This window comes from Columba livia, chromosome Z (assembly GCF_036013475.1).
Source record: "Columba livia isolate bColLiv1 breed racing homer chromosome Z, bColLiv1.pat.W.v2, whole genome shotgun sequence".
Classification (NCBI taxonomy): Eukaryota; Metazoa; Chordata; class Aves; order Columbiformes; family Columbidae; genus Columba; species Columba livia.
In genome coordinates, this window is record NC_088642.1 from 56,159,182 (window position 1) to 56,406,212 (window position 247,031).

The 247,031-nt window shown below is 39.0% G+C and overlaps 3 protein-coding genes across 8 annotated transcripts; 2 read left to right on the forward strand and 1 right to left on the reverse strand.

The window, feature by feature from the left end:
* Positions 1 to 4,650: 4,650 nt before the first annotated feature.
* Positions 4,651 to 152,660, forward strand: LOC102093509 (guanine nucleotide-binding protein G(q) subunit alpha). Of its 2 annotated transcripts, none has more exons than XM_065045935.1 (7): positions 4,651 to 5,819; positions 49,026 to 49,210; positions 106,771 to 106,925; positions 124,087 to 124,215; positions 125,178 to 125,307; positions 141,303 to 141,456; positions 145,081 to 152,660. In XM_065045935.1, exons 1-7 carry the CDS (start codon positions 5,684 to 5,686, stop codon positions 145,269 to 145,271), a joined length of 1,080 nt encoding a protein of 359 aa, XP_064902007.1. In that variant the 5' UTR covers positions 4,651 to 5,683; the 3' UTR covers positions 145,272 to 152,660. The 2 variants fall into 2 exon arrangements, with proteins under 2 accessions (XP_064902007.1, XP_064902008.1); XM_065045936.1 differs by lacking the exon at positions 4,651 to 5,819 and adding an exon at positions 24,858 to 25,243.
* LOC135577289 (uncharacterized) lies at positions 90,073 to 103,966 on the reverse strand. 5 transcript variants are annotated; one of them, XR_010468969.1, is made up of 3 exons: positions 103,830 to 103,966; positions 97,595 to 98,332; positions 90,073 to 91,015 (listed from the first exon to the last, which is right to left on the reverse strand). XR_010468969.1 is itself a non-coding variant. In XM_065045934.1 (2 exons), exon 2 carries the CDS (start codon positions 99,803 to 99,805, stop codon positions 98,384 to 98,386), a length of 1,422 nt encoding a protein of 473 aa, XP_064902006.1. In that variant the 5' UTR covers positions 99,806 to 100,795; positions 103,830 to 103,966; the 3' UTR covers positions 98,355 to 98,383. The 5 variants fall into 5 exon arrangements, 1 of the variants encoding a protein (XP_064902006.1); XR_010468972.1 differs by having other exon boundaries at positions 97,595 to 97,987; positions 103,830 to 103,965; XR_010468971.1 differs by having other exon boundaries at positions 97,595 to 98,342; positions 103,830 to 103,965.
* A 15,040-nt stretch (positions 152,661 to 167,700) lies between the features above and the next one.
* Positions 167,701 to 241,550, forward strand: LOC102093322 (guanine nucleotide-binding protein subunit alpha-14). The gene is made up of 7 exons (XM_065045940.1): positions 167,701 to 167,936; positions 203,798 to 203,982; positions 235,245 to 235,399; positions 237,358 to 237,486; positions 239,040 to 239,169; positions 240,533 to 240,686; positions 241,155 to 241,550. The coding sequence occupies exons 1-7, from the start codon at positions 167,816 to 167,818 to the stop codon at positions 241,343 to 241,345; spliced, it is 1,065 nt and encodes a 354-aa protein (XP_064902012.1). The 5' UTR covers positions 167,701 to 167,815; the 3' UTR covers positions 241,346 to 241,550.
* The last annotated feature ends 5,481 nt before the right edge of the window (positions 241,551 to 247,031 follow it).

Genomic DNA, 247,031 nt, shown 5'->3' on the forward strand with positions numbered 1-247,031 from the left:
GGGAAGCCAACGCTTATTTAAAATAAAAGCAAAAAAAAAAGCAAAAGCAGTTCCATGCAGAGTTAAGGAGTTAAGTCAGCCAGTGAGGGCCAGGGTAGGCAGGAGACTGAGGGTGCGATGGTGCGGTGCAGGGGTGGAAACGCGGGGGGATGGACGGCGGGAGACTCCCTCTGCCTCTCCTGTGCCCCCCGCCCGCACTGAGCACCAGGGCCTGCTGCCCGCCGCAGTGACCTCACCGACAGCCCGCGCTGCACACGGAGCCACCCCACCCACAGCGCGTCTCCTGTCCTGCGGTTGCCGTGGCACCGTCCCTTCCCCTCCGCCTCTGCCCGCGCCCTCCAGCCACAGGAGACACAAGCTGCGGACAGGGCTTCATCCAGCGCCAAGCTCAGCCCGCCACTCGCCAGCGCAGACACCTCGAGAGCACAGCCGGCCACGAGGTGTTATTTCACGGGGAACATTCTCCCATCTCGAAGGGGGGTTCTGGCGGCCGCGCGGCACGGGCAGGCCGCGCCCCTTCGCGGCGGGGCGGACCGAGCGCTGCGGCGGGGCCGGGCAGCTCGGAGGCGCCGGGCAGCTCGGAGGCGCCGGGCAGCTCGGGAGGCGCCGGGCAGCTCGGAGGCGCCAAACCCCGCACAACGGCGGGGAGCGGCGGCCCCCACTGCGCCGGGGCGTGGGCCGAAACGCGGCGGCGTTGACACCACCAAGGTCTCCGAATGACGGACGGACGGACGGAAAAGATACCGTTTCCGCTGCGTAGTACGGAGCAGCAGGAAACGGGCAGCGCCGCTCGCCCCCGGCCCTCCGCGGCCCCCCGGCCGCCCCTTCCGGCCGGCAGGGGGCGCCGCCGCCGCGCTGCGCCGCGGGGTGGCTGGGAGCCCGGGGGTCGGAGCGGGCGGTGTGTCTGGGGCTGGGTCGTTCCTCCAGAAGGGAGCTCCTCCGCTGGTCGTGCACAGACGAGTGCGCACCCGTATGCACACACCAACCCGTCTTCTTCTGAGTGCTCCGTGGAGCCACAGAGGCGCGGGGCGGCAGCCGTGCGGCGCGGAGCCAGCCGAGCCCCGCACACACACGCGAGGCCGCGCACACAGCGCCTTCCGCGGGCCTCGGCTTGCTCCCACCTCGCACTGCCAGGGCGGGGATAGCGTGCTGCACCACCAGCCCCTGAGCCTGCGGCAGCGGCTGTGGTTCAAGGGTTTCCACTGGAATTTTGTAGGCTTTGGCAAACACCTGCAGCTAACTCTTTAGTAATAAAAATCACACATAAAACGGAGTTTCTGGTACTTAGGACTGCAAAGTAAAACATTAAACAATCCTGAGGCTTTTGATAGCGTGCTGTATTATGCTATAACACACGTGGTGTGTACAGCAATAATGATACACTTACCATACTTTTCTGCAGAACATCCCTCCACTGATGCTGATAGAAAAAACTAGCAGGATCAAGAGAGCATTCTTGTACTTTTTCAAAAGTAAGTGATCAATAAGAACCTTGACATGCAAATAGCTTAAAACTAAATAAATTTTTTAAATTTCACATAAATCAATGAACAAATAGGGGTTTTTTTAACCCTTCCCAAATCATTAGTCTGTACCTTAGGGCCTTGGCAGACAACTGAAATAAATATTGAAAAAAATAACACTGGGAAGCTTTCAGAAGGTGATTTGACAAAACACCACATAGTGGGACATCCTGATTCTATCAGTCAAACGAAACTGCAAATACTGGATGTTATTCATTTAACAGCAGAGAACCAGCAGATACAACTTGTTAAAAAAGAACAACAAAACAAAATCCCTAAAACAACAGCAAAAAACCACAAACAAAACACCAAACACAAACAAAAACAAAAACCTGATTAGAGTGGCATGCCAGAAGGATAATTTGCTCTACTCAGACATATTGATGGCCTCTACATTAACTGTGAGTACTTACAAACAAGACTGAGATGTACTTGTGCATGGCACTGTGAAAACATCTTCCTGATGTGCAATGGCAAACAGCACTTACAAGATATTCCATTGCTTAAGGTGAGATGCTGAGTAACTAATTATGAAAATCCTGCAATACTGCGGTACATGACCTGCTGGTTTACTGTCGTGTGAGTACCAAGTTCAGATGCTGTTCGAAATCTGTCAAAATATCACAGAAAACGTGTTGCGAGCAGAAGAGACAGAGGATAGTGACAATAAATATCTTCAGGCGTATGGAAGGAAGAAATTAAAAAGTGGTATAGATTAGTTCAAAGAATGAAAGAGATGATTAACAGACTGGTGGTTTCCCAGTCTTTGCTGGTTTCTAAGGAAGAATATTGAAGATGGAGGGTGTTTAAAGTCATACCTTGCTCCTTCCGTCAGCCTCACTTCTAAGTTTTAATTTCCTGTGGCAGTAAGCGATAGTAAAATGTCTCACAGGCAACGGGGTTGCTATAAGCCATGCACTGGAGACTACTTGGATAGAGGAATATGAGATTATTAACGTGATGGGAGGCTTATCAGGAAGTATCTGTCCAGGATTAGGCAACAGTATGCATAGTATCTATGAATAATAATTATTTGTATGGGCAATAACGGCATCTGTCATTTACTGATAGATCTCATTAGGATGAAATATTTATAAAGGATATTTCGTGTTTCAAAACAAAATCTATCCATTATGGAGATGAGGGCTGGAAAGAAATTTCCTCATAGGTTTATTATCATGTAATTGTCCATAATGGGGGTTCTTCTGACTTAGCCACTAAGACACAACGCCAAGGGGTAAAACAGCGTGTAACAGCCACCTGCTGATGCCAGATTCAAGAGTAGATGGCTCATCCATTAAAAATCTGGAGGTATTTATTCAATGGAGATTTAAAATCCAAGGATGTCAGTGGGAGCACTACATACAGATGAAATTTATGGTCTCTGGGGTGTCTTGTTGAAAATGCAAAATTAAATGACAGTTCTGCATTTGAGGTACACACTGTGTTCATGCCTTCTATATTACACTAAGCATATAAAAGACTTGGTTAAGAAAGTTGAGTCAGACTTAATCTACTGGGGAATGTTACAATATTGTCTGAGGTATGTAGTTTTCAATAGAACCGCTGTGCCCACAATTAGGGGGAGCATTTTGATACACTTCACCCAAAGCTCGCAAATTCATCAAGCCATTCATACCCCTTCTTTAAACATGATGCCAGGAGATGGTCGCTGCAGACTTGAACTCCGTGTACCAGTGTTCTAGGCACAAAACAGTTGCATATCCATTGAGTACTGACCTGCATTGTGCACCCATCTTCACCCTTTTGGGCCTCAGCTTTTAGAAGAAAACTCTGGTATGTTCAGAATTAATTTCATGAAGACATTTTTCCCCTTCATGACTTATTCGCATTTTTACGTAAACTGCCCCTGTAATTCCATCCTTAGATCTTTATTGGATTTAATACTAATGCATTAATCTGGGACAAAAGATAGACAGATAAATACATAGCTATACCTATATACTTAGAGGTTTTAAAATAGAGAATATGGTTTGAATGAAATTTAATTTTATTACTAAAACTAGGATTACACAATTTTGACTAAAACTCATGTATTAATTTACGGGAATAAAAAAAATATTAAAAGGATTTGAAGTTCTATTAACTCTTCTTATACATAATACATAAAAATACTACATAGATCTATGTGGAAATCATGCATTTTTTAAAGTAATGGAAAAATTTTTCGTGCTTTCAAAATGGATTGGCTCTACTATTTTCCTGATTATTCTCATTTTTATTTCCCTCCTAGTCTTATGCCTTACGGTAGACCCTACTTAATTCATATAGTCAGTACATACGAAGAGCTTTAAGAAAGAGCACATGAACCTCAAACAGATGTCAAGAGGTGCTGGAAAGGACATCACACCCAAACTAGAAGACGGAGAGCGACGTGCGCCTCTACCTGCTTCATAGGTTAGTACAAGTTTCCCGGCAGATTTTGCAGCACTCCCAGATATAAATAGTTTAATATGGAGGTCGGCACACGAAGGGCAGGTGTGGGAATTTCACAAGGAGTTTATGAATCCACAAGAAACCGAAAAAATTGCGTCAATGTATGTCCCGTTCAGCTATGTGCCCATCGGGCCGGGGCTACCTGAGAAGGGCTCGGCTGGGACAGGGACCGGGGGGAGCGAGGCCACGGTGGGGCGGGGGGTGGCAGGTACCGGCGATGGCTGAATAAAGGTGACAACGGCGGAATAGAAAACACAGCGGATGCATCAGTTCCCTCCGGTGAGGTCGGGAAATGCCCCACCGCTCCGGTGGCAAACGCCTTTGCTGTCCCCCGCTACCACAGAGCCGCCCGGGCGGGGGGTCAGGGCTGCGGGTGAAAAACCTCCCGAGCCCGGCGGCGTGCGCTCCGCGTCCCGCCGCGCATCGCCACTCCGGCTGAAGGTGGAGAAGGTGCTTCTCCCCTCCCTTTCCTTTCCCTCCTGTCAGCTCTCACATTTTCTACCCCGTCCCTGCCAAGCCAAGCCAGCTCTTCTAGGACAGGCGCGGCATAAAAATGTGAGTCCCCGACTAAAAACAAAAGAAGCGAAAGCAAAGGCAGCGCCTGGCGCTGGGGAAAGCGCTGCCCTGCAGGACAAACCCGGGCCGGCTGCGTTCCTCGCGGCCATTTGGTGTGAGAAACCGCCCCGGCCTCTCCCCTCAGCTCCGCTGCCCTTCGCCACGGCCGCACTGCGGGCGGGGGCGGCCTCGGGGCGCCGGGCCCGGCCGGGAGGCGGCATCCCGGGAGGGTCCGGCTTCCCCGACCGCTCGCCCCCGGCGTGCGACGGCGCAACGGGAGAGGGAGAGAGGCGGCGGGAGAAACGGTCCGCCATATTTCTGCCTCACCACGCCCGCGGAGCTGAGCCATTGAAAAGCCGGGCGAGCCCGGCCCCTGCCTGCCTCCTCTTCCTCCCTGGCGGGTGTCCGCCGCCCGCCCCTTCTCTCGTCGTTACGGGCAGGGCCGGGCCGGGCGAACTGAGCCGAGCCGCGGCAGCTCTCCGGCAGCGGCTCTCCCGCCAGAGGGGCGAGCGGCCGCCCCGCCGGGAAGGGGGGGTCGGCCGTGAGGGCGCTCTTCGCGCCGGTCAGCGGCGGGCTCGCCCACCGCGCAGCAGCCGGGCTTCCGCTCCAGAGAACGGGCAGCGGCCGGGAAATGTGTGTGCGGAGGGGGGGAGGGATTAGCGGACATTAGCATTTCCACAGGGGGTGGGGTGGTCGCGTCGGAGGGCGGTGGGGGTGTTGTCCGCCAGGGACACTCGGGGATCGCGTTGGCTGCGGGCGGCGCCGAGGGAAGGGAGGCAAGGAGGGCGAGGGGCGGCGGCGAGCGGTTCGGCTGGGTAGCGCTGCTGCCGCCGCGGTGGATGTTTCCATGTTGTTTGGTGCATGATTTAGAGGAGAGGAGGAGTTGGCAGCGGCGGGTGTTAGCGGCAGGGAGCGGGGATCCGCGCCGCCAGCGGCCCTGCCTCTTTCTCCTCGCCCCTCTGTGGCATTGAGGCAGCTGCCTGCGCTTGCCCTGCGGCGCCCGGCGGGGCTCTCGGGCAGAGCGCCTGTGCCCCCGGGGGCCGGTGCGGCGGCGGCGGGGTGCGTGTGTGTGAGTGCGGAGTGTGTGTGTGTGTGTGTGCGTGCGATTTTAGGGGGGGTGGGGGTTGTGTCTGAACCAGTTAGGAAGAATGACTCTGGAGTCCATCATGGCGTGCTGCCTGAGCGAAGAAGCCAAGGAAGCTCGGCGGATCAACGACGAGATCGAGCGGCAGCTGCGCCGGGACAAGCGGGACGCCCGCCGGGAGCTGAAGCTGCTGCTGCTGGGTGAGTGCGGGGCTGCCGCCGCCCGGCTCGGCCGGGCCGCCGCCGGCACTCACGCCCCAGGTGCCGCCGAGGCAGCAGCCCGGGCATCGCCGCCCCGGGCTCCCTCCGGCCGGCGCGTTACATGGCGGGGGCGAGGCGAGCGGCCGCGGGGTCGGCTGGGCTGCCCGCGGGGAGCCGACGGCCGTGCCCCCGCCGCGGGGTGTCGTGTGTGCCCGCCCGCGGGCATCGCCGCCGGCGGGGCGAGGGCTGCGGCTTCTGCGGGTGGGCTCGGTGTGAAGGGCGAGCGGCCTTCCAAAATGGAGAGGGGAAGGATGGCGGGTAAGTGAGGGGGTGCGGGGCGGGAAGGGGGGCAGATGTCGGGGGCGGTGTGTGTAGGAGAGCGATGGCAAGAAAGCGGGTTAGCGAAGGGGCTCGCCAGAGGAGTTGCTGTGCAGATCGATGGTGGCGGGTTTAATATCTGCATTGTTCTGTGAGCGTCGGGAAGGTTGTTGGCTCGCTGGTTGCATTTTTCGTTGTGATTTTTATTTAATGAGGTAAACTGGGGTAAGGGGCTTATGGTCATAATATAGGCTGTTTTTTATAAAGAAAAGAGAACTGTAAAGCCCCAGATTCACACAGGAAGCTGAGGACTAACCTGAAGTATGCAGGAGGATGACAGGATCTTTAATACCGTTGGAATCCACCCACTGGTCAGGAAATAAAATCTATTGTATCGTTTATCTTTGGTTAAAACAGGTTGTTACTTTGGAGCTGCAAGCGTGTAGAGGAAGTGTTTATCTAATAGAAATTTGGCGTGTGTTAAAATAAGCCTTTTGAATTAAAATACATCTGTCCGTGTGCAGTGTGCTGTACTATGTCCTGTAGCTCCTGTGGTTACACTGAGTCTGCCTGGGACTTGCAGGCCTCGGAACGTGTCTGCACCACTGTCTGGTGCGTGCATGGGTGGGGGTGTTCCAAGTGGACGTGGGATGTTTATGCTGAAGATTTTTGTCTTGGATTATGTACATGAAAGTAGTGATTTATACTGGGGGAGAAAACTGCCTTTTCAATGAGGTAAGGAGAGTTGAAAATAAAAGTCAGAATACATTTTAGGGCTTCCATATTAATGTACCGTTTCCTGCAGCTTGTCTTCTGCATATGGAGAAAGGTGTTGGGATCCTTAGCTGGCATGGGAAAGGAGTGGTGGAGACAGATGCAGCATTCCCAGTTATAACGGTCTGTCTCGTTTTGGCCCGGTTTTGTTTGATTGAAGTGCATGTTGTGATTGCTTCAGTTTTCAAACAGAATATAGGGGCTAGATAGCTTGCCTTTGCTTAATTTTATGGATGTTTAAGTGTAATTACTTAATGATATACATGCGCTTCAGCAGAGGCAATTGACATATTTGAGTTGTTACTCAGGTACAAATGTATTTTCTGATTCTTCTTCACAGTAGTGCTAGAGGCTTCTTGGGGTTTTAAAAATGTGTGAAATGTACTGAATGAGCCCAGGGAAGGCATTCAGAGATCCGCTTCTGCAGGCATGGATGCAGACCTCATACTGCTTGGCAGTGCCCTCCCAGCGGTAATGTGAAGCACAGGGGTGGTCGCGTTAGATTGGGGTCCGGTTGTGACATCACTTGGGACCAGACAGGATGCTGTGAGTTGAGGGAGAACGGGGGAGAAGCCAACGCGTAGAAGGTGTTGGGGAAAACCCTCTTAAGTATGTGTGTGAAAGGTTTTTACATTCATCAGCATTAGTGCAAAACCAAGAGTTCTGACACATTTGTGAAGGCATAAGCATGATGAACTAGAGACCAAGAGAGGAGAACGTTCAGCTGCTCATACTAGGAGTTATTTGTATACTTGTGTAATGAAACCAGCACAGAAATTGTTACTGTGAACACAGTTTTGGTCATTTGCCTTGTCAGCCTCTGTCCTGTGTTTGGCTGAAAGTTCGTGTGCATCAGTAGCTGTTTGGATTAAATTTAACACTTAAAGATTAACAATCTTGTAAAATGCAGCATAGTGGTGAACTGCTGTCAGAGTCATGGGATTGTGTAGAGATTCAGGTTTAAATTTATGAACAGATTTTGAGGAAAACTTTTTTATTGGTGGGTTTACTTTAGGTATCTGATAGCACCTATCAGATGCTTCCTCAGCATGGGCAGTTGCTCGTTTGTTACGTTTGTGTTGTTTGTGTGGGTCATTCACAAGGTTTTGTGACAGACAAAACCATTTTAGAATAGAAAAGCAGTCATTAAAAACAGTGAGGCTGGTAATACAAAAGTAATCTGAAAAAAAAAAAAAGTGGGTTTGTTATGTTTTTCTGTTGTTTTTGGGTTTGTTTGTTTGTTGTTTGTTTGGTTTTTGTTGTTTTGTTTTTAATTGAATAGACTTTTACTGTTCCATTACATGTCTTTCCTCCTCAAAAACTTTAACAACTAGTGTTGTTTAATTTTATTTTATGTAAACATAGGCAAGCGTGGTTTTATTTTATTCTTTTTTTCAGAAGTGCCAACTTCTCAGTCCCACTTTGTAAAGTTTTATGGGACATAAAGCCTAAGTGGGTTAAAGGATTTTGAACATGGGACTGAGCCATATCCTTTGGCTCGTAAGGAGAGTACTAGCACAGTTTAAGACGAATCATATTAATTGGCCATGTGTGTTCTTCAGACTTTTTGGAACTGCAAAGTGAAAGGTGTTATTAACTCAAAGGGTTTTAAAGCACAAATAAGCGTATCTGTTCCAGATAGTTGTCTTTTTATATACTTGTTTAAAAATTAGATGTATGTATGTGCAAATGCACTTAAGTAGCAAATATAAAGAAAAAAAAAATTGGATGAGTAGTTTTTTTTTTCTCCCTTAACTTGTGGAAGATGCAGTGCTTCCTTGCAAAGTGAGTTAATTTCCTCCTGTTACTGAGTGACACGCACACAAAGTGCTTGGCTCACCCTTTCTGTGCATTAATGATGATATCTTTTTATTTTTCACAGTATCAAAGAGTTTCAAATGTTACTTTAACTGCATGCTAAGATTATTTTTAAGTATTAGTTTAAAAAGAAACTACCTCTGTGATTAAACATGAAAATACCACTTCTAGGTACTTCCTTGTACATCATTGCTTAATTTTGGAACAGATTAGAAAAGGCCAAAGTATTTTTTTGCTATTGTAATTCTGAAAAGCCAGAATTCAGAAATGAGCACTGAAGCATATTACAAAGGCATAGTAGTAGTATGGCTAGCACAACTAGGCTGTAATGTTTAAGGCACTTTGGAACAAACTCAGTGGAAGTCTGGATTTGGTTTTAATCTTATGTATTTTTCAAATTCTTCTGGATTTCGTTATTGCTGAAGACTTTGTAAAACCATATGATTGTTCTCCAGAGTTTGCAGTTGTTAATATACATCCCTCATTTGATCGTAGTATAAAAACACACTGGTTTTATAATTGGAAAAAAAAAAAGAGGTGTTTTAATGTTTTATGTTGGTATATGCCAAACAAACATGTATGTTATTCTGTATGATTGTATTTTAAGCCTGTATGTACGTATTTATTAAGTAGTAGGAGCCATGTGCTCTAGTTCTTATATACATCGTTTTGCCTGTTGTGCGTGGAAACGTTGCATGGTCTCAGAAAGCAGCATTTGGGTCCGCATGAAAGATTGTAGCCATAAAACTTAAATCCTAGGCATCCCTTGCCTCCACACTCTATATTCATGTTATATACTATTTTCTCAGTGGGAAGTGCCGTGAGTATCTAAGAAAGTAGTCTGGCAGTGCCATGCTAGATGGCTAGCTACATCTACGTATCTATAAGCCTTGTCCAAATGAAGTACTGGAGGTGTGTGACACTGTTTGCTGTTTTGCAGTATGTTTATTGGTATTGTGTCATGTACAAAACATGGGGATTTTTTTGTTTTTTTAAGTGGTAGGTGCTTCTTGTGTTTGAGTTGCATGATAGGAGTGTCCTTTCATTCTCTGTCTTACCAAAGAAAAAAGGTGGAAGGTAAGCCATTTGAATTAGACTGAATGGCAACCAGTCTTACATGGAAAGATGCTTTTGAACATAAGGTGAATATTCAGCAAGCACGCAGAAAATATGCATTTATTTTCTTATACCTGTGTTAGGTGAATCAAAGATTTACATGCAGAACTTGATGAATTAGCAGACTTAGACTTTCTGTAGATATATTGAAGAGGAAGTGGGTCCATTGAGCCATCAATGGAGGATTCTGGCTTTGTATAACTTCTTATTCAGCTAGAGAAACAAGCAAGCTTTCTTATTTTTCCTGTAACTTGTATTTGTATAATTCTGTCCTACTCACACTGAACACTTTGCAGTAGTTTTAGGTAGTTACCACAGTACATATTTAGAACTGTAAAATGAACAAATAGTTAACATACATTTTGATATGTGTTGTAACAAGAGTGGTAGATATCTCTCATTTCGCAGAAGCTCTTTCTAAGGAAATATAATTTCATTCCGGATGTAAACTGCTTTTATATATACTTAGCTAGACATGAATATCTTTTTTTTTTCTCTTGAGGAAAACAAAAATCAACATCTGACTACCAATGTGATAACATATGGAGAATGTATATCTAGAATGTATTTAAGAACATACTTATTTATTTTTAGTGCACACAAAGGGGTATTTTATTTGCAGCTGTTAAAAAGTGTTTGTTGCTGTTTTGGTTTTACTTCTTTAGAAGTGATCTACATCCACTGAAGTCAACAGGAACTGTCTGAAGGCCTGAATAGTAAGAGTCCTGATTAATTTAACTTTACTCATACATCAAAGAGCCGAGTGACCCCAAGTTTTATCTTACATTGCTGAACAGTATTGAATTAGTGCAGGAGGCAAAAGTTTATCCTGAGCAGAAGAATCTCTTGAGAATGGACATTTGAGTGTATGCTGCAAAGTTAAGAAAGAATAATTCTGCTTTTTTAGCTGCTTCAGATTATTCTTGTTGGTGTATAATGGCAATCGCAGTTTCACAGAGGAAAGCATTTCTTTTGAAGTAATATTACAATCTCTGCAAAATTAATCCCAGGAAGGTGTGAAATAACATTATAAGATAGATATGTGATTAATGGTAGTTAGCTTTATTGCCGTAATAGAATACTTGAAACACTAAGTGTTTTTTCTTTCCCGGCTGAATGGGATAAGACTCGGGAAAAATCTGTTCTTGCACTTGAGTGCTACCATGTATGAACAGCTATTATTAATAAAATTATGGAAATTTTTCAAAATTCACCTTTTATTTGCTCTAATTGTAAAACCTCTGACTGGCAGGAACGAAGAGCAGGAAAGCGCCACAAAAGCAAGGAAGAGTTAGAGCATAGGAAATACCAGGAGGTCATGTAAGTGGTGTTCCTAGTGTCGAAGAAGGAAGCATACAGCAGGCCTTAGTATTGTTAATTCTGTGCAAAAAAGTTAGGTGCAGTAACGTGGGAGGGCATGAGTCTGAGATATCACAGTATTAGAAGTTACTGGGGGAGTTCCAGGAACAGAACAAATATTTTTTTCAAGCTAAATTAAAGATTAAATCTTAGATGTTCTGAAAGCATGTTGTTACCCCAATAAGTAACATTGATACAGAAACTAAACTGAACGGTGATTATCTACAGATTTGTGTCTTTTGTGGGTTTTCAAAGGACGAATGACGTGGAATAGTCAAACTACTTAATTTGCAAACTACACTTAGTATTTAACAGGACTGTAGGGTTTTATTCCAGACGCCCTATGCAGATGCAGTTGCCAACAGAAAAGTGCCGTCTTTGATTTCATTCTGCATTTGAGAAGGTGGTGTGGCTGTTCCAGAAACAAAACCCATCGAACAAGATTCCTCCTTTGTCAGTGGATCCATTCAGGCAGAATTGTCCAGCAGATGGCCGATGTGAATGGTGCAGTTTAGGTGAGCCACACCACGGTGGTTCAGTTTGTCTTTCTCTGAAGAGGAGCTGGTGGGCAGTATGTGTGTTGCTTGAATAAAGCAACAGAACATCATAGAGTTTCTGCAAGAAGCAGCATCTGTTAGGAGTGGTACCAGACAGTTTTGTCTGGTGCTTGGATCTGGGTCTGGTTTCATCTCAGAGCAGATACATGGGTAAAATGTCTACTCAAGGCCCTGTCCTCATTGGTAATTTGTGCCTTTTGTTTTGCATCTAGGACAGTGCCATAGCGGTCCTTGTCTAAATGCTTGAGGACTCAGCCTCAGCTATCAAAAGTGTTTTGAAAAAGGATTTGCTTTTCCCCAAGGGAGACTGTGGCAAGGGCAGGCAGCATTTGAAATTTTTTTTTTTTTTTTTGTCTTGCCAAAATCTCTCTTCTGAAGAGATCAGTGCAGTTAGGTTCTTACCTCTTTTGAAGTTAACTGAAAATACAATTCTAATCTTGGTAAGTATCACCAAATGTGAATCAGGAGGTTTGGTGCTTTCTTTTTCCAGATGGGGTCAGCCACCTTAGAGTTAAACCTAATACAAGAGATCAGGTTTACTAGTTTGTAGGAATTTGGTGTAGTTGCCTGTGATGGAAACCCAACCTGTTATAGATTCTTTCAGTAAACAGGAACTGAGAGTTTAGAAATTACTGGTTTAGTTATTATATAGCCATGAAATCAAGCAAAATAAATCCCCCTCTTGATCTTTGTTTTGTAAACTGAGATATTATGTAATAAACATGTCTTATATGTTTTGAAATTCTCCACTAGGTAAAAATATTTTAGATTTCACAGTATTTGCTCTTATGGCACAGACTATACATTGCTGCCTAGTCTTGTTAGTATGTCAGTGTATCTGAGCTATATGCTCACTGGCTGCTAGCATACTGTGTCTTGGTCCTTGGCCAGTTCATGCTCTACCAGCTGTAAACTCAGAAGAAACAAGATAATTTTTGACAAGAATTGTTGTACTGAATGAGAACTTATATGAAAGTTGCTTGTCTTTCCTGGTTCTATAAACCCATCACTGGAGAGTTTTTAACTTTTCGATGTTGATGTTAATTATCTTTCTTTTTATTAGAGAATATTGGAAAAGAAAGCCTAAAGCTATTCCGGCCGATGTTTCTTGGTGAATAGAGTCGGCCAGAAAGTAAAACAGAAGGTTTCTGTAGCAGCAACTGCTAACTAATAATGCCAGAAAAAAAAAAAAAACAAAATGCATAACAGTTGGGAAAGATGCCATAATTCCTTGTGCTTTTAGGAACTGGTCAGGTTTGGGAAACTGAGGATCAAGTATGGAACCTTTATTTTGCTCTAATACTAGATTTACTAAGCACTGTGTATACTACTTTGTCTCATAGCTAGATCAGTAAAGGCAATGGAAATTAATGCTGAAAACTGAAGGCATCATTCATGCATATTCAGCAGGTTTTTATGTAGCTGTCTAAGTATTTGAATTACTTGATGTTTGCCCTTTTGGAGAGTGTTGTCTAGGTGGTGTTGAAATCAACATTTATGTTGATAGTGAAAATGTTTCAAAGGTGATAGGCAAAAAAGAGCAACTTTAAAAAAGTGAACAGAACCCCCAAATTCTCCTTTGTTAGAAGCATAATTTGTTTAAATCTGTTGATCTTTTAGGAGGGAAAATAAGGATTCTTACAAAATTTCTGCTTATTTTCTGTTTTTAAAAAGGATATAATGGTAGCCTAGAAACTGAGACACTGTGTAGTTGTGCTGGGGGGTTGGAAAAACCCAAAGAATAAAAAGCAGGGTCTTACACATATGTGTAAATAGGTCAGGTCAAGTTCTTTTTTGCTCCTTTTCATTTCAATTTTTTGTGTTGATGGAACCTGATACTTAGAAGTGTTTTCAAAAAGGATGATAATCCCCATGCCAATTTAATCTCTTCTATCCTAGGGCTGCCATTTTTATGAGGGGGGTTTATGGTGTATGTACCTGGTCATCGTTAGCAATGATGAGATCAGTAGCTTATCTCAGAGTGCAGGCCACCCAGCAGCTGTCTGACTGACTTTTGAACACTGCTGAGCTGGCACATTATTGAAAGAGAGATTTAAAGATCAAAGTCCCTTTATTTCATTACCATAACCCTAACCCATCAAGTATCCTTACAATTCTCACGTGAAACGTTTTTTTCATCCCCTGAGATGAGAAAACATCTTTGGCAATGCTAAAACTCAGGCTATAACTTAGCCTTAACCATAAGACCATGGAACAAATCCTCTTGGAAGATATGTTGAAACATGGAAGACAGAGAGGTGACGAGGGACAGGCAGCATGGCTTCACCAAGGACAAATTGTGCCTGACTAATCTAGTGGCTGTCTACAACGGAGTAGCTGCATCAGTGGCCAAAGGAAGAGCTATGGATATCATCTGTCTAGGCTTCTGTAAGGCCTCACATGTGGTCCCCCACTGCATTCTTACTGCTAAATTGAGGAGATAAGGGTTTGATAGATGGACTGTTAGATGGATAAGGAATTGGCTTGATGACTCCATCCAGAGACTTACGATCAGTAGCTCAGTATCCAAGTGGAAATGATTAATGAGTGTTTTCCCTTAAGGGATTGTTCTGTTTAATATTTTCGTTATGACAGAGTGAGATTGAGCTGCACCCTCAGCAGATTTCCGGATTACACCAAGCTGAGTGGTGCAGTTAATTCACTTGAGAGAAGGGATGCCATCCAGAGGGACCTTCACAGTCTTGAGGAATGGGCATGTGCAAGCCTCGTGAAGTTCAACAAGGCCAAGTGTAAGGTCTTGAGTGCACTGCCCCTGGGCTGGGGCAATCCTCAAAATTACTACAGGCTGAGGGATGAAGGGTTTGAGAGCAGCCCTGCGGAGAAGGACTTGAGGATACTGGTGGATGAAAATTTGCACATGAGCTGGCAATATGCGCTTGCAGCCCAGAAAGCCAGTTGTATTTTGGGCTTCATTGAAAGGAACGTGGCCAGCAGGTCAAGGGCGGTGATTCTGCCACTCTGCTCTGCTTTGGTGAGACCGCACCTGGAGTCCTCTGTCCAGCTCTGGAGCCCTCAGTACAGGGAAGACATGGACCTGTTGGAGGGGGGCCAGAGGAGGCCACAAGAATGATGAAAGGGCTGGAACAGCTCTGCTGTGAGGACAGGCTGTGAGAGTTGGGGTTGTTCAACCTGGAGAAGGCTCTGGGGAGACCTTAGTGCCGACTTTACAATATACAAAGGGAGTTTATAAAAAAGAGACTTTTTACCAGGACTTGTGGTGACAGGACAAAGTGACAACTGTTTTAGACTGAAAGAGGGTAGGTATAGATTGGATATAAGGGAGAACTTTTTTTATGATGAGGGTGGTGAGACACTGGAACAGGTTGCCCAGAGAAGCTGTGGGTAACACATCACTGGAAGAGTTGAAGGTCAGGCTGGACGGGGCTCTGAGCAACCTGATGTAGTGAAAGGTGGCCCTGCCCATGCCAGGGGGGTTGGATCTTTGAAGGTCCCTTGCAATGCAAACGATTATGTCATTAGAGTGCTTTGTTAATAAGTAATTTCCTGGAATTAAGGATGTTATACTTCTTCCCAACCTGATTGCTGGATGGAGCAATGCTTTGTTTTCATTTATTTATTTATTCATTCATTTTTCTCTGAAAATGTACCTAAACATAACTTTCATTTTTCTTGATGAGAAGAGAATGCCAAGAAGAAATAGTGTGAGACTTTTTTGTGCTGTGTTCAGTTTCCTCATGGTCTCTGTTTAGCTCAGTAGCGAAATGGTAAATAAACTGAAGTAGATAATAAACATTTACCCTGATCCATGAGAAGATGGATTTCGCTTAGATGACTGTTTGTCCTGATTTAGCAGCTGATTTCATAGAAAGGCAGAACAGACTATTCAGGAGTAAATTTGCTTTTGTTAAAATTTAAAATTGAGTATTTTCTCTGAACATGACAAAGAGGTTCATTTGAGTTACTGAATTTAAGTAAATAGACTAATAGCATTTTTTCTCTAATTCTGATGTTAACGTCAGTAATATCTTACTTTTAAAGATGGCTTGACTTGTGTTCATTTAAGCTTGGGGTTTAATACCATCTGTGATCATTGGAATCTACAAACATTTTTTGTCCAGGGTAATTTTTATTCTCTTGGAGTTTATTTGATTAATTCCATTCATTCTTGCTTCTTGTCTGCAAGACATGATAATAATGAATTCTGATTCACTGTGGTTTTGTTCTGTGTTTGGCTGTACAACAGAGTAATACACTGCTATTAATTGTTAAATCTGATTAGGTTTAAGAACTAGACTTATGATAATCTCTAAAGATTTTAGCCTTTGAACCAAAACCAGATAAACAACATGAACTGAATTTGCTAATAGCTTGATTGTGGCTGTACTCCCTGTGACAAATGCAAACCTCTGACACTGAACAGTGAAGTTAATATGTTTGGCTTTAAGCTGTTTCCTTTGAAGAAATTTCTGACACAAGCATTCTGTGGATAATGGTATTCTTATGCTGTTTGTTTGTTTGTTGTTTGGGGTTTGTTTGTTTGTGGTTTTGTGGGGTTTTTGTTTGTTTTGGTGTGGTTTTGTAGTTGTTTTTGTTTATTTATTTGGGGGTTTTGTTTGTTTGTTTTTTACTTTACAACCATGTTAGTTTTGTTAGTGGAGTTTTCATTTGGTTATTCTCAGAGAATAATTTGACCAAATCTTTTGGTTTGCAGACTTTTTTGGTCTACATTTTCATGTGCTACAATAAAGAGCGTAGTATTTAAATTTTTATACTGCATTCTTTTGTCTTTGCATTTTTCCCATTAAGTAATGTAAAACCAGTAAAACAGAACAAGATACATGGCATTTGTTGTTTCAAAACACAAAAGAAGGTGTCCTTTTTATTAGCAATTTTGCAGCATTACTGTATATATGACTTGCCAAGCCTTGAGAGGACGTTCTTATGTTAGAATAGCTTCAAAAAAAGGGAAAAATACCACTCTGACAGTGCTTTGTAATGACTTATCTCTGTATTTTAGTTGGTTGTATCTCCAAGGAGTGATGATATTTTCTGGAATAATCCTTAGCTGCTGAAACAGGTCATCGCCTTACATGCCTGTGTGTTTTATCTGTGTTGTGTACATGATACCAAGCTACTTCAGCATCGTGACATGCATTTCTCTAATACCTCCCCATTTATTTGCAAGGTTTTTTATGTGCACAGATTGCCAGAACTCTGGGGAGTGGTCAGAACAGAGCCATAAGCAAGACAAATGTTTATTCATTGATTCAGTAAATCTGTTTTCTTTAACACAATATTTCAAACTAACAATCTTGACTGTAGTTTCGGTGTAGTGACATTAATTGAATATATCCCTGTGCTTGTGTAGTTTTGTTTGGTTGTGTTTTTTGTGTTGGTTTCGTGTGTGGTGGTGGTGTGTTTGGTGTGGTTTGGTGGTTTTGTTTGTTTTGTCAAGGTGCTTTTTGAGCCAAAATAACATGGGTGTTCCACAAAACACCAGCAACCTGTCTGATAACCTGTTACTTTATTGTGGAATTAATTTTCTGACATTAGATAAGTATAAGAAATAAACCTCCTCTACTCTGTATGGTTTAAATTCACCATCCTCTTGAACATCACATTTATTAATGACTTCAAGGACAAAAAAAAACCCAAACTCCGGTATCCCCTGTTGATGGCTCAGTCTGAATGGTTCATAGTTCAGTCCTAACTGTGTAACTGTAGGGTGGATTTTCTAATCCTTTAATCGTTCTTGTATCTGTCTCTTGACTCCTTTCCAACTCTTAAACATTTTTTTCTGAAGTACAGATAGTGAGAATTGAACACTGATTTTATTACGTTTTATTACAAGTACAGGAATAAAATTTCTCTTCTGCTCGTTGGGATAGAACTGTTGAGGTGTGTTGAAGGAGCGCAACAGCCTTCTGAGCCATGACATTAAACTATTCATGTCTAGACAACTATCTGCTGTAACTAAAATGCTCTTCTAAATAACTGCTTTTCAGGATTGTTTCATTCATTGTTTGACAGGCCTATATTTAACAGGATTCAGACACACAGTCTTTGCCTGTTTCTGGTTTACAGGTTATCCTAATTACTTTTCAGCATCATATCCTCTTCTTAACTTACCAGTCCACAGCTTTTGTGTCACCTGTAAGTAGTCAGTAATAATTTTATGGTTTTATTCTATCTCATGTGTGAAGATATTTAAGTTTCTTACCCCAACCTTAATATCGCTGGGATCCTGTCTGGGAGACAGCTGTCTGTTGAGGACTTCTGCCGGTGTAATTGAATACTTACAGTTTAAACAACTGTTATTTAATGCATGCTAAGTTGGTTTGTTGTATGACACTAGATCCGTTGCTTAGCAGATGCCTAGTTCCTCAAAACCACTGACTTTGTACAGCAAACCTCTTGGTATGCATTCACTTTCCTCCACTCCTTTCCCATCCTTTGGATTTTTTGGGGTGACATTTCAGGAGTTACAAGGAAAGATGATTTCCTAGCTAGTTCTTCTGAAACTCTTTGAAAAGGGATGTCTGGTCCTGCTGAGTGGCAATGATCTAACCAGTAAATCCTCCTTAGCATTTATCTTCAGTGGGTGCAACAGTGGAAACTCTGTCATTGCAAACGTGGTCTATGTTTCCCTAAAAACAAACAAAAAAATGTTTGCAGATTATGTATGGTTTTCCCATGCTGACAAATATTAAGTGTTCTACTACAGCAGTTTAGTGAGGCACCATTGTGGTTTTAAGTGTTTTGTGATTTAAAAACAAAACAAAACAGAACAGTCTCACATAGAGCCCTGGAGTTCGTCATTGGACTCCTTCTATTAATAAATTCGGAAATTTCCCCAAATTTTGACTTGCCCATTCCACTTTCTGCCTTTTACCTTCCCTCCTATCCAGGCTGCTTTTGTTATTTTCTTTTTTTCTTGTTTCCTAGAATTGAGGCTGTGCAGGCTATTTGATAAAATGTTCTGAAATTACTCCCAGTTACTCTTATGTTAAATCTAAATCTGGTTATTTACACTGGTAGTTCTGTCAGCTTTTGCTAAAGTAGCTCTCATGGAACACAGTATACCTATAACATACCTCTGCTGCTGGTGCTGGACTTGTTTACACATAGCAAACAGGATTGAGTCGTAATCACGTGCTTTTGCAGTTACTTTTGGCTGTAGTTTTGCCACATGTTCTTTTTCTTAAGAAGTATTTCTGTGTGGTGCTTTTCTGTTTTAGAAATTACTATTTGTGAACTTGCAGAAATACAAAGGTAATTTACTTGATGTCTCTAACATCACTTATATGGCACTGGGAGATATCTCCATCCCTTTTCATAGAAGTATTTAAGGAGTGCCACTGAGTTGTCTCTCGCATTAGCTGTGACATAGTCATCTGGCACAGCACCAGCTTTTGTGTCAATTTTTCTCTGTTAAAACTTGAACCAAAAATATTAAAGATCCCTGGCTGCAAGGCAATTCTGAAGTGTAAAAGAACGAGCTAGCTAATCACTGAACTTTTATTGTTTCAGTCTTTGTGTTGTACATCTCTCTTTACATCTGTATATTAGCAATTCTTTGGGTTTATCACCTAGGCATCTAGAATGTTTGTACAAAGAGGCTAATTTATTCATTTAAACTGATTACTCATTTAATTTTAATCTTCCTTTGATTTTTCTGCTGAATGAGTCCACCCCACTCCCCTTTCACTTTCAATAGTGCAAAGATACTCTGATCTCTTTGGCCAGTCTGCCTTTCTGAATGTTTTTCCTCCTTCTCTGACAATGAAAACTCTATAAACACTGCAGCTCTGTCTTCCACAGAAATCCAGTGGCTAGTACCCAGAGCAAAGCTCTCTGTTATGTGCTCTTTACCTGTCCAGTTCACCTCTAGGGTTTAGTGGCCTGCTGTAAGGAGTGCTGTGTCTAACGTAGAGGAACTGGATCTGTCCCTAGAAGCTGAGTGCTCCATGTTATCAAGGAGGATGTGGATGTTCCAGGACTTAACTGCAGTTGGAAGAATCTGGGATGCTTACAGGATGCCTTCTCCCACTTACCATCATCCAGCTTTCAGACTTTTGTGGATACACTGAAATCTTACCAAGATGAAGATTAGAGGCCCCTGGGACTGCTGCTTACTTATGGGACTTCATTGTCGTCTGTAACCGTGGAGCCCAGCACATTTTTGCTTAGTTTTGAGACATGCACTAAAAAAGCTGAGGCATGGTTGGCACTTGATGCTGCACTGACACAAAGACAGCCTGAGCTCCTGTATGCTTTGGGAAAATAATGTTTCATCATCTTTTACTGCATTTAGACCGCTTCTCATTCTGCCTGGTGGTCAGGGAGTTTGAGGTTAGGCTTCCTGGTACAAGAGAGGTAAGCATGGAGCTTCTGCAGAGAGTCCAGCAAAAGGTGCCTGAGGTGATGAAGAGACTTGAGCGTCTCTGATAGTAGGAGAGGCCAAAAGAGCTGTAACTGTTCAGCCTGGAGAAGAGAAGGTTCAGGGAGGACCTTACTAATGTATAAAAATACCTGAAGGCAGAGTGCAAAGAGGACCGTGCCAGATTCTTTCCAGTGGTGTCCAGTGGCACAGTGAGGGGCAAGGGGCACTAATTTAAACACAGGAGGATCCCTCTGAACATCAGGAAACACTTTCACTGTGAAAGTGACTGAGCGCTGGTACAGGTTGCCCAGGGGTGTTGTGGAATCTCCCTCCTTAAGAGATATTAAGTCCTGGGCATCTTGTTGCAGGGGCTTGGAGCAGATGACCTCCAGGGGTCCCTTAGAACCTCAGCCAGTCTGTGATTCTGTGAAATACAGCGATGGTGCTGCAGCAGCATCTTGCAGGTCCAGGTCTACTGTGTCTCCAGTTTACTCAGGCCTTTAATTAGCATGGGGGGAATCCTGTGGGATTCATGTTTCACTGTGCTGCCACTCACTCGTCAGTCCCTTACAGGTGTACAAAGAATCGTTTTGTAGGCACTCCTGGGCCCCTGTGGCCAGGTACCTGAGGGGAAATCAGTGAAAACCTTAGTTCTGCAGTTCAGAGGTCCTCCAGTAGCAGTATGTCAGCGTGCTTCTTGGGCAGTAGCCAGCTTCACTGCTTAGACTGTCCAGTGGGGAAAACAGCAGGGTTAACTTGTTACCCTGGGTTGTGGGCTGTGGTGGGTAGTACAGGACAGACTTCCAGCTGGTCCCTGAACATCTGCAGGACTGAGGCAGCCTGTAGCTTCAAGCAGTTGGTTGCAAGCTAAGGGGCCTCCACACCTGAGCCAGTGTCAGCACCCGCAGCCATGTCAGTATTATTATGCAACCTAGGGCGGTTGTAGTTTCAGGGTGTTGGCAGATGGAGTAGACACAGCAGAATTAAAACCCTCCAACTAGGGTACACATGCTCTGTCAGTGCGCTAACACCATGTGTGAAGTGTGTGCGTGATGCTGGCTGTGCATGTAAGCCCCAACTGGTACCAAAACATGCGGGTAAGTGACACTTGGGTGTGGTCACGAACTCAGTTGTTTTGCCCAGTGCTCAGAGACGCCCTGTCTAGTGCCAGTGAATTCCTTTTGCACAAGACAAATTATTTATAGATGAAAAGTAACAGAAGGAAAAAATGCCACCTTCTTTTCTCCTATCAGCAGTCATCACTAACAGAGGTGTGCTGCAGAGTCAGGAGATTGTTTGCAAAGATAAGGGCTGATAGTCAGTGTGTACATCCATGAAAAAAAGGACATGTAATAGACTGATACACCTGTATTCTAAAATAAATGCAACTAACTTTTTGAAACAGACAGTCTGTCTAGTTGAGGTTACTGTGAGGTCAAGTGAAAACTGGGGGGGGGGTGAGGAAGAAACATGCCAGATGCTGCCGTGTATCCCTTGGCGGAGCACGGCAGGGCTGGAGTGGCAGAGCAGCCAGCTCCTGCCTTGGCTTCTGGGAGAGAGAGACCAAAGCTGGCAGGACGCTGCTCTGGAGGAAGCAGGTGCCTGCTAGAGGAACCGGTGGCTTCTCTTAGGGCACTTGGTGGGGATGGTGAGGAAGGACCCAGGCTCAGGTGCAGACAGGCACCCACTTCCAAAGCAGCAAGCAGTCCTGCTCCCACTCTTTTATTGCTTTATTTAGGACCCGCCCCCCTGCCTCGCTAGTATGTGAAGGTAAGCCTGTACCCTGTAGCTGACTATTGTGGTACACCATGTCTCCATTGTCACCTCTGCAGTACACTAAAGCATCTGCTGCCTTGGTGTCTACAGGTGACTTTGATGTCTGGGAGAGTGAAGTGTAAGGCTTCAACACACACATTAGCTCTGTCTGCTGCGGGGAAGAATGAAGGTGTTGGTGTGGTCTGATGGTATAACATCTCCTGTAGTTTGGGAGAGGCAGGACATTTGTCAGGCTGCGCTAGATTTGTAACCTTGGCCCATGAATAGGTCTGTCTTTTAATGTAATATAGCTGCTCAGTTCTGCTGCGTTAAGTAGGCAGTGAAATGCTTGAGGAGAGCAGGACCCCTCAGCAAGTGAGAGCCATCAGGGAGTCATGCTTGGCTTGTAGCTCTTATTTTCCAAAAATGGACTTGTGTTTATCCTTTTGGCATAACCCTGTGTGAGGGTTTTGTGTCTTGTGTGCTTTTTGTTTGTATGTTTGTTTGTTCAAAAGTCGTCAGAGCCTCAACCTGTAGAATTTCTTTGCATCTTGTCCTGAATAACCAAATGATGGGAAGTTGTTCGAGCTTTCCTTAGATGATTATTCCAGTAATGGCTATTAGTTGAGTTACCTATCTGGGGTTATACTATTTTTTTTCCTTTTTTTATGTGTGTGAAAATGAGTAAATGAATGGAAGGCAAAAGCCATTTGAATGCCAGATTATCTTCTTGTCTGTCTTTTCTTAGTGGCCTGCTTTAAATATGCTAAGGCATTTGCTTCCTACAAAGGCTTCAGTCTTAGTCCTCTGCCTGCAGAATAAGGTATGTTCAAAAAACAAACAAAACCCCAATCACACAAAAAAACCACAACAAAAAACAACCAAACCCCAGAAAACAAAACAAACAAACCTTCTTCTATGTTATGGAATAGAAGTGGAGAAAGCCTTAGAGATTTTGGTGTGTACTCTGTGTGGCCAAGCGTGGTGACCTTGTTAATTTTCCAGTGTATCTTGTGCTATGGTGAAGAACCTTGGAATATCTCAGATTTCTGACTGAGGAGACTGTAATGAGGATGTCTAGAAATGCATTTTTATATTTAGCTTTTTAGTTGTAAATGAAGCTTTTACCTTCCTGCCATTCTCTGTTCTGATACAGTTGCCTTACCAACGAATCCCTTTTCATGAAGGGAGAAAATGATTCCCTCCCTAAGTCTCTTTGAAGCAAACCTCCTTCTTGACCAATTGATAATGCAAATTACGAAGTTTATTGCCTTTACAATGATCTTGTTCTGAATTTCAGGCAGCACATTTAAGTCCATCAGCAAGCAAGGTGGATTGTTTTTATGATAATGCAATTTGTTTCAGTTCTATATTGAGAAATAAATGTCACCTAGGAGTATTTCCCCTTTTTCCTAAGCTAATGGTGTCTCTGAAACAATAAGTATCGTGAGCTGCCTTCTCTTACCTCATTGCCTCCTCTTACCTCTCTTATCGCATTGTAATTACAGTTCTTTGAGCTACATTTCAGAAGAATGCTGGAAGTGGCACCAGGCTTTATTCCTGGATCAATTAATGAATCCACACTCACCATAATTTCTCAGACAATGCTGATTCAGGCTGATCTGGATTTTGGTTGGTTACTTTTTTTTTTTCTTGTTGTTGTTTTTGTTTCATTTGCTTTGTAGTGCTTTTGATGCCGTGAGTTACCAGGGAGTGACTGCATCTCGGCAACTTTGCTGGTTTTCTGTGATCTGCTTAAAATAATCATTGCAGTTTGAATCCTGCTGTATGATTTTGTTTCTAAATGATAAGGAGTTTGCTGTCGACTCTGGACTTTGTGGATCATTATCTCACCCTCACACAATAGCTTTCCATTTGGAAAAGTGTCACACTGAAACAAAATTTTCAAGTAGGGGAAGGAGTAGAGGCAGGAGATGTTGCTCTCATAGATGACACTGTTTCTCCTTTCACATGTCACCCAGTTTATAGACTCAGATAGGAAAGAGGCTGAGGTGCCAAAACTACAAAAGAGGCAGATTTCAGTTTGGACTTGAAATGCTTCCCTAGGAGTAGTAAGATTTTTCATGTCTTATCCAACACTTCACTAGATATCTGAACTAAGTTTCACATTTAAGTATCTTGGGAACATCATCTTGTTACAGTTCCGTAAAAAGTGACTATTTGTAGAATTTCCTTTTCGTTTCTATCACGTGCAGTCAGGTACTGATATTCTTGCTGGCACCGGTAGTTAACTTGTTCTGAAAAACCTTATTGTGAGATGTATTTGAATGTGCTGTTTTATTTGGTCTAAACTATGCAGTCACACTGGTATTTGGAAGTAATTTGGACTAATATTTTTGGACTAATATTAGATTTGCAATACATCTAGCTCCTTTAGTTTTTGGCTTCTCACACGGTAGGTCTCAGCAGGGCTGCACACCTCTCTGCATGCGTTCCTCATCCAGACACACTGTGTAGGTGAAGAATCTGTTCGGAGAGATTGCAGGATTCCCAGAGAGAACTGCGGCCTCTGCCAGTGAGCACTTCAGTGCATAACTTACTTGCCCGTTGACCTGATTTAGAAGCCCAGGAAGAATGGCGTGAGTGAGTAAGCATGTGTGTGAATAGGCAGAACTGACAGGATTGGATGCAGAGAGAGACTCCCTGTTGATTGAGGTTGAGAACGTAATCATTTTTGTTCCTGCTTTTCAGCTCGAGGATGGAAGATAGATGACAGCGTAGGCTGACAGTGAGTTATCTTTCTTGAGAGGCTGAAGTTGGAAGTTTGAACTGAATTGGCCAAACAAGAGGAATGAATTAAAGTTCTTACATGTCCTGCATGATTTTGCTAAACAGTAAGGTCTTTTAAATAGAAGGAGTTATTTCTGCCTGTGGTAGTATTTTGAAGCAGACAAAATGTCCTCACACTTTATGCCAGGCTTGCTTTGCTCACCTTGTCAGATGTGTCTGTCTTGGAGGCAGGGAGTTATTTAGTTTACAGACTCTCTTGGCACTTAGCATGGCAACCACTCCTTGGTTTTGCCAACAGCAGGGTGCTTTTGAGTAAGTCAGAGGCAAAATCCTAAACAGCTGGGGAACTTAGATGTCAAAAACTGAGGAAGTATAGATTTTGCTCAGTGGAAACATAGAGCAGCAGAGCACAGATGAAAAAATCTTTGCAATTATGGAGTTGGACCTAAATTCCAAGTCATTCTTTCTTCTCTTCTTGATGTGAGGGTAATGTGTCTCACAGCCATCCATGAAAGCCCCGCTGAGGACAATCAGTGAAATTCCCACAAAGAGCAGTGGAGTACATGTTGGTAGCCTGAGTCAAAGCTGTAGTTCAGAGCCCTCGTTTCCAGGTAGGAAGTATGTTCTCATCGCATACCTAACCGATGTGCTTTTGTAATAGCATGTGCATTGCCCTGTCATCTTCTGTGTCAGCTTCAGGAGTCCACAAATTCAAATTCACAATAGTCTATTGCTGTACTGCCAAGCCTGACAGGTAAGGAACTCTGGAACCATAAATGCAATGCCAAAAAGATTCATTAAAGATAACAATTAACAACATGGCTGTCTCAAAAGTAAATATCCATACATTCCTTACATTATCTTGGATTCCATTAAGCAAAAATAAGTAAGTACGAGATGCACAAAAACAGTGGCAGGTACTTGTTCCTTCTGTTGTGTATAACAATGACATTGAGGGTTCAGTCAGATTATTAGCTTTCATGAAATAAACCTGCTATGATCAGAGTGACTTAATCAAGTGGAGCAGATTTTTACTGTAGAGAAACCAAGGATGTTATGAATTGATTCTTCTTTCCATGCTGCTCTCTTTTTGATTGATAACAGCACAAGAGTATTTGTAATAAGAGGGGATAGTTTTGTATCACTGCATGTTTTCAGAGCATTGCACACCCATTAGCTAATCAGTCAGTCTGTTGCCTTTGTGAGCGAGGAAGTAGTTAATTATTACTATCCCTGTAATCTAGGTGGGGGAGTGGAGACAAAGGCTGTTAGCAAATAGTGTGAACTGGAGAGTGGGTCTCTGGGGCAAAACAGTAGGTGCTGGGAACCTGATGTCTGTGTTCTACGTTTTTGTTTGGTTTTGGTTTGTTCATTTTGCTTTGCTTTAAACCAAGTCGAGTCTGGTTCCAGGGACTAAATGGCTGGTTGTGGGTAGAATGCTTTAGGTGTGGTCCTTAACCTACATTTTTACTGGTTTTATTCTAAAGGAATCCAGCTTCTCACTTAGAAGTATTTTGATGATAAGGAGAGCACAGTGAACAAGAGAGATGAGAGGGTTTGTTTTGAAAGTGTTCTGAACCTAGCTTAAATACTAGTGTATGTCTACCCCAGTGGTTTCAGGTGGGAGATTTGCCATGCCTACAGGTTAGTTGTTTAGTTGGAGAAAAGGGGGCTGAGGGGAGAGCTTATCACTCTCCACAACTACCTGAAAGGAAGTTGTAACATGGAGGGTGTTGGTCTCTTCTCCCAAGTAACAAGTGATAGGACAAGAAGACATGGCCTCAAGTTGTTCCAGGAGATATTTAGATTGGATATCAGGAAAAAATTCTTCACTGAAGGGGTTGTGAAGCACTGGAACAGGCTGCCCAGGGAGGTGGTGGAGTCACCATCCCTGGAGGTGTTTAAAAGACGGGTACATGTGGCACTTAGGGACATGGTAGTGGTAGACTTAGCAGCGTTAGGTTAATTATTGGACTCAATGATCTTAAAAGTCTTTTCCAGCCTAGATGATTCTATGATTTTCAGAGCTGCGAAGCACAGCTAAACTGGAAAAATGCATGTGTTTGCAGGCATTTCTAAATAGCATTTTATATACGTGGAACAAAAAGTTGGCCTTGTTGCTTCACTACTACTTTCCAAAGAGTGGTGGAACTGACATTCCACCTCAGGAGTTTTCCCTCCCTATTAGTACTGAGAGATAGTGAAATATTAATCATTTGAAATAAGTTGATTTAGGTTTAGAAACATCTTTTAAGTCTGATTTTCATGAAGAACATGGGCTACTTACTCTCTTTCTCTGTATATCAGTGCCAGTAGTAGTTTGAAGTCATTAGTCCATTACATGAAAAAACTTTGAACATATCATGCTCTTTAATATACGTATTTTTTTAATTGTCTGAACCATTAATGATATTTCATTTGTGTAGTACTTTCCATGTTGGACCCAGCAGAAAGTTTATATTGTAACATAATTAATTGGTTAGAGAAGTTTTTATTCTTTGATCAGGCTTTGTCAAAACTCGTTGGTTCTTATTTGTCTTTTTTAGCATCTAAATTACCAATTAAGTAACTTCTAAATTGTTTGACCTTTTCCTTCAGTGAATGGTTATAGCTACTGTCAATTCAAAGCAATGTTCTTTGACAGAAGCATCAGAAAAATGAGATAATGATAATAAATATTTCTGATCTTATATTTAAAGGAATTGAGCTGGGAAAAGCACAAACAACCTTTCAGACTGTCCTTTTGTGAGAAAGAAATGAAAAATACCTCTCCTTCTGCTTGTCTCTGCATGTGCAAGTGTATTCATGCAGCATTTAAAATAACTTTGACCTATGCCATGTGTGTAGCTGCAAAACTGTTGTTAGATGAGAGGTTTGATGCTGGCTTTCCTATGTCAGTTTTTTGTCTGCCAAAATGACCCTGACTTGAATTTTTTCATGCTCAAAGTGAGCCAGATACCTTTAACTTGATGTACAGCTACCGTGTTTGCGTGTTTCTCAGGAGGTTTTTGGCCACCAATACGAATGGAAAAGTAAATTTTAATTCAAGAAAGAGATGGGAAGCTTTTGATCAAGTGGTTGATAGAGTACATTTACAGTGTTGAAGTATTTTTTAGAAACTATCCTACACTAACTAGAAGGAAGAAGTAATCTTAGTCCATCAGTTGAGTTTGTAAGAAAGCAAGCTATTATATTACACTGTAATGTTTACAGAGGTCAAATACTCTCCTAATTGCTTTCAGTATCACATGAAATCACAAAAAGCTCCTGACCTTATCTATGCTATAGCTCACCTCCATGGATCTTGTATTCTTCTTGGTAAGAAGAAAAATAGTTGTTTATTAAGTAATATGAAGAGAAGGAAGTAAAATATGTAAAAACTCTTGAGGTGGGATTGGATTTGGGGCTTGATAGCCTGCCAGCTGAATTCACAGGACATGGAAATACGAAACATAACTTCATTGTCCAGCTTCACAGGCAAAGAGAATTACAGACTGTCTCTCATGGCCTTGCATAAAATTAATAAATATCTCATGAATTTGATTAGAAAGATAAGTTCAAGTGAACAAATAGTGGTGTAATTATCTGATTCATTAGCTTCTAACTAAGATTGCTGGTCAATAACATAAAAAGACGTATCTATTCGTGTAGCATTATGTTAGCAATCCTTCCTTGCAAAAGCCAAGACAACGTTTTTGTTAATGACAGTTTGTTTTGTGATTGTCCAGTTTGCAGTCAGATTACGTGTACAGCGTTGCTGGTAGAATGGATGTAAACCAACTGGCCAACATGTGTAGTTGACATAAAGGAATTGTTTCTTTGCCCAATGGGGTCATGTTGGTAACTTAGTAGCTGTCAGTAATGAACTGCTGTTGCAGTATGAAAACATCCCTTGATAGAGGTGCTTCTGAGAGGGTTCCTGTGATTTGACTTAAAAATCAGCTCATTACAATGTATCAGAGTGTTAGATTCTTTGATACTGAGGTTCTAATGAGATCCCCACTGGAATGGTTAAACCATTTGCTCTGCTGCAGACAGTGGGTTAGTAGGATTTAAAATGCTTTGCACGAAGTTGTTTGTTGCATAAAATAGCACAATAAATAACAGCAGGAAATGGCAACAAAGATTAGATTTGTGAAAACCTACTTATGAAGTAAAAAAGGTGACAGAAGCAGAGCATATTACCTGGATCCCAGTACAGTTCCTTTTCCAGTGAGCCTTTGTGGTTCACAAATCAAATAAAATAATTTATGGCTAGTGGGTGAATTGCAGGCATGGTGCTTCGTCCTATCTGCACAATCCGTGGCTACCGCAAAGCTCCAGGGCATCTCCTTCCCTACATGCTATTGATCTAGATGGTATTTCACAGCCAGAGAGATACACTGTTTGAGTTGTCCACGAGCAAAAACTTAGGAAGCCACTGTCCCTTCTGCTTGCTTTGACCTGTAGAGCTTCAGTAGTGGTTGGTGTTTGTACTCGCCTGTTCTGCTTATTCAGAATACGAACACATTTCAGGAGTGGTGTGATTCAACCCAGGATTATGTCTGTAAAAGGCTCTTGAGTGAAGGCCAGCACCACAAAGAAACCTCATTTTTTCATTGGTAATTCATGCTAGTTCTGCCTTAAATAGCCCACGGCAAACACAGCTTAAGACAGTTCAGAGTGTGCTGAATATAATTTTATCCTTTTCAAAGTGTAGGTACTTAAACATGCTAGGACGTATTAGTCTGGACTCTTGCAAAGGCAGCCCAGGGATAATCAGCGTGCCATTTACTTGTTGTGCAAGTGTCTGCAGCCTGTGGATGTTCTTAGAGGGCCCACTCACATGCTCAGAGTAGAAGTAGCGTATACACGTACTGCAGTCTCTGTGCACACGCTTAGTAAAGCCAGTGCTTTCTGCGAGCACCAGGCTCACCACACAAGTACCAGCAGTGCAGTTCCGTGGTGTCTGTGGAGGAAGCTCAGTGATTCTATTAATGTGTCAGGCACGTGGGCTGTATACAGACCTGGTAAATGACGGCCTCTGGAAACTTCTGCTTTTACTGCTTATTTGACGTAGGTCCTTCCCTGCAGCAGGGAAACATCAAGGCTGGCAACCCTGCGCCAACAGATAGTAGATGGCCTTCCAATATGAAGTTTGTCTTCTGTTCATCTACAGAAATAGGGATGGTTGCATTTCAGTCTTGTTAATTCAGGAAATACCTGTGCAAGGGAAGAGAAGAATCTAAGACACTTAATCTCAAGGTAATAAAAATGTAGGAGATATAAAAATGTAGGACTTCTTGCAAATTTCACATTCTTTCCAGAGTTAATCAAATACTGGATTGCCTGCAGTCATCTGTTGTTTGAGAGGCACCATGTTTTGAGTAACTGGAAGCTGGCATACGGTACAGAGTACAAATCACTGCATCTGTGTTTTGCCAGAAACAGCTAATGCACCTTCCAGTGGAGGGTATGTGATTAAAAGGGAGTCTGTATGGTTGTGGAGCACCAGTAGGCACAGTTCTACATAAGTCCAAATGGCACTGTGTGAAGATATAGTTTGGATTAAGTAGCTTGTCCACCTGGAGACTTCTTGATACTGACTTCTGTTTTTTAAAAAAATTTGGATATGCAAAGCAACAATGTAGGTAACATCTTATTAGCTCTGATTTGAAACAGGTAGCTCATGTAGAAAAATATTGTGTGGAATTATTTTTTTTTTTTTAAGTATCTCAGTAAAATCTAGCATGCAGCTGAGATTTGTAGAAAAAAAAATGGTATTTATTGGTTAAGTACCAATAGCCTTTAAAAGTAATGCAGGAAAATGTCATCGATACCTGTTCTTCTTGATTGTTTAAAAATAAGCAAACAGTTTTCAGTAATGAAAATTTACAACAATAACATAAACACCTTTGTGAGGAACTGTTCTGAGGACTAGTAAACCACATAGAACAGGCATAACCACACTGGGCTCAAATGTGTTCTTGTTCAGGCAAGTGTGTGTTTCACCTCTGTGTTGAGAAGGAATGGGATCATGACCTGTACACCTAGTTTTGTGATGTAATAAAACACCTTGCAAAGAATTGGTTCTCAAGTAGAAGTTAAAAAGCATTAGAACAGGTTAACAATAAACTTGTAACAACAGAGTTGCGCTAGAGTAAATGTAAGTAATTAGCAGAAAATTAAGTGTTCTGCTGCTTTCATTTGATAGTTTAGTTTAAAAATATAGTGGTTAGGAGAAGATTATAGAGTGGGCTCTTTAAATTTCTCTTCAATCGTTAGTATGCTATAACATAGGTGAAATTACTTATTAGTACAGTGTTTTAACATGTTTAATCTTCTCATTAACTATCGAGTCCAGCAAGATTGACTGAAATAAAAGAGGACTAATAAATTAGTTTTATAAAGCTTGACATTTACACATAACTTAAGCTACCCAGGCAAAAAAAACCACCACCACTGTGGAGCAGCTCATGTGTGGTAACTGCTCACACCATGGTAACTCTGTTCTTGGACTCCTCTCTCCCATGTTAAAAACTACTTAGGTACTTAGGTTACTAAGTGAGTGGCAGAGAATTTTTGAAAGCATCTAATGCTTATTTTTCAAGAATGGCTCTAAAATGATTAAAATACACATTTCAGTTTTTATGTCTACTCTCAGGTTTTTGCCCTCATGCATATTAATAAGGCCATACTTTGCACTAATCTGTTGGGACTACTTAGAGTAAGGATGGCAGAATAAAATCCTTAATAAGGATCACAGAAAAAAAGAAGGTTTTATGATTAACCTTTCCTGAGGTCATTATCACTTTCTTTAATTTCTTTTTCCAAGCTGTTCTTTAACTTAATTTTTTTTTTGAAGTGTAATTGTGCCTTTTCCTTACTACTGATATCAGTGGAATCTGTATAGGAGGAGCTAACAATTAGAAACTTGTGGGGCGTTTTTTTTCTTTTCCATGCACCTCTCCTCCTGCCCCCCAGAAGAAAAAAGTCTGAACGTACCCTGGTCTGTTTAGCTGCAACAGGGTTTGTAATTTCTTGTGGTTCTGGTAGTGGAACTTCAGTATGGTGACTCTGAGCTGCATAGTATAAAAATCCATATTTTTATGTAAATACAGTGTGAGTTTTCTCTTGCAAACTCGAATTGCAGAAATAATTTTGCACTCAAGACTTAGAAATGTATCTTTTCTGAATGTTCGCATTTTGGAAGTATCTTATTGTGCTGTTTGAGTGAGATTGAGGTAATTTTCTTCATGCAGTTAGAAACTAACTGGTTTTGTTGTTGTTGTTGTTTTTGTTTGTTTTTGTTTTGTAGCCAGCATAGTCATTGTTTAGATTTAGTTTGAGAACCAGAAGGTAACATATTGAGACAGAATTAATATTTTTCGTCAAGTAATGTTACAATGGTTTTGAGGTTGAATGAAGAGAATGTAAGAACTTAATTATACCTTAGTTGTAGTCTGGGAGCCAAGGTCTTTCTCTATGTCTGGAGGTGCAAGGCAGCTCGGAAGGGGGGCATGGATGGGACAGACCTTGACTGACATCCGGGCTGACCAATGAGAATATTCCATGGCATGAAGTATTGTGCTTCTTATTTAATAGGAGTTGGGTTTTCCATTTGAGGAGACTCATTCCAGCTCTGCTCCATTCCGGCTGAGTTCCATTCAGGAATTCCTTCAGTTCAGCTTTTCACTGTTCTGCCATTTTGCAGAGGCCTCTGGGCCTCTCTGCCCTTTTGGTCTTTTCTCTCTCTGTCCCCAGGATCGGCTGTTCGGGACCAGGGTGCTCTGGCTCTTCCTGGGACTGGCCGCTCAGCTCAGATAGAGTTTGTGTGGAATTGCATTGAGTTTCTATTATAGTAATATATTTCTATTATATTGTTGTTTTATTAAACTGTTTTTATCTTTTATCTCAATCTGAGTTTCTCCTTTCGCTTTCAGTTCTTTCCCCTATTTGGGGGTGAGAGAGAGCGAGTGGCTATCATGGTTTTCAGTGTTAGCTGGGGTTAAACCGCGACACTTACTAAAGTGTAGGAAACCCGCTGTCATTTTTTTTACTTTCTAAGTTATCTTGTTGGCAGGAGGGAAGTAACTGGCAGGGTGAAGTAAAGCTATGTGATAGCTGATAAAAGTGCTAGTCTCTGAAAACTTGTGCAGAAGCCTTTAAAATGTGTTTTTTCTTCTTCTTCAGGAAATAGGTGGAACTGTGAAGTATAGAAAGCTGTGAAGATGGCACAAGACGACTTTATAATCAGATTTAAAAGCTGATATCAGATGACAGTCAAAAAGGATTGCTATTTTTTTGAATAGAAACATCAATCTTAAGTTTCATATCAGGGAATAACACAGGACATCTGGGATTCAGTCATCTGTTGCCTTCTTTTAATACATTTCTGTAGATTCATTGTTTGTCTTCCACAGTGAGAAGGTAGTCTTTAACTGCGTGTTTTGGTCAACTAAGTTGCTTTACCAAAGTTGACAAACCTCCTGTTGTTTACTACATAACATTTTTCCTGAACAGCTCCAAACTGAAGACCAAACTTCAGTTGTATTTTATGGGACTGTTCCCATGCACCAGGTATTAGAGGACCATCCTTTGTCTGTAAATGTCAGAATGCTTGCACGTTTTTGTAAACAATGTAAGAGAAGATCAGCTGCAGCTTCTTCATGGCAAACATTTTTGAGGGAACTGCTAATTAGCATGAAGTGTTGATTGTGCATGAATGATTCAGCAGCTTCTGTGTACTTACCTCAGAGGGTGCAGTGGTTAATTTTTTACTAATGCGCAAAGGCTTCCAGCACTGTTTGGGTCTGTAAGGCAGCAGTGTTGGCGCAGCTGGGCTTTTTCTTCCGTTTCTTGTGTGACAGATAAGACAGATGGGGTCAGCAAAGTGTCCCAAAACTTGGCAGCTGACCAGAGGAAGAAAGGATATTTCAGAACTACCTGACTATCACATCATGTTCTACTCCCCATCCCTCTTGAAAACAAAAATGTTGCTAAGCATGGAATAGGGTTGGCCGCCGCTGCTGATGAGAGTGGCATCCTCATGCTTTTCCAGACAGCTCTCAGTCACCAGCGTGATGGCAGCCAAACGGCTCCGTGTTGCTTGTGGTTGAAGGCTCCAGAAATAAATTCTGCACCATGATCTTCATAGGGAGCTGCCTTGCCTGCTTCTGGTCTGTCTCTGGAAGAGGGGCTCCTTCCTCGTGCCCTCCTGGCCAAGGGCCGGGCTGTGCCCGCAACATGGGTACGTGAGCGGCTGCTCGCACCAAGCTGTCGTGGGCAGAGGTGGTTTCCTCCACATGCAGCTCTCTTCTCCGGGCTTGCACGGTGTCAAGACCTGCAGGGGGAGGGTGGACGGCTGCTGGTGGGTTCATGAGCAAAGTCCTGACCAAAGGGTGGGCGCCATCACTGACGGAAACACGTCTCTCTTTGGTGGTGGTTTTGCAAATTCTGCAGAAAATCAGAAGCCACACGGAGGAGTCTGTTGGCCAGAAATGGTGAAGTTAGCAGAGTAAACAGCGTTTGTCTCAATACTTGTCCTTGTGTTGAAAGTGTTAGCATTTTCAACATTTGTACTCTCCATAAAATGAGCTGTTATTGTACAAGCTTGAAGTCCTTTAGGGCAATAGTGGCGTTATGCCAGTTTTTTATGCATCTAAAAGGTCTAGGTTGTATTTTCAGTCATTGTAACCTATTATCTGTAATTATTTTTTCTTCCTTCCTTCCTCCTAGAGCAAGCCTGAGAATGAAGAAAACGTTTTTAACCACTCCTGTTGCATTTTCCAAGGTTCCATGATACATTTCCAGACAGTCCAATCCTATATAAAAGGGAATTAGAGACTGCAGTTTATAAAGACAAAAGTATTTTATTTTTAACTTGAAAATTGGTGGAGTTTCGGATCTCATGTTTCCTCCACATGTTGGCGCACAGGGGCCTCCTTACAGCTGAAGGCCTGGTATAACTCTAAATAAGCTAGTTTTTTTTCTTTGGTACTGTGTTTTTACTGCAAAGATATAAAAAGAGGAATGCAAAAGTAGAAGTAAATATGGAGGTGCCAAATATAATCACCTTTCAGCATTGTGCCAGTGTGGTTGTTGTAAGTAAATCCTTGTTTAGCTTTGCATGGTTAGCTCTGTGGTTTCTGCTGACAGCTGGATGTGTACTTGGTTATTTGGTTGGTTTGGTTTTTGTTTTGTTTGAGTTTTTTTAGCTGAACTGAAATTATAATACAAAAAATTTATAAAGAATGTTGACTTGTGTAGACTGCATTTTAATAGCCTAAAACGTAAACTAGTAATTTGGACTAGAACACTTTTGATTTGAGTATTGTGGAAAGGAACGATGTACGTCCTGGAAGTAAAAGTTTCCTTTAGAGAAAGGAAAAAAAAGGCTAACAGAAGCTAGAAGTCCTTCCCCCCACCACCTTGCCCCCATGTGAGCTGCAATTGTGTTATGGTTCCTTGCCCTGACAGTTAATTTTCTAGGTAATTTGGTGTACAAAATCAGAACAGGAACAGAATGTCAGCATAAGCATGTTCTTGAGTGTCTTGCTCATAGCACTGAAAATGGTTAGAAATATATTCAGAGTAATCTCTGTGAAACTGGACACAAATATAACCGGTGAAAAGCAGAATTATGTGAAGGCCCTAAAACAAAACCACAGTACCATAACAAACTTAATTACTCAGGAACTTAAGTGGATTTAGAACTTTCTCTCAGATGTGGAGATAAACCAGGATTTATAAGGCCAGTGACTTACATGCCCCTCTGGCAGTGCAGAACCTTCAGATGCCACTCTTCTCAGCGTGCTGGTACACCGTGCGGTTAGAAGCGCTGATGCAAAATAGGGGGACTGGATGTTTTGACCAGAAAAATCTGCCCGCTTGGCCTTAGTGTCTTCTCATGTTGGGTTCTTAGTGACCTACTAGTAGCTTTCAGCCGTCACTTCCCCCAAGCTTAAAATTTTTCAGCTTTTCAGGTGTTTTCATGGGCAAATGCTCCATCTAAAAAGAAAGCTGCATTCTTGTAATCATTTACTTAGCATGAAAATACCTATAGGGTGTAGTGTGTAAGTCTAGCAAGGATGTCCTCTCAGAACTTAGCTATTCAATTTACTTTCTATTTTTTTCTTAATAAAAAACAGGGATTTTTTTTTTTTTTTGGTGGAGGATCTAATTATAATTTTTTTAATTATAAAGTCGTTCTTTGGTAATACTACCCTTGACCTGGTTTCTTAAACTCAGAGAGTGCCAGTGGCGTATTTGCGTCTATAGAGTCTTCATCACTCTGTGCGTGGTGTGCATGTATATTTACATTAAACTAAGCAAAGAACATGATAAAAACATGAATTTGTTCAGTCTTTCTTTTGTTAATATTATTCAACTCTTGTTAGATTTGAAATGGTTGAAATTAGACATGGGCTGTTTTTCCTGAGGTAGGATAACATAGCAGTTGTGTTGTTCCTGTCCAGCTAACGAGCTGGCCAGCTCTTGACTCCTGTCCTTGCATGGGAAAGAGGTGTGCAGAAGGAAGCTGCTTAATTAGCGTATGGCTCTTGCGATGGCTGAGAAGACAAAGTGCAAAAGGATGACAAAAAATAAATAGCTAGTGACTCTCTCCAGGGGAAGCAGCAGTTAAAGAGCACTCTCTTGAGTTAAGGACGATCTGCCATAAGCTGCAGGAAATGTGCCACAATATCTGGAACTGTGCTTCCCTCGGGGTGGATTTATGACCGATCGGCCTTGGAGCCAGCCTGGGTTTCAGCCTGTGTGCGTGCACACACCCACAGCCCTGTGTGTGTGGAGACACACAGGCAGCTGAAGTGCAGGAACAAGGGGAGCACAAATCCGACACTCAAACCTTTCAGGTTATTTGAGGGATGAGAACACAAATGCAGGAATGTGTTTTTATTGTATTGCTGCCACACCAGGGCTCCTTATCATGGGCTGTCAGCTCTGCTGGGCTCTGTCCAGTCCTGGGGGAGGAGGGTTAAAGACACACAGCTTGCTCTAAGGGGCAGGTCTTTGAGGAGCAGAGCCTTTCTCTGTGTTGCTCACTGGCCTCTGAGAACCTTCCTGTTGAAGGGCTGTGGGGAAAACAGCCCAGGGCTTGGCACAGCCTTGCATGGCTGTGGGTCGAAGGCCGGGCAGGAGGGGCGCAGCTCCTGTGGGGGATGGGGAAAGCCCTTCCCAGGCCTTCTTATGGCTGCTGGGTGTGAAATGGGAAGTGGAATCTGCCTCGGCCTTGCACTCCCACTCCCAACTCAGCCCTGTTTTGTCCTCACAGCAGCAGTTAAGTCCGATGAAGCTCTGTCCCCTCGTGTTCAGTTTGCTGGAAGGGTGTCATTTCTTTGTTCCTTGTAAAATGCCTAAAGCACCCTCACCTCCTTCCTCCCCCCACGTTTGGTGCTGTGATCCGCTGCAGTGACATGGAGACCAGCCCCAGAGGGAGTAGCTGGGGTTTTGATGGGAGTGAGATGGATACTCCTTCAAGGAGAGGGTATGAGTGGGACTGAAAGCGGGTGGATGTGGATTTGGATTGCCACCACCTGTTCAGTCTCCCCAGGGAAGGAGGAGGAGTGTGGAAGCATCCATCCCCTTCACACCGGCGTGAGGGAAAAGGCTTAAATATGAGGCAAAAATGCTTACTGTAAGTCTTCGTGTTTAGCTTACGCCATTAAGGCAGTATATCCTTTAACTTTTTCTCAAGATGAGTTTTCTTTGGAAACCAGGGAAGATACACAATGTGTACTAAACCTTTTAAGGTGTATTACCTGCCTGGCAGACTGCTCACTGTGGTCAGCGCAAGGCTCTGCTTTCAAGACCCTGTACTTTGGTTGGGCTTGTTTGTCTGAAGTTGGACTGAAGCAAAAATTACCTTATTGCTTTAGTGCTGGGGTATATTTGAGGTGTGAAAGCATCCTTCTGTCCCTGGTGTAGTGTTGACTGGGTGAATGGACCAGGGAAACTGCCTGACAGGTATCTGCATACTGACACTTGATTCTTTATGTCTCTAATGTAAGTTTGATAATGATACTAGCAAGTCGACTCTTGTCTAATTACGTGTTCAGAAACAGCTATGTTATCTTACTGGTACAGAGGACATAGAGTGCTCAGAAGCATGAACAACAAAAGAACATGAGGACGGGGGACAGCTTGAGTGTCTTCCTGAGAGTACATAACCTAACACAATGAGACCTCAAATAGCTTTGTGGGAAAAAAAACTCTTAACTCTTCATCTGTTAGAAGAACCAGCACAATCTGTTTTCTTTTTTATTCTTTTTTTATTTTTTAATTATCTAAATCCATATGAAAATAGGTGGTTTTTTTTTTTGCATGAATGAAAGACACATATATGAGAGACATATAGAAAGGTTGAAAACCAAAGGGTTTGTTTGTTCATGTTGTGTGGTGGTGTGTGTTTGCGTGTTTGTTTGTTTTTCCCCCCCATGGGGGGAACGTTCCATGATATCTAGACTAAAGCCCAGTATTTGAATGAATATCTTTTCTAGAAGCAGTGGCCAACCATTTTTGAGGAAAAAAATGAACAAAATGCTAAGAAGCACTTGCTGTTCTTAGTCTTTAATGTAAGATAGTGATGTCCAGTAATATCAGAAAGGCTGCTTGACATAATTATCGCATCATTATTGCTACTATTCCTGTGATTTTTTGTTTTCAGTAAGAGACATTTATACTAGTTTTGGTGTAGCAAAACAATTAATTTTGAAGTATTTTCATATTCTAAGAAACAAAATGCTCTGCTGTGTCCTTTCAGCTTCTGGATGGAGCCCTTTTGTATGAGTGGTAGGTCAAGAGTTTTATGTTGGTCTCTCAAAATAGAGCTCACAAACATAAAATACTCTAAATACTTTTTTTTTTTTTTAATTGGAAAGTGAGTTTTCATGCTTTTGCACGTAGTTGTTAACATTGTTAAAAATTAACAAATTGCATAACATTCTGTTTTTTATCAGCATTTCTGATGGACAGAAATGCCTATCAGGTATACTCTCTGGGTATTACAGTACTTCTTTAAAACATAAATGAGAAAATTGACTGCGGAAATCCTAACTACACCTCATGAAAGCAGAACATGCGAAGTATAAGGCTTTGTGTGCAAGTTAAATACAGCTGTTGTTTTGTACAAATGTTGTTGTACATGGTAGTTGTGTTTGATAATAAAACATGCCAAGAGATCCAGATTCCCCTTTTCTGTTATAATGGTGTCAGTCTCATTTGGGTGGAAGAGCGTTAACCTGTAGAGGGGGTTGGGGAAAACCCAGCAGTAAACTCTGTTTCTGTATCTTAGACATGAAGGTAATTTTTTCTAAAGATGTAGGTGTTTTTTTCAAAGTAGTAAAGGTATCTTATTCCTTCCCATGGTATAAATAAAGGGAAAATATTGTGATTTTGAATGTTAACAGTATTTGTCCTTGCGTTTGATTAATCACAGAAAAGTGGTTTATAGTGTCCCTGAAATGGTGTCTCTCAGAGTTGCTAGAAATAGGAATTATGTCTGTCCGTTCATAATCCTGCTGAGTAACAGAAACTGAAACAGACTTGAAAGGAGTTTAAACAATGAACTTAATGTGAAGTGCTCAGAGCCTTCTAGAAGATGAACTTGAAGAGCAGATGCTATTATTCCATTTTGCAAATGTATGTGACAATATAAAATGTAATACAATATGTAATTACAAATTTTTATAATGTATTGATAATATCTAAATTATTTAGCATCAAACCATCTTAATGCTTTTGATAACATTACTTTATAATAAGCCTTAATCAGGTAGCGATTTCTTTCTCTGCCCTCCCCTGTAAGAATGTTTTGAGATATTGAGTATTAAACAATTTGTAAACTTTTTTTTAAAACATGGCTGAATTTTTTTCCAATTTCATTTTAAAACATTTTATTATTTTATTTGGTAGACTTACCTAATGGCAAGAGTATTTCCTTTCTGCCTACATTTTCTATAATTGTCATCCTTAATAAAGCCTAGAATTAACCCAAGCCTTATCCTACAATGTGAGGAAACTGAGGTCTCATACTGAAGTTCAGCTCCTGGAGGCCTGCAGGACATGTAGAGTTTACATGGTCCGTTGCAGTTCGCAGCATTTTCAGTTTATTATAAAAGAAAGTTAAGAGGTTTAACTCCGGTCCCAGTCTTTCTCCAAACAGTAGTGAAATGGTTGTAAGAGGAAATCAGGTGATGGTCAGCACGTTACTACCATTTTCTATTAATAAGTAGCTTAAAAAACATACGTGTTGTCTTATAGGTAGTCGTATATGTTACTGATCTCCGCTAACAAGATATTTTCTCTTATTCTTTTTATATTTGTATATATATATATATAAAATAAAAGATTGGGTGAAGAGGTTATTGGTTTATTTACCTGGATATTTATATCAAGCTTGTCACTTGAGTGAAAATGAAGCACCTTTGGGAAGAGTGATCAACTTCAACATATTTGTGTCTTTGAGTTTACAAGTCAGTCTGCTTTCCAATGCTATATTCTTAGTCTACCCTCAGATGTAAGCGTAAAAACTAATTTGAAATTCATCACATACAAGTTTTGAAAGACAGATTTGGCATTTCCCCTGTGAAAGGAAGGTAGGAATTTGCATTATACAGTCTTTCACTAATGCTAGTGTTTGCTTCTGGTTTTGTTCATAGTTTTTCCATGGAAGAGCAGCATGCAGTGGTCTGATTTTCAACAGTTTGCTATCAGTTGCAGTTGTGAGTAGCACAAAGAAAATATTTTTGAGGGTGAAACTTCACTCGTGGCACTTTTTTCTGCACGGATGAGCTCTTCAGGCAGAATTTGTTGAGGTTGCTCCAAACCATGCAAAATAGAAAGCTATGCACAGACTGTGAAAGAGTTGCTTGTCTTCAGAGAGTACCTAGTTTTTCAGAGGGATCCTTTCGAGAGGAGGAGGAGGAGGTCATGCAGGGTGTGGTCCTGTCCTCCTCTGAACCCATGACAAAGCTCTCTGAAATCTGGAGGAGTTGCTTTTCTCTGTGAAGGCAGACAGTTTCTATTCTCTTGCTTTTTTTGCCTCTGAATAATACACAAACTGTAAGGAGACAGCTCTAGAATTGTGGAAGTTATCTGATTATAACTTGAAAAGATAAGGAGGTTCTTCCGCTTCGTTGCGTGCGGGTTTTTGGGAGGTGGGTTGTTTGTAGAGTGTGGTTTGGTGTGTTTTTGTGTGTGTTTGTTTGGGGTTTTTTTAATCAGTTACCATTTCAGTGTCTTAGGCTTTATTGTAGTAGTCACTTAGACTGTTCTGATTTTGTCAGTGGTACAATGAGGATAATACTAATTTTCTTTCTTTGAGTTTAGTTCCTACGCTAGAGTGACAAAGTTTATTATCCGCTCGAGCACAGCCGGGTTAAATTTGTAAGAGGATTTCTCTGCTTTAGAAAGCATTTATGCTGTCTACAGAATGGGACTATTTCTTTCCCCTTTTTAAGGAGGTGAGATAATTCAGCTGCCATAGTCTCCTGTGGGGAAGTTTATTAGTACAATGTGATATTTATGCATAAAATAATCAATGAGAGGAAAACAAAAAAAACATTCTTAGATAAAGAAGGTAGATACAGTCTTTATAGCCTTAGTTTAGGTAAGGAAAAGATGCAGCAGCTTTAATAATATTTTATGATGGATAAAGTTTGCTTAGTTTTTCATAAACGTTTCAGACATACGAGACTTGAAACAATTCACTGATGTAGATGTTTCACGTAACTTATGTGATGCAATTCTCCCATTTTCTCACCTATATTCATAGAATTCTACCTGTCCTTTCTTTGGAAGGAATCTTCACTTATCTTGCCGGGCTCTCTTTTGCTGTTACCTGAGTCATTCATGAAATGGTATTTTGTTTTCTTTCATAGAATATTGATAGTCATCTTAACTAAACGTTCATAAATTACTAAAATGATACAGGGGAGGTAATTTAGTGAATGGTAACATTATGTTATGCTTCCTTTTTTGAAAGCAAGTAGAATGTGCAGATGTGGATGGTGAACAAAATAATTAAGAAGATTATTATGTAGTAATTTTAAATTAAGGAGATTCTGTCAGTGGAGCAAACACTTGGCAATAGAACAGTATGTACATATCTCCCAGATTTTTCTGTTAATGGCTCTTATTTTAAACCCGTGCTTTGTTAAATCTCAAAAGCCAGCTCTTGAGTTCTCTCCTAAGTTAGTTTTTTGTAGTCATTCCATTCCGTTTTTAACATAAATACTAAGCCATGTGCTGTTGGTGTAGGAACACACATCAGGAGACTTTAGCTCCCTGTCTGGCTTGTTTTGTGCTTTGCTTGTCCCATAGTATTTTCCGTTAGTCTGGCGGAAACGCCATCAGAAATGTTTCCTGTCATCAGGTGAATCAAGCGTAAGGTGTAATCTGTTAATGTTAATTAAAGAGTTTGATAATCAGAGAAGGAGGATAGTACAGTACTACTGTTCATTTTATGGAAAATATAAATATGCCTACTATATTCACTATGGAGGCTCGTAATATTTCCTCACAGAAACTCTACTCATGTCTCTGGATGAGTTGTCATTTAAATGCTTCGGTGTCAGACCTTAGTTTTTATGACCAAGATGAAAATGGGCAATTCCAAAAATTAATTTATAATTGTATAAAGTGGTTGGAGGTATAGATTGGTACTTAAGTATCTTTCAAGAGGTGTGATACAGAGATGGAGATAATATTTTTAAGCAATGGAGAAAAAAGTTGCATAGAGTATGAAGAGTCCTCAGTTAGAAAGGAGTGCTAGGTGATATCTCTACCAGCTTGAAGATGATGGACAACTCTAGTTGTGGTAGCTGTCGACAGAGGTGATGGCCAAGGCTGTAGAGGTAAGGATCCATTCATAAGGCATCAGGATGTCTGCCTAGGTGTTTGGTCACCTCAGATGGACAGAGCTGTTTGTTTAGGAACATAGTTGTTTCAATATCCTCAACAACTTATTTTGATGAAGAAGATACTCTAGTTCTGCGCCAGAACTTCCCACAGAGGTATCAGAAGGTGTCTGGGGAGCTTTGCCTGGACCTCTGTGAGTTTCACTTCAGGCGCCACCAGCCTGACATCCCTCTGCACGGTGGCCTTCAGCGACGAGCCTGAAAGCTGCAGTTCCAAGTGGTGGGACAGACTGGCTCCTTTGCTTCAGCTCCCGGGATGATCTCATGCATTCTGTAATGCATTTGGATTTTTTGGCACCTACAAAGCCAGGCCAGTCCAATGTCTGAATTCTGCACAGTTTTTATGTTTTCATATAGGGCCATACTCGGTTTCAGCAGAAATGTGATCCTGCTGCATTCCACCGCTGGAATAGCAACAAAACAAACCATATTTTTTGTTTTCTCTGTAGCTGAACTAGTAGTAGCAGAGAGGACATAAAACTTGCTTCCAAGTGAAACACAACTTTATAGTTGAAATCAAATACTTTCCTTCTCTTTATTCCTGGTGTAGCTCTTACTTCTCATAGGAGTTACTCTACTACTTAATACCTGATGAGGTTGATTTTTGCACTTTTCTTCAAATCAATGCGTCAGTGCACAACAGACTGCTGTTTTCTGGGTAAAGTTTGGTGAAAGTGTAGGTATAGTAATAATGCAAGCAGAAACATGGTCAGCAGGTAGAAGTGTCAAGCTGCACCTAATCTGCGTGGGATGTTGACTCCACTCTGACTGATGAATCTTCACTTTCCTGGTACCTCTGGGCCTCTTTCTGCCACCAAGTCCCAAGCTAAAAGCCAGTCATTTGTGAACATACACACAGTTGATTTAATGGTTCTTTACCCACATATGTAGATGGTGGCTAACATATTGAGAAAGTCCTTTTCTATCTAATTTAAATATGAAATTTCAAACAATAAAATACAGCCTTTTTTTTTTTTTCCCTAACCTTTTCATAGGTCAAACTTCGGAATAAACAGAGTCGTGCATAGTTTAGCAGCACATCTTTTCTTAGCAGTGTGTATTTTGCTTAGATAATGGTATCTTTTTCTGATTGAGTTTAAAAAGAGTCTTCACCCTTGTAATTGATCACTCTGCCTTACGCTTCAGATTTATTTAAGTTACAATGGAGAGAAAACAAGTACTGGTATGTGCTGCGCACCCATGTGAAAGAAAAGATTGTCAGCATAGGCTTCTAGTCTTGAATTACTTTTAAATTAGTCTCCTACATCTTCCTTGTCAGCCACCACATGAGTTTCAGAGCCACTCTGCCAATAGGTGCATTGTCACCTATTTAAAATTAACCACGTTTAAAGTTTTTCCATAAGTTTCACAGGGCAAAGAAAGTTTTGTAGTTTCTTTTTTGCAGGATGTGCTCCAGGAATAATAGTAATAATACCAAAAATTGTGCATGCATCTATGTATATATGTGTAAGCACACACGTAAGGGATTACTTCTGAATTTCAGCAACCTGATTTCCTTCCTGGTTTCTTTTTGGAGATAATACTGCTGGGGGGACTTTCAGATCTCTAGTTGTAATATTCTTGGTGATACAGTAGTATGTTTTTGCTATTACCATTTGAAGAAAAAAAAAATTGGGAGGGCTTCAGAGATTTGCCAGGCAGTGCTAAACTCTTACAAATCTTGATAATTCTCTGTGCCATTCATCACTACTTTAGACATTTCTTTACTGCTTTTAGAAGACAGTTAATTATTTTCATTCATCAGTTGGGTTTTTTTTTTTTATCTGGAAAGAAATTTTTTCAGAAGTCGAATGACCAACCATGCTGTGTGCTTAAGTCAGGAAGATTTTTTTGTTTTGTTTTGTTTTAGTCACACCATTGGCTTCTCTTCAAAGTACCACCCAAGGGTTATATTAGGATTGTAGGCTTTTTGGAAAGCCACTCTTTTTTTAGAAGATGGGCAGGGAGAGTGGTGATATTATTATTCATTGGGAATCTGGTATGTCGTGTGGCCTTCAACTGTCTTCTTACAGACTGTATTACTCACCTGGCTTCAGAGAACTCATCCAAGTCTTGAGTAATTTAAATGTGCAATAGCAGCCAGCAGAAAACTGATCTCAGTATAGTTTTACCCCACACTGGTCCATTCTGCTGATCTGCTCCATTGCCATTTCACCTTTCTCTCCTTGTATCAGCTACAGATATTCCTAGGATGGTGGTAATAGAAGCTGCAGTTAGCAGAAGCTGTAGCATATTCAGATCTTCTCAGGACATGTAGATATTTTTTATTTACTTTCAAGTTTTCTTCTTTTCACCAGGTGAAACAGGCCCACTCAGGAGTCTTGTTTGGGTTGTTATCCGGTGTTGGTTTTGTTATTGTGACAAGTAAGACTTTAGGCACATATTGTCAAGTTGCATATATTAACTTGCTCTGTAATGGATGAGGCTGTAGAAAGCGCAGTTGGTGTTTTATCAGTCAAAGTTTTAATCTTCCTATATTGCCAGCCATGGGATTTTAAAAGCCAGAAAATATATTTAAAAAATCGAATCTAGGTTTGACTCAGTGCTTTAACAGTGGTAATTTAAAATTCCACTCCCCACCAGGAAAAATGCTGTAATGATTGCAGCCCTGCTTAACTAACAGTGGTAATTAATTGTGCCGGACTTTTCCCTGCTTATCTGATAGTAAATAACATAGCTTGTTTTCTTTCCAGTTGTTTTAGTTGTGGGAGAAGTATCTAAACAGATCTCTACTGATATGCTTTTTAAGTGGTGTTCCATCACTCTTTAGTAGTTTTCACATAAACAGGACTTCTTTTTACAGAAAGATTTGATGCCACTGTTTGGGTTTTTGTTTTGTTTGGTTTGGTTTTTTTTAAGCCATACTTGAAATTCTCTTTGTATGCTTTTCTTTTCAGCAGCAATATAAAAATATTGACATTCTGCCCTTGATCATAACAATCTAAGAGGAACTAGCAATGTGCAGTTTTTGTGAGTTCCTGTATATTGTGCTGAAAACAAACATTTTCACTTCTTAAAATTCACAGGACTCCCCCAAAATTACTGTTAATATCTGTCAATTCATATTCCTTTACCCTATTTTCATGCATTATGTACTGGAAATTTCCCATTATTTCCGTTTTCACCAGGGTGCTTTTCACACTGCCCCTGTGCATATGACACCACGTGCAGTCAGGGAGGACTAAAGTGTCCTCATCATGCCCGCTGGCTTAGTCAGAAAATTATTCTGTGAGCAGGCACAAGAAAGTGGTTTTAGGCGTGGACCTGAGGGAGGGGCAGACTTCAGGAAACTTTGAGATGGATGGCTTTCAAAAGGAGTATTGATAATATTTTACATGTATAAACAATATATATTTTCAGATACTTGTGTGTATGAAAAAAATATATATATAAATACATATATGTGTGTGTGTGTATATATATATGTAGTGTGTATGTGTGTCTATCTATATGTCTTTAGATCTCCGAGTGTAATTAGTTACTGGTCTTTGGCTGACGAAGTCTTAGTACAGTGACACCCAATTACAGAACCACAAAGCTCAATAAGGTGCAGACTTAAGTTTCAGATTCTTCTTTGGATTTTAATTTTACGTCATATTGCAGGTTTTGTAGATTCCCTTTCTGGATTAAATAATGTGAAATACTGTCTTCTCTAAGATGATGCAAATTGCTCTACCACTGTGTTTTCTTGTGTGTGATTATCATGTGTGATATCAATTGCTACCTATGCTCCCCATAAAGAATTAAAATAAGTAGAAGCTTCAGGTTTTAAAGCAGAGTAGATAACACAAGCATGTTCTTCATATTTCTGTGCTAAATTTGCATTTGGGGATTTTGAAAGCATCTAGATTCCTATGTAGGGCAGCATCGGGAACAAAACTGGAAGCCACTTTGTATTCCACTGATTCAGAGGTGTTTCCTGGAAATGATTTCCTTATGCATTAGTTAAAACAGAGTCTTTAGTAAAAGAGTTCATCATATCAAAAAGGCATCTAATTGTGTGCTTTATAGGTTCACATTGAACAATTTTTTGTGCTAAATGTGTGACATATCTTGCGGAAAAGCTGGACATGGTTAGAGAATTCTAAAAAATATGTGGTATGGAATTTTATTTCATTTTACATGTAAGGACTTGACTCTGTTTCATGTGTTTCAGAAAAAGAGAAAAGCTGTGGTGGTCTTAAGGGTAGCCCAAGGTGTTTTTTACTATCTAATAGTTCTGCAGTGTCTAGGTCTGTAATTTTGTAGTCATAAGGAAAGTGATGTTTTCTCCCCACTCATAGACGGCTGAAGCATAAAGATCTCGCCTCTGACTCTGGGCTGGAAGACAAGCAGGTGTCACTGACCCAGAGCGGCTGTCCCGCACAGACGGGGCCTGGTTGGGGGGCGTGGGGCCGGTGCTGCCTGGCAGCGGGCAGGGCCCTGCGCACACCGTGCTGCCCTCCTCGCCCCAGCACAGACCCGAGGTCCTCGTGATAGGCCGAGGGTGGGGTGGGCTTGGTCTCACTTTGCAGCATCAGAGCACATTCTGCTTCATTACAACAATAATGGTGGACAGCAGGATGACCATGAGCCAGCACTGTGCTCTTGTGGCCTGGAAGGCCAGTGGCATCCTGGGGTGTATTAGAAGGGGGGTGGTTAGTAGGTCGAGAGAGGTTCTCCTTCCCCTCTACTCTGCCCTGGTGAGACCACACCTGGAATATTGTGTCCAGTTCTGGGTCCCTCAGTTCAAGAAGGACAGGGAACTGCTGGAGAGAGTCCAGCATAGGGCAACAAAGATGATGAAGGGAGTGGAGCATCTCCCTTATGAGGAAATGCTGAGGGAGCTGGGTCTCTTTAGCTTGGAGAAGAGGAGACTGAGGGGTGACCTTATTAATGTTTAAAAATATGTAAAAGGTGAGTGTCACAAGGATGGAGATAGGCTATTCTCAGTGACAACCAATGATATGACAAGGGGCAGTGGGTATAAACTGGAACACAGGAGGTGTTGTTTAAATTTGAGAAGAAACTTCTTCTCAGTGAGGGTGACAGAGCACTGGAACAGGCTGCCCAGGGGGGTTGTGGAGTCTCCTTCTCTGGAGACATTCAGAACCTGCCTGGACACCTTCCTGTGTAACCACATCTGGGTGTTCCTGCTTTGGCAGGGGAATTGGACTAGATGATCTTCCAAGGTCCCTTCCAATCCCTAACAATTTGTGATTCTGTAAATAACTGGTTTTTCCCCAGAAGAAATGAAATTGGTCAGTATGGAGGATCCTGCTTGATTTTCTGGGAATGTATGTGTGTAAGAAAGACGTGTTAGTACTCTGTTTTGTGTGTGGGAAATGGGACTGAAGGTTACAAAATGATGGTCACAGTAAAGGCAAAAGCTTTGATAGGCTTCCAGCTTAGGTTTTTGCAGAGTGTGCCATCTCAGAAATGCTTAAGGGTTTTCCTTCAACCTTGCACTGCGCTGCTGTGAAACACACTTCTCTGACAAGACACCTAAAGCGTAATGTAAGGGGCATAAGGCTGCCTTTGTCCTGGGGCACAAGTATTATTGGTATGAGGCATGAAAGCTTTACAGAAATTATTAAAATAAAACCGAGGCTGAAAGGCTGAAGAGCACAGCGCTGGGCAGTGCACAGTGCTGCATGCATTTTGTTTCCTCCAGGGCTGAGTAGCTGGGTGCATGCAGGGTTTATGTGACTGTGCAACTGCTCGTTCTAGATTTCAACAACTCCTTTTAAGCAAACACAGCAATAATATAGATAAGCTCTTCTAGTCACAGAGGATGAGCTCATTGAATTGGAGCAAAGGAGAAATGTGTGTTGTGTGCTGTGTGAAATTTCCAACAAACAGGTCTTAACACTTTAATTGACAAATAGTCAGAAATGTTCATAATCAAACTACTTTTAATACAAAGTACAGAGATGCAAAGAAATTTGAAGGAAGGAAGGAGTGACTGCCCATTAATGAATATGAGCCAAATTTTAATTAATATTGATACCACGTTTTTGAGGTTAAAGTTTGCAGGGCTGTAATTATTACAGTACTTATTTTATTTTTATTTTTTAAAGCATTTACTGGTTGCACACAGCCTCCCACGGTGTCCTGAAAGTTGGCCAAGGAAGAGTTTTTGAGATAAAAAGTTGCATAGTAATTACCTAAAGTTAGGTGTTTCGGATGGTTATATCTTCGAGAATGGAAGATTTAAAAATATGCAGTCGAATATTATATGCACATTTTGGAGTTTTGTTTTACTCATTAGTTTAGTTGTTAAAATGCAAGTTTAAATCCAGTGGTACTTCAGTTGCTACTGATGCTGCTGTTTGACACTGAACTGGTCCTTGCAGTTACCTTGCACGCACCACTTAACACTGTTCAGCCTTGCACTAATCAAGCTGTCAGCATAATGCAAAAAAAAGTTATGTTTGTGTCCAGTGGCTAAAGCATATCCTTCTTACTTGTCTTGCAGGCACAGGAGAGAGTGGCAAAAGCACATTTATCAAGCAGATGAGAATCATTCATGGATCAGGTTACTCTGATGAAGACAAACGGGGTTTTACAAAACTGGTGTACCAGAATATATTTACAGCAATGCAGGCCATGATCAGAGCCATGGATACCCTCAAAATTCCATACAAGTATGAACATAACAAGGTGAGACTTTTGTTTATTTGTGTAGCTGAAACTTTTCCTCTTTTTATTTCGAGAAGTATACTGAAGGTCTCAAAAAATTACGTCACACAAACTATACTAAAAGTTCAGAAAAAAAGGGCATATTCCAGTCCTGCCTTTAGTTCCCCTCTCTTTCTGCTGTTTTGACAACACAAAGGTGCTACTTTTAACAAGATGCCTGGGGGGTTTGTCACAGGGCAGAGGTCTTTAATGGCAGGCTGCTCTGTGACTTCAGTTACTCCTTGTCTTTTCCTCCCAGGCAAGCCATGCTCTGGCCAGAGTACAGTTAAACCATTCTCCTGATCTGTAGCGGAACTTTATGGCTTAAGATTTGCCATTAGCATTACAAGTTGAAAAAAATTCAGATTATTATAAAAGTAGGTTGGGATTCCTGTTTGTTTGTGAACATATTGTGAAATAAAATTTTCAACACAAGACCTTAAAATAATCAGATTCTTTTGAGATTGCTGTTATTGAAATTTAAAACAACAAAATAGATTTGAAATATTTGGATGGTTCATCTCTGACCAGTCTGACTGCTTTCCTCATCTCATTAAAGATGTTGCTGCTCGTTGCAGGGGGGTTGGATTAGACGACCTTTGAAGGTCCCTTCCAACCCAAATTATTCTGTGAAGGAGAGTGAAATGCATAATGTTTATTTGTATACATGGTAGAGCACAGGATTACATGGCTATATCTTCCACTTCTTGTTCACAGGAGCGGTACAAATTTGTTAACAGCTCTTGAGAACTTCTGATTTTTACTGTTGAGCCATTATCAGCAGCTTTGTCAGGTGGAAAATTTAAGATGTCACACAAGTGGAGGGCTCACCTTTCTTTCAGTCTTTTGAAAAAGTAATTATTATTTAGCAATACTGGATGAAAATAAGAATTCCTTTGATGAATTACTCCAAAGTTCTTTTATTCTAATAATTTTTTAAATATCAGAAACTATCAAGGAACACGGACATTTCCAATAAAGAAGTAAGCTTCTGTTTACTGGGGAAGACAGGATGAAATAAACTTCTGTTAAGATGAAAATCTTTTTGTGTCTACATACATGAAGTTTAATTATTATAACTAAACTCCTATGTATGCTTTAAGGTATCTAATCTAGAAGTAGGAAAGGTAAAGCTTATTACTAGGTTAAAGAAGCTTTGTTTCTCCATTTGATTTGATTCTGCCATAGTCATTGCAGATGGTCATCCCTTTGGTGGTGGTGTGATGTTGCAATAACCAGAGTCTTGCAGGAGCCTGGCTTTGTGCAGTGGGAAGTCAAAAGGATCCTGTCTGTCAAAATCCATATTGTTAACCTTCTTGAATGTTGGGTGGGGTTTTCTCTGCGCATGAAAAAGTTTGAAAAATTTGTCCTAGTTGGTAAAGAAACTGTTGGACTTCTGATCTAACTGCACGCTGGAGCTTTCTAGTTTCTCCTCATCCCTCACAAATCAAAATCAAATCTGTGTAATTAGTATTAAAAAGGAAACAGCGTTTGTATGTGCCATCCAGCCTTTTGACTCCATGTTTGTGCTGTGCACAAAGCATACAGCATACTGGCCTGAAAAGTTAGCTGATTGTAAAGCGCAAAAATTTTTTCGTCAAAGTTGATATTGATTGTCACTTTGCCCCATAGCATCTGGAAGTCCTAATTGTAAATCAGGATTTTTTTTTCCCTTGTATTATACTACGGAGTATATTTTCTGTAGTTATTGTTTAAGCTAAGAGTGCTGAATTTACAGTGTTTTCATGTAATTGAAGTGAGCTGTATACACGTGTCCAGAGCTGTTCACTTGCTCTGTATAAAAACAACTTTCCTGAAAGTGAAAATCTTTGTGTTCAGGTCCTTCACAAGCATTCCCATCAGTTTCTAATAGGGCTACATGCAGAGTAAGATAGAAGTCACCAACTGACAGCGTCTCAAGGTAGTTCCTGTACGAATTCTTTTGGAAATACAGGGGAAACCAAACTTGCTACAGCGTCATGCCAGAACTGAGAAGATTGCAGCCTGCTGCATTTAAGGCGTGGTATACAAAGTCACTTCACTTTAAAGCAGTGAAAGCAAATCAATTGGTTAATCTGCTTCTTTTTTTATTTATTTTTTTTTAAAGGCCATTGAAAGCAAACTCATTAGCCTAGCAGTCTGGAAAACACAGGAAGGGCACTTCCTATTAATTTGAATCTCCTATCAGGAAGTCCTATCTCTGGAGAGAATATCTCAAAGTTTGAGTAACAACATATTTTTAGCACAGTAGTTGTTTTGCACAATAGTTTAGCAAACTGCAGTTCAAGCTGGTATTGATACGTTTAGACCTAAAGAAAATGGAACCTTTTTTTTGTCAATTTCTTCATGTTCTGCAGTAGACTTTGGGACTAGAGTAGAAATGCTTTTCCTGTACCAATTTTCTTACTTTTAAATGAGAATTATTAAAATTGGAGTTTTTTTAATCTTTGAATGCTGCTGAAATGTGAAATATTACTGTATCAGAAAGTTGGTTAAGTACACAGTTGCAATCTTTGTGTGGATTGGATTGGATTACTTTAATATAAGTGATGTAACAAGTGGCAAGTTTGAAGTTTAGCAAGTTAGTTCTTGTGGAATTGTGTTGGCTTCATAGTCACCAATATAGCTAAAGAGGCAGCGAGTGAAATGTCCTGTTTTATAATAGTCTAGGCTGGTTTTAAAGGTTTATCATTAGAGTAGTGAAAGTCAATTGATAAATATTGCTGTTAGTATTTAGAATGTAATATCTCAGAACTGATTGTACAACGTTAAAACATGGAAGACATTTCTTTTTTGTGTTAAACTTAAGAATATGAGCTCTATTGAGGTTTAAGATGATGGGTGAGGGCGATCTCTTAGAAATTTGTCTGTCATAGGAAATGGTGGCTTATGGACTGTTTTTTAGTTTCCTTTTGGGTGTTATTGTTCTTCTGTTACCTATTTTTTAACTGGGAGTTATGCAGTTCTCACGTGGCTCTTGAATTTTAGAGTATTTTATGAAATATGGGAAAACCTTAGTCTTTTTATAGAAATGTTTATGAACAATACTCAAAATTGGCTGGCTTTGCAAAATGTTGTGAGTGTGCAGGACTAACTTATGCAATTGCAGGTATTCAAATGCACATTTTAGAAACTAAAATACAGGTTTGTTTTTTTTACAAGTTGTCTTTTTAGAAAGCCAAACCATGTTTCAATGCTTCTGTAATTCCTTCCCAATACTGAAATAAGTCCATTCATATTAATTTTCTAAATTCTTATGTTTTCATTATTCTTCATAATGGCTTAGAAGCCTTTCCTTTGTGTATTTCTCCTTTTTAATTTTTTTTTCTTTACATGTCTAATATTGCTGAAGGTAGGCAGTATATATGGGTGGCTTTTTTTTTTTTCCTAGTCATTAAGAACTTCTACCAAGTCTATTACTATACTAAACAAATGTATTGCTGTACGGAGCACTGGCTGCCACTGTTAGCCCATACTATTCCCTTTCAATGTAAATTCCAAAAGACAAGTTGTGTCTCTGCTCCACCAGGCAGTATCAGGAAGGTGTCACTCTGTGGTGGTTAACAGGCAGGAAATCTTACTTGAATCCCATGCCCATAATCTCCTGTGAGACTTTGTAAATATTCATAACAAGATAACTAATGTGAGTAACAGTAGCAGAACAGGCTACAAGAAAGTTTGCAAATAAGCTGAAAACTTAACTTTTATTGTACGCATAGACATTTGCTGTTAAGTTTCTAATAGTGTTTTCTGATTAAGCTTTATGTATTTTTCCTTGTTCAGTTTGAGGAATGTTTTGCAGTGAAAGTAAGCAGATAGGGGAAATGCTTTCAAAGTCCAAAATTTTACTGGCATCATCTTCAGGTCCACATTTAAGACAAATCTTCTAAGACAAATCCACTGGAGCAAACAAATAAAAATACAGACAGAAGCAGGACGAGTGGCTATGGAGTCAGACTGCATGAATTTTTATCTCGGGTAAACAGTGGGGGTGTTAAGTGTTCTAGATGTCTTGGGTGAAATTTGATGTTGAACAAACCTAGGCTGGAGGAAAGGTCCTCCTGCAGACGCCTCACCTGATATGCAGAGAGTGTGAGGGACTGAATCCAGAGCGGGACTGTGCAAACACTGGGAGGGGTGTTGCCTGTCAGATGATGTGGGATTTCTGGCCTTTTGTTGGTTGGGGGGATGTTTTGTGGGGTTTGGTTGTTTATTAAAAGCAAGAATTATATTCTTGGGATGCTGAAATGAAATTGGTTTGGAACAGAGATAATCAAGTGGCTCTTCAAGCAGACGGAGAAACCTGAATGGTGCCATCTGCACAAACAGTATTCTGCAGCATCTTGAACCTGGAGCAGAAGGCTTTACACAGGTTGCATGAAAAAGAGATTTATACTAATAGTGTTAGTTAGTATTTAATGTATCATAGTGCTCAGTATTTAAGTATTCTCAGGTGTTCTTCTCCAGGCACTCAAAAACAAAGAAAAGTTATAAATATACATAGGAGCCTTGTGGAAGAGTTAAATGTTTCTAACACTGGGAAGCTTCAGATGCATTCTTGTGGCAAGAAATAGGTTGTTGCAGCACTGGCCAAAATGGAAGAGAGTATAGTTCCATGTAAAGTATCATGATCCTTTAGCATCATGCATTCAGATACAAGAACTGAAGACAGCTTTTTTTTTGTTGTTGTTGTTTTTTACCCAGGAACCACAATACAAGGTAAAACCTGTCTCCCTGATAGTGTTTCCTCCCTGGAGACATTGATTCAGGGAGCTTTAGGAGCTCCAGTGAAGCCATGAACCATTTCCTCCCGAGCTCTTTGTAGAGAGTCCTTCGTGAGGACTTTGACAGTCCTGACTAGATCCCAGCCTCTCCCCAGCTGTCTTTCTCCTGTTTTTATCAGCCTCCTTCTGTCAGTCATTTACTCCTCTCATGCCCTGCCTTTTTCTCTGGCACCTCTCCAGTCTTACATACATTTGACCTCAGCAGGTCTTTATCTACATACCTGTGGCCTTACCGTTTTATTCTGTTCTCTGCTGATTTTTCTCCTGGTTTATTTTTTAGTACATTCTTTGAAAACCCTATACATGTAGTTACTTGAACTGTATCCTCTTTCTGGCAGTTCACTCATTTGCTTGCTCTGTGTTTAGAGCAGAGGTGTCTTGCATTTGTCTGTATTGCTCCAATGCATTTATCAGCTGGTTGTTTCCTCTGTTATATTCTATGTTTCATACTTTACGCCAGCAGAAGTGTGAGTTTTAGATGTTTTTCCAAGTGCAGGAGAAAAATGATTGTGTGTCAGAAATAAGCTAGGCAAGCAGGATTGAACATTGCCACGAGATCTGAGAATATATTTCTTTAAAAAAATCCCATACAGATAAACACTTTCCTCAGTAAAATAATTTCACTGATACAAAATGAGGAACTGTCTGTGCCTGCAGTTCAACGTAAATTTGAAAACTAAATTTTAGCTGCTCTTTTTGCAGAGCAATAAGATTTCTTCCTTCCTCCTTTTATATTTCAAGTTAAGCTCTTTTTTTTTTTTTTTAAAGACAACATTTTAAGTGATTGACTGCCTTTTGCTAATGGGAAGTGATAAGTAATGTACAAAAACACTCAAGTGGGGTGCGATGTCTGTGTTTAATCTTTCCAGTTTCACCATTTTACTCTTTCTGCTGGTGTGGAGAATGAATAAGTGATAATAATGAAAATGTGAAATATGCTCAGGGCAACTTTTTGTGCAATAGGAGTTTGGTGTTTATTTTTTAAGGGAATGAGATTTCGTACTCTTGGAATGGTTCTTTCTTCATAATTAACAACAGTTATGTAAATATGAGTGTTGATATAGTACAATTTTAAACAGAAAATATATAAACATAACCATATATAAGTATTTCTTAGAGACATCTTCCTGATTATTTTGCTCATTTGTACAGAAGACATGCTAAGGTTATCCAGCTTTTATTTCTGAAGTAATTTCATATTGAAATGTTTTTGTCATATTTTCCTCTGAAACATTAAGAAATTATTTCCTTCCTGCTGTAAACTTTTCTGGAGAAGTTGGATCCAGTTATGTTCTGGTTAAGTTACGCAGAATGACTAAAAATTCTTGAAATCTCATGTGTTTGTTATTCACTTGTTTCTTGAAATAACGTGAACTTCGATGGATTAAGAAACCTTCAGCTAAAATGGACCGTACTTTTCTGCAGGTTTTGTCGGTCTCTTGTACAATTTGCACTTCCTCTATGGTAGAAGTTACAATGTCTGAGGTGCAAAGAAGGCTTTGTCTTATGATAAAACTCAGCTTTGGCTTAGAAAATAGGCTAATGTTAAGCAAAGGGGTTGTTTTAAAAAGAAAACAAAACACTATCCCTTCCCCCCTTTTTTCCTCAAATATAATTTATTTTGTATTGTGGGATGTATTGCCCAGTAGAGGTATTCACATAATTCCTTTGATTCTCTACTTTTTCTGAAAGACTATTTTATTTTATTTTTTTTTTCCTCTCCGGTTAAAGTAGGTATAAGTGTCTGCACATGAAGAACTGAACACATATTCATGCTTCATCAGCCCAACCACATGTCTGCCTCTGCCTGTTTTCAGACTATGGGCCCATGTAGCTGCACTCTTAGACTCTGTCATCACTTTGGGTGATTGTATAAAGGTGAGAGGCAAGAGGTCAGTCCTTTACTTCTGGAAGAAGAGGCTGGCAAAGGGAAATCTAAGCATGATGTTAGTTGTGCCATGTTCTAATTTTTTCTAACAGCCTTTATAACAATCAGACACAAGGCTTTGGTCACGTGCTTCAGCTTTGTTGAAAATGTGTACAGATCTTGACTATAGATTGTTTAATGTTATGTTGGACCTAAGACAGCGGATAGGTAGGAAAACCATTTGTTATGAGCAAGTCACTTCTGTGAACAGTCTCAAGCATGATGAAAGAATGCTTAATATTGCGTTGGAGGCGTAGTAGCTATGAAGAGTTGTGTTTAATCCTTCCTAACATTTCTCTGACTCTAATGTCCCCATCTTATATAAGACTTTGTGGGCATGTGGCTGGGACAAGTGGTACTGTGGAAAAGCTGTTACTTGTTAATTAAGGTTGCTTTTTGATGATGACTTTCCTTTTTCCTTACTGTGACTTATCAGCCAGAGTTAAAATTTAGCTTATTGTTTAGTTGTTAACCTTCCAAGCCAATTTGTAGATACAGTATAGTAATGGGTTGCATGTACATGTTTTGCGAGTTTGCAGTGTTACTTGAAAATTTCTAAAATGCAGATTGTGTCCTGAGTCATGTGTATTTGGAGATGCTCTCTCTTTCTAGGTATCTTTTTGTTTGGTAAGCTGTGATTGCTGGTTTGAGAACTTAAGCTCTCTATATATTGTTGGCTGTACAAGCAGGTAGATGAGCGCCCTTGACATGTGAAGACATTCTTCACATCTGGTCTCCAGTCTTTATCCAGCTATTTCCTTCAGCCGTGAACAAAATGCTGCCAGTTATGCAGGCTGGATGAAAAGGTGACTGCCTGTCACTGGATCATAAGGAAGCCTTGGGCACACTGTCCTCCAGCACAGCCACGTCCCACGTGGAGGGGCAGTGGGGATGTGCCACAGAGGAACAGCTATTGACACAGTCATTATGTAAGGCTCATAAATCTTATTGTGGTGTTTGGGGTTAATTATACCACTACATGGCTATTTTGATGTTTGTTTCTGTTTATCCGAAGAACAGAAAAACACAGGGATAGGATTTAATGTTGACTCATTATCCTGTCTGTTTATAATCTACAGGGATTTTACTCTGTATGTTATAGAAGAAAAGCATCATCTTGGCTTTGGAAAGTCTGACTGCAGACTTGTTTTCTACCTGTACCATTTGTAGGGCCACCCTATGTTATACTGCATTTGTGAAGAGCTTTAGAACAAAGTGGAATTAGATTTTTATGTATGCTCTTGTATTAGTACATGTTTAGTCAATTATGATTATTTTTGAGGTAGCCCAGTGGCGGCTTCTTTACTGCTGATTCTGTTCAACTTGTTGCTTGGAAGTAGAGAAACATGGTAGTACCTATTGCTCAAGGATCATTAAATGATAAATCTGCTGAGTGTGAAACAGGTATGCAGGTTTTTTATACCTACAGGATTTATTAAGTATTCTCTCAGACTCCACTGGCAACTTGTGGTTGTGCAGAAGCAGGATTTGTGCCCCATGTAAGAATTTTGAGAGGTCTCGTGGTGTAACAGCAATTTTCTGCAGTTTGCAAAAATACTGCTACTCAGCTGAGTGTAGATGAAAAGGTAGTAGTATCAGTTAGCAGTTTGCTTTTTCAGTAACAGAGTATTATAATGTATAGTTTGGAAGAGGGTTTTTTGTTGCATTTTAACTGTTTGTTTATTTTATGTAAGGTACCAAGCAAGATTATATTCCATGAAGAAGTGCATTTCTGTGTCTTAAACCATAACAGCATATGTACAAATATCTTTTGAGAATAATACTAATGCCTGACTATTTCATTGTACCAGCATCTGAAAGCTAAACTTCTTAAAGGCACCCACCACAATCAAATAGGAAGAATCTTGTGCAATTCTAAGGTCTTGGAAGGTAGGCCTTGCCTTTTTTTTTCTCTCTGTTCGCACCGCTGCCCCAAAACCCCATGTAATCACAAAAACCTATGATTTCTGGGACAGAATATTTTTGAAAAACTTCTAACATGTATTTTTATATGCCCTTTTTTTTAAAAAAAAAAGCTGCTTTCATTCAAACTCAACTGAAAAAGGACTTCTTGAAAGCTGATATCTTTTTCAGGAAAGCTTTAATTACTTTTTCTCATAAACGTGAGACTTCTTGGGTTTCCTTCAGTTAGTTTTCCTTCTTTTCTTTCTTTTACTTTCTTATCACTTCAACTTTTAGATACTGCCTTGACCTTTGAAGAGTTGCAAGAGTAAAAGCAAAGGATTGAAAACAAAGCCATTCAAAACAGTGCAGAAACATACCACATATTATGAATTCTCTTGTAGCCAGTAGTCTGCAAATAAAAGAAAGGGCATGGGACAGAATGAAATGTGGTGACATTTTTCAAAAATATTTTATGGATTTTTAAAATTTAGATATACAATGACAATTGGGGAAAGAAAGAAGTTCAATGTTTATTCTCTTTTTTGAAATAAAAATGGGTTTTTTTCAACCACTTGCCACTAAGCAGCTGTTGAAAACACTTCTGCAGTAAAAGAAGTTAACTGGTTCTTCGATGGAGAAGCCATCAGTGTCGGACTGAGACATCACTGAAAAGACATGAAGAGTGTTTGACTAGTGCACGGATGTACTGAGGTGTATGCAGTTTAAACCAGGTTTTTTTTATTAAAGAGAGCTGGAGTTGCCTGATTCAAACTTGCTTATAAGGGAAGATGTTTGAGGATATGTATGAGGAAACTGAGGAATGCATGAATGAACAGATCTTCTCAGAGGTTGCAGAGGAGCGTGCATACTGGGAGTAAGCGATGTATTTCTGCAAGGGAGAACATAGACTGTACAGGTGGTTTCTAAAGTCAGGTAGTTTCTAAGGACTCTTTTACAATCTAGAGGGGTTATGCCTATTTGTGTAGGCTTGTTATTTTGTAGAAGCATGTTCTTTTAGAACTCATGTGATGGATGTGTTGTATATAGTTCATTTGCTGCTTGCAAGCCAGGTCTTCCTGCTTTTAGAGGTGAATGAATCTAAACACCTGTGACATTTTTCCAAGCTGAGTCTTGGTATTTATTTTTTTTAATTTCTACCTGCAAGTGGTTTTAGTGCCCCTGGCCAGGAAAGCAGATTGTGCGACCTCATTGTTAGACTTGTTGTGAAAGACTTCATTTCAAGCAGAAAGTTCTTCTGCACAGCAAGTTTATAAATAAAACCATCCTAATCAGAGAGAGGCATGGCAGTGCAGCCTTGTAGCTCACGTCCTTCTTGTGTGATAAACAATGACTTGCACTGGCTGCCCTTGCTGTAGCGGAGTACTCATTTACTGTACTGCAGAATATTTTAAACAGCAACTCCCTTCTATGAAAAATTACATAGCTTTTCCTCATCTCTGTTTCAGAAAATAAATGTGTGTTTCAAAGAGGTAGATTTTTGAGGATCTAGTATTAATGACTGAGAGAAGGTATAACTTCCTTGCTCGCCAGCTCCGTCGTTTCCTGATTCCAGTGGTGGTTGTATGCTTTTACTGGTAGGTTTCTGCCTATCTGTCCCTTTTTAGACACTTGTCCTCTTTTGTGGTCTTCCTGTAGAGCTTCCTGTGCGCTGCTGTCTGATGATAACATATGAATCAGCAATGTGGGTGGTGTTTTGCCCATCTGACAAATAAGAAAACTGCAACAAGAATATTTTTAATTTTTCTTCGTTGAAGTCAGTACTATTCAGAGAGTTAGGTTGTTAATTCACGTTGGGATCCATTTTTGTGATTTGGCAGGTCTTTTTCGATTTTTCATCTACTGACTAGGATATGCAGTAGAAAGCAACGTTTTGTGAGTGCATCCCAAGTGGATATTATAACTGTCTGAGTGTACTGAAACAGGCACCATCTACAGAAACCTTGCCAACATAAAATGCAATCAAAATCTGGCTGGTTTAATGCAATTTTTCATTGTGCCCCACATTACTGGCTCAAACTACATGAGAATTAGATTCTATGAATTTTTTCCTCTTGGGAAAGGAATGAAAATTAGATTTCTTGTATGAAGCTACCACAATGAGAGGAAATTTAAATAAATATGCCTTCGAAGGGGCTTGGTAGAAACTTATGTGAAGGGAGTGATACAGTTGATACGAAGACTTAGTTGTCAAGAACCTATTTTAAAGTTAGGGTTAATCCCTGAAGATAGTTTCCTTTAGTAATGCTTCTGTGGTGTTCAAATGATCTAATTAAGTCATTGTTCTTTGAACATGACATAGTTATTTCTCAGCAAGGTACCAAATAGGCTTTTTCCCTAAATAGCGTTTTTTCCTCCCGTTCTGGATTTGGCAGTTAGATGTCTTCCCTTGTATTAAGGATCATGTTTCTGTCTTGTTTTTGTGGTGAGGGTTTTTTTTGGTTGGTTGGTTGGGTTTTCTTTGGTGTTTTTTCACTTTGTGTATTCTCCCTATCAGATCTTGTGTAATTGTATTCTGCTGAAGAGTGTCAGAGGATAATAAACAAGAACTGTTATACCGTTGGGTTTTTTACATGGTTCTCAGATTCCTTTTGGACTTCTAGACTTTTTGATGGGATCATTGTCTGACATAGCTTCACATGGCTGGACAAAATATGGTTAAGATGGCTGTGGAGTACAGACTTCCTGATTTAGTTGTGTTTTCCAGCACCCAATTTGCAGAGACAGGGTTATTCCAGGTGCAGAGTTCCAGGGAATTTTACTGTAGTACTTGTTAAAAATAAGTAATTGCAAGTGACTGAGGAATTGAACAGAAAACAGTGCCGTAATTTTGGGTCTGCAGTTGGTGGCTTTGCACAAAATACAAAACATCTCTTCTATAAGCTACGTGAAAAGAAGGGACATTAATTATCTCTTTCTTACAATAAGCAAAAATGTAATGCATGCTTTTACTGTTAAGTCATTTTGTCTTAGAAACCAGAGTTCATAGATACTTTGAAAGGCTGAATAAAAATGTGCTTAACCAGAGCCCTACCGCACCCAAAATCCAGACATCTCTATTCATCTCCATCTCCTAATTATGCCTTACTGAATCAGCAGATGAATGTAATGAAAGTAGCAACGATAAATCTTCACTGTTATGATAAGTTATGGGTGCCAGCACTGTTACAGTTTATTTATAAAATCAGTAACTGAGCAAAGCATTTTCCTCTGCATTTGTGGAGATTTTTTTCCGCAGCATGACCAATTATAGAAGAAGGGAAAGGCTTGCACCCTTTGAAGTATTTCTTCTGTTTTGAGCGAATCCTGCTGCTCAGAGTGTTAGTCTGTACTGTCTTTTCGTGTTCCTAGAGCATCTTGCTATGCGGACACCTGTGCTGTTAGAGACCAGCGAGTGGGTCTGAAATATTAATAACCAAAGAAGAGCGCTGCAGCGCGGTGGCGGGGGCGAGCCAGCAAGCCAGCTCGTGCCGCTGTGTGCGGATCCACGCGGTCTGTGCGCTGGGCTGTAAGGATCCCGTCTTCCATCCCGCTCGCTTCCACTGGCTTGTGCAGCCACTGGAAAGTCTGTTTTAACTAGAAGTGTTGAATATGTTTCCTAAATCTAGGTTATTTGACCTAAGCATCCTATAGTAATGCTCTAATTTGTTTTACTTGCTTAATTTAATTTAATTTTAGTAGCTAGCATAACTGCCAGTAAGTATATTGGAGCAGCACATCTAAGAACCTAAATATGGATCTTGGATAGGGTCCCACAGCATTTAAGTTAGCATTAATGGTATTTACTTCAAACACAGAAAACTTGAAGCAAATTAATTTCAGTATGGCGATCATCTCTTTTTCCTCTTTTTGACTTCTGTACGAAGCAAAACTGTTTCCACCCTTTATGACATCACTGTACCAGAGTGTTAATCATAGCCATTTGGAGTTGCTTCAAAACCTGTATGACTGCAGAAGTGAGTACTGGCATCATGTGTTTGTGGCTCCGTGCCTTGTGCCACTGTGCAGCCAAACAGAAATACGTGCTCTGCCTATGCGGGAGCTGGTTCAGATCATCGTCTGTGGAGCTCTTGGATGTATGCTATCCATGCCCAGCCTCAGGTTCTCCGCAGTTGCCTCCAGCCGCATACAGTAATGTGAGTGTACAGAGATGTGATCAGACCACCATGGGCTTTGATGGAGGAGGGAAAGCAAACCGGCATCTGCCAGATCCATTAACAGCCGAGACTTAGGTCAGACCAGAGGATGTTCTAGCTTGGAATACTGCCCGAAGGTAAAAGCTTCAACAGTCAGGAGGGTATGAAGATGATATATCAGTACCTTATGCTTAACTCTTTCTTCTCTTCTCCCACCTCGCTCCCCCCGTGGCTTGCTTTATTGGGCGTGTTGAGCATATATTGCTTGGCTAGCTTTCTTGGGCTTAACCTCAGACCTCACATGCAACAATAAAACATTCTAGAAAATGTCAGCCAGTCAATGCCAGACCCTTTTTAGGGGTAATTTCTAATGCACATTTATTCACTGGCTTTTCAGATATTGCAGGTAATTAGATATGCCTTCCACTGGTTTAAAAAAAAAGGAACAGACTATTTCCCTAAACTAAATCAGAAAGTGGTCAACATGAAGCTGAAGTAAGCAACTGAAGTTTTGCTACCAGGTCTCATTTCTTTAAGACCTGATTTGTTTGTTGAAGACTTCTTTTCTTTTTAGTTTGTAGAGGTAGATATTGCTCATTTATCACCAAAACCAGGATAGAAAGACAGAAAAAACCTTCTCCCCCCCTCCGCCCCGTTCCCGGTAAAAAATTATGTACATTTTCATCTTTGTTATCAGATTGAAGATATAAACTGGTGCCTGTCCAGAAATTTTCCCTGCTCACTATACACTGAATGGGAATTTTACACGTTACCAGGGTGGGGTCGTTTGGTGTGGGTTTTTTTGTTTTGTTTGTTTATGTTGGCAAAGTTACTTTTAAGAAGTGAGACTCCTGGATATGAAACAGCAGTGATTTAACTACAATTCAACTGGTAAGTAAGGGAATTTATAAAGACCTTTGCTTCAAAAATACTTTTATTTTAATATTGGCTATATAAAAAGCAGAAAAAGAGTTGCCAGCTTCAACAAATACAGTTTTTCTCTGGAGCATCAAAAGACAAGATGCAGTAAATTTCCTCTAATCTGGTGAAATTAATGCTTCCTCTTCTGGCATCAGTTCTTTTAAATATTTAAAAGGAAAATCTCAGCTCTTTGCTAAAGCATGTCTAATGGCATTTTAAAGGCTTTTTCTTTTTTTAATCTGTTGATAATTGTACTAGCAGTTTCTAGACACAGGGAAGGGCTTTTGGTGTCAATGTTTTTTATTCCTAAATCTGGATTCAACAAGATGACACAAAACTGATGCTAATTCTGCTTTCAGTGACTCTTTTCCTCTTTTGTTTTTGTTTTGTTTGTTTGGGTTTTTTTTTCCCTTGGCATTACAAATCTGTCTTCTCATAGAAGTTGTAACAAATGAGTGCTAATTTTGGAAATTGCAGGATTGTGCATAGTCAGTTTATAATAAATACATGATGATACTTTCCATCATCATCCTATTTTTTCCTTGCTTTACCATCTCTTCTCCTGTTTTTAATGCATTTGCTTGGTTTTTAACCTTCCACTATCATTTTTTCAATTACAAGGAAGCAGAAGGACAGGTCTTTGCAACTGAGTAGAAGTCAGACATAACAATTAGGAAGGCAAAGCTTATTTGCCTCATCTTCCAGCTCCTCTAATTGAATGCTGTTAACAGAAGTGGATTTGTGCCTGGTAGATGGACAGTGAAAGCTCAATGAAAATTCTGAGAAGATACCTCTTTTTAATTGCACTGCCAGCCTTGATGCAGAAACAGTCTGGCTCAGGTCACCGGTGTTGGTAAGCAGTGTGTGTTGATGGGGGATGTGACTTGCATACAGATAGCACACTCGCACAAACATCATCTGGAGTCCGTAGGCCAGCTAAGTTGGATGTACTGACAGAGTGCGGTGCACAAAGCAAGCAGACTAAGCTGCTTCCAGCTGGCAGAAAGCTTCGCTCAAGAAACACCCATCTTTTTTACGTCTTTAATCTGTGATTACCTACTCGTTATTCATGAGTTTTTTTAATCAACACTGCTGCCACCCCAGAACAGGAGCCTGTGGTTCACCTGCCACGTGGTTTGCATGCAGTTAACAAGAAGGGTTGTTTACCCCAGAACTCTTTCTCTCGTGAAAACCCCTTTGCCTCTGAATTTCTATAGATTATCTGCAGTAGGAGTTATTCGTGGCAGTTAGGTGGTATTTAGCTACTCATCCAGGACCCACAGTACCTGCATTTCAGATTAGACACAAATGCTGAAAGGCTTTCCTCCTGATTTTACTCAACAAAGTAATAAAGATGAAAGATGTAGTTGAAATTATAACCAAAAATGTAAGTACTCTTTCCATTTATTCACTCCACAGACATCTCCCTCTTCACATCAAGCATCTTTCCAAACATGCTTTACGAGTCTAGTGGAAGTCCTCATATTAAAACGTTTTTGTAAAAACTATATTAAGCATGTATTTGAAGAAATCTTTAAACTTTGTAGTATAAATTGAACTAGATCTGGCCCATAATTATTTTTTTATTTCTTCCCTAATGGCACTTATGAGTCAGTATTAATTATGGTGAATCCAGTGGTTGTCCTCTTAGACATGTTCATGAGCACTTGCTCAAACTAATACCAGATTATTCATACAAGAATTCATGACCATGAACAAAGGTCGCATAGTTGGGCTTAGGATATTTCAAATGTTTAAGAGGTGGTTCTCTAGCTCACTGTCTTCCTCTCCCAAAGCACAGGACTGATTAAAGCCCTCCTTAGTGGACTAATGCATCTTTCCTATGCTTGGTCTTAAGGCTGAGTCTCAATCCATGATATGCAGAGTGCTGTCCATAAAAAACAACGAACCAAACAAAAAAAACCCACAAGTCCGTTCAGGAAACCTGTGGATTTGTTTATAGTTTGTGTTTATTATATAAGCGCCAATTAAAATTAGGTCTCAGACTGTGCTTCAGCAAGGAATTTTGTGAGCTGCATGAAGACAGATTTTGTAAGACATAGTTTGCAGATTTTCTGAGGCTTTTCTTTGTTAAGCCTGTGAGGAACAAGAACTGTTAATATTACTGAGTGTCTTACTGAAATGAAAAATATGGGGGAAACCAATATCCAAAGAAAGATTACCAACAGTAAGTAACTGAAATTCAGTCAATGTTACCTTTGACAGTGGAATATTCCGTGGCCTTTGTTTTATTTAGTATATTTAATGCTTTTATTCCTTAATCATATAAATCCATGGCATGGTCCCTATGCTTGTACTACCTTACCTTCTCTTTTCCCTTGTTTCTGTTACCTGGGGGTTGGAACATGAGCATCTCAAATCATGTTGCCTGAACTGATTAATTTTAGCCTTCTTCCAAGTATGTAGATGCTGAAATATTATTTCCCTTTTAATTAAGGTGTAAAACAAATGAAGTAGTTGTTTACTAAGATAATTTTTTTAGAGGTCTGTTCCCTCTTTATGGGAATCCTTCATCAGAAACACATTGCATCAGGAACAATACTGATATCCTTGGGTTTAGGTTTGGATACTTAGTAGCAAGCAAACTAGGAATAATTAATGCTACTTAATGCATCGTTGTGTTGTCGGTGAGTCAGTGTCTAGTTAATTGTGTTCTTTTGTTATTAGTTCATTCATTGCTTTTCCATCCCTTAACTCTGAAATTAAGACTTGCTGTAGACCTTGGTTGAATTAAATCTTATAATAATTAGTAAATTGTGTAATTTTTGGTGTATTGATATATTTTTGTTGTTGTTTCTGGTGTTGCTCCTGAGGCTCAAAATACATGGTTAATCTGTGCAAGCCAGTAGCTGAAGTGAAATGGGTATTTTAGTTACCTGGCAAAGTCATGCATTTCCTGGCGGTTGATAAAACTTCCATCTCACAGTCATTAGTCTACCATTTGATTTTGACTCTCGGCCTTGGAGAGTCTTCATACCTATTCCACTTAGCAGGGAGTCTAAGCCTAATGAGCCAGAATTAAACGGAAGTAATATGGGGGGGTGTGAATCGACAGTGGGCAATACTTTTCACCTTAAAGTCCTGGCAACACCCAGTGAGTAGCTGCTGGAGAAGGAAAGGTGGTATTCTCTTAGTTATTTGTTATATATCCTCAAGGTGCTAGACTGGAATTTCTGGGGCTCCCCTTTATGTTAAGCCAATTGTTAGATGAGGTTCTTCTCTTCAGTCCTGCTCAGTGTATGAGGAGAAGAATGAGTGTTCATTTCAGAAAGCCTCTGTGTGTATGTGTTTTTTGACAGCTGTCTCAGGCTGTGTTTTAGGTTTTCCTCCTCCTTAAGAACTCAAGTCTAGAAGAACAACAGTTCTGCATTTCATGACTTCCCTTAAGCTTTAGCAGCAGAATAAAGTTACCACAGCGTTTTGATTGTATGACTGCTGCTGAAAAAAATAATGGTGATGCTGATCGTAAACTTGTTAATTCCTTCTGTTGGTGTTTGACAGAGCTGTGAACAGCAGCACAAGCAATTCAGCTTTCTGACCATTAAGTCAGGCATACAGCACTGTTTTAATATGCATGTGATTCATGCTTGTTATCTTTGTAAATACAAAAGGAGGAGGCAAGCAAAGTGATAGTACTTTACTTGGAGCTCAAGTTATTAATAGAATAGCCTTGGAAATGGAACCAAAACCAGAAGCTCAAGTGGCCGATGCTTGTTATAAACAAAGCAGGTTTTCACCATAATACATGGGCACTGACATAAATTGTAACATACAGTCATGCAGGGTTTGATGGCTTTTCATTGTTCCTCTGATTTGATTGCTTTTACAACACAACAAACCAGTGCAACTGTCTCTGCATATTATATTGCTAGTGTCAATGAAACTGCTGCTTCTTTCTGCTCACTGTAAATTCAGTAGGCAGGAGATGCTTCATCAATTACCTCCTTAGAAAGGCAGGTAGAGTTTGTGAACTATGAGCTCTGCTTGCACTCTGGTTTAGACTTAAAGAAGCATTTAGATGCCAGGCTCTCCTCATTTCAGTGAGAAGCAGCGTGGTTTGAATCTGGGCTCTGGCATTGTTGATGCTGATCAGAGGCAGCAATGCGTAGGAGAAGGCAGCGAGCTGTGTGAGCGTGAGGTGTGGTGCAGCTCTGAAGGGCTTCACTGCAGCGTTCCGTGACTTTTTACTTCTTGGCTTGTCAATAACAATGTGGTAAACCATTGCCAACAGTTAGGCAGTGGTCAGAAAACCCCACACAGGTGGCCAAGCAGTCATTAGGCTGTAATGACATGATTGTTTTCAAGACTGAGATGGATTATAGTGGTCAACTATTAGGTTAAGGTCTGTCTCAGTGGATCTAGAGGACTACACTGTTCCTTGATTATCCTGTTTTGCTAACACTGACGAATAGTGATCTTGGGAAGTTTTATAATGTTTGACTTTATTAGTATAGACATTCATATGCATTTTGAAAAGATATTGTGGTACTGCAGTGTTTGCAGTTCTTGCATAAAAAGGTAAAAGCTATTTTGAAAACCTTTTTGAAAGTATATATCAATGATTGTGTATCTTCCAGATAAACATTTTTATGGGATTTTTCTTTTTTGTTTCCACACTACTTTAAATATTTTTGGTTAAAGTAATTTTACAACAGACTGGATAAAAACCATGCCAATCATAAATTATCTGTGCTAAAATAATTTTATGTTAGCTTGTTTCTAAATGTGTCACTATTATAATAAAATCAACATCTTGGATGGTATTGGTTAAAAGCATAGATAAAGCTTTCAGCACCATTTGCTGTGTGAGAAAGACAATAATGAGAATAAAGTTAGGACCAAATTCCAGTTCATGTAAAAAACAGTATGTTGGGCTACTCAGGAAAATTTTATACCAAAATGCCCAAATATTAGAGCATGCATGGTTTGTAGTAGTGCTTGGGGAATTTTTGATTAAATGTTCAGGACGTAAGAGAAAAAAAATCATTCATTCATATAAAGTAAGGCAAAAAATTTCAAAATTTTTAAACTTTTACACAATTCAGCAGCCATACACACTGAACTCCTTTAGTTCAGATCCTCATGAAAATAAGTGTAGTATGTATTACTGTGTGTTTTGAAATGCTAACCAAAAAGAGGAAAGAAGAAGTCTCATAGCAGTTTCTGGGCTTGTACTGTACAATACTGTACCTTCGTGCAGTTGTAACACTAGAAGCTGTCCCCTGTGTCCCATCCCCATGTCATGTGTCCCTGGTCCCTGCCCCATAGTGGAGTAGAAATACACAGAGTAACCTATTCATCATGTCCTTTTGCTCATGTTGTTCAGTACGTGCATGGGTAGTAATCTTGTCCTCACACTGATTTGCAGCCAGATAGCAGAGTCTATATACTTAACAAAGCAAAAATGAATTTTATCGGTGATTCTCCATAATGCCAAAAATAAGAGGAGTAGGAGTGGGAAAGAAAAGGGGAAAAACAAACAAGCTTTTTTTTTTCTTTTTGGTACAAATGGACTTAAGTTTTTATTTAAATATCGTAGTGTAAACCTATCCAAACTATGTATGCAAGTAAAAGAAAACCTACAGCTTGACAACATTTACGATGTTTCCATTTGACTTTATTATTGGTCTTGTGTTTAATCCGATGGAAGTATGCTTCCTACTTGTCTGGGGAAGAACTGGAAAAATGCAGCAGGTGTTGTCCTTGCACTGTTTTACTAAATCATTTTATAAAACCAGTAACAACAAACACATCCAGTGCTCTGTCCCACTCAGAAATGTCGCCTCCGGAGCCTGGAGCTCTGTTGGCATCTCCTGATCTGCTGAGATTTGAAGCTTCTGTGGATGATCTGCTGCTCTAAAAGGAAAGGAAGCTTCATGTTCCTGTACCTTGGCCTTACCCTGGTACCAAACATGAATAACCACTCAGTAGATTTAAACCACAGATTTATTAAACTATATTTCATTAATCTCCAATATATTCAGAATTACCCTCAGATAACTTGGATGTAGTAACTGTGAGAAAGGAATTTAAGGTATTTAATATATTAATAAAACCTCACATTTACAGTCAGCCTGTACAGTCAGGATCTTGCTGAATGCATGAACTATCTTAATAAACCTCCTGAAACAAAAAGACATAGCTCCAACTATGTAGGCTTTTTCTGGTAAAGTATACACTCAAATTTTAGATAAAATTGGACTATAGATGGCTTAGAATATATGTGAAGATCATAATGATTTTTTTTCATGTCTTTGAAATACATGTTTTTATTAGATGTTGTTTGAAGAGACTGTGATCTTTCAGGGAAGTGCTGGGAGGCTCTCATTTCTAAGGTTCAAATGTATTAAAAGCTGGAAAACGTAATACAAACAACAGTCTTCAACACAGACGTAGATAAATTCTGTATGCTTCCTAATTTTCAGCTTTGGTGATAAATAAAGGATAAGGGTTTATGCTGTAGTAGTACAGTTATGCATGCATTTACCATGCAGATTTCCGTCTTCCCTGTTCTTAAGCTGCACACACCTTTGGAAGCTCAGGTGTTTATAGGCAGTATGGGGACTAACATAAACTGTGTTCAACAAGTTTGGGCATTAACTTGCAGGAACCTGGGAGGCTACAGAGGCAGAGGGTGAGAATGCAACACAAAATACTTGGAGCAACGGAAAATATGTGAAACAACAGAAAGGGAAAAAGTAGAGGTTGAAAAAAATACGATAATTGCAATTTGTGTTACAGCAGCATGTGATCCAGTATGTAGCACTGCTTCGTTTTTTCTCTTCACTGATTTAAAAAGACTTATGTGTTAGAAGTGGGATCTTTTGTAAATAAATTTAAAAGATGATCACTCCATCAGTATTTATGTAGAGTTCATTTACATCAATTGCAGAGTTGTTGTAGAGTTTGATAGCCATTTATTCCTAATGGTGTTCTCAAAAGGCTAATTAAAAAAATTGAAATATTATCAGATACAGGATATAGTTCTTGGTTTTATTTCAGTCTTCCTTTTTTTTTTTTTTTTTTTTTTTCTCTCTCTAAATTAACATTCAGGGTCTCCTGGTTTTTCTGCAAGACCTTATTGATCTGTTTTCCACCTGTCAAGGTGTTGCAATTGCTTGGTGTTTTTTTTGTTGACAGCAGTCTTCATGTGTCTCTAGAGACTTTAAAGCAAGAACAGTTAGCCTGCACATAGTTTGGGAATCAGAACATTTCTCTCATTTTTCTCATGCTAACAGAAGATACTTTTTCATAGTAAGGAAGGATTCTGCTCAGAAAATAATTGCCTCCAGAATTAGCTGATGACAAACTGGGTTGTTCTAACAGGTTCCTCTGTGCTGTTCCACCTGCTGAATTACCAAAAGTCAAGTAAGAGTTGCTTTACGTTTCCTTTCCCCACCCCAACTCCTTCTCCCCGTCAAAACCATGGGTTCAACCTATGCCTTCTGCCCTTCCACGGAGGATTTCATTGTAATGAGGAATTTATACATGGTTTTATTCTTCCACTGATGTTTCAGAAAATTACATCTCAGGAAGAAGACCCGCAACATTTCAGACAATTTAATTTAGGATTGTAAAACTGTTGCCGTTTTTTATTATTGTATTCAGAAGTTGCTTGGATCATACCTAATATGCTAAATAAGATTACATTTATGTTATTATGTTTAGCTGTGCAGGTTTAATATCTGCCTTCAGTAGGGTTAACAAGTAACTGGAACTGTAAAAAAAATTTCTTCATAGTTTTATTTGTCCAGTCTGGAGATTTGCCTAAATGCTTACTGTACAGAAAGACTAATATATTTGTTATTGGCATTTAGCAACTAAGATGCACAGCATTTTTTTCCAGTTTCTGAAATTGTGATATAATGCAACAAACAAGAGAGATGTGATATGCTGTTTTGCATCCTCTGTTTTTTCACTTAATTTAACTTAATTTCAGTTACTCCTTAATAATGGCTATGTGTTGCCAAGTGCAAAACCCTGCAATTTTTATTATGAATCTGAAAACAGACAGGTATTTGAATCACATCTTATGAAGAGGATTTGAAACAAAACATTGCTTCAAATGGTCATTTCTTGGAAAAGAAACAACAACTTTTCTCTCTTCTGGGTAACCTAAATTCAATAGTAAAGGAACAACAAGCACTTCCAGTTTCAACAACAAAGTATGTTCAGCCAAGAAATGTAATGCGGGAAACCAAAAGCAGCAATATTTGTACCAGTGAATCCTACCCCATTTATATGTCTTCTGTACATATGCACACACATTTCTTTTGCAGAGCTTTAAGTTTTATGTACTCTATGGAAAAGCTGTAAATAGAGAAACTGCATGAAGGTTTTGTTGTTGCTTTCTCATTAAGCAGAACTGTTGGCCAGGATATTACATGATGGACCTTTTTCCCACTTCCATTTGAACAAGTTAATATCAGTAGCATAGTTTAATTTACACCATTTTTCCTGCAAGTGAGCTAATTCTGTAGCAGCACCTGTAGCAGTATTTGTAAAATGGCAATATTATGCTGAACACGTTTTTATAATTGTACATATTCTCAAGTACTGTTAGTTCTAGTTACTTCTGGTTTTGAACATGTGCAGTTGGTGAACAATACTTCTGCAACTTCATAGGTTTGGGGAAAATGGGTCTGTTGGCTGTTTTGATAGCTGCTTGGTGAAAACATTTAGATACCCTTGTTTTTCCTAGTTGGGTGGTCTGTTCAGAGTGATTTGCTGTAAGATTAGATTACTTTGATGTAATGTTAATGTGTTACAGACCATTAACAAGCTGAATTTTGCTCAGATCATCTGTCTAATCTCCAGAATCTTGATGGGATAAAGTTATCTTTGTGTTTGCTGCCTTTGCTTGGGACAGTGGTACCACTGTATCACATTCCGTTATCATTCTATTTCTGGAGCATATTTTTAATCTTTTAAAAGGTATGTTTCTAACAAATAGAAGGACAGGGACAGATTTGAATTCACAAGTTCTCTGTTGTTCAGGAAATATAACTTATATCTTCCTTTAGAGGTAATTCACAGCTATTGGAAAAAATCAGATTTTTAAATATCTCCACGCCTCTGCATGCTGCAAAGCCTCTCTCCCCTAATTTATTAGGAAATATTCTCTAATAAGCCCTGTGGATCATGAGGCCAGTTTGAGACTGTCATCTGGTAATTCTCAGAACAGCCCCATTTACCCTCCTGCCCCAAGTGTCTTCCTGGCTGCCTACATTCCCGAAGCTCTCTACTGCTTCATGGTTATACTTTGCTTTGTTTTCCCTTTTTTTTCTGTTCACATGTGATTGCAATTTGTCCGTCAGAGCCTTCCTGCTGGGCCTGGGTGAGATTCAGAGGGTCCTCTATGAGGCTGTTCAGGCAATACAATGCCAGCTATAGGACCCCTCATACCCCGCTGAGAACATTATGAGAATTGTAATTTATATGGGAACTCTCTATTTCAGGAAAATAAATATTCTGTTCCTAATCTTGTGCGATGCGTTTTAGTTTTATGCCTGGAAGTTCTTGGGGTGTGCATTCCTGAATGGATCATCCTTAACTCTTTTAGATGGGAGGGAATGGAGGAGTTGACATAGTTTTGTTTTTCTCAGTGAGCAAAAGCAAAAAGGCAACCCATGCGAATCCTAGGAAGTTTTAGTTGTTTATTTTCCTGGTTTTCACATGAACTTTTGTATTTTGGCTGCATAAACTAGCTGAGTACCTTTTTAACAAAGGAGAACAAAAGATGACTCATTAACTCTTTAAGTAGTATCAACTGTTTACTGAATGTTTACAAGAAATGTTGATAAAATTAGATATTTTTTTTTTCTGAAGCCTTCAGTATTTCCCAAAGAACCATCTATCAGATCACAATGGAAAAAAAAAAATAGAAGGAAATTTTGTTTGACTTTCCATATGTTTTGATGGAGCTGCTGAAAAGCTTGTTTCAGTCTTAATTATAATGAAATTACTGCCTTTGTCTCGTTCTTTATTTAATTCTATTGTGCACCTTTCCTGATAGTTTTTGTTGGGTTTTGTGGCTTGAGGGTTTTTTTTTTTTTGCCTCTTGTCCAGGCTAGCAAGTTTATTTGGTGTTAATTGCAAATATGTTTGGAGGGCAGATGGGGGTAAAACCTTTGTCAGTCACAGATTAATCTAGAAGGAACTCAAATAGAGGTGGACCTAATTATATATAATGCTAGTCTGAATTGGCAGCTTTTTGTGCTTCTTATTCTCAAGCAGCTCTTCTCAAACCATCTCCCTCCTGCCTCCATTTCCCCTTCCATTTCTCTTTTCTTAAAACATAAACCTTCTGTCAAACTTGTTTTGTCCGCATGTTAAAGTGTTCCAGTGTAAAGTCAAGGCTTGACGTGTGTGCAATAACAGCCAAACTCAGAAGATTAAATACAGCTTGTTTCTAAAAATTCTGTTTCTCCACTGATAATCTTACTGATTATCTAGTTTGGAACCAGAGAGTAGTTGATGGAGAGCATTTTTCTTACTGGGTTGCAGGGAAGTAGGGAGGAGTTCAGTGCCTTGAATGGGACTTTTTAATGGAGCTTCTCCATGATGTTGTAAATAGTCTGGGATAGCAAAACTGCTTCGCTCTCTTTACATTTCTCATTTTAATTGCAACTTCTTTGTAAAGAGTTCTTCTAAGTGTGCAGATGGGTTATGGAGGAGCACAAAACTGGTGGTAGAATAAGCTGTTAAGTATGCAAGGAGTTATGTAGGGAACTCCAAATTCATATTATTTCCTTTAGCGTCCCTCTGAGAATACGTGTCCTTGCTTACTATATATGAAGAAGTTGTGGCTATTTGAAAACTTTGTTCTGTACATTTTTCATTATCCAGTTGCACTTTTGCCTTCTGAAGTAGTGAAGCACCTTCCTGTTTCTTTCTTTCTGCCTATATTTAATTTTTCTCTAAGTGCATTGATAAAGGGTATTGTAAAGGTTAACAGTACTAGTGACTGTACAATTATTCCAAGTTATTTCATTTTCAGTTTCCATTAAACCAGAAAATTATGTGTAGCTCTGGGAGTTATTAGCCCTTGGACATCTGCCTTTTTTTGAGGAGGAAAAAACATAATTGAAACAGACCAGAAAGAAGAAGACTCCTTATTCATGCTGTTTCTTATTCTTCTCTTAGTCAAACAACTTAAAATATGTGGTAAAACGAATAGATCACTTAATTCATTATTTTAATTTAAATTCAGCTGTTAATTATACTGAAAACCAAAGCTTAGATATAATTATCTCAGAGCACTGAGTATGTCCTCTACCAGTGATTTAAAACCACGTATGGCTAAATATGTGAGGCTGTAGAAATAACTCTTGTCCACAAACTTGCAGACAAATGATGTTTAAAGAAAATCTGTATGGGAGATCTTGAAATATGTGAAAAACGTTGAGTTCAGTTTCCTCTTAAGGTGATGCCATAATTTTTTTTCTTCAGTGATTTTAAATTCTTACTGCCGTATCGCAGCCCCGCAAAATCTAAATGATGTGTATTTCGAATGAATTTGCTTTGTTTTGAAATAGCCTCCAGCTCAGTGGAACTGTAAATGCTGAACACTAACTTTACATCTAGTCCTCATAGCTGTACTAAGTGCATAGCAGTCAACATATGGACATGGCATGCTCATTTCCCAGATTTTTTCCTAATATGATTTTCTCCTTATTTGCCTATAACATTTTATTTCTGCTGATTTGCTGTTTCTGGGCCCAGTGCCTGTTGTCTCTTTAATTTGTGGATCCAATGGTAGTAGTAATTTCTGTTGTCAATATTTTTATTTTATCTTGCTTTAGATATATACTGAAAAGCAAAAGCCATATGATAGTATGCTTATTCTCTTCTAGCTATAGAAGTAAATGCCATATTTTTAACAAAGCGGGTATGTTTTTATCTGTTTACTAACACTTTTGTTACTCTTGAAGAAGTTAATACAACTGTTTTAACAAGAAATTAGTTCATATATTTCAATCTTTTCTATATGTTTCATGTTTTCCATGGGAAAAAAAAATCCTTTTTACATACTTACATATTTAAATTGTTTTGCCTCTGTGATGAGTTGTTCTGCTGAAGTTATGTTGACAGAATACCCCATTTTTATATTTTCATAGTGTTTGTTTTTCTTAGTATTCTGTCCAAGATGAGGCTGAAAATTTGTTTTCCACTATATGAAATAATTAAATCAGGGTGAGATGTAAAGTTAAAATTATCCAGAGTCCATTTTGTGGATTGCAGTTGTCACGGAGTCACTCCAAAACGACTCCAAGCAAATAATGAGCCTAAAGCAACTTTAATTCAGAACTGAAACTGAAACCAGTGCAAGTGGGGATGTGGAACCAAAATCAGTCCATGCTCCAGCAGTGTTTAGTAAACTGCAGTTGGAGGTATTACTGTATGACCACGTAAGAATAATGAGGATCCATGGCATTTACACACTCACAAAAACAACGGGCCTCTTCTACTGAATGGTACCCAAAAGAAATGATGACTTCACTGTGGTGGGCAAGGACTCACTCAAGTATATATCCAGAAGAAAATTGCTCAGCAAAGAGAAGGTGAGGTGCTCTCAGTCCTGGGAAGTCTCCTTAGGCGGCGTCCCAGTCTGAGGGGAGGGATCCAGTTCACAGACCCGCTACTCCAAGAAGACCACTCCAAGGGGGTCTTCGACAGGGACCCTGTTTTATAACCCGGTCAGATCTGGCTGTGGGTGTTACACTATGGTCCAGAAGCATCTTTGAGCCTGGGCATCTCCTTGTCTGAGGACCCTGCCTGTTAACCGAGGGTGCCACCCCTCCTGCTCCCTCAGCCAGGGGGAGGTGAACATGACACTGGGGGTTTCAGTGAATCTGCACTGATTCATATTGGTTAGACTGTGCATTCAACAATTACAGGTTACCCTTCATAAGATAACTTGATACTTTAGCAAATTTTGGGAGGAATTTTTTTTATTTCCTAAAATACTGTACTTCAACACAAGTTAGAATATTTTTCTGTGATTACCCAAAGAAATTTAAATAGAATTGTGACTTCTTGATGAAAATAAACCTTTTCATTTTAATGTGTATTTTTCTATAATACTTAGCATTTCACCCTCATTGTCAAGATATATGTTGCACTAATGATGTTTCCTACATAACAGACATTGTAATGCATTTAAACAGTGTAGCACTATTTCTTCAAGGCAGACTAGGCATCAGTGATTACCGATTACATGAGGCACTTAAATGTGATGAAGAAAATCACTCTTGCCACCAAGGGCTTGCTTTCTAGGAAGGCAGTTCCAGAGTTAATTTTAAATTTCTATTTTCCAGTTTTATTATGGGGCTAGTATGCCCAGTCTTGGAAATATTAATAACATTTATTATTAACAATAATTTTAAAACCTGATAATGTATACAGAACTCACAAAATGGAGCTATTGGATAAGGAAAGAAACTGTCGGAAAAATGTGACTGGGGTGGAGAGAATCCTCAATTCATCCAGCAGTGTCTACATTTTGGAGATGTTTTGTAACTGTATTTCAGTAAGATACACAAATGTGGTTGTATCTAAATACTTCTGGATGGTTACGGAAAGCTACAAGTCATCTCCCTCTTTCTCTGTTGTAAAAGGTACTATAAAAGGTGTGCATGGCATATGTAGGGTCAGGAACTGTTTCAGTTGTCGAATTTTTTTAGAAATCCCACTAACCACTATGAAGACCTCTACATTATTTCATTCAGTAAATAATGTCTGGAGAAGAGGTGTAGAATTCTTAAGATTCATACTGATTAACAGAAAATGAAAAAGTTTGTTTTAAATAATTATATTTTACTTCTAATCAAAACCATTCTATTGAACTGTAATCTTCTAATACAACACACACAACTGATCTCCATTTAAATATTTCAGATTTTAAAAAAGGTCAGATTTTAGTAGTGGAATAAATATATAATTGTTGTTCTTTGTTTAGTGAAGCAGGAACATTATTGGCATAACAATGGATCTCACTTAAAAAATAAATTGCAAGCACAATAGCTGAGACTGATTTACACAGTAGGTCTTCAGCCTTGATCAAATCTAGAGAGTTTATACTATGCATACAAAGACAGATGTGCGGTAAATCTCTTCATTCAGATATTAGTGTACTTTAGCTATTGGAAATCAGAACACCTGCGAAATTCAGCTACAGGTTGTGCATTTTGAATACATTTCGGTCTGTACTAAAGTACTGTAAAATATTTTACAATGTAAGTAGCCCAATTACAATTCTAGAAGTAATCTGTGGATTTTTTTCTATTGCTATTTGAAGGCAGAATTTCTAGCAGATGTCTCATGAGCAAAAACAAATACAGGAGATGGACACCATAGAAGTTTCTTAGTGTTTGGCTCAGTAATGTTCCTACAGTCATTTTTTGCATCTTTCTTTTTCTGTCATTGGGTGGGCTAGGATTGCTGAAGTGGAGGTGGCCATGGGGGCTTGGAGTACACCAAATATTCCTGATAACCTGCTTCTCCCAAAATTTTTCAGAGAGTTTGCTTTGTGCTGGTTGGCCCCCTCTACTTGCAAACCATCTACCTGTGGCCTCCTGTCTGGTTTATTCTCCTTGCAGAGAATCCAGTTCAGCAGTATGTATAGTCTTGTGTCTGATAAATCTAAATGACCTAATTTAGCTACAAACTCATGACCATTTGTTGTAATGTGCTTCTCCAGAGAAATAAATCTAGCACCTTCAAAATGGCAGTAGTCTGCCTTACTCTCAAGGGGCCAAAAATCACCTCGAGGGCTTTTCTAATCCCTCATTCCTGGGCCAAGTAATTCAGAAAACGATGACTATAATAACAGTCTCCATTAACGTATGTAATCTGAATATCTCCAATGCCCCACAATCAGGGTTCAGACTACAGCGGAGCTCGCAGATGAGATCTGGGACAGGAGATCCAGATACGAGTCAAGTCTCCATTCTAATATTGACTTTTTTTTTTCTTTTTCCCATGGCCTTTTTTGGGGTGGCATTAACTTTTAAGAGCAGACCTACTTTCCAAGGGGGATTAGGCTGATCTGAATGAAGAACTGTTTAGTCAGTGAGTATGTCTCCACTTCAGTTCGTTTTTCTGAATGTTTAGATATTTACATATGGAGAAGCCATTGGCTTTGGTGGTGGGAGACACCTACAATGTGCTCTAATAATGAAGGAGAATTTTTTTTAAGTGGGGAAAAATACATAGGAACCACTTTGTTTATTCTTAAAATAGGTTTATTAAACGTTTTGGTCCAGTGTGGTACTTCTCACTGTTCACAAAAGCAGGTACAGAAATAATTTAAAAAAAAAAAAAAAATAGAAAAGTAAAGTATGTGCCATAAGCAGTAGCCTAAATTCGTATAAAAATAATCAGTAACCGTAAGTGCAACAAGCATAGCACTTAACTGAAGCTATAGCTGTGGAATAAAACAGCCTTTATAATGTATCAGAAAGAAAGTCAAAAGCAATTATCTCAAACCTAATTCCTAAAGAACTGCATGATAAATGCATGCGGCTTTGGAATCCAGCAAAGCTTGTGAGTCAGTAAAAGCTCTCATACTGCCAAAGAATGAGCTCAGTTCAAATCTCTGTTTCTTATACCCAGGAAAGAAAGCGGCTATTCCCATATAAGTCTACTTTTAAAATTATTTTCTCTTTTTAATGTGATAAACCTACGTTCAGGGCCATAAAAGCTGACTTCCAGGCTTTCTGAAAGAATCCAGAACAGCTCAGCATCTTGAAAGAGAATGAAGATTGAAATGTCTGGCTATTAAACTGTGTTCCAAAGAAAGTGTGTTAATTTTGCAGTGCAGTAATAAGTAATAAGGCTTTTTGTTTGTTTGTTGTTTTTTGTTTGGTTGGTTTAGGTTTTGTGGCTTTCTTTGGTTTTGCTTTTTCTGAAAGAGGGGTGCATTTATCAAACTATCAATAAGGCCTTCAGGAGACAAAACATTTAAAAATTACAGTGTTAATCAGAGCTATCTGTATACAATTACTTCTGTATATTTTGATAAGATTTAAGTGCTTAATGTAGAATAAAAATAAAGAAAGAAGTAATGGCTAGCATAAGAGTGTCCTGAGGAAAGAAATAATAGGAGCATGATGTGGGTGAAATACATGAACAGTACCAATAAGAATTCAGTGGAGAAAGGCACATGAATTACGAGTTCATGCTTATTACTGTTGTTTTCTCTACAACTTTGAGTTTTGGTGGTTTGTGCATTTAGTAGTTCTGATGTCAGAAGATTTCTGTCTGGTTCTAAAGTAGCCAGGAGGCTGTCTTCCTCCAGCACCATACCATTGCATTATCAGAACTACGTATGTTTTCTTGGTAGTTTTTCATGGCCAAGTCTTCTTTTTGCCAGCTGAGTAGTATTAATGATAGCTTAGACATTAACCTCCAGGGTAACTGTGATACAGGCAAGGTGATCTATTCTGAATGCATGATCACTAATTTCAGTTAAAGACATGATTTTTTTCTATATAGACTAGTGGAATCGTAGACTATAGTTACAAGATGGAGACTGCTCTTTCACCCATTTCACATGATATTGAGGAAGGAAATTTTTATTGTAAAGGTTTTTTGCTTTGCTCTTTTTTTCCTCTGTCATTATTTTTTCCTAATTAACCTCTTTAGACTATAAATGTGATTATTTCTGATCAGTGAATAAATAGAGTTTACTTTAACGTCCTTCAAGTCACTGGAGCTGCTTTGTCTCTTGCTTTTGGTCTTTTGGAGATACTCTAGTGCATGTATTGAAATGTGATGTATAATACTTTTTAAGTGTCTTAGGTCCTTTTCCACATCACTTCCTCTGTTGGATGTTTTCTAACATAGCTCTGTGTTTTCATTTGCACTAAGAGTTGTGAGGTATTTCCAGCTACACCATTTTAAAGTAGGGAAGCACGTACACTGTATCTAGCATTTTTTCTCAGGGTTACGTCTTGTTCTTCTGCTTTTCCTTATGTCCATTCTCTTCCTCTATGTTCAGCACTTCCCGAAGTCTTCTTTTCTCTTCCAGAGTCACTGGTGCAGTATTGACTTATCTGATGATCCAGAAAAATCTCGTGAAGCTCATTCAGATAAATTATGTCTAGAGCAAGTGATATTAATGATGTGTGACTTATGAAAATGAAAAATTAAGATTTGTACAAGTGCAGAACGATCACCCTGTTTTAAATTCAGAAAACAATCCACAATATTGTAGCTTGAACAGAGGGTAAAAACTGTTCTGTTACCTGTAGTATACCTAACACAGTGACTTGTTTAAATTGGTGTTGATTTGAATTACATTTCAGTAAAGTATATTGCTATAGTAATTTTATTTAAAATGTTTCTGAAATTACTTCTAGGTCATACTGAGGTTTCTCACTTAGTTGTATTTCAGTGTGTGACGTTAACAGGTGACTGTGTAGCCAAACTGGTGATGCTTATGTCTTGAGGATCAGCTGAATAGAATATTTATAATCTCTTGGGCAAGCAGCTATGTGTTTTTTATTTAGAACAAAGGAAACCTGTTTGTTTAGTATAAAAAGTAAGTATCTACAGGTACTGTAACATTGTCAAAGTTTTAAGTGTTAAGATGGGAACTGTAATGGTGATGTTGTTTTTGGTTTAGAGTTGGTTTCAGCCTTCTTAGAAAGGCGATGTAAAAGCCATGAAAGGAGGAATGGGAAAAGGAAGATTATCTTTTCATCTCTCAGATTGCTTCCTCGTTTCTTTTCCCAGGTTATTCATCTCACCAGGTTCTCAGTTCCAGCTTCTTTTTTTTTTGCAGCCTGACTCAGACAACATACTTCAGGGATTACCCAATACAGTGGATAGGCAAAGTCAGTACCCTGTATCCTGCAAAAGCAATTCACAATGTAGTTATGAAAGTGTAGAATGTACAGGCATGCCCAGCTTCTTCTGTTGTCTAGAAGCTGTTAAGCATCTCCTCCATCATTCTGCAGATTATGAGGGGCAGCTCTCTCCGGCTTCATTTGATGCCATTTGTGTGTGTCTGACAACCTCATGGCAAGCTGCCACTATGACACTTGGATGAGTAATTTGGTTTCTGCTAGAGTACTTGTTCAGCTTGTTGCTTGTTCCAATGTCTTTATTTACTCATGTTGGAAGACAGCATTAATCTGTGCAAGGCCTCTTGATGAAGATAAAAGGGCTGCTTACACCACCTGTTCTCAGTTTTTTCAGGGGTATGAACCCCTAGCAGTCTTTAAGGCTCAGCAGTCAGGTTTCTGTGTTGGTGTGGGTACTGTTGGTATATCACTTGAATATTTAATACTGAAACTGGACTTATCTGTCATGTGGTCCTGGGAGGATTGTACATGAAAACAGTTAATATGGTGGTGCCTTTACTATGAAAAGCAATAGTAAAAAATCTATAACCATATGGTTAGAGCTGTGTTTCTCAGTTCTTTTTATAAATAATCATAGAATCATTTTGGTTGGAAGAGACCCTTAAGATTATTGGGTCCAACCATAACCTAACTCTGGCACTAAACCATGTCCCTAAGAACCTCACCTAAACAACTTTTAAACACCTCCAGGGATGGTGACTCCACCACTTCCCTGGGCAGCCTGTTCGAGTGCTTCACAATCTTTTTCCATTAAGAAATTTTTCCTAATATCCAATCTAAATCTCCTCTGCTGCAACTAGAGGCCATTTCCTCTTGTTCTGTCACTTGTTACTTGGGAGAAGAGACCAAGCCCCTCTATGCTACAACCTCCTTTCAGGTAGTTGTAGATGGTAATAAGGTCTCCCCTCAGCCTCCTTTTCTCCAGGCAAACAGCCCCAGTTCCCTCAGCTGCTCCTCATCAGACTTGTGCTCCAGGCCCCTCACCAGCCTCATTTTCCTTCTCTGCACTCTCTCCAGCACCTCAATGTCTTTCTTGTAGTGAGGGGCCCAAAACTGAACACAGGATTCCAGGTGGGGCCTCAGCAGTGCCAAATACAGTGGGATGATCACTTCCTCAGTCCTGCTGGCCACACTATTGCTGATACAAGCCAGGGTGCTCTTGGCCTTTTTGGCCACCTGGGCACACTGCTGGCTCATGTTCATCCAGCTGTCAGTCAACACCCCCAGATCCTTTTCTGCCAGGCAGCTTTCCAGCCACTCTCCCCCAATGAATTCTTTACCTCACCTACTGAATCTCTGGATAAAAGTCGGGAGACCAGTATAGCAACATCAATTTAAATATGCTTTAAAATTACCGTTCTAGGAGTATTTTTAATACTTCCTTTGGCTTCAGCATATACAGCCTTGCTTTTATAATTGTAGTCCTGGGACAATATAACATGGTGCTGTTCACAGTATATTGTCCTCAAAGATTTCATTGTCTTTCCCGTCTCCTCCTTCTTGTTGCCATCACTTTTTTTTTTATTATTATTTTCTCCTTGATCAAAGGCTTTGCTTACAATTACAGCAGTGGAGTTACAGGGAGGTACGGTATGTATGATGTATCAAAACTTACGGACAGAATTTGTTTATTCCTATTAAAATAATAAATTATATGGGAGAAGAACAGACAGTGACCCTGGTGCAGGAGGCTGAGGCGGCGTCTGCAGAGCAGCCGCCACACAACTGTACACAGGCAAAGCTTCCTGCTTGTATCCAGACTGTTTCATTCTTTGTGGGGTTTTTTTCCTCCATTATACTTGAGCCATGTGCTGGCTCTCAGGAGGAAACACTGCAAACATTTCTGGCTTTTTGCTGCTCAAATTGAAAAGAGAGTGACCTACAAAGAGCAAAAACTTGTTGACCTCAAACTGGTATCTTACTTTCTTCCCTTATAGAATGAAAATATTTTACTGGCCTATGTTTCGCGGTTTGTGAAATGTAAATGTGATTGCTAGTCCAAATTTGCCTTTATATAAATACTTGTGGTGGTGGTGAATTACTGGGGCCCCTAGGTATGCTGGTAGCTCTCTCTGTCATAGAGCCCGTAACTAAGGAAGATCTTTCTGTATTGTGAGAAGTTGAATTTTGAAAAATAATGAGGAAGACTATTTGCAATCTGTGATCAAAGAAGAAAATAACTGTTTACTTTGTGGAAAAATATTATAGCAGAATTTGATATCCTATTTTCTAAATTATCTTTTTTCTTTTTAGTTAAAGTCATGTTCTAGAATTTAAAACAGTTCAATATGGAGCAGTTTAGCAATTTACAGCAACTAGTGTCCTATGAAAGTAAATTACAGAAAGGAAGAAGATACAGGGGAAACAGCACCAAAATCTTCTGGTAATCCTGAGTTCTAGGGTTCCTTTGGCTTGTGTCACAGAGAATGTTTAGTATTTTCTTTGAACTGTACTGTGAATTTCCTAGCTTTCTATTAAGTGATTTTGATTACTTTTTCATGCAAATAAAAGCAATTCATGAGTGTGACACCAGTGCAGGAAATTATTCAGCTACTGTAAATCAGTTACAATATAGTTAACAATGATTTTGACAGCATGGCAGAGTTTGCAATTGAGAGTACTTCTGTAGAATAGGAGGGGCTCCAACATTGTTACGTTTGTGTTTGAACCAATATATGATAATATTTTGATCATATAATTCACACTTCATTATAAGGGATAGTCCATGCTAAATCCCGTAACCACATAGTTAGCTGTATCATTAAGGGTCCACTTTATCTGCTCAGAGTTGAACTTCTTAACTAAATCAGTAATTTAAATCAGTCATTTGAAAATATATATTCATAGAATCATAGAACTATTTAGGTTGGAAAAGACTTTTAAGATCAAGTCCAACTGTTAACCTAACCCTGCGAAGTCCACCTCTAAACCAAGTCCCTAAGAACCTCATCTATGTGACTTTTAAACCCCTCCAGGGATGGTGGCTCAACCACTTCCCTGGGCAGCCTGTTCCACTGCTTCACAACCTTCTCTGTGAAGAACTTTTTCCTAATAACCAATCTACACCTCCCCTGACACAACTCGGGTCCATTTTCTCTTGTCCTGTCACTTGTTACTTGGGAGAAGTGTGTATGTATATGTATATATGTGCTATAACTTCTTCCAATTCTTCGCCTCCAGCTGTGCTCTCTTTATCTTGATTAATAATGTCCTGCCCTACCTACAAACATGCATAAGGTGTTCCTGGTCTGTGTTCCGTAGGTGCGGTTATCACATGAAATCAAAGTACTGTAATTATCCAGTGAAGCTAAATATTCATCACATGTAGCTCATTTTGTGGTTCATTTTAGGCCAGAAGTCTGAATTAGAATACTTATCTACCCTATCCAAAGAGGAATTAGGATCATTTTCATATTGAGAATGAGTTACTGTACTAATAATGAGGATCCACAGTTCTTCTGAATAGACCGTGTTGTCACTTTTCTGCCTCTCTTATTCAGTTCCCAGAAGCTTCTTCCAGACACAGTTTAATCAAAATTAATTCAAAAAGCCCTCAGGTTTGCTTTCTTTCACATGCATGTAACTCTTACTGAAAACGTAGTCTTTTATAAACCATCTAGATCACTAAAAACATACTACAAGCAAGTAAACAAATAAAACCCTCCAAAACCTGTTTACCAACATTTGATGACTAATGGTACATTTATAAGGATCATGTCTTATTTTGGCTAATATTTTGGGAGAATAATCCATTTGTGCTTTGGCACATAAATAAGGCTTCCCGAACGGTTGTGAAAAAAGCCTGCTGTGACCTCTCTCTGTAAATACTGAAGAGTTAGTAAGCAAAATTAATCACTTAAAAATACATATTAATTAGGTTGTGGGACCATTAATCAATTCTACACACACCAGGCAGGAAAGGACGAAGCTTTTTAAGCACTTATTTGTGTAAAACTTGATTCTGTGATTCCTGTATAGGGGAGATGTTGTGTTTTATTGGTTGTTCTTCCTCCTTCCTGATGACAGACGTTGGCAGCATGTTTCAGGAGACTGTTATTTTGCCTGGAGCCTTGAAAGAGGAGTCAGCAGTACTTTACTGTCCTTCTTTAAATAAGCTCTTCTTGGCATCTCTTTTGTGCCAGCAGAAATGTGGTGCATTTCTAGGAATGAGAAGATTGTACCTAATTTATGAAGAAGGTGTGTCACATTTTTAGGTCACACATGGCATAAAACTTTTTTTTAATTCTCCCTCAAGGCATGTTTCAAATAGTTACTCATCACCGTGGTATAATATGTCTGTGGTTTCTCTAGAGAAAATAATGTTGGCTTGCTATCTTTAACGTCTTGGGGCTAAATTCATTCTTGTGTGACCCTGTTCTAAACAACAGCTTTTCATCTGAGATACCATTTTGCCCCCTTACTTCAGTCCTCCCAATTATTACTCTAGATATAAAGGGTTTAGCAAAAGCACCCGAAAGAAGTAGGTGATAGCGTATCACAAAACTTTGCACGCCTGGGTTAAGTCTGAAGATCATTTTCAGAGTTTTATTTCCAAGAAATGAGGCAATTGTTTAGAAAGACAATTTTCTTGATTGGACAACACACAAATGCAGCCATTTAAGTTAGTTGCAATTTTTGCAGAGGAAAATTCCTGCTGGAATTATTAATTATTTTGAAAGGGACCCTCCCAGTCCTCTGATATTTCTAGAAATAGCGGTTTGAAATAACTGCCTTTGCTGTTCTGTGCTAGTCAGCAGAGGGCAGTCTCCTCCTTTAAAAATAGGAGAAAGTGTAACTTAAAAATACCGATGAAATGCTTTTCAGTGCTTAAAAAAAATTGTGAAACTTGATATGGCAGAATTCTGTACAGGATTACAGTTCATGTAATACTTCTGCTTCTAAATTGAAACAGAGATACGATGACACGATTCCTTTAAAAAGAGTCTGCTGTTTGCTTCCCTGTGCACATCCTGTGTTCACCATAGGTGGTTCTCCGACTCGTAAATGCAGTGAAACTCTTGTGGTTCCGTGTGTAGGCAAGGGGATGAGGTGGCAAAATTAATGAACTGCCTGAATCAACTGGCCATAATCTCACCTCTGTGAAGAGGCTTTTTAGCTCTAGCTATTTTAATCCAAAGCTGCTATTCTCTGGTCCTTACAAACATCTGCAGTGCAAGACTCATTCAGGCTTTGTACAAGAGTGAGGCTCTGCAGGAGTTCTGTGCATCTGTATGCTTCTTAAGTCAGAATTAACGTACTGAAACATTGTCCTTTCATTTTCTTTCTTTTAGTGCACTTACTTTTGTATTGCAGTTGTTGACTGAAGTAGTGGATTCTTGTGGGACTGTGAAGTAAAGCCAATTATTTTGCTTGAAAATTGAATGACAGTTTCGGCATGTCCATGTTTACATAACATTCTCTTCTATAAATTCAGCTGTACCTACAGAAAAATATTATTGTGGAAAAATTTGCTATCATTTGCAGTACCGTTATTGAGCATCATTTTTCAAAAACAGGTGCTAGGACATAAAACCTACTACAGAGCTCTTCAAGCCTGTGGTGCATGTGAAGTAAGAGTAGTTAAAAATGTCAGTGATTTATCATAGCTTATTGGGAAGTCACTGTAGAGAGATGGGCAGTTGAAGTTTCTTCTGGGCTTTTTTTAACTCATTCTGGTTTCCCTGTCATTTAAAAAAAAAATTATTCTTCTGTAGGCAAAGCAGGTGGAAGATGCTTTTCAGGAAAGATTGTGAGGGGTCAATTTTCTGTGTTACCCTGTGGTCCAGTACTCTCAATGCTCTTCCCGGATGACAAGCTTGTCAGGCACATGTGATTGAACCATATGGATGATGAGCAACTGTGGCGAAGTGGAAAATGCATCCCTAACTCTGGGGTTAGCAGTGTTCTGTAGAGGCTCATAGCTGTTAAAGACAGCTCTAAGTCGGCCCCAGCTGCATATAGAGAGAGTGGTCTTTGAGTTTCCCAGATGCAAGTACACTCCCTTCTGCCTTTGTATTTACTGCAGGTAAGCTCAATGCGGTAGTTTTAATAACATTTACCTGGAGTTTTAACTGGAGTAACACTAAGAAGCAGTCCAGTAGTTTGCATTTTTACTGTATGTGTGTATGTGAACTGGTTTAGTTAGTTCATGAAACAATGGTATATTTTCTTATGTGTTTACAATAATTATTTGTAGGAGTACTACACAATACTTGAAGATCTTAGAGTAAAAGTGGTCCTCAGAACAAAAAGCCTATGATGTGGATATTGTCCTGAAAATGTGATTGTATATACATGCTTGAATATAGTTTTTAAAACACTTGTTGATAATACTGTCTTCACATAGAGCGATAATTTGGACCATTCATGTTAGCTGCAAAACCTGTTGTGAGGGCAGATCTTGTTGCCAATTCTTGCATATGCTGGTTCAAATCTGAAATATTTATGTTAGTTTCTGTCACTGCAGGTTTGAGTTAAATTTGAAAATAGATTTTATCACTAGAAAATATTTTACCCACTTGGGCTCCTCAATTATTAATTTTGAGAACTTCATAAGGATGTAAATTGTTGCTAGTGACTAAGTCCAGTGAAGTTTGGATTTAGTTTTATGTTAGAACTCCAATGATACAGTTCGTTTTGAACTATATATTTAAACTATTTCAAAACTGCAGTAGATATCTTACACTACTTCCTTGGGAATCCAAGGTGTGAATCCCAGAATTTTGACAACCACTGAAAATCTTTGAAAATTTCGCAGTAAAAGTAACATTTGGAAATCAAGTCTAAACATGACGTTCTGGGATTATACCCTTTTTAAACCTAGTAGTAAAGTAACTTTGCAGTCTAATTCTCTGGACCTCTCTTTACTTACGTGGTCTGTATTTTACTTGTTGCTCCATTTTCTTCAAAGCAAAATTACGCAAAGCCTGGAAAACAAACTGAACCTGCTGAATTAATTTAATACAGTCCTAATCAAACAGTTAAATGTATACAAATGAATTACGTAATTAAAGAAGTGGAAGCTGTTGTTCATAATTAAAATATAATTGCATGTACATTTTATAAAAAGTATTTTGGCAGAAGTGAATGTAATCAAGTAGGATGTTCAGGCAGATTATCTTGAGCAATTTCAGGGCTTTCCAACAAGACAAAAACAATTACTTGGAGGTGAATTGCTAAAGCAGTTGGAAAGGACATGGTGGTTGGCTGATCCATCAAGAGGTTTCTGAAAGTCAGCAGCAGAATTTGCCCCACTCTGCAAAATAGAAGTGTTGTCCAAAAGAGTAAAGCAGTTTCTGTTTCTGGGATCCTCAACAGCAAGAAAGAGATTTTTACAGTACGTGTCAGAAAGTATTAACTAGCTACACAATTTCAGGACTGGTGTGTAAAAATTCATGCTAGGGTGCTATGTTTACTACCAGCAATGTGAGAGGAGAGTGACTAATTTGTAGTCTCTTGCAAATGTAACATTCCACACGCTTGAGTGAATATTAAGCGTGACAATTTTTTGAGTAGGTCTTCACAACCTGCAGTTCAGTTTTTGGACATCAGTGTCATCTTTGAGCTCAGTTTTCGTAGCTATGGTAATATTTGAAGAGTGTAACAGCCTATGCAGTCATTAACAAGCAAAGCTGTAGTGCTTTATTTTACTTCAGAAAAGGGTCACCTAAGAAGGAAAGCAGCCAAAAGTCCCCTAGAAGCCTTGAGAAGCTCCTTGAAGAGTTAAGGGTATGAAACTTTTAAAGAAAGGATAAAAGAGCCTGTTTGTTTGTTTAGCAGATCTGACACTACATAGAGCATATTTTATTTTGTATCTAAAAATGAAGCAACTAGATCTAGTGGAAAAGGGGAGACTAAATAGCTGAAGTCCGAAGTGGAAATTTCTGTTTCTCACTTTTACCTCTGTCATCAGAGACAATGTAAGGTGATGGACAAGACGTGGAGTTACCTCCTATGGAGATAAGATCTTGGGAAGCCAAGAGAGGAAGTAAGAATTTCCTTCCTTCCAATGACAGACATTTTGGGGTTTGGCTGTTCTTCCTTCTCTGACCAGGAGCACAGAGAATAAAAGATGCTTGGAAATCACTGTGATGTTTGTAGTTAAATATAATTAAATAATTTCAAAGGTTAGGAAATAGCTCAATTTCATTTTGCCTTTGAAAAACAAATCTATACCTGAAATTGTCATCAAGTCTGAAGTCTCAGAAATGCTGCTCTATCTGAAATGGCACTACATGCCTCGTAAATTGCCTGATATACCGGACTCGGGCAAAGCGTAGGAGATACTTTGGTAATTAAGACTTTCATGACAGAGAACAAGTGCTTCAGCATGCTATAGTCATGCGTCCCATCCTGGGCAACGTGGAGCTCTAGGAATTTTGAGTGGTTCCTCAGAAACTGTGTACAATTTCACATCTTCGTGGAAAGGTTTGTCTGCAGAGCTACCATTTGCTTATTCTATATCTTACTTCTTGGTGATTTATTGCTTCTTAACAGATTTGTTGTGAATCATTAAAGGACAGTTTAGTGATGAGAAGTCAGTGAAAATTGTCTAATATAATTTAATCTGTAACATGTTTGCAGCGTTTTAATTGGAGGGTTTGTGCTGTGTCACAAATGTTTAATCAGCCTTGTGAGAGCGTTGCTGAGGTGGTTACAGAATCCACAAGTTACCCAGTTTGGGCAGCAGGATGTCAAGATTGTTGAAATATATTACGTCGAGAGTATAGTAAAACTTACTGATAGCATGTTGTATATTGGCACCATGTTAATGATATCTTGTCATATGATGGACTGGAACTCTCTGTGTGCATGTGTATTTGCAGGGAAATGGCTCTGTGTAAACAAGTCTGAGATTCTAATGGATATCAGTTCACTAAAGTGAGATTGCACCATCTCACTGTGAGAGAATAAAGAAGGTGTTGTACAGCCTTATTTCTCCCTTTGTGCCTGCATAGCTGTATATATCTTCAGATTGGAAGAGAAGCCGTGGTGAGGAATGTGCTGCTCTAGCGGGTTTTGTGAGGCTCTGCCTGCCTTCTGTGTATATGACTACAGCACATACTGACTTACAGCTGCAGCGTTCTCGCTCTTTAAGTGTTACAATACACATCTTCAGTTTATGCATGTAAGTTCAACCTCCCAGAAACCACTAGGATTATTGAAAGTTGCTGTGGCATTGTCTTTCTGTAGTTGAGACTTTGAAGTACGTACGTGAAGTAAATATGTCTTAGTATGTTTCAATACAATGTAAAACATTCTGAGTTAGAGATGATTCATGTAAATTGTGGTATGACTTTTAGGCAGAAACATAAAAGGCTTGTGTTTATGAACACTTATAGTTGCATTTGCGTTTTAATATAAATACAAGAAAATTGTGGGGTAGAATGGGCAGGGAGCCATTTAGCTATTCATTAAATTATAAACATTTTGATCAGAGGGCATTTCAAATCTCTGTTCAGAGATTTTCCATAATTATTTGTATGTTATAATTCCGGATGTTTGCGTCTACATTCTTGGAAATGAACTTACTGAATATGCTGGCCATGTAGGTCCCAGCTTTTAAAAATAACTGTCATAGAAAAATAGAACTTATTTCATGCATGAGATTGAAAATTTAGCTTTCACTCATATTTTTTGTTCATATTATATTATCCAGAAGCTAAAGACGTTGCTTAAGGAAAGGGGTATTATTAGATTTATTTTAGTATCTTTTTCCATTCTTAGTGTGTTGATAAAGTTATCTTTTTCCCACTTTGTCTTGTTACCTGATATCAAACAAAGCTAGACGGTGGGTTTTTAGTAATAAAAGTAAATAACAGTGTAACAGAACAGTAAGGTAGTACTTCACTGTACTCTGCCTTTGTTATCCATCACTCCAGTAAAATGAGTTCCGCCTTCCAGAGGCTTCATGGAAGAGCCACTATTGGCAGGCATTTGGCAGCAAGCAGATGACTTGTTTCAAAAAGTTTCTGCTGTTTAATCTGGTTTTTCATTATCTGACTGTCACCTGGGTCTGAAATCCGGTTGCAGAGTTTTTACAAGAGAAATTCCAGACTTGATAGCAGTTCTGACTTGTAATTCATTTGAGTAGTGGGACAAGAGTAGCCTGTGGCAACATGAAACTTTCGGGGCGTTAATCCCCTCTACTCCATTCCATACTTGGGACCCGCTCTTCACAGGAGAGGAACATGTAAATAAATAAGCTAAAAAAAAAAAAACAAAGAGAAAAGATAATCTGTGTATTTTCCTGTAACTTCCTTGCATACGTATCCACAGCTGGGAGTGGCTTCCCTTACCCTCCAAGTTTATCATGGATCAGGCAATTGAAAAACTAGCTGTGCTTTTTGACTGTTTTATCCTTCAATTTTCTATGGGGTCATGAATTGTCCAGAAGAATATGGCAGGCCAGTCTTCTGACTTCCAAGATTTTGGGATGCTCCATGGGCATTCTTGCTCAATACAAAGGCTTACAGAAGATAGAAAGCAACATTACTATTTTATCCCTTTTTGGTTGATGACACTTCTCAGAGATCTGGCTGATGTTTCAGTCTGAAGACTGATGCTGCTCTATTTAGAGAAAAAAGATGACTGATTTAGTTCCTCGTGTAACTGGAAACATGAAACAGATATTTGGCATCAAGTGGGTTTTTTTTTTTCTTGAGTTTATTTGGCTGACCGCTGTTGTTCCCATAGTTAACCACCGTGGTAATTCAGTAAAAGATTACTTTCGGTAGGTTAGTAAAATCCAGCTTGATGTAAATGTACAAAATAGCTAAGGAGAGCAAGTATTTTGTACTACTGTAACGTCAGCTCATTGACAGAAAGGAAGTCCAGTGCAAATCCAAACCACCATCAATGTAGTCCTAATGTGCCAGAGAGCAGAGTCTTGAAAGTGTGAACCTTATTCTTAATTATAGTGCTTAATTACAGTAACTTTTCCAGCCATTATATTTCCCTCTTGAAGCAGATTGTGTAGGACCAGGTATCACAATTTTTCTATTACTGCAAAAATAGTTTGAAGAAATAAGTCTTAAGTCTTAAATTCATTCCTTCCTTACTCTGAAAATACTGGTTGTGAAAGTTGTGTGGCTTCATTGAGTATTCTCATTTGACCAATGCAGGTTTTAGAAACATATGGCAATCCACATTTTTCATATGTGGTCTGTTTAGTGGGATGAACGTCATATCTTAACCTTATCTGCTGGAAGATATCTAATTCTACTGTGTTCCACTTAAAGGAAGTGAAAGAAATACATAATTCTGCCTCAGAATTACTCTGTTTCCCATTCTGGAGACATACTGTTCTAAAACAATTCTCTTAAAATTAAATAGTACACTTGAATAGTGCATTATAGCAAAATTAAAAAGCTCCTTAGAGCAGAGAAGAACCAAAACTGACAATCAAACAAAATGGAAAAAAATACTATTAGCAAGATCAAAAGCAATGTCTTTAGTTTCACAGGGAGAACTTCTTGGCTCTTGGAACAAAATATATTTTTACTTTTCCTTTAAAATTTGGCTGTAGAAAGCTATGCTATATCTGTGAAACCTGCTACTTGAAGGAAAAATTTCTTCAAACTCTGATAGAGTTATTTCACTGAATTGAAGTAATAGTTTAGACAAAGTGTGCTTTTTTACTCAGGGATGTGTAAGACATGTGAGTGTGGTTTTGTGTATGGGTGTCTGGGTCACATCGTATGTTATGCCACTTAACGCTCCTGTGGCTTCTGATGTAGACACATCAGATTCTGTGCCCTGTCAGTAACCTCATTAGAAAGACTTATATGGGTGGTGTTACCATTCGAAGGTAACAACAATTACTTTCTCCTATAGGACTGAATCTTAGTTTGAAATGTAATGATAATCTAGCGGTACTGGCTGTTCATTGAACACTAGCATGATTACACTTTCTCCATTGGAAATGATTGATCTGTGTGTTGTGACAGTTTTATGAACAGCGCTTATGAACTTTGTGAAATGTTTTGAGATCTTTAGGTTAAAATACTATGTTACATTCTACAAAAATCCCAAAGTCAATATTTGTTTTTTAGATATACAAATTCAGGAAGATTTTTATCATATTAGATGTAGAGTTGTCAGCTCTTTTACTAGAGGTTGTAGAGTCTTCTTGTAAATTGCTTTGCTTAGAATTACTCCAAACTAAATTAGGATGAATGCCAGAAACCTAGCCATGTTCATAGAGGATGAGATGGTGAAGACTTTGACAGCTGAAGTCACCGAGGATCACTGCAAGTGATCTTTACTTCATGTTCCTCTTTGCCCTTTTGGTAGAGAAGGAATGGCGTATGGATGCTTCATTTCTCTTCTGCTCAGTGTTTTACTGTTTTCTCCTGGTTTGTTCTGTAGAGGTTGGCTGCCAGGAGCGTTTGCTGAACAAGTTGTTTCAGTTGATGGAAGTATTAAAATAGGGGAATAGTGAATAAAAGTGGTAATTCAGGGCATTACGTGGCATCAGATATTCCGTCAAAGCAACAGTAATGTTTGTATATTTATATGTTTATATATTTATGTTACTTTTATTTGTTAGGCAACAGCTTGACAGCAATAGCCAGGCAACCTGAAGTTTATATATGGAAAATGGGGGAGCTGGACAGTAAGGAGAAAAATTATCACACCCTTTTGTTGCCCCATACTATGATTTTGTCATAGCAGAACAAGTCTGTGTTAGCCTTGGGCTCTTTAGATCTGTTTATTTCTACACTGTGCTGTTGTAATTGCACCATCGCATAGCTTTCCTTTTCCTAAATAAATAATGCATATGTTCCATCTCATAGGAGGACATCTCGTGTTTCATGAAGGGGACCTGTATTTTTATGTACTGAATTTTCTAGCTCAGCTAACTTTCTAGCAGTTGTTCATACTGGATGAATTAGTTATCGCAGAGGAAGATAAATTTTTACTCTTCTGCCCGACATCAGAAGAATCTTATTTTATTGCTATCAAAACCTTTTGTTTATAAAAAGAGGATCAGAAACTTGAGAACAGAATAGTAGGATAACTGTAACAAAGTACATTTATGAAGATCTGGATTCTGTATTTAAATTGTGCACCTAACCTCCAGTGTCATCTCCTTTGGCATGACTCATGTGTCTCTAACACTCAGTGTCTCTACCACTTGCAAAAGAATCTGCTAGTGTGACAAGAAGTTGTTTCATCATGTTTCTCTTGCTGGGTTATTAAATCAGTATTTTTTTCAAGAAGGACTAGAGAGGTAATACAACCTTTTCTATTATCTGTATAGAAATTTTGATATTAATATAACCTTTGATAAAAGCTTGCTTGAGTATTTTGGTTGCAGCACTGTAGTGGTGACTTGGTATTTGTCTTCCATGTCTGGTGCAGCTTAAATCTAAATAAGACAGCAAGAAAATTCAGGGCTCCGATTGCAGTGTATGAATAAAGGTGGGGGGTTTTTTCAGCTAATTTCTAAGATTTCTCTGAGCTCTACTAAAATAAACAGAAAAAACAAACCTCATATGTGTAGACATTTGTTATTCCGGTGTTTAAATGTGTAAAAGTATTACAACTAGCATTTTAAATGGATTAAATTTCCAGCATAAGTCACAAAATAACTTGTTTGAATCCTTATAATTTCATTGTACGGTCTATAAACCATAGATTAGGGTCCATTACCATAGGCTTTTTACAGTGAAGACAATGAGCAGTAACAAAAAGAAATTTATTTATGCAAACTCATTTTTTTGGATTTTCTTATGTGTCGGTGGAATAGTGTTTCAAGTAGCTTATCCTATTTTTTCTTTATAAAGGTTAGAATGTGAAAAAGGAGAACGTGACATCTGGTTTAGGTAGTTTAATGCCCTATTAACCTTTGTCAGCAACTAAGGGATGATTAACATTGCACCAAGCCTTGTTTCAGCAATTTGTAGCACACTTTATTAATTTGAATACAGTTATTTGCTGTAGCACATGATGAAACCTGCTCCCTGTTTACCCTCATTCATTCTGTGCTTTAAGTTGCTCAAAAGAAGCAACATCCTCCTTCCGGTTCTCTTACAAACTACTTTTTGCGGGCTGCTGTATAAAAACACTTTCCTACCGTGTACTGATTATCAGTCAGATGTTGCTGCTTTTGGACATGTTAAGGAACACAAACCCCAACTGTCTAGTTTACAAGACAGTGAAATAGACTAGTATAACCCTCCTCGAATATTATACTTGCTTCAAATATCTGCAGGTTTATGGGAGTCTCCAAAGCAGCCTATCTTGCTCTACAGCCCTGTAAAGCAAAGTGTTTTGTGCGAGCTGCACTTGTAGATCACAAGTCACTGTGGTCTGAATCTGAATTCTGTTCGGCTCCTGGACTGCTGGGATCTGATCACACACCATTGCTCTCAGTTTTGCAATCGGTGTAAATGGTATTATCCAGACCTAACTAATATCAGTGTGCTTGATCCTTTAGTTACTGACAGCCAAGCACTACAGCCATAGGCTTTTTGATTGTTTTGGGAAGTTCTTTTACAAAACAGATGATGTTCCCTCACATGGAAGAGAATTCTTTAAATTGGCAACTCAAGATCAGCTAGTCTACAGAGACCACTGATACGAAGCAACCCTGCTGCTCCTCAAGCATATTGCTTTCTCCTGTGGATTTAAAATCCCAGAGGTATTTCTTTTGAAACAGACTGTGCTTTTCTGCCTGATCTCCCTCATATAAATCATTCTGGTAGGTTGCAGTGCTATTTTGGGAAAATTACAGAGAATATATCAAAAGGAATATAAAACTATGGACCTTTTCCATGCCTGCTACATTGATTGTAGCCACTCTTGTAAGGCTCAGAATGGTTAGAATCATGGAATCATTTTGATTGGAAAAGACCTGTAAGAATATCAAGCCCATTGAGTTGATGTGCATACAGAGAGAATATGAGACCAGATACATTGACTGACCTGATCAGTCACAGAGTCACAGAATGTTAGAGATTGGAAGGGACCTCGAAAGATCACCTAGTCCAATCCCCCTGCTGGAGCAGGAACACCTAGATGAGGTTACACAGGAAGGCGTCCAGGCAGGTCTTGAATGTCTCCAGAGTAGGAGACTTCACAACCCTCCTGGGCAGCCTGTTCCAGTGCTCTGTCACCCTCACTGAGAAGAAGTGGAACCTCCTGTGTTCCAGTTGTTACCATTGCCCCTTATCATTGGTTGTCACTGAGAAGAGCCTGGCTCCATTCCTTGTGACACTCACCCTTTACGTATTTATAAACATTAATGAGGTCACCTCTCAGTCTCCTCTTCTTCAGGCTAAAGAGACCCAGCTCCCTCAGCCTTTCCTCATCAGGGAGGTGCTCCACTCCCTTCATCATCTTTATTGCCCTGTGCTGGACCCTCTCCAGCAGTTCCTTGTCCTTCTTGAACTGAGGGGCCCAGAACTGGACACAATATTCCAGATGTGGTCTCACCAGGGCGGAGTAGAGGGGAAGGAGAACCTCTCTCGACCTGCTAAACACCCCCCTTCTAATACACCCCAGGATGCCATTGGCCTTCCAGGCCACAAGGGCACAGTGCTGGCTCATGGTCATCCTGTTGTCCACCGGGACCCCCAGGTCCCTTTCCCCTACACTGCTCTCTAACAGGTCATTCCCCAACTTATACTGGAACCTGGGGTTGTTCCTGCCCAGACGCAAGACTCTACAATTGCCTCTGTTATATTTCATTAAATTTTTCCCCGCCCAACTCTCCAGCCTGTCCAGATCCTGTTGGATGGCAGCACAGCCTTCTGGCATGTCAGCCACTCCTCCCAGCTTGGTGTCATCAGCAAACTTGCTGATAGTACTGTTCCCTCGTCCAAATCATCGATGAATATATTGAATAATACAGGCACCAGTACTGACTCTTGAGGTACTCCACTAGAAACAGGCCTTCAGCTAGACTGCGCCCCATTGACCACAACTCTCTGACTTCTTCCCTTCAGCCAGTTCGCAGTCCACCTCACTACCCGTTCATCCAGACCGCACTCCCTGAATTTAGCTGTGAGGATGCTGTGGGAGACTGTGTCAAATGCCTTAGTGTCCCTTAGAAGCATCAGAGCTTTCAAAAAATTATGAAGGTGATAAGTAGAAAACTGACAGATGAAGCCTAGAGATTAAAAAATATATATTTACTAATACGAGGTTGTGTCCAAAAAAGTATTGCCAGAAAGACCAGCATAAAACTATAACACTGTTCAAGTTCAGAATTAGTTTTTAGCACTGTCAATAGTTTTCTGAGGAGAACGAAGGAGAAACTGTAGATATTGTGGTATGTCCTCAGGCTGAGCTTTCTTGGTTTCAGAATCCAATACTATTCCCAAAAATTCCAGGTTTCTTATTCTAATTTTTTAAATACTTGTAGAAATCAGTGAAAAAGCACTCAAGTGTAGGAGAGATGTAATTTGCCAATAAGAGTTAAATAACTGTTTGTAAGATTTCTGGCAAATAATATGGAAATGGTTGCAATGTATTCTTATATTGCCAGAAGGCTACGAGAAATGTTGACTGCTGGTGTCAAAAGTTTGTTGGACTGGAAAGTCACCTACACCATTGTCGAGGGTTAAGATTGTGGGGTGACAATAAAACCCTGGCAGATGTATTGTTAACCCCCTCTGCCCCCCCACTTCCCCCTTTTTGCCCCTCCCTCTCCCCCCTTCCCACAGGTGATCAGGAGGGAAAGAAGGACAGAGTGAAGAGAGTTGGAAAAATTAACAATGTTTTACTAATGCTACTAATAAGAATAGAGAAAATAATACAAAATATACAAAACCAACCTTGAAAGTCTCAGCAACTGCAGAGCCGGCAACCAAGGTCCTGGATTAGACTCTGCAGCCAATCGGAGCTGGATTCAGTCTCTCACTAGGCCTCAATTCGCAGGGACGACTAGCAAGGTCCTCTCCTAATGTCAGCCATAAGGAAAAAGGGAAAAAGGGAAAAGGGACAAGATCCTCGTGATCTCCCACTTTTATATGAAGTATTCACGTGAATGGAATGTTATACACAGTTGGTCAGTTTCTTGCTCACTTGTTTCTCGTCGCCCCTCTCGCGAGATGTCCATCCGTGCTTATCAGTAAGTTTGCATTCCATTGCTAGGTTTACCAAAACATGTGTCTGGTTCTCCAGGAAAATGCAGCTAATATGAAGGCTTTAGCTGACAGGCAAATTCACTAAAAGAGAAACTTGTTTTTAGCAAAACCAGGACATTCCACCCCTTATAATATGCCATTCACTGAATGCTTAAACCTTATCAATACAATCTATCAATACAATCTAATTAATCGCTACTAATATGTATATATACATATGTACATATATACACAGGAGTAATTAATCAGTGGACCATCCTTTAAAAAGTTCATTAAGTTCATTTTGTCACAACAGTCTCCCAGGGCAGGAAAATGGTACAAGTGCATCTCATGACCACTGTTTGTGGGTTAAAGACATCAACTTTGAAGAAGTTGTCAGGCGCCACTCGCAGAAGCTAGCTCTGGTTTCATCATCACTGTCTTGATCTGAAAGACACTTATTAAATACTGTTAGCATGACAATTCACATCATGCAGTTCAATATTGCATATTTTCACGTAAACTCAAATCCCCTTGAGGTTGACACCGAACTTCTCCATCCTTAAGCATCACCCACCAGGTGCTGCCAGGTCCCTGGGCAAAAACAATCCCACAAATGGGCTTGCCTTTGCCTGAGGCAGGAGTAACCCAGACTGCCTTTCCTAACATGTTTTTCATGTGTACTACAGGGACTTTATCTCCTTCTACAGTCCGTAGAATTTCTGATTGGGCAGGCCTGGCTCGATTGGTTGATCCCCTGGTGTTGACCAACCAAGTGGCTTTTGCTAAATGTGAATCCCTATTTTTAAAGGTTCCACCACCAAGTGCCTTTAGTGTAGTTTTTAGCAAACCATTGTACCTTTCAATTTTCCCAGAGGCTGGTGCATGATATGGAATGTGATGTACCCACTCAATACCATGTTCTTTGGCCCAATTGTCTATAATACTGTTTTTGAAATGAGTACCGTTGTCTGATTCAATTCTTTCTGGCGTACCGTGTCGCCAAAGGACTTGTTTTTCAAGGCCCAAGATAGTATTTTGGGCTGTAGCATGAGGTACGGCATATGTTTCCAACCATCCAGTGGTTGCTTCCACCATTGTAAGTACATAACGCTTACCTTGACGTGTTTGTGGAAGTGTAATATAATCAATCTGCCAAGCTTCTCCGTACTTATACTTTAACCATCGCCCCCCATACCATACAGCCTTTAACCGTTTCGCTTGTTTGATTTCGGTGCAAGTTTCACGTTTATGAATAACCTGTGAAATAGTGTCCATAGTTAAGTCCACCCCTCGATCGCAAGCCCATTTATATGTTGCATCTCTACCTTGATGCCCTGAAGCATCATGAGCCCACTGAGCTAGGAAAAGTTCACCTTTATGTTGCCAGTCCAAGTCCACCTCAGCTACTTTAATCTTAGCAGCTTGATCTGCTTGTTGGTTGTTTAGATGTTCCTTGGTGGCTCGACTTTTAGGCACATGAGCATCTACATGCCGAACTTTCACAGGCAGGCTCTCTAGCCGAGCAGCAATGTCTTGCCACAGTGTGGCAGCCCAAATGGGTTTACCTCTGCGCTGCCAGTTGCTTTTCTTCCATTGCTGTAGCCACCCCCACAAGGCATTTGCTACCATCCATGAGTCAGTATAGAGATAAAGTATTGGCCACTTCTCTCGTTCAGCAATGTCCAAAGCCAGCTGGATGGCTTTCACTTCTGCAAATTGACTAGATTCACCTTGTACTTCAGTGGCTTCTGTAACTTGTCGTGTGGGACTCCACACAGCAGCTTTCCACCTTCGATGTTTTCCTACAAGACGACAGGATCCATCAGTGAACAGTGCATACTGCTTATCAGTCTCTGAAAGTGTATTATACGGTGGTGCTTCTTCAGCACGTTTTACTTCCTCCTCATCTGGAGACATCCCAAAGTCTTTACTTTCTGGCCAGTCTGTAATCACTTCTAAGATCCCTGGGCGACTGGGATTTCCAATTCAAGCTCGTTGCGTGATCAATGCAATCCATTTACTCCACGTAACTTCGGTTGCATGATGTGGAGAGGGAACCGTCCCTTTGAACATCCAGCTCAGCACCGGCAGTCGAGGTGCCAGGAGGAGCTGTGCTTCAGTACCGATCACTTCTGAAGCAGCTCGAACTCCTTCGTATGCTGCTAGTATCTCTTTTTCAGTTGGAGTATAGTTGCCCTCAGATCCTTTGTATCCTCGACTCCAAAAACCTAAGGGTCGACCTTGGGTTTCTCCTGGTGCTTTCTGCCAGAGGCTCCAGGTAAGTCCATTATCTCCGGCTGCGGTGTAGAGCACATTTTTAACATCTAGTCCAGTCTGAACTGGTCCAAGGGCCACCCGCATGAGTTATCTCACGCTTAATTTGTTCAAAGGCTTGTCGTTGTTCAGGGCCCCGCTCAAAGTGGTTCTTTTTACGACTCACTTGATAGAGGGGGCTCACAATCTGGCTGTAGTCGGGAATATGCATTCTCCAAAAACCTACAAGGCCCAAGAAAGTCTGTGTCTCCTTTTTATTAGTAGGTGGAAACATTGCTGCAATTTTGTTGATCACATCCATTGGGATCTGACGATGGCCATCTTGCCATTTTATTCCTAAAAACTGGATCTCTCGTGCAGGTCCCTTGACCTTGCTTCGTTTTATGGCAAAACCAGCATCTGAAAGAATCTGAATTATTCTCTCACCTTTCTCAAAGACTTCTTTCGCTGTGTCGCCCCATACAATGATGTCATCAATATATTGCAAGTGTTCTGGAGCTTTACCTTGCTCCAGCGTGGTCTGGATCAGTCGATGGCAGATGGTAGGACTGTGTTTCCACCCCTGGGGCAAGTGATTCCACGTGTACTGAATGCCTCTCCAGGTGAAAGCAAACTGCGGCCTGCACTCTGCTGCTACAGGAATAGAGAAAAATGCATTAGCAATGTCAATTGTAGCATACCACTTAGCTGCCTTTGACTCCAGTTCAAATTGCAGTTCTAGCATGTCAGGCACAGCAGTGACTCAGTGGTGGCGTAACTTCATTCAGGCCACGATAGTCTATAGTTAGTCTCCACTCGTCACTAGACTTACGCACTGGCCAGATTGGGCTGTTAAAAGGTGAGCGAGTCTTACTGATCACACCCTGGCTTTCCAATTGACGGATCAACTTCTGGATAGGAATCAAAGAGTCTCGATTGGTGCGATATTGCCGGCGATGCACTGTTGTGGTAGCAATTGGCACCTGCTGATCATCAGCCATCAGCAGTCCTACAACAGAAGGGTCATCTGAAAGACCAGGCAAATCAGACAGCTGTTCAATTTTCTCAGTGTCCACAGCTGCTATACCAAATGCCCACCTATACCCTTTTGGGTCCTTAAAATACCCTCTCCTGAGGTGGTCTATGCCAAGGATGCACGGAGCATCTGGACCAGTCACAATGGGATGCTTTTGCCAGTTTTTTCCAGTTAGGCTCATTTCAGCCTCTACAACAGTCAGTTCCTGGGATCCCCCAGTCACTCCAACAATATTGATGGATTGCGTTCCTTTATAATTAGAAGGAATTATTGTGCACTGTGCACCAGTGTCCACTAAAGCTTTGTACTCCTGGGGGTGTGTTGTACCAGGCCATCGTACTTGTACAGTCCAATATACTCTGTTATCCCTTTCCTCCACCTCTAATTTCTGTTTTGCACAGTCTCTGGGTGTGAATTAGAGGTTCTTTCAAGAGCATCAGAATCTCTTCTGCTCCTTTTGTAAACTGGAGCAGCCACCTTCCTAGGAGTTTTTCCTTTTATCTCACGTACTCGTTCTTGAAGTTCTGAGGTAGGTCTTCCATGCCACTTATTCATGTTTTCTCCCTGCTCATGTAGGAAGAACCACAGTGAACCTCTTTTAGTGGGCTGCCTCCGTCCTCTCTCTTGAGATTGGAAACGCCTTTTCCTAATAGCTGAAACATAGGTTTGTGCAGGTCGTGAATGGTATGTGTCTTTTCTGAGTTCTTTGATTTCTTGCAACAGCTTTTCAAACCAGTCACCAGGTTTTTCACACAGTTTCTCTACAGCAGAGACACAAGCCTGTAGAGAACCAGCAAGGCTGTCCTCAAAGTTCTGGAGCTGCTCAATCACTTCAGTAATATCTTGTACACCTCCAGATGACCAGACCATTCCTGCCAATGACTTAGCATATGCAGGGGGTGCACTTTGTACAAATCTGCGCCACAGAGGTCGTGTACAATTGATTCTATCTGGGTCTGTCTCCTCTTGGCTGTCTGGTCCAAAACAGATGATCTCTCGCACAGCTAATTCTCTCAGGAACTGAATACCTCTCTCCATAGTATTCCATTTCCCTAACTTGGATATACAATCTTCCTTGTAGGGAAATCTTACTTTCATAGCTGCCAGGAGTCGGGTTCAGAGGGTAGTGGCATTAGACTCTCTTGAAATTGCCCTATCAATGGTGGAATCTCTTGACAGAGATCCCAGCTGCCTGGCTTCACCACCTTCCAATTCAATTGTTTCTGCCCCATTGTCCCAGCATTGGAGCAGCCAGGTTAAAATATTCTCGCCTTCACGACGACTAAAGTCTTTTCGCAGATCTCTCAGCTCACCTGGAGAAAAGGACCGAGTGGTGGTCACTTCATCTCCTCCCTGTCCTGATGGACATCAACCCTTGGGTTGATGTTGGCCCTGTGCCATCATCTGCTGCACGAGTAGTCTTTCTAGTGAGTTTCTTACAACCAGCAACTGATGCTGATATGGGTTCACCATCATTTGATTCATTTCCAGAGTCTGAATGACTGTCACAGTGGTTACAGCAGCAGCAGTGCCCAGTGTGTGAAGAAGGGGGGGGGGCTGCCTTGTTAGCCTTTGAGGCTGGAGAAGTAATGTTATCTGCAGCGACCTTGGCAGAGGAACTCTGCGGAGGAGCTGTAGCTTTAGCCTTGGAAGCCGCCGTTTGGGGGGCAGTGGCTGCAGTGGCTGCTTTTGCTGTTTTGCTCTTTCTCGAGCGGCTGGGAGTGCTTTTTGCTAAAGCTTCCGAAGACGCACCGCAAATCTCAGGACAACAAAGAGACGCAAACCTCCTGTTGAACGCCATTTCTCTTAACAGAAGCACAAACTGACACACATTCAGCAAACCAGATAACACCATCACAGTTCTATCAAAGCTCCAAGGATATTCAAAGTTCTCTAAAACATTTGTGAACTGTCCTAGCGAAAAAACGAAAGTATTGTTAGTCAGTCATTCTAAAGATTCGCTCGACCAATTGGCAAACACAGAGCCATACTGCTCTTTAATCTCTCCTGGAGGCTTTTCAAGGTAAAGCAGAAGCGAGTAGAAATCAATTAGCGGCTGCAGTATAATGAAATAAACCAGTGACAAACCACACAGTATCATCATGACCATTGTCCAGTTCCTTGTTGTTATATAATGAATACTTCGATTTAAAAAGAAGGCCCAACACAGATATGGAATCAGTGAGCACAGTGTAGAAAATAACTGATACAACTTATGCCATAACATCTTTAAATCAGTGTAATTCACTTTGCCTTAATATAACTAAATAATATCCAAAGCAAACAGACGCACAAGTATCACAACTCTATGAGTTGGCACCGTGCCAAGAAAATTGAAAGGTACGTCAGAGCAGTAGAAAAGCCAAAAATCTTCAAATTTACCCCTTTCTCTTGGCCCCACGTTGGGCGGCAGTTATCTGTCGAGGGTTAAGGTTGCGGGGTGACAATAAAACCCTGGCAGATGTATTGTTAACCCCCTCTCCCCCCCCCCCACTTACCCCTTTTTGCCCCTCCCTCTTCCCCTTTTCCACTAAGGAGAGGCGATTGGGAAGAAAAGAAGGACAGAGTGAAGAGAGTTGGAAAAAATTAAAGATGTTTTACTAATGCTACTAATAAGAATAGAGAAAATAATACAAAATATACAAAACCAACCTTGAAAGTCTCAGCAACTGCAGAGCCAGCAACCAAAGTCCTGGATTAGACTCTGCAGCCAATCGGAGCTGGATTCAGTCTCTCACTAGGCCTCAGTTTGCAGGGACGACTAGCAAGGTCCTCTTCTAATGCCGGCCATAAGGGAAAAGGGACGAGATCCTCGTGATCTCCCACTTTTATATGAAGTATTCACGTGAATGGAATGTTATACCCAGTTGGTCAGTTTCTTGCTCTCTTGTTTCTCGTCGCCCCTCTCGCGAGATGTCCATCCGTGCTTATCAGTAAGTTTGCATTCCATTGCTAGGTTTACCAAAACATGTGTCTGGTTCTCCAGGAAAATGCAGCTAATATGAAGGCTTTAGCTGACAGGCAAATTCACTAAAAGAGAAACTTGTTTTTAGCAAAACCAGGACAACCATGTAGATTTTGTTTGTGGAACATCACAGCTGGAGTAGTAGTTACATCTTAATGACCAGTTTGAATTTGGTGGTACTTGTAGAATCCTCGGTTTTGGGATTTTTTGTTCGTTTTGATGCTTTGGTAACAGTCTCTAGTGTCCCAAAAGAGAGAACTCTGAGAAGGTACAGTTTTCTCAGGGCAAAAAGCTTGACTTTTTTTGTTTTGTTCCCCCAAATAATGTTGATTTTTGGGTAAAGTGAAAGGTTTAGGAAAGAGTAAGAGGTCCTCAATGACATTTATAGTGGTGTAAACTGGATTAATGATGAATCCTTAGAGTTTTTCATGTTTCAGTGCTAACATCAAAAGTTATGTTCAAAATCTGTTATTTATATTAGTGGAAGGAGACTAAAGCCAGTAATTGGCAGTAGTGGCACCCTACATGATGCATATTTGATTCCTGGGCATTAAATGTATGCTTCTCTGTCTCACAGGTTTTCACTAAAATTAATTTTTACTTGTACAGGGCAAATAAGAGAAAAATCAGGCCAATAGATGAGATCCTGTATTTTCATCTCTGTCTCTGCCACCAGAAATTAGAAGCCAGTGAAAGGTTTTGCCTGACATAGACTCTTAAAGAAAGAAAAGTTGTCTACATGAAAGTGCAAGAAGGCCTAATGCTCACTGAGGAAATGCTGTTTCTTTTTCAAAAGTGGAATCAGTTTTTCAATGGATGCAACTTCTTGGCATATATAATAGTCTATTGTAAGTTTTGTCACATGGTGCAGTGTCATATTATTTGTATGGCAGAACATACAGAGCTGATAAATAAAATAATGCAAGATCTAGGACAACTTTGTAGTAATAAGTCTTAATATAGGTAACTAAATAAAGTAATTACCTTTTAAGATTATATCTTCTACTAATGTAGAATACTTGAGTACCTGTTAGAGAATGTTTTGGGAACTGTTGCACAAGTAGTTCAGCTATGACGATTTTCAAATGAAAGACCTTTTGTTAGAGTTTTGGAGATGCAGATTCTGATAACAGAGAACGTATGTTCTCCCTATCTCTTAAGATACACATTTTTCACATTAATCTTGGAGGTTTTCATTTCCTTTTGAGCAAACAACAGTTGCAGGTATAATATTTTGTTAAGTAATGAGCAGTAGCATCATTCTCCTGGACCGTGTAAGAAGTGGGGTGGGGATCATAGGTGTGTATACAGAGGATAAATTTATTAAAACATAACAAGAAAACTCCTTTCAGTATACCTCTACCTGATTTTAAGATGAAAATATGTTTGTGTCCTCACCTCAAATGCAAATTAGCTATGAGAGTTGAATCTCTCAGGCTTTACACAGGTACACACATTCATGTATTTGTTATACTTCCAGGATAAATTAGAAATCATTCTGCTATATTTCCTTGGTGATTTCAACTCCATAGGCTTTAACTAAACTTTAAGCATTTAGGAGGGTGATGGATTTATTAGGAATTATTTCTTATTAGCTACTGCCAATTTTAGATATTACTTTTTAAGAATCTCAGTAATTTAAAGTACAAATTTAAACTAAAAACAATTTCTAATACTCTTGCTTTTCCTTTTTAGTAGTAACTTCCGTTACTTTTGTTGTAACCTTAAGAACTTTTTAAATCAATCTCTGAAAGGCAAACTTCCTCATTTCCATTCTCCCAGCTACCGTCAGGGTCTAAATCTGTCAAGCTGGTTCACTAGCCATTATTTTAAAAACATGTTTATATACTCTAAGATTCTACCTGAAAAATCTAAAATGAAATCTTTCTTTTAAAGGGACTTAATTAAATACAAATTTTAGTGTGAATACTTCATTTCATCTAAATAATACTGGATTGTAGTAAGCATAGTTTTAAATAAGGGCCCATACGTATGTTTATTAATTTACTTTCTGTCTAATATCGTATTTAGCACTATTAGTCTTTGTTTGAACACACCACATCATCACACATTCATAATTTATTCAGTACTCTTACTTATGTTCATTCATTCACACTTTGCTTTAAGGTCTTTCCCAATAAAACAACAGTACTGTCTCCTTCCTGCACCATCACTGAGTTTGTTCACAAGAATACACATTTAGGTAAAATATCCAACTCTGGATATCTTGGGGTTTTACAGTCTTTTCTATATGTTGTCCAGGTGTCTTGAGTTCAGTGCTAATGAGTGGTTTGGTTGGTAGAACGGATGGTAGGTATTCTATTTAACTGTCCATTTTAGCATGAAAAATAAATTATATGCTAGTCCGTGTTGAGGTCTATGTACTATCAATAAAAATGTGAAGTTTTTTTCTGTTCTTCCTCATTTCTGGAACTCCCTCTAACGGTTGTCTCCTTTTCTCCATCTTCGTAACCTTCTTCATGGTACTTGATTTTTCAAATTGCACAGGCATATTGGTGGTATGGCCAATATGAAAAATTATCCCTGTTAATCATGTTCATTGTATATATGCTATCTGCAAGCATAGAACGTGGAGTAAATTTTACTGTTTTGTTTGTTTTGAATTAGGCTCATGCACAGTTAGTTCGAGAAGTCGATGTAGAGAAGGTGTCAACTTTCGAGAACCCATATGTAGATGCAATAAGAAGCTTATGGAATGACCCTGGAATTCAGGAGTGTTATGATAGACGACGGGAATATCAGTTATCAGATTCAACTAAATAGTAAGTACATGATGGCTACTAACAACTATATGTCATTTTCTGTTACTAACTAAGTAATTTTTACTTTTAGCTTCTTATACTATATGTGTGTGTACATATTTGTATGTATATGCAGCACAAACATGCATGATTATACACTTAGTAAACCTAATTCAGAGGATGCTTTAAGGAGTGGAGTACATCTAGTTTAGGATTATATCTGTATTTGCTTCACAGAATGACAGTTGGTGGTAATCTGAAATCTTAAAGATTCTAACTAGGGGTAGTTAATCACTGATGTTTTCGTTTTCTTATACCTGTTCAAGCCCATAATCTGCTCTGATATACCATCACAAATGCAAGCTGCACAAAAATACTTTATTATAGTATGACAGTAGTAAATACTGCGAGGTGCAATCAAATGGTAGATAGATCTCCCAACAGTTCATAAGATTTATAATGCCTCAGACCTCTTGTCTTCACAGGTTTTCTCCTTTTCCCTCAGAGGTTGCATGTCCTCTGTATTTTCTGTTTCTTTTTTTGTTTCTAAATTCTGTTTGTAGTTTCTAATACATCCTGTTTGTTTCTATACCTTAACTTTCTGTCAACTTTTGACCTGCTTTGTCATTGTTAGCTACACTTCTTATGTTTTTATACCCACTGCTGTACCCTGGAAAAATAGATCAGATGTTTGTTTACTAGAAGAGATGAAGCTCGGGTCTGAAAAGGAAAATTTCCTGCATCCTGGGTGTTGATTTGAACCACTTGGAGGCTCAACAAATACATTCCATTCTCTTCCCTTGCTACTGGATGCTCCAGAGGCTGGGAGTTCGTGTTGTTTTTAAAATCAGTTTCTAGACTTCTTTGTGGTAAAGTCAAGAGCACATCAGGTAAATAGGTTAGTCACTTCACATATACATTATAGGGTGACTTAACCACTTGCTTACCGCTAAACCACTTCCCTTTAAGATACTCTTCATGGTGTGAGACAGATGCAAACCAACACCACACTGTGGATTGCCTTGAGTAATAGCTGTTTGAGATGAGATCATTCAATATGTACTCTACAGGGTGTCAAGACCTTAAACCAAATGTAAACAGGTTACCAGTCGAAAGTCTGACTCTATCATGGCTTTTCAAACTGTGAAGAAAGGAGAGGCAGCAGTGTTAACTGTTGTCAGTAAGAAAGAGAGCTGTCTTAAGTTTCATTTCACATTTATGTGACAACTTGCAGAATTTGGATTGCAACTAAAATTTTTGGAGGTTCCAGTCCTGTTTAACATCTTTATTGATGATTTAGATGAGGGGATTGAGACCATCATCAGCAAATTTGCTGATGACACCAAGCTGGGAGGGAGTGTCGACCTGCTGGAAGGCAGGAGGGCTCTGCAGAGGGATCTGGATAGACTGGAAAAATGGGCTGATTCCAATGGGATGAAGTTCAATAAGGCCAAATGCCGGGTGCTGCACTTTGGTCACAACAACCCCCGCAGCGCTACAGGCTGGGCGCAGAGTGGCTGGAGAGCAGTCAGACAGAAAGGGACCTGGGGGTGCTAATTGACAGGAAGCTCGACATGAGCCATCAGTGTGCCCAGGTGGCCAAGAAGGCCAACGGTATCCTGTCCTGTATCAAAAACAGCGTGGTCAGCAGGACAAGGGAAGTGATCCTTCCCCTGTACTCTGCATTGGTGAGGCCACACCTGGAGTATTGTGTTCAGTTCTGGGCCCCTCAGTTCAGGAAAGACATTGAAGTGCTGGAGTGGGTCCAGAGAAGAGCAACACGACTGGTGAAGGGACTTGAACATAAGACCTATGAGGAGAGGCTGAGGGAGCTGGGGTTGTTTAGTCTAGAGAAGAGGAGGCTTAGAGGTGACCTCATCACTCTCTATAACTACCTGAAGGGAAGTTATAGCCAGGTGGGGATTGGTCTCTTCTCCCAGGCAGTTAGCAATAGGACAAGGGGGCATGGGCTTAAACTCTACCAGGGGAAATTTAGGCTGGATATTAGAAAGAAATTCTTTACAGAGAGAGTGCTCAGGCATTGGAATGGCCTGCCCAGGGAGGTGGTGGACTCGCCGTCCCTGGAGGTTTTTAAACTGAGATTGGACATGGCACTTAGTGCCATGATCTAGTAAACGGACTAGAGTTGGACCAAGGGTTGGACTCCATGATCTCTGAGGTCTTTTCCAACCCAGTCGATTCTGTGATTCTGTGATCACCATTTTGCCCCAATACGACACTAAAGGCTTTCCCTTCATGAAGAAAAAGTAGGAAATGTTAAGTAGTATTCAATATTTTCATCAGCAACTTGAATGAGGGAATAGAGTGCACTGTCAGCAAGTTTGCTGATGACACCAAGCTGGGAGGAGTGGCTGACACACCAGAAGGCTGTGCTGCCATCCAGCGGGACCTGGATGGGCTGGAGAGTTGGGCAGGGAAAAATTTAATGAAATGTAACAAGGGCAAGTGTAGAGTCTTGCATCTGGGCAGAAACAACCCCAGGTTCCAGTATAAGTTGGGGAATGACCCAAGAGAGCAGTGTAGGGGAAAGGGACCTGGGGGTCCTGGTGGACAGCAGGATGACCATGAGCCAGCACTGTGCCCTTGTGGCCAGGAAGGCCAATGGCATCCTGGGTGTATTAGAAGGGGGGTGGTTAGTAGGTTGAGAGAGGTTCTCCTTGCCCTCTACTCTGCCCTGGTGAGACCCCGTCTGGAATATTGTGTCCAGTTCTGGGCCCCTGAGTTCAAGAAGGACAGGGAACTGCTGGAGAGAGTCCAGCACAGGGCAATAAAGATGATGAAGGGAGTGGAGCATCTCCCTTATGAGGAAATGCTGAGGGAGCTGGGTCTCTTTAGCTTGAAGAAGAGGAAAGGCTGAGAGGTGACCTCATTAATGTTTATAAATACGTAAAGGGTGAGTGTCACAAGGATGGAGCCAGGCTCTTCTCGGTGACAACCAATGATAAGGGGCAATGGTAATAACTGGAACACAGGAGGTTCCACTTCTTCTCAGTGAGGGTGACAGAGCACTGGCACAGGCTGCCCAGGAGGGTTGTGAAGTCTCCTTCCCTGGAGACATTCAAAACCTGCCTGGACACCTTCCTGTGTAACCTCATCTAGGTGTTCCTGCTCCGGCAGGGGGATTGGACTAGATGATCTTTCAAGGTCCCTTCCAATCTCTGACATTCTGTGATTCTGTGAATTGGAAAGTGTTCCAAAGCCTTACTGAAAAACTTCTTCTTTATCATGCCCCATGAATTGGAAGTCGTTGTGTACCTCCAGCCAAGGACCTTCTAGTTGCCACACAAGCACTGAGGATATCTGTTTACTTTCCATGGCTGTGTTTTGTAACGCTTCAGATAATTATATATAATTTTCACTCAAGTTCCTATTCCACCGTGTCAGCTGTGCCAGTGGGTATTTAATACCCCACTGTCCTCATAGTTTAACCCCACCTGGCAACTTGAACCACATGCTGCTGCTTATCCCTCTCTGCCCCCAGTGAGATGGGGAAGAGAATCAGGAAACAAAAGGCAAAGCTAGTATGTTGCAATAAAAGCAGTTTAACAGAACAGCAAAAGGGAGAAGATAATAACAACAGTGACAATTAAACAATACATAAAGCAGGGCATACACAATTCAGCTGCTCACCACACGACAACACCAATGTACATCCCACTCCTGAGCAGCCACCCTGGTGGCAGCAATCACAAACACTGGTCCTGTACCACTGATCCTGGAAGAGCCACACTCAAGGCCACACTTTATGGTCAAAACATGATCGTGCCAAACCACCTGTCCCGAGGGAAAAAAGGAGCACTCTGCATCTCAGCAGCTCCCCATGCAGCGAGCCTTCCCCTGGCCAGCTGCCCCACTTTATACTGAGCATGACATTATATGGTATTGAATATCCCTTTGGTTAGTATGGGTCATCTGTCCTGGCTGTGTCCCCTCCCAGCTTCCTGTGAAAATTAACCCTATCTCAGCTGAACCAGCATATTCCACCCCTTAGTCCATACCATTTATGTCATACTTAGGTCTTACACTTACCAATACATTCAAATTAATTACTACTACTTTCATATATATGTATATATATGTATATACACACAGATATTATTCCCTTACTCCATGGTATCATTTAATCCCTCTCAAATGTTCGTGCTATTCATTTATTCCATGATTTTGGGTTCCATCTGTCTTAACAGTCTCTCAGGGCAGTGGAAGTCTTATGTGGTGTTAGATTGTTGCATGCTGGATCCAGAACACATAGCTGGTTTATCTGGCACAGTCTGCCAGTTAAAGATGTCAACCTTGAGGAAGTTGCTGGATGCCAGTTGTTGAAGCCAGTCCTGGTTCCATCACCACTGCACTTGGTTTGGTTGTATCAAAGTTCACTCTTCATCTGAAAGATACTTACTGAGTACTGTTTGAATGACATACAGTATTAAGTGACAATTACCAGTAGCAATTAACATCATACAGTTCAAGTCATGCAGTCTTCTTAAAAAGAATCAAATCCCCCTGAGGAACACATTGGACTTTTCCATCCTCCGGTGTTGACTACAAAGTGCACCTGGGTCCTTGAGCAAAAGCAACCCCATGGATGGGTTTGTCTTTGCCTGGGGCAGGAGTGACCCAGACTGCTTGCCCTAGTGTATTCTTCGTGTTCACTGTAGAGACTTTATCCCCTTCTGCAGTGCATGAAAGCTTCAATTGGGCATGGCCAGCTCAACTGATAGATCCCCAAGTGTTAACTAATCAGTGGCCTTTGCTAAATGTGAATCCCAATTGCTGAAGTTTCCAACAAGCATTGCACTCAGTGTAGTTTTTAACTGTCCATTGTACTGTTCGATTTTCCTGGAGGCTGATGCATGATAGGGGATGTGATACACCCAATTCAATGCCATGCTGTTTGGCCCAAGTGTTTATGAGTTTGTTTCAGAAATGAGTCCCATCATCTGACTAATTTCTCTCTGGGGTGCCGTGTTGCCATAGGACTTGCTTTTCAAGGCCCAGGACAGTATTCCAGGTGGTGCCGTGGGGTACAGGATATGTTGCCTGCTATTCAGTGGCTGCTTCCACCATTGTAAGCACATGAAACTTGCCTTTTCATCTTTGTGAGATTGTGTTATAATATAGTCAATCTGCCAGGCCTCCCCATATTTATATTTTAGCCATTGTCCTCCATACCTCAGAGTCGTTAACCACTTGGCTTGCTTGACTGCAGTGCATGACTCACATTCATGGATCATCTGTGTGTTAGTATCCATAGTTAAGTCCACTGCTCAGTCATGGGCCCATCTATATGTTGCATCTCTTCTTTGGTGGCCTGAGGTATCACAGGCCCACCAAGCTAGAAATAATTCAACTTTGTGCTGCCAGTCTAAATGCACCCGGGCCACTTCAGTCTTGGTAGCCTGACCCACCTGCTGGTTGTTTTGATGTTCCTCAGTGGCTCTTCTCTTGGGTATGTGAGCATCTACTGACCTACTTTTACAGTCAAGTTCTCTTGCCAGGCAGTGATATCTTGCCACAGTGTGGCAGCCCAAATGATTCCTAATGATGGCTACTCATTAAAGCTCATGTTTCACCTTTAGGGAGACTATTGCATGAATTGTAGTGCTTTGACACATTAATAATTTTTGTATGACAGTATTCCATCTGAGTTTGAAGTTTTTTGTAAAACTTCAGTTGCTGAGCAATTAATTCCTTCATACCTGTTCATTAAAAATAACATTTTGCTTCCACGTTCCATTTCTGAGACTCCTGCGTTTCAGTGGAATAGCTTTGTGCTAAATAGGATGTGCTTGGTGCACACAAGGAGAAAGATCAGTGTGTGAAGCTAAGTTTTACTACAGCAGTTTATTCCATTGACTGGTGTTGCCTCTAGCAATCAGAACATTCCTTTTTTTTTTTTTTTCATAAAGCTGTAGGGAATTCTTAGGGCATCATGGGTCTTTGTGAGCCTTTCAGAAGAACTAATACTGTCCTAAATTGAGACCTGCTATGTGGCTGACACTGGCGTAGCAAATTATGAGCAACTGTGTGACATCTTTGTAACACTCATTTGTTGGCAGTGAGGAAACCATATGCTCATAATTTGTAAGATACACAAGCACATCCTAATTTAAAAACATTTTAGAACTGTTCATTGGTTCTTTCTTCCCTTCATTTATAAAAATGTACCTGAAGGTTCTAAAGCTATATATGGGAACAATTTGTGTCGCAGAATGGTAGATTCTGCTTTCATGTATTTACAATTTGCACAGCCTTATTTGTGTAGGGTTTGCAAGTAAGATAAAACAGCACATGAAAATGGAAGTCTTGAAGATTACGATCAAGTACTAGCAACAGCACCATGCTAAACCTATATTATGCCTTTGATATAGTCCCCAAATATAAAGGGAAGGTCTGAAGAAAGATGGGACATGAAATCTGCTGCGTACAAGGCGCTGCATACCAAGACACTGCATCCTACGGAAAAACTGAAGTTTATGCAACAGATAGGGAAATTCAGAAAGGGAAGTGGGGTTATATAAAGCAGTATACATCGTGTATTTCTTTCACCATCCTTTTTTTCATGCAGTACTGAACATGTTTTTAATATTGGTATAATTTTTAAACCACATTTCCTATTAAGAAAAGTTAGCACAAGCATTTTTTTAATTTGATCACTTGCTTTTTTTAGCCTTTGCTAAGATTGGCTTTTAGCCATTCAGGAAATTGAGAGAGACAGCTAGGTAGGATTTGGGTGGGATAAGGATAAAAAGAACACGGTGCAGACTTCTTCCTAACTCACTGTGAAGATCTTGGGTTTACTGTGTTTACATTAAGATTAAATAGTTCTGGAAACTGGTAAATATGCTTTAACTTTTCACCGGTGGTGTAGAGGCTCAGAAATGACAATACTTATTTACACTTAGCTGTGTTCACAGCTTGTGTTTTTACACTGAAAATTAATTCCATTTACTGTGGTGCTGCGTGTTAGCAAAGAAGACACTTGTGTCACTCTGGCAGGTCTGTGAGGTAGGAAAATTCCCCTAACAGCAACTTTAACATTTCTCATTTGTGGATTTGAAAGACAAGCAAGTTGTGTGTTCCTCAAAAAAGCAGAAAAAGTCTTTTCCCTTTCAAAGCTTGTTTTCCAGCTCACTGTCAAAACTAGTGCTAGTTTGTGATTGTCTTATGAGCTGGTTCAGAGTTTTGCAAAACAAACCAACAATCCTCCAACTCCCCAAACTCAAGTAACAGTACGGAGAGTAGCTCTACCCAATTCCAGAGTAGCCAGGCTACAAAAGACAGGGATATATCAAATCTTATTAAACAGATTGCCTACTTAGCATGAGTCGTAGACTTTGGCTAAGGTTTTATTTTCACTTCCACCACCACTGTACATGTATGACAGAGTGCATTTTGTAGAGGGTTATACTTATGAACTATCCTAACTGCAAGGAAAACACTTCCTTTCTGTGTGAAACCTGAGATCTTTAGGGTTGAAAAGATGGAAATATTTGTGGGTGCTATCATACCTAGAAAAAGCCATGTGGTATCTGTCTTAGATGTGGTTGAACACAGTGAAAGCATTTGCAAATGAAAAGTTGGTGGTGAGCCTCGCTTTTATAGCTGTGTTTACACTGAAATCACCTGACAAAGTTTCTATTAACAAACTGTTTACTGGGGTTTGTCCCTTCCCTCTTGCCCTGTACTCTCATTCTTATATAGATTAAGAAGCCGTCATATTTTTTGCAGGCTAGGTGGTAACAAGTAAGTTTCACTGGTTTTATACTGACCTTTTTATCTGTGCCAGTAATTACCTCGATCTCAACATGTTTGGTTTTGTTTTAGGGATTTCTCTTGGAGTGTTTCTGGTGCACTGCCAGGCAGATCCCTTCTTGGCAGCAGTGCATTCAGAGGCACACTGCTCCACGGACTTCTTTGCTCACAAGGTCTCGCAGGTGCTTTAAAGCACAGGGTTTATTAGGGTGCTAGTGGATATTAATTCAGCAGTGGAGGTGGGGGATGGAGCGCCATGTGGTAGCAAAGACACAAGGGTTATAGTTGTGTTAGAAACCGTGGAAGCACCTGAGAATGGCCACAAAGGAATTAGGGCTTCTCACTACAAAAAAGGTGGTGGGATCAGTAGTCCAGCTGAAGTGCATCTATATGAATGCATGCAGCATGGGCAACAAACAGGAGGAGCTGGAAGCCACTGTGTAGCAGAAAAACCATGATGTAGCTGCCATCACAGAAACGTGGTGGGATGACTCCCACAACTGGAGTGCTGCATTGGATAGCTATCAACTTTTCAGATGGGATAGGTGAGGAAGGAGAGGAGGTGGCATAGCCATGTATGTTAGGGAGTGTTTTGAATGTCTAGAGCTCAATGATGGTGGCAACAGGGTTGAGTGTTTATGGATAAGAATCAGGGGGAAGGCCAACAAGACAGACATCCTGGTGGGAGTCTGTTACAGACCACCCAACCAGAATGAAGAGGCAGACAAAATATTCTGTAAACAGCTGGGAGAAGTCTCATGATCACTAGCCCATGTCCATGTGGGGGACTTCAACTTACCAGATGTCTGCTGGAAGTACAACACAGCAGAGAGGAAACAGTCTAGGAGGCTCTTAGAGTATGTGGAAGACAGCTTCCTGATATAGCTGGTCAGTGAAGCCAGCTAGGGAAGGAGCCCCACTGGATCTGTTGTTTGTGAACAGAAAAGGGCTCGTGGGCAACGTGTCTGTTGGAGGTTGCCTTTGGCACAGTGATCATGAAATGGTTGAGTTTTCCTTTCTTGAAAAAGTAAGGAAGAGTGGTCAGCAGAGCTGCTACCTTGGATTTGCAAAGGGCAGACTTGATCTGTTTAGGAAACTGGTTGGCAGAGTTCCTTGGGAGGCAGTCCTGAAGGACAAAGGAGTCCAGGAAGGCTGGTCACTATTGAAGAAGATAATCTTAGAGACGCAGGAGCAGGCTATCACTGTGTGTCTAAAGATGAGCCAAAGGTCAGCCTGGCTGAGTAGAGCACTGTGGCTGGAACTTGGGAATAAAAGGAGAATTGATAACCTTTGGAAGCAAAGGTAGGCTACTCATGAGGACTTCAAGGATGCTGTGAAGTTATGCAGAGAGAAAATTAGAAGGGCTGAAGCCCAACTAGAGCTGGGCATGGCTACTGCTCTAATAGTGAACAAAAAAAGCTTATAGAAAAGGAGGACTAAGGAGAATCTCCACGCTCTGGTGGTATGGGAGGAAAGAGAGTGCCAGAGGATGAGGGAAAGGCTGAGGTACTAAATGCCTTCTTTGCCTCAGTCTTTAATAGTGAGAACAGTTGTGCTCCAGGTACCCAGCTCCCTGAGCCAGAAGACAGGGATGGGAAGCAAAATGAAGCCCAAATAGTCCAAGGGGAAATGGTTAGCAACTTGCTGCACCAATTGGATATCCACGAGTCTATGGGGCTAGATGAGATACACCCAGTGGTATTTAGGGAGCTGTCAGAGGTGCTCACCAAGCCACTTTCACTTATTTGTCAGCAGTCCTGGCCAATCAGGAAGGTCCCAGTTGACTGGAAGTTGCCAAATGTGACACCCATCTACAAGAAGGGCTGGAAGGAAGATCCAGGGGATTACAGGCCTGTCATGCGGGAAGGTCATGGACCACATCATCCTGAGTGCTATCATGGGGCACATACAGGATAACCAAGCAATCAGTCATGGAGTTCTGAACGGCAGGTCCTGTTTGACCAACCAGATTTCCTTCTATGACAAGGTAAACCATTTAGTAAATGAGGGAAAGGCTGTGTATGTTGTGCACCTAGACTCCAGTAAAGCCTTTGACACATTTCCCACAGCATTCTCCTAGATAAACTGTCAGCTCTGGGCTTGGACAGGTGTACTCCTTGATGGATAAAGAACTGGCTGGATGGCCAGGCCCAAGGAGTTGTGGTAGTGAATGGAGTCAAATCCAGTTGGTGGCTGGTCATGAGTGGAGTTCCCCGGGGCTCAGTATGGGGCCAGTTCTGTTTAATCTCTCTATCAATGATCTGGATAAGGGGATTGAGTACACCCTCAGTAAGTTTGCAGATGACACCAAGCTGGGTGGGAATGTTGATCTGCTGGAGGGTAGGAAGGCCATACAGATGGATCTGAACCAGCTGGATCATTGGGCTGAGGCCGACTGTACGAGGTTCACCAAGGCCAAGTGCTGGGTCCTGCACTTGGATCAAAAAAACCCCAGGCAGCGCTACAGGCTTGGGGAAGAGTGGCTGGAAGGTGCCTGGAGGACAAGGATCTGGGGGTGTTGATTGACAGCTGGATGAACACCAGCCAGCAGTATGCCCCAGTGGCCAAAAAGGCCAAGAGCACCCTGGCTTGTATCAGCAATAGCGTGGCCAGCAGGACTGGGACAGTGATCATCCCCCTCTACATCGCACTGGTGACACCCAATCTGGAATCCTGTGTTCAGTTTTGGGACCCTCACTACGAGAAAGACATTGAGGTGCTGGAGAGAGTGCAGAGAAGGAAAATGAGGCTGGTGAGGGGCCTGGAGCACAAGTCTGGTGAGGAGCAGCTGAGGGAACTGGGGCTGTTTACCCTGGAGAAAAGGAGGCTGAGGGGATACCCTATCGCTGTCTACAACTACCTGAGAGGAGATTGTAGCATGGAGGGTGTTGTTGTCTTCTCCCAGGTGGCAAGTGATAGGACAAAAGGAAATAGCCTCAAGTTGCACCAGGGGTGTTTTAGATTGGATATTAGGAAATATTTCTTTATGGAAAGAGTTGTCAAGCATTGAAACAGGCTGCCCAGGGAAGTGGTTGTGTCATCTTCCCTGGAGGTGTTTAAAAGATGCGTAGATTAATTTCTTAGGGGTAGGGTTTAGTGCCGGAGTTAGGTTACGGTTGGACTCTACGATCTCGAGGGTCTCTTCCAGCAAAAATGATTCTATGATTGTAACTTGCTACATTAGTTTTGACTGCTGAATTTGGACAGAGTCATTAGGCAGTATTGATTAACAGATCCATCTCATTTTTAACCTTGGAAAGAGAAACTAGTGTTATAGATGAATGCATGAAAGGCAGCATATGAATGATGCATGCATATGAAAGGCAGCTTTTCTGCATTTGTCTGACTATGCCTTAATGCCTTCTTTTGATTAATTACGCTATACACTAAGCTTAAACTAAAGTTACAGAAATTCATCTTATGGAATTATTGCTAAGAAAATGCTGCTTTAGCACCCGATTACTTGCGATGAAATTCTGGCCTCAAAGATGCTGGAAAATAGTAGCTCATGGCTGAAGGAGGGTGTTTGTTTGAAGTGCCAGCCCCATGTTTGTCCATGTTGAAGGTGCTTCAAAGCCTCATTCACAGAACATAAACTCAAATTTTGTTTGTCTGTCTTCACTAGGCTCTGTAGCTCAACTAGATGATCTTTCAAGGTCCATTCCAATCCCTAACATTCTGTGATTCTGTGTGATTCTGTGAAACTAATTAAGGCTGAATGTCGAGCTACCTCTTCATGGCAATGTGTGTTATATTTATTAATAAGTTCTTGAAGAAGTTTATTAGTTAAAACAGATCTGGTCTTTTTATTAACGTTAGGAGTCTCACTTCTTTGCCTGATTTCTATATAGGAAGGGCATGTAGGAAAATACAGAGCCAGTTGGTCTGCCCCTGTGATCTCACTCCTGTTTGTTTTGAAATGTGGACAAACAGACCTCTGAAACATGGTCTCTTTCAAGGGCACTGTTAGCACCTCCATAGCCTGACAGCTTCCATGAAGCTGGTGGCGGGCTTGGACCTTGTCGTAGGTGGTGTAAAGTGCATTAAACACAAGTACTTCTTTCTCAGTGCTGGCTGGGAGACAAAAGGCTTCCTCCATGTCTGGTCAGCATGCATATCACAAGTGTGCTGCAAAACGGTGGCCGTTTGTCCTGATGTCAAGGGACGGCCACTGCCAACAGCTCATTATACATGCATTGCTTCAGTAATGCATCTTCTGCCTGTCTCTGTAACAAGCTCCTGGAAAATTACCTCCACAGCCACTAGAATTCAATTTACAAAACTAATTACGGGTATAATTAACTTTATAAACTTGGTCTGTACTATAAGTTTACTCAGAGCTATGTGATTTGGCCTTTTTTTTTTCTTTTAAGTAATTTCAAGCAATTTTCCCTTTTTTATTCCTTTGTATAATGCCGGGCTGAGTAGATACTGTTTGGGTGAGAGACCATATAGCTAGTGTCTCATCAAAGTGAGACATTTCTTAGCAGATGGTAAAAATAAACTCAGAGTGCCATATAGTTGAGACCTAGATGGCTTGCACGGTTGCTGCTACCCATACAACTGAATTTTCTGTGGCAATGCTGGCGGTTACCCACTTTGGGACTAGCCCTCAGGACAGCTGCCAGGGTATTTCCAATACCCATATAGTTATTACGATTTAAAATTTTTAAGTTAATAAACTGAGGAAACATCTGGTTTGGGCAATTGTTGGCAACATTCTTTTTGTGGTAGTTCATGTTTATGACAAGTCTTACATGTTGTTTGCAAGAATACATGTGTGTTATATTTCTTGGTAAGGGCTACCCCTTCCTAGGACGTGCTGAAGAGTTACATTGCAAAGGCCCACTGCAGTATTTGTGCATACATTTTGAGTTAGGCACTTATTGTAAAATACCCTGTGCTTATCTTTTATGTGCTTAATATTTTTGTACATGCACAGGATTTGTTTGCCCAGATGAGCAATATATTTGTCAGTACTTTGTTGGCTGCATTAGATGAGTGTTTTAAAGCCATGGTGATTTTTTTTTTTAGTAAGCCAGTTTAGAAAAAAGTCAATAAAAATTTTCATTAACTTCTAGCTCACCTGAATTCAGAGACTTGAGCCATTTCACACAGCCCTGGCTTCATAAGTCCTCTTCTGGTTGCAGATAAGCCAGGGGAGGAAGTCACTCCACCCTGCTTTCCTGCTGGTACACATGGACTTCCCACACCCCAGGCTGTTTCCATCAAATAAGCTAGCTTAATTGGAACAACTTCAATAGTGTTTCTTCACTATTCAAAGTAATTTTGACAGAAATGTGTTATCAAGCCATTGCACGAGCAAAAGAGCGGGCAGCTGGGAATGGGCAGAGGTACAGCTGGAGAGGGGCTTGAGCCAGCACGGTTGAAGTTCGAAAAGAATTGGCATTAGCTAGCATGTTTTGATGTTTTTATTTAATGTTGCTGGTTGCTAAATTAATTAAAAAAATAAATAAATTGTTAGTTTAAAAATATATTGGATGCTTAAAGCTTGTGTATGCAGTGCTGCATTCCCCTGATGATCAGAGATTTCTTTAAACCCCAGCTTTCCTATGGGGAAAAAAAGTTAAATTTCCAACCCTTTCGGTATGAAGAAGATTTGAAACTGTAAATATTTCTTGTGGCAGTGAATTTGACTATGATGAAACAAATAAATGACATTCTAAATTTTCTGTGTTATAGGAACAGTTGCAGTAGTAATATGAGAAAATTGTGTGTGCTGTTAGTATGTCTTTAAATACTGTTATTCCAGTTGTCTGTCTGTTTGTTTTAAATAGTCCCCTGTATTCATGTGCATAATCCCTCTCAGCATTTTGAAATAGTGACTCAACACAACAAAACAGTTGTTCAGAAAAATCAGACTTATCACCCCACCCCTCCCAATGCAATGCAAAAATCAGTTCTTGTGCTTTGAAAAAAGAATATGCCTTGATTTTTGTCTCTTTGGTACTATGGACATAGAAGTATAGTGTTATGCTCGCACTGCCATGTTAAGAAGATTGCACCTGGCTGAAGAGAGACTGTTCATATCTGCAATATATCAAAAGTCTTCAGATGTGATATAAAGCAGTGGGTACAATGGAAAAGGACGCTGGTGTCAATCCCAGTGTTACATGTTCTTACCCAAATAATGGATTTTTTTAATCAATTGTGTCACTTGTTCTAGAGGGTGATATAGATATAGATATAGATATAGATATAGATATAGATATAGATATAGATATAGATATAGATATAGATATAGATATAGATATAGATATAGATATAGATATAGATATAGATAGATAATTTTTTTTAAGAGAGATTTAAGAAGTTTTCAGCTATTTTAGAGAAGGGAACTTTGTGTTGCTTCTGCAGGTAAAGCTTTCAGTATGATTTTCAGAAACATGTTTAATCCCCTTGAAGCTGATAGCAGAATGTGAAGTTACATGTACTCTCATAGCAACAGTAAGTGTAACTGAGCTGCAGAACTGTTAAAGAGTCAGTAGCAGACAATATTTACTCCTTTGCTTCAGATTAACAATACACAAACTTTGTTAAAGTCTGAATTCCAGCACAAGTAATTCTTCAGCAGAAATGTTTCTGTTAAAAAAAAAACCCCAAAACTTAAATGGAAAATATTATTTTTTTCTACTTAAAAATAATTTTATTGACTATCTTCTATATGCTCACAACATGAAAACAGCAATAATAAAAAATATAGAATTAAGGTGGCGCAACAAAGAACTGGGACATTTTCATTTAAATAAATAGATACAATAATATGCTTGTTTATTAAGTTTTAAGTTAGAAGGAGAAGTGGTGGGGGCTCAATGTCATTATTTGAAAACCAAAAATGCAGGATGTATTCTAAATCGCTTTTCTTGGACTGTAAACTCTGGTTACGATTTGTCAGTATCACAAAGATTTTCTTTTTAAAGGATTTTGAGCATGCTATCTGATACTTTGTTCTGTGAGGTACTCTCACTGGTTTTGACACTGCTTCCTTGATTCTGGGTTTGAATGTATTAACTAGGACACTTCTCAGAGAGCCCCAACTCTGATCTGTTAAGTGAAGAAGTCTAGGGAAATCCGTATTCCGTAAGGGTGCTTAAGGACTCTTCTCTGGACTGTCTAGGCTCTGTAAGGTGCTGCAGGTGAAATGAGTGAGAATGTTGCTGTTTAGTAACTGACCAGAAATTGAGCAGAACTGGATGAGGAAAATATAAGTATTTTTAAGGATAAATTAATGCTTCTGGAACTGAACTACATCAGTGATTTGTGCTAGGGGAAAAAAAGAGAAGTACTAATCTGCCTGTTTAGCGGTTTCCAGTAACACAAATGAGATTTAACTGTTTGATTATATCCCTTTGTGTTATTGCCTTTCTAAAATCATCCAGATGTGCATTACAGCGCATCTTTACAGTAACGTCCACAGTGCTGATGGAGCAGAGGTGTGGTAACCAGGCTCGTGTTGGAGACCACAGCTGAAGCTTGCCAAAGGAATGCAAGAGGATGATTGTGTAAATGGGCCACCCACATTATTATTCAGTTTAAATTCTCCTGCTCTTGTGAATATCACTATACCATGTAATGTTTTTTTGTACTCTTCCAAAGTTCAGTCACAATACAAACCCAATTTTTTTAATAGATGGGAGGGGGAAAAGAAGCTTAGTTCACCATTGCCTTCTTATTGTGATGTTTATGGATTTATGATGTGCTTGTCTATTCTGCTTTTCATGTAAAACACTGGGAGGCAGATGAGTGCTCAGATCCTCAGGGTTTTTCTTATTGACAGAAACTAATCAGTGTGTTCAGAAAGTATTTGCAGAGGAGTAGCTTCTGAGTTACCTGAGATATATGGTTCAGTACATCTTTCTGACTGTGTAACATTCTTGTATGCAGTGTTTATTACTGGAATAATCATTCATGAATAAAATCATAGTGAGAAAGATTTGGTGATGTTTTCGGCTCCCTCCCAGACCTAACAAATTCTTTCTTCTGTATTTTCGTTGTAAGGCAGAAATCAAACTGCTTTGTTTCTGTCCTTGTTTGGGATAGCTTGCTCTCACTATTTCATTAAGAAATTCAGAGCATCTGTAAGAAGTCTGCTTCTTGTGGGCGTTTATTTTAAAAGACCACATTCACTAATGACTACAAGAAAAGGACATGTTCAAAGCTTAATGGAACTTTGTCGTCGTTTGATAAATTGTCTCTAGAGTGGATGAGGGCGTCGGTAGATTATTTTCTCTTTTCAGTAGCTAACTGTAGGTCATTCATTTGATGGGAAGGAACCAAATGCCTAAGGCCTTCATTTTTTGCAGCTGTTTTTCCCCCAGATATTTGCCATGGGGAGAGTCCAAGCTGCCTGGTGAACTGATTTCATGACATATCCAGCTCCTGGACCCAAATAGGCTGTCACACATGCATTGGTACACTTCTTTTTTGAAGCATCTCTTTTATGAGAATTAAATCATCACTACACTGGCGCTTTGTCATTAAAACCCACCATCGAGCAGTAGCAGAAGAGTTTTGTGTTGCAGTTAATGAAACTTTACAAGCAATTTCATAGTGATTTCAGGTTATTTGCTAACCAACTGGGATATATTTCATGTACTATAGGCTTATTAACTTAATTAGAAGTTTCAGTGAGAATGCAGGACTTCAGAGTGCCAGATATCCCACTAAATAATGAATTATGCCTTCTGGTAACAAGATCTGGAGAGTTATTTTAAATAGGTGGTTTTTTCCTTTTCCTTTTTCTTTTCTTTTTTCTTTTTTCTTTTTTTTTTTTTTATTTTAATCTGTAAACAGTACCATTTGTCCTCCTCTCATTTTATAACTGGTAATGATCTATTCTATAGCAGTTCACTGTTCCTTGGAAGACTCATGTTTCTCTATCCATGTATGTGTAGACACTGCAGAATGAGTATCATGAAGTATATTACATGTTCAAATAAAACTGTGCAGTTTTGTATTTCTCACACATTTTAAAATATTATTTGTCTGTAAGTTGCGTAGAATTACATAATTGTAAACTTTCAGTCTTTGGTGAATTTACATGTGAGAGCCAAGCAAACTTGTAGGAACAAAAACTGAACCAAAACCAAAAAATGCAAAACAAACACAAAACCAAAACAACATAAAACCAAAAAAAATAACAAAACCCATTGTAATTATGCTACCCATCTTTAGAATTTACTTGAAGTCATGAAACTATACAGGAAGGGAGGATGAAGCACACGTCTATACCTTGTACCCGCTTTTGTGCCGATAATGCTCTTCTTTCTGTTGTACTTCTTCTTACCCCACAGCCCATTCCCGTTCCCAAGTCTTCCTTTCTCTTTTCCTCAGTGGGGTGATGGTGTCACTGTCTTGCATTCCTGTTGTTTCTCCCTGTCTATAGCTATCTTAACGACTTGGACCGCATAGCAGATTCCACCTATCTGCCAACTCAGCAAGATGTGCTCAGAGTTCGAGTCCCAACCACGGGGATCATTGAATATCCATTCGACTTACAAAGTGTCATTTTCAGGTAGAAAAACATTTTAATACCCACTTGCTTTACTTATTTTCTTTTCCTTTTACATTAGTAATACCATGTATAAGATATTGGTTCAGAGTGCATAAAAAGCACTTATTTTGGTTTTTTAAAACTTGATCGTGGTCATTGTATTTTCATGTAATTGTCCACCTACAATAAGGAGCTGATGTTAAAGATGTCAAAAGGATGAAAGATAATTAGGTTGGTCTTTTTGTGAAGATTATTACTGATAGAAAACCTGCAGTTCATCTTCTCAGTCATACATATCAAAGTTTCACCATGAATAATAATCTGAAAATACAATCGTATGTCCACGTAATTCATGTAAATTATGGAATACAAAGTTATCAGTTGTGTAGTTGATTTTTAGAGAGAAATCGGTCTCCTTTACAGAGGAATCACACTACGTGATTGCAAGTACAGTTGTTTAAAAAATAATTATTTAATTCCAAGTTAGACACCTGTATATAGTTATTCTGAGACATAGGATGAAGTGGGAATACACTGTGAGCAAATTTGAGATTTAATTTTTGCTATTAAAAGTTTTAGTTGATACTTATTATATTCTATTTGTCCTCTTAAGATAGTGCAGCTTTAACAAGTTGGGGATGTTGACTTTGGTAATTTGGGGGGGAAAAGGCATACCACCCAGTCCGTTCTGTTCACATTCTGCTGAATACACAGGCCATATATTGCCAAGTGATGTATCTCAGAAATCTGAGGGGTTTGAGACCTACAATAATTTAAATACAGAAAACGCATCAGACTTAAAAGCAAATATGATTTACTGTCTACTTAGAACAGATTTCATTAAATATCAATGGAAAAAATATCATTAAGACAAACAAACCACACTGTGCTGAACTGAATTCTTGAAATTTGTCATTGTGTGTGTGACCGTGTGTTTATCTGTTAAGGTATTCATAGAATTGATGTGGGTGTTAATTTTGCAGAATGGTGGATGTAGGAGGCCAACGATCAGAAAGAAGAAAATGGATACATTGCTTTGAAAACGTCACATCTATCATGTTCTTAGTAGCTCTTAGTGAATATGATCAAGTGCTTGTGGAGTCAGACAATGAGGTAAGCAAGCATCAGCAAAAAGCAACGGTTTTAAAGAAAAAATATAACTTCATTTGTCCAGTCCTGTGTTTTCCAAGTGCGTTTACCAATAGTCATACAGAAATTCACCCAATGGAGTAGAAGCACTACAGGGATCAAGAAGAAAGGAGGAGATCAGTCTTCAAATGTGGCAAAGCTGATCCACTCCATGGAGGATTCAAGGAAACCCACCTATTTTTTGTTAAAGTGGAATACAGTTGAATATAGCAAAATGTTCTTAGTGTAGCTATTTGTACAGTTAGTGTTATGCAGCAGAGCTACATAAATAGGTGGTGGAAATTAAGACAAAATGTATAGGTTCTTTGCTAGAACAGACCCAAAAGAAGTAAACTTCATTCCTGTGGATTAAAGCATAGGATATATATTGTACCTTATTTCAAAACATAACAGAATTAAGAAAGTGGATGAGCTAAGGAGGTAAAGCACACTAGTATCTAGTCCTTTTAATGCAGTTTGACAGAGTAGGGAGATTATTTAATGGTTAGATTTTTGCCTCTTTCCTGAGGACTATTTTAAATTATTCATCAAACTTTTATGTGTTACTCACTGGCACTGTCTTCTGCAAGTCATTAAACATACTTAGAAAAATTAGGTGAAAAAAGGGACACACTTGAATATTCTTCATGACAGCATACATGTCGACTTCATTGTTTAAGTGAATGGTTGACATAACCAAGTAAAACAGGTGTCCCTGGACATTCATGTTTTCATGCTGAACTTTCTACGAGATTCATTTTTAATAAAGTCTAGGGGCTCTGAAAGCCTTTACATATATAGTCTTCCCATAAAAAGAAAAATTCTGTTACATTAGTTACATAATGGACTATATAATTCAAAGCTGAATTTACAAAAGTGATGATTTTATTTACACCAACTTACATGTGTAGATAAGCAGAGAACTCAGTCAGACTTGGTTTATTTTAAGCCAAGCTAGAAATGCCTTATTCTATCTTTTTCTGTTTGCCTTATTTTTTTGTAACCACAAAGTAAACACAGAAGTATTAAGCATTCTAATTTTACAAGTCAAAACCAAATATATTGAAATTCACTTAAAGAAAAACTGTGATAATTTTCAAATACTATTTTAATTATCCAAAATAAACTTCCAAACTTCCTGATGTTAAGCTATTTGTCACTGTATTTCATACTGTCTTTCTCATAGGGAGAAGTTCTCATTGGAGCTGTCTCACAGGGAGTGGTTTACCATACTGGTTCCCTATCAAGTGTGTCCTGTTCTAGTTAGGTAGCTTGCTCAGACCATCGCTCTGATTTGTCAGATGACTTCAGTGTGCAGATTATGACTTAAAGCATCCCTGCTATAGAAGATGGAGCAATATCTCACTTAGGCTGAATCACTGGAAGCATACAGTCTTGCTCTGTGTTCTTGCAAGCTGAAAGGGTTCACATGTTGTGAACTAAGTAGAACGTCAAACTAAAGATTTCCTTTACGTTTTGAACTTTCCAGTGACTGAAGTGATACTGAAAGTTGTGATACCTTTTCTATAATTATTTTTGAACTATTATGAGAGAGATCACTTCACTTACAAAGCTGGTTTCATTTTTCAAGTTTTCACTTTTGAAACACATTGTGGAGGAGGCAAAAGCTGTAAAACCCATTGTCTTGCAGATGTTCTTCCACTTCATTGCTAAACTATATTTCTTATTAACTTCCGAACCTTTTTGTCTTTCAGTTTAAAATATGTTCATAACTGTAATTCGAACCAGTTTTTGTTTTCAGGTCATACATACATACCCTAGTAGTACTTTCCAGAGGCCTTAGGCCTGTGTTACTCTAAATCTGGGATGGATCCAGACTGTCTTAGAGCTAAGCACCCATCTGGGCAGCTTAGTTTTGGCTTTCTGCAAGCTGTCCATCTAGGTTTTGCTGATATGCCGTAGTACTGCTTTCTTCCCTTCCTTTTCCGTCCCCTGTGTCTCTAAACATTGCAGACCCAGAATGCATGGAAGAAGAATGGGTTTATTTGTTCCTCATAAAGCAGAGTGGTTCATCTGAATGTTGATGTGCCATAAATAGAGGAAAAGGTTTTAAATGTGTTAGTTGACAGCATGAATTAAGAAATTTATCCACCCCCAAAATTTTTTTTTATTATTCACTGGGGTGTGATGAACTCTGTAAGGAATACAGTAATTTAACTTAGAGACTTTGGTAATCAGCCAAGAGATACTTTTTCGCACCTGCCTTTAAATTGTGAAACAGTACGAAAATTTTAGCACCAAAGTGAGAAAGTGTGTGTAAATGCCCTACTTTCTTCATATATATGCCACCAGTGTGATACTATGATAGCATCTAATCCTTCTTTGATCTGTGTGCCTCTTACTCAAATTAAAAGATCTAACTCGACAATTTGCAGTGCTCTGCAACTGCCTTTCCATTGCTTTCATGGCCTGATTAAACAGTATGATTTTTGTAACATGGCCTACTTTCTTTTTCTAATTAGTCCACTGCATATTATTGCCTGAAGTCTTTTTCCTTGTAGTATGTTTTTACAAAGAAAACTGTACTTTTAAATCATCCACAGCATTCTTTTCAGTTAATACTTTTTTTTCATTGATCTCATTTTCATGAGTAAACATAAATCTGTAAGAATTATTTTTTGCCTGTCAGTGTATGTGTGTTTATATGACCCTTCATCATTATGAAAGTGGTTTAGAGCCCTGTAAGAGCCTCCATTTGTATTTTAAAATCTAGTATCTGATAGAATCTCAGTTGTAAATCCATTTCTTCCCTTGTATAGCTTATTCAAGATAAATACATCTGGATTATAAATCAGATGAGACTATACTAAGTTTAGAGACCTTTCTAGCGCCTCTTACGGGCTTTTACTCACTGTCTGCACATGGGATTGAGCTGGGCACTGTTTCTGTCTTCATGCCCTTGGAGGAATTAAGTATTAAAAGTTCTGAGGAATACATTAAAACTGCTCTGTGAGGGGACATGATACATACAAAGTAAGACAAGTGTTCAGACTGCCTGTTATTCAGAGTCCTGTGTAGAATGACTCTTAAGTGATAGATGGGTGGAAATTGCAATCCCATGGCAAAGATCTGCAGCTAAAGAGTTGGGGGCTTCAGTCTCAAAGAAAAGCACGTATGGCTGCCCAACTGTGCTATAGCTATGATTCCTCTAACAGGCAATACTTACAAACAACATCATCTCTCCTCTCTGAAGTATGTGTTTAGATTTTACATAACTAAGCATGTGATTTTGGTGCAAAAATACAAAATGAGAGTTGGTAAGGACAGTATATTTAAATGTATCTTTCAAAAATTTCAGATGATACTCAGTTTTGAACTGCCTTTCTCTTGTTAAATACATGTAAAAAACTGTTCCACATTCTGCCCTTAATAAAAGTCTGTTTAGATTTGTGGGTGGAAATGAAAAATTAGATCCAGAGGACCTAATATACTAACTACATTAATAGTGCTGTAAATTAAGTAATTGTCCCTCTGTCTGATACGATGTGATGAAGGACAACCTGCTATGAGTTGAATTATCAGATGTTTGACCTTTTCACTTTTTCAGTAAATCTGACAATCAGGGCTGAGATAAAAAATGAAGGAATAATCTCTCTGGTAAATTAATTTATGATGTATTAAGTCCTCTAGGTGAGGCTTTTGCTCTGAATTATACTAGTAGATCTGGAGTAATTTGCCATTTTATCAAAAAGCATGGGTTAGAACTTTTATGTTTTTAAGGTCAACTTCTTTTCTTAAATAAAGCATTTTTTTCTTGATAAAGTGTATTAATCCATATTCCAAGATATGTTACATTTATATATGTATCCCAGGTAGCTCTTTTAAATGTAAAAAATCTCAGGGTGTCAGTATAATAAATATGAAAACAAGTTCCAGCTTTATAAGAGAATCGGTAACCACTTGTTCTTATGGAAGCACTAGAGACATCACAGTACACCTGTAAAATCTGGTTTCCTAATAGAGAGGTTTTCATTATATTTGCAGAGCTTGTTAAATACTTGGAAGTACGGAAATGAAGGACGGTCTTTATTGATGCTTTTACATGTTTTACTTCCGCATTAGTGCACTAGAATTTGTAAGGCGCATATGATTTTACATAGCTTGTATAGGTCCGTGGTGGTTATGAAAGTGTGGGCTTTTTATAGGTAGAGGTCTTTTGTTTTTCTGTGTTCCCAGAGAAAGAACAGAAAAGACAGGATACAATTTACTCAGTTCAGCTAAATTAATGGATTAATAGACTAAGTGAAATTTTGACATTTTCTAAACTATCAAAAAAGCAAATACTGTCTTTCCTGAGGTATCATCAGAGGCTGCAAAGCTACAGAGGCATTGGACAGCATAAAGTATTCATTGATAAAATATAATTTTTAGAAGTAAATCAGTATATGTATTCTGAACATCCATTGCACAAAATAAATGGGGGGGAGATGCCAGTTCAGATTATTTTGGTCAGAGCTGATACATTTTTCTTTGAAAAAAAAAGAGAAATATAATTATAAAATGTGAAGTTTTAACAGGATTGAGATAAATGTGGCTAATATTTGCCACCAATATTCCTTCCACTTGGACATCTGAGTAAGGAATTTCACTGATGCCCAGCATTATAAATACGTACTGTGTATCATATATATATACAAATATATTTTATATGCATCTATATGCCTTAGGAAAACAATGTTTTTTTAATTATTTTACCTGTAAATCAATTTATTTTTGTTGATGAATGCAACCACATATAAAAGGATCGAGATGTCTCTTCCTTTGTTAAAATAGTGACATTAATGTAATTTTTAAAATTCTATGTCGTATATGGTTTATTTGCTGGGTTTTCTCTGATCTTGGATAGCAAAGCAAATAGAACCAACTTTATTGTTAAGATCTAATTCATTTATATATTCTATCCAGTCAAGTAATTTGCAACCCTTTTAAGATGTTTGTTAAGAACCCTTATTGGTTCTTTTTAATCAGGAAAGGATATTCTTGTTATTTTTTAAAAAAGCTTTTGTTTTAAAGCTTTTTTTAAGCTTTGTTTCTTAAAGCTTAAAAAAAAAGGAAAAAGAAAAAAAACTTGTGCTATGTCTTAATAAATTATTTGATTTAGCTGCAGCCAAGATTGTTTGTTTTAACATAATAATGTGTAACTGAATTTCTCTTAAACTAATATTTCCCCCCATTCCTTTTAATCGTCAGGGTTGTCATCCAATGTGCATTAAAGCTTTATAGAAAGTACCACCTCCTTATAATTCATTTATTTACAGGTTTGATCCCAGATTTCAGTTCTTGCTGAAAATGTTTGTAATGTATGAAGCAGGCTGGAATGGCTGAAGTATTTCAGATTTCTAAAGCAATAGCAAAACTGATACCTTGGCTTAAGAAGCCCGAAACATATGCCCTCAAGCTATGACTTCCTGTGTGTCCTCCTTTAACACGTTAAACCATGATCTAGGGTGTCTTTTCCGTGATCTTGACAAGTGCCATATTCCTCAACAGACAAAAATAATGCCATAAAGGTGATTTTCCCAGCGTGCTTGTTTTGCTTTGTGTTCATCTGCCCACTGGCTTTCACTTCTTTACAACACGGAACCATGTGGTTTGTCTGCTATAGAGACCTGCATCATCTAACCTGATATGATAACCAGACTGAATCTTTTCTCCACCAGTCATCCTTCAAATATTCCAACAATACTTCTGCATGTGTTACCATTCTCCTAATTCTGGGCAGAAACAGTTCCCCAGGCACTTGCCTAAACGTGTTTGATTGCTGCTGTGTAGTGTGCAGTGGTGTAGCAGCGCTGTGCGTGGACTGCTGCTGGCACTGTTGAGAGTTCTGCTGCTGTAAATTGATGCTTTCTCATTTTATGTTCAGCGTCCCGTTGTCTTTTAAAGCAGTGGCTGTTACTTAGGAGCAAAGTGCAGCTGTCATACACCCATCAAGTCTTCTAGGTTTCTGAAATGTAGAATAGCAGATGTTTGCATGGTGCTAGCCGTAGGAAAGCATAACATTTTTATGTTGAGACGTGAACAGAACCAGTAGATCTGGAAGTGACTTAAGCAGTGTTGCCAAAAACCATTGCACAAGCCTTGCACCAATTCAAGAGGTTACTCAGACAAGTGGAACAGGAGAGATGAGGGAAGAAAGAACATGGAATCCCTTTCGGAAGCAGTTTAGAGCTAAAGAATCTGGGAAGAAAGAATCACAGAATTGACTGGGTTGGAAAAGACCTCAGAGATCATCAAGTCCAACCCTTGGTCCAACTCCGGTCCATTTACTAGATTGTGGCACTAAGTGCCATGTCCAATCTCAGTTTAAAAACCTCCAGGGACGGCGAGTCCACCACCTCCCTGGGCAGGCCATTCCAATGCCTGAGCACTCTCTCTGTAAAGAATTTCTTTCTAATATCCAGCCTAAATTTCCCCTGGCAGAGTTTAAGCCCATGCCCCCTTGTCCTGTTGCTACCTGCAAATTTGTTCTTTAAAGTGATTTGTCCAAAACGGTACCACCAGAGGATCATTAAAAGTGTCTAGTGAGTTAATTGTTTGTAAATACAGTGGCTCTCGGTGAAACAGTGTTAAACTTGGTGTTCATAGATCACGGGGGCTGAAGGATGATGACTACATATGAGTGAGTGAAGCAGAACGAGTTGCTTTGAGGAGTAGGATCTCCATCCTAGAGAGAGATGATTAGAGCTTGGCTGAACATGGCCATGAGCAACATGATCTAATGACAAAGTTAGTCCTGCTGAGAGCAAGCAGTTGGACCTGATGACTTCCACAGGTCCCTTCCAATATGAATTCTTCTGTGATTCCAAGCAGAAAAATGATACTTTGACAAGCAAAAAGAAATCTGTTTGTTTGTTTGTTCCCTTAGAGGTTGTCTTTGTGCTCATGCCATTCTTTAAAACACTGAAGAATCCTACTTTTTTTGGTGGTGGATACCTGAATTAGTGTAGTTACCTTCACAGTACTTAATTTATACTGAAGAACAGTCTTGCAGTTTTATCAGAAGTAATGCTTATATGAAGGCAAAACAGGTTATTTAGAAAATTAAGGCTTCAGTACCTCAGCCACAACTGCAAATTGAAACTGAAGGAACTTCGTAGGGTGGTTTTCTGTGATGTTTCTGTGTTTTAGGTACTGAATAAAGGCACTGTGCAAGGATGTTGGTTTTTTTGATTGATGGAAAATTTTATTATTCTTAGGTTGTCCCAAGTAGGAAAGATCAACACTGTTTGGTTTTTTGAAAAAAGAATCCAGTTAATGTTGAACATATTAAAATTACATTAAAATAATGAGATTAAACCTAGGATAAATATTTTTAGTGTGAACTCATTTATATGTGTATGTGGTATGTAGATGCAGGCATACATGCTCATGTTTTGAATCTGGACTAAATACATCTGCAAAATAGATGAGTATCCAAAGCCTAGATGTAACTTACAATAGCGTTCATCAGTGTCATCTCTTAATGGGTGACTAACTGGTACAATGTTCCAATCGCAGTTGCTTCTTATGTGGGACAAAACCAAGAAATAACGTGAGGCCACAGAGTTCAGAATACTTTAGTCTTTATGGAGACAGTTATCTGAAGCACATATTTCATTTTTTCCAAACTATCACAACTGTCTTAATGTTCACATCTGACCATGCTTCCACTTCTCTTCCAGCACTTTGTGTTCCTTATTTGCAGGCTAGTCCTACATGGCTTAACGTGAAGGGCTGAAAGAAAACAATGCTGAGATCAGAGCACTTCTCTTTTTCTGCATCGTGAATAAATACTAGTTGTCTGTTTTTTTCACCAACATTCAGCAATCCAGAACAATTGAGCATAGAGCAGAGGGGTAATATGAACTCTCAGATAGAATTAAAATCCTCAAATGGTCTTCATAATTATGTAACAATAATATTTCCATGGGAAATAACGTCTCCAGAACTTGTCGTTTATTTGGAAACTAGAGAAAATAACACATTTATGACACAAAAAAACACCTCTGCCAAACCTTGCTGCTCTCTGTTCTGTATCTGTTCATACTTGTTCACACATACTCATATGTATTTTTTTTTGGTTTGTGGATAAAGAACTTCCGAATGTAAAGAATCAGTACTGAGAAGCATTTGGAAGAGCCAGAGCCTCTCACTCTTTTGTTGAAGTGGGTGGTTCTTAATGAACATGGGATGCTGAATGATTGCGAACCTGCTTGCAGACACTGCCAGAAATGCTGCTGGGAAATGTTGCTGTTGGCAGCAGTTGCTGGCAAAGGCGACTACCGCTTATTTTTTCAATAACCAGTGCCAAAACTGACCGGAGAAGGGTCTTTTTTGATGACAATTTTAAAGTATTTTCATTAATTTTTCTCAAAAATATGTCAGCATTCATGAAAAACTGATTATTCTGGCATTTATGTTAGTTCATCAAATTTTGGCATTTATTTATATTTGCAGCAATGTTTGGACCATGTTTTTGACCACTTTTTGGACTGCCTTTTTTTTTTTTTTTTTTTTACGGTATTTTCATGCTTTGATCATTGTGAAGCATGTTGATTTGCTGAACTTCAGCTCTCATTTGGTTCATGTATCCCCCTGCTGGGTAGATAAAATTGCCATGTATTTCCAAGCGCAGTGCTGCAGATTTCAGTTATTCGAGAGGTGAGAGTTCTTTTCCCAGGTGATTTAAGAGTATAGTTCTCATCTACAAAGATGTCTTCCCAGTCCTCTACCAGCAGCTTTTCTTGTCAGCCTAGTTTTCAGAGAGATTCAAGACCAGTGAAGAAAACAAAGGAATTGTTCCTGAGCTCTGTGTTTGAAGCTGTTTCTTACTGCATTTGAGTTATTCATCAAAACCTTTGTGCAACCATTGCAGTTTTTTCTTGGATGGCTCCTTAGCGCAGTATTGCTGCAAGATTAGACTTTATACTGGCAAGAAACTGAAGTGCCTCCAGTTCTGGTACTGTGTATACTTTTTTACATGGTGGTGGACTCTGCACTTAACCTCCCACTTCTGATTTCCTCTGTTATTTCCCAACTTCAGTGTAGCATCTCTATAACATTTCTAGCCAAGGAATACACTGTAGATCTTTCTGTGCAGCCGTGTGGTGGTTCCATTTAAGTAACTGCTGAAATCTTGTTTGGGGACTGGAGACATTCCTAATTAATATAGACTTTCGCACAAAAAACATTCACATGCACAAGATTTTGTAATGTAAAATAATACAGTCCATTACTGTGATACTAAACAACTTCTGAAATATTAACCACTGCTTTTTTTCTGAAGCACTGTTGCATCAGTACCTCGTCTTCTATAATTATCATCCCTGAATGCCCTTTCTCTCAAATAAACACCGGTTACCAGCACAAATGTAATTATATATATAGTGCAAGTTGTTGACTGAAAAATGCATCTTGTTTATCCCCTCACCACTTTCTCTCTTATCATTTCAACAAAATTCATTCTCTCAAAATTTGTGAAATCATTATTTTGTTAACAGACACTATTTAAATAACAACTTTTAAGACAAAAGTTACTTACTGCATTTTCGTTCAATATGTAAGTTACAGTATGCCCACTAGATGACACTCTAGAAAGTCTTAAAGACAATAAGGGGTGAAACTCCACACTACATTTTCTGTGTTGTTTCGGATTATATTGTACTTGGGTTTTTTAATGTCAAAGTACTACGTTTATTAGCTGGGAAATGCTGCTTTCCCTTCACTGGGTACCAGCTGATGCGGCTTTTGAATGCTATTAATATTTTAGTGTTCTTCAGGTTTTTCTCAGGATTTCAATTCTTAGAGTCAATTACTTAAAAATTATACATATTATACTGGTTCTATTGTTTCTGTATTTATAGATGTAATTGTATATTTTGTCCAGAGCAACAGGTAGAAAAGACAATTGTAATACCTAAATCCAAACTAGAAATACATCATTTTAGTATGAAAACTGAAAATACAGGATTTTTTTAAAAAAAAGGAAGTATACTTCTTTTTAATCTGTTAAAAATGGGGAATAGTAAGAGTTTGCGTTTAGCTGAAAATGTGAGTAAACATGGTTTTTATGTCTAGTTATATTTGTGTGAAGATTCAACCATCATATAAAAACTTGTCAGCATAAAATCTTTTGTATAGTAAGAGGTACATAGGAGAAAGAAATTTCATTTTATTTTTATTTATGTTTCGTACAAACATGTTTCTAGTCATGAAACTGGACAGTCCTGTGATTTGTAAATAAGCACAGCATTTTTTCTTGATGTTAAATAAGAAATTGGAATAATCATGTCCAAGATTATGTGATCTTTTTATAGCTAACAAATTTCTGTTCACTTGTGGAGTTTGTCTTGTGTATTTTATACAGTGTGTCAGAATGGTAGTTTTACATTGGAGTGGTGACTGTGTCAGGTTGTGTGGAGGATGGCAGAATTTTACGCTGGCATCTGTATATCATAAGGAGAAGAACTGGAGTAATGGCTGGTGATCTCAATATGCCTTTATGCATTTTGGGACTGACTGCAGACATAAGCCAGGGAATTTGCCAGGCCAGCAGATCCTGGGGGATGGTGAAAACAGTGATTCCGCTGCTCGTTTTGCCCGTGGCAGCTGCCTGCAAAGCCAGGGGGGCCACAGCGAGCTGTGGCGGCTGTGGGAGGGGGTTGCTGTGGAAGTTGTCAGCTGCTGGGAGACCCCTGAGCCAGCTCCAGCTGCACATTTCTATACATTAGTTATTCACAGGTTTCTCCCTGCAGCCTTTTCCATTGAAGCTGAAATGAGATTTGAAGACAGGGTGAGCTTGTTTAGTCTAGTGAAGGGGACACTAATACTTGCCAACAAATATTTGAAGTGTTGCAAGTGTGCCACAGAGCCAATGTAACGAATTATGGCTTGGGAAGTTCAGGTTGTATCTTAGGAATGTATTTTTCCATGGGGTGTTAGTGTGGGACGGGGAAACCAGAGAGGTATTGAGATCTCCATCTTTGCCAAGACAAAGCCATGACTGACCTGCTCACATGTTGTCAGTAGCTCCACTGGAATTAAAGACTAAGCAAAATAAGCTCTAGAGATGCCTTCCAGCCAACATTTAAGAGTCAATACTTTGCTTCCATTTCAGTGGTTTTTCAGTGGCAGAAAAACTGTATGTGTGTAATCATGCTCTGTATGTTCTCTTACATAATAATAGTAATTGTTGTCATCTAATTGTAGTTTTCACTAGTGGTAGATGTAGCCCTTACTCAGAAGCCATACAGATAACCAGACTCTAAATGTGTATTGGGTAGGAGCAGTATTGTGATACTAGGAATAGTCTGATTTTGGCACTGAACTGTAAATTGCTGTTTCTGATTTCATAACAAGTAGTTCCTGGTGAGATAAAGGCAAATTTCTTGTCCAAATAAAAGCATCCCAATGTCTTAGTGCAGAGTATGTAGAAGATTGCCTCTTGAGAAGAGCTACTTGGAAATGGAAGAGCATATGGTAATACTTTCCTACTCCTTTCCTAGCAGAACATCTGACAGCAAGATCTTGCTGATGAGTAGCTTTGCAGGAGTGCAAGCATGTTTGTAGTTAGAATTGCTGAATCCAGTTTCTTTGCATATTAATAATGCAAGAAGTTAATTCTCACAATGTTGATCTTCAGAGCTTTTGTTGGATATTTATCAGCTGCCCCCACAAAAGCTGAATGGACTTGTTCTTCATTATAACTATACTGAGTTCTTCAGTGACAAGTTTGGCAAAACTAGTCCTTAAATTCAAAATACAGATTGCAGTGTGTTCCTAGGAAGTCCATTGCGTTCCACATCACATTTAATCTTTGCGCTTCTTTTGTTGTGCCTGTGACTTCTTTTGAAATTTTTGACCCTTCAAGGTGGGAGTTGTATGGAGGGAACAGAAGAGATAAATCATTTAGGCTTTATTATGTTACGACCACACACCAAGAGATATAGCTATGGTTAATATGCAGTGAGTATCCGTCTTCTCTTCAGGGCATGTTAAGTACTTCGTTTTCTTACATTTTGGTAGTATTGTGCATATTATAAGTGCGGTTCATGGCACTAAGAAGATGCAGAAACAAACAGTGAAAACACACAACCTGAGTGTGAAGTTAGGTTGTCTATCTAGTAGATTTTTTCCCCTCCTCTGGGTCCTCTTGAGTTTCCAGCTATGATATTATTATTAAGTCTACACAAAATAAAATTATGAAAGAACTGGGGAAAAAACAACAGAACACAGAGTTAACATTCAGTTATGGATTTTGGATTTCCTTGGTTTGATCCTTAGATGTCTAAACTATTATGTTAATGTGACATATGAGTGCAATAAGAGCCCTATGATTTATTGTGCTGTCAAATACAACTGCCATTTTCCATTCAGAGAATCCCCATGGCCAATACAAATGCTAAAATAAGCAATATCTGTAAGAAGAAACAATAATTTTATTAGATACAGTCAGAGAAAGCAGGCAACCTCAGGGACAATTCCTTCATGACCCTGTTGCACCTACGATTAAGTGACATAGCATTGACCACAGGAGTCATTTAATTATACATAATGTTAGGTATGTCATGCAATGAACTGAAGAGGAATTTTCTTAATGAATATGTTTACTAGGCTTTGCAAGACACTTGTTAAATATACAAATGATATGAAATCTGCATTGAATCCCTGGAACTGGCTGATCTGTCTTATTACATATGTCATTTGTAAAGGCATATTTGTCTGTGGAACACCACAATGTGACATACATTCAGAGAAGATAACCAGTAATACCCAAAGTCTTTTTTCCACGTATCTGATGTAAGGCCAGAACATAACATTGTGTGTTTTTTTCCTTGAAAAGCATCATGGAAGTTCATAGACTTGTCAATTATGAATCTTCAGGAGAGTGACCTTTTTCTTAACTGATTCAGACAGCTTGTCATCCTTTGGCAACTCATTAGAAAACGTGTCTGCAGCCTTCCTGATGTCTTAATTCTCTGCTGTTTGCTTCATTCTGTAGATGTAAGTGCAGTAAGGGCCATTCTGTAGTGATGTATACTCTGAAATAATCCCTATACCGAGATAGTTACTGTTCCTTAGACCTACCATTTGGTGTGCAAGACTTCAGTGTCTTACCTTCCCAATATCCTCAGCTGGTACAGTGCAAGATCCTTGTACTGTAAGACGTAATTCTACTTCAATGGGTTCTGGCAATGTAATGTGCATTTTTTTATCATTTCCCACAATCTTCTGTTTAGGATGGGGTAATTTAATGAAAAATTTTGTTTAGGATGGGGTAATTTAATGCAAAATAACAGAGGCAACAGTCTACAGCTGTTGGCTTCTTTAAAGCCTGTTCTCCCAGTAGCAGGGACAGATTCAGATTTATCGCGGCTCCTCCTGGAAATACAGTTAACTGGATGACTTTTGGAGGCAAGTGGCTTCTGGATGAAATGAAGCTTCGACTATACTAATGAATACAGTGAAGTGCACAAAGGCTGGGATAATCTGGTAGTGGATTATTGCCATCAGTTACTGATGTCCCAAACTATGTATTTTCCCTAAAGCAGTTGAGCATTTCTTTCAGTTATGTTTGACTGCACATATTGACCACTTCTGTAAATTTCTCAAGGCTGTAATTATTTCCTTTGGTATAACATATTTTCCAAACAGCTCTTTTACACTGCTTTATTAGTAGGGTGCTTTTTTGGCATCCCGGATTGGTTTTGAATTAATTGAACTATCTCTGAAATCATGGAAACCTGCTTCATCTCTCATCTGTCTGTTGAGTGGAATCCTTAGTGTAAATATCTTGTGAAGGAGGGGTTTAAAATCATATGCCTGGAATCAAATCTGAAAGGACTTGAGAGACATTTATAACATGAAAAAGTAAGTCTGTGGAATGCAATTCATGTTATACAGAATTAATAATTATAATACAAGACATACTCTTCTTACATTGAAGACGCAACATTCTTTATTGTGTATGTTTCCTGGTGGTTTTATTATATGCAGCACTAACAGAGTTAATGTTTTAGCTGATGGGATGCCAGAAATTGTTTTAGGCATGATATCAACGTAGACTGCATACCTTTTCTTCTTCATCGTTTGGCATCCCTTTCAAACAGAAAATGAAAATGTTCTCTGGGTCTAATAGCAGTGTTTGCGAAACAGTTTTCTTGTGCTTTCCTGGGGGAATGGTAATAAATTGATACAAATGGATTTATTGGTTTTGTATATGCAATTCTGTGTTATGTATATGGGAAAAAAATCAACATTATAGGTGAAAACACTGCAGCTTTCTTGAAGGGTTTTTGTGAAAAGGAACACACAATGCACAAGTAATTTATTTGTGTTTTCTCTGCACTTTTCTTACGGAGAAGTTTTCAATAGCATATAAATGTACTCTGGAAGAAGACTGCTAATTGAGTCATGGGACCGTTTCACCTTCTGTGTGTCACATTAGAAAATACCAAGTGTTAATGAGTTTAGTTTTAAATTTGTCATTTAAACAGTAGTTTGTAAGATTACATTGCCTTCTCATTTCATCAACTGTGAAGGCGAAAGTCTGTCTAGTTCCCATTGCCTTTCTGTAAGGCGCTGTTTAGAGAACAAGTATATATAGAATTTTGAGAAGAAAACACGGTCTCATTAACAGCCAGTCCAAGGACTTAGGCCTCAGGCTCAGCTCTGTTGACATTTCAGTTTTTCTCCTTTCTGAATGAAATCCTGGCACCATTGAAATGTGAGTCATAAGAACTGACTGCAAGACAGCAAAGGTTTTACTTCTTTTCCTTAGTTTCTCAGTCTATGAATTCAGCTGTTTGTGTTCACCTACCACTGCAGCATGCAGTAAAGTTTTATAAATTGCTTCTAGATTCTGTGGTGACGTAAGAGACCAAACCATCAACTGCTACAAAATGGAAATTTTTTAGTGTTTGGGTTTTTTTTGGGGGGGGTGTTGTTTGTTTGTGTTTTTTTAAAGTTCATGTTTGTCATGCTTATGTTCATCTCTTTAAAATGCAAATTAATGCAAGCAAGGATACACTTGTTGTAAGACTGAGTTACCTGATCGTTTGTTGTATGGCCCAGAACAGCAGAATCTGCAGGATTCACCCTGCTGTCGTTCTCTGGAGCCCCATTTGATGGTGAAACATGTTGTTTTCAGGGTGCTACAGCTTTAAATAATAATAATAAAAAGAGTAAGTTAATTCCTTTGTTTTGAACTCAATATGTTCTGACTCTGAAGTAATAGCATTATGTCAGCCCAACAGTTCTCAGAACTGTATCAAACCATAACAGTTTTACAGGGACAAAAAGGAGATACAAATAGAACTGTAGGCTTCACTCATATCTCAGCTATAATGCAAAGTGGCTTTCAGGAGCAATTATGCAATTAAAGTTAAGGATAACGCAACAGTGTTAGAGACAAATCTAGCTATTTACAGATTTTTAAGACTTTATGTCGTAAGCCTTTGGTGTTGAGGAAATGTTCTCAGCTTTGAATTTTGCTTGCAACTATTTTAAAGGTGATCTCTTTCTAAGTATTATCTAACTCTTCATTTAAAGTTCTGGGAAGGCCCATGAAATAAATGATGTTCTTAAACCTGGAATTGGTTATTGTGTCTTGTTGTGTTATAGTTCTCTCTACCATGAATCACATGCATATCAATACCTGCCATTTTGTTGTCTGGTCATAGCTGTGTGTACTCAGACTTCACAAATATACCTGTTGCAGCTTCAGTGTTCATGACCTGTGTTTTAAAGGATACCTACGCTTGAGTGGTTGAATTTGCAAAAGGAAAATGCTTGCATATTTAATGAACTGCTTACTTATTAATTTAATTTAATTACTGGTACCTTACATATTGATAGGAAGGTGCAAACCATGAAATTAATCTATTTGCCAGATAAAGTGAAATTGCATTACTTTCTTTCAAAAAGTTTTTAAAAATACTTTCATGACCACAAAAAGTCTGCTCTTTTTTTAATTGCAGAATCGAATGGAAGAAAGCAAAGCACTCTTTAGGACAATTATCACATATCCATGGTTCCAGAACTCTTCAGTCATTCTGTTCTTAAATAAAAAAGATCTCTTAGAGGAGAAAATTATGTACTCCCATCTAGTTGATTATTTTCCAGAGTATGATGGTAAGTATAATGACATCAGAGCTCATGCTCTATTTATACTGCAGTAATGACAAATTGTAAAAGTCTTGTCCAAATACTAGACAGATACATCCTTTGATATATTTTGCTATTTTAAAAAAAAAGAAAAAAAAAGGTGCTTTGCAATTTTTAATCATCTAGATTTTTAAATATGATTGAACTCTTGTGGGATTTTTTAGACTGCTAGGATTTCATTTTATACATTAATTATGGGTAGGATGGCAGAACCTTTGGTGGGCAATTGTTGACTTTTGTTGTCCTTTTTCATAAGTTGGGGTGAGGGTTTAAGCTGAAGTATAAATGCTAAAGCGAAAGAAAAACGTATTCCTCATTTTTACACAGTCTCATATCCTTTTTTTTGTTTTTCGAGTTTTGCTTTTGTGTAAGGGTGAATATCTGAGGGGAAGTGTCATAAGCTCTCTGTGGTGCTCAGAGAAATCAGTACCACTCCTTCCACCCTTTTATTGTACCTCTTTTTTTTTTTTCTTTCTGTTTTCATTTTACATTGTTTATGTGAAGTTTAACATGCTTCTCCATAAAAGAATTATATGGATTGTACAGCTCTTCCTACTAAAATTATACTTTCAGAAAGTTCTCCTGAGGTAAAAAGCTAAGTATTTTCAGGTAACTGAGATAACAGAAAAATCAAACTCATACAATAAGGGGTCAGAAGAACTAAATGTTCCTGTTTTAAAAAAAAGAAAATCAGTTTTGTCCCACCAGGGAGGGAATGGCAGATTTGAAAGCTGAATAAAAGCTTAAATCTCTCTCATGTACAAGTGTGGAGAGTAATAATAGGCAAAATTCACATTTTGTTTCCTGTTTAAGGGTGAAGGAAACAGTGAACAGCCTGCAGTATCAGACCACATTATTTACGAGTCAGTGTGAGTTTAGTTGCATAGTGCTATGCAGAAGAGAACTGGCAGTTGAGTAGAAATACGCTCATTCTTTTGAGTTTACTTCATGTAACAGTTTGACTAGATGACATCTGGAAGGTGAGAAGACTCTACAGTCTGCTCTGTTGTCACCACTCAAGTGACGATGGAATCTGTGTTAAACACTTGTCCAGAAAAAAACAGACAGAACTCAACCACTCAGCTCAGAGAAACCTTGTTTCTCCCGTCCTTTGCCATTGGTGAGGGGGGGGGGGTGGGAAAGATTATAGACTGGTAGGGCTGTTGGAGCCAAGACCTGGAAGTCCTCAAGAGTCTTTGTCTCTTAATTCTGCAAATCTTGCTGGACTTAACTCCATAGGAAAGGTTATGGTTTGATTTGATTTTTTCTGGGGGCAGGGTGGGGTCTGTGGCTTGCAGAGGTCACCATGTGGTCCCCTCTTCTGTCCCAGCACACTGGGGATGTGGAAGGTGGGAAGATTTGAGGAGGGTGTGATCAGGACCTGGTATTTTTCATAAGCATCACTTTTCCCATCCATTTTCCTGCATAAGGAAGAAAGTAGCATAGGCATGAGACCTGCTAGCCAAGATGGTGGATTGGACTGATTAAATTAAGCTAAGCAGTTCTGCAACATGTGTATTGTGACAACATTGGAAGGAGCACTGAGGCATGCAGAGGCGTCAGCGCATCGCATGAAGATGTCCTTGCATGGCTGGTAATAAAAGACTGACTCACAGACTGAAACGAAGAGCTGGGAGGGGGGGAGAGGACAAAGACAAAAAGTGGCCATAGCTGAGAGGGAAAGAAGAGAAAGATATCAATATATTACTTCTTATATTGATCTTGAATGTATCATGTAGACACAGTCTTCAAAAGCTGCTGATAAGGGAGCAGCAGACAGGAAACCAACTGATTCGTGTGGCAGTTCTTTTCCAAGTTTCCAAATTGCTTAGATCACAACTGCTTTGCAGTCTAAATTTACTTTACATTAGCTCATTCAATTTTTTTTCTAATATTCTGAGATCATAAACAGTCTTTCTCACCTCAATTTTCTATACTCTAACTTCTGTCAAATGAAAATTTGAATTACATGATGGTCAGTAGACATGTGGTTAGATAAGCAATTTTGGATAGAGGCTTTGAAGAGTGCAGTAGATTTTGAGAGGGTGCTCTGTCTAGCTACTATGAAACTGTTTAACAAAATTCTGGGAAGTTGTTTATAACAGTAAGTGGTTTATTTTGAAGAAATGTTTGTCTTTGAAAGTCTAGGAGTTTTCTTCGAAAATACTGCAAATTTATTTGTGGTAGTGTGATACATTGTTGCTGCTGTTTGTGTAGAGTCGCAGTGACCAGGCCAAAGGCTAAAGCTTGCTGATTTAGAAGCTGTGGAAGTGTTGAACCGTCCTCTGCTTATGATCTGTTTATATATCTAAATCTCAGGAAATGTGTAATCTGTATATGTATATGTATCTACATATATGTTCATGTGCATACATCCTTATATTGCAGACTCTTACTCCCCCTCCACATGGGTTTGCAGCACACCAGAAAGTATGCGACTTCTGCTCCAAGCATTCCTTACTTAAAATTTTATGGAGTAATCCAAATTGGAAATGTTAGCAATTGTAAGCTTGAAGTATTAAAAAATGAGGTTTATTATCTGATTGTTGAAAAATATATGGGCATGGGATATCCTCCAAAGTACAGATTTCATAACTGCTGGAGAGACAGAGCTACATATAACAGCTCAGCACTGGTATTTATATTGCCATGTAACAGAACCAAGACTAAAGACTTTTAAGACTTTTAAAGACTTTTAAGGAGGAGTCAGCACAGAAAACATGCATGTTCTGTAGAAACCCACATTCCAGAAGGAGGAGAACGAGGAAATAATGGCTTTTGGAAGGGGCAGTGGAATAACGGAATGGAATTAGCTTGTTGCTAATGTTCTTGCTCCTGCACTCTTCTTTTGGCTGTGAACATGAATTAATCCTCACTGTTCCAGGCTGGCAGTTATTGCTTTCCCTTCTCTCTTCTGTAAAGCTGAACACGTGGTTTGGTTACATAGACTCTGCAACCTTAATTCAGGTCTGAGAGGATCATTATCAAACATAATTTAGATAATAAGTGATTTGTTAGAACATGAGCCTTTTGCAATTGAACAGCTTCAGCTGGAGAGCACGTGTATTTTATTATCACTACAGTAAATGAAGTTCTGTTGGTGACTGTGTCAGACCAGCTCAGGATATAACTTTACTATGCTACCTATTAAAATTCTAAAACTGCTAAGTGTTGGCAGTGCTTAAAGAACTTAAGTATAATTTAAATATAGTAAGTGTAGACTGAACATTCACCAATGCTATTTACATTTTTAAAGATCTGTTATTATTGCTAGTTTTTAATTTTTCATTCTGTGCGGTTATAAATCTCCTGTTATACACATCACCTCTCTGAAGAAAAAGTGTAGTCAACAGGAAAAGAGCAGCTTTGACGTGATAGCTCTGACTTGATGAACTTCAGAAATTTCCTTCCATTTTTATTTTTCATAGTTCATACCAGGAAGAAAGCAGCCACTCTATGATAAATACTGATTATTAGAAGTTCCATGTCTTCTCTTACATGAGGAGCACAGACTAACTCTTGTTTTCTATTGAAGAAGTTCAAATATTGAATCAACTCTAAAAAAACTGACTTTATCTTCTTAATCATCAGGACCACAACGAGATGCACAAGCAGCACGAGAGTTCATCCTGAAGATGTTTGTAGACCTGAATCCAGACAGTGACAAAATTATCTACTCCCACTTCACGTGCGCTACAGACACAGAGAATATCCGCTTCGTCTTTGCTGCTGTCAAGGACACAATCCTACAGTTAAACCTGAAGGAGTACAACCTGGTCTAACTGTGCCTAGGAGGCCCTCCAAAACCAACCTGGCGTGATTAAAGATACACAAGAGGGACTGTATTATCTGTGAAAACAATTTGCATAATACTAATTTATTGCCGGCCTGGACTCTGTGAATGTCCACAGAGTTTGTAGTTAATATTATGATGTTATTTAAACTGTATGGAGGAAAACCAAAAGATGCTGAAGTACATTCACAGCACATTTCCTCATTTTTTAGGCAAAACCTTGTGACTCAATGTGTTTTAAATTCTCAGCCACACATTTTCAAAATATAGCAGTTTTTTGCTATTGAAGCAAAATCAAGCTGGTTTCCTCTTTCCCTGACCCTTTCTTTCTCCCTCCTTCCTTTCCCCCCATATCTTTTACAAGGTACAATGGCCTTTTTTTTCCCAGTTGTGTTCCTGGGTGAAATATTTTTTGTTGAGTGATTTGGTCAGGAAAATAATCTCATCAGAATTTAAGTAATCAGTCATTCTAATTTTACGGTATGTTCTTTCTTTGAAGCATCAAAAGTATTGATACTGTGATTTTTAAATTCGTGACATGAGTGTCTTCATTCTGTCTTCACTTCTGGGACTAGAATATTGGGATTGCAAAATAGAGTTACGGGTGTCTAGGGATATTCAATTTAACAATATTTTCACAGTTCAGAAAGGTGCATAGAAGACAGTAATGAAATAATTAAGACACAAGCTGGGATGTACGTGGAATTTGTTAGAACCTCTTTTCAATTGCTGTGTGCCATTTTTTTCTCTCTTCTTTTATTCACAAATGCCAAATACAAATGTCACAGACACTACATTTTCCCCAGTGGCTACAGCCTCAAACGGTGGGTTTTTTCAGTTGTGTGGGGTTTTTTTCTTAAGTTAGAGCTTTTTTAAGTGTTCTTTTTCCACAGTAGAAAAATTATTTTTATTGTATGAAATTAATATTGCCAAATCTGGCTTTTTATAAAACCAACGCTCTTGAAACATAAGAAACCAATTGAAATGCCAAACTGATGGACTGGGAACTGACCTGATTGAGTCAACTGCCAAATGATAAACAAACAGTTTCAGCTCATATGTTCCCTTTTTTAGAAAGTGTTCCATTTTCTAATGTCAAAACCAACAGTGTGAGAGAATATGCTACAAGGTGCACCATGCACACGCATGTGGTCTACTAATTTACAGACAGTTAAAATCTCTCCTTATGTCTGACATGACATGAGATTGTTTTCTGTAACAATATCAAGGCACCTTTGGTTGTATAACAAGAAACTATTGATGAGTGATCATGTTCAGGAACCTTTCTTGATAAGGTTGCTTGTTAACTGATTCACAGACATTTGATAGGCATTCATGCAAAATAGCCTCTCTCAGTGTTCTTAAGAAAAGATTTATTAATGTAAATGAAGCAGTGAGAAAATAATTCTTTAAATTTAAATGTGCAATTTTTTAACAACAAAAATGCAGCACACATTGATGAGCCTTTATTCTGCAGCTTAGGTTGAAAGGTGTTTTTTGACCAGGTGCATGATTGCTAGCAAGCTACAGAAAACTCAGAGTTCAGACACATAATTTGATTGATTATCTGCAAAGACAAGTAGCACGAGAGTGCGCTTAACACAGAAATTGCTGCCTCACAGCAGCAGATGGGAGGTGGAAAAAATAATGACTTATTAGTTGATTACCAAAGTTAACAATTAATACTAATGAGACGTTTTTCATTCTTAACCCTCTCAGCGCCAAAACAACAATAATAAGAACAGTCGCTATTTTTTGCTCCCTCTTAAAACACCTTGTAATTTAAAACTGGTTGTAGGTATAGTGCAATTTTGAATGCTATAATCATTGTACATACATCTATATATATATATATGGCAGCATCCATATTGGCTTTGTAATCATTAATTTTTGGCAAATTGAATGTGCTGTATTGATATGTATCTATGTAATTGTATTGTATGTCTTATAGCTAATTCACATTTTAAATAATGTTATTTTATTTACTTTTTTAAGAGAGAAGAATGTAAATTTTGTCAGTTTATTTCTGACTAGGGATTTGTTGTTGTTTTTTATTTACAAAACAGAAAAAATTAGTACAGAGCGGTACTAGCATTGTGCTGTATAAAATCATTTGCACATTCCTGAATAGAAGTAAATTGGAGACACCTAGACAAAGGCCATTCACATTCAAATAATGCTTAAATCTTGTCAGGGCTTTAAACAGGTGTAGAAACCAGTCTTACTAGAAGTATTTATTTCATTATGTCTAAGATTGGAACATAAGCTTTTAAATATAATTTTAATTTATATTTGGCAGATTCATGTTAGGTTACTTCTACTTTTCTAATAGGCTTTATTAGAAAAGGAAATTTAATTATATTTCAGACTATTGTACATAGGTACTAATGGTTACATGCTGGTGCCCTGAAAGTACCATGAATAAATACAGAACATCAGATCAATCAGTCTTTCAGAAACTGCAGAAACCTTAGATACAACAACAACAACCAAAAAGTCGCTATTTTAAATGATTTTAAGGAGTTAAAGCATTTTATTTAATAAAGCTAAAGCAGGTAGATCTAGATTATAAAAAGTGACACTGACATTCTGAATAATAGGGGATCAGAGCAGTTGCTCTTACTTACAGCATTACAAAATAGGTCCTGATCTTGCTATAAATGCAACAGAGCTTCTGTTTTCACAGTTCCACTGTTGATAATATCTCTTTTTTTAGCCTGGGAATACATTGCCCACACTGGATTCAGTGCTATAAATGGAACTGTAGTAAAAAAAACAAAAAAAAAGAAAAAAAAAGAAAAAAAAAAAAAGACAGTGCTGTCTAACAGAGGTTTGGGTTGGTTTGTTTGTTTAATTTGTTTTGTTATGGGATATTGGGTGGGGGAGAAGGAAATGTGGTTCTGAATTTTGTATAATACAAAACAAAAGTTTACTCATGCTTTATAGTTATATTGTGATTGCAGAAGTTTTCAAGGTTGTGCGCCACTGGGCTACTTCTGGTATATTTTAGGTAAGTTGAGCCTGTGGCAATGTTTAGATCATTTGAGCATGTTCTGGAAAAAGAAAAAATATTGGGCATGCCAAGGCAAGCTTTACATGAATCACCTAACACAGCATTGCAGTGTGACAGTTTACAAAAACGTTTTCTTTTTAAATGACACAGCTGTTCCCACTTGCAGTATATTCCATTGTAGTGGTGTCGCTGTTGTTTTAATTGGTGGTTTCTACTATGCCTTATAGTGCTTGAGTCCAGAAGTTTGTGCCTCTAACATGATGCTGAAGGCAAAAAACATCAAGACAGAAACCCTTTTAACTTTGCCAAAATTATGTGATTTCATTGAATGTCGTAAATCGGGGAGGAGGGAAGGAAAACGTCTTGGGAACCTGTGTATTCTATATGTTCACTAGCACAAGAAAGCTGTAATACATGTTTTACGGAAACCTTAAACGCCTTTTTCAACAATTAACTGGCGCTGTCCTTACATATGTAGAATGATGCAGCTATAAGGACAGTTTACTTTTTATAATTCAGACTCTTGATTGTCAAGGTGTATGGACTGTAATTTTTAATCATACTGCCACATGATTGTGAATCACTTTTTTAAGTTTGAAAGTGGAGAAGAGACTTTTATGCTGGATATCAGTCAGAATTGACTGCATGATTTGCAAAAACTCTAAATGGGAAGAAAAGGGCTGCATATAAAGACATTGCTAGACTCCCAGCCTTTGGTGGTAAGGTGCAAAAGACTTTCAGATTACTCAACCTCATAACCCTTTCCTTGTTACACATTCTTCACAAAAGAATGAAATATTAGGGGAAAGCAGAGACATGTTAACCGACATGAAAAAATAAAATTTACCCAATTAATTTATTATATGTGCTGCTGTTCTTGGAGCTCTGTGCATGGTTATCCTACCGATGATTACATATGTTAGTGAACCAATGTTAATATGCAGAGCATATTGACAAGGCCTACAAATGACCTACCTCTAGCTAAGAGACCAGTGAAGTGAATAAGTTTTGGAGAGACTGTCCTAAGTTAGGAAGTTAAAATCTCCTGGTGTAGGTAATTAACCACAGTATTGTAGAAATTAACACTTTTGTAAATATGACCCCTCTTTTAACGTAAAACACAAATTCTAGAATTTAGTACAGATTAAACAAGTAAAACCATCTGTCCCTGTCCTGTCCAGTTTGTTAGTTCGGTAGAGGTCTTGCAAAACCATACATTTAGTTTGAGGAGAGGAGCTACCAACGCTTCCTCCTTTTTGGCTTTTGGTTACCCGTAACATTTTGAGTTTTATCAGTCAAACCAGAAACAGTCCTGTGTAGTCAACACCACATTGAGAGTCACTATTTAGCTAGTTAAAGGGATTTTGGTGTAAGTTTCACTCAAGCTTTTTCACAGTAGCCACGCTGCAGGAAAGAAAGGAATAGAGGGAGATTTTGTGGATAATGTGAAAAACACAGTCAGCCAGATCCATCACTGTAAATCTGTTGGTTTGGGTTTTTTTGTTTTTTCCTCTCAAAATACAGTCTAAGCTGAAGTCTGTTGCTGGATTCCTCATTTACCATGCTGCAGGAAATCCTTTTTTGACCAAACTTCCTTTTTTTTTTTATTTTTTTTCTTTTCTTTTTTTTGCCGGGGGGGGTGTTGTCAGATACATTTTTAAATTTGCAGTATTTAAAAATAAAGATCATATTTGCTGTTCTTAAAGTGTCATTTAAATGCATGTATTGTGTGTTGTTTGAGGGACAGAAACAGGTTTTTTGGAAAAAAAACTAATATTGTACAGTTGCTGCCCCTCAAAAATGTTGCTGGTTGAAAATACAATATTTTTGGCCATAACTTCGTACCATAGTATTTTCATTCCTTGAACTTCAGCTTTTCTGAAATATTATTTGGGGTTATTCTCCCAAAATGCTTCTTATTATGATAAATGTTGACTAGATGCATTATTCCATTATTACTTTTTAACTATATGTGCTCTCTTCTCATTGTCTAAATATTAAAATTTCCAGAATATCTTTATTACAGCCAGAACATTCAGAACATTAAGGTTTGTTACAGTGGAAACAGACATTTGACAATATTATTAAAGGGGTTTTTTGGCTCATGTACGACAGAAACTCGGAAGCATGGGGAAAAATAAATAATAGTCTATATTTCACTAATAGAAAACTTTTGGAATGTGTAGACAGTGAGGAGAATTTCTTCAGCGTTTTGGCTGATTGCAGTAGTACTGCAAGAGTAAACCATTTCTTTGATCTTTTTGTTCACCTGTGTGATGATAATGGAGAAATGCCCACATGTTGCTTTTCTGGATTCTGGCTCATATCTGGTCAACAGTCAGTGGATCTCAGACTTTCATTACTAAAGAAACAGAATTTCAGGCCAATTGCAAAAATTACTTTGTTCTCTGTTGTGTGATCACAACAGTTTAAGGAAGATTCTTGGAGTCCAAACAGTTTGCCTAAGCAAGGATTTGAGTGAATGGTACCTGATTTTTCTTTCCTGTTGCAGATTCAGTAGGGAAGGATTTATTTTATCTTTATGTCTCAGTGAAGATAACATCAACAAAAATACAGTGTAAGTGGTGATATTAAGATATGTTAAATAGATGTAGAAACTATCTGTGTGATAAATTGTGCATAGATGTGATAAAACCTTACATCACATACTATGATTGTATCACCTAATTGCCAACCACTTTGTAGGATCCTGTCCCACACACCTTGGACTTCCAGCGTATTTGTAGACTACCACAAAATATACAGTTGTCAGCTCCTCAGGAACGCATCTTCTACCAGCATCTGTATTGAGGCAACTGGCCCCTCTCATAGCTACCAAAAAGAGCTCCCGGACCTCCTCGGTTCCCAGCCCGCAGCCATATGTGGTTTTCCCTCTCCACTTGGCCAGCCAGTAACCTGGGTGAGAATCCACACTCTTCTTGCCCGCTTCAGTAGTCAGATTTTCAGGGATTTTGGCCAATTTGGCTGATCAATGGATGAGACAAGTGCTGAGCTGACTGAAAGGAACAGGTAGAATTGTGTGGCCAAAAGGCTTAGAAGCTAGGAAAAAAGGGAGTAACGTTGCCCTCCCTTTAAAACCTAGTCCTGAGCAACATGCAGTATCTGTTAATAAAACCTCTATTTTATGCACTTTATTAGCTATTCTGGCTTGGAAAGATTGCTCTTTTCACTTTGAAGGGTCCTGATTGCATTTTTGTCCTGAAAAATAAAATATGATGAGGGAATGATAGGACAGGGAAAATTCTTCTCTCTTCCCCTTTAAGAATAACAAGTGTCTGTATATATAGTCTAAACCAAACTGCAGTCAGACTGAAGGCAACAAATCACACTTGGTGTTAGGGATGAAGAAATACAATAACTGGGCTTTCATTTGTCTCACAGGAAAAAAAAATAGTATTAGTTTCCAGTAAGAACTTGGAAAAAAAATTTAAAAATCCATCATAAGGTATTTAAAATGCGTTGTCACCATGCATGGCATTTAGGTCTGCTGTGTCCCTGTCCGAGGCAGTCCTTCCTTCTCCATTCATACTCTTCTATCACGCTCATTAATTGCCTCCGGCCATCGAAACAAAATATTTTTACAGCACTGCTTTATGCATGTACACTCTGGAAAACTTTCTGATCCTTGTGAGTTAAATGTGAATTGGTCTCCTAAAACTGAACAGCTGATGAAGTGTAATGCAGCTGAAGAAGACCACACTTTTTGCTTAATGGTATTTCATGTTCCTTCTGCCACCTTGTTCTGATTAATTTTTCTGTGTATTTCCTTTATTCTGTTTGCCATAAAGAGAAGGTTGCTTGACATATCAGATTTAGTTCTGGTAATGATTCAAGAGTTGCTTATACTGGCTAAATTAAAGAGAAATAGTGAAAAATAATAGCTTCAGAAAGCTCCTGCAATCAGGGGCAGATCCAATTAGCCTCGGGGGAACAGGTGTTTCAGAAAACAAAACTATAACACTGTAGCTGTAATACAGGCAACTGGAGGATATAATAGGCTAACGTGGGCCAAATTGGGCCAAAATACCCATTTTAATATGTCATTTTGCATTGTCAATAGAGAACTGTATTTGCCAAGATGTTACTGAAAATCTGCTTTTTTTCCTACAGTCCTGTATGAGGTGGTTAATGCAATGATCAGACTGGCAGTCAACTGGAGATGCATTAATTGGACAATAAGTTCAAATGTATTCTTGCAGAGATAAGTTATTACATAAGATTACTTTATATGATGCTAACAAAAAAGGACTTGCATGCAGTAAATATTTAAGATATTGCACTTTTATACATTTATTATAAAGAGGAATCACTCTCTCCCTAAAAATAAAAGTCCATTTATCTCAAGATGAAGTATCTGGAGTCTCTTAAAAACTGTCAGTTAACTGTGCACACAAGTGTGATTTTTGCATACTAGAGGTTAATCAATCTTTTATCACATGCTGTAGAATATTTGATTTATTCTAAATGCTGATTTGTGTCAATATCTTGATGGCTATTTTTCTCAGAATGTCATAGTAGAACCTTCACAGTTACTGATAGGACCTGATTTATTTCAGCTCAAGAAACTGACTGCAATGTAAAATCCATTATTGCTTTTTCTTCAACTACTTTAGAACTTCACTGTTTTATCTGACTTTGCCTAAGTTAAGCAACCTGAGTGTATTTGAGAGGCAAACAGCCAGATGTAAACATAATCAAATACTTTCCTTGCATAATAATATCACGTTTTAACACATAAGTCAATAATATCAATGTAGTTTAGCTGATGGAGGTGTTCCTCAAGAATTGCAACAGGCCTTTGTGGTAGTAAAACAGAGTAAATTACTTTTCTTCATCTTATATATATAATCACAATATTCAGATTCTTTACCAGACATCAGAAGTGTTCAAATGATATGACAAATATACAAATATTTGTAAAAACAGCTTAACTGATTTTCAGTATTATTTATTATGTTCTAGAAATTGTTTGTATCTCTTGTAGGAAAGTTTAGGAATTGTGGGACAAGAAGAAGGTTTCTGTGGTTATGGATTAAACAGGTTTAATATATATATATATATATATTCATTTCATACATGCTGATTTCTTTTCTGCTAATGTGACACAAATGCAACACCACTGAAGACAGCAAAATGTAGTTCTTAATTTAAAACCAGAGAACAGTATATAACTCTAGAAGGTGAATATAGGACTCAACCGAGATCACAGTGTTACAGTGTAAATGAGCACAACAAATTTCATAAGCAGAGAGAATAATTTCACAAGCTTAAATAAACTAGAGAAACTATTTTTGAATCATTTAGATGAGTGTTCACTTGTTCAAGATAAACAGGAAAATAAAAACTAGGTATGAGATACTTAGCTAGTATATCTCTAAGAGACTTCTTTAAACGTTGGTCACAAAAATTACAAGGTAATGCAGGTCAAGCGTTGCCTCTGCCTTACTCGGGTGTTCAAAAGTTAAGTGATACGTACCATTGCAAAGGGCTCAGGATGAATGACACCTCCAAACTGCAGCAGCATCATGCTGCAAGGCTTGGAAGGCTAAACCTTGCATCCCCAGTCACGCAACTGAAATTGATTTCACTGTTTGACCTGCACAATATGCATAGTTCAATTCTTTGGCATGTCTTGGAATCAGAAATATTACTGAGACTTCAGTAGCCTGGCGGATAGTCTTTATAATTCTTCACTCTTCTGTCATTGTAATGGTAATATGAAAGGACATTTGTCTTACGCTAGGCTACAAAACCAGAAGGCGAATTCCTTTTCCCAGCTCTCCAGCACTTAATGTCCTGATTTGCTGTCTTAGAAAGCCATGAATATGACCTTTATTTAGTTTTCTATTGCACATCAAGCAAAAGTCAGGTCTCTGCCACCAGAAATTAATGAAATGGCAGACAAGTTTAGTTGCCGCAGATTTCATTTCCTGCAATTGATTCATACTATTTTAGTCTTTGCTTTCAATAATTCTGTGCCAAATACATTTTAGAAGGAAAATAGATTCGCTTCTCTGCATGGAGGTCTGCTGAGTAAAAATTTTACTCCACTACGAAAAACAAAACTGCTTCTCAGAGGGGGCTTCTGTTAGAGCTGATCACCTGAAATTTCTCAACATTTACTTGCTAGTTTCAAGTTCTGTAAGTAACAGAGGTGGAAGCATTAGTGTAAAGAAAGCATGGACCTCCATCACTGACAGCAGTCCGTCTTGAGCAGGCTGGCTCACAGAATCACAGAATGGTTAGGGTTGGAAGGGACCTCTGGGGATCATCTAGTCCATCTAGTGTCAAACTCATTTTCACTGGGGGCCACATCGCCCTCACAGTTGCCTTCAAAGGGCCGAATGTAATTTTAGGGTGGTATACCCATGGAAGTAGTCACATTTATACCACACAGCATTTATATTGCACAGCAAACACTGTCACAGTGAATACCATAAAAACAAGCACTTAGCAGATTCTAGAAGTTGGATCATTCTCATGCATGACTTGCCACTGGGAAAGGGTTTGCAACTTTCCCAGAAAGTCTTAGTGTCTGATGTTTCTGCATTCAAAGTAAGAGCAGCATTCCCACTATTCTGACACATGGCTGATATGAGCCGCTGAATGCCGTGCAAAGCATTACTTTACCAGCTGCCCCTGAGTTAATATTCTTGATGATGCTAAACTGCTGCCACTTGACTTAGTAAGATGATGCTTTTCATCCTCTGCATCTGGTAGCTGAATGAGTCACTCTATTTGACTTGTCCAGTGAGAAGAGCCTCAGCTCCCAGAACGGGGTGCTCACAGGCAGACCAGCCTGGACAAATTGACTTACTTTTTCAACTTAGTGTGTTTCTTCATCACGATCCCTTCCAGAACTCTCAACTTCAGTGAGCTTACATTTGGTGCCACTGAAAGAGCAATTACCTAACTTAGGCACATTGGTCAGCTAAGAAGTGATATCCTAAGTTGCACAATGTTAAGTTTCTTCCCTGAAGAAAGACTCAATTTTTCAGCAGATTTCTCTTTTTCCTTCCCCTGTAAGCCTTGCACTCCATCAACAATCACACATCAAAAGTTTAAAATCCCATTGCATTTTTTTCTCTGCTTTGCATATGGCGTCAGGTAGTCTCTATGGTTGTTCATGTCAATTCAATCAACTTTTAAAAATAATGATATTTCCAAAAGGAAAATGTCTAATTTGTTGATGATTGGTATTGCAATAACCAGGCTGTTAGTGTCGTATTCTGACAGTAATTAGAGTATACAGTCTACAGAGCTTCAGTTAAGTACATCAACTAAAGAATATGTTGATTTTGAACACCTGTGCATCATCTACCCCTAACACTCCTGTCACATATAGCAAGTGCTGCGGTGTTGGGGAGATTCTGTCTGTTGGATCCAACAACAGAGTCTCTGGTTGACGTGCAGTCTGAGGGACACTGAAAACATATATTCAGATTATTATCAACATGAGAGAGGTGATTTCTTGGAGTTTCTCTATGTGTGACTGCTCTACAAGAAAAACAGCACTTTCCCAGTAATCAGAGATAATCAAGTTATGAAGAACATACACACATGCTCATCCCTCCCTCCATTAATATGACATGTGCCATCCTTTGTGTAAACCAGATGGCAAATTGGGTAGGGTGGGATGTGTGCGTGGCCTGTAAGTATTACTGCAACCAGAATTTATCTACCCATGTGTTGATAAGTTTGTGCAGAACACATCACAAACTAGAATTTCATTGCTTGCCAAGACTTAGGTCACTGAACTAATTTTTTACATTTTAGATAACTTCATATAATAAAACTGTGTATGTTTCAGGTTTACGCAGTACCCATTTCTACTTGGGCTCAGAGCTTTTAAATGAATGTTTAAATTTGCAAGCAGAAGGCATAAGGAAAAGCAGCGTCAAGTTTTTTGTTCTAACATCACTGTTTGTGTGAAATGCAAGAGAATTCTACAGGTTAATAGGAGAAGGGTTTCTCATCCATTATAGATCAGCACCTGCAACTCTACTACAGGTCTTTATTCAGTGAAGTACCTGATGTCACAAGTATATTTAGTCTACCTGCAGTACTTAAAAAGTCACACAATAAAAAATGTCAGAAAATGATAAGGGAAAGAGGTATGGAAATAAATGAGTCCTACAGGAAAGTTAATTATGTAAAATATAGGTAGAGTGCTAGTGGTCTCCTAGTTCTAGCACTGATGTGCCACATTGATTTATACCCCAAGCCTTTGTGTAGCTGTAATAAATACTGTGGTAAAATGCTTTACCACTTTAGACTTTTCAGACATCTGTGTCTCGTTTTGACTTGTTCCTTCACCACTAATGGGTCCTCTGTCAGACCCGGATATGTCTTCTGAATATCTGTCTGTCTCAATTCCACCAACCCTTTGAAATCAAATATCAAGTTTCTATATGACACCACGTCAATATATTTCGCCTACTGACACTAGCAGACACCAGTTGTTGCAGAGGCACGACCATGGAGACAGGCTCTGGGAGAATGCCGCAAACTGCATTCACATTGGTTTCATCTGTTGACTTTATAGATATTAAAATGGCTGTTTGACAGAAAGTTAGTGAAAGGCTTACTGGACCTAAAAATATACAGAAACTCAAAGCCTACAATACTGAACAGAAAAAGTAGCAGACTTCATTACAGCTCAATTTAATGTTTTCCTTCCAAAAATAGGAAAAAATCACTTTTAGATACAAGTCTATAATTTTAGAAGTTCTGTTTAGTTTACAGTATGGATAACTTAAGAAAGCAAATAGCATCTTGGGCTGCATCAAAATGAACGTGGCCAGCAGGTCAAGGGCGGTGATTCTGCCCCTTTGCTCTGCTCTGGTGAGACCCCACCTGCAGTCCTGCATCCAGCTCTGGAGCCCCCAGTACAGGAAAGACATGGACCTGTTGGAGAGGGGTCAGAGGAGGCCACAGAAATGATCAGAGGGCTGGAACACCTCTCCTGTGAGGACAGACTGAGAGACCTGGGGTTGTTCAGCCTGGAGAAGAGAAGGCTCTGGGGAGACCTTGTAGCAGCCTTCCAGTACCTAAAGGGGCCTATAAGAAAGATGGGGAAGGAGTCTTTATCAGAGTGTAGTGATAGGACAAGAGGTGACAATTTTAAACTAAAATAGGGTAGATTTAGATTAGATTAGATTAGATATTAGGAAGAAATTCTTTACTGTGAGCATGGTAGGTACAGGTTGTCCAGAGAAGTTGTGGGTGCCCCATCCCTGGAAGTGTTAAAGGCCAGGTTTGAGCAACCTGGTCCAGTGAAAGATGTCCCTGCCAACATCAGGATCTTGGAACTAGATGATATTTAAAGGTCCCTTCTAACTCAAGCCATTGTATGATTTTGTGATTCTATGATTATGATTTTCTCACAATTGAATAGTAGGAATAGGTGCGACTTCAGAAGTGGTAGGTCAGCTCTAGAGAAAAATAAAACAGTACCGATTATTCTGAAATGGCATGGTTCAAATACTTTACGTACGGTATTATAGGAGAAAGGCCCCTTTCCTCCATGCTTCCCTCCGTGCTTCTGCATTACTTGGTCTTCCCCTTTCAGGTCCCTTTTAGTCAAACCCAGGATAGGACCCAAACTGCGTTATTCATACTCTTGGTAGCAGACCTACAAACTGGACTGTGGAGTTCATTAGTGTGAACTTGATAAAGTCTAATGAGCTCTTTGAGCTATTAGCAGGAGACATAGGCAAAATAGGCAGCACATTCTCATGGCTAGACATGAGATTATTTTTGGTAAGTATGCAGTTGATGTTGATGAACAGCTTTTTTTGTAATATAGAAAATATTTAACTTCTGTCTGGGAGGGACACCCAAGTTGAATGGCACAAAGACATTAAGAAGACACTAGCATGTTCTCCTAATTTTATTTTGATTATGCATTTCTTTAAAGGTATTATGCTTTGTCTATAACATGGCTTAGTATAATTCTTATGCATAGAAAGAGTTGTTTCCCTCAATACGTATAAATATATATACATGATTATAAAAAATACCTGTCCATAATTGGCCTGAGAACCTCAAAGAAGTATTCTGGTAACTGCCAGATCTTCTTTGAGTCACTTCCTACACAAAACGCTAATTTGTAACACCGGCTTTTTTGTCATCAGGGTAAAAGAGGGAATAGCCAAGAATGTTGTACATATTATTCTATTGTTTTATTATACTTATGCTGGTCACAATTAGATGTTGTTTAAATCTGATTTATGTTTGAGGGAACACAGTTTAAATACAACTGATGTTTATTTCATTTATGATCTTATTAGCCATAATATTTAGCTATTTCAAATTGTTATGGAGGGAACTTAGAATCATTTGGCATTTCTGTTTCTTTACCAGTCAGATAGCATGTATGTTTTTCCAGCTTTGGCTGCCATTTTTGATAATCCACTTCCCTCCCAGCTGAATACATTTTTTTTAACTTGAGGTAAGTTATCCTTTTTTCTCACGAAATAAACCAACATAGACAGGACTTGGCATTGCTGCTGACATTATCAGCAGCTCTAATGTTTTCCATGGTACAAAATGATCAGTGTCAATAGTCAAACTTTCTTTCACATACCATGTCTAATCCTTTTTTAATATTTACTTCAAAAATTCAGAAACTTTGTTTCTAATTCCCCAGATTATTTGTTTTCTTTACTTGTTTCAGCTGAAGAAATCCAAAACCTGTCTTTATTAATGTTTTGCAGTCTTGTGATAACTAAAATGGGTAGGCAATTTCTACTCTATGCTCTATTTCTACTGCCTGGTCCGCAGAACTTCATATATTGAATGTTTGATCTTAAATACATCAATGGTCTTTTATGGCTGTAGATTCATAAAAGGCAGCATTCATTTTTGGAAAAAAAACTGTTTACAACTGTTGAACCATATTATAAGCTCCAGGGCTTTTCCTTTCATCTTGATATTTTTCATGCTTATTAATTTCCACATAACTCCTGTGCTAAAGACAGGATTTCAATTATTTTCCCAATATTTTATGGGGATTTTATTTAGTGGGCATAGGCATTATTTTTTTGTGTTACTAAAATGTTCCTTCTGAGTCTCTGAAGATACTATTGGGATAGAATTTAAATCCTGCTGTGGTATAAAATCTCAGAATTTCCTTTGACTCCAGTTGCAGCTTAGATTTCGCCAAAAAATTCAGTCTCTCAACAATTCAGGCTCTATTTATTTCAGCTATCCCTATGTGATTCTTTTAAATGCTCTTCCTTACCCTTAATCACAAACCCAGTTTTATATATTAACAGTAGCTTTCAGAGCTCTTCATTTAACATGGTTTACAACTTACATACATTGATACTTGTAGCTCGGCATATGTGTGATGTAGGGGTTTACAGGAACAGAGTATATACATCTGATTACAACCCCCGCTCTAAAAAGAGTGCATCAAATAGGCTGCTTGGTATTCATAGTTGAACACACCTTTTCTCTGTCTTTAGCACCTGATAATGCAAAGCTTTGGGGATCTTAAACCAATGCATTAACTAAAACAATAACAAACACCAAAGCTGGCAGAATTAGAAAGGGAGAGAGGAAGGATATTATAAATTATTGAATTAAACAAGAATACAACTAATTACTGCTAAAGCTCCTGGCAGTAATGTGTTAGAAGATCGTGTTCAGGGGAATGTGAACCTAGCCTGTAAGAAACCAATTTTTTGTTTTCCTAAAAATTATGTGCAGGAACTTTAAAAACACTGCATACAGTCTAAAGTAGCCTTTTTAAGAACTGAATTATAATGAAGATGAGTTATCAGACCAGAAGCCAGTTACTGCAAAGAAACCTGTAGGAAAAATCTCACTAGAATCATTTAGGTTGGAAAAGACCTTTAAGATCATTGTGTCCAACCATTAACCTAACACCGCCAAGTCCACCACTAAACTATGTCTCTGAGAACCTCAACTATGTGTCTTTCAAACACCTCCAGGGATGGTGACTCCACCACTTCCCTGGGTAGCCTGTTACAATGTCTGACAACCCCTTCTGTGAAGAAGTTTTTCCTAATACCCAATTTAAACCTCCCTTGGTGCAACTTGAGCCCTATCATGATCGGCCTTGTCCTATCATGTGTTACTTGGGAAAAGACCAACACCCCCCATGCTACAACCTCCTTTCAGGTAGTTGTAGACAGCGATCAGGTCTCCCCTCAGCCTCCTTTTCTCCAGGCTAAACAGCCCCAGTTCCCTGCATTTACTACAGGCAAGAAAGGAGAATTCCTGGAAGTAAGTTATATACCTGATGCTTCACAAGTGCCAATTTACGTAATCTAGGAAAAAAGATGAGTGACATATGGGATAAAAATAAGCACCAAGTATTGCAAAGAAAAAACACAGCTTTTAAGAAATTTATTAGAACAAGAAAAAGAAAAGATTCAGTAACAGGACAGATTTGGCTAAAAGTTCATCTTGACTCAGTAGCAAAGGGAAGGGAGTGGAAGTGCAACATAGAGAAAAAGTTGAAAAGGTATTTATTAACCACAGGAACTCAAAGCTAGGGAGTACAGAAAATATTAGAAGGAAATTTAAATACCAACAGCTCTTAAGGATAAGGTGACACTGAAAAGGCAGATATTTTAAAGTACATTAGAATATATTAACAATGCTATAGATACTACTTGGTTTTAACAAAGGGTAAAACATGAGGATGAAGAATTTATGAAGCAGGCACACCAGATAGTGATATCTGGTATATGTCTGAAGGGAACATAGTGAGGTGCTGTCACATGAGTGTGATTAAATACTTTCCAATCCATTAGCAACTAGGGATAATTGTGAATAATACTGAGAAGGAATTAAAACAGGCCCAGATAGCTTGCAGCCAAAAATTCTGAGGCGGTCTCGTTCTGTTTGATGTGGAATTTTAATAGATCATGAACTCCAAGAGAAATACCAGAAGACTGGAACAGTGCCACCATTATGCTACTATCAGCCGTAGTTTAATTAATTAAATGCTGCCATTAGTCAGCACAAGTAAACACCCTGATAAATTTTCAAAACATTTGCCTGAATGTTTCTAGATGCTTTATGATAAACTGAAGAACAGGATGAGAAGGGATATGATCAGGCTTTCTGTTCCAGCTCTGCTGGTGTCATCCAGTGGAAATGGATTCCCCGCACTCTTGCCTTGCAGATAGGGGTGGTGGAGCACAGGGAGTAAAACCAGCCCATCCAAGCAGGCTTTTGTGGGAGGTAATGCATTTATTTTAATGAAGTTTAGACTATGCAATTAAAAAATAACATAAAATAAAATTGGAAAACCTTATTGTATTTGCCAGCAATAGAAATCTGTGTTTTTTTCCAAAACATTTTTTAATCCAATATATTTCTAAGTCCCTCTTTGAACCTGCATTTATTTAATGTGTTTGTATAAGCACTGTAAAATACTTGAATGTGACAGAATTTGAAGACTGCTGTTGGGAATCATTGCTGTAACAGGAAGAGATGGTAGGTTTAATTCCTCCATAGATACTGAAACATTTATGTAACATTAATTCTAATTAGTGGGTTTAATATGAAAAATACGGGATACCTTTATTCACGCGACAAGATCTCAGACTTACAGGTAAGTGTGCATTATTCCTGTACACCATAAGCCTTTACAAAACACCGTATTAGTAAATCTTAACAGCAGCACACACATGTGGAGTTCCCCAGGAGAATTTTCCTCTGTGGCCAAACCTTTTGGATTTAAGAGAGGAGTCTTTCTCTTATCCTTTCACTTATGAGAACAATAATCTGAAAATTCCTTTGCTTCCGCATTTAACCATATTTTTACATGTCTTTTTTATTTCTCTCATGACACAAGGTACACTAGCAGTTTTATTTTACTCACGTCATTTTTTGTTTGTTTGCGGTGCTAGTATAGTCAATAACTTCACATTGCAAAGGTGAGATTAGCCTACCATGCAATTAAATTTGCAAAATTTGGCTATGATAAGTCTCACTCATCTGTTAGAAAGAAACTTCAGCTGCTGCAGCTGGTTGTTTTCAAAGTATTCCCACTGCAAGGACCAGTTTTGCGTTTTTAGAATTAGACTGGTTTGTGATTTTTTTATCCAATCAATCCTTCACTTCCTAAGCGCTACTTTAATTGGTATCCTTTAATCCAGGCATTTCTGTGGAAAGGTAAGAGTATATTTAATAATGTGTACTGGGAAGGTGGTTGAATCTAGGATATTTTCCACTGCACCAGTATTTGGGGTCATTAAACCTGTCAGATTTGTTTGGGCCAGTAAGAAAGTTCCTCTGGGTCTGTTCCTTTTAAGGAGCGCAGCTAGTGTGAGTTACTGGGCAATGACATGCACAAAGTACACAGAGTGCCAAAGAAAATAAACAAGTCAGCTGGAGTGAAACTTTATCACTGTGTAAAATAACAAAACAAATAGAAACTAAACCACCCAGCCCAAAGAGAAAGCCACACATGATTGTTAGTGCAAAACTGAGTTTATTTTAATATCCCGATTTTGAAATATGCATAACATTTGGGGTCTGTTTGTCTTTGAATCTCTGTATCTTACATAGCTGTTTACTCCTAAGAAAAGTGGATATAAACTGCTACCAAATAAAAATCCTGTACCCATTTTTCACAGGTTAAAATGACCATGTTCTATGGAGGACCAGGAAAAAAAAAATAATCCTCATTTTTTTCAGTGCTTCTTGAGTGAGTGACTGCAGAATTTTCAATGCTCTCCTATCACTTCTCTCAGCCGTAGTAGATAAGACCATATATACCTTGAAATAATTAAGAAATGTGTATGTAATTCAGGAGTAAAACTGAAATAGTACTGGTATCAGACATTCTGCCTTGAAGTTCTTTCTCCATGTGAACAATACCCCAGAAGCCATTGAGAACCACTGAAAAAAACTACGATTTTAAAAACAGCAAAACTGAAGTTACTTCCGTCATTGAACCTACATTGATACATTTTTGCTTGTGTTTTTACTAAAGCATGATCTGTCCCACTCCTACACTCGGTACCTTTTTTATTCAACCAAATACTTCCATGTAAAGCACCTAATAAAATATGAGGTTATGAAACATCCAAAAAGTTCCTCCTGCTTTAGCTGTTCTCCAGCTACTCACCTCTACCCAAAACCACAATATCCACTGTCTGCCCAGTTGTTACAGAGCACCGTTTCTTGGTGTTTTGAGTTGGTACCCTCCTGATTTGTGGATGATGTTCACCTCTAAGGAAGCATAACAGTGAAAACCTGATCAGCAGGAAGCAGCAGTATATGGTTTTGCACAGCTTTGCTACCAAAGAATAACAACGTGCAAGCAGAAGAAAGAGGGAGGTATCTGCAGGTGTTTCATTATTTTGTTACAAGGTGTTCACTGAAAATTACTTCAGACAGTCCTCCATGAGGCCAAACATAACTTCTACCCCACTTAAGAAAACAGAGTGATTTAAGACTTTTCCCAGCTGCACATGAGCACAGCTTTTTCCACTACTTTTCAGCAACATGGGCATGTCAGACAATCAGATGTTAGAGTTCTAAGCATTTTTAAATAACACCAGATATTTTAAAATCTCAAACCTACCCTTAGCAAAACATACGCTTTGTTTACATGAGGGCAGAATTTTCACCACTGATGGTTATTTATATCGTAACCAGCTCAGAACTGAATCCTACTTCTGAAATCTCACCTGCTCTCAAAAACAACTGTATTGACACCAACTTTTTACACACCCCTCGGTTTTTAGTAGCCCTCTCAAAACTGTTAAGTGTTCATAGAAGCCTGTATCTGTGGGAGTGGATATGTCTGGCTAATGGTGGATCAGCCAACAGAGTTGAAGGGATATGTGCTGGGTGCTATTAACTGATTTAGAAAGTACCACCAAGACTTAATGTTCTGCACAGCCTCTTGGAATGTAACTCTTAATAAAACCTAGAGCAAGGGTGTCCGACTCATTTTCACCGGGGGCCACATCAGCCTCGCGGTTGCCGTCAAAGGGCCGAATGTAATTTTAGGACTGTAATTTAGGACTGAGTTGGACGCCCCTGATCTAGAGGCTGCTACAGACAAAAGTGGCTGCCAGGTATTCCCGGTGGTTGTATTTCTTTTCATCTGCACCAAGAGAGATGTAGCAGCATTTTGGATAAACAATGCCCTCAAGAGCTCAGCAGAAAATACTGATAGCCAGTTCTATTACTCATCTACAGGATAATCAAATCATAAGCAGTGCAAGAACTTGTCTGTGCTATGGCACAAAACACCCCTCTCATCTAGAAGCCTAACCATGCCACCCTTAAGAGATGGGAATTTGTGTAGCTTTGCTTTTCCCCTCCCTTCCTTCGGCTGCTGCATTATGATGATTTTGTTGTTAAAGCAGCATGGATGGTAGAATTGGTATCCTCCTACACCGAGGTACTTTGGTGGAGCCACGGAGGAAAAACTCATGTAGTGCAATCCTGAAAGCTCTTTTGTAGAAACTTATTTTTGCTTTTGAATAATGCTAATAAAGGTAAGAGATATATAGTAAGAATAAATTTGGACTTTGACTCTTATCCCTTGGAGAACCAAACCTCATGTGGGAACAAGGGTATGATGTGAAATTTCAAAGTTGTCGGCTTAGTGGGAATTGTACTGCTGTGTACACCTTTCTGTAGTTCACAAAAAAAACCTGATTCTGACACTTATCTCAAACTCTATGTACTGGTCCTCAAATGCTATTAGACAAGGCAAATATTTACTTGCTCTAGCAATGAATAACATTATTCAGAAAATAGACACATTTGTATGAAACTCCAGGATCACCAAACCCAGAGGATCCTGACTCCTTTAAAACCTGCCTGCATTTTTTTCTTATCACAGTATCACAGTATCACAGTATGTTTGGGATTGGAAGGGACCTCAAAAGATCATCTAGTCCAATCCCCCTGCTGGAGCAGGAACGCCTAGGTGAGGTCACACTGCCCCTGTGAGATAAACCTTTCCCGCGTTACACTGTCCAGACTGGTGTCTTATAAAACCAACCATTATCAAAAAATCCAAAGTCCTGCCTGTAGCACCAGTCTTGGAGCCAACCATTAAGAGACTGAATTTTCCTATTCCATCCCACATCGTCACTTGAAGATGGAAGGAGTGAAGAGAAGATCACTTGAGGCCCTGAGTCTTTCACCATCCTTCCCAAGACCTTGAAATCGTTCTTCATTCCCCTCAGACTACGGGAAGCAGCTTCCTCCCCATCTGTCTGGAAGACCAGCAGCAGGTAGTAGTCTGTGGGGTACACCAGTTTGGGGAGCTCTCTAGCGATATCCTTGATCCGGGCTTCAAGTAGACTACAAACTTCCCTAAGATGAGGGTCAACCCTGCATATTGGGCCCTCTGTTCCTTTCAGAAGGGAATTTCCTATTACAATCACCCTTCTTTCTTTCTTATCAGAGGCAGTCTTAAGTTGTGAAGTCAATCGCCTCTTCCTATGTGATCTTGTAGGCAGGCTTGGCACCGCCTCCTCACCTACCTCTTCTTCAAGATCCAGGGCCTCAAACCTATTACGGAGGGGCACCTGGGGAGACAAAGCAGGCAGGGAGGGGGGCTGCCCGTGACGCCGAACCGGAATACACTTATGCCAGGAAGGTATTATAAAAAGTTGCTAGCGCTAAGAAGTACAAAAATATTCATCTTTCAAATTATGAAGCAACTGCTTTATAATTACTTACTCATGTATTTTAATTGGCAAAGGTGAACACAATTGTTTTCCATGGACCTAGAAATACTAAGCTTTGATTTTAAAAAATATTTTACATTCACTATATAAATAGATGCAAATACTTGTGGGGAAGAAGCCAACAAACCAATCACTTATGTTTGTTTAAATATTTGCATATCTTTATATTTTCTAGTGTTTTCACCTATCGCTGTTGCATAACCTTTGAGTCAAAAGCTTATTGCTTGTTATTAAATGCATTTAAATCTCTGCAAGTTCGAAAGCTCAAGTATCATTACGATGATTGTTTTCTTTAGAATAAACCAGTAGAGAAAAAAATGACAGGAGGATGACAAAGTAAAGAATCAAACTCTAAGGAACCTTTGAACACATACACAGAGAAAGCAAAGCCAAGCTGTTGTTATAAACCTGAGGATCTAGCCCCTGTGCCACAAATAGTTCTTTCCCCTTCCAAGCGCCAACCAAACAGGAAAAATGCTTTTTACACCTGAAATAACCTTGATACAAGATTTAAAAATCATGTCCTGATTTTGCAGACCTTCATTAGAGTTAGAAGGTCATAAATATTATATTCTCCAGTGTTTGCAAACTTGCAAGAGAGTCTCAAACCTTGGGACATGGAGTATGATGCAATGTTACATTAGCAGGTGTGTCCTAAAACAGCTATGGAGCCAATTCCATCCAGAGAACAGAAGGGACTGAACTGAAAAAAAGTCCTGAAGGCCTGGGATCTCTAGTCTGAAGGAGTTTCCACCTCGCCCCTCCTCAGCATAGATTAATATTTGTAATTTTAGCACAAGTGAATACATGTCTCTTTGGCATTCAGTAGACAAGCAGCTTGCTTCAGTTCCATGTCCTCAAAGGAGGCAGTGATAATTGTTCTGTATTAAGTCAGTGTTTCCTATATAAAGGAATAGTACACATCTTTTGCCCCTACTTGCGATGTACCTGTGTTACCGCAGACCTTGAAGTTCTTGTAGGAGGCAGAAGTGAAGCAACTGTTGCCTTACATGAGACTTTGCAGGCTCCTAGGGCATCGACAGGGCACCAGGTTCATGCTTTGTAGCTGCTCTGAAAGATGATGGTTTTACTAATGCAGGTATGATGTAGCTGGGGAAGATTTTCCAAGCTTGTCTTCCTTACTAATGCTAGGTTAAAATAGGTGACATACAGCTAAGTCCAAAAAAACTAGGGAAGGAAAAGCAGCCGACACCAAAGGCAAGCATGTCCCCCTCCCTTTCCCAGTTTCCATCCTTGTTGGGAGGCAGGGGTGTTAGGTGGGAAAAGAATAGATACGGCATTCGACAATACTGATGTTTGAGGTCACCCCTCTGCCCTTCGGCGGCCTCGAAGGTGCAAACGGGGCGACCGCGGGATGACACCCCGCAGGCAGACCACTCCCCCAGGCAAACACCCCCTTCCTAACTTTGGGTATGTGCTGGTTTTGTAGGTGTGTGTTTTTATTTTTATTTTTGTTTGGTTTTGTTTTTTTTTTAGATACTCTTGGGGCTTTTGTATGTGTATGAGGGTTTTTATTTTAAATAACCGTGTCCTCTCCCCTCCCGCCCTCCTCAGCGCCCCGGGGCGCCGCAGCCTGCGCGGTGTCCCCCACGGCCCCCCAAGCTCCCAGCGCTGCGGGAGGAGCATCGTTCCCGCCCCGCCGAGCGGCGGCCCGGCTGCTCCTGCAATCATCAACCGGCGGGAGGAGGCGGCACCTGCCCGCCCCGGCCCCGCGGCCCCTCCGGCGGCAGCAGGAGAGGCGACAGTCCCTTGCCGCGGCGGGGCACGGGGGCCATGGCCGGCTGCTGCCTCTCCGCCGAGGAAAAGGAGTCGCAGCGCATCAGCGCGGAGATCGAGCGGCAGCTGCGCCGGGACAAGCGGGACGCCCGCCGGGAGCTGAAGCTGCTGCTGCTGGGTGAGTGCGGGGCTGCCGCCGCCCGGCCGGCACCGCGTCCCGGCGGGCTCTGCTGCCGGGTTGGACGCTCCTGCCGGTGCAGGCAGCGGCTCGTGTGAAGTTTCAGCCGGCACTGCCTGTGTGCGGCAGGGCTGGGGACGAGCGGCAGATTTTCACGGCCCTGTGTGCGTAGTGTTGCTGCTGGGGGGGGGGCGTTATTTCGCGAGAAAGCAAACCAAACCCAACCCAAACGTGCCCAGGCACCGTGAGGAGGCCACGGTGTCACGTACGGTGATGCTGCAGAGTGAAAGATAACTGTAAGCTCAGGAAACGTTTTTTAAATGCTTTACGCTGGCGTGTGGCCTGTCCCGTGTCAGGGGGAGCACGGTGCTTCTTGTCACTGGTGTCCCCAGCACCGTGTTGAAGGGTTCCTGGTGCGGAGCCAGGAGAGGCAGTACAGCCTGCCCGGCCCTGCCCGCCTACCTGGCTTCGGAGTGTTGCTCCTGGAGCATCGTTTCCTTCGCCAACCACTTCTTCAGTGAGTGCCGTTTCGCTGGTGGTATTATAATTAAGATTGGCAGTGAGAGCTCTAGTGCAGCTGAAGTTGACAGCTCTAAGTCTTTCTAGCGGTTGCTGCTCCACTCATATGCTGAACATGCCTACGATAGAGTTCCTGCTGCTCCGATACTGGCTGGGGGGGAAACTGAGCCCACAGAGAACAAGCTGACAGAGAACAAGAAACTTGAAACCATTTCATACAAAATCTGAAACTGAGCTGATGCAGCCTCATTCTGTGGAGGATTTACTTTTCTGTGATAGCTGCTTGTGCCTGAACTGCTTGATGCAGAAACTCTCAGGCGTGCATGCTCCCCGTGTGAGAACAGATTCTCTTGCTGTAACAGTGCCAGAGAAGACTGTGTCTGTAGTGCCCTGAGTTGGTGAGCTAGCACTGGTGTGTACTAGTGCCAACGCTTGCTTGTTAGAGACTTTGCCTTCCTCTCTGCTGCAGGCAGGTCACCATACAGCAGCTTGCATAAGCTATCTCACCAAATAACCAACCAGGCCTCCAGCAGTAGGTATTTAGGACGACTGAACAAAACCGTACATCAGAAACCATATTTAAACAGAGTGCTCGCAACACTGAGTTACAAAATTAGTCTAATGTGAAACTGATTTTAAAAAAATTAAAACCCAAAATACTGACTCACCCTCAGTGTCAAGTGTGTGGTTTGCTATTGCCTTCACCTGTGTAGAAATCTGTGGTTGACTAGTGCAATAGTGTAAAGTGATGTCTGTTGGTTTTTGCAGTGAGTATTTATAAGAAATAAGAATTGTCTGTTTAAAAACTCCACTAGTGCAATGTTTTATATATGCTGCCAATGTCTTGAAAGACTGGAAAGGAACTTCTATGCCAATTAACTTTTCTTCAGTATAATACTCTACCTTTAAGCAATTTAACAGTGTTTACTGTTTTCACACTTCTGCCTCAGTTTGCTTTTGGTATATCACATACTGTGCAATGTTGCTTTGCTTGAACTGAAAACACTGTGTATTTTTTTCTATATTCATTTACTGGTTTTACAAGGAAAACAGGTGAACATAAGAACAGTTGGGTTTGTTTTGAAAAACATAGGATGAACTATGCCCCCCCAACAAAAAAACTTACATTATCACTCTCTATTTTTTCTTATTGAAGTAATTGTAAAACACACTATCTCCAGCTATATACAGCAGTGTAGAGCTGTGATTATTGTACGTTGCGCACAACAGTTGAAAGAATCGTTGGACAAGTTGGCTCTTTGAACGTAAAGCAGAACATAAAAATATTTATGGTTTCGAGTCAAGCATAATTTTGTAGGTTTTTGAACAAGAAATAGCAGATTTTTAGTGTGATTTTAATAAAGGATACAGGAAAGTAAATGGAAAGATAGAACATAGTCGGCAAATTATGACCTGCTGCATCTAAAAATTGAGTGTGTATATCTTTGTATCAAAGATCAGATGAAACTTTCAACTGAGGATGATGTCCTTAGGTAATTCTTGGCTACATTCCTGTGAACAGATGGGTCAGCGTTATTCAGTCATGGGGGGGAGAGTCCATGGATGACCAGCCCTGAGAGGCTTTGAGTTATTAGATGGAAACATTTTTCATAGCTATCTCAAAGAAGTGCTTTTGGCTAGCTCAAGACTTGAGTTTGATGCAGAAATTAGAGTGAAATCCCCTGTCTCTAGTAGCCGTGAAGTCAAATGAGGCTTTGTTTTGGGGGCAAACCTGTCCATTAGAATATTTGATGCCAAGTTTTAAACATGGCATCATGTTTACAACATGCTTACAACATGACGGTTGTAAAGCAACTGTCATATTATAACTTTAAAGGGCAAAAGTAAGTTTGACTAGTGTCTGTGTGTATCTGCTGGTTCTTGTTGCACCACAGTCAGCTTCTCTTTCTTTAAAAATCTCTTCATTGGCTTGTTGAAGTGCCAAACCATCAAGGGAAACCTCAGGTGGAACAATAATACTAATCACTCATGCAAAATGACTGAAACCTCTTGAAGAAGCAGTATGCTTTCAGAGAGGAGGCCTTTTGAAAGCATTCATCTGTGGCAGTCCTCATGGGTCTTGGCGGAATAACAAGCCTTTTTTGAAACTAGCTGTTCCAATAAACACAATAAATCTTCATTCTGGCTTACATCAGACATTACCAGTATATGTAATACTCTAAGAAGGGTAACGTGGTTATGCTAGTAATTAAGGTGTTTTACTGAATATGGATGTAAACATGTATGTCTAGATATTGCAGTTACACTTCGGAAAGTACAGTATGAAGCATGTAGTTCTGTTCACTGGAAAGTAAAAATATATCTCCTTTTCCTGGCAAATTCAGCAGTTCCTTTAGCCTTTTACATGATAGGAAAAAAGGTGAGGGTTCTGAGTTTTCAGCAAATCCTAGTGAATTCCTTTTCCGTGCATTTTTCCAGCATCCTTCTGCCATCCACAGCATTTTGTGGCAGGAGATGGTCTGCTTACTTGTGTTCTGTGTCAAGCACCATGTCCTTTTGTTTTCAATTGGCCTATTCCTCTGATGTAAAACCTCTTAATATTTGATTTGAAAGGGACAGCAGACTGTCAGTGCCTGTTCACCCACGCCCATGCCTCCACTGGTTTTACAGACCTGTTTTATCCCTCTTCAGCCATATGTTTTCCAAGTTGAAACAAATAAGGTATTTTTTTTTCTTCACTGTGTCCATGCACAGCAGTGGTGTGCTAAGGGGTGTATAATGTGTTTTGAAATCTTGATTCTTCTTGAAAAATATACTTTGAACTGCATGTTTTTATTTTTTCTTTAAAACATTGATTTTCATTGTTATCCTTGAATATGTGTTCCCTACTCTTTTTTTTTTCCCTTTTTATTTCTTTTGCTTTTCTTTTTCTCCTTTCTTCTTCCTTTCATTTTCTTTTTAATCTTTTCCCTCCCATCCCATCAAATCCATCAAGGTTGACCTCTTGACAGTGGTTACAGACTTAGAGTTCCTTAGTACTGAAATGTTTTGCAGAATGGACCCCATTGCAGGCATTATGGGTTCCTAGATAAAGACCCCATGAAAACCCCCTAATTAAAAGGGATTTGTTAGTGGGAGAAGTGGGCATTTTTTAAAAACAGAACAAACAAACAAACAACTTAATGGCTAAGGATAAATGTATTCTTTTCCTGATTGCTTACTAGAAAACGTAAGAGTTTGTAAATAAATATTTAAATTATGATTGTGAATAAAACTTCAGTGTAAAACCTCTAAGCATGGAGGAGATGAGAATGCTTCTTATGAACACATTAACATCAGGCTGTGAACTGTGTGGGTAAGCTCAGGTGGTCCTGCTGAAGGCCCTGTGAGGCCATCTCAAGCAGAGTTTCTTCTGGCTTGCAGCATTGTAATGGCTGGGTGTGGAGCGGGTCATGTTTGACAGGCAGGTTCAGTTCTCAGTGATAAACCATGTTAAGACAGAACAGCTACTCTTCCTAGGGGTTGTATAATGGAGAGAGATGCATTTTAAGAAGTGATACGAAGATGGTAGACTGGCAGTACATTGAGGTCTGATTGGAAGTAGGAAAATCTCCAACCAGACGAGACTATGACAGATTTCAGTGGAATAAGATTTCACTTTTGATAGACATGCTGTTGTATGCCTCTATTTTCTCTTAAACTCCTGTAAGAGTTTGCATTGATCATATCCCATGTGCGTTTTCTGTGAACCACATTTTATTTTTCTTTCTCTCTAATTTTAGGCCATGTTTTGGCAAAGAGAAGGAGCAGAAAATAAAACCAGGCTTTACCAAAAGCTTTGCTGTCATGCATGGGATACTGTAGTTGCGTAATAATTTTCCCATTTAAAACATAAAGTTAACGAAATCGTGAAGCTCTAAGACTGTATCATGTGACACAATAATTTGCTTCGGAGTTTCTAAGATAGTAAAGGAACCAACAAGCACTGCTTTTTGACTTTGTCCTATAACACATTTAGAGGAGAAAGTGAGCACAAGCATGCAGTTTCTGACTGGCTTCTGTTTGTGGGAGGAAGTCTTGTGGAGGCTCATCTGATTCTGAGGATTGGACAATGGTCTGAAATATGTGATGGAGACCCCCCGTGGGAATTTTTTCATGATAAGAACAATCAGTCATTGGAATAAGCTCCCCAGGGAAGCGGTAGATTCCCCAGCATTGGGCACTTTGAAGATCAAGCTGAACAGCGCGTTGGGCCATCTGGTCTGAACTGTGCTTTTGCCAAAAAAGTTTGGACCAGATGATCCCTGTGGCCTCTTCCAACCTGGTATTCTATGATTCTGTGATCTGTCTTCCCAGTTATTGCAAAAAAGAATGAGTTTCTAAACATACTCAGCTACGATCTAGTATGAAACAGTCCAGTTTTACATATTCACTTATAGTTGGATGTGTGGACAGAAGCATTGCATTGGACCAGGAACTTCCATACAGGTAGATGAAGCACTTAGTGGCATTCGTTGCAGTAGCAAGACTTATCTTTGGACCTGTTGTTTCCTTGCAAGAAGTCATTACATTTCTGCAGGAAGCAGAAATAGATCTCTCTGAGAACAGGAAAGTTCTAGATGTGTCAGTACCATTAATTTTTTTATGGCACTGGGCAGGCTGGCATTCATGGATGTGGTAAAATACAACTTATTATTTTGAGTAGTGGCACAGGAATAAGAAACCTGTCTATGACAAAACCGATTTGGATTTGCACAAGACAGAAAGATATGGAGAAAGGAAATATATCCATATCAGTCTAGTGATGGTAGAGTCCATCTTACCGAAGTCTTTACTAGATATGTCTGTGTTAATCTAAACCAGCAGACTGTATAAATTAATCCAAAATAAATACCTTTGGATTTCATATAAGCTCAAAGAGGCAAGACTGAGCCTCTAGAGTAAATAGGATTTTTTCTCAGTGCACTAATGGCTTTACATCTTTGTTTGTTGGTTTTCTGCTATAGCTCTATCTGGGTTATAACTGCCAGAAATATTTTACTCTTCCATTTTGAATGTGGTTTTCATGCATCATTTTTATTACTCTCAGTACCCAGATCTGTCTGTGGTGAATGAAAGGCTGATGAAAACCTTAAGGGCTGAGTCAGTGAGCATGACTGTACCTGGACCCATGTGGGTGTTGGAGGGCACAGTCAAGGCATGTTAGCTGTGCAACTCCATAAAGCTTTGCAAATACAGATGCGAGGTCACCTGCTGCTGTCCCTCAGCTCCTCACAGTTAAGTGGCTCTTGATTTAACTTCTGGGGATATGTGCACTAGAGGAGTGCTTATATCCTGAGTCATGAGGGTATCTGATGGTGATTCTTTGCTTTTCTGCAGCCTTCTCCTCCAAGCTGTCTGTCTGCATTTGCCAGACATACTTAGTATATCTGTGTTGGCTTCTGTGACGAGATTCTGTAGAAAACAAAGGAATCCCTCTGCTGTCTACCTGGTAAATTTGTTCTTTTTGTTTCTTATCTGTTTGAAAATTAATACCAAGAAGAAATAGTGTAAAACTGATCTAACTTGAATAGATGCAAACAGAGAAGGCTGTCTTAGCTTGAAGAATAATATTTTGACATGAATGTGGTTAATTCTTTTTCATTTTGTTTTAGCGGTTTGCCAACACAGGATTCCCAAAACTGACTCTAGAGAAAGTTGATGCCATGAGAAAGTGCTGGTTATGTGTTGAGATTCTGATTGTTTACTATGGCTTCTAAGATTAAATGAGATAATCCATTTCTATATAAGCAAATATTTTATACAAATCAATTTCAGTAGCTACAGTCTTCATCATGGTAGGCAGTTGTACCGTATTTATAAACTGTTTGGATTGTGCATGGCTGACTGGCATCCTGAAGTCCAGAGATAACATAAACATGTGTGGGGGCAGCTCTATCAATGTACAAATACATCTTCATTCTTAATTATTTCTGAATCACATTACAAATAGTTGGATCAAGGCAGCATCCTTTTATAAATTAGAAGAAATGTGCTTTAATACTGAGCACTTGATTTTGCAGGGCTGAAGGTAGACGGATCCCTTGATAAATATGCTGGGTGGCAAAACCCATCCTAATTTACAACAAGTAACTCAAGTATTTCATCAGATTTTTACCCCTTCAGTATGTGTGTCAAGACAATAACTTTAGTTGAACAGATTATGTTTCTGAGAAAGGTATGTTGAAGCTATCAAATGATAATTTGTGAATTTTCTCCATGTACCTTAAAACAGCCTTTCTTCAAATAGAACAGTTTAAATTTTTCTTTTGACATTATCATTATGCAATTTTAAATGCTTTAAGGATTGTATTAAGATAATATTCCTTCGTTTGGAAGTTTAGCAAAATGATCATTAAATGCCAGTGCTTTGTGCCAAAAGCATTTTTTTGTCTTTACTGAATACTGGTTGAAAATGGCAGTTATTTTCCAACTCCAGTATTCTCTGTGCTTCATGGTGGGAGAATTTAACTGTTGTTTCTGGTTGATGCCATTATCATCAGAACTTATTTTTTTTTAATGTTCAAAGGGATAGCATGTACTAGACAACTAGTAGGAGCTCTGAGATAAAACAAGCACAGTGTTTTGAGGAGGAAAAGGATCACATGGTTTTGTTGATTTTGGTTTTGTATTATCTGGTATACAAAACAAATGAGACATTACTCTGGGAGGGGAGAGATTAATAGTGAAGAAATGAGGACATGATCTGCTGAGAATGTTTTGCTACCTGTAAGGTCCCAAAAAGGTAATCCACTGAAAGGAATAAAGTGGCATCCCGGCAATTTGTCTATAAAGTGACATGTTACTGTTGACCATTTTGACTTTTTGGTATACTGTTGTTTTCCGAGAAAGCTAATGTTCATTCTTCAAGTTCCCTGAAGAAAACAATGGAACAGAATAAGGGAGAAAAAAGGGAGAAAAAGCCTATTTCTTTTTTTTTTTTTTTTTTCTCTGTGACTGCTATCATAAAGGAAGATAATTTATTTTTTTTTCATTTAATCCTATCTGGCCTTGTTTCCAAACGAATTAATAGCATAATAGGCAAGACAAAGTAGAATTTTCTGAAATCATTGTTTTACTTAAAATGAAGGTTAATGAGTAGTAGAATGTAATCATCTTTACCTTTCTGAAAGAGAAAGAATGACAAAATGAACAATTATATTTTTATGATAACGCTAGTAAATATTCTGTTAACTGTTAAGTGATTCTTGTTAGGATTGCCTTGGGATTACTTTGTGTTGCTGTATTTGCTTGGTTTTTCTTTGTATAAGTTACTTAGTCTGCCTAATATTAGTGGAAAGAAGTAAATCGAGTAGTATATCTTTCTGCTTTGAAACCGAAATGCAAAGTCTAGATTAAAACAGGCTCTCAGGATTCCACAGCTCCCCTGTTACACAGAAACACCGTGTGTGAAGTACTGGGCACTGAGCTAACAAGAACCACCGCTGGGAGCTTATACATTGCAAGCTTTGTTTTTGAAGTACTGAGGAACTACAACTTAAAACCCAAGGCTGACTCTTGGTTGGATTTCTCTTTGAGCAGCAGTGGCTGGGCGAACTCAGCAATAAATGGCTTTGTTTGCACAAAGCAAACCCAGAAGTGCATACATTCCTTTTATTTAATTGGCTGTGAGTCATACAGACTTTGCTATGGCTTCAGTACTAACCCTTTCCAAATGAGTTTGACTGTTCAAGTATATTAGTAAACCGTCCTGCAATAGCACAGTCATGTTTTGCTCATGCAGTTTAACTAGATCTGATAAAATGGTGATTTTTCTGGTTTTTAATGATCTTACAATATTATATAAATATTATAAAATTATTATAATGTTAATAATTATATCTAGCTGGCTAGTTTCCCTTTTACCTTCAGAATAACTTTGTACAAGGGAAAGCACCTAAAGAAGGCAAGGACCACAGTATGCTACTCCTTTACTTTCTTTTAAGGGCTTAACGGTGGCTGTACCACATCTTTAGTGATTCATTGTTACTATTAAGCACACCTTTTTTCAAAAAAAAAAATCTTTAGCGAGGTCTCTCATGTGTCATCAAGTCACTTTTTTACCCCACTACCTAAGCAGAAAACCTCTCCAAGTAATAGATGTTGATTTTATATCTAGCAAGTTTAACTATATCTGATAAAATGGTGATTTTTCTGATTTTTAATGATCTTACAATATTATATAAATATTATAAAATTATTATAATACTAATAGCATGACTGATTACTGTTTAGCTTCCACTTGAGTATGAGAATCATATACAGCCATTACTAATTTTATTCCTTTTTGATTTGTAAGAGCAGATGTTTGACTGAACCAAACAATTCCTTCTGAATGAGTGCTTCTATTGGAAAGAATAAACCATAAAAACTAAAATACTGTCCTGGGAAATAGTTTAGCTCTAGGTAATGAAGTGAAATGTTAAATACAAGCTTTAGTTATTATGCTTTCCTTTTAAATTTCTGTGTATCAGTTCCAGGTCTAATGATTTCCTCCACTGATTAAAGCAAGTGAGATAATTTTTTGTGAGGAGTAGCATAGAAATGGATGCAAAATTCAATGGATCTTTTAGTTTAAAAGGTGCCTTCAAAGCTCTTGAGGTTGACTTTACCACTTCCTAACACTGTAAATATACTGTGTTTAATTTAATATCTTTAATTTGGATAGTCACCTAAGCATGCAGCTTCATTTGCAAACATCAAAAAGGGATGAAAACTCATTTGGAATTTGTTTTCCAATAGATGTAGATACAGCTTTCTTTGCATGAAGAATGCAGGTTGTATTATCTAGCATGTTGGAAGTTTACCATGACTATGTTACTTTTTTCTGGCTTCGATGTGTTTTAATGTATTTTTTTAAATAATTCAACTCATTTGAACTTCATTTAAAATCTGTTGCATGTAGCTATGCAGCTGCATTTGCAAAGTTAAGCTTTTGGGTCCGCATTGTTGAAGGAGAAAATTCTGGAAAATTTTTTTAAATTGTTTTGGTTCAGACACCAAATATTTCTAATTATGGTACTTCACCAATGTATGTGAATGTTTTCTACCTCAGTGGTATTAAGAGTTCCTTTTAGGCTTCTTTTGGAGGAATTGATCAACTTGCTGATGTGTCCTGAAGGCTGTTGGTAGCCCAGTTGCTTGTAAAACTGAACACTGAGAAGGCTTGCTTTAAACATGCTTTTGAGTTTCTGCTCAGAAGGGTTCACTCATATCTGACAGCATGTAATGCTGTGCAGTGTGCCACTTTCAATATGCCAAAAACAAAGTTAAAAATTAATTCAAGTAAATAAAATCTCATTCTGAAATTACAATCAGATTATAATAAAATGCATAGGAAAGAAATTGTTGGTAAATAACAGATAACTACTAATCCATTTAACCCAAGTACTTTCCTGTTTTCAGTCAGCAAATTGATCTAGCCTGTGATTTAAAGGGCTCTGAATATAAAATTTTGATTTATTTGTTTAGCAGATTACCAAAAAGAAAAAAGCGAAAAATTAGGTGGCATTGATAACTTTTATCACTAAGTTTCCTTTCTTTCCATTCTCTATCATATTTAATAACATGATATTATTATGATAGTATAATAGTAGTAACTCACAAACAGCACAGAGAGGAAGCACCGTCCACTTAAAACATAAACACTTAAAGCATGCATTATCAAAAGTAGTGTGAAAAAAATGTTAAATGGTAAAAAATATAATTATGTAGTATTTTTCCAATCTCTGCTTAGCACATGTTTCAGATATGTTAAAGCTATGGGGTTTTGTCCAAAAAAAGAAGAAAAAAGGAACAAGATTTGATAATGTGTTTAATGTGTTTAGTATCTGATTTCTTTTCGGTTTTGTTTTAGGAGAATTAAATTTGACGCCTCTTTAACTCAAGTAGTACACATTAAGTATACATGTCCCTAAACAAAAATCAGAACATCAGAACATCTTAATTAGCTGTGATTTAGCTGTTCACAAATGTCCTTTTAAAAAGGTGTTTTCCAATTGATTGCATAGTTGCTGTTTTGTACATCTCTTTCAATATACTCTTCATATGAAATAACACAGGGATGATTAACTTTGTTTAGATAGTGTTCTGAACTGTAAACAGGAAAATAACATGTGCCTGAAAATTAATTGCTACTTTTTTTTTTCTTTTTTTTCTTAGTGGCTGGGTATCATAGGCTTTGCTGTCTGAACACAGTTTCTTTTGCTGGTAGTTGTGGTGACTTCATGTGTACTTTAAATTAAACTCAAATTCATTTGTTTGAAATATATTTACACTGCTTCTATGTAACCTGCATTTTTACTGGCCCAAGCCTGTAGTTACGAGAAATGTTGTAATAAAAATGAAGTTCTGCATCTATGGCAAGAATCAGTTCTTTCAATGTGAAAGCACATTCTGTGTTTTTCATTTCACCAGAGGCAGAAATTGTGTGAATGATAATGTGGGAGATAATGCAGTCTGTCATATTGCATATTCACTTTCAGGCTTTCAAGCACTGATGCTCTTTCTGTGGGCAGAGCTCTTGGTAGGTAATGCAGGATTCTCTCTTGAAAACTATCCTTTTCATATGATTAGGATTATAGGCTGTTTTCTACAACGGTGGCACAGATAAGCAGGTCTTTGCAAAACCCCTCGTGCCCAGTAATGCTGCTGTTCTTTATGATTACCTTTTCTCATCATTATGGAATTTCAATGTGATTGTGTTAGGAAGTTGGATTTAGCTTACGGAATTGTTTTATGAAACAGTATTCCAACTTTCTAAGAGAAAACTGAGTGTGCTTGTCATGAATACTAAATATGAGTTAATAAAACTTCCTTAAAGTTCAGGAATACATTGACATACTTCATCATTGGAATTCTTTTGGGCTCCTCAGTAATAATGCTTATCAGTACTGACATAACCATTTCTACTATGAAAGTATTAGTTTAATGATGACACTTTCTCAATGTTTAGCTAGAGCTGAAATATTAATAGCTTCTTGGAAATACTTTCATTTGCTATCTTCAAACTGAAGGTGTTCCATGGAAGAATACTTTTTTGTAATATAATATTTAAATAAACAGAAAGAATGAGTTTCTATATTTATTAGATATGTGTCAATGTTTTGTGGTTCCACTGCTAGTTCCCGGTCTCCTGTAGTTAATTTCCTGTATATGTTATTACTTTTCCTAGGGCTTGTTCTTGTCCTCATCTTTTACCAAAAAGAGCATTAGAACTTTATCTAGAGCATTCTGGAAATCTCTGTAGTTAGCCACTGTTTGGGAATTGCATGGAACAGTAACTGAAAAGCAAAACACTAAATAAATACAAATATAGGTCACAAAATAAGCCTTAAAAAAAAAAAAAAACAAAACAGAACAAAACAAAAACAAGAAAACAAGCCACAACTTAAAAGTAAATATGTTTTGGACCTAAGTATTTCCAAGGTAATTGTGCCAAGTGCTTATCCATAATCATAATATATAATTTAAAAAACAAATTAGTTCCCAACCTGATGTATTTTCTTTGGTAGAAGAGGCTGAACAATTCATTTTAGCCCTTAAGACATATCCATTTCACAATTCCTAGCTTTGGGTTTGAAATGAAAATGTGTTTTGTATAAAAACATGGCATTCATTACCCAGGCAGGAAGCTTTTATACTTAACTTTGTTTTATCGTTACTTCACAATTGGAAAGCCATGTGTCAGGATGCGTTTTTTCTGAGGCAGCACCTTCGGTAGCACTGTGCTATGTAATGCTCAAGCAGGAGCTGGTATCTCTTACTTGACAGACACATAGAGGTCCTAATTTCCAGTTGAAATTCTTAAATTACAGTATAATGGATGTCAAGGAGTTTGCAAACCTGTGTTTGAGAGGAGTTCCTCCCAGTTGCACAGTGCAGAGATGCCAGACCTTTATTCTTCGTGTGTATCAGTGTACCATAGGTTTTTCATTCTTGCCATCTGCATGTGCACAGTCATCCCCCAGCACAGGTGTATCAGCAGGTTGCTCTAAAATGGCACCTGAATAGTCAAATTCTTATTGCTAAGAGAAAGAAGAACGGGAGTGAACGTGCTGCTTAGAGTTATGAGCTGACCTGAGCACTGGCAGTCTGTCCCTGAGATTAAATCGGTCATAATTTCCCATGTGATGAGACCCTATAAAATCTCAGGATACCAGTTTATTTAGGTTAGAGCTGCCTGCTGCCCCGTCCCACCAGGTGGGTTTAGGGATGAGTTAATTCTGAATGTGGCACGTGCCACGTCTCACCAGGTGAGATCAGGTGTGAGTTAACTCTGGGTATTTCTACACGATAATGCAAAGTGAATAACAGACAATCACTCAAGAAGTCCAATTCAATTATGAATTTGCTAAAAGCACTTGCTGGAATACAAATTACAGCAATTAGTGACTTGGCAAAAGTATGTTGTTATATCACAAAACAAGACTTCAGCAGCAGTTATGATGTTACCTTTATATGTTCAAGAAGAAGGAAAAGAGAGAGAGAAAAGGAAAACTAAGGTATAAGAGAGAAATGAAGAGAGAGAGAGAGGGTAAGATATCAGTGCTCCACAGGTCAATCAGTCCTGCAACCTCCTCTGGTGGGAGGTGGATGTGTTGAAGATTTCACTTCACACACCACCACCTCCTGTCATGCGTGAGGTTGTTTTATAACCCAGTTCATTTACACGTGAGATAGGAGAGGGCGGTTCATCTCCTCCCTCTGCTCTTCATGCTAATTAGGAAGACTCTTCTGGAAATGGGTCTGGGGTCTTTACACTAGGGGAAAATTCACAGTACTGAGCCAGAAGTGAGTTGTTTTGCCTGTCAGGTGTAGCTGTTAGTTTGGGGTTTCTTCGGTAATTGGTTGTCCAACAGAAGGTTCATCTCTTATCATCCCAATTAGACTATGCGGTCTTTACAGCAGCACTGTTAATTGCCTCTATCTTAAAGATCTATTTTTCATTTCACAAAACCCTGGGAAAGAAAAGACAAGGTGTCTGCCTCCACAGCCATCTATCTTTACTGACCAAAGTATCAAAAACTAGATGTTTAAGGCATAACATCATTCTTTGCCTTAACTGGGATGGGGGGAGTGCTTCATGGTTGTCACTCCTGCCATCCTGTTACTGCATGAGGCAGCGGTTTCAAACCTTTGTTCTTGTCTTGAAATTGTTCACATACTGAAACTCTAGATAGGCAAGTTAAAGCCAGATCTGACAGATTTAAGAATATGTGTTCTATGTAATACCAGCAGGCCTAGTGAAACTTACGGGAATTTAGATATTATTGAGGTGACACAACGGCTTTTTTTTACTTCAGGGTGCATTATTTACAACAAAAGGAGTCATTTAATGGATATGTTTTTAAAGGGCAGCAATTTCTTAGAAAATTGTTGTTCATTTTAACATATCATAGTCTGTTATTGTACTCAGGGCAAAGTATGATGTTGAGTACTTTTAAACTTAATGCAGCAGAAATATCATGAGGTGTACTTATCTCTGTAAAAATATAAAAATGTAATTTTGAATTTGAATATATTTTATTTTGCACTGTTATGTCTTGATTTTTATTCTTGCTTTTTATCAATGCAGTCTTCAACAATGTTTAGTTTCTTAATCCCTCACACTTTAAATCCTGCAATTCTTATCAGCTAATTGTTTTTAATATCTAGATGTTTGAAAATCCAAGTTTAAGAGCTGAGAATGATAAACAATGGGTCTTGTGGGGATTGCATGTTACTAAAGGTTTTTACTTGGCTCTGTGGAGAAACAGCTGTTGCTCTGCAACATGCAGATTAAACTGAGTAGCCTGCTTAGTACTTGCAGGTCTTTTTTTATTCCTAATTATGTATGTAAAGTATTTCACACTTTTGGGGTTGTATCTGAAGTGGGGGTACCTTAAACACAAGACTGTATTTCTCGTGTTTAGAGGATTGATAGAAATATGATGATAATGGCAAGAGACTGCTGGTGCAGTATTTCACTGGTATGTTTCAAACCTTAATTCAGATGTGTTTTAATTATGAACTATGAAACCAAATGAGAGAGGGAGATTGTATATTGATGCTATTAGCATCTAGCATAAAGATTGTGTAATCTCATTGTAGAGGTCTAATATTTTGCTGCATTGGAACAGATTAGGACACCATAATATGTATCACCTTCTTGGGAAAATGCGGTGTGTATGATCCATATACTGTTGTGCGAGCCTATTTGTGAATTGTTATTTTCTGGAAGAGCTAATTGGATTTTTGGAGCTCAGCACAGTAACATTTGCTGTAATTGGGCTGTGGTTTTGATAATTTGACAGTTTTCATCAGGGCCAGTCTTATGGAGATTAGTAAGTAAATTTTATCCTAACTGTATGATCCGTGTTAAGTCTATACCTAGCATCTGTTAAAGCAGTTTAATGGCATCCACTGTGCTGAGTATCCTTTGGAACTGTGGTGCAATCCCTAGCTAATATCTGTTTTGCCAAGTAGTTTACCATTGCCAGGAGTAATTGTGTGGCTATATGTTGGAATAAAGTACATATTTCATCACTTTTTGCTTTGTAAAACTCATCTGTCCAAGAGTTATCTGTTTACCTATGCAATTCAGGGAGATGTGTGGAGATATTTTTTCATGCTCATGTGTTGCAAATATTCAATTCAAGAACTGTTCTTAAGTGTCAAAAAGACCTTTGGTAACAGTAGAAATATTTGCAGAAACTCCTGTGAAGGCTACTTTGATTAGATGAAATAATTGTAACTCAGATTACTTAGAAGCTACAGAAAACCCCTGCTTTAGACTTCAGTATTAGTATGATTTTTCTCAGAAAAATTTCACTTGAGTGCCTTTTTGAAGGCTTCTCCTTGATGATGGCTGTTTTTTGACGGGCCACCAATTAAACCATTTCTGTCTCCCTGGCAAATGACTGCAGAAGTAATCTTTACCAAATTTATCTTGTGTCTTAAATTGTTACTTGGCTATTTATGTGTTACTTGTGCATGTGGAGTACTGTTTTGTAGTTTTTTTCTTAATTGGTGTGCATAATGTATATGGAAAAGCTTAGCTGTAGACTTGTTATATGTAATACTGCAAACCATGACCTCTAGATCTGAGTTATTGTGATTTCCTTAAGAGGATTAAAATTCTGCATTTCAAGAACACCGAGTTATTTTCCTCTTTGCTTCTTTGGTAAGATACATCCAGTTGTGCTCTGTTTAATGCAACATATATATATATATGTAAAAATATCAGTTCAATGCTCAGGAAGGAAAATATTAACACATTGACATATGATTATAGTCTCTCAGCCAGGGTATAAAAGGTAATTCTATTGGTCCTTTTACGCTTTTTTGGGAGGAGCTGGGGCCGTCTCTATTGCTTTGCCCTTTAAGTTCAAATGTTAATAATAACTGTTCAGTTTTAGGCTATGGTGGCTTTGATTAAGCTCATGACCCCAAATGCTGATAAGTTTTTTGCCAGTTTACATGGATACATATCATTGTATTTCAGATGGATTTATATTATTGTCTTTGCATATTACTGGATACAGTCACCTTTTAAAGTCCCATCAGAAATTCGTAATAGTCTCTTCTACTTATAATCTTTTGAGAAGTTCTTCAGACACCTGAGTAACCCTGAGAAACAGTTTCCTTTCATAATATAGCTGTTATTTCTTGGCTAAGGTGTAAGTTTGCACAACATCCTCTATGTCAGTATTAATCTTGGTATTCACATAATAAATGCAAGTATTCCATGAGAGCTTTCAGCTATTAAAATTAAGCTTAAGAAGAGTTCAGTATTAATCGCTGTTTTTTAGTTCTTGCTTAGGTTATTAGCATTAAACTCTTATTCTGTATATTAGCCATACCCTACAAGACCCTGGCTTCTTTGAGGTTTGGCAATGGTTGTAGTTTCAAAGCCTAAGTCTGAACTTAAAAATTGAACCTAAAACACATTGGCTAACTATGTGCTTGGTGTTACAAGCTTTGGAAACTTAAGCCTGAGGGAAGGATTGTAAGTGTTAACTAGATGTGTACACGTTATATAATTTGACACTTTAGTGATCAGACTTGCCATCGTGGCAGTACCTGTTGGGATGTAAATCTAAACTGGTCTTCTGTGAAAATGGTAAGGGATATTATAGTCACAAGTGGTTGCGGATGATTTGGCAGGCACACATCAGCATGTGCTTCTGGCCTCTTAGGGAAACCAGAGTCATTGTCGAGGAGCTACAGTAGCAAATGATTGTGGCTATGTCAGATCCACTGCAAAAGCTCTGGTCTTGATACCTACATGTCTATAGAGTCTCATCAAAAGATTGCGGGACATTACTCAGTGAACACTAGCTGGGAATTCGTTGTGTCTAGTAAGTTACACCATTCTGGATCTGATCTGCTGCAGAACTATGTTGGGACCTGGTTCATTAGGTGCAGTTATGTGGTCCTCTGAGACTGGGAAAATATTTTGGTCTCAAACCAGGGATTTTGGAGGTAGAGGCAGAAGGCTGGAGAATCGTGTTCCTTAGAGTTGTATTTATTTTAATAGCTCCCTGAAAACAGCAAAACTAGGAAAGATAGGATTTTCACCAGCCTAAATTAATTGATCTTGTTCTTTCCCTTGCTACGCTATAGAATTTTATTAAGGTATAGGTCTTGTTTGGACACTTTTCCTAGGTAACCTCATAGAAATGAAGGCATGACAGAAAGGCACTTGCATATGTATAATTGTGTGTATTGTGTGTATGTATACACACGCAGCACTCAACCTCTAACAGTGGGTGCTGGTCTTGGGAGCTTCTCTCTTAGAAACTATTTATATCCAAAGTAATTAAATTCAACAATGTCCTACACTTTCAAAAAGTGGTTGGATATCTTGCTTGTGTATAGTAAATAAGTTGCCACACTGAAACCACAAACAGGCATGGGCTGCTTTCGTGTGTTCTGACACCAAGGCTTGAACTGCAGTAAGGAAATCACTATGTTTCATGTTAAAAATCAGGAAAAAACACTCATTTTTAAAGCAGATTTTGCAAGGATTTATTATTGCTATTTCTAAAGCTTTCTGCAGCTCAATGCAAAGGCCATACTGATCAGTTTGTTCTCGCAGCGCAGACTTGTAATGGTGTGCGAATCTCACAGTTGTAAATAATGTCGGTCATCCTGTGAAGTTAAAGCTTGAAGCTACATAAGGTAACCCTCAAAGTTTGCTTCTGTCTGTGTTAATGCGTTGTGAGTACGGATTTATCCCCATTCACCTCCTCTTGCCCAATAGTATTTAAAAAATAAACCTGTGGAGCTGCTGATTCAGGGAGAACAAAAAAGTGAAGGATGAGGAGAGTCTTTATAGCTGGCAGTTAAGATTAATATGTTGGGGTTTGGGTTGGTTGCTTTTTGTTTGGTCATTTTTTGACTAGCCACAAAGTTTGTTTCTGACAGTCCATAATCTTACTGGCAGATTCCAAAATACCTACCTGCTATCTTTTCTGATATAAAGTCAGTACTTTGTGCCTTTTTTGGCCAGTAATAACTAAATGATATGGCTAATAAAAAAAATCTGTAGGAGAATAATAAAATTTGATTCATTGTTTATCAGCAATTTGATAAGCAATCTAATAAGAGTTCTTTGGCTTTTGTAAATACTTAGGTATTCTCCTCTTGAAATGGGAATTTGTATATTTTCTCAGAGTTATATGTAACTGTTCAAAACAGAGTCCTGCATTCCCTGTATGGGGCCATGATGGCAGCTGGAATTGGTGTTCTCTCTTTTTGGGAGTGAAAGAAAATGTAACTATGGCAACAGCAAATTTGCCTCCTTATGTTCAGTGGCACTAAGTGGTAGTAAAAGGTCCAACTAATGAAGGATAACACCAGAAGATATTTTAGAGAAACAATTTTCTATTTCTGTATTTGAGCAATATGTTATTGGATCACACGGGGTGGGAGAGTAATAAGTAATTTATGGTAGGTTGTTTGGTTGGTTGGGTTTTTTTTGTTTGTTTTATTTTTTTGAAAGTAACTTTAGGCAAGAAGACTTTGGGTGCTAAATTGCTCAGATCCTTCAGAAGCACATAGAGTCCATCCTCCATGGGTAAAAAAAAAAAGAGAGTGATCCTGGTAGGTTGTTAAATTTGGGTGAGAAACAAGTGCTATTTTAACCGAGTGCCTACTATATCAACCTATGTATGTTTATAAGATGACCTTGTGAAACTTTTATGTAGTTCTGAGGAAGTGTTGATAGATTTGTGTTTGGACTAGTCCTCAAATTGATCTTTTGATAAAGTTCAAAGTGTGTGAATGTTGAGTGCTGCTGATCTCCCACTTTGGCTTTTTGTCTGATGAGTAACTTGGGGTTTTGTTTTTGTCCTGTGTATCACAGGACTTGTCCAAATACCCCCACCCCTTCTCTTGGTTTTGTGCCAAATGTACATGCAAAAAATTGATGTTCAGCTCTGCGGTTGCCATTTTCATGTTGCTGAAGTAGTTTATATTTCACTGGCCCTGTGCGTACCAGAGCTGATACCCTTTGAAATACTTCTTAAAGTGAGAGCTGGTCAAACTTTTATTCTAAGAGAATAAGGATGCCTGCTCTGTGTGAAGTTTTTACTTTCCTTACATAGTGACGAAGAAGTACATTATGGTTTCTGACTTCAAATCTGGTTTCCAAATTCTCCCCTGTCTTCATAGCTGATTTAATTATTGTGGACAATGTAAGCAGTGAGCATGACATTTAAGTGTCTTGATTGCTTTTTGCCTGGGTTTTGGAAAGATCTGCTCCCAGCACTGCTGGAAGGACATGGAGGAGCTCTTTTGACAAATCTAACCCCAGTTATGGATGCAAAGTGTATAGCTGCTGCCTACAAAGTTTCTTTCAGGTGCTAGCTAGACTTCCTGGCCTGGACACATTCCTGTGCAATCTGTTCTAGGTGAACCTGCTTTAGCAGGTGGGTTGGACTAGATGATCTCCAGAGGTCCCTTCCAACCCAAACCATTCTGTGATTCTATGGGTTTGATTTGGTTTGTCTGTGTGTCATGTTTTGTTTTTTGTTTTGTTTTGTTTTAAATTTTGATTCGTTTTTTTTTTATTTGGTTGGGTTTTTTAAGATCCTTTTATTTGTAAGGACCTTTTTTACAACAGTGTAATTGTCATCAGCAGTTAGAGTGGAAAATGGTTCTCATATGCTGCCACTCCAGTTTTGCCTCAATTTCAAAGGCATCTGTAGCTATGTAAAGAACAATTTTCTCTCCTGCCATGTTGAAAAAATTATTGATGTCTTCTTGCAATCTTTACTTGTAGCTAAAGAGAGCACATTATCATGTTTCTTATAATTCTTCAGTGCAAGGTTCTGTTTCCTGATAATATTAGATTCCTTCTAAGATTTTCTCTCTGTCTTTAGTTTTAAAATAGTCAGGCAGAGTAGGTAAAGCAAGAAACAAGGATATGAAAGACTGAACCTGTATTCAAAATCGCTCTATGATGTGGATAGGGGAGGACAGAGATGCACGTAACATTCTAGTGGTGGTAGCTTCCAAATGCCCTAGGAGCAGGGAGCTACTGCCACACCGCGCTACACTAGGCACAGTGGAGCTTATGTTTTTCTTGGCTCTTGCAGGCACAGGAGTGGTGGCTTGCCTTGCCAAGTGGCAAGGTTTTGCTGGTCAGCTTTACTTGCCATGTTTCAATACAATGCAAAAAGGTGGGTGTTGCTGTCACTGAACCTGTAGAAGAGGGAAGGGAAGTATAGAGAAGACTGCTTTTTGGGGAAGAAAAAAAAGTGAGGGGAACATTGCATTGTGCTAAGCAAACTGAAAAGTGGTGTTGTGAAATGCAGTCATGTGCCTGCCAGCTTTAATAATTTCTTAGTTCTAAATGTTTTTAAAATGTTTAGAAGTTGCTAAGTAGCTGCTGTGTAATGTCAGAAGTCATATGCTGTCCTTAACAAGTACAAGCATATGAATTAGGGGCACAGGAGCTGTCCCTTCTGCCCGTGCCTTTCCATACCCCATGTCAGTGACTCCTTGAGCACTGGCACTCGGTTTTGACATGTCAGCTGGGACAATGCAGGGAAACAGTTCTGTTTCCTTAAGCAAATCCATGCATCGGTTATATTGGTTTTTGGAGGCTTCTGCCTCTGGAAGTCAGGTGTGGATTTCAGGAACTACGTTAACAACAGTGTTAATTGTTAGGATTTTTTTTTTTCTGCCGTTATTGAGAGTGTGGTTATTCAGCATTATAGGGATTTTATGATTAATTCGCAATCAGTTTCAAAGTGTTGGGATGAATATTTGTGAGGAAAAAGTTTGTCTCACCACTAAGTATAAGAAATAATTGTCTTTCTTGCAGTTATTAAGGCTGACTCTCTACAGATCGTAGAAGAGGTGAAACTCAGAGGATGACTCATGTTGGCATTTGCTTATTTATGGCAGATGAGGTACTTAACTGGTTTGTTTTGGCAGTTGCGTTTGCACTGGACCCATTCCTTTCACTAACAACTGGGTATAATCCAGCAAGACGAGAATATGTATTTGGAGTTCTTACTATATGATGGGTTTTTGTCCGTTTTAAACAAGCTTTTTCTTGTGTTTAATTTTTGTTCCTGCTTGTTACAGTACTTCCTATTACACATACTACGCCAAGAATATAAACTGTTACTGGCATCATCTGGGACATCCTGTGGCAGTAAAAGATTTTCCATTAGGAAGCTGTTTTGCTGTTTCACTGTTTCCTTGTATTTAGTACAAAAAGGTAGTTTTAAAATAAATTTAAAAGAATGTATGAAGTTTAAAGTAAGATAATGCATTTCCATGCTTCAAGCTGGTTGTTACCTGTTTTGGGGATTTAGAAATCCAGGAAAATAAGGAAATCATTCAAAGATAAGATTAGAGTGTACCTGTTGTTCTTCTTCCTTGAACACGTGTTTGTTCTGTCGGATACATAGTCCCAGCATAGCATAATGCAATGTGACGCCTGGATTATCTCTGCAGCTCTTGTAGCCCTCAGAGATTTGCTTACTAGTGCACAGCTATTCTTCGTTGCCAGCTGAGGGAAATGGAACAGACGGCACCCACGGAAAACGCAGGTTGCAGGTTGTCTGGCCCAGCCTGCTTCCCTGCAGAAAGGGAAGAAAGAGAAGGGTGTCTGAGAGGAAGCTGGGGCAGGATTAGGAAACCACGTAGCAGTGCAGGAATGCTAGATGGTTTCTTGTAGTCTGTGTTGGTGTTATGGCAATTAAAAGGGATAAACATTTTGCTGCAGTCAAAAGATAGAATTTGTTGACTTTTCAAGAAACATTCAATTTAGTGTGAGTATTGCAGATAAAAATAACTATCAGATTTAGCTTTTCAAAGAATGATTTTTATTGGCTCGTAGGTGAAAAGTGCAAGTTAACAGTCATTGGATGGGTTTGGGAGAAATAGGGAAAGTGAGGAAAAAATCCCAGAAATATTATTTCTCTTGATTCTTAATATTCAGTAATAATTTAACCATGAAGGATAATTTTGAAATAAGCAAGCCTAGAGGAAAGTAGGGGAGCGTTGCTGTGCCACTGTATGCAGTTTGCTCAGGCCTATCTATTCTCTGCATGCTTGTCTCAATCTTCCTGTGTAAAACTTTTAATTCTGAACTATGTCAGCTTTATTTTCCTTTTCATTAAGCTATTCAGTAATGTGGCACTTATATTCTCTTATTCACATAGTAATTTTCAGGTTTTTCAAAGAATATGAAGAATATTTTAAAATTAGAAACTCCTGGTCAGCGTTGATATTCTCCTTAGTTTACTACTGTTCTTTTTTTTCACTTTTTGACTAGCTTTTCTGCATTGTATAGGAAATAATGCTGCAGGGTGTAACTGCCAGCATTACAGGCAAAGGAGAGTGGTTTGGCAGGTTTTGTTTGTTTTGTTTTTCTTGTGACTGCAGCCAGCTGTAGTCCATCCAGAAAAGAGTGAGAGAGTTTTTCCAGTTCTGTTCAGGGGCTCAACACAGACTGTTTCCACAGCCCCACCATATTTTTTGCCTTTCACGGAAGTGGTGAGACTTGATGCTTTTGTCTGGGTGGTTTTCTTCTACCCACTTTCCCCTTTAGTTTCTGGGAGAGAGAAGGAGATGCATAAACATACAGAAATGGGAAAAGAAATGCCCACTGATCTTTTTTGCCTCTACATTTGAACCTGCTATGCATAAATGCCTCAGGCTTTTCAGCACAGAGATTGGTTGATGCCAAAAAGAATGGAAGGGGGTGGCCCTGAGCCAGTGGCAGAGAAGGTTTCAAAGGTTTGAGGGTCACCTGTCTCAGCAGAGTTCTTCTACTGCCTCAGTGAGGGCAGGAGGATTAATTTGAGAGGATAAAGCTAGACTGAAACAAGACTCCTTTAATTCTGAACACCAGTATCCTATCTGAAGAGCTAGTATATTTTAGAAGCATTTTCATATTGAACCTATTGCTGTGCATCTTCAGTACATTGGCAGTTTCATTCTCAGAGATTCCATTCTTGCATGAGAGATGCTGTTACAATGTCCTTCATTGTGAAGGAGGAGAACGTCTGGGGTTTGCAAGAAGTGCGCAGAATCTCAAGTGTGGAGGAAGGAATCAAAGGAAGAGGGATCAGCATGAGAGTGAGTGCTGAGCTTTGAAAGATGGTGTCTGGTCTTCGGTAGCGTGCCAGAACTTTAATTTGTAGTTTTTTCACTAACAGTAAGAATACTGGAACCCAGATTACTTTTGGTTTTTTTGGTAGCCAAAAAAATTTCAATACACTGTGAAGAGATAGAGGGTGATTGCTTGGAAAATTACACAAAAGGAAACTGCCCCTTCATATTTATTCCACAGAACACTGTTGAAACAGGATTTTTGGGACTGCATCAAGATACATCAAGACATTGATTAGCAGTGGTTTTTTTTCCTGGGAATGAGCTGGTGAGAATTTAATTTTGCTTGGTGCTGCTGGCCAAATTGCAACATTAGAATTGATCAAGGAAAATTATCTACTCAGTAATAGACCAACAAAGCAATTTCAAGGCTGTCCTGTTAGGTGCTCAGATATGTTGTAATCTAGATAGGTTAAAGGAGTTGGCCTTCATCACATACATTGGCATACCTTGATTTTCAATGTGTTTTCATTATAGTGGTTTTATTTGGTGTATTTTTTTTACATTACAATTCTATATTTTGGGATAAGTAGAAGCTTGTAATGTGTGTTTGTTGGAAGGATTGCACAGAAATGTAGCTGTAAACCTACAGATCCAAAAAATATATGGTCTCAATAAAGAAGAAAGATGAAGAGTGGGAAGGAAATATATCTGTTGGGTCTTTGCTCGTTATTTGTTGCCTGCCTGGATTTTTGTGAAGACTGTGTTTCCGAAAGTGCTAGCTAAACAGAGGAAAAAGGAAGAGAGGTGTGGAGGACGATAGAAGGAGGCCAGGAATGTGTCAGAGATAGGTGAGGCTGGGAAAGGATGGAGGGAAAGGGGATCTGAGAGACTGCAAAGGGAAGCAGGGAGACAGCGGGCTCAGGAAGAGCACTGTGTCAGTCACTGTATGCTATTCTGTTTTTTCTTTACTTTTAGAGACACGGATCTCTCTCTTTCAAATTGCATCACTGTTATGGTAGAGCCTTGCTGATAGTTTTTCAGGTGCTTGGTTTCATGTGATACGTGGTTCTAAAACAAAGCTTCTTTGTCAACATCGTAAGAAATATCTCTGAATTCTTGTATCACAGTTATTTTCAGATCGTTGCCACATGAACTTAAGAAGCAGAAGAGCTTTGGGGCGTTTTGCCATTCCATTATGTTTGAATTTGGTGATTTGATGATAAGTTAATTAACTGCAGTATCAGCCACTTTATGTGATATAAATTAACCTTCCTATTCAATGTTAACTGTTAGTTATAATAACATAAATCTATAACACCAGCATGTGTGTATTACCTTTTAAATAATCATTTGCCCCATTTTGCATCTCTTCATGATACTCTAGTCACAACAGTTAATAGCATGCTCTAAGTGGAAACTTCCTGTCAACTGTTTACCAGTATCTGCAGGAATAATCTGAGATGCAGCTCAGGCAAACTATAAATTCTTATATATACCCTGTTTAGGACAGTGTTGCTCAGTCAAAGATGAGTTTTCAGGCTACCACTTTCTTAAATATTTACAAACTTTTAAGTCTATATCCTGTCCATCACTGGATAGACTAAACTTCCTTTGAAGTGAGTAGGAGCCACCCATGTATGTCAAAGGCAGGATGTGGCCTTGTGGCCTTGCGTGGAGTGAGGTTGCTGTAAAGGAACATGCACATACCAGGGTTTGTTATGAAATAATATCTCATGCCTAAGCATGTTTTGTTGTCCATCACAGCTTGGAATGAGACCATGTAACAGCTTCCAGTAATGTGTTTACTGGGAATTATAATGCAATTCTAAATTGGGTGATAGAATGGGTACATTTTTAAGGAGGTAATAGCCTATTTGCTACATTTTTCTAATGACCTAAGACTCTCAAATACTCTTCCCTACCTCTGCCCCCAGGTGTGTGACATCTGTAAATGAGCATGTTCCCCGGCTCATACGTTAGTGTTGTAAGGTTGCCTTTGCTGAAATCAGTTACCTGCAATGTGCTCGAGAACTGTAGCCACAACAGAAAAAGCACTTGGCAATAAGCATTGCCGAGGTGTTATGGCAAGTCCGTCTTTCATTTGTGTGTATGTTGCACTCAGTTTGAAGTCAGTGGTTGAAGCATGTGAATGTCATCTGAAACAGCTAGTGCTGCTCCTGATGGAAGAGCTTTGTATAATTTGTGCGTATGTATAGTTTATTTCCTATTTTATAACATCAAACTGGGCTGCAGCCTCAGATTACTGCTTGTCTAGTAATGACATGTTACAGTTCACTAACTGCAGAATTTGCTGTTTTATGGATTAATCTGGAAAAGGTACTTGAATTAAAACAGTAAGATTTTAAAGTAAGGTATTGATCTGAAACAGGAAACTTTGATGCAGGGAAAGATTCAAGAATAATAGATCAGTCATTGCCTGATTCAGCTGACTCACAGTAGGTGACAAGGTAGGATTACCGACAGTTACATTTTGCAGACAAATCTTGCCTCAAGTGTTGTGTCTTTTTGGTGCAAATTCAATGTAAATTTGCCTCATCCTTCTAATTCATAGGTGAAGTTGCCAAAAGCTGGGTTATGATGTGGGCGAATAGACATGGCTTGTACACCTTATGCCACGGCATAAGTTTAAATCTTGAGAACTAGCCAAACCAGTGAATTTGGATCTTAATGGAGTTAATAAATTCAGCATGATGAGTAAGGAAAGGTACAGATTATTATGTCTTACTTGGAAAGGAGCTGAGCCTAGGCAAGTGCTTAGGAACCTTCATTCCTATAGAAATGAAGAGTGTTGGTGAGAACTTCCTGGCCCAAGTGATAGAGGAACCAACAAATAAAAGTGCTTTGCTGGACCTCCTGTTCAAAAACAAGGAAGGACATTATGTGGAGGTGGAAGGTAGCCTTGCCTTCAGTGACCATGAGGCAGAGCTCAGAATCCTGAGTGGAGGTGCAAGGTAAAAAACAAGAGCACTACCCTGGATATCAGGAGAGCAGACTTAGACCTCTTCACAGATCTGCTTGAAAGAGCAACATGGGATAAGGCCCTGAAGGGAAGAGTGATGCAAGAAAACTAGTTGATACTCAAGAATCACCTCCTTCAAGCCCAAGAGTGGTCCATTCCAACCAGCAAGAAGTCAAGCAACAAGCTAGAAGGCCTGTTTGGATGGACAAAGAGCACCTGGCAAAACTCAAATGTAAAAAGAGACTATATAGAAGTTGGAAGCAGGGAGAGGTAATTGGAGAGGTATATAGAGATGCTGGCTAAGGACACAAGTTAGGAAAGCCAAAGCCTGTGTGGAATTAAATCTAACAATGGATGTCAAAGGGAACAGTAGGTGTTTCTGTAAGTACATAAGTAGCAAAAGGAAGACAAGGGAAAATGTGGGCCCACTGTTGAATGAGGTAGGGGCTCAGGTGACACAGGACATGGGAGAGGCTGAGGTACTGAATGCCTTCTTTGCCTCAGTCTTTACTAGTAAAGATGTCAGAGAAGTCTTCAGATATATAAGGACTTGGAGACCAGGCAGAAAGTGTGGAACAAGAAAGACCTCTCCGTGGAAGAAGATCGGGTTAGAGAATAATTAATCCAACTGTGCATACATAAATCCATGGGCCCTGGTGGGGCACCCACGAGTACTGAGAGAGCTGGATAATGTTGTCATGAGGCCACTTTGAATAAGCTTTGCCCAGTCATAGTGACTGGGAAAAGTGCCTGAGGACTGGAGGAAAGCAAATGTCACACCCATCTTCAAGAAGAGCAAGGACCCAGAGAACTGCAGGACAGTCAGCCTCCCCTTGATCCCTCAGAAGGTGATGGTGCAGCTAATCCTGGAAAACATTTGCACGTTAGGGACAAGAAAGTCAACCAAGATGAAGTCATGCTCAACCAACGTGAGAACCTCCTATAATTAAATGACCGTCTTGGTAGGTAAAGGGTGAACAGTGGAAATTGTCTACCTAGACGTCATTAAGGTTTTTGACACTGTCTGCTGTAAGATCCTCTCAGAGAAGCTGATAAAATGTGGACTGGATGAGCAGGTAGTGAGATGGATTGAAAACTGACTGAATGACAAGTCCCAGAGGGTGGTGATATGTGGCACCAAGTATAGCTGGAGGCCAGTAGTGGATCCAGTCCTGTTTAATATCTTCATTAATAACCTTGATGATGGGGCAGAGTGTACCCTCAGCAGGGCTGCTGATCACACCAAACTCTGAAGAGTGGCTGATAAACCATGGAGTCTTGCTGCCAGATTCCCAGGACCTCAACAAGCTGGAAAAATGGGTTGATAGGAACCTCATGCAATTTAACAAAGGGAAGTACAAAGTCCTGCACCTGGGGAAGAACAATCCTAGGCACCAGTTGCTGTGGGCTGACTGGCAGAAAAGCAGCTTTCTAGAAAGAACACCAGGTTGAACATCAGGCAGCAATATGCTGCTGCAACAACAAAGGCTAATGGAACCTCAGCTGCCCTGGGAGGAACATTACCTGCAGGTGGAGGAAGGTGAGCCTTCCTGTCCCCTCCCCTGAGCACTGGTGAGGCCACACCTGGAGTGCTCGATCCAGTTCTGGGATCCCCAGTGCAAGAAAGGAAGAATCAGAGAGTTACCAAGGGAATTTGTTCCTGAAAAGTTGTTTTGTTTCCTATTTGAAACCTGTCCAGGTCCTACTATCAGTTTTGTAAGACACACATGCACATGTGCATGCATGCATATGTGTGCCTGCATTTTCTGTGATCTCCTTTTCTATTATTTAAAATTTTCTATTATTTAAAAAATACTTTTAGGATTAATATTTTCAACTGTAGCAGATGGTAGCTTTCGTATGCTAAGCACCTGAACTTTTCTACAAAGCCTCATATCCCATGTGCAAAACCTTGGAGAGTTTGACTAAAGGTTTTAACTTTTGGATCCAACACTGATTTTATTCTGATGCTTTCCTTCAAGGTGTTTGGAATGACTTAGAATAATGGAATCAAGACTAACCTGACCCTGCAATTTTCAAGGAAAAAAGACTAGAATGGGCTATGGAACTTTCGCTTTATATAATTGTTCCTCACTAAAAATTTATGTATTTAAGCTTTCTTTGTTTTTCTAAGAATCCTGTAATTGAACGGCTTATTTGCAGATATATTGTGACTTCCACCTTTATTGTTAGTAGCAGAAATAACATTGAAATAATGAGTTATGTAGGTGTCAAATAAGTGGTGCCAGTGCAGAAGCAGGCATTCAGCTATAGGCATAGCACTAATCCATATGGACATATCATTTTTTTAAAGTACATTTTTTTTCTGTACAGAACTTTTGGTGGTGATAGCTAAATATGTTTGGAGCCTCTCCCTCTGTTAATTTAAGTTCAGAAACTGCAAAACTCTTAATCATGTTCCCTGTCATCAGCAGGGGAAAAGGCACTAGAATGTGCGTTTAACGTGGGATTTTAGAATGAATGAGAGCTGTTTCCCTGGTAACAGGTTTGGAATATGGTTCTGAATCCTACAGAATATGAATGGAGTACCTGAAATAGCTGCTTATTCTTTGGGGTTGTTTATTTTGGTTGTTCCTCGCACCCCATCAAATTTGTTTCTTTATATGTTTATGGAGGGTTTTTTTTGGTATTATTGGTGAGAAAAAAGAAACAGCTTAAAATTAAAAATATTGCCTGGCACAGATTTCAGGAATTGTTACTGGTAAACGAACAAGAGAAGTGAAAACACATTTTATTTTTGGGTTATATTTCTATTGGAAAGCAAGAACTAACTATGTATGTGTTTTAGAGATTAAATCTGCTTTGGCTTTTCCCCAGGTCAAAAAAACACTGTCTTGTCTCTGCCTTGTAGTAGTGGAAACATTTGTGACTATGTTTTCATGTAACTATGAGCATTGTGAAGATAATTTCAGTATTTAATATGGTACCTGCATGAAAGAGTTTAACAGAATATGCAGAATGATCCTCCAAGATTGCTGAATAACTCTAAAGATTTTCCTTTCTGATAAACCTCAAAAATTTCCTTTCTCTGGCTTCAGGTCTCCTCCTTGAAATAACCACAATTTCATTCTGTATAATTTTTCTTCATCTATTGTTTTAAAAACATTTTTTGTTGTTCCAACATTGTAAATTTTCACTAAGTTAGGTGTATTTACTTGAAAGCCATTTTTGTTACATCCACATTTGTGCACCAGCACCATTTAGTACTGTCTATCAAACTATTAGTCCTACAGTTACATAAGGCTAACAACTGCAATAGAAAATATTGTAGATGCTGTTTAAATATAGTTTAGTTTTTAATGTAAGTAGCAAATCTCATAACATAATCACTAAATGTTGGTATCTTTAGTCTCATAATTATTTCTGCCCATGAAATAAGCAGTTATTTTTCTGTAGAAAGAGTCAGAAATGTGGTCTACCATCGAGGCTTGAGGCTTGAGTTTTGTGGAGCTAGTAAGTCAGCTATAGCTATAAACATGATTCTGTCTGTGAGCCTTTTGTAGTGGCCACTTGTAACTGGAGAAGGGATTTAATTCTAGATTCTGGTCTAAAGATGGCATCAAACATTACTTTTATGATCCTGTACCTTACCTTTCTAGTTTTACTTGTGTCACTTGGACCTCATCATGTTTATCATGCTCGACAACAGGGACAGTTGGGAAGGTAATAACAGACTTCCCTTGCTTCTGTGGGACCAGGGGGCTTGTCCATGCAAATATCCAGGGACTTGGCCCTTAGCAGCACGAGAGCTGTTGAGTGAGACAGCTGTCAGGACAAGAGTGAAACCTGTTTTCATGCAGCAACAGATGAAATATATTTGCTTACTAGCTGACCTATGTCTGTTCATGTATGGCAAGTGGAAGTGAATGTATGAATAGGTCTATACTGTAGGTGAAGGTATCGTTGCCATCTCAGAGCTAATAATGGTGAAGAGCAGCCTGGAACTCAGTCTTGTGAACTGGTCAAGTGTGGATCCAGGATTTACAGTAGGCTCTATAATCTGTGCTAAATGTGCTGTTGTGTTGTTCTTAATGGTGGTAGGGTTAGCAAAACTGGTTAGTTAGCTTTGCCCCATCCTTGGCAATTACAGCCTTCTAGTTTTATGTTGGCTGTATTCACAGCCTGCCCGTCGGTATAATTAAGTTGCAAACAAGAAGTCCTTACGAGAAGAAGAAAGCATAGAGTTATGTTGTTTGGTGGTTTGGGATTGTTATTTTTGTTTTATTGTTTTAATAATTTGTTTTCTCCATAAAGAATTGAGATATTAGACTTGGAAAATAAAGCTGACAGGCAAAGGAGAAAGTAAGGACGAAAGAGACAATGGCTAAAACAGACATGATGTTTTACTCCTTGAATTAACTGGCAAAATTCCAATATTTTGTTTAATTGAGAAAGGGGATTTGCATAGGTAACACCTATGTGTCAGTCAGTAGTTGAAAGCAGAGGAAAAAAAATGGATGCTTAAAGTGTCTGGAAGGAGAATAAATATATGACATTAACTAATGTATTTACATCTCACCTTTTGAGAATATTCTGTCTGTTGACCTAGTCAACAGAAAGTGTATACTGTGTTTTGCCTGTAATGATTCAACAGATTATTTTCTGAAGTTAAATGCACTAAATGTATACTGGCCATGTGCTTACCACAAAAGTCACTGAAGAGTAAAATACACTTTACCTTCCCCTCCCTGCCAGTAGCCCTTTTAAACTTGCTTGTACTAATAACAGAATTCTAACACCTTGGAAGCATATAGCCATGTTTTAAAGACCCCCATTCTCTAATGATTCTAGAATGAGTTGCGTTAAAATGTGATATATATCTCCAAGGAATATGTCAATATTTTATTGTTCTGTTATCTACACCTTCTATGCTACCTCCTTTTTATTAACCCCCTGCCATTTTTAGTGTTAGTAATGGAAAAACTGTATTCAATTTTTTTAAGCCCCACCACCTGATGTCTTAAAACACAAGTTCCAGTTTGTTTGTCTCCATTTCTTTTCCAACTATTTTAATTTAAAAGATGCTCAATCCAAATCTGATTGTGTCTGCAGTTTCATCCTAAAATGCAGTTATCTTTGGCTTGGTATCTTGCAAGTATGCATATTGGCACTACTACTCCATTTTAAAACTCTTTTAGAAAGCTCTGCCACTTTTTAACATGCTGTAAAATGATGCTATGTAAAGATGTGCTTCAAAGGCCTTGTTTCATTTTAAGCTAATGAGCCCTGAAGATTTTTTAGATAGTTTATGGGAAAGGAGAAACAAAGAGCATGTATTGTTGGATTTGCCCAGAGGCCTTGTATCCTGGGTTTATGACAAGAGGCACAGCTAGAAATGTAAGGAGTTGCTGGAAGGCAGAACACAGAAAGAAGACTATGCACTTTACTTAAGGTCATGGTGGGGAGTAAAAAGCTTTTAAATCAACTTGTGATCAGGATTATGATAGGTCAAGGGGTAAAGCTTTTATGGCTTTATTATCTGTGTTTCATACCACTTTATAAATAACTCAAATAGGCAATTTTCATTTTCTGTAGATTGATACAGACAAAATCAAATCAGGTCATGACAAAATATTAACTTTAAATTTCTTAAAAAAATAAATTGGATACATGCAGGGAATAACTCTAGCCAGGGACGAGCTCTAGCTTGGTTTACAGGTGATCTTTTTAAACCTGGCTCCATCTACCATAGGTGTTTGTGGGACTTGGAAAAAAGCGTCTTTATTTAAAAGCTGAAATTAGATACATGGTGCTTTGATTTTCTGTTGTGTTTTTTTTTTTTTTTTTTTTTTCCCCAAACTTCACAGTGTTATTACATACCCCTGACAGTGAAGTTAACAGTTGCACAATGTTTCTTCTTTAACTCAGATGTTAGTAGAGGGCACTGCTGTAATGTGATAGGACCGTTTATTCTGAGTTATATAAAAATTTAGGCCAGCACTTCAACCTGGATTAATCAGAGTGTTTTCCTCTAAAATATAAGTGTTCCACTGGCAGGGAAAAAAGTTTGTGGTGGGGGGTTTTTGTTTTTATAAGGTTGACTTTTTAAAGCTTATACACCAGGATCCTTTATGAGGGCTATGATACTTTATGTAACATCAGCATTTTACTAAAACAAATTCCTCCAGGAATTTGTTTCACATGTTTCCGTATGTTTTGCATATATTTCCAGCATATCTGTACGTTCTATCTCTCTCAAGTAAACCAATACAATGCCAAAATTAAAGAAATCCTGGACGCTTATTGAAAGAACAGCTGTATTAATCTTCTTTTTACAGACAAAAATGTTAAATATTTCTTATTGCTTGATTAAAATGTTGTTTCACTCTTCTGGCAAGTGCCGTAGGTCCTGTTACCTGGAGAGTAGAGCTGAGCTAGCAGTGTCCTGGAGAGGACTGTTGAACAACATGAGCTTGAATAAGGAACAAGCTGCAGCTTTGAAAGGAAGTCCACAATGGACGATGCAAAATACAAAAGAACTTCATAGAGTAAGATTTTATGACAGTGATAAATTTTTCAGAAAAATGGCTGTGATGCATGAGTAATACATGATAACATATACACTTTCTTATGTTTCCTGAGTTTTGCTTGTTATTACTGTTAATGGTTGGAGCCCTAGAGTTGCATGATTTTCATTAAAGAGATCGCATTGTCTGTTATGGTACTGAGATGCAGTATGATGAGGTGGGCACGCACAGTGTTTTCTTGCTGTCTTTTACCTGAAGACTTAATGTTCAGAGGAACTCTTTCCTCTTTGTGCTGGTATATTTTTGACACCTAGTGGTACTAAGTGCAAATTACCGACAGTTTGTTTATGCTGGTAACTAAGTTACCAGCGGTAAATTCTTGATGGAGAAGTGAACCAAGTCCTATAGCTCAGCCAGAAGCTAGTTAATTGTTAAACTTCTGAAAAATAACAGTAAAGGTTTTAAGAAGCAAGTGTAACTCATATTTTTTGCTCCTGTACCATCAAGAACAAGAAAAGGCTGTCCATGACCCTCTCATATAAAAGCTCTGGTGGATAGGAATGGATTTATTCAGTCACATCCCACTGATATTGAATAACAGGAAATACAGAGAAAATGGAAGGTGTGGTGGGAAAGGTGTTGAGCAATTATATGAGAATTTTTTCTGTGCAGTGCTAATTGAGTTTGTAAGGATGATTTAAAGATGCAGAAGGATATTGGGAGAGTAGGCGGTGAATGCTAATTGTAGATCAGTATAAAGTAATGCAGATGGAGAACAATTACCTAGCACATGCCTCCTCTCTCTAATTACTTACAGTAGAGATAACCCAGTGATGCTGCTTCATAAATCTAAGTTTTGACAGCATCTTAGTATTTCAAGTTTTGATATTCTAGGTGTATCTCAGAGCTAAAGAACTGAGAAAACTTCAACAAGGGTGAAGCAGATGATCAAGCTATGAAGTATCTTCCACCTGAGAACTGAACTGACCTGCTAAGGACTCTTTAACCTAGAAAAAGTACAGCTGAAGGTGAATATGTGGGGGCCTTGACCGTGGCTGACTTCCAGGTACCCACCAAGCTGCTCTATCACTCCCCTTTCGCAACAGGACAGAGGAAAAAATATGAAAAAGTTCATGGGTCAAGATAAGGATGGAGAAATCACTTACCTATTACCATCAAAGGCAAAACAGACTCCACTTAGGGAAATTAATTGCATTTATTGCCAATTAATAATGGGACAACGAGAAGTAAGAACAAACATTTAATCACCTTCCTCCCAGCTCTCCTTTCTTCCCAGGTTCAACTTAATTCCAGACTCTTCTACCTCATACTCCCAGCCAGCACAGGGGCATGGCGAGGTGGGGGTTGCGGTCAGATTGTGACACTTGGTCTCTGCTGTTCCTCACTCCTCCTGCTCTTCCCGTGCTCCACCCTGGAGTCCCTCCCATAGGGTAGTCCTTCACAAACTTCTCTGACATGGGTAGTTTCCATGGGCCGCAGTTCTTCAAAAACTGCTCCAGCATAGGTTCCTTCCATGGTGTACCATGCTTCAGGAACAGCCTGCTCCAGTGTGCCTCCCCATGGGCCACAGCTCTTGCCAGGACCCTGCTTCTAAACGGGCTCTCTGCAGGCTGAAGGGCACATCCCGCCTGTGCCATTATGGGGTCCTCCCTGGCTGCAGGTGGTTCTCTGCTCCACTGTGGACCTCCATGGGCTGCAGGTGGGTCTCTCCTCCTCCATGGACCTCCATGGGGTGCAGGGGACAGCCGGCCTCACCATGGTCTGCACCATGGGCTGCAGAAGAATCTCTGCTCCAGTGCCTGGAGCACCTCCTGCCCTCCTTCTTCACCAGCCTTTGTGTCTACAGAGTTGTTTCTCTCCCATGTTCTCACTCCTCTTTCACACAATTGTTGCACAGCTTTTCTTACCCTTTCTTAAATATGTTATCACAGATATACTACCATCATCACTGATGGGCTCAGATTAGGCTGGCGACAGGTCCATCTTGGAGCTAGTGAAACTGGCTTTGAGGGATGTGGGGAAAGCTTCTGGCCTCTTCTCATAGAAGCCACCCCTGCAGCCCCTCTGCTACTAAAATCTTGCCATGTAAACCAAATACAATATGATAGAGGTTTCTAAAATGAAGACTGTGTGGACAAGGCAAGGGGGAAGATTTATTGAATACAAGAAACAGAAATGAAGCTGGTGGATCCAGGCTCAGAACAAATGACATATCATGGGTGATAAAATTCTGAAACTTCTTACTGAAATGTGTTGAGGATGCAAAAGCTTTCCATGGCTTTATAGAAAGGCCTGGCCAAGAACCTGAGAAATACAGGAGGGCTACCAAATAGCATTCAGCTAATAAATTTCTAAGCTAAGTCCTAACTTTTAAGATGCAGGGAGGGTTTTGTGGAGGAATTACCTTACATTCTGGCCTCTCTTTTGACTCCTCTTTTGACCACCACTTACAAACTTGGTTAGAGACAGAACACTGCCTGGATGGGTGCTTGGTATGAGTCAGTGCAGACATTTTTCTGTTGTAAGACTAATAGGAATGAACAGAGCAATGGGGTTTACATCCTGAAAAATGATAGGAAATATGTTGCTATGTCTTGTAAATGGGCTTAAAGCAGTATGTACATGCAAAATATTATATTAATGATTTCAGTTCATAAATAACTTTATAATACCTGTTCGTTGTGGTTTTTTAAAATAGAATCAGTATTTCCCAGAGTAGCTAACAGTAATGAATGCATTTTTTTGTGGCTTCAGTTAGCATGTTTTCAGTCAGTATTTACATAAGGATCAGTAGAAATGTGAAAATAGGTAATGTGGCGTGATGATTAAATTCTTTCCCAAGTTCAGGATTAGTTCAGGCTTTATTGTTAACGTGTAAATGGTATGTAAACTTTGTACAAAGTTCTTAATGTTGAGGTTCTTGATACTTACACAAGCCAAATTTCTTTCTTTTATAGTCATGTACCTTGCTTGTTTTGTAATCCAACGTCTACCTACAGGACACTTAGATTAAGCGTTGTGGAATGTATTATCATAAGATACTTAGGTACATCTTTTACCTAAAAATCTGTCTGAAACCCAGAAATGCAAATATTTTGACTAAAACAATATATGTTATGGAGAATGGAAAATTCAGAAATGATGCTACAGGTAATACTAATTATACTAATGGTGACTCTTATGTATGCTCAGATAAGGTACACATCTGTATATGTGTATTTACAAATATTTTCAATTGCCATGATTTGCAGATACAATACTTTCTTTCTCTCTCTTCTCTTCCCCTCCGCTAGGCACAGGAGAAAGTGGCAAGAGTACGTTCATTAAACAAATGAGGATTATTCATGGATCAGGTTACTCAGAAGAAGACAGGAAAGGCTTCACAAAACTGGTTTACCAAAACATATTTACTGCCATGCAAGCGATGATCAGAGCCATGGATACTCTCAAGATACAGTACACATCCAAAGAAAATGAGGTAAGCCAGTACAAAGAAAATTCTAGTTTCAGCCCATTAAATTTCAGTTTATAAGGCAATTATTTGAGTCACAACCTTCTACGGGCAGAAGCTTGACAATCCATGTGTCCCGTGGGGAGCTGGGTGCTCCGCCGTCTGTTTCTACAGAGCAGTGGGAAGTTCTAGAGGAAAGAGGGTCAGGGTGGGCAGGGACGGGACAGAGGTGGCTAGGAAGGAAGAATTTTCAAAGTTGCAAGCTGGTAATACGTACCAAAAAAAAAAAAGGTTTTTTGGATCTAAGTTGTAGAGTTAGACTGTGCATGACAGGAATATGCAGACAGGGCCTGATTTGTCAGCGGAGCTCCAGAATGAGGAAAGTTGGGTGTACTGCAGGAAAGCATCAGATCTCCTTGATGCTGGCATGCTTTGAAACATGTCACCTGGAGTTCTTTTCTGGATTTCATACCAACTTTAATGTACATAAATAACTTTAAAATATAGAATGTCTTCTCAAAACATGTTTTTAGTTACAATGTATGTTATACAACTGCATTTTTTTATTTCAGTGTGTGAGACTATAGAACTATGTTCTGGTTTTGTTACAGAGAGCATCTGCCATGGTTTATTGTTGTCCTGCAGTAAACGGTGACAAACTATGTGTGAAAAAAGCCTGCTTCAGTTAAATCCATCTGTTGCATCAGTTGCTTGAGTATCAGAAGGAATATGTGAGCAAATTATTGGGTGATACTTGCTTAAAGTAAGAGGGATTTCCAGTTGGCTAAATTTTAGTGTTGAGGAAGATTGTGTAGGAAGTATCAAGGCAGAAATAATTTGTAGAATTTATGGTTTTTTTAGCTGAAGTACTATATGAAGAAAATACAGTTGATAGCCTACTTTTCATTCAGAAAATGTGATTGCATGTGAACACTACAAAAAAAATTATGATCAGGGTTTTTTTATTATTTAGGTTGATTTTGTTGTTTGTTCTCCTTAAGGTTATAGATATGATGGATAGAAAATGTTTAAAATAAAGCACTGGGAAATTACAATTATTATTTTTTTTAATTATAAAAGAACTGATGTTATCAGCAGAAGCAAATATTGAACTTCAGAGAGTGGAGGTATTAGTGTATTTCTTTCCTACATAAGATAAATATCTGAGGGTTAGTAAGTTTGTTAAACACCTTTAGATGCTTAAGAACTCATCAGTTACAGAAACAGCAGTTATTATTGTGAATATACTTCATTCTGATTCAGATGTGTATGTTTTGATACAAAATGTTGGAAATAGATTTGCACTGCCTCTTACTTAGTTTTGTGGATATTTTTCTCTTCTTCTCATTAAGGATAAAATATGAAGGCTTAATAAACAGCAGTTTTTCTCATTCTGGGCTCTGAGAGCTGAGCTGGATACATTCCCGTAACACACTATTCTGGCTAAATTGTGTTCTTGATAATAGCTGTGCTGCCAGTGTCTTCAAATTCAGAAGATTATAATGCTATTTTACAGTTATTGGAGAAAGACATAATTTGGTCTTTTGCTTCTTTATTAAAGGTAACAAAGTAATAAGTGATAAGAACACAGTTGGGCAAACTCAGCTTCAGTAGCACTTAGAAAGCAAAGTAATTTTTGTTTATGCACCAAGAAACTCTTGGGAGACAGCATGAGAAAAAACACGCTATGCCCCAGTCACTTTGCAGGAGACAATTGCATTTTAATCTTTTGTTTATGTGATTAATATAATGCAAATTGCTATAAATCTTGTAATTGCCTTTCATTCAAGGATCTTTAGTCTGTAATGAAAAACAGTAGAAAACAACAGTGATAAACAGAGAAGTAGCAATTCTGCTGTCATAAATGTATTGCAAAGGTGTGTCTGGTGACACTACAGAAGTTGTCCAGCCTTCTTCTCCACTTTTCAGTGTGTTCATCTCCTCCATGGCATGCCTTTTTTTCACTGAAAAATTTGTTTCCCTCTGGCACTTTTGTTTGTTTTTCTGGTACCCAACTTGTGCTTTGACCAGGTTATGTTTTCTCTCTGTGGACCGTGGAATTTTCTGGCTGCTGAATATCTTCATTTAGTGATTTTGTAGCAGAGAACAGATTGTTCTGTGCTGAATGTCTCTTCGCTATAAGTGTAACATGTGTGACAATCCATAACTCAGACAGAGTGCCCAAAAAGGCCTCTTAATTCTTTTATTGTTTGCAAATAAAAGCAAGCTTTATAGAAGGTGTTTAAAGAGATTTGTTATTGCTTTTGTCAGCTGCAAGTATTAAATGGTCTGGCTTTCTATAAGTTCTGCATTGAGATGGGAAGTGGTTTTTGTTTTGTATTGATCTGAAGTTGTTTGGATGGAGCACTTATCCATATAGTCATGCTTGACCTTTAACTGAGGGAGCAATTTTTATCCTAATTTCAGGTGGTACATTCTTTGGGATATTTTGTCTCATCTTCAATTTGAAGTTGGAAAGTACCATAGCTTGTTTTGGGTATATTTTAAGCACAAATCCTGCAGATGTTTAGGAACCTGATAATTCAGAGACTTATAATACTGTCTAAACCTCACAGTTTTGGAATGGATTGTTTGATTTTTGTAGAATCATATCATAGATTCATAGAATACCAGGTTGGAAGGGACCTCAAGGATCATCTGGTCCAACCTTTCTTGGCAAAAGCACAGTCTAAACAAGATGGTCCAGTATCCTGTCCAGCCCAAACTGTGCAATGCTGGGGAATCCACCACTTACCCCGGGAGGTTATTCCAATGACTGATTGTTCTCACCGTGAAAAGTTTTCTTCTTGTGTCCAATTGGAATCTCCCCAGGAGTAATCTGTACCCACTACCCCTCATCTTTTCCATGTGACTCCTCATAAAAGGGAGTCTCACCCTTTAAATACTGGAACATGGAATGTTTATTATTTTTCTCCTTTTATTGCTTTTATGACAACTCTCAAAAATTTGCTGCTAGAGGTGATATGCTGGGGGCTAGGGTGGAAGAAGTAATATTTATCATCTAAATGTCACATTTTTCAGTGTTGTAGAGTGGAAATTGGTAAAATGGGTATTGGTTAAGTAGCTAGTTGCAGTACAGCATGCTTCACAATCTCTGAGGATAGTTTTTTTGTGTGAGGGCTTGAATCAGCTACTTGTACAAATACTTCTTCCTTCCATATGATAATACAGGCTGCCAAAAAGCAAGATGAAAGTTAATGACAGCCTGTCTCCTGGCTTCTTCAGAAAATTGTGATTGAGTTCATGTGAATATTAAGATAAGTAAATGAAAGAAGGAATGTACATGTGAGGCACAGAGAAAAGAAAAAACAGCTGATAGCTGAGACTTAGTGAAACCTCTTTTTACTGTCCAAATTTTTTAAAATCAACTTAAAGTCAAGGTGTAGGAAAAGAATACCTCAAACATAAAAAGGAAGAAATCAGGTGATGTTGGACGAAGGGAAAATATAGCATTCCGTTTGTAAGTATACATCAATCTTAAAGGGCAGATTTAGAATATTTCTTGGGTGCTTGACTGTGCCGGTGTGTCACATCTTGCTGATTTGTGTTAGTTGTTTCTGTATTGCAAATATGCAGAAGAAATAAGTTGTTTAAGCCTATCCGAACTGGAGATGGAACAGAGATTTTGAAATATTAGTTCACCAAAACATTTCCCTCACCTTCCAAACTAACATGTATCCTGTATCACAGGAAAATCACTCTCTTTTCCAATAAGGCAACATTAGAAATTTCAATTTACTTGCATTAACAGCAACAACAACAAAAGTATACACCCAGCCCACTGGGAAGACCTTTTCGTATAGCTGTTCAGGATGAGTATCATAGAATAGGAATTAATTCCTGTTGTTGTGGGTTGGTTTATTTTTTAAGATACCCTGGTGTGATGACAGTGCATATGTTTGCAATTAACAACAGATCTTTATAGTAGTATGAAAAATTACCTTTTTCCTAAGGAGAAAAACAGAATACTGTGTAAAAATGCATTTCAGAAAGAGATTGTCATGTTGCATCTCCAGCACATTTTTTGCTTTCAATAAGTAATAATCTAGCATCTTTCTGTCTTACAAAGTTGCCCCAGCATGAGTGTATGTCAGCAAAACTGATTTTTTTTCTGAACAAAAGAAGTACAACAATGCCAAATTAATTGTACGGGACAGGTGATTAACTTATGTCAGAAAAGGGGAATGCAAAAAGACAAGTACACTAAAATGAGTTTCTGGAATTATTGAAGGAAGCCATGTAGCTGCAACAAACAGAAAAGACAGTGAAGAGTAATCAGAGATTGGTTTCGTTGCTTATTTGCATTTGAAGATGTGGAAAATGTCATAACACAGTCCTTTCTTTTAATTTTTTTAAACCTTTGCAGAGATACCATTGGTTATAGCAAGTGCTTTAAGAGTAATCCAATGGTATTACCATTACTTCATGCTTTTAAAAAGTACTTTTTAGTTACAGTCACAGTTAACTTAAAGATGGAGTACTTTGTAATTGATTTTCATTGTGCTAGTGTTTATGCAGGTTATAAAGGGCTAGAATTTGTAACAGTCTAGATATATGTTTTTAGCATCTTATTTTATAGAGACACTAATTCAAAACATTTCAAAACATATTGCGTCCTTCTTTATAACAAATATGTTTAATTGTGGGGCAATACACAAAGCCTGGGTCTAGCACTCCTAAACAGAGGTTTCAATTTGATTTTCTAAGGAAATGAGACTTGTGTGACCAGACTAATTGTATCTGCCTTTGGGCCTTCTGTCTGATTTCAGTTGAATTCCATGAAGAGGTCGAGGTTAAAAAGCTAAAATTCTTGACTTCAGCGAGTTTAGTGATGCTGGAGAGTTAAAAATAGAGAAAGGAGAAAGCTTTTGCGAAAGCCCAATAGAAGTAAAAGCAAAGTGTCAGCGAGGAGAGGCTCCTTTCAAGGTTCACTAAGTCACCAAATGAGATTTAACTGGCCATGCATGAGCATCTGGCATCATACGCTTAGACACTGTGGCACACGACATCAGACCTTCTGCTTCCTCCCTGGAAGGACATACGTTTTTCTTGTTATTTTTGTTTTGTAAGTTATTTTTTGAGTGAGAACATGACTTCATTCTAGAACAAGGAGGTTAAATACTCACTTTGGGGGGATTAAAGCTGTGTGCTGCTTTACATGATCAAATATAGAGCATGTTAATACTGAATTAAATGCTCTCCATGTGGAAGTCAGAAAGGAAGTTTTCCACTTCTTAGATGACTTCCTTCCCACCACCCATGGGTTGTGTATGTGGTCACTTGGGAATGTGTGCGTGTTTGTTGACATTGGAATATGTGGGAGTTATTGAGGTGTGTGGGGAGTTTTTCTTTGCTTGTTTTGTGGTGGTGGTGGTGGTTTTTTGTTTGTTTGTTTTCCCAGTCACATTCATCAGAATGCCTAATTGTATTGAAAAATGACCAGACTCCTGATCTCCTAATGGGACTGTTTCCAGTAATACCGTTGCCTTGAATGGTGGACTTCTTATTCTGGTATGTCATAGCAAAAGTCTGTGCTTATAAACAATAATGCTAGTTACTAATTATTATTAAGATGCCTACAGGAGTGCTGTACACTCCTTTAAATATATGGACCATGGCTTCCTTTTACTTTAAAAACTTCAGAGTTTCTCTACCATGCCATTTTGTTGATGGGGTGAATACTGGGAGAAGTTGTTTGTGTCATGGTTCATATTGCTCCATTGAAGTTAAATTGTCATGGTTTAACCTGAGCTGACAATACAACCATGATAGCCACTCACTCACCCTCTCCCCATCCCCGCCCCTGAAGAGGGGGGAGAATCGAAAGGGAAGGGAAAAACTTGGAGTGAGATAAACACAGTTTAATGAAATAACAAAATACTAATACACTACCAGTAAACATATATATAATAGAAATAAAAGATACTCAAGGCAATTCCTCATAAATTCCATCCACACTAAGCAACCAGTCCCAGAAAGCAGCAGCACCCTGGTCCCGAAGAGCTGATCCCAAAGAAAGAAAAAAGAGGAAAAGGCAGAAAAGCCCAGAGGCCTCTGCAAAATGGCAAAAAGCTGAACTGAACTTCCCAAACAGAACTCCCCTGGCTCCACATGAGAGAGAGAAAAATGCCCAAGAGCGAGAATGCTTGAGAGAGAGAGAGAGAGAGAAACTGGAGTATCTCGACTTACTTAAATATGAAGAATGGCACTAGTGGGATGGAATACTGTCATTGATCAGTCTGGATGTCAGTCAAGCTCTGCCCCATCCATGCCCCCTTCCTTGATGCCTCACACGTGTGGGCAGAGCACTCAGAATGTCCTTGGCTCTTAGACCAGAGCAATTAAAATCATTAACTCTGTCTCGGGGTGTTATCTCTTGTTCTCAAGCTAAGTCTGAATAATGACTGTGTTAGCTATGAAAAGAAAAGATTTCTAGCTGCACAAAGAAAATTAACTAATTTTCAGTCAAACCAGCACATAAATAAATGTGAGTGGCTAGGTTTAGAGGTTTTTTATGTTTTTTTCGTCTTCTTGGTAAATTCAGAATCATGGGCTGCTGGCAGACTTCTTTCCTAAATAGATTCTAGACAGACCTAGATGCAAAATCAATATTAACACACTTAGGTTGTTTTTCTTAATGTGCAAGTTCCAACCAGCCACTTTCCTGTTTTCTAGTGAAATTGCTGCATTTGTTCTTCAAAATAATTGGCAGTTGGTTAGAAATCTTAATGTATTTCTTTACCTTTTCAATTTTCAGAGCTACCAGAAATGTAACAGAGTTTTCCTTCACACTTATTATTTCATTCCAAGTTTTTTCTAATCTTCTTGTTTTTTAGTTCAAGGTGGGTTTTGCTTTTGGTGTTTTGCACTGGAGAGATGGTTTAGATTACCACAAACAGAGCTAACCTTTCCAATTTTTTCAACTAGTTGTAACAGCCTTTTGGATGTTTTAGGAAAAAAACATGTAAAAAACTGTTAGTGGAGCAATATCATAAGCAGAAGAGCAGAAAAGGGAAAAAAAGTATGTTTTAGAAATCATATACATTTGAGGTTTCTGGCAGAGAAGTGAAGGATGGGAGAAAGACCATGTGTATATATTGGATTTTTAAGGAAGTTTGGGCTGAAATGACTTACCTGAGTCTCTAAACTGAGTTGCGTTTTTGATAGCAGTGATTTTTAATTTCTCAGGTCTTCTGATCTTTGAGGTAGGTAAGTAACTTGTTCTTTAGAATGAATATATTTTCCCTTAAAATACTAGGAAGTGCACCTGTACTTTGAATTCTGTTGTTTTTAAGAGAAGTAAATACTAGTGGATATGGGGTTCATGGTAAGAAAAGTTTCAAGTTTTCTTATCTACAGTTGCATGTACATAAGAAGTGATCTGATAATGAAAAAGAAGAACAGTGGTGCTAGGGGAAAAAAAAATTATGTAGAGCTCGTAAGTGAAGACTCTGTTTTGTGCTTTGAAGTGAAGGATTTCATATAAGGGCATATACTAGAAGTGCATATATATATATATATATATACACACGTAGAAGTGGTTAAGGTATTTTTGGCTTTTCAGTGCAGACTTTAATGTTCTGCAGACCAAATATCCTCTCTGTTCCCCATACTCTCTCCTTTGTAACAATTGAATAAATCCACGGCTGCCTTTGTGGCTGCAAAAGCATTACTTATTGGCAACTGATGCCAAGGGAAGCTTGGTAAACAACTCTGCTAATGGTGCAGAAGATGGAGCAGAGTCCAGTTATTTTCTGTGCTGTGGGTTCAAGAGATAAAAAAGTGGTGAAACTTCGCTACAGAGGCTGAAACAAGGTTGTGGCACAAAGGCTGCTGTGGCTGAATACATCTTCTCACTCGGCTTCTCTGTCAGTGGCTTCTTCATCAGACACAGGATGGAAGTGTGTGCCTCTGGCTCTCTTTCCTGACTTCAGTCTGGCAAGTTCACATCTGTATTTGCCACAACAAAATTAGCCAGAGTTCATCTCTCAGAGACCTTCATCAGCAGAATGAGGAAAAAATGTTTCTCAATCAGAAAGTAACAATAAATTGACATTTTTTGATGATTGATTTGTGGAAAGCTCTAAGAAGATAACGTTTAAAACAGCATAAAGTCTGCATTTTCAGATTCGGTATGAAGAGCCAAGGTTCAATCAATCCTGAGGGGAAGATACATGAAAATGTGTGTCACAGCTGGAGGCTTTTGATATCTGCATACATCTGGCTGTGTAAAAGACATGTTCTGTGTGTGAAAGATTGTGTGACTGTTTTTTGCTGACAACTTCTTCCAGTTCATGAAGTTTTCTAGTGCAGACTTCCTTGCATACTTTGCTTTTTATTAAGATAGAAATGAGTTAGTGCATGCAGTTGAAAACTTCTAAATCTTAGAAGAAAGACACACCATTTTATAGAACTATTTACTGTAATAACTAATTCCTTGCAATGGAAAACCTGATTATTTTTTTTTTTAATGGAAAGTTTAATGGATGGTTTTCTAAAGGAAAACTGGCGAATTTCTGTGTTGCTGCAATTATATCTCTTGATGAACAAGAAGACAAATAGATTAATAGCAGCTGAAAAGACCAATTAGTAGCAACTCAGCCAACATCACTTAAATCAGCATCTGCTGTCATGTTAAAAATGAAAAATCCACTTCAGAAAGAGAAGTGGTTAGAAACTCCTCCAGGCCTGCATTTTCCTCAGTGCTAAAGTCTGTGGCACATTTTATAGATTTATGGTCTGTCGACAAAATTATTCTTCAGAATTAATTTGCCACAGTGAAGAAGTCTTTCTAGTGTTAGTCTGTTTCCTAGCAAACACCATGGTGCCATTTTTATACTTTTTGTTGTTGTTTCCCTTAAGCACACTGAAACATGATGTATATTGTACTTTTAAAGAAATTAGCATATATTGTTGCACTGTATGAACAGGTTCTAAGGACTGTTAATATTGATGCTTGTCAGCAAGCCTGTTCATCTGGCCCTCCTCCTTGTAAGGATGCAGAGCATTTTCGGGGGCAGAATAAACTATTCTGTTAGTGGATGTCTCTTTGCATGCTTTCAGTTGTTTTTTTCTTGCAAGCCATTTCCACATCTCCATGTTTGACTAGGAAATTAATTCAGAGGCATGGAGAAATGCTGGCTGCTGCCTGGGGGCCACACTGCCAACACAGCAAGGGCACTTCCCTAGTCTGATGAGTTTGATGGTGTTATCTGTTTGCAAGGGCCGGACAACTCTGAAGCAGTGGTGTGCTCAGCAGCTGTCAAGCAGAGTCTAGAAAGGTCCTGTTTGCTTGTGTAAAATAGATATTTCAATGGGTTTGACACTTAAACCGGTACTTATTTACTCATCCAGCAAACAACAAGAATACAGTAAAATAAGGCCAGATCGACTTTTGTGTGCAAACCTTGTTCACTTTGCTTCATCGAATTGTGATGGTAGCACTCACTGTGAGTTTACCTCTCCTGAGAAGCAGAGAATGTGTGGTAACAGTGAGGGGAAAAAAAGGTGGGGGTGCACAGATCAGCAGCTCATCACTGGAAAGGGAAGCCTGGAACAGATGTGCCTCTTAAAAGAGCTTTCTTTATGTCACTTGATTCTTACCACCTTTACTGAAAATCTGTGGTACTGTAGAATACATCATATTTGGATGCAAAACAGAGCAGAAATCCTCTTTTTTTTTTTTTTTTAATTCTTGCTGTACAGTGGAAAATCCTCTTTCTTAGAAGAATAAAGTGGTATATTTTATACACATATCTACTCACTAACTAAATTAGTGTGACATTGAAGAGTATAGCTCATGTTTTTCTGAGGTATTTATAGATTACTACTTAAAAACTGGGCCCTTAAGCTAGAGTGTACAACAAATTTCAAAGCAGCAACAGAATAACTTGACTACAGGCAATTCGCATTAAAGAGGGAAAAAATGAGGATGTAAAAATCTGTAGTAACATATGCAACTACTTATGGGTTTTAAGGAACTGACTTCAGATTTATTCTCTTCTCTCTAATACACTCCTTTGAACAGGTTTGGTAAGAGCAGAAACATACGCTAGAAATTCTGAAGAAAATTCATTCTTATTTGGGAATAGAATTGTCCACTTTTCCACTTGGTTATTTGACTTCTTAAATCTACAGGTCTGTTCCTCTGAATCCCTCTCTAGATTTTGTTCTCCATTTCAGAACATACATTAATCTAAATAGGCACATGTGCTGTTCTAAAGGAGGTCGATACTAATTTACCCAGGGTTCTCTGAAGCTGAGACTGCATGCTAGGTGGTACAATAGAAAACATAGAGCAGTTGCATACTTTTTTGCTCATATGTTTCTTTCCAGTTTCGTGTTGTTGTACGTGTTTGTGCTGCTGGTGTTTGTTCTTTTTTCCTCTTACCCCATAGTCGTAAACAAAAATCAATCTTATCTTTCTAGACAAGTCAGAAATTTCTAACGCTTCAAAGAATTTTTGTAATTTGCAATAGTTTCTGAAAATATTGGCTAAAACATCTTGTGAAAATTCTTAGGAATTGGCAAGTACTCTTTTAAAACAGAAATCTGAGTGTATGTGTCCAAGGAAACTGAGAAGACAGTATAAGTAATAGTATGGATTGTTCACTTAAATAAAGTATAACGAATTGATTTCACAAACTAATGACTAATGGCCACCAATTTTGAAATGATGCCTAAAACTTTCGTGCATTGCCAAAAATCTCCTGAGAGAGGAGCTCCAGTAACATAAGCCATTAATGGCATTATTAATGAAACAGTACTAATATTGTGCTTACTTGTCCGCATCATTGCAATGAAGACACTCTGACCATCTTGCAAGCCTTTTGCCATAGGTGCTAGATGTCATCTACCCTGGCAGAATACCATGTAAACACTTGCATTTGCACACCAGTGTCTCAGGTATTTCAGCACTTCAGTTGTGTGCTCAAACCATGTGTGCTACCATGAGCTAAAGCTGGTGTCTGGGAAAAAGTTGGGTGGGATGGGAAGCTGATGGTTAATGGAAGAAGAGACGATAATCAGAAAGAGAGGACTATTTCTTAACTCTGGATGATGATGGAACATAGAAAGTTCCACTTAAATATGAGAAGAAACTTCTTCACAGTGAGGGTGACAGAACACTGGAACAGGCTGCCCAGGGGGGTTGTGGAGTCTCTACTCTGGAGACATTCAAAACCTGCCTGGACTCCTTCCTGTGTAACCTCATCTAGGTGTTCCTGCTCCGGCAGGGGGATTGGACTAGATGACCTTTTGAGGTCCCTTCCAATCCCTAACATTCTATGATTCTATGACCTTTAGAGATCTCTTCCAACCTCAAGCATTCTGTGTTTCCATGAACTCCACAGGGATGGTGATGGATGGTCTGGGGAGAGGGCACGGCTCTTAGTGCTGTGTAGGAAGAGGTGCTCTGGAAGGCAGGTAGTGAAAAAGAGGTCCAGAGGGGACCTGCAGCTTTGTGAGTTTTGTCAGCAGATACCTCAGGGATCCTTTTGGTTATTTGCAGACCTGACTTCCATAGCCATGAAGCACAAACTTTTGTGTCCTGTGTTAATTCCTGTGCAAAGCCAGGAATATCTAGCACTGAGTTTCTTAAAGAGACTTGTTAAGATGTTTACCGAAATAGTAGGCTTTTCTCCTTGCTTTTTAATTTGTTTCTTTTGCTTCTACTTTAAGGAGCACTTGTTTGATGAGCAGAAGCACGGGGAAGGTAATTATACAGGGCTACAGACACTGCAAGTGTTACAAAAAGAAAGGTGAAAGGTAAAAACCTGTTTCTGCTTTGGTAGTAGAAAAATTTAATTATTAGTAGAAAGACCAGGCTGACAAGAGTTTGTTTCTTCCTCTTGTCCCAAGTCAAGAAAAGTAGAAAAACTAAGTGATATTTCAAGGATAACCCCTGTGATGACAGGAAATGTTAAAGTATTCCGGTACAGAAATAAATGGTTGGGATAAGGGATAAGGAAGCAGTTGGGGAAGCTTAAGATGAAGATACAGGAAACCTAAAGAGAACAGGGGATGAAGAATGAATTAGAAAGAGGAGTAGGAATTCTGAAAATAAATAAAGCTTAGTATTTTAGAAGTTAGTATTTTGTTCCTAGTTATCCTTTGTTAAATTCCTGAGCGTCTCGTTTTCCTTTTGATTCTAGGTATGTGCTTGTAATTCCCCTGCTTTGCTGGCTTCTGCACTGTGTTTCTGCTAGGAACAAATTAAATTATATACATGGAACATAACACACATTTTGCTGAATTCCAAGAGATAACATTTCTCAAAAATATGTCAAAAGCGACTGCTGTTTTTCTGTTATGCCATGCAAATATGCCCAAAAGTGCTTGACACAAAGATGCATTATAGAATAACTTAATGGGCTAGAGTGATGGTACTGTGATTATCAGGTCAGATTTCCTGTACAGCACAGACTGTAGGAGTTCCTTGTGTTCCAGCTTGGCTGTTTTTCTAAAAGTTATGGTCCATTTCAAAATAAAATAAAAATCACTGTAATAGTAAATTCACTTCAAGTCTTGGTGAAGTGTTCCAATGATAGGTTACTCTCATGAGAGTGGATGGAAAAGGCGCCTTGTTCTGTTCTGTGCTAAGCTTCCACTTTTGGCATGTGGATATTGTTACATATTTGCTGGTTATCTTGAAAAGTAATCTGTTACTTGCTGTTCTACACTTCAAGTGACTGAGTTACTTGCGCTTATTCTCTTTGATCCCTTAACAGTTCCAGCCTTCTCATGAAGGCACATATTAGGCATGACTCCAGTCCTTTAATCGGGATCCATTCCAATGTTCTTCATGGTGTAGGCCAAAAATCAAGATGCAGGGTAGCCAAGCCAGCTCTTCCCCAAGTCTCAAGTGTGACATGATGCCTGGCTTGGAGAGGCACAAGGCAGTTGGGAAACTTTGCGCTCTGCTTTATCTGTGAGTTCTACATTAAAATAAATACAGCCACAGTGGAGTGCAGGCCAGTGATTTCTGCTGCTTCTGTCAGCCTAGTGTTCTGGGCAGCAGTTGCCCTTACGTACGTGCAAGTTATGTTGAATGGTAAAAGAATGCCTTTCACCATTTTCACAGCTTTCCTATGAGAACTCTCCTGGGTGTTTGGGATAGTAAAGATGAGGGTCAACAATAAAAAATTGCATGAAGTAAATAACAAATACAATGCCAGATGAAGTTTTGTGTAAAGAGAGTTTAAGTGGTGCATATAGGGAAAAGAAATAAAAAATTCACATGAAATGATTAATTCTGTTGCTGCTCAAGAGTGATATTTGGGGATCTTTTTAGATAATTCAATGAAAATGTCAATTCAGTACTCAGTAGCAATCAAAAAGTTAAGAAAGAAACTGAGATCCTTGTGGCACTCTATAATCATCCGCTTGCCCAAGCACTGATTATTGGGCACAGTTCTGGTTCCCTGTTGCTAAAACCATATAGTAGGTCTGGAAAAGGATGAACAAGGTTATGAAATAGTTACCATGAAGGCAAGTCACTAATGACTAGAAAAGAGACAGGTGATGGTTGGTTATTGTGGTCTACAAAACCTGGAGCAGCAGAGAGAGAGTTAGAAGAGGTTGAGCTAGTCTTTGTTTCTTCAACATCAAGAACTGTATAGCATCAAATGAAGACTGAAAGCCAAACAAGGTGGTTCTTCACGGAAAATTAGTTGAGCTTTAGAGTTCCTTGCTGTGGGTTTGCAGGCAGTGTAAGAACCTCCTTGTGTTGGTTCAAGAGTTCAAGCAGTGAGGGTCAAATTCATGAAAAGGAACTCTGTTGAGGGTTATTAAATACACAGAAACCACATATAGACCACAGCCTTACTGAACTGGAAGTGACTGCGTGCTGGAAGATACATATTGAGGGAAATACAGTGTATGCTTGTGGTCTTTCTTAGGTGTCCCATTTGGCTACAGCTGAAGACCACAATAGAAGAACATTTGATTTTAACCAGCATTGTCCATTGCTTTAGAACTCCAGAATATATTTGGAATTCCTGTAGTGGTGACATCCATGTCAAAATTTGAGATGAAGTTGTCTGCTGCTGCTGTTGTTGTGCCTTTTGATTTTACTACCAAGAGTCACATTAGCCTTTCTAACCTCAGTGCAGCATTGGAAACTCATGCTCAGCTGTCTACATAATCTGATTTCCAAGTCTGTTTGAATTATTTCTCCCTAGAATAGAGTTCTGTCTCTTTGCCCCACCTTCCAGATTGTTGAATTTTCATTTGTTTATACTGAAATATACACTGTTTGCTTGCATACCATAGACAAATAATCTAAATTGCTGCCGGTAAAATACTGCTTATTGCTTTCTTAGGTTTTGTATGGTGTAAACTTGATTAGTTGTCCAAACAGAATGGAATTGTGAAAAGAAGCAAAAAAGCAGAAATGCTGAAAAATACATAATCTATTTAAATGTGGTCGTTCTTTGTGCATAAATATTTAAACTAAAGGTTTTAAGTAAAGTGTGGTTTAAGAAGACTGTAATTTACTATGTATACTGAGTTGTAGGAGTTGATATTTTTTTCCATGAAACATGTATAGTATGAAATTTTGTCCATTTCTGTCGAAAGAGTGTATGAAACTTCTGTAGCACATCTGCAATGGGAGTATGCATACAAACTTAATTTCATCTCATATGAATGGCAGCAAAATTAAGCACTTCATTAAGGAAACATGTATTTTTCTGTAAGAATTTTTTCACATTCAAGCTATGCATTACTTCAGTTTCTATTACTGGTTGTGGAGTGATTTTTTAACACTTTAATTACAGGCATTGGTATTTGCCTGTAGTATCTAAGAAAATATAGAAGAAAATTAATCCAAACCATATTAGGCGAACATTTGATTCAAGATGACAGGACTTTGTTTAGCTTATATTCTCTACAGACAATGTGGAGTAGTCTTGCTGTGCTAAAGCAAGTTTAGATTGTTAGCTCCTTATAAAGAACAGAGATTGCTGAAAGTTCTGGACAGCATTTTGTTTCTCAAGAAAATTAGTTTTGTTACGTAGTTATCATAGAGCTTTCATGGAATACCTGAAGCATGTATTGACCAGTGTCTTACTTTGGATGAAGAGCATGTTTTAGCATCACTAGGTGCTGTTCTTTGGTTTGGGTGTTTACTTACATATTGTATTTTAGAACAGCAGAAAAAAACTAGCTGATAAACAGTGAAGCAAAGGATGCTTTTTTCATTGCAAAGGAGGTAAGAATACCATGTTGAGTGTGTTTAGTCTCGTGCCGCAATCTCACAAAAAAAGAACATCTGTGGAGACATTTTGGTCCTCTTAGTTACAGAAGTGTATTGACTGAACATGACTGTAAGAACTCATTCAGGAGTACTCATAGCAGCTTCAGAGAGGGAAACAAAAATTTGTCAGAGAATAAGTTTGAGTTTGGTGTGCACCATTGGTTCCCAATGATTGTAAGGCTAGAAGATGCTGGACAGTCTGGGTACATTTACAGTAACGTACCTCTGTCTTTGATTCCTGAGGCTGTCGAGGACACAGAATAATGAGGATCTCACAGGAGTGTTCTTAATTGGTATGTAAGATTGCTCAAGAGTTGATATTTCTTTCTTACCTATGTTAGTTGACTCGGACACATGTCAAAGCTACATCCTCATTTTTAGCACAAATACTTTACCAGGTTTCTGAGATTTAGCTAGTAGTTATGTGTAGCTTTAAGTATTGTGCAGAGATGGCATTATATAGTATGGATTCATTTATGTTGTCTAGTAATAAAATCTGCTATTCAGTTTCTTGTTTTGTATTGGATGGTGCAGAATAAGTTTGAATGTTGATTATGTTGGTTGTTAACAATAACATGAATAGTGCTAGCATTCAGCATTATTGTTCATGAATCAGCATCCTGTTATACTGAGCCTTATGAGAAAGCTAATTTAGAAGTGTGGGTGATTCCATGAAGTTTAAAACTGGCAAGATAAAAGATGTGATACAGACAACAGACAGTTGTGATCAGCATGAGTAGCAGTGTCCCTAAATCCATACTGACATCCTAGCTTTGTGAAGTTTCCTTATACATACTTTATGATAAAGAAATATATTCTCAAGAAGTTGGAAATAAAAGCTGATTTCTGGAGGCTTAGGTGAAGATCTTTCTAAACTTGCAAAGGACTTCTTGGGAGAAAATAATGAAGGGATTGGAACAGAATGGTGTATGGGCACAGGAGAGAGCAAGATGGGTATAGAATGGCATAACTGTTAAACATGGACAGATTTGATATGTATCAGTGTTTGTGGCATAGAAGATTAAAATAACTCCAGGATAGTGCTAGTTTCTTGTCTTGAAGTGAATTGTAACATCAGATGTGATGGCATGCAATGCAATGTGTTCTGGCCTTCTGGGATCTCTGTTAAATCCTTCAAATATTTGGTAAACTCTTCAATAAGCAGTTTTCTCTTCTGTTGGCAGAGATGCTGAAATCATCAAAGTAGTCTTTGGTAAATGAGTGCTGCAAACGTGCCATTTCCCTGCAGAAAAGATTCTGCTGAATCAAAAGCAAATGAACTTGTCTTCTGCTTGGGGGATTAGAAACAAATATTTGACAAAGCAAAAACATAAGGCAAAGGAAAGAAAGTACTGATTTGAAAAAATTGAAGCATATCATTGGGCAGTGACATTCAGAAATGTCAGATTATTGCCAACATTTAATGCACATTTTCAGTTGATTAAAAGAGAACCTGATTTGTGAGGATACAGGTCTGTTCCATACTCAAGCCATTGATGAGACTCAGTGGGATAGTTCATCTGGGCTTGTCTCCATACCCTTGGGACAGGAACACAAAATTTATGTGAAAAGCAACAGTGAACACATCTGCATTTGCTGTTTTCTGAGTGTTATAACAGAAAAATAAAACTCTTCTGAATTGCATAAGATGGCTGCTTGGCAACAAGACGCCTGATGCTTTGTAGAAGTAACAATCACCTGCCTTAGGAGCAAGCTGATGTTACAAGGAGTAGAAATGGCAATTCATGAGCTAGACGCAGGCAAAACACTGGTTGGTCTCTCATTTACTTAATGTAAGATACCTTAATTTTATCTGTTTCAGTAAGTTTCACTTGTCTTTAGTCAGTTTGAATAATGGCACTGCAGTCTGCTAAGAGAGGAAATTGTGCGGCACGGCTTGTTGAAGGAAGGAAAAGAATGAGAAAGTTGAGGAGAAGCGTACCTTGGCTAGATATTGTTCACATTGCAGTAAGATAGTAAATCAGGTGGCTGGGGAGATGTCTTCAGAAAACAGCTACTCTGGACTCCCTTGCTAGTAGTTACTTTGGCTTCTGCTGGCAAACAAACAATGTTTCTAGGGCAGCCAGGCACAAAACCCTGAGTCTGCTTTGTGGTGATGCCTTCCACATGGGGTGCTCAACTCTAGGACAGCCTGGCAGAAATGTAAACATGCACACTGACTAAAGTATAGCAGAGCTAATACTTTTGGACAGTTTCCATCCTCAGTCCAGGGAAGATAAAGTCCAATTCACTGGGAAAGAATGGCTGCATCATTAATGAATCTCACTGGTTGAAGTGTCAGAGAGAACTGGCTCGTTCTAATGTGGTTTGTTAGTGTTGATGTACACATCAGAAATCTATTCCTAAGCTGAAGAAATTCAGACACCCAGAATTTACTTCATTGAAGAGAGCTGGAACTTGACTAACAGGAGCTGCTCTTATTTCAGGGATGAGCGGACTATTATTTCTTATGCAATTGTACATAGGTAGTGAATTTGAGATCCTTAAAGGCCAAGAAATACACTGCTGGGGAAAAGGTCTGGTTTTTGCAATGGTTGTTGTTGCTGTTGCAGCTACTTTAATTATCTAAAAAGGACTTCTGATGACATGGTAAGTTTGTGGATTTGTAAGTTATGGTTGTAATTCGGTACATTTGGTTTTAGTCCTTCCTGACGCAGAAGACCTTAAGACACTACATTATATGAGGCTTTTGACTCTACAGTTGCATATGTGAAGAAGGATCTACTCAGAAGTCTTCAGCTCCCAAAAAGGATACAGGTGGTTGTAGAGAAGATGGGCACAGGCTCTTCAGAGACGTGTAGAATGAATGGACAGGAGGCAGAAGTTAAAAGCTGTGGTAAGGTAGATACTCATTGGAAATATGGGACAAATCTTCACAGTGAGAGCAGGTAAGAACAGGAATGTTGTGGCTGGAGAAACTCTAGTATCTCCCATCCTAGAAGAAAAACTCAAGATATGTTTGTAGAAGGCACTGACCAACCTCATCTCATTTTAAGTTAGTCCTATTTTGACCAGGGGTCAGAGCTGGATGTCCAGCAATCCCTTCCAACCTGCCTTATTCTATAACTGTATGTGCTGGCTTTTCTTTTCAGGCTCCTTGATGTGTAGTACACATGATGATAGAGGACATTTGCCTGCTGCAGGTGTTTTGTATTCAGCTTACACAAAATATATCAGAAGTGTTGTCACTTGCTTTCCTAATCTTTGTAATGAATGTTAACCACATAAAAATATAATCAAGAATAAATGAAAAGGAAAATGAGACAGTAAGATTACAATATTTTGTTAAATAGGTCCTAGCATGGTCATGAAGTTTCTGTGCAATCTCTTTGATTAGAGGGATTTTTTTTTTAACTTACGTGGTTTATGCTTTTCTTCCTCATTTAACTGTGCATTGTTCCCTTCATGATGTTGATCAGCTACATAGGCTTTTAGATTACAGCGTGTTTTGTACGTAGCTTGGAGTTGGACTTCACTCTCCAGTTACAAATTCTGAACAAGAAAATGTAAATCCAAACTCACTGAGAAGTCCAAGCAGGATATATTCCCATTTTCACTACATTTTCTACTTGAAAATTACCTTATTCAGAGATTAATAAGAGAATTAAAAAAAAAAAAAAAAAAAAAAAAAAAAGTTTAGGGTGCAAGAGCCTCTTTGTAAAAGCACAAGCTTTTTTTTTGAGAGGCTTCGTTTTGCAGAATTTTATAAGCTAGAATTCTTAACTGAGGAAAATCCTACAATAATTTGTCATAATGTGACACCACTATTCTGTTACACTTGTCGATTGGATAGCAATCAAGTGCAGGATGACTTAAAATTTTTAAGAGAGTTCCACTTCAAAAGTAGGTCATTTTGGAACAGCATGCATCTAAAATTTGTTTATACTTATTAATTTGCAAGGATTTCTCCTGAAAGGTTTCTGGTTTTCGTCTTTGTGAATAACCTCCTGGGTGGTCTAGGAAAGTAGATCAAAACCCTCTGATTTAGTTTTTGTTGGATAAAGAATGCTTGTGTAATGAAAGTCTACTTTGAAGAGCCATGAAGAATTGAGTGGACATTAGGAAATAGAAGTCTTTGCTTATATTAATGTTTCAAAACAATTTTGTTTCAGAGACAAAAAAATCCTAAGAACACTGATGATAAACTAATAGTTTCCATTATAACTGTGTAGCTTTGGTGGAAATAATTTTAAATTTGTTTTCCATAGAAACTAAGTGGTCAATCAAACAAACCTAGTTGGATTCCACTAACGATCATAAATCCTGTTCTGCCAAATAAAATGAGAAGTCCAGCCATTCCTACTAGTGAGCCTTAGGGCCCACTAGTGTGCTTTTATGGAAAGCGTGATATTAGAGATCCCTTACAATGATTCTTTCCAGTGCCTGGATGAAGTATGAAACACAGACCAGAATAAAGACATTTGTAGTTCCACTAATGAATAATCCTCTTGATTTTGTGTGTTTGTTTGGTTTGATCTGCCAGCTTATTTTTCCAGTCACTCAGCACTGTGAAATTCTTCTGCATTTACTCATTGTCAGCTTTAGCTGTCTTAAAAATTTTGATTTATCTTTGGGCTCTGAAACTTCAATAAAGGTGTAATCTTTTGTGGATTGTTTGTGGAATGGAGTAACAGATACTTGATCAAATCTGCTGCTGAACCTGCTCTTCTGTGAGGATGGATCATTTAAGTCCCTTTTTTGTGTTTTAGCTGATTCATAATCCACAAGATTACTCTCCTATCCTTTGTCTGTGATAATTTACTGTCTCTAACAGCATTAAGTGCTTTGCAGAAAGTGTATCCAAGTGTATTATATTAGCTGTATCATGTTTCCTAATGTACTTGATGCCTTTCTTAAAGAGGTTTGTTTCGTGTACTAGGACTCCTTTTATGAAAGCCACTTTCTCTGTGCTTTAGAGAACTCTGGCATATAACAGGAAAAAGTACTTGTGGAAAACTGTCATGGAAGCAGGTGCCAATGAAGAAAAGCAATCAAAAGGTGAATTCTTCCAATTTTATTATATGCAGTAGGCCTTTTGTGCATGAAGGAGTGCATGTGTCCTTGTTCTTTAATGTAAAGAATTGTCATTTGGGCTGAAATCATCAATGCAGACATGGGCATTCCAGTATCAAGCATTTCAGCACTCATCTGTTTTGATGTTTATCAGCCTTGGTTAAACCCATAGTGAGCAAGGCATCATAAACAATCGAGCCTCTCCTGGTGATAGTGTGGCACTTTGCAGAGAGTAACATAAACCAGCAACATCCAGAACTGTTTAGTACACATCAGAGCAAAGATTAGACTTTATGTCTTCATTCTTCAAGTGAGTGCTCTAACCTCCAAATTAGGAGGTGGAACGAATGTCACTTTTTCCTCTTTTGCTTCTGCTTAAACAGTTTTGACTTTGAAAAAGTATTTCTGTGCTTTTTTAGACTGTCAACTGGAGAAGGCAGATGTAGATTCCTACACTCCACAAAATATTTGCTGTTAATGACTTGCATTTTAAAGCACTGTTCCACTAGAGATTTTGTAACAAAATCAGAGCCCATACTTAGGATTTGCAAGACCCCTGATAAGGCTGATTTTGGTGAGAAGTACACGCTCATTCACACTCTATCTCTTGTCCCAATGTATAATATATAGCGCATTTGGAATAAATGGCCAACAGCAGTACCTCAGAACATATGGTAGTAAACATTGGTGCTTTGGTTCTTCCATTCATATTTTATCTCTTTTAAAGTAATAACCCTCTTCAGGATAGAGGAAAATGGATTTTCCAGCATCTCTTGTTGAAGTAAATCATTAACAAACTGGGCAGGCATTTAAGGTGCATCTACTGTCTTGTCGTGTTGTTCTTAACAGCCCAGATTTTTCAAGCAATATCTCAGCTTTGGTGCTCAATTGACAGTGTTTGGTAATATCTACTCAAGAGATATAAAACCATCAAGGTGTTAGTGAAGAAAGTGGGTTTCTGTATGCTAGAATCTATATGCTTGGATTACTTTTTATTAAAAAACAAAAAAAAAAAGGATTGGGATAGGAATTTAAATGTGAGCGCAAGACTCCATTATCCAGTGCCATTGCTGATAAAGACAGCTGAGAGAGGAATCAATTGTGCAGCTGGGTGTTGTGCCATCACCTGAAGTCTCTTCAGTCAAAGGGTCTCACTACTTAACAAGGAAATGACAGTGAATCTCATTTTTTTCCTTGTGCCTTTAAAAAGTCAAAACCAAAAGGCTTGAGCAGATGAGGGGAATGACTGGGCTTTCCTGTCTATTGATTTTAAAACGCTCAGTGGAGAGAAATGAACAGGAAATAGCTATCATGAAAATATGGAATTAATTTCCTAAATAAAGTTTGTTGAATCTATTCATTATGTAAACCAATGATTTACTAAATGAAACAGAAACCAAGAATGCAAAATCTTCAGAGCTCGAGAGGAGAAGGTGTATTAAAAGAAGTCTAATGTAAGATTCTTCATATCTCTGTTTGAGAATACAGGGATATTCCTGAATATAGAAAAATAAGAGTAACATTTGCATTTGGTAGTCATCTTCACTTGGTTTTCTGCTGGGCACTGGAATGACCAGGGCATCTGGTGCCCTACATCCATTGAAGTGGTTAAGGAGAAGGCATTTCCTACTGATACAAGTCTGAAGACAGCTCACGTGGGCTGTGCTGCAAGGTGTCTGAAGTGTCTTAGAATGTAATCTCTCCAGGCAGGGATGTTATGTTTGACAGCATTTACCTGCTGTACAACAAGATATACTTTTACAATACTACACAAGATAATTAGCAAGGGAATCAGACAGCTGCACAGCTTGGCTCAGTGCACTTTGAAGTGCACTTCGAAGGACGTTGACCTTACAAACAATACTCAGTAATGGGTGAACATCAAAAGACTTGGAGTTCATTTTAGTTTAGATATTAACAGTATCTAAATAAATTACATCTACAAATATGGAGTGGAAATCTCATAAAGCAGATTGTTAGATATTGTTAGGTATCTGGTGCTTCCTGTGTTTAAATTTTCTTTAGAAATTGAAGTTCTGCAATGCTTCAAAATTATGTTAAATTTATTATTTCAAAAAAGAAGACGGGAGAAGTTCGGGAGAACCAGCCTAGAATGTAGTGCAGTATAATTAAAATGTTAATCCTAAAGGCTGAAATGCTTAAGATAATCTTATCAACTAAGATGAATTTTGTGGAATGATCTAGCATGTTTAGACAATTGCTGGTTGAGGCCTAAATGTTCTTACAGTTTCACTTTTGCTTAAATAATTATTTTTTATTTTCCTGTATACCAAATTAATGAGAGTACTTAATATGTGGTGTTTCCACTGAGAAATTATATTTTCATTTTAATGCATTTCATGTGGTGTCCTGTGCTGGTTTGGCTGGGTTAGAGTTAATTTTCACAGGAAACTTGGAGGGGACACAGCCAGGACAGCTGACCCAAACTAGCCAAAGGAACATTTGATACCATATGATGTCATTCTCAGTATAAAACCGGGGGACCTGGCCAGGTGAGGGCTTGCTGCTTGGGGAATCACTGCTGAACAGGTCTCCATTGTTGGAGGATGGGCTGTTGGGTGCCATGATCTTAGAGTGTGAAGTGCAGTCCGGGGTCTGCACTCTTCTGGGATCATCTGTTTGGGGCTGATGTTAGTGACCGCTGCTCAGGAGTGGGCTGCATGTTGGTTTTCTGGGTTGGTGAGTGATTGCATTGTGTATCCCTTTCTTTGTATATTCTTCCATTGTTATTATTGTTGTTGCTGTTTTTCTTTACTGCTCTGTTAAACTGGTTCTATCCCAACCCCTGAGTTTTACCTTCTGTTTCCTGATTGTCCTCCCTATCCCACTAGTGCAGGGCAGGGTAGGGTGAGAGAGAGCAGACTAAACCACAACAACACAACATGCCCTTAGTCAGAAATCAGTTAAAAAAATAAGTTTTAAAATACAAAACCCAAATCCATCAAGACCCTTTATCTCTGAATATACTGAAAGCTAGACTTTCAGATGGGGAAACTGAAAACTCAGAGCCATCTTTTAGGGACTGATGAGTGAATGTTGTATGTCATTATTAAGTACTGAGTGATTATGAGCAGATGCAGCCTTTTGTCCTGAAAGGAATCAGTGGAACTGTACTATGTTTGCCTTCTTTGTTCCTATAGGACATTGCATAAACTTAAGGTGGGCAGAAATTTCATTTTCTCCAGATGCTCGTAACATCGAGTCTCCAAGGTCATCATATATTTGTTGTTATTTTCAGGATTGATAATCATTTGTCTTAAGAATGAGACAATATGTGATTTCACTCAGGGTGCCTGCTGGTAGCATATGATGTCACTTTATTCAGGCCAGGATTTTTTGCATCAGAAGTATTGAAGTTAGAAGTGAAATTCACTGGGGATGGGAAACTATATATAGAGACCAACTGACCAATGTGTTTTCAAGACAGGATTACTTTATTAGCAGTCTTGGTACTTCAGATGCACAGAGACCAAGCTCCTGCTTTGTCTGGAGCTATTTGTGAAGAGATAATAGTTCTTCGTTTTCATGTATATATCTTTTTATGAGAAAGTCCTGGGAAAGAAAGACATCTTTTGAGTTGCTCCTGGTTCTGTAATAAATGCTAAATCATATGGATCTTGTCTCCAGCTGCCTGTGAGGCAGAACCTCTATGCATTAATATAAGAAGTTGGAGTTAGAATGCAGGAACACTCAGTTGCTCAATTCTTGCAATTTTGACATATTGTAAATATCCAGAATTGTTGTTTTTACTTATCCACTGCATAACTTCCTTTGCATTATATATCTTCATTCTCTATAACGAAAAATCAGAAGGTTTCCAATAGGTAGTAGAACTGCATAAATAAGTGAGAGAAGATTAATCTTCCAGTATCAGTGTTTGCTCCCTCAGAACTCTGATATCTTAGTAGGTGCAAAGGTCCATGGTTTGAGGAAGGAAAATCTAGTGAATTTCCACCAAACCACCAAACTGTAGAGCTTAGACATCCACATTCTTGCCTTTTTTTTTTTTCTTTTTTTTTTTTTTTTTCTGTGTGTGTGTATGCACATGTTCAGTTGGTTGGAGAATTTCTTTGCGACCCCAGTAGCTCTGAGATATATATATCTAATAGTCACGTATTTAAAAACCTATTTATGTCACTTTTGGCCTACATCTGCCAGTTGCTACTGTGAAAATTCCAACAGTTTAATTCTGTGCATTTCAGAAGTAAGAAACTTCATGCAAGTTCTGTCTCAAAACATGTTTTCTTGGCCTAATAATTGAATTTGTTGCTTTGCCAGAAGATCAGTCCATTTAATCTTAATGCTTGTGTTTAATTTGTTTTATTTCCTGACTCTGAATTCACTAATTGAGATTCTTCCTCAGCCGAGGAAATCTCAAAGCAGTCTGTATCAACAGGAGTCCCACCTCTCCTACCACTTGAAAGGTTTGCTCTACATGCAGGGCTGTGCAGAACAGGGGCACAGGCTTTTGGATCTGTGAACCTCATTACTTCCAAGGAAGGAAACCAAGGCATGGATGAATTTCCTATTCTTAGTGAGTTGCATTTTTGTGTTCAGTTTTGATTTGAGACAAATGTTATCTAATCACAACTTTTTTCGCCCTGAATTTGCTTCCTTCCTTTGAGAAATCTGTGCACAGTGTACCTCCAGAAAACTTATTCATGCTTTTCCTGAGTTGCTATAATTCTGAAAGAACTCCATTACCATCACTGGGGAATACATATACAAATCAGGCTGAAAGCAAAAATCCCCTCGTAACTTTATCCCTAATTTTAACACCTATAAAGTGAATATCATTGTTGTGTTTTTCTTTGTGGAGCTTTTTTTTTTAAGTGTATTGTGACTAGTTCATAAGGCTTTTCTGTGGTTTTACAAGGCTGGAACAAATTTTATAAGTATTAAGTCTGGTTTCTTAAGCAAGAAGTATTCTCTGATCACACCATGTACACGGCTGCTGTTCTTCATGTCTTTTAACTTTTAAACCCATTGACACGTGTCAGCCAAAGTTACAGAGGAGGGAGATCTCAGTGGTGATTCAGTTCAGGCAGGTTTTGTGGTAGAAGTGGCTGGATAAAGGACAATATTGTCACAGATATATTGGTGTAGGAAAAGGAGGTGACAAGGAAATGTTGCACAGAAGAGGATATAAAAGGCACATGTGCTTGTGACTGGCTGCTGAAGAAGTATGAACGCTGCATTGCTGCAGAACACAGAGTCACAGTATTTTAGCTTTTGTGTGCTGAGAGCTATTTATCTGATTTAACCTTTGAAGCAGTAATAGAGATTAATTCACATCTTCACACTAAACTTGGTTGCCTTTTCTCATAATACTGTGAGTAAAACAGAAACTATATACAGGATTAGCTGGATTAATCCAAATAAGTCTGTGTTCCAGTGTTAGACAGTCAAGATGATCTGTTCAGGAAAAGAGACAACTTCTATTATGGATGTATGTTTGTGTATTATTTGAAGGGGATGAAAATTCAGTTTAATTCAATTTTTTTTTTAGGTGCTGCTCGGAAACACAGATAGAAAAGTAATGTCATTAATTTATCATACCAGTTTACTTAATGGTGGTATGTTACTGCATTACTTATATATGGTTGTTTGAGGCTGTTATTTTTTATTAGTATTTGAAACAGCACTGATTGAAATCTGTGTAACTGCTGGAATTTAGTAGGTCCAGTGTAAAAAGAAGAAAACAAGAATGAGGAATGTCAGAATTTGTTCACTTTTAAAAATGTCTTTATTTTTTCAAATTTTCCAGAAGCTATACTTACACTAGCAAATACTGAAGGAAAATAGCATAAAGTTATTTCTAAATAACTCTAGTAAAAACAGGAAAACAGACATATGAAATTGATTCTTTTTATCATATCTAGGATATGTGATTGAATTAAACTATAGATTTTGGCATCACAGACAAATTTTCTTGAATAGAACCTGGCCACCAACCTGGCCACCAAGTAAGTGGTGTTTTCTTGATAAAACCTCTGCTCAAAATTGCTGGAAGGGCAGTAACTGGAAAACAGAGAATAGACTGTCTTGGAGGGGGGTCAGAGAAGTTTGTGAGGGTAAAGACTATAGAGCAAACATCTCAAATATTCAAGTCAAATATTAATAGGTAGTATTAGTGCATAACCCACATGTGAAATGGCATTGTATGGTATTGTATGTGACCCAAATATTTTTGCAGTGTGCCAAACAATGATTTCTGTCTGCTATAGAGTGGAAAAATAAACCAAAATGTCACTTGATCATATCTGGGGATAATATACTGTTTTTGTTTCTCCTTTCCCCCTGTAGACTAGAAGTGTTGGAAGATGAGGTTTGAACACCACAAATTACATGTATGTGTGCTTGTGTATTTGTATTTGTACCTGTGTATTTATATGTATACTTGTGTATTTATATGTGTACATGCTTACTTTTAGTCCACGTGTATGTAATACTGGAGAAACAACTCTTGTGTGTTTGAAGAAGATGACAAACATCTACGTATACATGGATGTGCTCTCACACATAATTTAGCAAAAGGCAAATAGATAAACTGCAAACTGTTTCCTTTTGTGAAGAAGAAAATAAATATCTTGTGCTTCTCATTAGTTTTTTAATGGCAATCCATTAAATTTTATATAAGATCTGAGTGTAAGGTCTTGTTTTCAATCAGGTCTTTGCCAAATCTTTCATGTTGCAAATTACACTCTGGGTGGTGGTTGGCCTGGTATTTTTACAGTTACACTGCTTAGTCTTGCTTTGCTTACTGCCAGCTGGTGTACTGCTTACTATTCCTGCTGTTATAGATGTGGGGACTAATAATAATTGAAACTTAGAGAAAAAAATATATTGCAACCTATGGGTGGCAGACAGAATAGACTCAGTAAGAAAGATACAATCAAAGGTTATGGTAAGTGGTTGGTACACAAACAGTACCATATGTAGTCATTATTTTAATTTGAAAAAAAATAATCTTCAACTCAATCTGCTGTTTCTATCCAGTTATCCAGGCTACAACCGGATACATTTCATAGCTGTAGAACAATGAACTATTAAAGCAAAATAATGACAGACTGCATATGTGACACCCATCTGCAAGAAGGGACAGAAGGAGGATATAGGGAACTACAGAGCCGTCAGTCTGACCTCAATGCCAGGGAGAATTATGGAGCAGAGATCACATCTTAAGTGCCATCATGCAGCACATACAGGCCCAGTCAGCATGGGTTTATGAAACGCAGGTCCTGCTTGACCAACCTGGTCTCCTATTATGACAAGGTTACCTGCTTAGTATGTGAGGGAAAGGTTGCAGATGTTGTGCACTTAGACTTCAGTAAAGCCTTTGACATGTTTCCCAAATGTTTTCTCCTGAAGAAACTGGGAGCTCTTGGCTTGGACAGGTGTACTCTTCGCAGGGTAAAGAACTAGCTGTGTGGCCGAGCCCCGAAGAGTTGTGGTGAATGGAGTCAAATGCAGTTGGTGGCCAGTCACGAGTGGTGCTCCCCAGGGCTCAGTATGGGGGCCAGTTCTGCTGAATGTTTGTCCATGATCTGGATGAGGGGATTGGGTGCACCCTCAGTGAGTTTGCAGATGACACCAAATCGGGTGGGAGTGTTGATCTGCTTGAGGGTAGAAAGGCCATACAGATGGATCTGAACCAGCTGGATCATCTGGCTGAGACCAATTGTATGAGGTTCACCAAGGCCAAGTGCAGGGTCCTGCATTTGTGTCACAACCCCAGGTAGCACTACCGGCTCAGGGAAGAGTGGCTGGAAAGTGCCTGGAGGACAAGGATCTGGGGGTGTTGATTGACAGCTGAATGAACATGAGCCAGCAGTGTGCCCAGGTGGCCAAAAAGGCCAACAGCATCCTGGCCTGTATCAGGAATAGTGTGGCCAGCAGGACTAGAAAAGGGATCGTCCCACGTTATTCGACCCCGCTGGGTCCGCACCTCAAATCCTGTGTTCAGTTCTGGGCCCCTCACTACAAGAAAGACACTGAGGTGCTGGAGAGAGTGCAGAGAAGGGCCACAAGCTGTGCCAGGGGAGGTTTAGATTGGATATCAGGAAAAATTCCTTAATGGAAAGGGTTGTCAGGCATTGGAACAGGCTGCCCAGGGAGGTGGTTGAGTCACCATCACTGGAGGTTTTTAAAAGACGAATAGATGAGGTTCTTAGGGACATGGTTTAGAGGCAGACTTGACACTGTTAGGTTAATGGTTGAACTCAATGGTCTTAAAAGTATTTTCCAACCAAAGCGATTCTATGATTCTGTTTATCTTTAGAATAGAATGTGCCTGTTTACTGAGGATGAGGAAGACATACCTGTGGAATGATACTATAATCACTTGGTACTATAAGTAATTTTTCATTTAATTGTAGGATGTCTTTTCTTTGAGTTACGAGCATGAGACTAGCTGTCAGTGTTGAACTCTATTTGCTATATACTATGAAATGAAAGATTAATCTGAATTCTTTTCCCCAGAAGGATTTTTCTTGATGTCATCTGGCTCTTGGCCACATAAGGGGACTGAGGTTTGCAGTTGTAGACACAAATTTTTTTTTTCACAAGGACCTGATATCAAAGCTGTTTTTTTCAGCTACAGTTACACGAAGCCCTCTTACACACGTGCAAAGTTTTAGCATGGAATGAAGCCCAGGTCAACCCCAGTCAAAATACTGTGACAGGTATTTGCATGCCAGTGCCCATTCCTTTATCTAGAAAAGGATAGCTGTTCCCTGACTTTAGTGAACTGAAGGAAGAATTACTCATTATTCTGCACGTTTTTCACCAGATAAGATTGAAAATATGGAAAAAAGCTACTATCAGAACACAGGGTCTCTAAACTTTTGCCTTGTATGTAGTGCCTAAATAAAGTATAAGACGCAGGTAAAGCTCTTCCTACATTGTTCTAGATCAGCATGAACATTTTACATAATAATTACAGAACAGAAAAATTTATTCAGTAGACTACTGTCTTTCTAACATAGTTATGCTGTGTAAAATTAATGTAAAAAAAGATATGGATTACATTATATCTGTAAAACATCTACAAGAAATGCTAGCAGAAATGTTTATACCATGATGCATTTTAAACAGTTTTACATTGATTAACATTTTACGGTGGAGCAGTAATTAAAAGATTCATGTTTGAAGTGTTTAGCTACTATTCTAAAAAAAACCCCAGTTTTAATAACAATTAGAAGACTTGGCATTTGGTTTTGTGTAACAGAATAGCAGTAGTGTCAAAGATAATTCCAATCATGGATAATTTTCCCAGGCATTATGACTGCATTGCAAGTCTTTAATATGAAAACTCAGAAGACTAGTATATTCATAACATTTTGGAGACTTACAATATTTTAAATCAATTTGAACTGAGCAAGGAGAAATTGGTTTTGAGACATTAGGCTCTATGTTACGTCGTTTTAAACACCCTTATAAGTACAAAAGCCCTGTTTTCTGACTGATCTTTATCTCATTTGAGTAACTAGATGAACAGGTCAGATTGTTCCAGTTCAGACCCAAGAATTCACTGATCTGTATACAGAGTTACTATTTGTGACTCTAGAAAACTTAAATCAAGAGGAAGGAAGAAAACTTATTTCATTTTTAAAGGGACATAAGTTAAAATCTAGATGCTATCTAGCAATGTCCTGAAAATGTAGCTGTTGGCAAACTGAATGTACAGTAGCCAATCTGGTATATTCCAAATACTAAACAAGTGAATTTCTTCTTTACACGCCCTGTTAAAAAAGTCTTTCTCTATTGAAAGGCCCTTTAAGTATTGAAAGGCCACAATAAGGCCTCCCCAGAGCCTTTTCTTCTCCATGCTGAACAGCTCCAACTCTGTCATCCTTTTTTCATAGGAGAGGTGTTCCATTCCTCTGATCATCTTGGTAGCTCTGCTCTGGACCTGCTCCAACAGGTCTTTGTCTTTCTTGTACTGGAAGTGCTTGAGGTGGACACAGTACTACAGATGAGGTCTCATGAGAGTGGAGTAGAGGGTGAGAGTCACATCCCTTCACCCTGCTGGTCACATTGCTTTTGATGCAGCCCAGGACACAGTTTGCTTTCTGGACTGCAAGTGTGTATTGCTGGGTTATATCAAGCTTCTCATCAACCAACACCCTGGAGTCCTTCTCCTCAGGGCTGCTTTCAATCTCTTCATCCACCAGCCTATATTGATGTTGGGGATTGCCCTGACACAGGTGTAGGACCTTGCACGTGGCCTTGTTGAATCTCATGAGGTTCGCACAAACCCACTCCTCAAGCCTGTCAGGGCCCCTCTGGATGGCATCCCTTCCCTCAAGCAAATGAACTGCACCGCTTGCAGTGGGACAATAGATTCTTTTTTATCCCTTAAAAGCAAAACTTAAGTTCATCTTTGCAGTACCTCTTACACTTAACAGAGGAGAAAAAAGAAAAATAACTTATTTCCATAAAGTAATACCTTAGCTGCATCTCACTCATACAGCCATTAAACAGAAGATAGCTTGTAGGATTTTGATGCCTGCTTGACAGTTGTTTCTGATAGATCAGCCTCTGGTTTATCCTGAAACAAACCAAACTGAAAACCAAAACAAAAGTATCTGTACTAAAGAAAGTATACCTAGAACTTTAGAAACATTACTATTGTTACAAATTAGTATTAAAATTTAGTGAGTTTAAAAATAGTGGGTTTAGAGCTACTTCTGACCTTTGTCAAGGTCCCCCTTTAAAAACCAAAATCATATCTGGATGACTGAAAGCCAGACAAACTTGATTAAAACATTCAGTAGCAGCCATTTGACTTGAAAAATTAAATGCATTCAAGGATTAAAACTGCTTATTTCCTCTTAGGTTCCTTTCTGATGCTTAGTCTCATTGATTGGAAGAGTACAGTGAAGAAAGGGGAGAGCGTGTACTGCATGCCAATGGCAATATTTTCTCACAATAGTGTAATTATTTAATTGATTAGGAGAGTGCTCAGATGATCAAAGAAGTGGAAGTGGATAAAGTGACAGTGCTGGAAAGAAAACAAGCTGAAGCAATCAAGAAGCTCTGGGAAGACCCAGGAATTCAAGAATGCTATGACCGACGGAGAGAGTACCAGCTCTCAGACTCTGCTAAGTAGTAAGTACACTGTGTAATTAAAAGGACAAGCCAGACTTAAGGAAGTTAATAATAGAATAATTCAGGTTAGAAAAGACTGTTAAGGTCATTGAGTCCAACTGTTAACCTAACACTACCAAGTCCACCACTAAATCATCATCCTATGCACCACACCGCACATACGTCTTTTAAACACCTCCAGGCATTGTCGCTTAACTATTTTCCTGGGCAGCCTGTTCCAGTGCTTGACAACCCTTCCAGTGAGGAAATTTCTCCTAATATGCAAACTAAGCCTCCCCGATAAAATTTGAGGCCATTTCCTCAAGAAAGGACATACGTTCACTCTATTGGTTATCCCTGTGTCTCTCTTGGCCTGTGGTACACAAAAGATTTTTAAGCTGGACTGATGAACACACTGGAACCATCATTGCTTCCAGTATTGAGGTCAACACAGCTGGTACATAACTGAGTTTCTTTTGGGGAAAATAATGAAAAACAGCTGTAAAAAAAGCTATTGACAAAATGCAGTCAAGTCAGCCAGTTTAGTTATGTGAATAGATTAGGATATAAATAAGAATGAAGATAAGCCTTTCCTCTAAGTTTCAAATAATTTAATTGTGAAATTTTTTTCTTTTTCATGAGAACAAAAAATGTACATTTCTGCTTTTGCAAAGGTTGAGAAGTAACAGGATTAAATTTCAGCAAGAAACATTTAGATGAGGCAGTTATGGTGAACTTTAACTCAGAATGGTTACACATATGCAATCTGTTGCTATGTGTTAAGCGTAACAATTCTTGACAGGTGCTTGTGTGCCTTGTTCTTAAATAATCCTACATTGGAGAAGAAAGATGCCACTTACTCGTCTACTGCACCCTCATTTTCAAACAAATCACCCACAATTGAAAATTAATTTTATTTTAAATTTTGTTAAGGCTTCCTTTTACTCTTAATTACAATTGAAATCACAGTAACAATTTGCCATGTTGCTTGAGAGGAGTAATTTTCGGATTCTTAACAGAAATCTTTGGGTAAGTGGTAACATTTAATGTGTATTTATGATTTTGGACCCCGAATGTGAGGGATGTTTGGGCAGCCAGGGCAGAATACATCAACACCCTCTCTCTTCCACCAAAGGAAAAGGAAGGGGAAATAGTGCTTACATAAAGGAATTTTTATGCTACAACTACGTTGTACAATCTGGAATACACCTCATACTTTTTGTATGCTTTATCAGAATTTTGGATAATCTAATGTTGCCTTCTAGTGGCAGAAAGACAGATTGCAGAGAGGAATAGCAGGTATTGCTTCCTTGTGTGTTCCTTGCACCCTGCTCGTTTATTGAGGAACAGAAATGTCATAATATAATTTAATCACAGCCATGAAAAGCACAAGGGTCTCGTGAAACTAAGGAAGGCAAAGTTAGCAATGACTGCATGGGCAGACCAGAAACTAAATGCATCATCCTTTGTATTAAAAATTTTTAAGTTTGAAGTCTTCATTATTTGCAGTGCTTTCCATTAATCACTCTTCTGAATTCTGTTCAGCGTCCTTTCACATTTGTGTGCAGTATTAGCATCATGGATGAAGTGCCAGAGGATAGAGTACTGTTGGCAAACATTATGGCTAGGACTAATACTTATATTTGTGATCATTCTGATGTTCATCTGGGGGTAATGGCAAAGATTATTCAAATAAAATTCGTCATTTTGGATGAGTGTCTGCAGAACATTCAGGCACTGTCTCTTTTGACTAGTAGTATTCCATCAGAAATATGCATGTCATAGTCTCAGCTAAAGTAAAGGCTTTTGTTGTTTTATGCCAGCAGCAACTGAGCTAAAGCCATGCACAACTGAATTACTGTTTCACTGCTTTTGTGGGAACCCTTCTGTGATTGCTGGTTAGTATTTGGTTTTGAATCTGTGTGATTAATTTATGTCAGTTCATTGATCTTGTTTCTGTTGTATATTTAACTTTTCAGCTATCTTACTGACGTTGATCGTATTGCTATGCCCTCATTTGTGCCAACTCAGCAAGATATTCTTAGAGTCCGAGTGCCAACTACAGGAATTATCGAGTATCCTTTTGATTTAGAAAATATTATATTTAGGTAAGACTACCTGTCAAATGATTCCACATACAATTATGAAAGTAGTTGCTGCAACTTTACTTAGGTCTGTTAAGCTTTTGTGTTTGAGTGTTTCCAGCCCTTTTAATCTCCAAAGTTAATACAGTAACATTTCAAAATATTCCTTTTGAAATTTACATTACATGAAAAAAAGCTTTTCAATTCAAGCAGCCCAATCGCTGTGTGTTCTGAATGATTAGTTTAAGGTAGTTGCAGTAACATGAGTGCTTACATGGGAATAAAGCACCTTAATACTATCTTATTTGCTACAAGACAAGGCATTGCGATAGTTGGGGTTACTGATTTTCTAAGGGAAGGGATATTTTATTATTTCAAAATTGCAGAATTCACAATAGTATGATTATAGATTCTCTTCCACCAAACCACCCAATTCATCATCAACAAACCACCTGCCTGCAGTTACAACATAGAACTAGAATCCACTCTGATAACACAAGATCAAACCAACCCAATTCTGATTTGTTTGTTTGTTTTTCCTGGAAATGATATGTGCCAGGGAGCATTTTGACCTGAGTAGAATGCAAGGGACTTAACTGTCTGCAAAACCATGGGAATTTTATGTGGATCTAAGATATTTGTGAGCATCTTAAGTGTTCTGAGGCGTGAGATATGACTACACTGCAGTTCTGGGTAGATAAAGGCAAGGGGGGTTTTGGAGTGTGTTTGGCGGGGAAAAAAAAGTATGTTCACATCTGCTTTTGCCAAAACTTCTACTAACACACAAAAAAAACCCCACAATAATATTTTGTTTTGTGCCTTAGCTGTGTTATATGCTTTTACTGGACCTGGCTAGGATAAAGTTAATTTTTGTTATAGTAGCTGATATGGTGCTGAGTTTTAGATTTGTAACCAATACAGTACTGATACCATACCAGTATTTTAGCTTTTGCGGAACAGTGTTTGCACAGCACCAAGGACTTCTCTTTTTCTCTGCCCCTCCAGTGATGAGGTTGGGGGTGTACAAGAGTTTGGGAGGGGACACAGCCAGACAGATGATCTGAAATAACTGAAGACATATTTCACACCATATAACATTATGGTTAGTGATAAAAGTGAAAACAGAGGTCTCTAGGAAGGTAAGCCACCTTTTTCTAGGGAACTGGTTGGGCATTGGTCTACCCATAGTAGGTGGTGAGTGAGTGCCTTTGCATTGCTTGTTTTCTTTTCTTTATTTCTTCTTCCACTCATTCAACTTTCTGTTTGTTTTTAAATCTCAAGCCCCAAGTTTTCTTGCTTTTACTCTTCTTTCCTCTCTCCCCATCCACCCACAGTGTCAGGGGATGGTAAGCAAGCAGCTGTGTTACCTTAGCTGCTCATTGGGCATAACCCACAACACCACAGAACAATGCAAACTATAGCATGACAGCAAGGGAATCATTTGTATATTAAAAATAACATAAAATGTTAGGATATACTTTTCACAGTTCAAGTCTATCCCAGGTAGGAGATCTGTTATAATGCCTTTGGATATCTTATGAAAATGAATAATATTTGACTGTTTTTCTGTTTAACAGGATGGTGGATGTAGGTGGCCAAAGGTCAGAGAGAAGGAAGTGGATCCATTGCTTTGAAAGTGTTACTTCCATCATTTTCTTAGTTGCACTAAGTGAATATGATCAAGTCTTGGCAGAATGTGACAATGAGGTAAGTAGTGGGGGGTATCTAAATAAGGTACAGAAAAATATATGTGCTTTTTAAGAAAGATAGCATTCACGTCTTCAGAAAAGCATTTGCGAATACTAGAATTATGTTAAGAAGCTGATCAAGCGGTCTCAAAGTTGTATTAAATTAGCAGTCTGCCTGTAAAAGTGAACTCTGCCTTAAAATGCAAAATATGATTTAAAAATGTTTAAAAGGCTTAGACCATGTCAAATGTTTGAGAATTTGAGTATCAGCGATATTTCTAAACAAGTAACTCTACCTCAGTCATCTGTATTTAGGTTGTTTTGGTTTTGTGTTGTAAAGTCTGTGATGTTTCAGAATCAACCTGTGCGTTAATTAAGGAAGATTAAAATAACTTAAAATTTACCTCCTCCTCCCCAAGGTCAGAAAACATGAGTTCTCCCATATGTTCTAGAGTGCCAGCAGCAGCAGCAGCAGCCAGATGTTGTAGAGAAGGATGCAAAAAATAAAACAGTAGGCAATGAGGGAGAAGCACAGTAGCAGAACTGCACTCTTTTTGGTAGTGGTTGCTTTATAACATGCAGTATGAGGGTTCCTTCGAATGTCCTTCAAAAATGCTTAATACCGTTTGAACTCTGAAGTCCCAAAGCTTTATAAATCACTTTCTCAAGGTCTGTTTGGACTGTGAAAAGCACACCCTACTTTGCTTGCTGGAGCGTCACGGTATCTATTGTAATTGAGATGGTAGAGTTTTCAGTTTTCTGTCATATTTTGATGCATGAAAAACTTTGATTACTGTAATTACCTTTTTCCTTTCACCATCTTGAACATTTTATTATTCTTACTTGGGACATTAAGAAATAAATAACAAACTGACTGCTATCAGGAGTTTGTCCCCAGGAACTCCAAACAGCAATCTCTGAATGTGGCATTCATTAGATCTCTCTTGAAATGGACAGACTTTATTACTAGTATAGATGAATACATATACTCTGGTCTCTTAGCTGTGTTACAGTCTGTTAAAATCAGGTATTTGACCCTGATACACCCTGCTTCAGCTCTCACTGTGAGGTCAGAAGAGGCTTTCATAGAGCAGCAGTCCGTGGCTGCTCATTAACTCAGACAAGAATTCAAATAATTTCTATTATTAAGGCTTACCTTGATGTCACGTGCCATCATCCCATTCATAGCAGTGATCCAAAAGCCAGTGAGTAAAAGCATATAGAATATGTAGAATAATTATCAAGCAATGCATTGCAATTGCATTTAATAAAAGTAATATTTTTTTAAAGAGCTTTCAAAAAAACCTTTATGATCTCTGGCTGATGTGATTTGTATATGCTACTATCTAGAGAGTGTAACTTAATATTATTTTTTGTTGTAGAATCGAATGGAAGAAAGCAAGGCCTTGTTTAAAACTATAATTACATATCCCTGGTTTCTGAATTCTTCAGTGATTTTGTTTTTAAATAAAAAAGATCTTCTAGAAGAGAAAATAATGTACTCCCATCTAATTAGTTACTTTCCGGAATACACAGGTAAATATTTATGCCAGGCTATCTTCACAAAGCTAAAAGTCATATTTAAAGCAGATAGATTTTCCTCATTGAATCAAACAGGGAAAGTGGAATTATGCAATATATTTGATATCTATGCTTTTTTACTCTGTTCTTTAAAATGCAAAGTTATGTTACTCATTTTTACTGGAACACTGGAGGTTTTTTTGGAGCACTGTATACAGAATCTTAAGAGATTTCTTGCAGCTGATTACTTTGACTTGTAGGGTTTACTGTTGAAAAAAGCATAATCCACACATTTTAGAAAGCAGTGTCATAACACCTTTTGCTCCATTAATGCATGAATGATAAAATGCAAGCAATGGAGTATGTCTTTATTGTGATGTCACATTGAAATATGAAATTAGCTTATTAACTTACTGTCCACATGTTTCTTCCTTGACCCATAGCTTTTAACTGTTAAAAAACACTAATTGTGCTTTTGACTAGGACCTAAACAAGATGTCAGAGCTGCCAGGGACTTCATTTTGAAGCTGTATCAGGATCAGAATCCAGACAAGGAGAAAGCAATCTATTCACACTTCACTTGTGCCACAGACACAGAAAATATTCGTTTCGTCTTCGCTGCTGTCAAGGACACGATCCTGCAATTAAACCTGAGGGAGTTCAACCTGGTTTAAAGAAAAAACATGGTTGCAGCTACCAAGTGTGGTTTACTCACAGCACAGCCTGTGTTGATGAAAAAAAGGTGTCTCTTTAAATATCATTTACAGAAATGGGGGGAGGATTTGTATTTACTGAAGAAGTATGGATCAAGAGAACTGTAAAGAATGAATTTCAAAGTTTATTTTTTAAACTATACATTTAAAATATTGTGTTCATATTTCTCATATTAGTTTTGTCTGCAAGTTTTTTCTAAGAGCTGCGGAAATTAAGTATATTTTGAAGAACATGCATAACTACATTGCTATATTTTCTCAAGATTTTTTTTTAGCATTTACAGTCATAGCTTCTAACATTTCAAACAGTGATGCCTTAAAAATTACAAGTTATATGTTATTTTAGGGTGATAAACATTTTTATATTCTTGTTCTTAGTAATAAAGTTGAAAAACTAGGGCAAACCTCTTCCACTTTTCAAAAGCATCTCTCAGTAGCCTTGATAGGCCAAACCCATTAATGTTCTAGGAGTCATTACAAAAGACTAATTATTGATGACCCTTGTGTATCACTGCCTTTCTGTTCAAGTGTCTTGCAATACTGAGATACCTTTCACAGTTAAGGAATGACAGATGCAAAGTCCGTGCAATTTACTGTTTTCTGAAGGGGAAAAACACTTCTCAAACAGCAAGGCATTTAGCAAATGTTCTCAGCATTCCGTGTCACAGGAGCTCAGGGATCATCCACAGCTGCCCACGATAAACTAAGCCACAAATTCCTCCGCATCACCAACATAATTTGGTTTTTTGCACTTTGCATTTTCCAGTCGCTGAGTTTCAAGGGCAGTTTTGCATAGATTAGAGAGCAGTAAAGCCTCTCCTCTAAATTTCCAGCCATTTTCCCATCTCCTCCACTCCCTGTCCAACTACAAACCTCTCCACTAAAGATGCAGGCACCACCAATAGTGCAGGCAATTCTCCTTCACCATAAAAAATGCTCAGATATTAGGGAAATCTTGGAAACCTTTTTTACCCATGCAAAAGTCATGGAAGTCACTGGCACTTGAGCAGCTAACCCAGCAACACTGGCAAGAAGAGTGTTTTAGTAGAACAGTCTGGTGATTTTTCAGCTTGAGTAGCTCTTCTGTGTATTCAGCCAGGTTGATAGCTCTCGTACTTCAGTCCTGTGAAAAGTACGCCCTGACCTTACATTGCCCATAAAAAATATTTACTGACTCATGCATTGAACAGCACAGTTCCAGCAGTACAGAAAAAGTAAAGTACGTCCAGAGCTGGTTTTGGTTGCTAAGGAGAAAAAAGCCTGTAACATTTGATTCATTTGTTCTGTCTTTTGTGTTGGAACAAGCAGTAGAAGCCTGTTCTTACCCTACTTTAATATTTTTCGCTGAGGGAAGGACTCTGACCTATCAGTTGTGCCCATAATAGTGAATGGCAGCGACCAAGTGAATGGCACCACCAAGGGAACAGCACAGGACACCCTGGGATGGGGTACAAGGTACAGTGCCACTTGCCGAAAAAGAAGAGTCCAAGGGGGAGTGACAGAAAGCACAAAATATAACAGCATGTCTGTGTGTGTGTTCTCTGTGTCCTTGACGTGTCATCACTACCCTCCCTCAGAAGTACTGACATCATGACAAGTCCTGAGTCCTGCCATCCTAAACTAACCACTGTTGCTCAAAAAGAATTTAAAAGCATTTCTTGTCATAAAATCAGTAGATATTGGAGTTTTACATTAACTACAAACTTCTGGTCACATGAAAGGAAGGCCACAAAAACTTGTTCTAGGGCAGCAGATTTGATGGAGGAAGTATATGAAATGCCCAAGCACTTGGACTACTTGAAACAGTTTTGAGCCCCCTGGGAACTTCTGAAAAAATGTCTGTTTAAAGTCTTAGTAGTTCAGTATCTTGAGTCAAGATTTGCTGAACAGCACATTGGTGCCCTTGAATGTGGGAGCCTGGCTTTGCAGATTGCGAGGCAGTTGCCATTTCACAGGATCCATCAGTACAAGAATGCTTTTCTTTCACACTTCACAACCAACATTTGAAAACATTCATGAGGATAGTTACCAGGGCAAACATCTGCACACAGTTCTCAATCTGCTTGATGCAGCAAGGAATGAAAACTCAAAGATAAAAAAAGCTGGGAGACATCCAGCAAAAAGAGAATTCAGTTTTTCTCCCTTTTTGCCTATTAGTGTTCTACCACATCACACCTGTTGCAGCAGTCACATTTGTTTCATCCTTTGATGTATTGATCTGGAGACGATAAGTTAATAAAAATGAATGGCATAAACATTCTTTTACTTCCTGTAGTAGGACACTTAAAGCCAATTTACTCCTGCCTTGAAGTATTACAAGAATATTTAGAATTCCTGTTGCAGATTTGCTTTGAAAACGATCAAAACCTCTTCCTAAAAATCCTGTGTCAGCTGTGAGTGGAATTTTAGATCCTTAGATGCCACTTGCACTCACAAAAGCAAAAACTGTGACTAAGATCATGGTTGCATTTCTCAGGTCAAATAACAAAGCTCAGGCTCCTAGGTGATGCATATATGTACTTAGCTATACTGGCCAGAAAATTCCAAATTAATCCACCAGTAAGAATAACAACAGGCAAATCTTGACTAGTAGACTTAGAGGCAGGAAAAAATATGTCAGCTGTCTTCTAATTTGTTCAGTTTTATACAGAAAAGCATAAGGCATTCAAGAATCACATAACCAAACTATGACAATTCACATTTCAAGAGAAGATTATGATAAACACAAATGTTTTCTGTATGAAAATGTGAAATGCTTTGTAAAATTTTGATCTGCATAATGAAACAAGTATTGTGACAAAGATGAAAAATAAACCTTAAGCCAAAAGCACTTTGCACCATATCTGAGACAATTACAAATACACAGTGCGCATTACCAGTATTTTTCACCAAGAGTTCCCACATTTAATAACCCCGTTCTTTTGAAATACATGGTCTCAATTCCTAAAAAAAAAAAAAATTGAAAAAAAAAAAAAAACAAACCTTCTACAGTATTGAATTAATTTCCATAGTAATCTGCACACAATAGCAAGGACAGACTGCTCCTTCGTCCTGTCTGGTTTTAGCAACACATTTAAGGATAGAACGCGAGATCCTTCCTTGGCAGAAATTGCAGATAAATTGATCCACATCCAGGAAACAAACAAACCACCCACCCCCCACCAAAACACAACATCTCACCTATATCCTTAGTTCCTGGGAGGTGTTTCATTGGTATTGGTTGCTTCTTTAGTTTTTGCTGCATCTTCAGTAAAGATTAGTAACTGCACATGGAGAGGGATCAACTGGGAGAGCTTAATGCTGGAAAAAGGAACTGCGGAATTGTATGATTTGCTGGAGAAACACTGCGTGCTGTTGTCTTGTACAATATTTACATGATTAGAAGCAATGCAGTCTTCAGGTAGCGAAAGGCTCAAGAAGCGGCAAAAAAAAAAATCTGCTGAATAGTTTTGTGGACTATTCTTATTCTTGAAGCTAATACAGTATCAGGAAATACATACAAATCACATATATATAAACCTATTTAAACATCATATGAATACGGAGATATTTACAAAAGAGCCACAAGACTGAGCAATCCTACTAAGGTATGTGATATATTTACAGAAACTGTTTTACATCAGCAGAATGATTAAGAAACTTAGGGTTTTTAGTTCAAATTCAAGAATATGCTGTAGGTATTAAATTTTGGTCACCCTTACATAGCAATATTAATCTTCTATTGGCTACTGTGTGGTATTTCTTATTTTCAGATAAATGGCTAAAAATAACTCATAAGGAACAAAAGACCTTAGTGGTTTGTTTGGTATGTGAGTATATTTTCTGAATGCTAAAGATAATAAACAGCTAATGGCATATACAGATTTTGGAGGGTGGGGCAGGGAGGAAGAGCATTTCATAAGAATCTGGTTACCTGGCAACATCATTTATGTTTTTTCAATGCAGCAATTAAAAAATACTTTAAAGGGAACTTACACATGTAACTCCAGTTATTAAAAACTTGTCTTTATAATAAACCACGGGTGAAGACTAAGGTCTGTATTCTGCTTTCAGCGAGATGCCTGCAACAGAAGCCTGACATTGCATCCTCAGAAATGGGATTGGACTTATTTTGTCAATTTCTACCTAGAAAATTCTGAGTAACGGTATTACCTGTTAATTAAAGCCATATATAAAGAGAGCAAATAATAATCAAATTCCAGTCAAATGAAGTTCAGTTTCACTTTATTAAAGGTGAAGAATAGGCTGGGGGGCAGGGAGGAACATGGAAACCAAAAGTGTCCTGCCATGCAAAGCCACGCAGCTGAACAAAAAGAGGTGCAGAGTTACAAATGCTTTAGCAATGCAGCTGGCATGTTTGATTCTATGTTTGGTTTGTCCTTGATGTCTTAGTGGTAATTCTAACTCTTAACAAACTATTACTGAGAACCCAAATGACATTTCTCAAGGATATTAAGTTTAGGTAACAGTCATTGAGAAGAGAAACTATTCTCCAGTATTTTATACTCTCCAGTATGTACGTATTGTCTAGGCCATAGTATAATTCCAAACACCACAGTGGGCAGACTGAAATGCCTACATTTTAATTTTTATTGAGATCCCCTGGTCTAATTGCATATACATTTTTAGTAAAAATTAATATATCTATTCTGCCTTCTTTTTGAATGAAAGCACATATATTGCAATACGGAATGAGGCACAACAGAGTGGAAGTCTCGAAAAACTTGCACTAATCCAGAAAACTACACAATGGTGTAAGCCTGAACACCTTTCTCCTTGTCCCAGGCTGATTTATAGTTAGAGAGAACTGGTGTCTGCCAAGAAATGGAAAAATTCATTCATGACCATATGGAAAAAAAGGAAAAAGATACAATTTAGTAGAAAAAGGGAACAATAGAAAATCACGTTGTCATTACAACTAGGGACAATGAGAGTGGTGAGTGACAGGTCCCATGTTGACTTTTGAACACTTCCAGTGTTTTAGTTCTTGTATTAAGGCTTTTAGTTAGCACAGAAGAACAAAATATTTTATACCTTATAGGAAAAATGCAATTTTATGGGAATTGTTATCTTTTCCAAAAGATGAGCTTAACCACAGACATGCACATTTAAAATAAATCCTTCCACATTAACGGTTAAATTACTCAAATATTACTGAAGAATCAGCTGAGATTTAAGAACCAGGTATTTGTTGGCAAAATAAGTGTATGAAAGAGAAGAACTGGTGATAATATTAATTGAATCAGAGATTCTGTGAAGACAAAGTATTTAGAGTAAGGTAAGTTGAAAAGCTACACAAATGGGAATGTACAAAGTACTTGCAAGAGGTACTAGAAGTAAAAGTTGCAGCAGATATTTAGTAAATACTGGGGATAGAGAAGAGGAAACAACACAGTAATCAAGAATAAAGATCATAATGAAGCTATTAATTGAACTATCATGCTTAAGATGAAAAGTGATAGATGAAAAACAAATTACAGAATGGTACTCAGTGCACCTAATAACACTACTTATCTAAGGCAAAGTATTCTATTAGTTTGGCATGATTATAACCTGAGTTAATACTCTTGGTATGTGCTTGGTGTACAAACAAGTGGAATAACAGAGTCATTGTCATAGGTTGGAATTATAATCTTTTGATTTGATT

Bases quoted from the DNA above. Each gene is read 5' to 3' on its own strand.
- LOC102093509 (XM_065045935.1), top strand. From the start codon at position 5,684: ATGACTCTGGAGTCCATCATGGCGTGCTGCCTGAGCGAAGAAGCCAAG. The intron at 5,820-49,025 runs GTGAGTGCGGGG...CTTGTCTTGCAG, and splicing joins GCTGAAGCTGCTGCTGCTGG to GCACAGGAGAGAGTGGCAAA. The intron at 141,457-145,080 runs GTAAGTATAATG...CTTAATCATCAG, and splicing joins TTATTTTCCAGAGTATGATG to GACCACAACGAGATGCACAA.
- LOC135577289 (XM_065045934.1), bottom strand. From the start codon at position 99,805: ATGTCTCCAGATGAGGAGGAAGTAAAACGTGCTGAAGAAGCACCACCG.
- LOC102093322 (XM_065045940.1), top strand. From the start codon at position 167,816: ATGGCCGGCTGCTGCCTCTCCGCCGAGGAAAAGGAGTCGCAGCGCATC. The intron at 203,983-235,244 runs GTAAGCCAGTAC...TTAATTGATTAG, and splicing joins ACACATCCAAAGAAAATGAG to GAGAGTGCTCAGATGATCAA. The intron at 235,400-237,357 runs GTAAGTACACTG...TTAACTTTTCAG, and splicing joins CTCTCAGACTCTGCTAAGTA to CTATCTTACTGACGTTGATC.